The sequence below is a fragment of the Sciurus carolinensis genome, chromosome 3 (assembly GCF_902686445.1).
Source record: "Sciurus carolinensis chromosome 3, mSciCar1.2, whole genome shotgun sequence".
In the NCBI taxonomy this organism is placed as follows: domain Eukaryota; kingdom Metazoa; phylum Chordata; class Mammalia; order Rodentia; family Sciuridae; genus Sciurus; species Sciurus carolinensis.
This window is the reverse complement of record NC_062215.1, coordinates 216,533-477,988: the sequence shown is the minus strand read 5'-3', so window position 1 is coordinate 477,988 and position 261,456 is coordinate 216,533. Positions and strand designations below refer to the sequence as shown.

The following is a 261,456-nucleotide window of genomic DNA, read 5'->3' as shown; positions in this document are numbered from 1 at the left end:
ACCCCGAGGGACGCGGGGAGGAGTGGGAGACGCGGGGAGGAGTGGGAGACGCGGGGACCCCGAGGGACGGGGAGGAGTGGGAGACGCGGGGAGGAGTGGGAGACGCGGGGACCCCGAGGGACGCGCGGAGGAGTGGGAGACGCGGGGAGGAGTGGGAGACGCGGGGACCCCGAGGGACGCGGGGAGGAGTGGGAGACGCGGGGACCCCGAGGGACCGGGAGCAACACTGGCGATGCTAATGCCCGAGAGGAGGCGGGAGAGTGGGGGCCGCTGGGGGCCGCTTAGGAGTGAGTTCGCCTCCGGGTGGTTCAAGTCCAGAGGGAAGTTCGCGCGCAGCTCCCCTTCCTGTCGAGAGGTTCGCCGGGGCTGCGCGGCGCTCTCTCCTCGGTGTCGCGCCGTCCTTAAGACAAGGGCGTTTTCTGACCTTTGCTTGGGGAAGGGGTCCCACCACCCAGAACTGGGTCTGATCTTCCTTGCCATCTTCTGTTCTTTCATGTTTTTCAGATGTATTTCAACTACTTATCTAAAGTAGTTGAAAATTAATAATTTAGTTGAAATTAAATACATCTAATATTTATCTATTTTAACGACTTTAACTCTATTTTAATCAGCATTTCTTGTCATTTTTAGCAGGAAGGTTGGTTAAACAATTGGCAAGCAGAACTTTCTTCATGTGCTGTCGTTCCTCACACCTTCAACCTTTAAGGCTTCATTCACTCATTAGTTTAGCGTGTTCCTATTGAAACCCCACAACACACTGGCACGGTCATAATCCTGTGCACTGGGGAACAATGGGAGCTGTGGGCGTCACAGGAAGCGGGACCTGAAGCCCCAAACCTCGGCTCTTGTGTCCCCACTTAAGAAGATTTAAACTCAGACACCAAGTCACGCGAGGGAACTTTATTAGAAGTGAAAGTAAAGTAAAAGCAAAGTGAGGCTCGAGCAGAGAGCACTCTCCAGAGAGAGCGGCTGTCTCTGAGCAGAGGACGCAGGAGACGGTGCTGTCCCCAATTCCGCAGCTGTTTGATGTTCCAGGGGAGAGCTGAGGACCACCCTCTGCACTCTGCCAGTCAGCCTCCACCTTAGGGGGTCCTCTTGGGAACTGTCATGGTGGCCATCCTACTCAGGGGGGCTTCGTGTACAAGTCAGTCCCATGCCCATGTGGGCACTGGGGTCAGTAGCTGGTCAGAAGTCACCTTAGTGCGCCTGTGCTACTGAAGGAACCTCCCCTCCCAGGCGATTGGAGACGTGTAGCCAGGATTCCCAACTCCACGTTGACCTCAGTGTGCCCTGTCAAGAGTGGGTCCCATTAATCCTTTCCTCTTGACCCACTTTCCCAATCAGCTCCCTCTGCTTCTGTTTATTTTCTACAAATTAACTACCACCCTTTGCTTTGTCATCTACTTTGGAAGTAGTTTAAAGAAGGACCCTCATGTAATTCAAAGAACACTTGTAACCTTGCCTGCATGTCACTGCTCGTGGCTAGTTACTACCTAACATGGTGGTTACATTTATTTTTATTTTTTGCAGTACTGGACTGTTCTACCACTACTGTTCCACAGGGGTGTTCTATCACTCAGCTATGTTCCCAGCTCTCTTTACTTTGAGACCAGGACTCACTACATTGCTGGGGCTGAACTTGAATTTGCTTGCTCTCCTCTTGAACTTGCTTGGACCCCTGAATCTGGGATTACAGGTGTGCACCACCAAACCCAACTCCTGGTTGTTAATTCTGTGTCAACTTGAGTGGGCAATGGTGTTCAGTTATTTGGTCAAACATCAGACTGTGTATTTCTATGAAGGTATCTTTTTTTTTCATATGAGATTAACATTTAAATCAATAGACTAGAAGTAAAGCAGATTACCCTCCATTACATGGGTGGGCCTCACTTAATCACTTGAAGGTCTTAACAGAACTCAACTTCCTGAGAGGGAAAGAATTCTGCCAGCAGATGACCTTTGGACTCAGACTATAACTCTTCCTTGGGTCTCCAGCTTGCAAGTTCATTGCTGCAGATGCACTTCCACAGTTCCTCAAAGTAAATCTCTTTTTCTTTATACCTATACACACATATTGTTGGTTTGGTGTCTCTGCAGAACCCTGACCTATACAAGGAAGAAGAGAATACCCTGCCCTTAAGGAACGGAGGTCTGGACACACATGCATCAGACAATCACGTGCAAAACAAAAACACAACCCCCAAAGTTAAGAGAACCTCCCAGGGCATTTCAGATGTTTCTGTTGGTCGAGGTCACATTGTCACCGCTCTGGAATTGCCAGTCAGGCCAAGGGGACAGAGGAGCCCAGGGGCCAGCAGGGTGAAGCAGCATCAGTACCCAGAACGGGGGAGGTCCAGTCAGTGGGAAGGTCAAGGGCAGGTGGAGATGGGGCCGCTCTGTACCTCACGGAGGGAGAGGCAGAGACCAAGACCCCCAGTCCTCTGAGAGCCCGGCCTGCCTAGCACACTTCGGCAGCTGACGCAGCGCCTGCGGGACCAGAGGCGGCTGTTTCCACCCTCTCTGACCATCCCATTCCGGCGCCAGGTCGGACAGAGCTGGGGGCAGTGCAAACCGGGTCTGAGTCCGCGCAGCTGCGGGCCAGCGCCGCCCGGAGCGCGTCCAAGCTGCGCAGCTGGTCAGCGCGGGACTGACCTCCGCCCCTGGCCCCGCCCCCCACGCTGTCACCCAATCCCCGTGAGCCCGCTCGCTCCCGGCCCCGCCCCGGACCTGCCCTTCACTCGCCCAATCCCCGCCCGGCTCTTCGCGGCCCTGTCCCGCCCCCGGCCTTCCGTCACCCAATCCGCGCGCGGCCCGCGTCGGCTCCGCCCAGCCGCCGTCGCGCGCGCTTGGATCGCGGTGAGGCTGGCGGCGCGCGGCAGGCACCATGGAGGAGCTGCTGCGGCGGGAGCTGGGCTGCCGCAGCGTCAAGGCCGCGGGCCACTCCGGAGGCGGCTGCATTAGCCAGGGCCAGAGTTACGACACGGACGTCGGACGGCTGTTTGTGAAAGTGAACCCCAAGGCGGAGGTAGGCGCCCCGGGGGCGGGCGCGGCGGGTGGCGCTTGAGGCCCGGGCCGGCCCCGGGCTCCAGTGCGGGCTGGGCCGCGGCCGGGGTCCCGGGCCGGGCTCGCGTCCCGGGCTTGCGTCCCGGTTCGGGTGCAGGGTCTGGGTCCGATGCCTGGCGTCCTGGCGCAGCGGTCCGCCGTGGTTGCGGCTGTTCTCCAGGAGACGCGGTGAGCGGGTCTGGGACGAGCGGAGGTCTGTCTGGAGCCTGGTCAGGCTGCAGAGGTGGAAGGCCCTCCTCTGGGCGCGGTGGAACGGCCGCCTCCGCCCTGCGCGGGTGCTGAAGCGAGTCGCCCCAGCCCTTTAGGGAGTGAGCAGGATGCGGCGCGCCTTTTCAGGGGGACCGAAGGTGCTTTGGAGCGGGACTTAGAGGTCCCACACACACCCCCTCTGTGCTTCCTACCTGTTCCTAGAATTCCTTCTGAGCTGGGCATGGTGGTTCATGCCTGTAACCCCGCAGACTCTGGAAGCTGAGACAGAAGAACCACAAGTTCGAGGCCAGCCTCAGCAACTTAGTGAGGCCCTAAGCAACTTAGGGATACCCTGTCTCAAAATTAAAAAAAATAAAAAAGGACTGGGGATGTGACTCAGTGGTTTAGCGTCCTTGGGTTCAATCCCTTGTCCTGAAAAGAAAATAAAGAATTCATTCTGGGGTTATTTCCATTTTCTTCCCAGAAAGGATTCCTACTTTCCAGAATGTGGGATAGTTTCACGATGAAATACTTTTGTTCTCACAACATCAGCCCCCAGCCCCTGTCTCCAGAGACCGACCTGGCCTCTACTCCTACATAAGCTTAGGTAGGTCTGCCCCAAGCACTGATACTTACCTGGCAGCACCTCCCTCTTCACATTCTGCAGCCGGTGTGTCCTGTTTTATGTGGGATCCATCTTCTTCAAGTCTCCGTATTCCCACTTCCCCTGACATTTGCAGTCATTCAGAACTTGGTGTTGATTACATGGGAAGTGGTTAAAATGGAAACACTTGGTGCTGCCTTTATTTATTTTCTTGGTGATGCTGAGGATTGAACCCAGGACCTTGGCTTGTGCTTTTTCACTGAGCCTCATCCCCAGCCCCAAAGATCCTTTTTTTGGTGGGAGGAGGTACTGAGGATTGAGCTCAGGGACACGCAACCACTGAGCCACATCCCCAGCCCTTTTTGTGTTTTTATTTTAGGGACAGGGTCTCACTGAGTTGCTTAGTGCCTGGCCATTGCTGAGGGTGGCTTTGTGATCCTCCTGCCTCAGCCTCCCAAGCTGCTGGCATTACAGGCATGTGCCACTGTGCCTGGCTCAGAGATGCTTTTTAAAAATTGTTCTGCTGCTGTTTGTTTGGGCTGTTCTTTTCTTGCTTCATCATTGAAGTCCATTGGTAGGTAGTTCAAACATGTGACTTTCTAGCTTGCACTGGCGCATGCGTGTGAGTTATGCAGATGTACTGCCCATTGAATAAACACCCGCTGGTTGTGCTGGAAACGTGACTCCTTTATGCTTTTCCTTCTTGGAGGCGAAACAGTCTTCCAGACTCCTAAGACCACATGCTGCCCTTCTGTTTTCTTTCTTGCCCTCTGCTGAAGTTGACTTAGTCACAGCTGTTTTTCCTTTTGATTATTCTTATCTGCCCCTTGCATACTTGTGTAATAGGTTTTCCCTCATACTCCTCCCTTGGATCTTTTCTAGACTCACTGAAAACCATTTTCATCCTAGTCCCCTAGGCCAGGATGCCTAATCTTACCTTGGATCTGCTCACAAGGAGCAATTTTCTTAGCTTTAATTAGGAACTTTAGGCATGTAGCAGGTAATGTTTCTCTGAAGGAGCCTTGACCTCTAACTGGGTTCCCAGGCCCTCTTTTATCTTTCCTTGCATCTTTTAAAATCTACCTCTTAGTCTCCACAACCAGTATCCTAGTAAGTGTAGCCAGGGCCTGGTTGTTTCCCTTTTATCTCCTAAAGAGAATGCTCTGAAAGTTCCCCCTGGGACACAGCTCTTCCTGCTCAGTGACTTGGCTCTCTAAGATGGTGAAGTGTTGAGAATGGACTAGTCAGTGTTATCTGCTAACTTAGTTAATCATGGCAGCAAGCGAATGCAGTTTAGTATTAATCCCACTTTTCAGATAAGGAAACTGAGGCATAGAAAGCTTAAATAACTTGCCCAAGATCACAGAGTTAGCAACTATGAGAATACGTAGACTGGCAGCACTGCTTCTAATAGCCCCAGAGTGGAAGCTTGGTTGTCCTTCCCCAGTAGAACGGGTGACTGCATTTTGAAACGTTCACAACAGTGGAGCCCTGCGCGCAGTGAGCATGAACTCCGACTGCTGCCGTAGCCACATATTGGGGGCAGCATAGACAAAGAGGCCAGACCCCAGGGACTACATGCCTGTAAGATGACCAAGCAGGCAAAATAAGTCTGTGATGGCACAAGTCCAGGCAGAGGCTGCCTCGGGTGGGTGGGTGGTGGTGGCAGGGGTGCAGAGAGAGGAGTTTCTGGATCACAGAGCTATCTGGACTCTTGCTTTGGACGGTGGTTGTATCCTGGGAAGTGACTGAGTTGGGCACTGATGAACCACACACCTTCCTGTATATGCTTCAGTGACTCTTCCTTATGGGGCAGGTGGGTGGACATGCCCATAAACCAGTGACTTGAGGCAGGAGGGTCACAAGTTTGAGGCTAGCCTCAGCAACTTAGTGAGACACTGTCTCAAAATTAAAATAAAAAGAGAGTATTTTAAAGGGGAGGAATTACCTAGAATGGGAAGTTAGGGAAAATTTCTTTGGGCAATTGAAGCAGATGTCAAGTTGGAATCTGAAGGATGACTAGGAAGAAACTGACATGGCAAAAGAGGGGGACTGGCGTGCTGCACAGAGTGGCATCACGCGGGCTCTGAGGCTGCAGAAGGCGGGCACCTCCAGGGCACTGCAAGAAGACCCGAGGCAGAGCCCCAGGAGTGTGTGTGGGTGTGCCTGCCCCAGGTGAAGGTGGGAGCGGGCAGGAAGCCAGGCGGTTGCAGGCTGGGGTGCATCCCGGCTCAGCTTTGCCTTGAAGAGGAATCACTGCCATCGTGAGCAGGGAGACCCAGCGGAGGGTGGTTATAGTTGAGGGACTTGGAGGGAAATGGTCAAGACGAGGTGTTTCCATCACCTGGCAGCAGGCAGTGTAGAACTTGGTGGTCTGTTTAGGTGAAAGCAGCCCCAGGTTCTTGGCCACCTACCCCAAGGGGACAGACGAGCCTGCACCCTCTCTGTGGAACAAGACTGTGGTTGAGATACTGCAGCAGATGTTGAAAGAACCCACGTACACAGTCCACCTCTGTACCAGGTGCTCAGGGGAAGGAGTGGCCTTCCTTTTCTTCTCCCGGGTGCTTTTGGGTTCAGCCACAGGACAGGTCTGTGGTCCAATACTGGAAAGTTCAAGCCTTTTCTTTCCTGTACTTGAGCATTCATAGCACTGCTGATGTGGCTTTGGAAAAACCGTCCATGTCTACAGTCCTTGGTCTAGCATAGCCATGGCTCGCAGTTGGAATGTTAGAAGAAAATCTGTGTATGTGGAACCTTTCCCGGGTAACCTTACTCTGCCTCTTTTCTCTCCTCTTTCTATCCTCCATTGTCTTTCTGACAGGCCAGAAGGATGTTTGAAGGTGAGATGTCAAGTTTAACTGCCATTCTGAAAACAGGCACCGTGAAAGTGCCCAAGCCCATCAAGGTACTCGATGCCCCTGGAAGTGGGAGTATGCTGGTGATGGAGCATTTGGACATGCGGTATTTAAGCAGGTCTGTCTTACACCATCCCCTCTCCTTAAAAGCAAAGGCTTGAGGGCTGGGGCTGGGGTTGGAGCTCAGTGGTACAGCACTTGCCTAGCACATGTGAGGCACACACATAAAAATAAATAAATGAAATAAAGACATTGTGTCCATCTACAATTAAAAAAAATATTAAAAAAGCAAACAAAGGCTTGAGCTAAGCTTGGTGGTGCACACCTGTAATCTCAGCAATTCAGGAGGCCGAGGCAGGAGGATCACAAGTTTGAGGTCAGCCTTAGCAACTTAGCAAGGCCTAAGCAACTCATTGAGACCCTGTCCCTAAATAGAAAATAAAAAGGAGCTGGGCATGGTAGCACACACCTGTAATCTCAGTGGCTCAGGAGGCTGAGGCAGGAGGATTGCAAGTTCAAATCCAACCTCAGCAAAAGTGAGATTCTAAGCAACTCAGTGAGAGCCTGACTCTAAATAAAATACAAAATAGGGCTGGGGATGTGGCTCAATGGTTGAGTGTCTCTGGGTTCAATCCCCAGTGTCAGTGCCAAAAAAAAAAGGAAAGGAAAGGAAAGGCTTTGTGGTTCCTGTTTGACCCTGTAGCTTGTCCTCGGGGCCACAGATTTGAGGAGTGTGACATGAAGAACCCAGGATGCCGCACATGATGGTTCTGCAGCATGAGTGGTGGGTACTCTGGAACACGAATCCAGAGGGAGGACTCAGAGTGGGGTGGCAGTGGGCCCCTGCGATGTAGACAAGGCTGGGAGAGAACAACAGGTCTCAGCCCTTCACCTCCAACTTTGACAAAAATGGGCTTTCTGTCCGTAAGTGCTTGACCTATTTCCTGTGCCCTGGGCCTTTCAGACAGATGTGTCTCCTGTTTGTACGTCGTGTGTTTATTTGCTGCCTTTTGGTTTCACAGTCACGCTGCAAAACTTGGAGCCCAGCTCGCAGATTTACACCTTGATAACAAGAAACTTGGGGAGACGCTTCTGAAGGAGGCTGGCACAGTGGGTAAGGCTGGGGGGCCCTGAGGAACCCTGCCCAGAGGAGCACATGCAGCCCATGTGGGCCTGGGGACAATAGTCTGAGCTGATGCCGCATGAGTGCAGTGCTTGAGCACCATGAGTGTGTTCAGTGCTGTGTCATGTGGTCGCTGAAGGAGCAGGTGCGGTCTGGACTTTACCTCTTACTCCCCCACAGACAGACTTGCAGAGTCTCTCTGCCTTTCCGAGTGAGTCCTTCAGGCACGGCATCTTTTCTTCCAAGTGCAATCACTCTTGAGTGTCGGAACTATGCCTCTTACATTTGACCTATCTAGAGCTTAGTGCCATGTTAGCACTAAGGGGATTTTCCAGTGTTTTCAACTTCTGCCTGTTGATAATCCACGATTAGCCTGTGTGCTGACTCTGCTGGGCAGTAGCTGACAGCAGGAAAGCAGTATATAACCCGTAACGTTCTGGTGAGCACCCCCCAGCGGGTCCCCTCAGCCTGCCCCTGCCTGCCTGGAACGTCTACTGACCAGCCCTGTGGACTGCCTTTCCTGTTTCTCTCAGACTACACAGAGTTCAGGCTGTTGGGGTTCTCTTTGAATTTGAGGAGCTGCACAGGGTTGAGGACTCTTTAAAGCATGGTAGTTATCAAAAATGGCACTGTATTGGTCACTGAAAATATCCTTTGCTGGTGGATTATGCTGTAGATTTTTACTCTCCAAAGAGTATTGTCTTTTTTTCCCTTTTTTTGGATTCTGTTGTCCCCTTTCCCATGTGTCCTCTGGTACAGCTTCTGGGACAGTCCGTGTCCTTGGTTATCAAATCTGTGGAACCAGTCTCTGTTCTGAGTGACCTGAGGGTCAGCAGACACTGGACCCTGGTTTGTTGGGTGAGGACAGGAGGTGGGAGGGGCATGCTGAGGTCATTCATAAGCACCTCAGAGCAGAGTCTGGGGTCTCTGGGAGCAAGGGAACCAGTTGTCTTTCTTTCTTTCCTTTTCTTGCAAGGGAAAGGAGGAGGGCAGATGGAACGGCCCTTCGTGGACCAGTTTGGGTTTGATGTGGTGACATGCTGTGGATACCTCCCCCAGGTGAGCAGCATAGTCATATCAGGCACAGGGGGAAGCACCTTCTTCCTTTCTTGTCAGGGTTTGCAAGGCTTACTCTGTTTTCTTTGCTGATTTCTAGGAGGTTGGCATGGGGATTGCCCACCTCACGTGCTAGGTAAGCACAGAGAAGCAGTAAGTTAGAATGTGGGATTTCAACTGTGTAAAAATTAGAAACATATGAAATGTTTTATTTTAAATATACATTGAGCCATCCATATCCACAGGTTCTCCATCCATGTATTCAACCAACTGCAGATTGATATATTAAAAAAAAAATAAAAGATTTGTGTCTGTACTAAATGCATACTGGTTTTTCTTGCCATTATTCTCTAAATAATGCAATATGGCCACCATTTCCATAGCATTTGTATTGTGTCACGTAGTAGTCTGAAGATGATTTCAGGTACGTGGAGGGTGTGGGGGGTATGCAAACACTGCCCATTCTATGTAAGGATTTTGTGTGGGGTTCCTGGATCCAGTTCCTATGGATGCCCAGGGACCCCTGTCAGAGACAGCACAATGGCAAGGGACTGTACCCTTCAGTGTTTCAATGAAGGTCGACTCCTCTGGGACTTCAGTGTGGGCATTCTACTGAAGCCCAGCAGATGTGAGTTAGAAAAGATGGCAGCTCTGCTTTTAGGGAATAGGAGGTGTGGCTCCTCGGGAGAGAGCACTGAGGAAGCTGAAACTTCAGTGCTTCTGTGTGCATGCGCCCGCCCAGGTGCTCTTGCACGTTGTGCTCTCCTGGTGCACACACATGGGCATGTGCTCGTGTTTGTATGTGATGCTCTGTTCTGGTGCACCTGCCCATGTGTGTGCTCGTGTTTGTGTGTGATGCTCTGTCCTGGTGCACATGCCCATGTGTGTACTCGTGTTTGTGTGTGATGCTCTGTCCTGGTGCACATGCCCATGTGTGTACTCGTGTTTGTGTGTGATGCTCTGTTCTGGTGCACCTGCCCATGTGTGTGCTCGTGTTTGTGTGTGATGCTCTGTCCTGGTGCACATGCCCATGTGTGTACTCGTGTTTGTGTGTGATGCTCTGTCCTGGTGCATGTGTCCGTGTGTGTGCTCATGTTTGTATGTGATGCTCTGTTCTGGTGCACATGCCCATGTGTGTACTCGTGTTTGTGATGCTCTGTCCTATTGCACGTGCCCATGTGTGTACTTGTGTTTGTGTGTGATGCTCTGTCCTGGTGCATGTGTCCGTGTGTGTGCTCGTGTTTGTATGTGATGCTCTGTTCTGGTGCACGTGCCTGTGTGTGTACTCGTGTTTGTGATGCTCTGTCCTATTGCACGTGCCCATGTGTGTACTCGTGTTTGTGTGTGACGCTCTGTCCTGGTGCATGTGTCCGTGTGTGTGCTCACGTTTGTATGTGATGCTCTGTCCCGGGTGCACCTGCCCATGTGTGTGCTCGTGTTTGTGATGATCTGTTCTGGTGCACGTGCCCATGTGTGTGCTCGTGTTTGTGTGTGGTGCTCTGTCCTGGGTGCACCTGTCCATCTGCGAGCCCAGGTTTGTGGTGCTCTGCACAGTGTGTCCTGCTCTGTGTGGTGCTGTACTCCTGTGTGTCTGTCTCTTCTCCCTCCAATAGCAAGCACCTGTCACCTGGACATCCTCTCTTGGGGGTCCTCTTGTTGCATAGGGCACCACGTGACTTCTTATTATCACTCTGGAGAGGGGTCATCTGTGGCTGGACAGCTGGTTAGAAACAAGCCGTGGGATCAGGGAAGGTCAGCTGGCTCTGGCCTCTGTGTTCAAGACTAATTATTCAGGGGTTGGGTACATAGCTCGTTGGTAGAGTCCTTTCTTCACATGTACAAGGCCCTGGGTTCAATACCCAGCACCACAAAAAAAAAAAAAAAAAAAAAAAAAAAAAAATTATAATTAAAGAAAACCTTCCAGTGGTCTTTGGTCTTGGAAGGCTACAGAGTGGACCCTGTTGCATCCCCTGTTCCTGCTGCTCCTAGGAGAGGACCTGAGGTCTCAGCTTGTCTCTGAGTCCTCATGCTGCCTGACCGCCCCTCGGCTCTTCAGCCCTAGGTGAGACCCTCTCCACATGCCATGTGTGCAGCCCCTTCCACTTCAGGGTACTTCTGGGTTCTTGAGCCTCCTTCATTTGTGGCCTTTTCTGAAGAACTTGCTTTCTCCTTTGCTCTCATGTGTGCAGGTGAATGACTGGCAGAAGGACTGGGTCATGTTCTATGCCCAGCAGCGCATTCAGCCCCAGATGGACATGGTGGAGAAGGAGTCTGGGGACCGGGAGGCACTTGAGCTCTGGTCTGCTCTGCAGGTGAGCAGGGCCCTTGCTGCATGACCAAAGGCATCCCACAGCAACACGTCCCACTTGGCTCCAGCGTCAGGTGCCAAGGCAGGTGCAGCCCTGCTGAGTCTGGTTCTGAACAGGAAGCAGGCACCCGTCAGTGTCCTGTTCACCCCCTGAAGCTGGGCACTGTCTAGTGGTGCTGCTGCTCAGGGATGGGCAGCAGCCCTTAGGGAAACCTCTGCATCCCTCTGCACGCAGCTGAGGCTCTGTCTCCCTGCAGCTGAAGATCCCTGACCTGTTCCGCAACCTGGAGATCGTCCCTGCCCTGCTCCATGGAGACCTCTGGGGAGGGAATGTAGCAGAAGACTCCTCTGGGCCCATCATTTTTGACCCAGCTTCTTTCTACGGCCACTCAGAGTATGAGCTGGCGATAGCCGGCATGTTTGGGGGCTTCAGTGGCTCCTTTTACTCTGCCTACCACAGCAAGATCCCCAAGGCCCCCGGATTTGAGCAGCGCCTGCAGTTGTACCAGCTCTTCCACTACCTGAACCACTGGAACCATTTTGGGTCAGGGTACAGAGGGTCCTCCCTGAACATCATGCGGAATCTGATCAAGTGAACTGGCTTTCCTCCTGAGGGGGCCCCCTTTCTCCATGGCCCCTTACGTGTGCGACTTTGTTCTCCTCCTCACCATGTCCAAGCCTTGTACAGGGGTGATAGCAGGAAAGGTGTTGCCCTCAAGCTGTACTCGGCCAGACATCATGACTGATGCGGCCACACTAGTGACCAAAACAGGGACCTCTGAAGCCTGAGGGCGCTGGGCCAAAGGCAGGGAACCATGTGTGACCACATGAGCATGCAGGGACAGAAGCAGCATGCCTGTCCGTCCTTCCCTGCTTTCCTCTGAGCTGATGATGCTTCATGTTGTGTTAAGACCTTAGTCCAGACGTGGAGCCAGCTTGCTAGGGATCGAACCCATGGCCTTGTGCTTGCAAGGCAAGCACTTTACCTGTCGGGGTTGCGTACGAACCCCTGGCCCTAGGTGGAGCCTGGCCAAGATGGCGCCTGGCAAGCTGCCAGTGCAGTTGAAAAACTGCTATTCTGCACGTATACAACTAACTTCACCTTGAGGAAGTCTCAGTAATTGGTCAAGGCCTCTGCATGATTCTTGCGTGATTCTTAGGTGCTTCAAGTTATACCCATATACGTCTATCTTTTCCCCACATATCGTGAATATTCTAATTAGTTGATATAACCTATATAAGTGACAATAACTTCCCAGAAAGGGAAGAAATAAAAAGAAGAATCAGCTGTTAATAGGGAAGTTTGCCACCCATCACGTCTCCGGGTCGTTCTTGCTGGCGGGAGCGACAAGTGGTGCTGAACCCCGGGAATCTTACGTGCCGCGGAGAGGTGAGTGAGGTGAGCAACGGATCGGTGAAAGTGTGCACCCAGATCTGTCAGTGGACAGGGAGGTTTCCTAGAGACGATAATATTGTGATTGTGATAAAGTTCCTAGGAACGAGAGGTGAAAGTTTCCTCAAAAAATGGGGAACGAGGTTGCTAGATGTAGAATGGAAGGTCCCTTGAAAGAAATTCTTAAAGCTAACGGCACTTCCTTAAAGACAAACTGCTTGGGCATTTTTAAAGCAGGTAGAGGAGATTTCACCTTGGTTTCTGGAAGAAGGATTGTTAACTATCCCACAGTGGGAACACCCGGGGGAAGATTTAAAGCGCTGTCCGGTAACGCTCCCAGGGACGTTAGCAGTTTGGTCATTAGTCAGAACTTGTTTGCGTTCCCCTCGGGAGGCTTTACAAAAGGCAGTTGCGCAGGGAGAGGAAGTGTTAGAAAAGGTAAAAGAAGAGTCACAAAAGGGCTCTGTTAGCGCTCAGTCAGATTCTGATGAGAGCGAAGAGGGACTCTCAGAGATGGAGTTAAATAAAATTAGTAAAGAAACAAAGTGTTCTCAAGCTGGTTCAATTAGTCAACAGGCATTAAGGGAATTGGAGGGCATAGGGCAGCAGCTAGAAGACAAAAAAAAGGCGTTACAAAAAAAAAAAAAAAAAAAAAAAAGGGAGAAAGTACAAATAAAACCACAAACAGAGCACAAAGAGAAAAATCAGTTTAGGGGAGGGTCCCCCTAGGCAGAGAGCTCAGCAGCTCCATTCCTTAAAAGTAGTAAAAAATAATGTTTTCTGATTTTCTGCATTCAAACCTAACCTGATTTCTCAACCAGGCAAAAAAGGGGTTAAAAAGTCCTGGGTGATCCTCCCTCCCCCTGCCACATTGGAATGTAACTACAGCGTCTCAAGGAGAAAAGGGGGGTAACCTAAAGATAAGAAGAAAAGAAGAAAAAAAAAAAAAAAAAAAGTGTCCGTTTTAACTCCTGGGCCGCTACAAAAAACTAACTTATTCTTCAGGATTCTTGTTTTGTTTTTTTCTTTAATGCTGTATTTTTGAGCTCATAATTTTGATCCTACATACCTAGGTTAATGATTTTATTTTTGATCAGTTCTATTTTTTATTCAACTGAAGTTTTTTAAACAGCTGTTTCATTGCAATGAACATTTACCTATAAATTACAAGGCCTTTGATTTTGTGTTATTTGTATGTCGTACTGTCTGGTGTTATGTCTTATCTGCATCAAAACTGAGAGCTCTTAAAATTAAAATTTAAAAATGGATCCAAATACTTTTATTCACATGATTTAAAAAGGTTCAATTTAAATTGGGTAAACTAATAAAAGTAAAATATTTTTAAAAATAACTTGCAAGTTTCCAGGTGGTCAAACTAATGAAATGTTAATGTTAAACAATGTCTAATATCAATTGCTTCTAGGACTTTTCTTCAGCAGGAAAGAGGCAACGGATCCTGTTCAGGACACTTGTCTGATATCTTGGTTTTTATAAAATAAATAAATTGGAGTTAACATGTATGGGATTACTCAAATGTGTTTGTAGAGACGTCTGGTTAATTTACAAAGTTAAAATGCTAATTGTTAAATAACATCAAGTACTTTTAACTTCTTAAATTACATGGGGTAACATACTTAAACATTATTGGTGTTTTCATAGGTTGGTAAATAAAAAGGGTTTACAATTACTTTATGTCCTCACTAAACTAGAAACAAGGTTACTAAGAGTTGTGTCCTAACAAGTGGAATTCTATATATAAAGGGTCCCAAAAGTTTCACCTGTGTTTCAATTAGGGTACTATAAACAACAAAATATTTAATCTTATTAAAATAGGGTGATTTATCTAAATTCAGAAATTTCATAAGAGTTGTTTCAAAATGTGAACAAAAAGGTGTCAACAGATAAAAATAAATAAATAAATAAATAAAAGGTTCTGGGTATAAAAATATATTTAGTAAAAGGTAAAAGAAAATGTTTCTGGATAAAAAAGTCTGTGTGTAACAAAGGGCAAGTTTCAACAAGTCTGTGTGTAACTAAGTTGGTTGTGTGTATGTAAAACAGCTAAAGCTATTTAAGGTTTTTCCTAAGGTAAAATACTAATGTTCTGATATAAGCCAAAGTTCAATCTATATGGTAAAATGACATGGTAAAATGACAAGGATTTCTTAGAAACACTAATTTACTCTTAACTTTGTGTCTCTTAAGTTTTATTCTTTAGAACAATTGTCTTAAAAATAGGGGTTTATACAATTATGGTTAAACAACTGTTAAAAATTGTACTACGTTATAAAGTCTAAATTTTTCTTTAAAAACTAAAATTGGTAAGAACCAATTCCTCACTAAAATTAAAATAACTCTAACCACAGATGTACCTTATAACCCACAAAAACAAGGTATTGTCAAACATACACATCTCACCCTCAAAAATACTCTTTATAAACAAAAAGGGGGAATAGAGGAGACCTTCAGGTCCCCTAAAGATAAACTTTCTCTTTGTCTCTTTGTTTGGGGTTTTTTTTTAACTCTGGGTAATAAGGGTAACTCGGTGCTTCACTGGAGCTGCGGCTCAGTTTGTGTGTTTCCACGGAATAAACTAACTTATTACCTCTTTTTAGTCTCTTAGGAGGAACAGTTCAACTATGTAACAAAACAACTGCTTCTCTCAATTGTACTTCAGATTTGTGCTATCTCTCAATGTTAAAATGCTTCTAAGTTCCTGCTGGCAGACTTAATGTGTGTTCCTACCTTCCTACCAGTCCCAGTCTCTGTTACAGATGCAAAATTGCCAGTGTTACTATCAAGAAACAGGAGAGAATTTGACATCACAGCGGCTATGGTCACTGCAATAGTGGTTTCTGCAACAGCAGCACTAGCAACTGCCATACCTACAGCAACGGCAGTCAATCACTTGGCCGAAAATATAGCTGCAGCCTTACAGACTAAAGAGACCCTAAACCAACATCTAACAGCAGGCATACTCCTTATGAACCAGCGAGTGGACTTACTTCAAGAACAAATGGACATTTTACAGGAACTGTTAAACGTGGGATGTATTTATCATCTGGCGGGACTGTGCGTTACACCTGTAGCTTACCATAACTTCAGCTATGCAGCAAACTTGTCTAGAATCTTGTCTGCTCAGCTACGTACCAACTGGTCTTATGAATTTGATAATCTTACTGCTATTCTTAGATCTCAAATTGTTAGCCTTAATGCTACTAGAGTTGATGTAGCTCCAATGTCTGAAGTGTTAAATTGGTTATCCTCCTCTTTCAGTTTTATTAAGCAGTGGGCTGGTATGGGAGCATTATGCATGCTTATGATCATTGCTGTTATCTTCCTCTCACGCACTATCATGCGTGTGCGTCAGAGTCAAGCGAGAGATCGTATCATCTTCCATCAGGCCATGGCTGCCCTAGAGGCCGGCAGCTCCCCACAAGTGTGGCTCGCGAGGCTGGACCATTGACCAGATGGGTAAGGTAGTAGGTAACTCCGTACCGACCTAAGACAGGAGCTGTAGCATGCTCTACAGTTATCCGATGACGGGTAAGGACGGTAGTTGACCACTCCGCCTAAGACAGGCTTGGTCCCGAGCTTTTCTTTTAAAAGAAAAAAGGGGGAACTGTCGGGGTTGCGTACGAACCCCTGGCCCTAGGTGGAGCCTGGCCAAGATGGCGCCTGGCAAGCTGCCAGTGCAGTTGAAAAACTGCTATTCTGCACGTATACAACTAACTTCACCTTGAGGAAGTCTCAGTAATTGGTCAAGGCCTCTGCATGATTCTTGCGTGATTCTTAGGTGCTTCAAGTTATACCCATATACGTCTATCTTTTCCCCACATATCGTGAATATTCTAATTAGTTGATATAACCTATATAAGTGACAATAACTTCCCAGAAAGGGAAGAAATAAAAAGAAGAATCAGCTGTTAATAGGGAAGTTTGCCACCCATCACGTCTCCGGGTCGTTCTTGCTGGCGGGAGCGACATTTACCAACTGAGCATCTCCCCAGCCCCACATTCCCTTTTCTTTATGCATTTCTTCTGGACCTTGCTGCAGACTGAGCAGGTCTGGGAACTGGTTCTGGGAGGGACCAAACTGCCAGCCTTAGGGTAAAATGGGTAGATTTAGGAGCCTTAAGTCCCTCACTCCTATTATTACCCATCTGTGTCATTTTCTACTACAGTCTTGCCAAGTTGTCATTCTTTGATGAGCTTATAAAATGAGCATTGAACTAATATTTTTCCCTTTCAGTGTCATAGTGATGATGGATTCCATGAATGTCATTGACTCTAACAGACCTTTGCCTAAAAGCCTGAATAAACTCCAGTGGTCTCGGTGGTGTGCGAAACTGCATACTTCCACAGTGTTGTGGTTCAGCCTCTGTCTTGGTGGTTTGCACTATGTTGTGAACCTAAATGGGTATACCTTTCATTTCTTAAAGGAGCAGTTTTTATCTTTTTGTTCAAGTAAAGAACAACACAGAGCTTGATACGAGAAGGAACAGCCTGAGAACTGTCAATGGCATCTGACAGGTGGTACCACCTAGCCACTGTTCTTTACCTGCAAGGTTCAGAGAACAGAACACGAAGATAACCACGTTACTTTGGTTGGGTCAGGGGAGAAGCTGTTGGTGGCTGCCTCAGGCCTGACCTGGCGTGGACAGCACTCAACGGGGACACCAGTGGCATCCTTGAGCCAGACTGACGGGGTCAGGAGGATATTGGTCAGGGCCCCTTGCAGAATGCAGAAGCAGAACTGGTGCCTCTCCAGTGCCAGTTCTTCTGGGAGGAAGAGAGGACCGGGACCTTGAGGCTCTCGCAGTGGTCAGTTTCTAACCTGGTAATTCCTAGACCACCGTATGCCAAGACTCAGCTTGATTACTCTGAGCCTGGGGATGCTCACGACTGTGTCCAGAGACACTGGTGCCTGACCAGGACCATACCCAGTCCCCTAACCCCGAGAGCATCCCTTGGGGGCTGTGCAGGGGCCCAGAGGTGTCCCTGACTCTTGGGGCCTGGACATCATGCTGTGTCAGAGGGCAAGCCTGAAGCTTCCCCAGCAATGAGCAGGAAGGACATCTGGGTCCTCCAGAGGAGGTGGCCTTTGTTCCTTGGACAGTGTGGCCATGCTGCCTCCAGGAGAGGCCCCAGTGGGTGTGGGGAGGACACCAGGTGTGGGGCTGGTAAGAGCAGTGCAGGGGCTTGGATTCTGTGATGGTGTCAGCTTTCTAAACTGCCATTTGTGGCAACTGCTCCTCCTGAAATGTCTGCTTCTGTTCCTGATTCTGTATTCACTTTTGTTTGTTCTGTACGTAGTACACATGTGTGTGATTTTTATTTCATAGAAGGTTGCCAGACTCATATAAACTTTAGGCCCAGAGGTGCCCGGTCTACCTGGAGTTGCTTCTTGGGTCTGATTCCATTCCATGCAAGATGGACAGGCTGGGACGAGCTTCCCAGAGCGAAGTAGTGCTGGGCTCTGGGCTGGGGAGAGAGCAGGCCATGTCCCGTCAGCCTCCTCCTCTAGTCCTTGCAGAGCAGTGTGTCAGCACCCGGAGTCGTGGGACAGCTGGCTGGACACTGCCCGAGGCTCCTCTGTGAGGCTGCAGCTGTGAGCATCCCTGGGGCGAGGCGTCCAGGGGAGGGCCACTGCCCTGAGTGCCCGCCCAGGACCCTCGGGTCTCGCCTCTAGGTGAGGGTGTTTCCTACGGAGAGTGGGAAGGAGAGTGGGAAGGCGTCAAGAAGCACAACCTGGTGACGCCGCCAGGCGCCACTCTCCACAGAGGGAGGTCTACCTGGCTGGGGCCAGCCTTGCACCCTGAAGCTCACTTTTCCTCTCTTTGGGGAACTTGCCCTTCTGGCACATTTGCTGTTCCAGGAATGGCAACCTCCATCCCTTTCCCAGGCTGTCTCGATGCCTTGGCACAGGGCCTGGCAGGGCTGGTCAGGCCCCTGGCGTTGGACTGACCCAACGAGGGCTCGACAGGTGGCAGGGTGAGGACAGCCAGCAGCCGTGTGGCACCATGGGACCTGGCAGGAGGTCAGGGAGCAGGTGCCCTGACCTCATGCTCTCCTGGGCTCCCCTTTGGCCAGACCAACCAGAAGGTGAGCTCCTAACAGGTCATCCCAGGCCAAGAGGAGGGGACACGGTGGAGGGAGAAGCAGCTTACGTGGAATAAGTCTGTTGTGCAACACCCCCATCCCGCCGCCTCTGTAGCTGGGTTGTCTGCCCTGCCCACATCTTGTTTACCTGTCCACTGAAACCTGCAGCCCCCCGATGCCCCTCCAGTTTACTCTGGGCACCATCTTTCACGATATGGTCCTTAAACAGCATTATAACTCACACTCAAAGTTCCCCCATTCTTCTCTTGAGAGATGTACCTGCCCCTGAATTTCCAGTAGCTCTTGTTGGTCCCAAAAGGCCTGGACTGGAGCTGTAGCTCAGTAGTACAGCACTCTCCTGATACATGGGAGGCACTGGGTTCGATCTCACTACCACATAAAAATAAAATAAAGGAATTGTGTCCATCTACAACTGAAAAAACAAAAACAAAAGGAATCCCTGATGCCTGTGGGACCAAGTTGCCCTGGTCTTGCTGTAGGCCCAAGGGTCCAAATGGCTCTATGCGGGCCCTTGATGTGTGATTTCAGATGTCGAGCTGTATGAGGGACAGCTACAAGGGGCTGTGAGAGGACCAGGTTTCCATCCTGAAATGACCTGCACAGGGGTGACAGTGAACTCATCCCAAACGCCTCCTTGGGGAACTTCAAGAGCCTACAACAGAGAAGACCCTAGGAGCCTCCAGAGGGAACAGTTCCCATCAATAAGGATCCGAAGGGTCCGAGTTTTGTAGCATTCAAGTGAGCTGCCAAGCAGTGGAGCCTTCTAAGCCTGAAAGACATGGTCTCACCTACCTGGAGTTCCACACAGCCAAACTGACAGTCAAGAGACATTTGCAGGGGTGCAGGGCCATGCCACAACTGTCTTCAGTGCCTGGGCAGGGCAGGCCCAAATGGAGAGAGCCACCAGGCAGAGGAAGACACGGGAGCAGCTGCCCTCCTGCAGGTGGCCTGCCATGGCCTGCCCATCTTCCTTGGTTGTGATCTTGGAGACTCATAACTGGTAGGGGAGGAGGAAACAATTGGCTTCTAAGTCGGATCAGAACAGGCCTTTGCTCCTGCCTGTTCTGGAACCCTGGTTTCTGTGATGCTCAGGGAGTCTCAGGCCACACCAAGAGGCCACATGAACATAGCCTGCTCAACAGTGGCTGCTGTGCCAGGTTCCAGTTATCCCACCAGAGGCCAGAGTCGGAGACTCCAGTGGACCCAGTCCCAGAGTTGAATGCGGGGTGGGGGTGGCAGCAGGACTCCAGGGTATCCAGCCCCCACAGGGCCCCTCTGAGGCTGCTCTCCACCACTGGGACTCCAGGATGTTAGATTTCTTGATGAAAACCTCATACAGATGTTGATCCGACCATGTGCTTAGGGTTGCCTCAGAAAAGACATCTAACCTGGGGGTGTCTGCTGCAGGGTGCAGCTGGAGGGCGGGGTCAGGGGGCTTCTTGGGAGCGATCCTGGGAATGCGGAGTCCTGGCCCCCCTAGGGACCTTCTGAGACCACTGTTGATGGTTTATGGGGCCTGAGCCAGAAGGATTCACTCTTAAATCCCCTCTGCCACCTTCCAGAACTGGGACACTTGGCAAGATACTTGAGCTCTATGCCTCTGTGTCCTAGTCTGAAAGGTGGGAGCTAATGGCAGGACCCTTCACAGAATAGTTGGCTGACATTCCATTTGGGCCCTAGCACATGATCAAAGCTCAGCCAGTAGTTCTATTAGCTCCAAATCTCTCTTCCTCCATCCTTTTCTTATTTATTTTTTCCCCTCTGAGACAGGTCTCACTACGTGCCCAGGCTGGCCTCAAACTCCCGGCTCAAGCCACGCTCTTGCATCAGCCTCCCAAGTGACAGGCGACGCTCCGGGTTCCCTTATTTAATAAAGGAAACATAGGGTTGAATAAGAAGCCTGCACTGCGTGGGGAGGATGTGGGGTTCATGAGGAGGTTAGGAGGGATATGCAGCAGCCCCTTGGCCTGGTTCTGAAGCCCCTGACCGCACAGGTGTGCGTGCCAGCTTGAGTGTGCTCAGGTGTGTGGGCGTTGTGCCTATCCAGGCTCCCTCCCAGGGTGGCTGTCTCTGGTCAGGAGTCATACCCTGAGGGGTCACTACTGGAGCAGCCCACGGAGCAGCCCATCCCTGAGGGGCAGAGTCCCAGGTCAGTAATAGTACCCCAGGACCTGGCTAAGACACTCCAAGACCCCTGCCTTGTCCGGATGGTGTGAGAACCTAGCCAGGCCTGTGACCTGCCTGGGTGGAAGTGAGTCCTGGCCCAGCCTCCATCTGTGCAGGGGGCTCTGCCCCAGCATGTGCCAGCATGCCCACAAAAGGGGCGGACCCTACTTTTGCCTCCCGTCATTCTGGAGCAGCCAGGACCGGGGCTGGGGTCCCCCTCTGCTGGGATGGGCGGAGTTGGGGCCATTTAGAGTGAGCCCAGCCAGGGTGAGCAGCGGGCCCCCTCCCCTCGGCCGCCCTGGGGCAGCTGGGCACAGCGGGAACGCGCAGCGAGAGCGCGCACCGAGGGGCTGCTCGGAGCCTCAGGCCGCGCCTCCGCCTCGGTCTAGCCCAGCCGCTGCAGCGGAGGCGCGCGGCGCCCAGCGTCCCCCGCCCGGCCGGTCTGCGCTATCCAGGCCTTGCAGGGCCGGCGAACCCATGGAGCAGCTGCTGCGCACTGAGCTGCGCACCGCGACCCTGCGGGCCTTCGGGAGCCCGGGGGCCGGCTGCATCAGCGAGGGCCGCGCCTATGAAACGGACGCTGGTCCGGTGTTTGTCAAGGTCAACCGCAGGACGCAGGTGCGCAGTGCGGAGGGGGCCGGGGGCGGGAAGGGGGCGGGAAGCAGCGGTTTTCTGGAGCTGGGCCTGGTGGCCCGCCTGCTGCCGCTGCCCTGGTCAGACTGCGGCCTTCTGGCTGGCCCTGCAGACTGAGTCCTGGGCAAGCTTCCCCTTGGCGCTCCAGGTTGTCTTTGCTGCACAACAAATCCCTTCCTCTTCGTGGCTCTTTTGTTGTTTAATTGTGTATCCAGGGAGCATGGGGGACGCAGGCTCGGAGCCAGGACCTTCTGGCCCTGACTGGCCTCAGCTCTGGGCCCTGCTCCTCTCAGACCTGCGCCCTCCCCAGCCGGTGAGGAGAGACAGGACTCCAGGAGTTCCTTATAGGCTGTGCCCTGTCTAAATAGACCCGAGTTTCTGTGGTCTGTTTAAAATATTCTTGGCTGGGCTGTGGTCCACCTCTCAGGAACTTGGGAAGCTGAGGCAGGAGAATGGGGAGTTCAAAGCCAGCCTCAGCAACTGAATGAGGCCCTGAGTAGCTTAATGAACATGGAGAAAGTTAGCCATAGTCCCTGATGGGCAGAGCCTGAGCAGCGGGAAGTCCTGTACTTCTGGTGGGTAGTGGTCCTGGGCAGTGCTGGAGTCTCAGCGGTTTCTCCCAGTGCCCTGGCAGCACCATGCTTGGGGAAGCTTAGCATAGTTGGCACAGGGAAGGAGATTCCCTCAAGGTGAGGAGTTCCCCTCCTTCAGACTCTCAGGCCCACACCTTAGTGCTCAGACCATGCTCCAGAGAAGGTGTCGGTTGTGCCGCTGAGATAAGAGCAGGCTGTGTCCCAGTCCCAGATGTTTTCTGCCCTGCCGATTGGGGCCCGCCCTGGGTGTTGACTGGGGTTTGTAGATTCCCTGCAGCCCAGGGTATGCCCTGCAGCTGCCTCAGGATTCAGGGCCAGGCTGGCTCCTTGGGGGGCCATGCCTGGTTTTCCCCTGGGAACTTTGAATAAAAGGGTGGGTTTCCTCCTGAATGACAATGGGTGTTTTCATCTCATTCACAAGGTGTGTTTTCAGCCTGAGATTCTACAGGCAGAAGTATTCAGAAACCTCTTTAATAAGCACACATTTTTCACTGAGTTAAGTGTACTCATCTAATGTCAACTTGGGGTATTTATAGGAGTGTCCTAGACATAGGAAGACCCCTGGACCCCAGCAGAGGCTTTGGGAGCAATCTGGGTCTACAGCTCCTTCCCACTCTCTAGGCCCCAGACCCAGCTGCCTCCCAGCCCCACCCTCCCGACACAGCACCTCCACCGTGTCCTGGTCCCCTTTGCTGTGACTGCCCAAGGCTGCCCCTGCTAAGAGGCCGGCCCAAGACCGCTGGTTAGCTCACACTGCTCTGGCACCTCATAGCTGCGTGCTTCCCGGCCCGTGTGGCCTCAGTCCTGCAGCAAGGGCTGGCTGTTGGGCGGCAGCATCCTGCCCACCCCCAGGCTCCTTCCCACCTGGAGTCGGCTCTGTGCACCCTGCCTGCTGAGAGTGGAGAGGCCAGGGCCTCTGGCTCCCACGTGGGGCTTCTTTCTGGTGTCGTGGTCCACCAGGCCCTCAGCCGGACTGGCAGGGCCCCTGTTGGAGCTGGAGCTCGAGCTTGTGTTGCTGAGGGGCTCGTGGTGTTCTGGATGATTTGGACGCAGGCCCGGCAAATGTTTGAGGGGGAGATGGCAAGCCTGGAGGCCCTCCGGAGCACCGGCCTGGTGCGGGCACCTCGGCCCTTGAAGGTGTTGGACCTGCCTGCAGGCGGGGCTGTCTTTGTGATGGAGTACTTGAAGATGAAGAGCTTGAGCAGGTGAGTGTGTTTGTGAGAGGGACGCACACGTGCACACCCAGACACAGACACAGAGACACACAGAGACAGAGGGAGGCAGTGATAGGAACAGCAGAAAGACAAAGAGACAGGAGACAGAGGGGGACAGAGAGGAAGCCAGACCAGGGGCTCGCTGAGCTGTGGCATGCTGCCCTGGAGCACAGGCCCTTCGTGCCTGAGGCCCAGGTGGAGCCTTCTGTGTGTGGCTGGTGCTGGTTTTGGGTCAGCCTGGCTGTGACGAGGCTGCAGGGAGCGTGCATTTGAACTCGTGCCTTGCTTTGTGTTTTAGCGTGCGCTTATGCCAGCTCAGTTTGGGCTGAACAAGCCTGATCGATTAATTGTCTGGAGTCTTACATTTCTTTTCTCCTTATTAAAGTCAGCGCTGGGAAGGCAGCTCAGGGGTAGAGCCTTGCCTAGCATGCTCGAGGCCCTGGGTTCAGTCCCCAGCACTGGAAAAGAAAAAAGCCATATGTATAAAAAGCCAGAATTGCCTGGTGAAGAAGAGGCCAGCAGCGCAAGCTCCCGGCGGCAGTGTCCACTGCTTGCCTTCCTGTCTTCCCCTGTGGCAGCAGTGTTTCTGCAGGAGCTGGTGCTGTGCTTCCACCTCTTGGCACCCCTTCAGATTGGTGCCCAGTACTCAGTGCCTGCCAGCACCTCTGCAGACCTCCCACTGGTCCCTCTTGGCGACTGCATGCTAAGGGCCACCTTAAATGAACAGGGCATGGTTTGTAAGGCCTTTAAAGCCCCCTGGGTGCTGGTGGTATTAATCAGCTGCCCCACTTCTTTCCTCAGTCAGGCATCAAAGCTTGGAGACCAGATGGCAGATTTGCACCTTTACAACCAGAGACTCAGGGAGAAATCGAAGGCCATGGAGAGCACAGTGGGTATGTCCAGACAGCTTTCATGACCCAATGGCAGGGCTACCCCAACAGGCACCCATGGTGCCTCCTGGTGGCATTCAATAGCTCTGACATGCCACAGGGTACAGCATACAATGGATTGCATACCATCTCCCTCCAGGCTGCATCTGCAGAATGAGGTTATTAGTGGGAATTTCGATAGAGTGGACAAGCTGGTGGGATTGGCTTATGGCCCCTTTTGTGCCCAGCCCTGCTATCCAGTGTGCTTGAGCTGGGGTACCCTGTCAGGTGTGTCTGTTTGCAACCCAGGGTCTCTGTTGACAGGCCGGAGGGCCGAGGGTGCCGAGCCTCTGTATGTGACCAAGTTTGGCTTCCACACGGTGACATGCTGTGGCTTCATTCCACAGGTGAGTGCCAGGTAGGGCTGTCCCTGCATAGCTGATGACCATCCCTCACACCCCAGAGCTGGTCACCCGGACCCTCCCCGCATGTGTGGCAGCATGCCAGCCCCCTGGGGAACCAGCAAGGTGGATCTCGGAAGATGGGCCTTCCAAAGGCAGTGCAGGCTGCAGCCGTGCAGGGAGGGCAGGCGGGAGCTGCTGAGCTGAGCTGGGAAGGGCGAAAGGGGTGCATCTGCAGAAGAGCGCTTCAGGCAAGGCTGGACAGTGGGCGGCCAGCACACAGGGACCAAGCCTCGGGCACTTAGCTCCTCTTAGGGCTTTAACAAGTCATTGTCACTTACGGAGATGCAATCGGAGATGCAATCCATACGTAATTCACATCACACAGAACCCACCATTGTGCAGCACACAACTCAGTGGTGGTTTTGTTTTGTTTGTTTTTTGGCACTGGGTATTGAACCCAGGGCGCTTTATTACTGAGCTATGTCTCCAGTCCTTTTTAATGTGAGACAGAGTCTCACTGAGTCGCTTAGGGCCTCCCTAAATTGCTAAGGCTGGCCTCAAACTTTCGACACTCCTGGTTCCGACTCCTGAGTTGCTGGGATTAGGTGGACGCCACTGTGATTTTTGGTGTACTCACGTGTTGTACAGCCATCACCACTACCTAATTCCAGAACATCTTCGTCCCTGAAAGTGGCGGTGGCAGCCAGTCCCCACCCGCCGCTGCACCGCCACCAAGAATCTGCTGTCTCCATGCATCCACCTGTTCCAGACACTCCATATCAGTGGGTCAAGGTACACAGTCTCCTGCATCCGGCGCCTTTTACCTAGCACGGTGTTTCCAAGGTCCACCCACACTGCAGCACGTCAGAGCTGTGTCCTTTCTGTGGCTGAGGGGAACTCCTTTGTGGGGACAAACCACATCTTGTTGATCCATTTCTTTCTGTGGCTGTGTAACACGGGGGCCTCTTGGACGGCCATCTCTGAAGCCCATGCAGGTCTGAAGGAGACTCATCTCCCGCCCCAGGCCACCTTGAAGAAACCACGACTGGCGTGTCCTACCTTATCAGGGAGAGTCCTATCCCACAGCAGCCAGTCCTGGTTAGACTCATTGCTTCTGAAGATCACACTCTCACATCCTTCCCCTCCTTGGACCTGCCCTGACCCATTGGGCCCCTGTGGACAATGACCCAGCTCTCCCTGACGGGGAGGGTGGGTGGTTACCCTAGTCAGAGGCCACTTGGGCAAGATTCTTATGAAGCCCAGATGGACTTAGGGACCCCAGGTGACAGGCAGGCCTTGGGTGGGAGTCCTAGAACTGCATGTGGTTCACCAGGCTTGTCGGGATGCTCAGATCTTGGCCACCTGGGCTCCCCTAGGGTCATGCATCTGTCTGGAGCTAGTGACCAGCATGGGTTGGTCACCCCAGGCAAAATGGCTTGTCGCCTTGTGTTAGATTTTTTTTTTTTAAAAAACATTGTAAATGTTTAATATTTTCATATCAGTATTTGCTACACAGACAAACATTCTGTAGCAAAATGTTGATTCATTTAGGGAAAAAGGAAGGAAAAAATTCTTGCATCTTTCTGTTAGAGAGTCAGTGGCTCTGAGTTGGTTTGGTTCTGTTGTGTGGGGACACTGTGCTCAACGCCTGAGGTGATATGATACAAATTGTGTTGAGTGGTCATGGCTTGGCCAGTACTGGCCCTCAGTGGTGAGTCACTTGAAGAGCTTATCCTTGAAAGGGTTGGGTGGCTCACCAGATAAATATGCACTGGGTGGCTGCTGTTCATCTGTGAGCGGGCTGAACAAAAGCTGTCCTGGTTGGACTTTGGTCTGTGCGTTCTATTGAGTGTGTTAGATGTGGAGGCTGCAAATGGTGGGGGTCTCTAAGACTTGGTTGGCAGAGAACAGTGTCTTTTTGAGCACGTAGAAGTAGAGAGATGAAGTTTCACATGGAACCTCAGTGTGGGGCTGGTCTGTTAGGAACACAGGTGGCCCTCGTGGTCCCTTTGGCCTATCATCCATCCAGGAGGGACCAGGGACCTGGGGGCACCTGTTCCACCTCCTTTGAGCTATGAAATGACTTTCCTGCACATCATGCCTGGCACTGGCTGCAGGTTCTGAGGCTTCCCGTTCCCTGGGAGGGCTGAGTGGGTCCTTGGGGAGGCTGCAGCCATGGTGGGCAATGCGGGTGGGTGGGCTTGGTAGACACCTAAGCCCCGAGCCTTCTTGGGACCACCAGCCCTATTGGCAGTGGCGACTGGCTCATTTTGTGCCCTGCTGAGTGCTAGTGTCTGGCCCTCAGTCCAGCTGTGCTCCAGCTGTGGAGGTGACCAAGAGACCCAAGAATCACCCCGGATGGTGTGTGAGGCGTTGGGTCTCCTGGAAAATGCTTACTGGGAAAAGCCAGTGGCCACAGACTTGGCAGGGGCACCTCTATCTCACGGGTGCCTCTGTGGCCGTGCCAGAAAATACCACCTCTGTTCCTCAGAGTGCTGGTCCAGGCTGGGCCAGCTGGCCACACTCCCTCCCCCGGTGCGTGATCTCCGCAGTCATTGCAGGGCTGTGGGGCTGTGCCAGCCCTCCTCCTCAGACTGCCGTGATCTCGTGTGACCAGCACCCAGGGGGGCTGTCCCGCCTGAGGGCAAGAAAGCAGCTTGCTGCAGATCCTGGAATCTGCCCGTTCCAGCATGCCTGAGGAAGGTCAGCGCCCTAGGAGGTAACACCAGGGCAGGCCCACTCCTGCCCCACTCACCGCTCCCTGGGCTCTGCTGGGTCCTTGGGAACTGAAGGGGTGCTTCAGGGGTGTGGTCCTCACTTTGTCTGACTCAACCCCACACATGCTGTGGTGCGCAACGAGGAAGGTGATGTCACTGACCTGCCTAATTGACAGATTAGGGGACGGATATGCAGGGACCAAGTAAGTTCCCAAGACCTGGCAGCCAGTGAGTACAGGAGCAGGGTGTGACCTGGGCCCCGGCCATCACACCTCCCTTCCCCTCTGTGGGGGGAGCCCAGTCTCAGAACCAGCTGAGTACCAGGTGGCAGCTGCCCTGGGTGGCACGGGGGAGGCCACGTCTGCCTGTGTGTTTGAGGATCACAGCCCCAGACCAGGTGGGACTGGGCTCACCAATGCTGACCTCTTGTCCCCAACATGAAATCTGTGTCTTCTGTGACCTGGTCATCTTCCAGCAGGAGGACAGAGCTGGGGCATGGGGAGCCGGGGCAGCTAAACGGGGAATGATGGGTGCAGCTCAGTGTCTCTCAGTGCTGGGGCCTGATTGCCAGGTTGTGGGGAGGGGGCACCTCAAGAGCAGGGGAGGTGAACCCCAGGCCAAGTGACCACAGAGTCCAAGCCTGGGGGCATTCTCCACTGGAAGGACCACAGATCAGGGCCATCCAGCTGCCCGCTAGCGGGTTGGGAGCTTTCCAAGAGCTCCTGCAGGAGGGCCCTGAGCGACCCGGTGGGACCTCTGTGGAGGAGTGGGTGGCGGGAGCTGCCGCTGTGCAGACGGTGCGGTCGGGTGAGTTTTGGCCCAAACGGACTCCAGGAGCCACTTCCCACAGCAAAGGTCACTGTGCGCGGTGACCTCTGTACCCTCCGCCTGCCCTCGCCCAGCCCTGGGCAGCCACTGCCCGCTTTCCTATGATGAGATGTTCTGTGCATTTACAATCCTGTGGTTTGTGCTCTATTTGTCTGGTGTCTTTCCCTCAGTCGGATCATTCTGATGCTCCTTCATCCTTCCTTCCTTCCTTCTTCCGTCCTTTTTTTTTTTTTGTGGTCCTCTTATTGAACCCAGGGTGCTCTACCACTGAGCTACACCCCATCCTGGCTCTTCTATTTTTAAGATCAGATTTTCTACATAGATGATTGTGTTTACTGTGAATAAAGTGTTTTGCTTTTTTGCAGGGGGTACTGGGGATTGAACTCGGGGCACTTGACCACTGAGCCACGTCCCCAGCCCTATTTTGTATTTTATTAAGAGACAGGGTCTCACTGAGTTGCTTAGCACCTCACTTTTGCTGAGGCTGGTTTTGAACTTGTGATCCTCCTGCCTCAGCCTCCTGAGCCACTGGGATTACAGGTGTGCACCACCACATCCAGTTCAAGTGTTTTACTTCTTCAGTCCCAATTTGTAGGGCTTTACTTTCTTTTTCCTTCCCTCGTAGCCTTGGACGTATGTTCCATAGAAGTGGTGAAGTCACATGGCGCTTTCCCCTGGTCTTGGGGAGCACTGGGTCTTCCACACCACGTGAGGTTCACAGTAGGTTTCTCTTTATCAGGTTGGAGAATCTCACTTCTGTTCCTAGTTTTCTGGGAGTTCTCATCAGGAATGAAGGCTGAATTTTGTCAAATGCTTTTCCTGCATCTTTTGCGATGACTACATGGATTTTCTTTTTTCGTTTGTTAATTTGGTGAATTGCATTGATTATTTTTGAGCATTTCCCTGGTTGAGGTGCATTTTCCTTCTTATATTGCTGTTGGGTTCTATTTGCTAAAACTATGCTCAGGATGTTTGCATTTGTGTTCAGGGAAATTCATCTGTAATTTTTTCTTGTAATAGTTTTGATTTGGTACAAGAAGAATAGGTTGGGATGTATTCCACATTTTCAGATTTCTGGAAAAGTGGGTATGAAATGGGTATTTCTTTTTTCTTAAATATTTGCTAGAATTCAACAGTGACATCTGGGTCTGTAACCGTCTGGAAGACTTTAGCTATAGCTTTTTTAGTAGAAGGCTGCTTGGTTTTTCTTTTTGACTGAGTTTTGCTAGTGTCTTTCAAGGAGCTTATCAATTTGACCTAGGCTCAGAATCTCTTTGCACAGGATTTAAAAACATTTCCTAGTTGTCCTTTGCTGCCTGGTGGGTGTGCATTGTGCCCCTTCTTCATTCCTGACCCTGTGACTTTCCTCTTTTGATCCTGACCAGTTTGGCTAGAAGTTTATCATGATTACTGGTCTTCCCATAGAACCAGCTTCTTGTACATTGCTTTTCTCTACTATTGCTTTTTTATTTCATTAATATCTAACAAGATCTTTATAATTTTACTCTTCTTATGTCAGGTTTGATGTGCTGTTCTTTTTTCTAGGTGCCTAAGGTAGAAGCTGAGGTCACCAATTGAAGATCTTGTAACACAGGCGTTTAGTGCTATGAATCTCCCCGAGTACCGCTTTAGCAGTGTCCCACAAATTATGCCGTATTTTCATTTTCATTCAGTTGAAAATACTATTTGAATTTCCTTTTAGATTCCTTCCATAACTGTCGACTTTGGAAGTGCGTCATTCATTTCAAACATTTGGGGATCTCCAGAGGCTACTGATTTCTAATTCATGTCCATTGTGGTCAGATGGTATACACTGTGGGACTGAAGCTCTTTTCAAGTTATCAAGATTTGTTTTATGGCCCAGAAAATGACTATCTTGGTGAACGCTCTGTGTGCACTTGAAAAGACGATATGTCAGCCATTGCTGGTGGAGTGTTGACTCTCGTTAGATGGCAGTGTTGTTGCAATCTACTGACTTTCTGCTTTTCTGCCTACTTTTCTATCAGTTACTGAGAGAGGCTGAAATCTCCAGTGGGGTCCTGGTCTGCGAGGGCTGCCACCCAGAGTGCCAGAGACGGGCACTTCTCTCTGTCCACAGGCGGGCTTGGGTCTCAGGGGCGGTGCTGGCTAGAGAGATGGCCTCCTCACACACGTGCACGTGGGGAGTGAGCAAGTCCCCCGCCCTCTCTGGCGGGGCCTCGATTCCCCGCAGATCAGGTGTGCATCCTCAGGATCTCAGCCCACTGACCTGGGCACGCTGGTGTGAGGAGAGCACACGTTCTGCACAGCAGGGTCTCGCTGTGGACCCTCTGTTTCTGTTTGCAGTTACATCAGTTTTATTTCTTGTATTTTGGAGCTCTTTTTTGAGGCATACATATTTTATTCATCACTCACTCTCCTCATTGTGAATACTTTCTTCATACTTGGTGTCAGTCTTTGCTCTGAAGTGTGCTTTGTCTGATATGAACAGAGCCGCTCCAAATTTTGACTAGTGATAGCAATTTTCCTTTAAAGCCATTTGTTTTTGGTTATAAAGTGCATTTCTGCACACAACTAAGAGTTGATTCTTGCTTTATTTTATTTTTCCAATATTCTAGTCTCTGTTATTTAACTAGAATATTTATTTTTTATTTTTTCCTTTTTTGCAGTATTGGGGGTAGAATCCTGTTTTTTTTTTTTTTTTTGAGGTGCTGGGGATTTGAACCCATGGCCTTGTGCTTGCAAGGCAAGCACTCTACCAACTGAGCTATATCCCCAGCCAGAATCCTGTTTTTATTTATTAATTTATTATGTTTTTTCTTTTGGTACAGGGGATTGAGCCAGGGGCACTGAGCTACATCCCCATCCCTTTTTTATTTTCTGTTTTGAGATAGGGCCTCCTTAAGTTGCTCAGGTTGGTCCTGAACCTTCAGTCCTCCTGCCTCAGCCTCCTGAGCAGCTGGGACACAGGAATGTACCACCACACCTGGCTGCACCTTTGCCTTTTATGTGCCTATTGATGTGTTTGGGTTGAGTCTGTCTCCTTACTGTCTGGTTCCAGTCGTCCTATCACTCTTCCCTTTCTCCTGCATACCTTTTGGGTTAACTACTTTAAGATTCCATCTCATCTCTTCTGTGGGCTTGCCAGCATGCTCTGCTGTGCTTGGTGGTGACTGCCTAGCAGACCCCATGTGCCTGGCCCCGTGGCTCTGAGTTGCAGTGCTGGCCTCTTCCCGTTGCCCAGGTGAACGAGTGGCAGGATGACTGGGCGACCTTTTTCACCCGGCACCGGCTCCAAGCACAGCTGGACCTCATTGAGAAGGACTATGCTGACCGGGAGGCACGAGAACTCTGGTCAAGACTGCAGGTGGGTGCATCAGTCACTTTTCAGGAAAAGAGGCTGTCTTCTTAGTCACCACCCCTTCACGTGGTTTCCCCTGGGAGAACACAGCCCTGGAGCAGGCACTTGGCTGGCCCATGGGTCCTGTAAGCTGACTCTTCCCAGGAGGAGCAGCCTGGCTGAGCGGTGGTTTTGCTATTACTCCTCTCATGGCTGATGACAGGTATGCACGCTGGCTTTTGGCTCTCTGCCAAAGCACAGATGCCTCTCAGTTAGTGAAGACATGGTAGCCAGTGTGACCAGTTTCAATGTCAGAAACAGAATCATTCACCAGTCTACGGTGGGCTTGCATAAAAGAAATTCCATTTAACTCATTAATGAGGTAACCAGCAGGATAAGAAGAGATGCAGATATTTTTTTTCAAAATTAAAAAAAATTTTTTTAGTTGTAGATGGACATAATACCTTTTTTAAAAATTTTTATGTGGTGCTGAGGATGGAACTCAGTGCCTCACATGTGCTAGGCAAGCACTCTACCACTGAGCTACAACCCCAGTCCAGAGATGCAGATATATGTGCAGCTAAAATAGACTAGAAAGTTTGTGGGGTTGGGGAGATAGCTCAGCTGGTAGAGTGCTTGCCTCACAAGCACAAGGCCCTGAGTTCGATACTCAGCACCGCAAAAGAAAAAAAAAAATAGAAAAGAAAGTTTGCTAAGTCAGGTACAAAATTGGCTCAGTCTTGATGATGATAAAAATGCACCCTGGGGGTCTGAGTGGTTTAAATCTGTAAACCTCTAGACATAATTTACTAGTCAACAGCAAGTTAGGCAAAGCTGTCCTCCCCTGGGGTCAGGCGACTCTAATCTCTGGTACAGTGTGTGGCTGGACTTTCAAACAATACATGATTGTCTTCACCTTATTTCCAAGAACTGGATGCTGTCCCATAAGTGTCTTTTATTTATTTATCTTTATGTGGTGCTGAGGATCAAACCCAGGGCCTCACACATGCTAGGCAAGCGCTCTACCACTGAGCTACAGCTCCCGCCCCCGTGATAACTGTCTAACAATTGCTTTCATAGGTGAAGATCCCGGATCTGTTTTGTGGCGTAGAGATTGTCCCCGCCCTGCTGCATGGGGATCTCTGGTCGGGAAATGTGGCTGAGGATGATGAAGGGCCCATTATTTATGACCCAGCTTCCTTCTACGGCCATTCTGAGTTTGAACTGGCAATTGCCTTGATGTTTGGGGGGTTCCCCAGATCCTTCTTCACTGCCTATCACCGGAAGATCCCCAAGTCTCCAGGCTTCGACAGGCGGCTGCTGCTGTACCAGCTCTTTAACTACCTAAACCACTGGAACCACTTTGGGCCGGAGTACAGAAGCCCGTCCTTGGGTACCATGAGGAAGCTGCTCAAGTAGCAGCAGGGGCAGGGAGCTCCTGAATAAAGCCAGAGCGGGCTCTTGGGTCACAGCCGCCGCGTGCTGGTTCATCTGCATACTGCGTGCAGCTGGGCTAGTGTCCTAGGGCCCAGTCATTCGGATGGCCCCTATTTAGTCTTGCGTGGTTGCAGTCGGGGCAAAGGGTCTGGAAGCCGTGCAGAGGTCCACACACACCGCGGTTGTGCGCCACTTCTCGTGTCCCGGGCCGCGGAGCCCGTACCACTTGGGGGCCGGCAAGCAAGGACCGCGGCGCTGTGGCTCCAGGGCCTGGGGCTGCTACTACAGGCGTGTCCGCCGGCTCAGGGGCAGGGACTTGAGCAGCTCTGGAACCGGGTGGCCCCGGAGATCGGGCGTCTTCATTGTCGGGTGGCCAGTTTTCTGGACGTCAGGCTGTCAGCGCTGAAGGGCTGGTGGTGACCAGCACCGCCGGGCCTTCTGGCGAGCTCAGTCCCACCCCGGGCCGTGCTCAGCCGGGCCCTAGCCCAGCCCCGCCGCCGCCCCGCAGCCAAACCCCACTCTGGCCCCGCCCCGTCCCCCTACACGCCGCAGCTCAGCACAGTCCCGTCCCACCCGTCTCCACGTCCAGACCCCCCAATCTCTGCCCCGCTCCGTCCACCTCAGCCTCTAGATCCCGCCCTGGCTCCGCACCGTGTCAAGACTCCGCCGCGGCCCCCTCCCTGCTCCCGTCCCACCCCGCCCGCTGGCCCCCGTGCCCCCTCCCCCCCGCAGGGTCCTGTCCCGCACGTCTCCGCGTCCACACTCGTCCCGCGTCCAGACCCCCGCCCTAGCCCCCTCGCCTTTGACCAGCCCGGAATCCAGATCCAAATTGTCCCCGCCCACCTCCCTGGGCCCCGCCCACCTCCCTGGGCCCCGCCCCACATCCACCCTGGCCTCCCGCACCGCTCTGCTCGGCCCCACATCCAGGCCTCGCTCTGGCTCCCTCCGGCCACCCTCCACCCCTCGACGAACTCAGTATTCCAGGTGCGCAGTACCCACGGAGCACTGTCCACTTCCTGTCCTCCGACCCCGTCCCGCCCCAGACCCCGCCCTTGTGCCCCTCCCGCAAGCTCAGACTCCTCCCCGACAGGGGCTCGGCGCTGGGGCTCCGCCCTCCCGTGCGTCCTGGCGTCTTGCGCATGCGCGTCATTACGCGCCACCGCCTCCACGCGCTCCCATTTGGCGACGGGCGCGCCCCGTAGTGGGGTCGGAGGTTGCGGGGCGGAGCCAGCATCTGCCCGCTGCATCCCTGTGCCCGGTGCTGGTCCTCGTCTGGTGCCGGCATGGCCCTGAGCGATTTGCCCGTGGCGGGCGCAGCCGAGGAGGAGGCGGAGGGCGAGGCGCCGGCCCGTGGCGCCGCCCTGGAAGCGTTCGGCGAGAGCGCGGAGATCCGCGCGCTGCTCGGCCGCCTGCGGGCGGTGCATGGCGAGCGCGAAGCCCGGGAGGTGGTGGAGGAGCGGTTCCGCGGTGCGGGCCCGGCAGTGCAGGGAGGGCAGGGCAGGGCAGGGCAGGGCAGGGCAGGCGGCGGGGGCAGCGCGACCCCGACCCCGACCCCGGCCTCGCCGCGGCGCGCACGGGGAGCGCGGGCGCCGCCCCGCCCTGAAGAGCCGCTGTGTGCGCCGGAGGGAGCACGAGCAGCGGCGGCGGGGAGGCGGGAGGAGCAGCGCGCAGCGAGGGCTGCGTCGGCGGGCAGCGCTGGAGCTAGGTTCCTGGTTAGCTTGGGTCCTCCACGGCCTTCCAAATGAGCCTTCGCCATCCAGTCAGGGTTTTGCACTTAAGTGAAACCATTTTTTTTTTTTTTTTTTGTAGACCCTTTTAGCTTAAGAGGTCTCTGCTGATCCTGTTCTCTTGTCTTCCTTGGTTTGGAATGACAGCAGAGAGGCAGGTGCTGGGTCCCGTGGAAAGAGTGTGGGTTTTGATGACACAGCCCTGGCTTCGAGCCCTGGCTCTGTCTCTTAGTCTGGTTATGTCTAGAGTAGCGGTTCTGCTGCTCTAAAGTTGCGTTAATGATAATTTCAGGTTCAGAACTGTTCTGAGAGCGTGGTGACTATCCAGGGACCGGTGAAGACCCCTTCCCATTCCTGGGAAATGGGTATTGTGGTCAGGGTGAAGATGTATGGCAGATAAGATCGCACTGTTAGAGAGGTTGTTGGACTGGGAAAAAGGGGTTTCAGCTGCTGGTGGGAGTGGACAGCAGGTGGTCTGGGGATAAGGAGCATGTCGGTCCTGGTTTGAAGAGTTGGCAGGGTTGGGAGAGCACAGTGCTTGATATGCTTGGCAGGGAAGGAGTGGAAGGAATGAGTCTCAGAAAGGAAAGTGGGGCCCTGGAGTATGAGTAAAGGAAGGAGTCAGGGAGAGACCTAGTTAGGTAGGGAGCTTTCTGGGGTGGGAGAAGAGGACCAAAGAGGAGGGTGTGCTGAACAAGTGACCAGCAGGCCAGGCCACAGTGGCCTGCTGGAGCAGGGTGGGTTGCTTACCCCAGGGGCCAGAGTGGCACCTATCAGTGAGAAGTCAGGTGTACTGGGAGCCAAGGGCTGGAAAGGGGGTGCTGCCTCATGGCAGTTACAGAGGGAAAGTAGGAGGGTTCCCAGGGCTCACGTGCACGTTTGGTGTGGGGATAGTTAATATGCATGTTATTTTCCTTTTAGTAATAATGGACAAGTACCAGGAGCAGCCCCACCTGTTGGACCCACACCTTGGTAAGCACCGAAGCTGATGATTTAGTTGGTTTAGGTACTGGTGACCACCAAGGGCCCGTGCATGGCAATGGCTCCTGTGTGTGCTCTTTGCAGAAGATACCGGGTGAAGTGGCCACGGCCCAGGTCTTATTTGCTGGCAGGCCTGGTGTCTGGTTCTGATGCACCTGTGGTGGCCTCACTCTCGACTGCACACAGATGTGTCTGAGCTGCTTTCTCCTGATGGGAACACGTCTTTTCTTCTCGTGTGTGTTTTAGTCTGTTAAGTCTGGGCACAGGATGTCCTGCTGGTCATCTTCACATGGTCACCTTCCACCCTCACAGCAGCTAAGGACAGTGTCCTCCATCTCCATTTTTATAGATGGAGACCGAGACAAAACAACTACCCCCTTGGGGAGTGATTTTGTCTCCTTCTTTAAATATTTGACATTTCTTTTCTTTTTGGCAGGGGGTGTCAGAGATTGAACTCAGGGAGGGGCACTCAACCACTGAGCCACCTCCCCAGCCCTGTTTGTATTTCATTTAAGACAGGGTCTCACTGAGTTGCTTAGGGCCTTGCTTTTGCTGAGGCTGGCTTTGAACTCTTGACCCTCCTGCCTCAGCCTCCCGAGCTGCTGGGATTACAGGTGTGTGCCATTGTGCCTGGCCTATCTTTAGGTTTTTTTTTTTTATGCTTAATTTATTTATACATGGTGCTGAGAATTAAACGCAGTGTTTCACAAGTGCTAGGCAAGTGCTCTACCTCTGAGCTAGGACTCCAGCCCTGCTATCTTTATTTATTTTTTATTTAAAAAAATTTTTTTAGTTGCAGATGGACACAGTACCTTTATTTGATTTAGTTTCATGTGGTGCTGGGGATTGAACCCAGTGCCTCACGTGCTAGGCAAACGCTCTATCACTGAGCCACAACCCCAGCCCCTATCTTGAGTTTTTGATGGGTGTTTTCTGGGAGAGCACAGAGAAACTTTTGTTTGGTCTGCCGTGGGTTGTCTGCTCTCCTGGCCCTCTGTGCTTGTGGGGTTATGATGTCTTTCCAGGTCTCTCTGAACACAGGAGTTGCCAGCTCTGCTGATCCTGCAGTTCTCTTTCCTTTGGGACAGCTTTGCTGTGAAGTGCTGGTCCTCTCCATATTCAGGACAGACATGGGAGGGTTCTTCTGCTTCTGTGAGTGCAGTTTCCAGCTGTGTGCAGCAGTGTGCGGGTGGAGGGGCAGGTGTCCCCTAGGAGGTGAGGTGGTGGCAGTGCAGCAGTGTGGGTGGGGTGTCCCCTAGGAAGCGAGGGGTGGCCGTGCTCCGTCTTCCTGAGATGTTCCCTAAAAGGATGCAGGCATTCTTTCTCTGGAGGTCCTCTCTTCCTCCAGTGAAGCCCTATTTGCTGTGCACGTGTGTTTGGTGTTGTCCTCAGGTGGGTGTGGTGTTCCCTCCCAGCTTTGGGCTGCACCTGCTGGTGTGAGCCAGGAGTCCTGGCTGTCTGCCAGTGTCCCTTGGAGCTGGCCTCCCTGTCTCCCTGTCCCCAGCCTCCCTCTTCCCAGACCCGTGGCTCATGTCCTTTGCAGGTGTCCGGACACATCCTCTGCTGAGGCTCTCTGCCCCTCCTTGCTTTGTTCTGGCAGTTTCCCAGAAGAGGGAGTGTGGGCCTTCGAGCCTGTGGATTTCATTTGTACTTCTGACAGTGAAGGAAAGTACTCTTTACCTTCTTGCCAGGATGATTTGGAGTTTTGAAATCTTCACTTACACAGAGTTGCCTGTGAAAGAGGAAAAGGGGCATAGCATTTTATCTCCCGCGAGGGAAACTGTTGCATGTATGTTAAATTTGCGTAGTCCTTGGAGATGGTCCACATCTGTTTGCTGTTGATATTTTTGCCTTATTCTGTTTTTTAATGACTCAACTGATAAAATCACTGCAGTAACCTCACAGTCCCTGAGGAAAGCCAGCCATGCTTTGCAGATTGGGAGACAGAAGCACAGCTCTGAGGGATTGGGCAGCTTCCCCACGTTACACAGAGAGACCAGCTAGTGACTGTGCGGCCATGCTTAAATCCCAAGTCTGCAGCAGCCTCCTGCTGCATCATCCTAACGCTGGGGTCCTCCGTGTGGCTGCGGGGAGGCTCCACTGAGGGGCTGGCTGTGCTGAGTGCGGCAGGGCACTGGGCGCCCAGAACTCATCTCCCAGTGGCCACTGCTTGGGTCAAGGGAGGGCACAGTGCTGGTGCCGTTGCTGTGGGCCGTGCCACCATCGCCCAGACCTGTCTGATGGATCAGGGAGTGCAGGTGCACCAGGAGTGCCCGAGTGCTCGTGCCCACTGTTTTCTGGGAGGACACTGATGCTGCTCCTCCTGTGTCACCTTTCATTCCTCTCCTGTTGCCCGTTTTTTTTTTTTTTTTTTTTTTTTTGGTATTGGGGATTGAACCCAGGAAGCTCCACCATTGAGCTACACACCCAGCCCTTTTTTTTTGTATTCTGAGACGGTCCTTGTTGAGTCTCCCAGGCTGGCCTGGAGCTTGGACCCTGCTCCTGAGCAGCTGGGATGACAGGTAGACCACTGTGCCTGGCTGCTTTTGCTTTGTAACATGTTTGGTGCATGGAACCAAAGTGCCAAAAACATTTGGGTTGTCAAAACTACCCCTCTTTTGTGTCTGGCCTTGGCTGGGACCCCCATTGCTGAGTGATCCAGCAGACCCTCCCCTGCTTGGTCTCCCACTGAAGTCTGCAGCACCTGAGCCTGGCCTCCAGAGGGCTGTTTCTGTGGGCGGCTCTGTGCTCTCCTGCACTCGGCCCCAGGAGCTGCTTCACGCTTCTTCCAGCATCAGCCTTCCTGTCTTCCAGACCTTTCGTTTATGCAGAAGAGCTTCAGAATGACTTTGCTACCCCTGCCTGGTCCCCTTGGAATTTTCATGTGTGCAGATTCATGCAGTGCAGGTTTCGTTATGGGGCTTGGTTTTCCTGAAAACAGTGTTATCTTCCTGATTATGGTAGCCCTTTGTTTCGCTCAGTAAAATTTGGTAAATTTCTTTAGAACTTTTAGAACTTTTTTTAGGTTTATTTCTAGTTTTTCTTTTTAAAAAATCTTTCCTTGCTCTTGTGAAACAGTTTTTTTGGGGTACTGGGGATTGAATACAGAGTACTTTACCACTGAGCCACATACCCAATTCTTTTTATTTTTGATTTTGAGAGAGGATCTCGCTATGGTGATGAGGGTGGCCTTAAACTTGTGATCATTCTCCCCACCACCCCTGCTTCCAGAGTTGCTGGGGTATTTATAGCTGGTTATACCTGGCATCCAACAAAGATATATTGTGTATACTCATATTTAAATGGCAATATTGTAACAGCATATATGTATCTACACATATTCCTGAAAAACACCACCATCTTCGGAACAGAGTTCACCTTTGAGTGTACTTGCTGGGTGGTCATGCCCCCACCCCCTCCTGCCTCCTGACCTCTGTCCCTGCAACCACTGCTGCATTTCTGTCTGGATATGCATGTCCTCAGCATCTCAGAGTGGAGCCATGTAGCATGTGGTCCGTTGTGGCTGGTGGAGTTCCCAAGCATGGTGTTAGTTTTACTCTAAGGAAATATTTATTTTGGAGATGTTTTGGTTGTTTCTTTTAGATTTTCTAAGCAGGTAAATAACTAGTTTGTGAACAATTCCAGCTTGATCTTTTATCCCTGGCTATACATTTTCATTCTTTAAAAAACATTTTTAGATTAACTCTATCCAGCTGTAATTTAGTCTACAATGAAGTGCATCCCTTTTGAGAGCATATTTTGAGCTCTGGCCCACGCACGCCCCACTGTTGTTGAGGTGTAGCGCGTTTATGTTGTCGCACAGCATGCCTGGGTTCTTGGGGCCAGCCCCACCTGTGGGCTTGCTCACTGAGGACCACTGGCTTGTTATGCTTCCTGGTGGCTTTTGTAAAGAAACGTTTCCTCAGGTGTCCAGTCTGCTGCAGTAGTCTGCTCCTTTCCTCTTGGCTGAGAAGCTGCAGTTGGTTCATTCTGCAGCCTGTGGTGGACTCTGGTTGGCCAGGTTTGGCGTCTCCACGAGTGCTGCCTTGGACCTTCATGGGCCATCCCTGGGTGCACGCGTGTTCTTGTTTTCTTGGCTGACCATGTTCAACTCCCATGCCTTCCTGTAGACACGGCCTTTCTGATCAGAGTGGCCTCTTGGTCTTGCCTTTCTGATCAGAGTGGCCTGTGCTGGTCGTCCATCTGGGTTCTGTACTGGGGATTGAACTCGGGGCCTCATACGTGCTGTGGCAAGAGCTCTACCAGTGAGTCACCCCAGCCTTGGCTATTGATTTTTATTTATTAAGACTTAGGTGTGGGCCAGGCACGGTGGTGCATTCCTGTCCTCCCAGTTACCTGGAAGGCAGAGGCAGGAGGGTTGCAAGTTCAAAGCCGCCTCAGCAACTTAGACCCTGTCTCAAAATAAAAAGGGCTGGGGTTGTGACTCACAGCACGCCAGTTTTAATTCTGGAACTGTAAGGGACGAGTGCAGGAATATACGTTGTCCCAAGGCAACCGCCCTCTTGGAGATGGCCACGTTGGACACACGTTCCTGGTTGTTCTGCTGATGTTTGGTCATGTGGGTTATTAACATTGAACTGTTCTTATGTTTTCCCTTCTGTTTTGATGTCATATTGCTGTTTAATTTTATAGCAGATGTCTTCCGATGTCTCTTTCCTTAGAGTGGATGATGAACTTGCTGTTGGACGTGGTGCGAGATAAGACATCCCCAGCTGCCCTTGTACATCTGGCTTTTAAATTTCTCTACATCATCACCAAGGTAACATTTGCATAGACTGAAAGTTGACAGAAGCTTTCTTAACATGGCTGGTCAAAAGTTAATCTCCAGGCATGCCTGCTGAGGAGCCTTGATCTCAGAGCTGCAGGTCTCTTCTTTACCACATGGCTCAGCTCTCGGTGATCTGGGGCCTCCTTTGTCCAAAGCAAAAACTTCCTTATGAGGAAAAAAATTAGAAAAACTTGGTGGAAATGGAAAAGCTTCTTGTACTTCAATGTGGGGATGAATGTGCTGGGGAGTCTGGCCTGCAGGCCTGTGTTCTGCTTCCCTCTGGGCTCCTGGTGGTGCCCACGGTGCCACTCAGGGAGAGCGCGGTTGCCTCTGCGGGAGTGGTCAGAGCTGGCTCTGCATGGGGCTTGTGGTTCTGGGGTCTGCAGAGGTCCCTGACTGGTGAGAGAAATCGTAGGCATCACAGGGATGAGCTGATGAATGTGGGGATCTCTGATGCTTGTGGGGAGGTCCCTCAGGAATGTTGGGGGACAATCATGTGAACAAGGTGGAAGTGGCTTTTTAGTTTGTATCATGTGCATTTCTGATGAGCCACACAGATTTGTTGGCTGTCAAACAAATGTGTTTCTGGGTCAGAACGCCTTTAACGAGTGAGGTGAACTAGGAGGCCGAGCGTTCCTGTGCTGTTCCTTTGGTCTTGCTGAGTCGTGTCACTATGATGTGACATAATTCCTTCCATCACTGGGGACACAGTGATGGGGGGAAAAAGACCATTTTGCCGCTCTGTTTGGGTGTAATTCAGTGTCTTTATTTGGCAGGTTCGAGGCTACAAGGTATTTCTTCGTTTGTTTCCTCACGAAGTAGCCGACGTGCTTCCGGTGCTGGACATGTGCGCGGTGCAGAGCCCCACAGACCACGAGGTGTGCCCGCTTCTCCCCTGGCTGCCCTCCTGGAGGCAGCCTGCCCGCTTCCCAGCGCCCCACCCCTTCTTTTAAGGTTCCCTTTGGTTTCTACACGTGGTGTTCAATCATTCTTCTCTGAAGTGTGTCCTCTACAAAGAAAAGACGCACCTTTTAGCTCGAAGTGCGACTGCTGGGTGCCCAGGCCCCGGGGCTGCCTGCTGGGGAGGCCGGAGGACGCCAGGACTGGCGCAGAGTCCTTCCTGGGGCTGTCGTCCCGCAGGGCCCTCCAAGTGCTGTCCACAGGGAGGAGGCGCGGGGCAAAGCCAGGCTCTCCTCCTGGGCGGCCACAGGGCGAGTCCCAGGGAGGCGTGTGGGCGTTCGCTGGGCCTGGCTGTGTGGGCACCAGCCTGGCCAGGGCAGACAGGTGCTGGCACATGCTCTGCACGTGCACCACGGCACCCTAGAGCGCGGGGCCTGGGGGCCCTGCTGGAGTCTTGCCGGTGGCCCTCCTGAGGCCACAGGACTGAAAGTCCACTCACTGTGCCTTCAGGAAGGTGGCTGTGCCTGCAGGGCTAGAGACTGGGTTGCACTTCCTGTCCCTGCTGTGGTGGACGCCCCTGGATGGCCTGCGCAGCTGGTGTGGACTCTCGTCCTGTTACTGAAATATGACCTTCCTTTGTTTTGTGCTTTGCTGAGTGTGGATGGGACCAGGACCTCAAGGGCACCGGGCGAGGGCTCCACCAGGGAGCCACACCCCAGCCTCCAGGCGTCCTTTGTACTGCCAGCTGAGGGTTTTTTCTTCACTGCCCCTCTCTCCCTTTCTCAAAAGGCCCATTAGCACTGGGTGAGGTGGCACATGCCTGTAATCCTAGCAGCTTGGGCACCTTGGGAGGCTGAGGCAGGAGGATTGCTAGTTCAAAGCCAGCCTCAGAAGCTTAGCAAGGTGCTAAGCAACTCAGTAAGACCCTGCCTCTAAATAAAATACACAGAAGGGCTGGGGAGGTGGCTCAGTGGTTAAGTGCCCCTGGGTTCAGTGCCTGGTACCAAAAAAAAAGGCCCATTTGCATTTTGGATAGGATTCTTTATTCACCCTGTCCTCTGTGCGTGCGGTGGGGACATGGAGGGATGTGGAGCTGCGGATGTCTGCGCCCAGGGCTCTGGTCAGTGGTGCAGAGGGCCCGAGAGGCTTAGGTGGAGGGAGGTCCTGCTGTCCGACAGGCTTCTCTGTGGCTTGCCTCCTAGACGTGGGAAACCCGCTACATGCTGCTCCTGTGGCTCTCCATGACCTGCCTGATCCCTTTCGATTTTTCACGCTTTGACGGGAACCTCCTTGCCCACCCCAAGGAGGCGCGTGTGTCCACGATGGACCGCATCCTGCACATCGCGCAGGTGAGTGCGCAAGCCCTGGCTGCCGCTGGCCCTCCCCCGCTTGTGCTGCCTCAAGCCAGCTTGTGGTACTTGTGTTCTCTTGAGCTGTTTTTCAGCGAGGTGAGATCCGCTCAGCCTGTTCTGAAGTATGGTAACTGGGTAGTTCCGGGTGACATGGTAGCAGGTCTCTCTTCACAGGCCATGAAGACTTGGTAGGTCCAGCAGTGAGACGCAGCCCGTTAGGGCCAGCTCACGTTGAGTTCTCAGCATTGTACAAATAGTAACGGTCCGTTGTTTTCTAGGGAAACCTAGAAAATGGAGAGAAGCAAGAACGTTAAGTTGACATCTGTCAAATTCTTGCAGGCGTACCTGGCTGTCAGCGACAAGGCCCGAGACGCAGCTGCTGTCCTCCTGTCCAGGTAAGTCCCAGGCCGCTGGCTGCTCATTGATGGGTGGTGGGTTGTGTGTGCCCGTCAGTTCATGCAGAAGGACCTCCACACCTGCAGTGGTCACCAGAGACTGACCCGGCCCAGGAGTCTTGACAGGAGGGCAGCCAGAGTGTGCAGGAGTCCCCGGTGTGGCCTCTCCTCGGGTGGTGGCAGCATCGCACCCTTGGGCCCCTTAGGAGCCGCTCAGGCCAGGGCCGCGCTCCTGAGCGCACAGGGGTGTGGCTTGGAGCAGAAGTCCCAGGCATCCTGAAGGGCGGGCTCTGTGGGCAGCTGGGTTGGACACTGGGACACTGTGTGAGGCCCAGGGATGCTGGCCTGTGTCGCGGGGATGTGGCTGCCTCCTCTGATGTTATCCGAACGTGTGGGCAGTTACCCCAGCTGGACAGTTGGGGCTTTTCCTCCTGGTGGTGGTTTTGGTGGGGCTTGACTGGCACCTGTGCAGCCTGGCCTGCCTTGCGGTCCCCTGGGTGGTGGCAGGCGCTGGCGTGCCTGGGCAGGTGGGAGCTGAGACGTCTGTGAAGACTCGCTGTGCCCAGGAGTGGGCTGAGCGGAGGAGGGCTGCTGGCATTGTCGCACTTGGAGGAGGGGCCTCCGCAGGGTGCTCCTGAAGAGGGGCAGGGTCTTTGGTCACCAGAGAGAGGGTGTCACAGCAGGAGATCTGCATGTGCATCTGGCTGCGGGTTGTGGCCCGGCGGCCCTGCCAGCTGGAGCCCGAGTCCACCCACGCTGGCCGCCGTGCCGTGCCGCTGCCCACGTCCCCAGCCAGCACATGCCCTGAGCATTCCGCATGCAGCCACCACTCAGAGCCACCTCTTGGGATGGATCCCGACGAGTGGAGTGAGAGTTGAGGGGTCTGAGGTGGACGCACTGCGAAGGTCAGGGTCGAGGTCAGGATGAGCCAGGGGCCCCTGGTTTGCCATGGGGGGGCCCCACCGATGTTTGCTGGCTTCCTCGGTGAAGGGCAGTGCCTGTCGTGTTGTTCTTGGGGCTCCCAGCAGCCAGAGGTGGATGGGAGCCAGGCTGGGCCAGGGAAGGCAAAACCTGGACCCCGCTCACTCCTGGGGTCCTGGGCACCTGGAGTGGGGCTGCAGCGCCACCTGGTGCCCAGCAGCCAGTGCCTCCTGCTGGAGCCAGTGCCCCAGGACTGGCCCTCTGCGTCGGGGGCTCCTTCTGACCCACCCGTGGGTGGGAAAGGTGGCCTTGTGGAGGTGCAGGGCGCTCTCCAGCTGCGCACGTTTCCTGCTGGCTGAGCTCCTGGCGGGGCTGTGGCGCAGGCTCCTGATGCTGGCATCCCTTTGCCGAGGGGACTTCATGGAAACCCTGTAGCAGGGGAAGACACCTGTTTTCTTGATGATCTCAATTTGAAAAGCTACGTATTCAAGTGCAGAGGCAAAGTTATGCTGGGCACAGTGGCCTGTTCCTATGGTCACAGCACATGGAGGCAGGAGGCTCACTTGAGGCCAGGAGTTCAAGGCCAACCTGGGCAACATGGCCAGATTGCCCCCCACACACACACAGAGCAAGGTGTGCTCCTGTAGGAAGGGGCCCGTGATGTTCTGCTGGAGACACACACACACACACACACACACACACACACACAGAGCAAGGTGTGCTCCTGTAGGAAGGGGGCCGTGCTGTTATGCTGGAGACACACACACACACACACACACACACAGAGCAAGGTGTGCTCCTGTAGGAAGGGGCCCGTGCTGTTCTGCTGGAGACACACACACACACACACACACACACAGCAAGGTGTGCTCCTGTAGGAAGGGGGCCGTGCTGTTCTGCTGGACACACACACACACACACACACACACACACACAGAGCAAGGTGTGCTCCTGTAGGAAGGGGGCCGTGCTGTTTTGCTGGAGACACACACACACACACACACACACACACACACACACAGCAAGGTGTGCTCCTGTAGGAAGGGGCCGTGCTGTTTTGCTGGAGACACACACACACACACACACACACACACACACACACACAGCAAGGTGTGCTCCTGTAGGAAGGGGCTGTGCTGTTACGCTGGAAGACAAACACACACACACACACACACACACACACACACACACACAGAGCAAGGTGTGCTCCTGTAGGAAGGGGCCGTGCTGTTATGCTGGAGACACACACACACACACACACACACACACAGAGCAAGGTGTGCTCCTGTAGGAAGGGGCTGTGCTGTTTTGCTGGAGACACACACACACACACACACACACACACACAGCAAGGTGTGCTCCTGTAGGAAGGGGCTGTGCTGTTATGCTGGAAGACAAACACACACACACACACACAGCAAGGTGTGCTCCTGTAGGAAGGGGCCGTGCTGTTCTGCTGGAGACACACACACACACACACACACACACACACACACAGAGCAAGGTGTGCTCCTGTAGGAAGGGGCTGTGCTGTTTTGCTGGAGACACACACACACACACACACACACACACACAGCAAGGTGTGCTCCTGTAGGAAGGGGCCGTGCTGTTTTGCTGGAGACACACACACACACACACACACACACACACACAGCAAGGTGTGTTCCTGTAGGAAGGGGCTGTGCTGTTTTGCTGGAGACACACACACACACACACACACACACACACAGCAAGGTGTGCTCCTGTAGGAAGGGGGCCGTGCTGTTTTGCTGGAGACACACACACACACACACACACACACACACACACACACAGCAAGGTGTGCTCCTGTAGGAAGGGGCTGTGCTGTTACGCTGGAAGACAAACACACACACACACACACACACACACACACACACACACAAGGTGTGCTCCTGTAGGAAGGGGCCGTGCTGTTATGCTGGAGACTCGTGTGTGCTGCGCTGGCGGCCGCGTGGGTCCTCCGTGGTCTGCCTTTGTTCTGAGCCCAGCGGGCGCCTGCACAGGCGCGTCCCACCCTCTCCTGGCTCCCTGTCCGTGCTGATGGGCCTCTGCACCGTGTGCCGGTGGCCTGCTGGCCGCGTCAGCTCCCCCTGGGGCAGCGTCACGGCCACCTGGGCAGACCCGTCTTGGCGTTGGTGCCTGGCGGTGTGTTTGGGTGTGGCTGCTGGCCTGGACCTGGCTCCAGGGCCCGGCTGCCCGTCGCCCTCCCCTCTCCTCTTGTTTCACTCTGACGTCTGTGGCCGTCACCTGCGAGAGCGTTGTCCCCTGTCTGGAGCTGGGGCTTCAGTGGGTGGGAGGGACTAGGTGAATACCCCACTCTTCTGTTAGTGCATGTTGCTCTGGAACACACGTGCACACGTGTGCTGCCGTGTTGGGCGCTTGCCACCCTCATGCCCTCATGCCATGCTGTGCGAGGCAGTCCGTGCACCCGCAGCTTTGGGCGGCTGTGCTGTTGGGTCCTGAGCGACCACGTCCTGAGGCGGCATTCCTGAGACTGGAGCCCATGGGGGCCCCTGGGCACTGGCCGGGGTCCTGTTGGCCCCGTGGAGCTGCCTTGGTGGCTTGCATTCACAAGGCCCTGCAGGTGACAGTGGAGATAGCTGTTGAAGCAGCTGTGGCCTCTGGTGTCGTGTCTGCTGAGAGAGCAGGCAGCGGGGACTCAGACCCCCGGAGTGGTCCTGCTGCTGAGTCTTCACGTGTGTCGTGGGAGGGAGACTTTCCCCGTTTGTGATTTGGACTTCCTGATGTGAACACGTGCTTCATGCGTCTCACAGAGAGAAACAGAAACCACGAACCTGCTTCCATCTGTCCCAGCAGCCCCAGGGTTTCCTGGTAGATGGTGTGATCTGACTTGAGAAGGGGTTCAAGTTAGACCCAGGTGTGGAGGGCGGGTGCAGGCCACGCTGCTCGGGTGGGTCTTCCAGAGGGCGCAGGAGGGAGGCTTAGGCCGGGCTCTGTGTGGTCCGACCTGTCACCTGAGTGGGCTCTGCACCCCACCCTGACTCACTCCGTGCCTTGGTTGTGGTGCCTGCTCGGAGCACCTGTGTCTTCATCTTTTGGGGCTGGGGTCAGGCTGCAGCCTGCACTTCCTGGTGACTCCAGAACCAGTGCCCAGGCAAACAATGCATGATCCTCAGGCCCTTGCTCTGCTCGAGGTTTTTAGTCGTCCCTGGCCCCTTTCTGGGTCCACCACACAGAATTCCCTGGGGAGGCCATGAAATCTGGCCGGCTTTTTTGTTTTTTTTGGGGGGTACTAGATGGAACTCAGGGGCACCTAACCACTGAGCCACCTCCTCAGCCCTTTTTTGTATTTTATTTAGAGACAGGGTCTCACTGAGTTGCTTAGGACCTTGCTAAAGCTGAGGCTGACTTTGAACTCGTGATCCTCCTGCCTCAGCCTCCCCAGACACTGGAATTACAGGTGTGGGCCACAGCATCTGGTAGAGCCTGTCTTTCTAACTGCTACTCCGAAGTTGACCACCAGGCTTGCTGACTAGTGGGGTCTCCAGGCATGCACCCTGAAATGGACACAGGGAAAGCAGTAGAAACTGGGTGGTCTTCCTGATGTGCGAGAGGTCATGCTTTCACAAGCTTAGCCGCCAGTACCAGCGGTGGATGCTGCTGTCCTCCTCACGTGGGCGTGGGAGGGGTCTGCACACAGCAGCCTCACCTCGGCACCCTCCGGGGCGCGCCCTGGTCACCGGCAACCTGGCAGGAACATCAGGACCAGGAGGTCCTGCAAGAATTGGGCCCAGATGTTTGGGAAGAGGATGCCAAGCACCTCAGGCACGTCCTGCGGAGAGGGCGGCCCAGGGAAGCTGGGGTCCTTACCATTGGTGGGAAGTCCAAGGTGTCCGCTGGGTTTCCCTTGGCAATGTGTTCTCTGAGGGGCACCACCCAGCAGTGTTCCAATGCTGTGCCAGGGGTGGGTAAGCTGGGTCTGAGCGTGCTGGTTGTTGGGGGTGCCCTGAGAGGGTCTGTCACTAGCAAAGCATGCAGCCAACTCTAATGAGGACCAGATGGACAGCTGGACAAAGGATGGAGGAGGCAGGACCAGAGCGTGGAGGCCATGTTTGCCATAGCCTGGTGGTTCCAGCTCGCTGCTCCCTGAGCTCTGGACTCTCTCAGCCCACCGATCAGGGCTCCACATGGGCCTCACATCCGGAAGGTGGCCCCACCCCTGGAGAGGAGCCCGCTTGGACCACCCGTCGACTCCTCCACAGTTACCCCTACCTGGGCGTCCTCTACACCAGGGTCTGGCTCACCTCCCTCTGCTTCCCACCTGCCCCTGCCCTGACCATTCTTGCTGCTGGGACAGCAGAGCTACGAAGGGGCTCAGTGTTCCCCTCTCAGGTGCCCTTGAGGTGACGCTGCACCCACTCTCTGGGGAGGGAGCTGTCCTCCTCTTGCCCTGTTGGTCCTTCCTGACGTCCCGTTTGTTTGAGGTTTGCTGTCTCTCTGTGTCAGCCCTGGAAGGGCAGGATCCTTGCCTGTTCTCCGTGTGGCAGGGCCAGTCTTGAGCTACGGAGTCAGAGAGCTGGGCACTGGCCTGAGTTTTGGAGGAGTAAGGGGTCCGGGCTCCTGGGACCGGAGGGTGGTGCTCTGCAGGCTGTCAGCCTGGGGCTGGGGTCAGGGTGGTCTATGGCAGGCACTGTGGAGAGGTCAGGCTGTTGATGTGGTGCTCTGAGGTCCAGGGCTGGGTTGGAAAGAGGGTGGGATGGGACTCTGCAGGCCCTGGTGAGCATCCCGTGGGGCAGCCGTGGCAGCTGTACAGTAGCAGGGGGACGTGGGGCAGAGTGCCCAGTGGCCTTTTGAGGCTTCGAGCTGACTTGGGGCCCAGGAGGGAGGAGGAGGGGCTGTGAAGACCCCGTGGGGCCACGTCTGGGCACTGACTTGGTTCCCTGGATAGAGGAGGAGCTGACGAAGGGGCCAGGACGGGAGGACGCCCCAGGAGCTCGTGCGTGAGCGTGGGCTGGTGGGAAGCGGTGAGCCCTCGGCGTTAGAGCCTCCTTGAGCCGCACCTGTGTCCCTGTTCCCTTGGCAGGTTTATCACGCGTCCTGACGTCAAGCAGAGGAAGATGGCTGACTTCTTGGACTGGAGCCTCTGCACCTTGGCCCGCTCTTCCTTCCAGACCATGGAGGGGGTCATTGCCATGGACGGGACTCTGCAGGCCCTGGTGAGCATCCCATGTGCTTCCTGGACTGCAGCTGGAACTGGTGACTGGGATCCTGTCCCCTCCTGTCCCCAGCTGGCCCGCCTTGCACCGCAGAGTGCTGTGGTGCCCCGTCGCCACCAGGGGGCGGTGGTGCCCTGGAGCGCAGCTGGGCCCTTCAGGGCAGGTTTCCCTTGCTCAGTTTTGTCATGAGAGCAGTTACTGCAGCCAGCACCCCCAAAACAAGAGAGGTGACTTGAAATCAGACCTTGTGCAGGTCTGCGTTCTAACAGACCCTGGTGCCCTGTGCTGTCTTTGGTGCTGAGGGGAAAGTGCACATTAAGTTCTCTGCAGAGGGCGAGGCCGGGGTGGGTGGTGGTTTGGAGGGGCAGCAGCCCTCCTTGACCCTGGGCTCCGCTCCTCCTGCGCTTTCTGTCGTTGCCATGGGGAGACTGGATGGGAGCAGGTCTTCCTCCTGGGCTGAGGGGACGGTGGCCGTGAGGAGAGCGGCCTTGGAGCTGCTCCTGGGGTCCTCTGCTTGCTGCCTGTGCGTCCTGCGGGGGTGGGTGATGGGGGCCCTGGCGTGGGGAGCGGGCCCTGCCCCACCCTCTGCCGCGGCCCTCCGGGTCCTGGGCTTGGGGAGCACCTGTTTTCTCTCTGGCGTGGCTGTCTCCTTCAGGGGTTCTCGTCACAACATGTGGGAAAGAAGGCCGGCAGGATAGAGCGTTCCCGGGTCCTGGGCTCGTCCATCTCCGCAGGAGTGTGCTCTTACAGCAGTTTAGAATCGGGATGTAGCTGGGCACAGGACACGCCTGTAATCCCAGGGACTCAGGAGGCTGAGGCAGGAGGACCACAAGTTATAGCCCAGCCTCAGCAACTTAGCGAGACCCTGTCTCAAAGTACAAAGGGCCGGGGGTGTAGTGGAGTGGTGGAGCGTCCTGTGTTGAGGCCCCCCACCGCAGCAGACGTAAAGGGAAGGGAAAGTCAAGTGCGGTCTGCCTGCCGCGAGTCGCGTCAGCCCCGCCCTGCGCCTGGCCCGGCAGCTCTTGTCGGCCATGCGTCTCGGTGAGCAGCAGCCTGGAGCCCTCTGCCTCGGGTCCGCGGCAGGGCCTCGCTCCTGTGGCTGTGGTGACAGTCTGCTGTGACCTCCACGGTTGAGCGTGTGCTGCCTCTTGTGTTTCCAGCTCCCTTGGACGGTCAACACTAGTCCTTTCTGTGATGCTGGGTGGGAGCCCGGTTTTCTGCACATTCTGGGCAGATACTCTGCCCCTGGATTGTGCCCCGACCCTGAGAACAGATTAAGACTTAGCAGTATTTTGTGTCTCATATCTTTTTAAGTTGTGCCCACACACCATCAGGTCGATGAAACGGGGGTGCCTTGCTTTGGGGTTTGCAGTGTAGTGGACAGCCTGCGTCCTGGGAGGGGCTTGCTCCTGCTGTGTGTGGCCTGGTGGCCAAGGCGGGTTTCATTGCAGTTTTCAGTGTGACTGCTGCAGTGGAGGTCAGTGTAGGCTAAGGTTGCCCCTGGAGGGTGCTGGGGCGGGTGGGGGCACCACTGCGCTCCCACTGTGCCTTTGCTCCAAGGCTCCTGGGGAACGTCTTGTCACTTTATTTTTTTGGTCCTGGGGATTGAGCTCTGCTCTGCCACTAAGCTACATTCCTGGCCCTTCTTTCTATTTTTTATTTGGAGACAGGGTCTCCTAAACTGCCCATGCTGGCCTGGGATTTAGGACCCTCTGCCTTGGCTTCCTGAGTCGCTGGGATCGTGCCCAGCAGCATTCCTGAAGGGCTCTTGGGGTCTCCTGCGGCCAGCTCCTTGCCATGGCCAAGAGGAGGTCACCTTGACCACCTAGGGACCTTCAGACAGGTGAGGCTTACTTAGGTGGCCCCTTAGGTGGGAGAGCAGCTCCTGTGGGGGAGTCATGACCTGTCATTTTGGGGCCACCTCAGGGACTGGCATTGTGTGCTGGCCAGCAACCTGGGCTCCTCCCCTCGGGTGGGTGGTCCGTCTAGCTTGAGGCGGCCACATTGCCTCTAGTTCTCCACAGGCTCTGCCTGTGACTGCTTTTCCCTTTTTGATGGTCTTGCTGCTGTAGACGGTTTCCTTCCCACCGTACGTGGCTCATGCTGGCACTGAGGGTGGCAGGCTGCCTGGTCCCTCCCTGTGCTGGACTTGTCTTCACAGAATGAAGCCAGCATAGGGCCGCCTTTTATTTGGATGTCTCCGGGTTCCACATTTGTGGAGGGAGGCTTGCTTTTTCTCTGGCCTCCTGAGGTCTAAGGTTTCCCAAGGGCTTAGAAATGCTGAGCCTCTGAGCCCTTTGCTGCCCAGCTGGGCGTGTGTTGGTGGATGAGGAAGATGCGGCTCTCCCTCCCTCCCACTGGGGCTCAGCACTTCTGCTCTCTCTGGAGAGGTTTGCCCCGAGCGCTGGTGAGCAATTGTCTGACGCAGCCAGCTGAAATCCTGGGGTGCTGTGAAGCAACAGCCCTGGGCCTGGCTGCGGTGGCTCCGTGCCAGCCTGTCCTGCTGCCCCTGCAGAGCCTGGTCTCTGGCGTCACCGTTTTCCTTTCCTCCTCTGGGGGCCCTTGGGGTCTGGATGCAGCTCCTGGGCAGGAGGAAGTTGCGCTGAGCAGGAGGAGCAGTTTCGCTGGGGCTCCTCGGACCTGCAGGCAGAGGGCGGGGTGTCCTGTGCGTGATGAGACTTGCAGGTGATTGTGCTTTGGGGTTGCAGTTTCCTTTGATGCACTTGGCTTCCTTTTCATGCACCTGTTCATTAGTGTGGGTTAGGCGAAACAGGTGAACCTCGGAACAAGTCCTGTCGAAACTAGGGCTGGTTTTATTTCCCTTGAAGCAGAGTCCTCTCAAACCAGTGGCTTTTAACTTTTGTGGGAGGGAGATGAGTTCTCAGCCTCGTTTCCCTGGAACGCACCTTCCCTGCTTGGTGGAGCACCTTTGCTGTAGACCCAGTGTGAGCTTTAGGGCTATGCAAATTGAGGAAATCTGAGGAAGGAAAACACTTGAAAATAAAAATGGCTGTCATTTCAACGTGTCGTGTCTCTGCTTGCTTACTGGAGCTGTGCCCCGTGGGTTCTGCCACTCAGACTGGATGGTTCTGCTGGTCTTCGGTGGGTGTCCCCTTTGCACCACTGAAGTGGGGGGAGATGGGTGGGACTTGGTGGTAAAGGGCGAGGTGCGGCTCCTGGCCTGCGCGGTTAGGCTGGCATCTCCCCTTTGCGGGCAGTCCTTTGGCTTCTGTGTCGTCACAGAAGCACGAGTCTTGTTGGAGGGGAGACCCTCGCAGCGTTGTTACGGCCGGGAGAGCCAAGGAGCAGTGCTGCAGGCCCTGAGCCTGTTGCTAAGCGCTGCGGGGGGAACACCCCGAAACCAGTCAGGTGCCAGGGACTGGGGCCAGCAGCCCTGTCCTGGCCTGACCTGCCTGGCCCCCACTGGCCCGGGGAAGGCCGATAGGGTCCCTGCCTCAAGCTCAGAATGTGCTTTGGCCACCCCTGGCTTCTGCCTCTTCCGGGGACGGGAGGCACATGTGCTGCACTGGAAGGGCAGCGAGAGGCTCCCCTGGCCCGAGAGGACTGCCAGGCTGATCCGCGCCGTCCTGGTCTTTAAGACGGGGCCGGTGGGCGTGGGCTTTGGCTGCCACTTTGGTGGGCGTCCGTGGCTCCCTCGCAGTTGTCTGGCGCGGGCTCCGTGTGGCCTTGTGAGGCAGGGTTTTGGATGGGGAGATGGCCAGAGCCGTGGTGACCTGTGGCTCTGCGCTGTGGTCCTGTAGGTTCTGGGAGGCTGTTCCTGGTCTGTGCTTTCAGTGTCCTGGTGGCTTTCAGGAGACACTGGACAGCCAGCTCCGGCTGACCGCTTTCCTTTAGCTAGCATCCTGGGCTGAGTCCTGCAGAATGCAGGGTCCCACATGCAGAGGGAGATCTGTGGGCCATGCTGGTCCCGTGAAGACACACAGGTGGCCAGTGCCCACCCCGCCAGGCTCCTGCATTGGCCGGCCTAGACCTTTGCTCCCTGTTTGCCGTCCTTGCCTCTAGGGCTGGAATCGATTCCTGACAGCTTTTAAACAAGCTGTGCACTCAGGCCAAGACGCTCTCCAGTCCAGAGCCGGCTCTGCACACCAGTCGGAGGCCCTGACTCTGCCCCCACAAATGCTCCGCCTCTGTCTCCAGGCACCCCTCGCCTCCCACAGGACCCCTCCCCCCGCCTCCCACAGGACCCCTCCCCCACACCTCCCACAGGACCCCTCCCCCCACGCCTCCCACAGGACCCCTCCCCCTGCCTCCCACAGGACCCCTCCCCCTGCCTCCCACAGGACCCCTCCCCCTGCCTCCCACAGGACCCCTCCCCCTGCCTCCCACAGGACCCCTCCCCCTGCCTCCCACAGGACCCTTCCCCCCACGCCTCCCACAGGACCCCTCCCCCTGCCTCCCACAGGACCCCCCCCCCTGCCTCCCACAGGACCCCTCCCCCTGCCTCCCACAGGACCCTTCCCCCCACGCCTCCCACAGGACCCCTCCCCCTGCCTCCCACAGGACCCCTCCCCCTGCCTCCCACAGGACCCCTCCCCCTGCCTTCCACAGGACCCCTCCCCCTGCCTCCCACAGGACCCCTCCCCCTGCCTCCCACAGGACCCCTCCCCCTGCCTCCCACAGGACCCCTCCCTGTCCCAAGCGGGGCGCTGGCCTGGCCAGCGGGATCCTGGTGGGGGAGGCGGGCCCTGGTCGGGGTTCCAAAGGCTGAGGGACCTGGCGCCACTGGCGTGTGTTGGGGGTGGGGAGATGGTCACCCTTCCTCTGGCGCTCGTGGCCCTGGCCGTCACCTGGCATTGCTGGGGTCGCGTCCCCGAGGTCTCATCGCCATGAGGTGCTGCTCGACCTGAGCGGCCTCTGGGCTCTCAGGCTTGAACTTCTGAGGCCCGCGCCCACGTGGTGACCGGTCAGCCTGGCCCGCGGGGGCAGGAGCACTTGCATCCTTGGGGGCCGCGCCGTTCCCACCACCCGTGCCCCGGGGTCTGTGGCCTGCTGCTCGCTCCCTGCCGGGTCGCGCCCCTGCACTCTGTCGCCACGTGTCAGCTGCCGCCCTCGCTCTTCACCGGGTGGCCCCGCGTGCCCTCTGCTGGGCACCAGCCTGGGCTGGGGCTGCACCTGGCACCTGGAAGGTGGGTGCGGTGTGCCCATCGCTGCGCGAGGCCGGTTGGTCTCTGTGCCGGTTGGTTTGCAGCCCCTGGTGACTGCTGGCTGCAGGTTTGTCAGGACGTGCTGTCGTTCAGGGTCTGCGCTGGTGGCCGCCGATGGCCACGGCCGTTTTCGTTGCTGGTGCTCCTCTCTTCTGGGGAGGGCAGGGCGAGCCTCTGGCCGGGGCCTCTGGCGGCCTGCTTGAGTGAGGCGGGGGCTCCTTGTGTCTGAGCTGCTGCCGGTCCCCTGCCCTGCCAAGGCCCCTCACTCTTGTTTCCTCAGGCCGGCCATGGGCCCGAGCCGTGGTGCCTCTGTCCCACAGTGCTGCAGGAAGGGCCGAGGCTCTGCAGAGGGCCTTCGCTGGCTCCAAGGGAGGCCATGGCTGGTGGGGTTCAGCCGGAGTGACCACTGGGCGTCGAAAGTCCTTCCTGCTTGTGTTGCTTCCGGTGCGTGGACGTCTGGAAGTGCTTGTGTGTGGTCACTACGTGTGCCGAGCCTGTGGGATGGGGCTGCGTCCTTGGGTTGAGGTGACCAAGGAGGGCCCGTGCTCCGTCCCCCTGCAAGGGGAGCAGGTGTGGCGACTGCCCCTCGCCATCGCGGCAGGCGATCTTGGGTGCACAGTGGCTGGGATTGGGTCTGCCCAGAGCGACGGTGCTGCAAGCTTGGGGAGCCGGCTGATCCTCAGAGGCCTCGCTGCCCCGAGCCGGGGTGTGGGCCTTTCTCCCAGGACCTGGGTGGGGCTGCTTTTCTTGGCCTCAATCAGGAAGTGCCTCCAGGGAGCCTCAAACTAGCACCTCCTGCTTGGCAGTGGGCAGACTTGCTCCTGAGCAGCTCTGCTTCCTGCTGTTTACAGGGCTTGGCGAACATGCCCCGGAGAGGGCAGCTGTTGTCTGTGCAGAGAAGTCAGCTAGAGTGGGGACTCTTGGAGCCAGGGTGTGGGCTGGTGCCTGGCTCTGCCGCTTCGCTGCTCGGACCTGTCACCTGTGCTTCCCAGCAGGTGGCTCTGACTGGTGCCTGTACTCTGCTTCTGTGGAAGTGGGTACTGCCCACCTGGCAGCTCAGTGTGGGTCTCGAGGCGAGAGATGAGCGCGCCCCACCTGGCCGACTGCCCTGAGGGTCACCACCCTTCCACACGCTGTGAGAATCGTCCACCACTCGCTTTCTCAGGCCCCATGTCATGAAGAACGGGAAAGCCCTGCCCAGTGCGAGGGACGGGAGCGTACAGAGCCTGGTCCGTTTTGACGTTTGTCCCCTTTCTCTCTCTCTCTTTTTTTCTTGCCGTCCTGGGCTTGAACCCAGGGCCTTGTGCTTGCGAGGCAGGCACTCTACCCACTGAGCCAGACCCCAGCCCGTTTGACCCCTCTGAGTCCTTCAGCGCGCTTCTCTCCTCCCCTGTGCTGCTGGGAGTCCTGTGGGAAGTGCCCAGGGCAGGTCTCTGTCCCGGTTGGGAAGAGTGTGGGGATAGAGAATTGGTGCCCACGGGCAGATGCTGTGGCTCCGACTGGTGGCCACAGCCCCACGCCTGTGGGTGGACGGGGATGCCACGTGCCTGCCGGCGTGCGTCTACCCTCCTGGGAACTCGCGTTGCTTGTCACGGGCTGCGACTGGCGTCTGACTGTGTTGCCGGGTCAGTAGGTGAAGACGGCTGGCGTGCGTGTTGGCACTTCACGGCGTCTTCAGTGCACCTCTCCCCTCCTGCACCCTCCCGCCTGCTGCGGGCCTCCTTCAGGTGGACTCCTGCGGTGGACTCCTGCAGCCGGTCTTCAGTTTGCACCCCTTCCTGTGTCCGCCACCTGCGGCCAGGCCGTGTTCGTCCTAGGGACTTCTCAGTTGTGCTGCTGCCACCCCAGGCTAAGTTCTGGTGCCCTTTGCCCACGGGGACTCCCTGCCCTCAGCTTCTTCCTGAGGCGGCATCTGTCCTCTGCCACGGGCAGCCCACCCACAGGGCAGCGGTGACGGCGCCCGGTGGGTCTTCCCCGAGCCGGTTGTGTGGGACGGCGTTCTTCTGCAGGGCACAGATGGGACCCTCACCTGGTCAGCTGCTCATGCAGGGCAGTGGCTTCCCCCAGGGGCGGCATCTGGAGAGCAAGTGGCCGCGAGGCCTGGTGAGAAGTCACTTCGCAGCTCTGCTGGGAGCCGCTGGAAGCCTCTGAGGCCCAGTGGTCTTGGTGGGCTGAAGAGTGGACACAGGCTGGCTGGGGGTGGAATGCCCTCTTCAGCCTGGCCCACGGGTGGCCGTGCCCCCAGCGGGACAGCTCGTGTAGCCCCGGGCAGGTGGCTCCTTGGGGAGAGCTGTGCTCTGAGGCATCGCGGTGCCTGCTCGGAGCTGAGGACGCCCTCCCCACTGCCTGGCATCGTGAGCGTGTGTCCTGGTGCCTCCGGCCCCACACCTGCCCCTGTTTCTGCTCCAGGAGCTCCACTTTCTATTTTTTTTTTTTTTTTTTTACCTACTAGAGAATGTTTTTAAAAAAACTTTTATTTTTTTAATACATGTATATGGGGTAATAATGGCTCATTCTACTGCCCTTCCCATCCCCACCCCCCACTATAGATCGGCATCCGCTTATCAGAGAAAATATTCAGCCTCTGGGCAAATTTTGGGATTGGCTTATTTCACTTAGCATGATATTCTCTAGTTCCATCCATTTACCTGCAGATGCCATAATTTTATTCTTCTTTAAGACTCAGTAATATTCCATTGTGTATATGTACCACATTTTCTTTATCCATTCATCTCTTAAGGGTATCTAAGTAGGTTCCGCACTCTAGCTATTGTGAATTGAGCTGCTATAAACATTGATGTAGCTGTGTCACTGTGTATGCAGATTTTAAGTCCTTTGGGTATAAACCAAGGAGTGGGATAGCTGGGTCAAATGGTGGGTCCGTTCCAGGCTTCCTGAGGAATCTCCACACTGCTTCCCAGAGCGGCTGCACCATCCGCAGTCCCACCAGCAGTGTAAGAGTGGACTTTTCCCCACATGCTCGCCAACACTTACTGTGGCTTGTACTCTTGATAATCGCCATTCTGACTGGAGTGAGATGAAGTCGTAGAGTGTTTTGATTTGCATTTCTCTAATTGTAAGAGGTGACGAATATTTTTTCATATGTTTATTGATTGGTTGTATTTCTTCTACTGTGAAGTGTCTGTTCAGTTCCTTAGCTCATTTATTGATTGGGTTATTTGTTTTTTTGGTGTTAAGTTTGAGTTCTTTATATATCCTGATTAGTGCTGTATCTGAGGTCACGTGATAAAAGATTTTTTCCCATTCTGTAGATTCTCTCTTCACATTATCGATTGTTTCCTTTGCTGAGAAGCTTTTTAGTTTGAATCCATCCCGTTGATTCTTAATTTTACTTCTTGTGCTGAAGGAGTCTTGTTAAGGCAGTCAGGTCCTAAGCCAACATGATGAAGATTTGGGCTGACTTTTTCTTCTATTAGGTGCAGGGTCTCTGTTTTAGTGCCTAAGTCTTTGATCTACTTTGAGCTGATTTTTGTGCAGGGTGAGAGATAAGAAGTCTAATTTTATTTTGTTACATATGGATTTCCAGTTTTCCCAGCACCATTTGTTGAATAGGCCATCTTTTTCTCCAGTGAATATTTTTGGCACCTTTGTCTAGTGTGAGATAGATAACCATATATATGTGGGTTTGTCTTTGTGTCTTCTGTTTTGTACCAGTGGTCTGCATGTCTGTTTTGGGGCCAATACCGTGCCATTTTATTTACTGCTCTGTAGTATAGTTTAAGGCCTGGTATTGTGATGCCTCCTGCTTCACTCTTCTTGCTAAGGTTGCTTTGGCTATTCTGGGTCTCTTATTTGTCCAAATGAATTTCATGATTGCTTTTTCTATTTCTACAAAGAATGTCATTGGGATTTTCGTAGAAATTGTGTTGAATCTGTGTAACACTTTTGGTAGTATGGCCATTTTGACATTATTAATTCTGCCTATCTAAGAGCTTGGGAGATCTTTTCATCTTGTAAGGCCTTCTTCAGTTTCTTTCTTTAGTGTTCCTCAGTTTTCACTGTAGAGTTCTTTCACCTCTTTTGTTAGATTGATTCTCAAGTATTTTATTTTTTTTATTATTATTATTTTTTTGTGGTGCTGGGAATTGAACCCAGGGCCTCGTGCTTACAAGGCAAGCACTCTACTGACTGAGCTATCTCCCCAGCCCTTATTTTTTTGAGGCTATTGTGAATGGGGTAGTTTCCTAATTTCTCTTGCAGTGGATTTATCACTGATGTATAGAAATACATTTGATTTATGGATATTGAATTTTATATCCTCCTACTTTGCTAAATTCTTTGAGGTCTAGAAGTTTTCTGGTGGAATTTTTTGGATCTCCTAAATATAGAATCATGTCATCTGCAAATAGTGATAGTTTGTTTGAGTTCTTCTTTTCCTATTCGTATCCCTTTAATTTCTTTGGTCTGTCCAATTGCTCTGACTAGAGTTTCAAGGACGGTGTTGAACAGAAGCGGCGAAAGAGGGCCTTCCTGTCTTGTTCCCGTTTTTAGAGGGAATGCTTTCAGTTTTTCTCAATTTAGAGTGATGTTGGCCATGGTTTAGCATAGATAGCCTTTAGGTATGTTCCTACTATTCCTGGTTTCTGTAGCGTTTTGAACATGGAGAGGTGCTGTATTTTGTCAAATGCTTTCTCTGCATCTATTGAGATGATCATATGATTCTTTAAGTCTATTGATGTGATGTATTACGTTTATTTCTGTATGTCGAACCAACCTTGCGTCCCTGGGATGAACCCCACTTGATCATGGTGCACTATCTTTTTGATGTGCTTTTGTATGCAGTTTGCCAGAATTTTATTGAGAATTTTTGGGTCTATATTTATTCATCAGGGACTTTGGTCCGAAGTTTTCTTTGCTTGACGTGTCTTTGTCTTGTTTTGGTATCAGGGTGATACTAGCCTCATGGAATGAGTTTGGAAGGGTTCCCTCCTTTTCTATTTCATGGAATAATTTGAGGAGTATTGGTATTAGTTTTTCTTTGAAGGTCTTGTAGAACTTGGCAGAGGATCTGTCTGGTCCTGGGTTTTCTTGGTTGGTAGGCTTTTGAAATTGATCTGTTTAAATTGTGTATGTCCTCCTACATCAGTTTAAGTAGATTGTATGTCTCTAGAAATTTGTTGATGTCTTTGAGTTTTTCTATTTTATCAGAGTATAGGTTTTCAAAATAATTCTAATTATTTACTGTATTTCAGTAGTGTCTGTCATAATATTTCCTTTTTCATCACAACTTTTAGTAATTCGAGTTTTCTCTCTTTCTCTTTGTTAGTGTGGCTAAGGGTTTATCAATTTTATTTATTTTTTCAAAGAACTCACTTTTCATTTTGTCAATTTTTTCAGTTCTTTTGTTTCAATTTCATTTATTTCAGATCTTATTTTAATTATTTCCTGTCTACTGCTTTTGGTGTTGATTTGTTCTTTTTTTAGGGCTTTGAGATGTAATGTTAGGTCATTTATTTGTTGACTTTTTATTATTTAATGTATGAGCTCAGTGTAGTGAACTTTCCTCTTAGCACTGCCTTCGTAGCCTCCCAGAGAGTTTGATGTGTTGTATCGGTATTCTTATTTATCTTCAAGTATTTTTTAATTTACTCCTTGATTTCTTCTTTTATCTATTCATCATTCAGTAGCACGCTACTTAGTCTCCAGGTGTTGGGGTAACTTCTCGTTTTTATTTTATCATTGATTTCTAGTTTCATCCCATTATGATCTGATAGAATGCAGAGTAGTATGTCTTTTTTTTTTTGTATTTGCTGAGAGTTGCTTTGTGGCATAACTTATGGTTTATTTTAGAGAAGGATCCATGTGCTGCTGAGAAGAAAGTGTATTCGCTTGGTGATGGATGAAATACTCTATATATGTCTGTTAAGTCTAAATCATTGTATTATTGAATTCTATAGTTCGTTTAGTTTTTTTGGGAGATCTATCCAGTGGTGAGGCAGTGTGTTAAAGTCATCCAGTATTATTGTGTTGTGGTCTGTTTGATTCTTGAAATTGAGAAGGATTTGTTTGATGTACATAGGTTCTCCCATTGTTGGGGCATGTATATTTATGATCGTTACATCTTGTTGGTGTATGGTTCCCTTGAGCAGTATGAAATGTCCTTCTTTGTCCCTCTGACTAACTGTGGTTTGAAGTCCACTTGTCTGATGTGAGGATGGAAACCCCTGCTTGTTTACGCTGTTATAAGAATACACAGCAGTCCCTGTGAGTGAGATGTTTTTTCCAACCTTTCACCTTCTGTCTGTGGATGTCTTTTCCTGGAGGTGATTCTCTCTCACGTGCTCTCTGTCCTTTTTTAAAATACCTCTATTTTACGTATTTATTTATTTTCGTGTGGTGCTGGGGATTGAACCCAGTGCCTCACATGTGCTAGGCAAGCGCTCTACCTCTGAGCCACAACCCCAGCCTTGGAGGTGAGTCTCTTGAAGACAGCATATTGTTGGGTCTTTTTTTATTTGCCAGTCTGTGTCTTTTGCTTGATGAGTTTAAGCCATTGACATTCAGGGTTATTGAGGTGTGATTTGTGTTCCTGGCCACTTTGGGTTTTTTTGTTTTTTTTGGTTTTTTTTTTGACTTGACTTGACTTGACTTTAGTTTCTTGTTTGATTGACCTTTCCTTTAGTGTAGTTCCTCGCTTTACTGGTTTTCATTGTTTTTTTTTTTTTCTTTTTCTTTTTCATTTCCTCCTCATGAAATATTTTGCTAAGAATGTTCTGTAGTACAGTTTTCTAGTTGTGAATTCTTTTAATTTTTGTTTATCATGGAAGGTTTTAATTTCATTTTCCTATCTGAAACTTAATTTTGCTGGATATGAAATTCTTGGTTTGCATCCATTTTCTTTCAGAGCTTGTATGTTATTCTGTGACCTCTTGGCATTGAGGGTCTGGCTTGAGAAATCAGCTGAGATCCATATTGTTTTCCCCCTATATGTAATTTGATTTTTTTCTCTCTCTCAGCCCTTAAAATTCTATCCTTATTCTGTATGTTAGTCATTCTCATTATAATGTGCCTTGGTGTGGGTCTGCTGTAATTTTGTACATTGGGGGGTCCTATAAGCCTCTCGTAGTTGATTTTCCATTTCACTCTTTAGATGTGGGAAGTTTTCTGATATTATGTCATTGACAAGATTGTGTATTCCTTTGGTTTATATCTCCGTGCCTTCATCTATTCCGACAGATCTTAAATTTGGTCTTTTCATGTTATCCCATATTTCTTGGAAGTTCTCTTCATGGTTTCTTACCATCTTCTCTCTATGGTCAACTTTATTTTCAAGATTGTTTATTTTTGTCTTCATTGTCTGAGGTTCTGTTTTCCAAGTGGTCTAGACTGTTGGTGATACTTTCCATTGAATTTTTAATTTGCTTTATTGTTTCTTTCATTTCAGGGATTTCTGCTTGATTCCTTTTTATATTCTCTGTCCCTTTATTGAAGTGATCTTTCACTTCCTGTATTTTCTTTCCAGTACCATCCTTTATTTCGAAAATCAATCTAATTATGTATTTTCTAAACTCCATCTGTGACATTTCTTCTACTGGGTTGTCTGTGGGTTCTGTTGTTGAACATCTTGGTTTGTCTGAGGCGCTTTGTTGCCTTGTTTTATCGTGTTGTTTGTGTGTCTTCTCATCTAGGGTGTGGAGCTGAGGCATACAGGTTCTACCCTGTGGTCTTTAGCGTCCCTGAAGGCTTCCAGTACCTCACCTTTAAGGGGAAGACCAATGCAAACGATATACCACCTTAAACCAAGTGGCTCCTATTAAGGTGTTTACAGTTTTGTCACAATAACATAAATGAAGTATTCAGTTATTGTCTACAATATAAATAGTAAGTTTGCTAAAAGGATTTACCATTTCAAGTGATGGACAGTGAGGGAAAGAAGTAGTGTAATTTGTGATGTTTATGAAGGAGAGGGAGAGAAGGTAGAGGTAAAAATTTATAGTAAGAGCAAGGGAGGAATTAATAGAGGTTGACTGTTAGTATGAGAGAAGTGAGAAAGAGAATCCAGGGAAACAGGGAGGTGAGAGAAAAAAATGTGCGGATTTAAAAAAGAAAGTAAAAATACAAGAATACCCAGCAAAACTGTCATATACTGTTCAGACATCCCACTCCTCAGTAAATTGATGCATGAAAAATATTTGGATTCAAAGATGGTAGAAGTGTGAGAGAGAGGGTGAAAAAAGAGAAAAAGAAGGAAAGTCTCAATGGAAAATCGAATGATTGCTTCTGTTGGTTTTCAAAAATTTTCTCAGCTTCCCTTCTCTGCCGATAGGTAGAGTTGTCTGAAGTTTGATGTTAGCTCCAGTCCAGTGGGTGCTAGACCGGTTGGGTGGGTGAGCGGACAGCAAGATGCCCTCACACTCTTAGTCTTCTCACACGTCCTAGCTGGCCCCTTCCATCCCTGCACACTTCAGGACTCACTGAGCTGGATAAAGCCTGGTTTTCTCCACCTTCTCCAAGCTCTGCTCCTCCCAGGGAACAGCCCCCAGTCTTTGGCTTTCCACAGGCTTGCCAGAACCAGATTGGCCCACGCAAACCCAGCTGCAATCTGATGGACCTGGGCTTCAGCTTCCCCAGACCCTAAGTCCCAAGATCTCAATGCCCTTTGAACTTGCAGAGAGACCACCAAGCATGCACTCACAAGAAGCGACCCTGCAAAGAGGCAGCCAGATGGTAGCCACTACCACATCAATCAGAAAGACCTCCAGTGCCACCAGACCTGCAGGTACCCCAATATATCTCCAGGCCCTGGCTGGTGTCCCAAGATGGTGGTGGCTGTGGGTAACCAAACCTGTAGGTACTGTGACAGTGGCCTTCCAGGCAACATTGGGCATCAGGTGATTATGTGGTCTGCAGGCATATGATTGCATATGATTGGTGGGTGGGCATCAGGTGGTGGGCATTGGGTAGGTGAAAGGTGGGTGATGGGCAGGCAAGAGGTGGGCAAAGGGGTAAATGGCGGATTATAGGTGGCCATCAGTGAGCAATCTGCACTCAAAAGACAGGCAATATGCTGGCAGATAGCGGGTGATTGTGGCGATAAATGGGGTAAACAGCAGGGGATCCGTGGGCAGTGAGGACTGCCTCCCAGAGAAACAGTATTCCCTCTGCTTGAATCCCGAATTACGGAGGGACAAGAAATGCAGCCTCCCTCTAGTCCGCCATCTTGGATCCCCTCAGCATCTGCTCTCTAAGTGGATGATTTCCATGTAGAACGTGACGTCAGAAGTGCTTGAGTTTACTCAAGTAAGTTAATTTTTTTTTCTATTTGTGTAAACTAAATCTAGGGAAGAATTCTTAGTTTTTATGCAAAGAACTTCTGTTTTCAGTTCGTAGGACACGTTAATTTCTAGTTCTTCATGCTTTCTGGATTTCTGGTCCACAATATGCACGTGGGTTGCTCTGTCCAGCACTTGGGTGGAGCTGGAGGGAATGCACTCTCTTAATTATTTACTTGAGATTTTTAGGGTGCTGGGGTGAACCCGGGGCCCAGACCTGCAAGGCGAGTGCTCTGGCACCGAGCTGCCCTCCCTCCTAAGAGTTACCTCCCTCTTAGAGGTAACTCCGCCCAGAGAAGCCAAGTAGCTTTGGTCTGAGGATGCTGCTGCCCTCTCCCCACGTTACCTGCCTCCTTCATGCCACTCTTGTTGCCTCTTGGCTTGCTTGTTGCCAGTGCCTGCTGACTGGCACCATGTCCCACTCAGCCCTCTTGTGAGCGTGGTCTGGAGCTTTGGTCCTTCCTGCTGTGGCTCACCCTTTGGCCTTGGTGTTGCCTGGTGTCCCTTGAGCACAGTCCTACCAGGTGCCACTGGGTCCATATTTGGGCCAGGGTCTGTGGTTTGGTTGTGCTGTAGTTATCTCATTTCTTCGGTAGTCCTCGGTATAGTCTGCTTCTGACCCCCGTTTACTGCTTAGCTCTCTTCTGGGAAGCTTCTGTTCCTCCACCTAGGTCTTGCGGCAGGGAACCCTCCCAGGGCTCCTCCAACCTCTGCTGGACACTCTCCCTCTTCCAGACATGGTTGAAACCTCTTCCTGGGGGACTTCCTGTGGAGTGTGGTCTTGCACAGTAGGCCTGCTGAAGCCTTGGGCGCCTAGACCCTCGGCCATGTGCAGGAAGCTCCCTCTTTCCAGGCTTACCAAGGGTGCCTATCCTGGAGTGTCCCTGTGTCATGCGCTCACTGCTCCAGTTGAGTGATGGCGCATTTTTGGTGTCTTATTTGGTGACCTGGGCGCGTCCTGTTGTTGATTTTTGGCTCTTGCCAGCCTTGTGTTCCTTGCACTGGATGGACCCATCTTGTGGTGGGATGTGCGTCTGTGGTTTGTTGAATTCTGATGGCTGCTTCTCCCTAGGGTTTTTGCCCTATGTGTGGTACAGGGATTGAACTCAGGGGCACTTGGCCCCTGAGCCCCAGCCCCAGCCCTGTTTTGTATTTTATTTAGAGACAGGATCTCACTGAGTCGCTTAGTGCCTTGCTGTTGCTGAGGCTGGCTTTGAACTTGATACTCGTGCCTCAGCCTCCCGAGCTGCCAGGAGTACAGGTGTGTCCTGCTGTGCCTGGTTGCCTCTGGATTCTTGAGATGGGTTCGTGTTGCCTGCAGAGGTCAGTTGGCAACCCACCAGGGGGACGCTGGCCCTGGTCAGCCAGCTGGGGAGTGTCCCTCCTGTGCTCCCTTCCAGTTTGTGTACCCACTGGTGAAGCTGTGTGGGCTGTGGCTCTCAGGAAGCTTCTAGATGATCAGTGTCTGTGCCTCATGCAGATCTGTCTCCTCGGGAACTTGTCTTCCTTGGGACTTGTCATTCCTGCAGGTTTCCTGGTTTGTTGCCGTCACAGTCATGGGTGCCGTTGTCAGGCTTGGCTTCGGTGGTCCGTGTGAGGGCCCCGCAGCGCTGACTTCTGCAGCAGTGCTTGGGTTGCCGCTCTGACCCTTGCGGGCGGTTCGTTGCCCCTGCATCCTGGCACGTGTCCTGCCGAGTCGCTGCGCCTGCTGAGGACTTCTTTCTGAGAGGAGAAGCTGTTGTTCCCACGCAGGGCGGTTCTGACCGCGGCACCCTTGCAGGAGGGTGGGCGTGGTGCTGGTTCTGTGGCGTGGAGGCTTTGTCTCATCAGTGCCCACTGACCTGCCGCGCTGCAGCGTGCGGCCCTGGGCCCTGGCCAGCCTGGCCTGCCCAGACCTGGTGCAGGATTGTGCCAGTGTGGTGCTGGCAGCGTCGGAGGGTGTCGCTGTCCTCTGGAGCGTGTGGGGTATGCTGTTCCACCGTTTTGGAAGATTTGGCAAAATCTAAGTTACCAAGCGTTTTTTGATTTTGACTTATTTTATTGGAGTGGGTTTTTATTTGGGAATATGATGCTTTGAAGCTGGACTAAAACCCGAATGGCGAGCACACAGTGGCCTGGCTACGCTCTTGATGGTCCTGCGGCTTCTCTCCGTGGTCACCATGTCATACGTTGTCATGGTTCAAGGTGGCCCTGGCCGTGGCCAGCTGGTGACCCACAGAGGCTGCAGAGTGCTAGTGTCCATGGTTGCAGGATCCTGCCTTGCTGTTCCTGGCTTCCTGATGTGCAGCGGTCACTCAGGGTTCCAGGTGGTGCAGATGGGAGGAGGAGTGGGAGGGCAAAGGAGGCGACTTCTGGGGACTGTGGACCATGACTCCAGGCTGCCACTCACGCTGGCGAGTCTGGGGACGGCGGGATCCCTTTCTGAGAGATGCCAGTGCTGAGGGTGTGACACCCAGGCTGCAGTCAGCCGCCTCCCTGAGCTGCGTCCCGCTTTGGTGGCACGAGAGGAGCGTGGTCAGCTGCTCTGGGTCCCCCAGCGGCTCCCAGGAAGCTGCCAGGACTTGAGTGTCAGGACCTGGTGTTTTCACTTTGGTGTGTGTGTCTTCATGTGTGTTTGCATGTTTGTGTTTACACGTGTATGTTTATGAATGTCTATGTGCATGTGCATGCATGCATATATTTATGTGTATACATTCAGGCATGTGTGTTGAAGCATGTTCATGTCTGCACTTGTGTTTATATTTGCCGTTTGTGTATGCACACATTTATGTTTGTGTATGATTATGCATGTGGCAGTGTTTGCATTTATGCATTCATGTTTCGTGCATGTGCATTTATGCATGTCTATGTGTTTGCTTAGGTGTGTATGTCTACATGTTAATGTGTGTACATGCATGTGTTATGCATGTCATATCTGCACATTCATAGGTATGTTTATGTGTATATTTGTGTGTACATGTTCACGTGTGATAGATTTATGTTTTGTGGTTGTCTTTACATTTTTGCATGTTTGTGCACATCTGTTTACACATTTGTGTGTTTACAGTCTCTGGGTTTATATGTCTGTGCATCTCTACATGTTTGTGGTGTTCATGTGAGTGCAAGTCAGTGTGTGCTTACATGTGTTCATGTGTTAATTTGAATGCATTTAGTGTTCATATGTGTGGGCTTATGTGCTTGCATGTTCATGTAAGTGCATGCTATTGTGTTCGTGTGTGTGTGAGTGCATGCCGATGTGTGTTTGCATGTTATGCGTGCTTGCTTATGTATTCACACAAGTGCATATTAATGTATGTTTACATTCATCTGTGTGCATGTTTCTGGGTTTACGTGCTTGTTCACGTTCATAGGAGTGCATGTCAATGTGTACTTACACATGTGTTCACTCAGGTGCATGTTAACATGTTCATATGCGTGTGTTTCAAGATTTACATGCCAGTGCATGGTTATGTGTACTTACATGTTTGTTCCTGTGACTACATGACAATATGCATTCACATGCTCATGTGTTTACAGGTTTGTGAATGTTCACGTGTCAACATGTTTGCATGTGTGTTCACATGAGTCATGCCAGTTGTTTGCATGTTTATGTGTGCTTACATGTTTGTGTTCATATGAGTGCACGTTACTGTGTTTACACGTATGTGCACGTATCTGGCTGTACGTGGTTGTGCATGTTTGTGTGAATGCATGTCGGTGTGTTGGCATGTGTGCATGTTTATGTGTTGTTATGTGTTTGCATAGGTGTTCTGGGAGTGCATGCTGGTGTGTCCCCACTGAGACTGTGGGATTGCCTCACCCAGAAGCGGGTCTACCTGGCCTGCACGCGCTGTGCCTGAGGGAGGGGCTTATTACCGTGCCCTGGAAGTGCTCAACTCTGCAGCTCTGCTGAAGGGCTCAGGTGCTCGTGAGCTACCGAGCTCACCTCCAGACTTAGAAGCGGTTGAGAATTCAGAGGCTAGAGCCAGGGCATTCATGACAGCCAGGCGCTCCTCCTTGGCTGGCAGACTCCAGATCCGTTATTGCACCCTCTGGGGGCTGTGCGTGTGGGCTGGAGGCAGCTAAGGCTGGGCGGGTGGAAGTCAGTCCTGTGTGGGGCGGGATGTTTGTCCTGTGACGACCAAGGTGAGTGAGAGTGGAGGCCGAGCCCTTGGGCTCCTCTCCTGCATGCAGGGGGTTTGGCCTGTCACCTTCAAAGCTAACTTAAAGCCCCCCAGGGCTCCATCCAGTCTGCGCTCACTGCAGGATGGGGACTGTCCCTCAGCTGTTGGCCTTGCCCAGGGTGCAGTGTGCGGGGCCTGTGGAGGCCTCTTCTCCAGCCAGCCTTTCCCTGATCACTCAGGCCCCTTCTCTTGCTGTCTTGGAAGGGATTCCAGGAGGCGCAGGGAGGGGTCTGGTGACTTTGTCATGGACTTGTGAATGTATGTACATGTTTTTTTTCAGGCCCAGATATTTAAACACGGGAAGCGTGAGGACTGTCTGCCCTATGGTAAGGCGTGTTCAAGACGCGGTCATTGGGTGTCTGCCCCCTGCAGTCAGCAGCCTTCTGTGGTGAGGCGGGTTCAAGACGGGGTTGTGGCGAGCCTCCTTCACGTTTTCTTCAGAGGCGTCAGGAGCCGTAACTTGGCCTGCCTGGACACCGCCCTGGCTCTTGGCCTTTTTATTTTGTGTGTGGAATGTGACTTTTGGTCAACTGTGCACGTTTGAAACACGGGAAACTGCTAGGGCCTGCCCCTGTCTCCTCTCCCCTCCCCCATCCCCTGCCCCCCTCCCCACCTCACTCCCCCTCCCCATCACCTCTCCCCCTTTCCATCACCTCATCCCTGCCGCCTGTCACCTCCTCCCCGTCACCTCCTCCCTCCTCTGTCTCCTCCTGTCCGAGTACTGGGCTCCATTCCACTCCCTTCACCCCCGCCTCCTGGTGCACCTGGCCTCTGTCTTGAAGCCCAGCACTGTGCTGCCCCTATGTCCCCTCATCTCCATGGGTTGCTGTTCTTATGCTCTCCTGGCTTTAGCTGCCCCAAATGACCTGTGTGGCACAGGACCCTGCCACACCACCTCCTGTACTGGGGCCTCCCTCTGGTGCTGCCTTCACCTTCCTGTGCGACACCAAGTGCCCCAGGACCCGGGGCCCCTCGGGCCCTGCTGGCTGCTCCTTGGTAGGACGGCTGCCTGCTGTGCTGGGCCCTCCCTGGCTATGCTGTGTGGCAAGCAGGCCTCCCTCCTTGACCTGCTCTCTTCAGAGCCTGGGGATGGGCGCTTGGATCCAGGCTCAGGGGTCAGTGTGATTTGTTGGCTGCTGCCCTGGGTCCACAGGCCTGCTGACCTCGAGGCTGTGGCTTCTGGGGTGGAGCAAGGGCCTCCGTGTTGAGTTGCTGCTCTCGTCCACAGCCAGCACCGTGCTCCAGAGCCTTGATGGCTGCAGACTTCCTGAGAGCAACCAGACCCTGCTGCGGAAGCTGGGGGTGAAGCTGGTGCAGCGGCTGGGGCTGACCTTCCTGCGGCCAAAGGTGGCCACGTGGAGGTGGGTGGGCGCCTGCGGGCAGGTGCCGGTCTCCGGCAGTCATGGCTGTGCAGGTTGACATGCGTCTTCTGTGCTCACATGTGCTGTAGACGATAGTTTGTCTGTTTATGAGGAATGGTTTTCCTTAGGGTTACTTTGACGCCGTCTTCCAGGTAAGCAGTAGAGGCTGGAGCAAGGACCAGGAAGCTGCCCCTGCCTGTGACGGGCACTGCTTGGATGCAGCCCAGCACTGCTGGTGCGGGCCCCTGTGGGGAGCTCTCCTTGCTCAGTGATCAGTCTGAAACCCAGGCTTGCTTCTGCAGGTTTGCTCAGGAGGAGAAGCATCATAGCTTTTCAGTGGCCTGTGGTTGCCTGTGGTAGATTATAGGTTGACTGAGGACAGATTTTCTCAGGTTCTTGGGTTCCATATTCTGAATGACCTTCAGTTTTATCTCAAGTGTTAGTGGCATTTTGGGAAGGAATTATTTAAGTCTGGCTGAACCTTTGTTCTGAATTGTAGCACATTCCTGAGGCATGTGCAGGGTCCGGCCATGTTTTCCTGGTGCCTTTTGGTGAGATGTGGCTTCATCGCAGGACACGGGTGCCTGCTTTCCAAGAGGCTGTGGGAAAGGTTCCGACCCACAGGGAGCTGGTGGCTTGCACTGTTGGTAGGCCTTGCCTCGTACCAGGGGGTCTCAGTGAGGTCAGTGCTCTGTGCGGCCCCTCCCTGTTCTCAGGTGGTCTCTGCAGGGCTGTGTCCCTGCTTAATGGGACGCTGAGGCACAGAGCAGTTCTGTAGCTTGCAGAATTGCGTAGCCGAGCAGCTGTGCCACTGGACCTGATCCCCTTCCAGCTCCTCCAGGGTGGAGAACAAACAGGACCTGGGTGCGTGGGGACTTGGAAGCAGTGTTTGGGGGGTGGAACTCGGAGGAGCAGGTGAGGAGTGCTCTAGGGCCTGGGCAGAAGCCCAGAGGCAGGGGGCTGGGGTAGGTGAGCCCACCTGCCGTCAGCAAGCATGTGCCCTGGGTTCTGTGTGTGCACCTGCGACCAGGCTCTGCCCTCGCCTGCTGCGGAGCCCTCCTGGGTGAGGGGGCCGGCTCTTGCTGCTCCTCACTGACGCCTCCACTGCAGCGTCTTCCCTGCATGTGCGGGAGTGGACACAGGCAGCCTCCAGGGTTCACAGCGGTGCTGAGCTGTGACTTCAGTTAGCAAGGAGCGTCTAGCCGCTGAGCCCAGTCTGCTCCTCTCTGTGCAGGTACCAGCGGGGCTGCCGGTCGTTGGCTGCTAACCTGCAGCTCTGTACCCAGGGTCGGAGTGAGCAGAAGCCGCTCGAGGTGCCGTCTGAGAGCGACGAGGACTATGACGTCCCCGACGGGGTGGAAAGTGTGATAGGTAGGCAGCTCCAGCACATGCCCCGCCCCTGTCTTTGGTGTTGTCCCCGATGCCTCTGCTCCCAGAGTCTTCTGCACCACCTTGGCCACTCCTTCCCCTGCCCTCCCTCTTCCCTTCTTTCTGGGTGGCACTGTCTGACTTGCCACCTCCACTGAGCATGTGGCCGTTGACTGTCCCGTAGACCTGCTCTGCCCAGCATCCCTCAGCCTCCACACGCTGCCTCCTACGCCTGAACTGCATGCTCCCTGCTCCCCAGGGCCCAGGCCTCTGTCCCCCAACAGCCTGCCATGTCTCCCTGCTGTCATCAGGGTCACCTCAGGCCTCTTTGCCCCTGTGCCTTGTAGGGGTCTGCACCCAGTGCCTGCTCTTAGCATGGCAGCTCCACCACCATTGTGCCATTGGCCAGGCTCCTCACTGTGACCAGTTCAGGAGGCTGGATGGCCTCCCTTCCTGTGGGGACCTCCCCTGCCCCTGGCTGGGAGGCCTGGCCAGGCCGGGTGGTCTGCACATTAGTGTCAGCACTAGCTCCCGCTCCTCCCTTGGGGCAGATCCGTGCCACCCCCTGCCCTGGCGCGGAGCTCACTGACAGCCCCCACGAACCTTCACTTCTTGCTGACTACTGATGCTTCTCAGATTCCCCCTTCTGGGCTGCCGAGATGTGGCACCCAGTGGCTGCCCTGGCCACTCAAAGCCACCGTGAGCTCCTCATCCCAGGCTGAGCCCCCTCTGCCCCGTTGATGCCAACTGCCTGACATGTTCCCACTCACTCTGTGACCCTGTGTGCCCCGTCTGCTGGCTGGTTCCTCAGGTGCCTGTGACTGTTTCTCTAGGTCGGGCCTTCCTGGGGCTACCCAGGGCCTTCTGGCCAATGACTGGACTCTGCCAGGCTGGCAGGGCACTTACATAAGGCCTTAGGTCACTTCCTTGCTGGCCCAGGTCTGTCCTGAGACTAGCCCCAGGGCCGCATCCTTGGGACGTTTATGGACAGCCCTCCGGCCTGCCTGCCTCAGTCTCCTGACTCCCTTTGTGGCCTGGGAGGCCCTGGCCCTCGGCGTTAGCTGGGAGCCGGCTGCTCCCTGTAGAGGCCTGCAGGCTGGTCAGCGGCAGGGGCTCTCTGGTTAGCCCACGCCGGACGGGGACGCTCGTTGTGTGATCACTGAAGTTGCCTCCAGGGCCTTCTTTGGCTGCAGGTCACCTCGGAGCTGTCTAGACTGGTGGTGGGTGTCCTTGTTCTTGCAGAGCAGCTGCTGGTTGGACTGAAGGACAAAGATACGGTGGTGCGGTGGTCTGCGGCCAAGGGGTAGGTGGGCCGCCCAGGGCTGGCGGTTGGGGCGGGTGAGACTGCACTCTCTGTGGTCCCCTGGGGTCCTGGAGCTCCCCAAGGCCTCAGGGATCCCTGGGCTTCTGTGGCTCGCAGGCAGCCTGGTTGGGCAGATGGGTAGGATGCACCTGCCCTCCTGCAGACCCTGCCCCTGCCAGCAGCCGGTGGGAGCAGCAGGTCCGCATCTTGCGTGGAAGTGTGGCCTCAGTGTGTGCCTGTGCTGGGTGCTTTGGCCACCACCAGGGCCTCCACTGTCCAGTTTCTGTGGTGAGAGGTGGCCCCTGCCCCACCCCAGGTCCGAGGCATCCTCTTCCCTGTGCACAGGCACCATTGTTGAGCTGAGTGTCTGCTGAGTAGGCCTGACTGCCTGCTTAGAGGAAAGAGCCGCTTGGGACCACACTGTGGGTCACACACCCCTTGAGTCACCTTGCCGACAGCTGTCACTTCTCTTTCAGAATCGGCAGGATGGCTGGAAGGCTTCCCAGAGCGCTGGCGGACGACGTGGTTGGGTCTGTGTTGGACTGCTTCAGGTAGGGCATGTGCTCAGGGCAGGGCCCCCGCTGCCTCTCCTCTCGCCCTAGAGCCACGCCCAGCCCCAGCCTCCCTGCCTCGCTTAGGCCCTCAGCTGGAGCGCTGGCTACTTCTGGTGTTTCCTTTGTCAACACCAGATGTCTAAGACCCGAAGGCCACGGTGGGGTCAGCTGTGAGCCTGTGCACCCCAGGTGGGCACAGGTGTGGATTCCTGGTGCGAGGGAAGGTGTTGGGTTGTCCCTGCTGTGGCTGCTAGCCAGGAGCGGCTGCTGTGACCGTGGCCTGGGTCTGAGGTTGGGTTGGGTTAATGAAGGGAAGTTTGAGGCAGCCTTCGGCGAGTTCTGGGTGAAGGGTGCAGGACCCGTGGTGGAGGGCGTGGGCCAGTGTCAGCCTGGGCTCTGCAGACCAGCGTGAAGGGCCCTGGTGGGGGGTCTTGGTTTGCTCAGGAAGGCTGTGGCTTCAGGAAAGGGGGGGCCACTGCGGAGGGACCTTCACCTGCTTGGGGAACCCCTTTGCAGTGGCCCCTGCTGGCCGGCACTGCTCCTGGGACCTGTCACTCGCCTGCCGGTGACAGTGTGCAGATCCTGGGATCACTGTGTGCTGGTGGTTAGTTGGCAGAGAGGCTCCGCAGGCTCCAGCGTTGCCTTCCCCTAGAGCAGGCTCTCCTTGCACGTAGCCTCGGGGCTGCTCAGTGACAGTTGACCAAGTGCAGGAGACAACATGTCAAAGACCGGCCGTCTCTTGGTACCCTTGCACGTGGTAGAAGGATTTCTCGCAGAGGTGCACACTGCTGGTGAAGGCCGGGTGGCCGAGTGCGCAGCTTGGCCTGGTGGCCCAGGGCCGCAGGGGCTGCCTGCAGGAGGGTGGCCTCTGTCTTGTGCCGCCTTCTGCTCCTCTTCTCCGGGTGTCACCGCGCCTCCCGGTGGCTCAGCGTCTGCTTGGTTCTGTGTGCCTAGTTGACCCTCCAGTTCAGAGTGGTCTGAGTACCCTTGATTCTTCACCCGGGCCTGCTGATGGAGAGACTAGCACCTAGATCTGAGCCGAGAACCGAGTCCCCGTCCTGCTAGTCGGGCTCCCCTGCGGCTTGCTGCCACTTCTCTGGGACCCTCGTGGCCCAGGATGACCCTCAGCTGCTTGGTGATGTTCCCCTCTCCTTGGTGTCCAGCTGGAGGGTCCTCCATCACGCTGCTGGAGAGGGATGGCGGTTTTGACGGCCTGCAGGCTGTGCGTGAGGCAAGGTGACGAGGTTCTCGTCCCGTGGTCCTGCTGCCCTGCCCGTCAGCACTGCTTCCTGCCTCCTTGATGGGTATTCTGAAGACGAGGCAGTGACGCTTAGGGTTTGGAGGGTTGCCAGCCAGCTGGAGCTTCATACGTCAGGTGGGGCCTGAGTGTGGGAGGCCGGCTCCCGCCACGTGTGGACCGAGTCTGCCTGTGCGCCGCGTGCCGCAGTCAGAGATGGCTGTTTCCCATGTGCTCCTTGCTGTGGAGTCATTTGACCAGAGCTGGCCAAAGCCTCACGGCCTGTCTCTTTTTGGAGACGTGTCTCTCCATGCTCACAGCAAGTGTGGACCCCTGTGCGCAGCCCCCATCCGTCTGAACAGCAGATGTTCCCAGTAAAGGTAATGGCTGGCCACACCCGTAGGCTCCTAAGGCCCCACAGGGACATTTCCGTTGAGTGTGAAGCACAACCTTTGACCCTCTGAGTGGCACGGCAGTTGTTCTTTACGATTCCATGCTTCAGCTGTGCAGGTGGCACTCCCGTAGCCCAGCTGCTCGGGAGGCTGAGGCGGGAGGATTGTTGGCGCCTGGGAGTTTGAGGCTAGACTGGGCAACATAGTCTTAAAAAAAAAGTCCATATTTTGAAGAGTGGAGAAAAAAAACACTAACACTATTTCATTTTGACTTTTTACTCCTGAGTTGGTCAGTGGGGTGAATGGTGGGTGTCGCTGAAAGCTGTCCTCTGCCTCTGCCTCTGTCTCTGTCATCTGGATCGGGTGGGACTCCTGCTGAGCCCCGACTCCCAGGGTTTGTGGCTGCTGTGGCTGAGTGAGGTCCTGCCGGGACATGCAGAAGAGCTGGAGTGTTGTGGCCATGCTGGGGGCGCCTGGGTGGGCAGCCTGGCAGGGCTGTGGGGGCTGAGGCTGGGGCTGAGGCTGGGGCTGAGGCGGGGCCCTCCTGCGCTGGGGACCCGAGGAGGCGTCCTGTTGCTGCAGTCTTCGTAGTGAGCTGAAGTGCCTTATTTCTTGAGTCAATCCTGAGGCTCACTTTGCTCCTGGGGGAACTGGGCTTATGCTGAGAGCTGACCCCAGGACTCTGTTCTCAGCTTCCAGGAGACAGACAAGGCGTGGCATGGCGGATGTCTGGCACTGGCGGAACTGGGCAGACGAGGCCTGTTGCTCCCGTCGCGGCTGGAGGAGGGTGAGTGGCTGCAGCAGGGGGCTGCGTCCTCTGGCTCCTGGTTGAGCCCCTCCTGGGGTGGGTGGCTGGGGAGCACGTGAGACCTCGTGCTGGGGCCCTCCCACAGCGGCCTGTTGCCTCTCTGGCCCTGTGTCTGGGTGCTGTGTACTGGGTTGGAGGGCCTAGGGCCCTCAGCATGTCTGAGTTTCTCACCCCTTGAGGTCACCTGCAGTTGTGAAGCTCAGTGTCCCTCAGCATCCTGGGTCACCTGCAGGGAGAGCGGTCCCTAGTGACGAGGCTTGTCCTAGCGGGGAGTCGGGTTAGGGTCAGGGTCAGCTCTGCAGCGGTAGCCTTGGAACTGAGCGAGGGGCCTGCGAGGGGTGGGTGGGGGCTGTGGTCGGGCGGGAGGAGTGGAGTCTGCCAAGATGGAGGGGACCTGCCTGCACGCATCACAGATGCCCCACCTGGAGGTGCTTCCTGGTGCCCGTGGCTCAGTGGTACAGCCTGCGTCCAGCCAGCGCCCGGCTGCCCTGGTGCCGGGGTGCCTGGGGATCTCTTAGAACCTGCCGGTTGCTTCATCTTTCTGCTTTCCTAAGATCAGCTCCACTGCCTGGCTGGGCAGCGTAAGGCCCACGCGCTGGAAGCCCAGAGCGAGAGCCCTGCGTGCTCCCATCGTGCGGCACTCCGGTTAAATTGAGCGTGTCGGAGCTCCAGGCGGGTGCTCCCCACCTGCTGCTGGGTCTGGGCTCCCAGGAGGTGTGATGCTGGGGTCCCTCCCTGCAGCCTGTGCTTCACTCCTCCGCCTGTGGAGGGGACGGCCCTGTGTGAGTGAGCCACGTCCGCTTTGTCTCTTGCTCTGGACGCCGGGCTCAGGTTTTCCTGAGGGTGCTCACCTTCGTACTCTGGGTGTAGACCTTCGTGGGAATGACCACATCTTTGAGGAAGCCACCGCTTTTCCAACCCGGTTTTGCCATTTTGCGTCCCCTGGCCGCTTGTGAGGGCTTCCTTCTCAGCTTTTCTCTGGTGACAGTCCTCTTGGGGCGAGAGGCTCACCTCATCATGGCTTCACTTTTTAAAATTTCTTTTTACAGACTGCATTTTGATTCATCGTACACAAATGGGGTGCAATTTTCATTTCCGTGGTTGTGCACGATGTAGAGGGACACCATTGGTGTAACCACCCGTGTTCACAGGGCGATGATGTCTGTCTCAGTCCTGTCTTTCCTTCCCCATCCTCCCCCCACTCATTTCCCACTACACAATCCATCCTTCCTCCATTCTTCTCTAACCACCTCCCCGTTGTGTGTCGTCCACTTATCAGAGAAAACATTCGGCCTTTGTTTTTTGGGATTGACTTATTTCACTTGGCATGATATTCTCCAACTCCATCCATTTACCTGCAAATGCCATAATTTTTAAATTCTTTATGATTAAATAATATTCCATTGTATAAATATACTATAGTTTCTTTGTCTATTCATCTATTGAAGGGCATCCAGGTTGGTTCCACAATCTAACTATTGTGAATTGAGCAACTATGAACATTGGTGTGACTGCATCACTGTAGTATACTGATTTTTTAAGTCCTTTGGGTATAAACTGAGGAATGGGATAGCTGGGTCAAATGGTGGGTCCATTTCAAGTTTTCTGAGGAATCTCCACACTACTTTCCAGAGTGGCTGCACCAATTTGCAACTCCACCAGCAATGTATGAGTGTGCCTTTTTCCCCACGTCCATGCCAACACTTATTGTGTTCTTGATAATAGCCATTCTAATTGGAGTTAGGTGAAATCTTTGGGTGGTTTTAATTTACATTTCCATAATTACTAGGGATGATGAGCACTTTTTCATTTATTAGTTGATCACCTGTATATCTTCTGTGAAGTGACTGCTCATTTCCTTAGCCCATTTATTGACTGGATTCTTTGTATTTTTGGTGTAAAGTTTTTTACGTTCTTTATAAACTTTGGAGATTAGTGCTCTATCTGAAGTGTGTGTGTGGAAAAGATTTTCTCCCATTCTGTAGGTTCTCTTTTCACATTATTGATTGTTTCCTTTGCCGAGAAAAAGCTTTTTTAGGTTGAATCCATCCCGTTTATTGATTCTTGCTTTTATTTCTTGCACTCTGGGAGTCTTGTTAAGGAAGTCTGGTCCTAAGCCAACATGGTGGAGATTCAGGCCTACTTTTTCTTCTGTTTGGTGAAGGGTCTCAGGTCTAATTCCTAGATCCTTGATCCATTTTGAGTTTTGTGCAGGGTGAGAGGCCTTTAATTTCATTTTGCTACATATGGATTTCCGGTTTTCCCAGCACCATTTATTGAAGAGGCTATCTTTTCTCCATTGTAAGTTTTTGGCACCTTTGTCTAATATGAGATAACTGTACTTATATGGGTTTGTCTCTCTGTCTTCTATTCTGCACCATTGGTCTACCTGTCTATTTTGGTGCCAGTACCATGCTGTTTTTGTTACTACTGCTCTATAGTAGAGTTTAAGGTCTGATATTGTGATACTTCCTGCATCACTCTTCCTGCCCAGGATTGCTTTGGCTGTTCTGGGTCTTTTGTTCTTCCAGATGAATTTCATGATTGCTTCATGAAGCAGTTGATTTCTATGAAGAATGTCATTGGGATTGAGGATTTTCATAGGAATTGGTAGTATGATCATTTTGACAATATTAATTCTGCCTATCCAAGAAGATGGGAGATCTTTCCATCTTCTGAGGTTTTCTTTAATTTCTTCCTTTAGTGTTCTGTGGTTATCACTATAGAGGTCTTTCACCTCTTTTGTTAGATTGATTCTCAAGTGTTTTTTGTTTTTTTTTTTTTTTTTTTTTTGAGGCTATTGTGAATGGGGTAGTTTTCCTAATTTCTCTTTCAGAGGATTCATCACTTATGAATAGAAATGCATTAGATTTTGTGAGTTGATTTTATATCCTGCTACTTTGCTGAATTCATTTATTAGTTATAGAAGTTTTCTGGTGGAATTTTTTGGCTCCTCTAAATATAGAATCATGTTGTTGACAAATAGTGATAGCTTGAATTCTTTTTTTCCTATTTGTATCCGTTTAATTTCTTTGTTGTCTCAGTTCTTTGGCAAGTGTTTCAAGAATGACATTGAATAGAAGTGGTGAAAGAGGGCATCCCTGTCTTGTTCCAGTTTTTAGGGGGAATGCTTTCAGTTTTTCTCCATTTACAGTGATGTTGGCCGTAGGCTTAGCATAGATGGCCTTTACAATGTTGAGGAATGTTCCTACTATCCCTGTTTTTTTAGTGTTTTGAGCATGGAGGGGTGCTGTATTTTATCAAATGGTTTTTCTGTTGAAATAATCATATGATTCTTAACCTTAAGTCTATTGATGTGGTTGGTGAGTTACATTCATTGATTTCCAGATGTTGAAACAACCTTGCATTTCTGGGATGAATCCTACTTGATCATGGCACACTATCTTTTTGATAATTTTTTTATGTGATTTGCCAGAATTTTGTTAAGGATTTTCACACCTATGTTCATCAGGGATATTGGTCTGAAGTTTTCTTTCTTTGTCTGGTTTTGGTATCAGAATGATACTGGCTTCATAAAATGAGTTTGGAAGGGTTCCCTCCTCTGTTTCATGGAATACTTTGAGGAGTATTGGAATTAATTCTTCTTTGAAGGTCTCGTAGAACTCGGCTGAGCATCCATCTGTTCCCTGGCTTTTCTTGGTTGGTAGGCCCTTTTTTTTTTTTTTTTTTTTGGGTGCTGGGGATCGAACCCAGGGCCTTGTGCCAACTGAGCTATCTCCCCAGCCCTGGCTGGTAAGCTTTCGATGACTTCTTCTAGTTCATTGCTTGAACTTGATCTGTTTAAATTGTGTATGTCGTCCTACATCAGTTTGGGAGGATCATATGTCTCTAAAAATCTGTTGATGTCTTCGAGATTTTTCTATTTTGTTGGAGTATAGATTTTCAAAGTTGCTTCTAATTATATTATGTATTTCAATGGTGTCTGTCATGGTATTCCTTTTTTCATAACTAGTAATTTGAGTTTTCTCTCTCCTTCTCTCTGTTAGTGTGACTAAATGTTTATCAATTTTGTTTACTTTTTCAAAGAACTGATTTTTTGTTTTGTCAATTTTTAAAATTGTTTCTTTTGTTTCAGTTTCATTGATTTCAGCTCTGATTTTAATTATTTCCTGTCTTCTACTATTTTTGGTGTTCTGTTCTTCTAGGGCTTTGAGCTGTAATGCTAGGTCATTTAATTGTTGACTTTTTCTTCTTTTCTGGAATGCGCTCCATGCAATGGATTTTCCTCTTAGTACCGCTTTCATAGTGTCCCAGAGATTGTGATATGTTGTATTGTTGTTCCTGTTTACCTCTAAGAATTTTTTTATCTCCTCCCTGATGTTTTGTTATCCATGCATCATTCAATAGCATATTATTTAGTCTCCAGGTGTTGAAGTAACTTCTGTTTTTTATTTTATCATTGATTTCTAGTTTCATTCCATTAGGATCTGATGGAATGCAGGGTAGTATTTGTATTTTTTTGTATTTGCTGAGAGTTGCTTTGTGGCATAACAAGTGGTCTGTTTTAGAGAAGGATCCATGCACTGCTGAGAAGAGAGTATATTTGCTCGTTGATGGATGGAATATTCTATATATGTCTGTTAGGTCTAAGTTATTGATTGTGTTACTGATTTCTGTGGTCTCTTTGTTCAGTCTTTGTTTGAAACATCTATCTGGTGGTGAGAGCAATGTGTTAAAGTCACCCAGTTTTATTGTGTTGTGGTCTATTTGATTTTTGAAATTGAGAAGGATTTGATTGATGTACATGAATTCGCCATTGTTTGAGACATAAATATTTATGATTGTTATGTCTTGCTGATTTATGGTTCCCTTAAGCAGTATGAAATGTCCTTCTTTATCCCTTCTGACTAACTTTGATTTGAAGTCCATTTTATCTGATATGAGGATGGAAACCCCCGCTTTTTTGCTGAGTCCATGGGTGTGGAAGGTTTTTCCCCATCCTTTCACCCTTAGTCTGTGGATGTCTTTTTCTATGAGATGAGTCTTTTGAAGGCAGCATATTGTTGGGTCTTGTTTTTTTTTTAATCCAGTCTGCCAGTCTATGTCTTTTGATTAACATTCAGAATTGTTATTGAGATAGGATTTGTATTCCTGGTCATTTTGGTTTATTTTCGGTTTTTAATTTGACCTGGTTTCTCCTTTGATTGGCTTTTCCTTTACGGTAGTTCCTCCCCTTGCTGGTTTTCATTGTTGTTTTTCATTTCCTCATCATGGAATATTTTACTGAGAATATTCTGTGGCGCAGGCTTTCTATTTGTAAATTCTTGTAATTTTTGTTTATCATGGAAGGATTTTATTTCATCATCAAATCTGAAGGTTAGTTTTGCTGGGTATAGGATTCTTGGTTGGCTGCCATGTTCTTTCAGAGCTTGAAATAAGTTGTTCCAGGCCCTTCTAGCTTTTAGGGTCTGGGCTGAGAAATGTGATATCCATATTGGTTTCCCCCTATATGTAATCCGATGCTTTTCTCTTGCAGCCTTTAAAATCCTATCTTTATTTTGTATGTTAGGCATTTTCATTATAATGTGCCTTAGTGTGGACCTGTTGTGATTTTGTACATTTGGTGTTCTGTAAGCCTCTTGTATTTGATTTTCCATTTCTTTCTTTAGGTTTGGGAAATTTTCTGATATTATTTTATTGCATAGGTTAGGTGGTTCATTTCTTTGGTTTGTATCTCTGTGCCTTCCTCAATCCCAATAATTCTTAAATTTGTTTTTTTCATGATATCCCATAGTTCTTGGAGGTTCCATTCATGATTTCTTACCATCTTATCTGTTCAGTCAAATTTATTTTCAAGATTAGTTTGTCTTCATTGTCTGAGGTTCTGTCTTCCAAGTGGTCTAGTCTCTTGGTGATGCTTTCCATTGAGTTTATTTTTGGTTTATATTTTGCCTCCATTTCAAGGATTTCTGTTTGTTTGTTTGTTTTTCACAATCTGTCTCTATATTGAAATCATCTCTTATTTCCTGCATTTTCCGTTTAAACTGTTTATTGGAGGGATCATTCATTGCCTGCATTTGCTCTCTTATTTCAGCCTTTGGTTCCTAGATCATTTTAATTATGTACATTCTGAACTCCTTTTCTGACAGTTTTTCTACCATGTTGTCCTCGGATTCTATTAATATAGCATCTTGGTTTGTTTGGAACACTTTCTTCTCTTATTTTTTCATGTTATTTGTGTATCTTCCCCTCTAGCAGTGTGAATCTGAGGTATTCCAGTTTCCCCCCTTATAGTGACCCTGCAGGTTTCCAAAACCTCTCCTTTAAGAGGGAGACCAATATTAGCAGCACCCAGTACAAACACTATGCAGCCTTAAACGAAATAGTCCCTATGAAGATGTTAACAGAATGAGTTTGATTATTATCTAGAGTATACACAATAGGTTTGAATGAGATCTGCAATTTCTAATGGTGAACAAAGAGGGTGGGGAGGGATGTAGGATGTAACTGTTAGTGGGATAAGAAGAGAGTATAGAGAGGGACTAGATCATAGGAAGAGTGAAAGCGGAATCAAAAGAAGCTGGTTGTTAGCATGAGAAAAAGGAGAAAGAGACTCTGAGGAAACAGGTAAATAAATGGAAAATAGAGCAAGAAAAACAGAAATAAAAACTTAAAAATTAAAAAAAAAAGAAAAAGACTACAATATATTAGTCATATACTATTCAAACCTCCCAGTCTTTAGTAGCCTGATGCATAAGAGGTCCAGTCTCCAGGAGGCATCTCAGGGATGGGAGTTGCTCCACCTAAAAATGGCGGCTTCTGCTTCAGGGATAATCCAAGATGGCTGCACTAGCTTCCAAACGCGTTGGTAGATGGGGAGCTGCAGTGTGGGCATCGAGTCCATGTGGGGCACGATCGGGCAGGGGTTCTGAAGCGGCAAGGTGAGGTTGGGCTGGGGTCCTCGCGGGTCACTTTAATGCCCCTTATGACCAGTAACCAGCCTTGAAGATGCGGTTCAGGGATCTCTAGATTCCTAAACTTACAATGGTTGTTAATCTGTCCCCTGTGCTGCAAAGGTTGGACTCTCAGATAAGAATGAACGGGGCACAGTTTAAGGAAGAAAGGGGCATGGTTTCACAGTTGCCCAGAGGTGGACCCTTTTCCTTCTGGAAGTTGACAAGGTCAGCAGATAGCCTGGTGGGTCTGTGTAGATGACTTGGTCAGCATTTGAGTTCTGGGCCACTGGAGTCATGGTTTAATGAGGGCCCTGGACAAAGTCTTGGCAAAGTCATGGTCTAGGAGGGCACGGTGTGTGAGTGGGGTGGTTCTTTGTTTTGTAAATTTGAAGAAGGAAATCCATGGACTTGCATGAGGGCAAAGCAACAGGGTTTATTAGAGAAACAGGGAGAGAGCAAGCAGAGCTCCCACAGGGCAGGGCCCCAAGAGAGGGGTTCCGGAGAGTGCTGTGGGGAAGGGTTTGTGTGCGTCTTCAGGGTCAGGGGCGCTAGCTCCCGGCCCAGTCCTGGTAAGGCACTCAGCATCCACACGCCTGCACGTGCTCTCTGGTCCAGTCAGGTCACTGTGTCCCCTTTTGACTCACGGGTCGGCCTGAGCTGCGACCTGAAGGGGCCCAGCTTCTGGCCTGCCCACTTCAACCCTTTCTCCACATTGATGAGTAGCCCTTCTGTCTGTGTTGCAGAGGACCTGGGAGCTTCTGGGTTGTGCTGAGGGGTGAGATTGAAGGTAGAGGACCTGGGAGCTTCTGGGTTGTGCTGAGGGGTCAGATTGAAGGTAGAGGACCTGGGAGCTTCTGGGTTGTACTGATGGGGTCAGATTGAAGGTAGAGGACCTGGGAGCTTCTGGGTTGTGCTGAGGGGTCAGATTGAAGGTAGAGGACCTGGGAGCTTCTGGGTTGTGCTGAGGGGTCAGATTGAAGGTAGAGGACCTGGGAGCTTCTGGGTTGTACTGATGGGGTCAGATTGAAGGTAGAGGACGTGGGAGCTTCTGGGTTGTGCTGAGGGGTGAGATTGAAGGTAGAGGACCTGGGAGCTTCTGGGTTGTGCTGAGGGGTGAGATTGAAGGTAGAGGACGGGGGAGCTTCTGGGTTGTGCTGAGGGGTGAGATTTAAGGTAGAGGACCTGGGAGCTTCTGGGTTGTGCTGAGGGGTGAGATTGAAGGTAGAGGACCTGGGAGCTTCTGGGTTGTGCTGAGGGGTGAGATTGAAGGTAGAGGACCTGGGAGCTTCTGGGTTGTGCTGAGGGGTGAGATTGAAGGTAGAGGACCTGGGAGCTTCTGGGTTGTGCTGAGGGGTGAGATTGAAGGTAGAGGACCTGGGAGCTTCTGGGTTGTGCTGAGGGGTGAGATTGAAGGTAGAGGACCTGGGAGCTTCTGGGTTGTGCTGAGGGGTGAGATTGAAGGTAGAGGACCTGGGAGCTTCTGGGTTGTGCTGAGGGGTGAGATTGAAGGTAGAGAACCTGGGAGCTTCTGGGTTGTGCTGAGGGGTGAGATTGAAGGTAGAGGACCTGGGAGCTTCTGGGTTGTGCTGAGGGGTGAGATTGAAGGTAGAGGACCTGGGAGCTTCTGGGTTGTGCTGAGGGGTGAGATTGAAGGTAGAGGACCTGGGAGCTTCTGGATTGTGCTGAGGGGTGAGATTGAAGGTAGAGGACCTGGGAGCTTCTGGGTTGTGCTGAGGGGTGAGATTGAAGGTAGAGGACGGGGGAGCTTCTGGGTTGTGCTGAGGGGTGAGATTGAAGGTAGAGGACCTGGTAGCTTCTGGGTTGTGCTGAGGGGTGAGATTGAAGGTAGAGAACCTGGGAGCTTCTGGGTTGTGCTGAGGGATGAGATTGAAGGTAGAGGACCTGGGAGCTTCTGGGTTGTGCTGAGTGGTCAGATTGAAGGTAGAGGACCTGGGAGCTTCTGGGTTGTGCTGAGGGGTGAGATTGAAGGTAGAGGACCTGGGAGCTTCTGGATTGTACTGAGGGGTGAGATTGAAGGTAGAGGACCTGGGAGCTTCTGGGTTGTGCTGAGGGGTGAGATTGAAGGTAGAGGACCTGGGAGCTTCTGGGTTGTGCTGAGGGGTGAGATTGAAGGTAGAGGACCTGGGAGCTTCTGGGTTGTGCTGAGGGGTGAGATTGAAGGGAGAGGACCTGGGAGCTTCTGGGTTGTGCTGAGGGGTGAGATTGAAGGTAGAGGACCTGGGAGCTTCTGGGTTGTGCTGAGGGGTGAGATTGAAGGTAGAGGACGGGGGAGCTTCTGGGTTGTGCTGAGGGGTGAGATTGAAGGTAGAGGACCTGGGAGCTTCTGGGTTGTGCTGAGGGGTCAGATTGAAGGTAGAGGACCTGGGAGCTTCTGGGTTGTGCTGAGGGGTCAGATTGAAGGGAGAGGACCTGGGAGCTTCTGGGTTGTGCTGAGGGGTCAGATTGAAGGTAGAGGACGGGGGAGATTCTGGGTTGTGCTGAGGGGTGAGATTGAAGGTAGAGGACCTGGGAGCTTCTGGGTTGTGCTGAGGGGTGAGATTGAAGGTAGAGGACCTGGGAGCTTCTGGGTTGTGCTGAGGGGTCAGATTGAAGGTAGAGGATCTGGGAGCTTCAGGGTTGTGCTGAGGGGTGAGATTGAAGGTAGAGAACCTGGGAGCTTCTGGGTTGTGCTGAGGGGTCAGATTGAAGGTAGAGGACCTGGGAGCTTCTGGGTTGTGCTGAGGGGTCAGATTGAAGGTAGAGGACCTGGGAGCTTCTGGGTTGTGCTGAGGGGTGAGATTGAAGGTAGAGGACCTGGGAGCTTCTGGGTTGTGCTGAGGGGTGAGATTGAAGGTAGAGGACCTGGGAGCTTCTGGGTTGTGCTGAGGGGTGAGATTGAAGGTAGAGGACCTGGGAGCTTCTGGGTTGTGCTGAGGGGTGAGATTGAAGGTAGAGGACCTGGGAGCTTCTGGGTTGTGCTGAGGGGTGAGATTGAAGGTAGAGAACCTGGGAGCTTCTGGGTTGTGCTGAGGGGTGAGATTGAAGGTAGAGGACCTGGGAGCTTCTGGGTTGTGCTGAGGGGTCAGATTGAAGGTAGAGGACCTGGGAGCTTCTGGGTTGTGCTGAGGGGTGAGATTGAAGGTAGAGGACCTGGGAGCTTCTGGATTGTACTGAGGGGTGAGATTGAAGGTAGAGGACCTGGGAGCTTCTGGGTTGTGCTGAGGGGTGAGATTGAAGGTAGAGGACGGGGGAGCTTCTGGGTTGTGCTGAGGGGTGAGATTGAAGGTAGAGGACCTGGGAGCTTCTGGGTTGTGCTGAGGGGTGAGATTGAAGGTAGAGAACCTGGGAGCTTCTGGGTTGTGCTGAGGGATGAGATTGAAGGTAGAGGACCTGGGAGCTTCTGGGTTGTGCTGAGTGGTCAGATTGAAGGTAGAGGACCTGGGAGCTTCTGGGTTGTGCTGAGGGGTGAGATTGAAGGTAGAGGACCTGGGAGCTTCTGGATTGTACTGAGGGGTGAGATTGAAGGTAGAGGACCTGGGAGCTTCTGGGTTGTGCTGAGGGGTGAGATTGAAGGTAGAGGACCTGGGAGCTTCTGGGTTGTGCTGAGGGGTGAGATTGAAGGTAGAGGACCTGGGAGCTTCTGGGTTGTGCTGAGGGGTGAGATTGAAGGTAGAGGATCTGGGAGCTTCTGGGTTGTGCTGAGGGGTGAGATTGAAGGTAGAGGACCTGGGAGCTTCTGGGTTGTGCTGAGGGGTGAGATTGAAGGTAGAGGACGGGGGAGCTTCTGGGTTGTGCTGAGGGGTGAGATTGAAGGTAGAGGACCTGGGAGCTTCTGGGTTGTGCTGAGGGGTCAGATTGAAGGTAGAGGACCTGGGAGCTTCTGGGTTGTGCTGAGGGGTGAGATTGAAGGTAGAGGACCTGGGAGCTTCTGGGTTGTGCTGAGGGGTGAGATTGAAGGTAGAGGACGGGGGAGCTTCTGGGTTGTGCTGAGGGGTGAGATTGAAGGTAGAGGACCGGGGAGCTTCTGGGTTGTGCTGAGGGGTGAGATTGAAGGTAGAGGACCTGGGAGCTTCTGGGTTGTGCTGAGGGGTCAGATTGAAGGTAGAGGATCTGGGAGCTTCAGGGTTGTGCTGAGGAGTCAGATTGAAGGTAGAGGACGGGGGAGCTTCTGGGTTGTGCTGAGGGGTGAGATTGAAGGTAGAGGACCTGGGAGCTTCTGGGTTGTGCTGAGGGGTCAGATTGAAGGTAGAGGACCTGGGAGCTTCTGGGTTGTGCTGAGGGGTGAGATTGAAGGTAGAGGACGGGGGAGCTTCTGGGTTGTGCTGAGGGGTGAGATTTAAGGTAGAGGACCTGGGAGCTTCTGGGTTGTGCTGAGGGGTGAGATTGAAGGTAGAGGACGGGGGATCTTCTGGGTTGTGCTGAGGGGTCAGATTGAAGGTAGAGGACCTGGGAGCTTCTGGGTTGTGCTGAGGGGTGAGATTGAAGGTAGAGGACCTGGGAGCTTCTGGGTTGTGCTGAGGGGTGAGATTGAAGGTAGAGGACCTGGGAGCTTCTGGGTTGTGCTGAGGGGTGAGATTGAAGGTAGAGGACCTGGTAGCTTCTGGGTTGTGCTGAGGGGTGAGATTGAAGGTAGAGGACCTGGGAGCTTCTGGGTTGTGCTGAGGGGTGAGATTGAAGGTAGAGGACCTGGGAGCTTCTGGGTTGTGCTGAGGGGTGAGATTGAAGGTAGAGGACCTGGGAGCTTCTGGGTTGTGCTGAGGGGTGAGATTGAAGGTAGAGGACCTGGGAGCTTCTGGGTTGTGCTGAGGGGTGAGATTGAAGGTAGAGGACCTGGGAGCTTCTGGGTTGTGCTGAGGGGTGAGATTGAAGGTAGAGGACCTGGGAGCTTCTGGGTTGTGCTGAGGGGTGAGATTGAAGGTAGAGGACCTGGGAGCTTCTGGGTTGTGCTGAGGGGTGAGATTGAAGGTAGAGGACCTGGGAGCTTCTGGGTTGTGCTGAGGGGTGAGATTGAAGGTAGAGGACCTGGGAGCTTCTGGGTTGTGCTGAGGGGTGAGATTGAAGGTAGAGGACCTGGGAGCTTCTGGGTTGTGCTGAGGGGTGAGATTGAAGGTAGAGGACGGGGGAGCTTCTGGGTTGTGCTGAGGGGTGAGATTGAAGGTAGAGGACCTGGGAGCTTCTGGGTTGTGCTGAGGGGTGAGATTGAAGGTAGAGGACCTGGGAGCTTCTGGGTTGTGCTGAGGGGTGAGATTGAAGGTAGAGGACCTGGGAGCTTCTGGATTGTACTGAGGGGTGAGATTGAAGGTAGAGGACCTGGGAGCTTCTGGGTTGTGCTGAGGGCTGAGATTGAAGGTAGAGGACGGGGGAGCTTCTGGGTTGTGCTGAGGGGTGAGATTGAAGGTAGAGGACCTGGGAGCTTCTGGGTTGTGCTGAGGGGTGAGATTGAAGGTAGAGAACCTGGGAGCTTCTGGGTTGTGCTGAGGGGTGAGATTGAAGGTAGAGGACGGGGGAGCTTCTGGGTTGTGCTGAGGGGTGAGATTGAAGGTAGAGGACCTGGGAGCTTCTGGGTTGTGCTGAGGGGTGAGATTGAAGGTAGAGGACCTGGGAGCTTCTGGATTGTACTGAGGGGTGAGATTGAAGGTAGAGGACCTGGGAGCTTCTGGGTTGTGCTGAGGGGTCAGATTGAAGGGAGAGGACCTGGGAGCTTCTGGGTTGTGCTGAGGGGTCAGATTGAAGGTAGAGGATGGGGGAGCTTCTGGGTTGTGCTGAGGGGTGAGATTGAAGGTAGAGGACCTGGGAGCTTCTGGGTTGTGCTGAGGGGTGAGATTGAAGGTAGAGGACCTGGGAGCTTCTGGGTTGTGCTGAGGGGTCAGATTGAAGGTAGAGGATCTGTCAGCTTCAGGGTTGTGCTGAGGGGTCAGATTGAAGGTAGAGGACGGGGGAGCTTCTGGGTTGTGCTGAGGGGTGAGATTGAAGGTAGAGGACCTGGGAGCTTCTGGGTTGTGCTGAGGGGTGAGATTGAAGGTAGAGGATCTGGGAGCTTCTGGGTTGTGCTGAGGGGTGAGATTGAAGGTAGAGGACGGGGGAGCTTCTGGGTTGTGCTGAGGGGTGAGATTGAAGGTAGAGGACGGGGGAGCTTCTGGGTTGTGCTGAGGGGTGAGATTGAAGGTAGAGGACCTGGGAGCTTCTGGGTTGTGCTGAGGGGTGAGATTGAAGGTAGAGGACGGGGGAGCTTCTGGGTTGTGCTGAGGGGTGAGATTGAAGGTAGAGGACCTGGGAGCTTCTGGGTTGTGCTGAGGGGTGAGATTGAAGGGAGAGGACCTGGGAGCTTCTGGGTTGTGCTGAGGGGTGAGATTGAAGGTAGAGGACCTGGGAGCTTCTGGGTTGTGCTGAGGGGTGAGATTGAAGGTAGAGGACCTGGGAGCTTCTGGGTTGTGCTGAGGGGTGAGATTGAAGGTAGAGGACCTGGGAGCTTCTGGGTTGTGCTGAGGGGTGAGATTGAAGGTAGAGGACCTGGGAGCTTCTGGGTTGTGCTGAGGGGTGAGATTGAAGGTAGAGGACCTGGGAGCTTCTGGGTTGTGCTGAGGGGTGAGATTGAAGGTAGAGGACCTGGGAGCTTCTGGGTTGTGCTGAGGGGTGAGATTGAAGGTAGAGGACCTGGGAGCTTCTGGGTTGTGCTGAGGGGTGAGATTGAAGGTAGAGGACCTGGGAGCTTCTGGGTTGTGCTGAGGGGTCAGATTGAAGGTAGAGGACCTGGGAGCTTCTGGGTTGTGCTGAGGGATGAGATTGAAGGTAGAGGACCTGGGAGCTTCTGAGTTGTGCCGAGGGCTGAGATTGAAGGTAGAGGACCTGGTAGCTTCTGGGTTGTGCTGAGGGGTGAGATTGAAGGTAGAGGACAGGGGAGATTCTGGGTTGTGCTGAGGGGTGAGATTGAAGGTAGAGGACGGGGGAGCTTCTGGGTTGTGCTGAGGGGTGAGATTGAAGGTAGAGGACGGGGGAGCTTCTGGGTTGTGCTGAGGGGTGAGATTGAAGGTAGAGGACGGGGGAGCTTCTGGGTTGTGCTGAGGGATGAGATTGAAGGTAGAGGACCTGGTTTCTTCTGGGTTGTGCTGAGGGGTGAGATTGAAGGTAGAGGACGGGGGAGCTTCTGGGTTGTGCTGAGGGGTGAGATTGAAGGTAGAGGACGGGGGAGCTTCTGGGTTGTGCTGAGGGGTGAGATTGAAGGTAGAGGACCTGGGAGCTTCTGGGTTGTGCTGAGGGGTCAGATTGAAGGTAGAGGATCTGGGAGCTTCTGGGTTGTGCTGAGGGGTGAGATTGAAGGTAGAGGACGGGGGAGCTTCTGGGTTGTGCTGAGGGGTGAGATTGAAGGTAGAGGACGGGGGAGCTTCTGGGTTGTGCTGAGGGGTGAGATTGAAGGTAGAGGACGGGGGAGCTTCTGGGTTGTGCTGAGGGGTGAGATTGAAGGTAGAGGACCTGGGAGCTTCTGGGTTGTGCTGAGGGGTGAGATTGAAGGTAGAGGACCTGGGAGCTTCTGGGTTGTGCTGAGGGGTGAGATTGAAGGTAGAGGACCTGGGAGCTTCTGGGTTGTGCTGAGGGGGTCAGATTGAAGGTAGAGGACCTGGGAGCTTCTGGGTTGTGCTGAGGGGTGAGATTGAAGGTAGAGGACCTGGGAGCTTCTGGGTTGTGCTGAGGGGTGAGATTGAAGGTAGAGGACGGGGGAGCTTCTGGGTTGTGCTGAGGGGTGAGATTGAAGGTAGAGGACCTGGGAGCTTCTGGGTTGTGCTGAGGGATGAGATTGAAGGTAGAGGACCTGGTAGCTTCTGGGTTGTGTTGAGGGGTGAGATTGAAGGTAGAGGACAGGGGAGCTTCTGGGTTGTGCTGAGGGGTGAGATTGAAGGTAGAGGACGGGGGAGCTTCTGGGTTGTGCTGAGGGGTGAGATTGAAGGTAGAGGACCTGGGAGCTTCTGGGTTGTACTGAGGGGGTCAGATTGCTCTGCTGACGTCTGCTTTGGGTGCGACCGAGTCCCATGCCGCAGCCTCTGACAAGGCAGAGTGCCCACTGCGCAGAGGCAGTAGAGGAGCATCTGCTTGCTGTCTGGTGGCCTTTCAGGGAGTTCTGCCAGCCATTCTCTGTGTGCCTTGTTACATGAGCTGCTGCTTGTCCTGGCCTCAGCACAGGGAGCCACATGCTGTCTCACTGAGGGCCACTGTTGAAGGGCTGTCTGCTTTGTGTTTCTGGGGACATCTGTGTTTCTGAACATCAGGGCTTCCCTTTATTTAGCCTTACTATTCTGATGAAATGTGTACATGTGCTTCTACTTTTGCATTTTATGGGTTTGTTTGGTATTTTGCAGGTTAGTATTCTGATCTCATTGGACATTTGATGTGACCCCTTTTTCTTCCTTGCTGTCATTACTTAATGGAGGATTTTTTATTTTGAGTAATGACTGTCACTCATGCTGTTTGGAGCATCTTGGGCATGTGGATTCATGTCTTTCATCAAACTTAAGAAGCTTTCAGCCATTACTTCTCCAAACAGTCTTTCTACCCCTTTCTCCCTTTCCCGCTGGACTTATCCTGTGTGTTGGTGTGTGATGGGGTCCCGCAGGCCTTGCAGATTCTGCTCATTTTTCTTTACCCCTTCTTTTTTGTGCTTCTCAGACTGGGTGATTTCTAAGGCCTGATCCTCAAGTTCACTGCTCACTTCTCTACCAGTGTGAATCTGGCTATTATGCTCCTCTAGGGAATTTTTCCATGTTAGTTAACTGACCTTTCAGCTGCAGAATTTCTGTAACTTCTGACTCATTACCAACATTCCATACTTGTTTTGCTGTTCTTTTGGTTTCTATTAGTGTGGGGCACATTTGAGGCAGTTGGTTGAAAGTCTTTGGCCTTCCTCACAGATTCTTTGTTAGTTTTTTTTTTTTTTTTTCCTGCAAACAAATGGGCATACTTTTCTGTTTCTTTGGATGCCTATGGTATTTCTGTGTTAGTTGAAAATAGATTTCAGTATTATGATCAGTAGTGCCAGAGTCTGGAGTTCCCCCTTCCTGAGCTTACTGCTTATGGCATATTGAGGCTGTAGCTGTCTGCCTGCCTGCTTGGTGACTTTGAAGACTGTCGCAGTGATGTTGTGTTGTGTTGTGTTGTGTTTGGTTACTGAAATCTGTTCCATGTCTCAAGAGCAAACAGCAGACAGAGCTGTTCTTCAACTGAAATGTAATGGCCTACTTATTTCTTAATGTTCCTTTAATAGCTGAGAAGTGGAAAAACTAGGAGGTCTGCTGGCTTCCCCCTCAGAGGACCCCTGGCTCTCCCCAGGGGCTTAGAGTACTCCTGGCTCTTCCCAGATGGGCTCAGAGGACCCCCGGCTCTCCCCAGATGGGCTCAGAGTACCCCTGTCTCTCCCCAGATGGGCTCAGAGTATCCCCTGTTCTCCCCAGATGGGCTCTGAGGACCCCTGGCTCTCCCCAGATGGGCTCAGAGGACCCCTGGCTCTCCCCAGGTGGGCTCAGAGTATCCCCTGTTCTCCCTAGATGGGCTGAGAGGACCCCTGGCTCTCCCCAGTGGCTTAGAGTACTCCTGGCTCTTCCCAGATGGGCTCAGAGGACCCCCGGCTCTCCCCAGATGGGCTCAGAGTACCCCTGTCTCTCCCCAGATGGGCTCAGAGTATCCCCTGTTCTCCCCAGATGGGCTCTGAGGACCCCTGGCTCTCCCCAGATGGGCTCAGAGGACCCCTGGCTCTCCCCAGGTGGGCTCAGAGTATCCCCTGTTCTCCCTAGATGGGCTGAGAGGACCCCTGGCTCTCCCCAGTGGCTTAGAGTACTCCTGGCTCTCCCTAGGTGGGCTCAGAGGACCCCCGGCTCTCCCCAGGTGGGCTCAGAGGACCCCCGGCTCTCCCTAGATGGGCTTAGAGTATCCCCGACTCTCCCTAGATGGGCTTAGAGTATCCCCGGCTCTCCCCAGATGGGCTCAGAGGACCCCTGGCTGTCCCTAGATGGGCTCAGAGGACCCCTGGCTCTCCCCAGATGGGCTTAGAGTATCCCTGGCTCTCCCTAGATGGGCTCAGAGGACCCCCGGCTCTCCCCAGATGGGCTCAGAGGACCCCTGGCTCTCCCCAGGTGGGCTCAGAGGACCCCCGGCTCTCCCCAGATAGGCTCAGAGGACCCCTGGCTCTCCCCAGGTGGGCTCAGAGGACCCCCGGCTCTCCCTAGATGGGCTCAGAGGACCCCTGGCTCTCCCTAGATGGGCTTAGAGTATCCCCGGCTCTCCCTAGATGGGCTTAGAGTACCCCTGGCTCTCCCCAGATGGGCTCAGAGGACCCCTGGCTCTCTCCGGAGACTTAGAGTACCCCTGAGTCTCCCCAGATGGGCTCAGAGGGCTCCCACCTCTGCCCAGGGACTCAGGGGCCTTGGTGCATCTTCAAGCAGTGGTCTGCAGCAGTGATCATTTATTCTGTAAATAGTCCTAGAAGCTCTACATCTTACAGGTTGGTGTGTATATTTCTCTCTAATTTTATTTAGTTACAAATAATGTTTTCCATTCAAATTTCAGTATTTAAAGAAAAGGCATCGTGGCATTCTTAAATGCGTGCAGGGGATCCAGTCCTTGAAGCTTGGTTTCTGCCACCTGCGTTAAAACTCGGGACAGGGGTGGGGCTGTGCTAAGTGGTAGAGCACTTGCCTAGCACGAGCGAGGCACTGGGTTCGATCCTCAGCACCACATAAAATAAAAATAATAAAATAAAGGTCCATTGACAACTAAAAGAAAAATGTTTAAAAACAACAACAACAACAACAAAAACCTAAAAAACTCAGGACAGTTTTCTCTCACTGGAATCTCTTCTTTTTTTTTTTTTTCTATAAATCCGTTTCCACTACTTTCCTGGAGGATTTTTTTTCCTGATATGATACACTCTGCTCAGGCATCTTTGATTGACTCCCTGTCATGTGTCTCCATAAGCAAAATTTGATACTGGAGATTTTTAGATTTCCTGTTACAAAGAGTTTTTCTTTTGAGAAATTATCAGTATGGAACTTCACATGGAATCCCGCTATTATACCCAACTTATATGTCTTTTTATGAAATAAGTGAAGATACTTAGAAAATTGTTAATTCAAATCAAGCTAAAACAATATTTTGCTGAAGTGCAGCTGTGGGCTGTGATTGTAGCTCAGGGGGTCCTTGGTGAGTCGGGCAGGGTTCTGCATGACCCCTACTTTCCTCCATCTTGAACTCGAAGGGCCTGAGGCCCTTCACTCCGGTTGGTAGCTGGGAGCAGCAGCAGTTCTAAAGTCTGCAGTGCTCCTGGTGAGGTCCTCCACACCCACCCCGGTGCCTGCACACCGCCCCCAGCAGCCCGGGCCTTGGTGCTGTCACAGCCACGGCCTGTGGACTGCCTTCCCAAGGGAGGACACCTCTGCTAGCATGTCAGCACCCACGCCTGGGTTCAGGGGCAGGCCTAGTGTGAGGGGCATGGTGTGGGGAGTGGGCGAGGGAGGGAGCCCCGTCACAGCTCCAGGCCGCTGGGCCCAGGACCCGCGGTCGCCCTGGTCATTCACGAGCTCACGCCGCGCACACCCACACCTGCTGCCTTCTCAGGCTCACTGCTGCCTCAGCCGCAGGCTCTTCCTTGACTGTTACTGCAAAATACTCCAAAGGGTGCCCCAGACGCTAACATGTCCCGCTTTATGTACCATTTAAGTTCACATGAGTTTATTGGAGAATTAGCAACATACACGCCATTTTAGGGATGGGAAGGGAGACTGAGCAGGTCAGGAAGTTGGCGTGAATGGATCTCGCCCTCACTGGGGGTGGGTCTTCCCTCATGGAGGTGAGTTACCTCTATAAATAGCTCTTGGTCCACGTGTTCTGTAAGTGGCTTGTGGATGCTGCGATCCAGTGTTTCTTCCTGGCACTTCCCAATGGTTGCTGTTTACTTTAGAACACATCGCTAAGTGTAGAAAATCAGAACAGTCTGTCCCAGTGCTAACGTGGTTGTCAGAACCTGCTCACAGCGGTCCTGAGGAAGCGGCTGCCTGCACAGTCACTTCCCACTGTGGGGTGCTGAGGGTGCCATTCCAGTAGTGGAGGCGCAGACTGGACCCCAGTCTTGGACATTTCTACAGCCAGGACGAAGCACCGTGGGATGTTCTGAGGCGTGGAGAGGTGAGATGTCCGGCGGCCGACTGGGAAGTGCAGGCACCCTCTGGGCTGGTGGGCGGGCTGTGGGCAGTGGCCTCAGGACACCCGGGTCCTCTTGCGCAGTGTGAACACTCGGGCTGCTGAGTCGCTTGGCTTTGTCTTCTTACTTCCTTGCTGTGATTTTCCTGCATCTCTTTGACTGGTTCTCTTTTGTCCTTTGGGTCTAAGGTCACACTGAGCCCCCTGGCTCTCTGTGGAACCAAGAGTGGACGTGTCCTGGCAGCCTGGCTCCTGGGCAGTGGGCTCCTCGTCACCCACGAGCAGGTGTCCTGGGCTGTAGGCTGCCAGCTGACAGAGGGCCACGGCAGCCGTCTGCTTCTGCTCCTCACTGCTGTCCACCACGCGGGAGGCTGGGGCCTTCCCGCCTGGGCCCTCGTCCTGCTGGGCCTCTGTGTGGTTTGGGCCGTCTCTGGGACTTCCTGTCCCTGTCCTGGGAGCAGCAGTGGGTTCTGCACCTTGCGGTGGGCTGGGGACGGTAGGCCTTGGAGCCCGGGCATTGCAGGGGTCCTTCACGGAGAGATTGAGGGGCAAGTCCTGCGGCTCAGCAAGGCTGGGGGCTTCTGCCGCGGCGCTGCCTGTGTGCCCTGCTCCTCCGGAGGCTGCAGGTCTCGGCTCTGACTTCTTGGAGAGGTTGAGGGGGCCTGTCCTGGAGCTGTCCTCGGGGTTCGTGTGTGTGGCCTCCGTGTTGAGAAGAGTGCTTGCTGTTTGAGCTGGGGGGTCTCCATTCCCGGCCTTGAAGCTAGAAGAAGCAAGAGAAGACTTAGTGGGCGTTTGCTTAGGAAAAGGAGTGTAAAGCATTTGATCAGGGTGCACTTGGCTAGCTGAGCACAACCAAGAAGCCTACATCAAAGGTTTGAAGGTGAAGCTCTCTTACCTTTTTGGAGACTCTGTGCCCTTCGCAGGAACCTGGGAGTGAGGGCAATCTGTGCTCTTTGGGACGGGTCTGAAGGCTGTGGGGCTCTGTCCAGGCTGTGGGCGCCACCCCAGGGTACTTGGGGACCCTTTGTTGGAGAGATCACACAGGCCTTCGCATGCCTGGCTTGTCTGTGTGAAGTTGGTGGGGCTTGGCCTTCCCGGGGAGCCTGTGGCTGCACTGCCTGCACGTGGGCTCATTTTGGCCCCCTCCATGTCCCTCTGCCCATCTTTGGAAGGGTCTTTAGCCTCAGGAATTGGACTTCCTTTCTCGAACTCTGTGGTTTTTTTGTGGGAGTTTGGAGGGCTTAACTCGGAGGGACTTGAGGCCGGGTAGACCAGAGTGGCCTCTTCAAGGAGGCGGGAACTCTGTTCTCGGGTGATGCCCGTGACGGGCGGGAGCCTGAGGCTGTAGGAGGAAAATGCAGACTCTGGTCTGTAAAATCCGTAGGGAATCGGCAGGTTGGAGTGGAACTGGTGGAGGAACCTGTAAGGATCATAGGTTGATGGAGACGGGCTCAGGTGCTTGGGGATCGGCCCCGGGTGAGGCAGGAAGTGTCTTTGGTCTGGGGCCCCATAGACGGACAGCAGCGTGGTGTCACACTCGGGTGGGCTCCCGGCCAGCAGGTAGGGGGAGTAGATGGCGGCCAACCCGTGCTCTGTGTAGAAGGGTGGGGGGTACTCTGGGATCGTGGGGTGCACGTAGGGGGAGATGGCACCGAACCCCTTGGTAGGTGGGATTTTATGTGGAAACTCGGGTGGGAGGAAGGGGGAGCCAGCTTTCCAAGGGTAGCCAGGAGCGTGAAACGCGGACTTGGTGTGGAAGGCAGTGGCTTTGGCGGTGGGGTTGGTCAACACCAGTGTTTCGGGCCCCTCTGTGTTTTCGGATCCCTTAAGTCTGTGCTCCCCAACTGGAATGAACGCGGAAGGCCGGGCCCCATCCAGCACAGGCTGGGCCCCCAGGGCTGCCTCTGGCACCACCTCCTTCTGGGGGCCTGGCTTCTGTGGGAGCGCGTGGGTGCCTCGAGCCTGCGGCTCCAGGTCCTCCTCCGCGTCTTCCTTGCCAGAGCCGTGCTGGGGCTTGGGGTCGAAGCTGGGGAGGCCACTGGTGAGGGGCTGGGAGGCGGCCAGCTGTGCCGCAGGTGGCGGCTGGCGGGGCGGCCTGGGGTCGGGCGCGTGGGCCCGGGGGCCGCGGGGGCCGCGGTCCTGCTCGGACACCAGCGTGATGGAGTTCTTACAGAGGCCGTACTTCATGTGGTTGAAGAGGTGCGACTTCTCGTTGCAGGTGAAGGGGCACTGGAAGCACTTGTACTTGAAGGGCTTTCCCGGGGGCCGCGGGATGTAGTGTGGCTTCTTGGGCTTCCGCTCCTTGAGGCTCATGGTGCTGCTCGGACTGTCCCGCTGCTCCACGCGCTGCGTCCAGGGAGGCGAGCCCGGTCTCGCCTGTGGCCGTGCGCTTGTGATCGAGCCAGCTCCACGTGCTGAGCGCCTGGCGAGGAAGGTCTCGCGCCCGCCGTCTGGAGCTGCAAAGCAGAGCAGAGGCTGTGGGTCAGTGTCCCCGTTCAGGCACCGCGGGAGACGTGGGAGCAGAGGCTCTGCCAGAGCCACTGTGCCCTCACCGCCCTCTCCTGCCCTCCGCCAGCGCCTGGCAGTGTTTCCTCAAGTCTGACCTGAGGAGATTGCCTGGGGGTCAAGACAGCAGGCCGGGGAGGTTTAGCGTCAGTTCTGGGAATACCGCAGTTCTCTGGGGCCTTCGCCCCGTAACGGGAGCTTCCCTGGAGCATTCCCTGCTGGGCTAAGCCCCAGCCCCCTTGGTCATCTCCAGGGGTTGTGGGCAGGGTCCTGTCCCAGGGCCACCTGACTGCCTGCTCTGCGGTGCCCTACGCCTGTGCTGCAAGACCTGGTACTTAGACCAGGGAAGCACTGCCACTCAGCTCCAGCCTGGCCCTCAGGAGTCGCACGTAGGTCGTCTCACTGAAGGTCTAAATGCTGTGTGTAGAAGGACTCCATGGTTTGCAAGTCTTAATGACTACATGCTGTCCACTGCCTGCCTGCCTGTTGGCACTGTGGAAGAGGCCTCACGCTTGCCTGTCCTTCCCTGGTTGTGCCTGTAGACAGCAGCAACAAAGGCTAAGCCCCTGTGGCTAAGAGGAGGCTGGAGCAAGTGGCCTGGGTCTTGGAGGAGACTGCCTGGCCTCAGCCACGCATCTCGGGTCCTTGCCTGCCCTCTGTGCCTCCCCGAGGGTCTCTCTCCCAGCCCTGGGTATCCTCTAGACCACCGTGTACTGGGCGTATGTGCCTCTAGCTCAGAGCTGAGGATGGGGCAGTGTGGCCTGGGAGACCTGGGAGGCCCGGAGAGAGTGTGTGAGGGGCAAGGAGCCTGGACCAGGCACCTTCATCTGTGCAGGAAATGTGAAAAGGAAGGTGACTTCCAGCATCCAGATGCGGCCAGGCAGCTTACGATGAGGGCCAGCCGGAGCAATGTACGGAGCCTGTCTTCAACCCTGGAATGGAGTTTTGAGACTCGGCTGCAAAGCAGTTGGTCTGCACTTGGTGGCAGATCCTTGGGGAGCAGCTCTCAGACAGCAGCTGCTGGGGATCTGTGGTCTCGCTGGCCGGTGCCCCCACCGGCCCCTGTAGGCGGGAGTAGGGCTGGGCTTCCACTGGGACACTGTGGGTTCTGAGAGAGCTGCCTGTCAGTTCAGTCATTCCGTAAGAGCCAGAGCTCCCGCCACCTTTAACACAGCTGGTCTTAAGAGGCGCTTCCTGGGGAGAAGAGGGTCTGCTGGCAGCGAGACCTGCTGCGGGAGATCACGCTGTGCCACCCCCGGGGGCCGTAGCTCGGGTGGCAGGACCTCACAAGGTCCTGTCCGGGCGCCTGCCAGCGCTGCTGCAGAAGCTAGGAGCAGGCTGTGCCAGAGCGAGCCGCGAGCGCCTGACCGGGCTCTGTGGCTGAAGAGAAGAGCCATGAAGGATCTCTATGGGTTCAGTGCGTACTTCGGGGGCAGATCTGCCCTGGGCAACAGAGCAGGGTTTCCTTGCCTCCCAACAGGGCGAGGGAGCCTGGGGCCCAGTGCAGCCCTGCGGGCCAGGGAGATAAGTCAGCGGGCCTGTGCGGGCACGCTCGGTGTGCTCCCGATTCCGGAGGCGTGAGAACCTCTACAGGCCGGGTTCCCATGGCTGCCTCCAATGTGTCATGCCCAGGGAGCTGATTTCATCACTCGGAGCAGCGTGACCAAGGGCATGACAGTTGCAGGCACTTACCAAGTGCGAGCCGTGTCCTGCCATACCAAGGGCAGACAGACACTGAACTGCGCACCGGGAGGGACGGGAAGTCCCTCAGGATGTCAGCATGTGACGGCAGAACTTCCAGGCAGTGCTGCAGAGCGTCCAGGAGTGTTGGGCTGCCCTCGGGGGTCCCAGGAGCCTCGGGAGGGGCGTTCTGGTCTGAACCATTGCCTTTCTCTCCCTGGGTACTGGGCGCTGAGTCCCGTTGCTCTAGCCCTGAGCCATCTCCCCAGTACTCTTCTGCTTTTCATTTGAGACAGGGCCTTGCTGTGCTGCCCAGGCTGGGCTGGGACTTGCCATCCTTCTGCCTCCGCTCCTGAGCAACCGCGAGTACAACTCCCACCCCCGTTTGCCTCTTGTTCTCTGATCACTTTGCTTCCAGGGCAGCAGGTGGGCTGGCTGAACCCTGTGTCCTGAGGCCGGGGTGGCCAGGGTGCGGGCGGAGCACTGCCGTCTGGGGCTTTCTGTTGGAAGGGACCAGGCCAGAGAGGGAGTCCCAGGCGGCACTTGTGACGCGGATAAGCTGACCTCTTGGTTGCACAACTGCTAATTAAAGCAGGGGCTGAGGCAGGTGTAAGACAGGCACAGCTACTTGTCTATAAACTGCAGCCGTGCTGGGGGGTGAGTGGGATAAAACCGAAGCTTTTGTAAGCTTTCGGGCGATGACGTCAGCCCAGAGCTGCTCCTTTCAGGGGAGGTTTATGGGGATGAAGAAACTAACCTGCAGCTGTGACCACAGTCTGCCCCGGCTGGCCGTCTGTGGCAGAGGTTTGAAATAGCCCCGCCTGGTCAGTTCATGCATACTGGACTTTGTACTCTTTGGCAGCTGTTGGTGTTAAATATTCAAAAAGAGCACTTTGTTGCCAAAACAGCAAAACCCAGAGCCTGGCTGTTTACAGTGAGTGGGGATTTGCATTCGGAGGCAGAGTTTCCTAAGGGTGAAGAGCCTGTGCCTGCCTGCTGCTGGGTGGTGACCCTCCTGTTAAGACGGCCTGGAGGAGAGGGGCGCCCCTCAGCACAGCCCGGCCTCACCCCAGAGCGAGTGCCCGGCCCTGTGTCTCGTCCTGTCCTGCACTCGCTGTGTGAGGGGCAGGAGGGCGTCTCCACAGCCTCCCGGCCTGGGTGCCCGCCCTCTTCAGGTGGTCTCAGCCACAGTGCTGACAGCGTCCACACTGAGGGCCTGAGGACAGTGGGCAAGTTACTTGAAAAACACGCTTGGGGTGCAGCATGTGCTGCCACCAAGGCGTCCTGCTGATCACACAGAGGCCACCTCTGCAACTTCAGCATTGAATGTCCAGGTGTCCAGCTGCCTGGCTCTGCCTCTGCAGTGCCTGCTGAGGGCTCCTTCCTGCTGCCCACGCAGACCTCTTTGCAATCTGTGGTTTCAGGTGGCCACAGGATGCTGGTCTCATCTTGAAAGCACTCAACTTGGGCAGGCTCCTGAGTGTGGACACTCAGGGTGGCTGCCGGGCGTGAGGCCGTGGTGAGTGCAGCCTGTTTACAGAGATTCTGAGGAGTCTGAACGTGGGCAGCAGACAAGGAGTGCTTTTAAGAACTCTGGAGGACACATGGGGGGTAATTACAGCCCAGCTTTGTGGGGCAGCCTGGGCGGGCCGGGCAGCTCTGCTCGCCCTGCTGTTGGCCTGCGTGCTGAGCAGGGCTGTGAGGCTCCTCCTGCTGGTGTCCGGCTGCCTGGCACAGAGCCCCACAGGTGCACGTCCTGAAGGGCACGCTGTAATTACGGTGCTGTGATGTGGCACGATTGCGCCACTCCGGGACACGCAGTGTGACTGCCCCCGGTGTCGCAAGAACGGGATCTGTGAGTCCAGTGGAGCTTTTGCAGCGACTGGCCGCCACTCCCTCCCAGACTTTCTGGGCCCTGAAATGAAGAGCCTTCAGGACAGCTGTCACCCAGGGAGAAGACAGTGTCCTGGGGACTTGGAAGAAGGGAGCAGAGCAGCCAGGGGCTAGTGCCAGCACAGCCCACGGCAGGCTGCCCGAGCTCGGCTGCCTCCGCCATCCTCAGCAGACCCCACCGAGTCTCCGCAGGGCCTTCGCTAGTGGGAAGCAGGAGCTGGGCTAGTCCCACAGACAGATCTGTGGAAGCAGTGTCTGACTTTGCTCAGACTTGGTCAATGATTTGGTCAATAATTGTTTTCTCTTTTTTGGTTAGTGATTGTTTTCATATAGATCTATGACAAATTTCGTAGAAGGAAAAACACCGTGTGTGTGTGTGTGTGTGTGTGTGTGTGTGTGTGTGTGTGAGAGAGAGAGAGAGAGAGAGAGAGAGAGAGAGAGACCGTGACCTTAACAAGCACAAAAACATACCTCCTTTTCCAAGTTTTGTTTTGAAAGGTTGTGTCAAAACAGTACTTATTTTAAAATTGAAAAGTTGTAAGAAATCTGCTCAGGAGGTTCAGATCAGCCTGGGCAAATAAGTAAGACCCCATCTCAAAATAAAAAAGGCTGGGGATGTGGCTCAGTGGTTAAGCACCCATGGGTTCCATTCCTAGTACCCCCTCCAAAAAATTTTTTTAAAAATATTAAAATCAACTAATCATAGACAGACATACATACACACACACACACACACACACACACACACTCTGTCTCTCTCTCTCTCTCTCTCTCTCTCTCACTCTCTTCTTGCCTTTTTCATATAGAAATTGAAGTTCATTGTAAGGCAGGGAATGGTTCAGCATGGACACCAGTTTGCACTGGTTTCCCGTCCCTGGGTTCCAAGGCAGAAGGAGCGCTTGGTTCCCGGCAGGCCTGGCCACATTCTAGGTGGAGTGCCAGCCCCAGCAAAGCTCCCAGCCCTTCTTACTTCCCGGCCATGCACCTGCTGGTTCTGAGTAATCTCCACTGGGAGGGAGGCAGAGCTGACCAGCCAGCGGTTCCTCAGCAGAGGTTAAAGACTCAGGGGCTAGTTCTAAAAGGAAACTTGGGTCTGAGAAGAGACAGAGGCACGTACCTGCTGCGTACCTGTGGTGGCCTGGGGATGTGGCTCTGCGTGCTGACGGCGGGGCTGAGGAGCAGGTTCTGTTCTCACGCTGGCTGGCTGGGTGAAACTGGAGCCGGCTGTCCCGGTGGGAGGGATTTAAGTGTAGGAGTCTAGCCCTCAGGGCGCAGAGATGCACCTGATATTCCTCCGCCTGCAGCTAGCATTCATGCCTTTGCACCGACTGAGCTCCTCACAGCCTCACTGGGCATGGCCTCGGCCAGCCGGGTGCCACCCCCAGCCTCATGGGACGCCCCTGCTTGGCCCTGTGAGGGCCAGCGCAGCACTGCCTGGACACCGGTGGGCAGGGGGCAGGGTTGGTGTGTTGTGGGCCAGGACACAGGTCACGTGGGGAGCTGCTCCCTGATAGACTTTGAGGGTACAGCAAAGGCACCAGGGACGGCTCCTGCAGAACCGGGCATGTGTGTGCCGCGGTGGAACAGCTGGGCTCCTGAGGGGGGCTCCGGAGGGCCCGGGGCTGCCTGTCACGAGGCCTCTGGCCTTCCTCGGCTCTGCCCCCAAGGGCTTTCTGGTGGCCCCCTAGAGCTGGGCAGCTGGGAAGCAGCGCCCCTCCCGCCTGCCGCGGGGACCTGCTGGAGCATGCCCGGGACAGCACCCTGCGCCGTTGGTGGGAGTCGGCACCGTACACCCTCCGTCCCCTCACGGGGGGGCAGACGTGCAAGTGGGGGCCAGCGTGTTCTCTGGCCCCTGCTCGTTCTGCCTGAGGTTTCCACTGACCTCAGTGAGGCTGGCGTGTGGTGTTGGCTCGGGGACAGGAAGGGGGCCATGGTTGCTGTCGGGTCCTGGTCTTGCCTGGCCTCTGACAGACCGTGGGGCACCACAGGCACGGGGACGCCCGGCGGCCACACTGTCACCGCTTTCCCTGATGTGCAGCTTGTGCTCTCGCTTGGCTTAGCTTCTCCGGCTGTCCTTCGACGTTGCCGGTAGTTACTGTGCCCCTAGAGTGCGGCTGTCCAGTTCCAGGGCCCTGCCTGCCTCTCGCCTCCTGCTGTGGGCAGACTCCCCGGCGCAGTGGCTTGAGACGCCCACGGTTTCCTGATGTCCCCCACTCTTGTGGTCCGGGGCTTGGGCAGGGCTCTGCTGGACAGCTCTGTCTGAGGGCACTGGCTGAGTTTACTGGGTGGGACTGCGTGCCCAGCAGCTCTGGAGGGTCCAGCAGCATTCTGGTGTGGCCCCCTGGGGAGGGCCCTGGGAGGGTGGGCAGCCTCAGCAGCCCAGGACTGGAGAGGGCAAGGGAGAAGGTTCCCATGCCTGAGGCTACAGGCTTTGGTGCCAGCCAGACCCAAGGGGAGGCTGGGGGGGGCAGGGTCTGTGCCCGTGCCCTCTGCCCTGGCACACTGGGACCTTCCCTCCGCGAGCTTTGTGCTTGCCTCTCGATTTGGAGGAGGGGAACCTGCTGCCAGTGCGCAGTGTTCTCGACCTCCCTCCAGGGCAAGCCGGGCTTAGCTCCCTACTCCTCCCGCTGTCCCGCCTCCCTGCCTCCTGCGGAGCCTCCCTCTGCTGTGCTGGGCACTGCCCCTGGCATTCAGGCAGCCTCTGGGCCCAGCGCTGTTGTGCCCTGTCTGCGATGTCCACCTTCCCTCCCTCCTTCCCTCCGTTCTTCCCAGGCACTTCCTGCGTTTCTGTCCTTGCAGGCAGACGTGGGCACACTGGCCCCATGCTCCAGCGGGCTGCTCTTTACTCTGTTTACAATTCTCCTTTCAGGGTGGGGTCTCCGCTCAGTGAGGCTCTGACCTGGGGTCGAGAGACAGAGCCAGGCACTGTCCAGGAGTGCCCTCGGCCTGCTCACGTCCCCACCCAGATCGCAGCTTGGGTTCCCGTGCATGCTGAGATGCTCCTGAGCCGGCTGTGGGGTCTGCCCTCAATGCCTGCGCTCCACTGCTGCTCTGGCGGGTCCTGTTGTCCCAGCATTCGGCTCCAGTGCTGCTCTGGTGGGTCCTGTTGTCCCAGCATTCGGCTCCAGTGCTGCTGTGGCGGGTCCTGGTGTCCCAGCATTCGGCTCCAGTGCTGCTGTGGCGGGTCCTGGTGTCCCAGCATTCGGCTCCAGTGCTGCTGTGGCGGGTCCTGGTGTCCCAGCATTCGGCTCCAGTGCTGCTGTGGTGGGTCCTGGTGTCCCAGCATTCGGCTCCAGTGCTGCTGTGGTGGGTCCTGGTGTCCCAGCATTCGGCTCCAGTGCTGCTCTGGTGGGTCCTGGTGTCCCAGCATTCGGCTCCAGTGCTGCTCTGGTGGGTCCTGGTGTCCCAGCATTCGGCTCCAGTGCTGCTGTGGCGGGTCCTGTTGTCCCAGCATTCGGCTCCAGTGCTGCTGTGGCGGGTCCTGGTGTCCCAGCATTCGGCTCCAGTGCTGCTGTGGCGGGTCCTGGTGTCCCAGCATTCGGCTCCAGTGCTGCTGTGGTGGGTCCTGGGGTCCCAGCATTCCGGGTGCTCCTTTCTGATACCTGAGTTTTCTGGCAGGAGCGGGTGGGTGCTGGCCTGTGCAGCTCTAGTCCCTGTGAGCTCTTCCTTGTTCTGCGTGCCCTGTCTGCTCTTCCAGGCCCTCTGTGAGTATGTTCAGGGCTCCATCTGTCTCACCGGGGTGGATGTTTAGGAACCCCAAGTTCTCGGGGTTGCAGATCTTGGACCAACATGGCTGTCTGTCATGGGGGTCTGGGGGTGTGGGGCCTGCGTGTGCCCAGTTTCCTAAACCTTGTTGCCAGCTCCCCTGTCCTCTCTGACCTGACGCTTATGCCTTGGGGAAAAGTCCTGTTCTGCAGCTTTTCCTGAGTGCCGCCCAGCCACCTGTGTGCTCGGCTCACTGCACCACCAGTTGCGCTGCGTGGTTTCTGACAAGGTGGTCAAATCTGAGGGCGGGGACTGGGTGGCAGCTGATGGTCCCCAAGCGTGGTCGAGGCCTAGGTGCCGTGGGGTGCAGGGTCTCTGCCTCGTCAGTTGTGCCACGTTGGCCTGGCCACCCAGGCTGAGCAGCGTGACGTGGGCAGTTTGGTGTGCTGGGGTGAGAGCCCTTAGTGTGCCCTCAGCAGCGTCGTCCTTCTGTGCACGGGTCCACGGGACCTCCTCCAGGTCTGATGAGCCACTTCCCACAGCTGCCTCCTGGACGGAACGTCTTGGGAGAAGGAAGGAGTCACTTTCTGCTTCGGACCTTCACATGAGTAAACGAGACAGTTTTCACTTCCCTTCTCTCCTGGGCCGCCGTCTCCAGAGGAAGGTAGCAAGGAAGCAAAAGTGACTTGCAGCAGTCAGAGCCTGCTTCTGCTTCTCTCCGCCTCCCGCAGTGCAGGAAGCGGAGGACACTCAGGAACATCCTGTCCTCTGTGGCTCCAGCCAGTGTTGCGCACTGTCTCTCAGGACCCCTGAAAGCCAGGCTCCATCCTTGTGGCCTGACCAGGCCTGTGGGCTGGGCCTGGGGACTTGGCTGCGGGAGGAGGGTGGCCGACGTCTCCGAGTGCCGTCCCCATCAGGTTCCAGGCTCCTCGGGGTGAGCAGGGCAGCTGGGTCCGTGATGGGTCTCACGCGCGTCCCAGGCGTCTGCTAAGAGGAGTAGCCAAAGGCCTGGGGACCACTCCTGAGGCCCTGCCGCACCACGCCGGTCCACGTGCCTGTTCCTCCCTTCCCATTGAAAATGCGTCTCTTAGGGTTTCTTGGTTGTGATTCTTTCCTAGTTGGAATTATTGTGGTGAGAGACTGTCCAAGGAAACAGATCTCCCTGGCTCCCAGCGCTGGCCTTGCCCTGGCTCCGCAGGCGACGGCTCCCGTTTCCCAGTGACCCCTTCCCTCCCTCCTCCCTGCCTCCAGTCTGACTTAGGTTCGGGACTTCTCTGGTCCCCTTTTCCTTTCCTGATTTTCTTCCCTTTCTGCCGGCTTTCAGGACTGAGGCTGTTGCTGGCTGTGCTCTGGCTTGCACACTCTGGGGACGGCGTGTCTGTGTTTAGGTGAGTCCTGGCTGGACGGAGGGCGGCCCGACCCAGGCACTGCCCTGCAGTTGCTCAAAGCCACCAGCCAGGCCTGCCTCCCCTTCCCCCACTTCTTGGAGCAGCAGCCCAGGGCAAGTCCTGTGTCCTGCAGATGCTGGGGCCTCTGCAGCCCTGCTGGGGCTGGCCAAGGCTGACAGGGACCACCTCCCACCTCAGCTGCTCCCCCTGCCTGGAACAGAGTTTGACCTGTGCAGGGCCTGGCCTCAGCCTCTGCCGCTGAGCCAGGGAGGCCGGCACCCTGCCTCTCTGGGAGTGCCCCGCTGCTGAGGTTGGAGGTGAGCCTGCACAAGGAGCCTGTGGCACCTGGCCAGCCGTCTCCTCAGGTGACACCTGGCTGCTTGTTTCAAACAGAATCTGGGGATGTCAGGGACTTTCATTTGTTGTGTCACACAGTTTAGTCATATAGGAAGCAGATGGAGAGGCCTCTTGGCCCCTCCAGGGCACCCTGGCCCAGGTCCGCTGGACGTGTGTCAGCTGATGGTGAATGGAGGGCTCTGCTTGCAATGGGACGACTACGATGTGGGTGCCATCGCTCCAGCTCTAGTTCATCCTTGAGATCTTGCTACCATTTGAACGTCGGAGCAGCTGGAACCGTCTGCCTTGGGGGGCCCTGCCAGGCTGTTTGGAGGTGGAGGTGGCAGGAGGGCCAGCAGCAAATGGGGAGGTGTGGCCTGTGGCACCTCGTCCCTCCCGAGCTGGGACTCCTGGAATCCTTGTGAGCTGGCTTGAGTGAAGGGAGCCCTCCTGCTGGAGATCGGCCTTGGTCCTGGGGTGCTTGGCTGTCTGTCTGAGGGACGCCTGAGCCAGGTGTCCAGCTGGGAAGCTCAGCTCAGGCCTCTGAGCTCCACAGCCCCACCAGTGGGCCCCCTCCCTCCTCACTGGACACGTGCTGCAGTGCTGCACTCTGCCTCTGAGTTTGCTGCAGAGCATCTTTACACACGTATCTCAGCGTGCGGGAACCCAGTGAGGAGTCAGTTAAGCTGGACAGGTCAGGTAAGACAGGTCAGCAGTCGCCCTTCCTTCTCGTCCCACGTGCTGCAGTAACACCAGTGGGAAGCAAGACAAGAGTGTGCAGGAGCAGGCAGAGGCCCCAGGAAGGGTTCTCGCGGAGAGAGCCCACCTGTGGGCAGGCCCTTGGCCTCCTAGAGGCCACTCCTTCCCTGGATCATACCTTCCCTTCCGGCCACGCCTTCTCCCCAGAGACCACCCCTTCCCCTTGGAGGCCACATCTTCCCCTGGAAGGCCACCCTTTGGCTACATCCTAAGCCATCCTTTGCATCTTTTGAATGAATGACTTGTTTTTTTTTTTGACCATCTAATAGAAATTTAATGTGAGTTGCATATATAATGTTTTTCTAGTAGCCGTATTTTTTAAAAAGTGGGAAAAAAAAGCAAAATTGTCTTTTATTTCAGGTAACATTTGGCCCTCTCTACCCTCCTCTCCTGCTGTGGTCTCCACTCTCTTTTTTTAATAGTGTCTTTCCAGATGGTTCTGTTCTCTTAAATCTGTGTCAGGTTCTGCAAGTAAGAATCGAGAGTTTCTCTTTGTTAGACTCTTGCTGTTGCTGGCATGCCTCTGAGCACTGGACGGCCGCGTGTGCTCTGCAGGTGATGTGAAGCACCATCCTTCCTCAGCACACACCTCAAAGCTCTGCCGGGCTTCGCAGCCTGTCTGCCAGCCAGGCTGGGCCTTCTCTTGTGGTTCCAAGAGAAGGTAGTGCTGAGTGGGAGGTTGTGGTGCTAGGTAGGCGGTCATAGCCCCAGGAGAGAATGACCACCTCCTCTGGCTGGCAGTGTGCATAGACTGGTCACTTGTCCTAGGCCTTATCAGCTCTGATCCTTGCATTGAATTTGTGGGGTGCTGGTGGCAACTCTCCGTAGACACAGGTGCCTAAATTATGGCATAAGACCACAAAACAAAAAAGGTCTCTCCCCATCACTGCTGAGCCAGTGTGACCACAGGACAGTGGAGAGGTGCACACACATGTGCTCGACGTGCGCCTCCTGGAGTACACATATCACATACGGACCTAGAGCAGGAGGCACGTCTGCACGTCTGCATGTGTAGGCCCACCTAGCTGGTGAGTCACGTGTGTGCAGTGTTGAGTGTGTGCAGGGGCTGGGACGTGGTTCCTCAGTTCAGGGGGTCCTGCAGTGGCCGCTGGGGGAGGCGTATGCCTGCCGCCTCAGGAAGCATTGCAGGGTCCCAGCCCACAAAGCAGTGGCGCCAAGCCACCAAGGCTGGCTTGAGAGGGCCAGTCTGTTGGTCTGGAAGTCATGTTCAGTGTCTTCCCCATGGTGATCCTGGGCTGTGTTTGAATATTTGAAGTCAGAAGGTGTTTCTGCCCACCCTCTGGTCATGTGCAGGCCACTCTCACCTGGTGTGTTGTATCCGTTGAGCTTTTGGTTCTTTTTACTGAACACTAGACATTGGTATTTTTAAAGATGCTGTTTGTTTAGTGTTTTCTCCGTAGATACAGAATTTCTTTTGCCCACAATGCCCTTTTGCATCTCAGGCTTATCCCTCTCGGCGTTTTAGAGTTCCTTCAACTCAGGTGTGTTGGTAGCACACCATCTCAGTTGCTGTGGCGGTTTCCTCTCAGCCTTGTTCCTATGGGCTCCCTGGGGTTCTGCAGGGGCCTGTACAACTTGAGGGGCATGTGCTGTTGGCCCCCTCCCTCCTCACTGGGCTTTCCTACTCTTCTTGGAGCTTTGCAGCCCACTGAGAGTTTAGATGTGGGTTCTCTGTTTGCCTTGCTCGATGTACTTAGATTTTCTGTGTCTGATGCACAGCTCTCAGTGTTTCTGGAAAGTTCTCTATCATTCATTCTTTGGGATCCTCTGTGTTCGTTTTCTCCTTGTGGGACCTGTGCAGGTCCTTATTCTGGCTTCTGGTTCCTTCATGTTTTCTCTTTCTGTTGCTTCTGATTTGTATTTTCTGCAGTTTCTTCTGCTCTTTCTTCTTCTTCACCAGTTCTTGTATCTGCTAGTCTTTTCCTTTGTCAAAGCCAAACATGTTTAATTTCAATAATTTATATCTACATGTGTATGCTTGCATATATACATGTAACATGTGTCATATGTGATGTAATGTGTAGGTTATGGGTATGTAAACATATCCAAAACTGACTGATCATTTCTGGTTTCTTAATTGTGGCTTACTTTAAATTTCATCTTGTATTAATTTGAATGCTTTGTGTGCTATTTCACAGACTTACTGAAAGGTCTGACGAGGTGCCTCTCTGACCTGTGTGGAGCCAGCGCTGGGGTCTTGCCCTGTTCAGGATCCCATTGACCAGGTGGCTCAAGTTCTGGAGGTGAAAGTCCCAGGTGGCGGCGCCAGCTCGTGCAGCCTGTCGAGACCCCTTCACCATCACAGAGGCTTCTTTTCGCTGTCTCTGCAGGTGGCAGGGAGGCCCAACTCCCTGGGGGCTCAGGGCATCACTGCTCTCCCGGTCACCTCCCCGAAACCCTGCGTGCAGGACTGCTGCAGCAGGCCCTCAGCCCCTGTGGTCGTCCTCAGTCCCGGCAGGCCCTGCGTCCGCGCCGCGCCCTGCTCGCCCTACCTGGCTCAGCACCCTTCTCATGCCACGTCGAAGGCCACCGGGGCTTTGCTCTTAAGCATTGCTGCTGCTCCTTTTTGGGATCAGTGTGGAATTCCACGTGAGGTCAACCACACGCCATCTTGCAGGGAGCAGCTCAGGACCTCAGCACCTGCCAGCTTGCTCTGCCACTGCTTCGCCTGTGAAGAGCCCGGAGCCTGTCCAGTTCATTGTGGAAGCTTCCTTAAAGTCAGGTCTTCAGCAGTGACCTTGGGTCCAGCTCTTCCGGTAGGATGCCTCTGGGCTCAGCCTCAGGGCTCCCAGGCTGGGCCTCTCCTGCGGGTAGGCCAGGTCCACCTGTGCCCTTGGGCTTTTGGCTCACACTGAGCTAGTGCACGTTGGTGGCTTCCTCTGTTCTCTCCTGGGCGTGGGATTGCTGGAGAGCCTCTCCAGGGCTGCCTGGCCTGCAGCGTCCCACCAAGCTCTGGTCCGGAGGCAGTGGCACAGGGGTGCCTTGCTGCAGCCTTGACCTGCGTGTCCCTTGGTGACTTGTGTTGAGCACCTTCTTACTGCTCTCAGTACACTTGTTGCATCTCTGTGTGCTGGTCATCAGAGTCCTTTGTGTATCTGGCACTGTCCTTTGACTGCTGAGTGGTCAGAGTCCATGGTGTGGCCACGGAGTCCTCCTCAGAGATGTGGCCTTGGGCCTCTTCTCTCCGTCCAACTCGAGGCCCTGGGCCTCCTCTTCCTGACTCTGGCTGTCCCAGGCCTCTTCTCCCTGACTGTGGAGGCTCCTGCCCTGGACTGCTCTTGTACGTGTGCCATTTTTAGTGTGAACTTTGACCATTGTTGTGATCGGTCCTCTGGTTTCGCATGCAGCTTTTTGGGCATATACCTGTGACCATGTGAAATGATGTGCAGGTGGGTGGGCCTTCAGCAGGTGTCTTCAGCTTCCTGCCTGTAAGTCTGGCACTGTTTAGTTGGAGCTGGGATTCTGCAGGAAGGGTTTGCTGCTGATAGAAGGAAGGGATGGCAGGTCAGAGGGCGTCTCAGCGTTCAGAGCCGTGTGCTCCGCAGGAGCCACGCGTTGTGAAGCCTGTTGCTTTTGGAAGTTGGAGCTCAGCTTGGATCACACTGCGTGAAGGGTGCGTGGGGGGCAGTGCTGTGCTCTCGGGGCTCCCTCTCACACACAGTTTTCTCCTATGTGGGTAACGTTTATGCCACTTTGTTGAAAAATATTTTTCTTCTTAATATTTCGGTCCTCTGGGGTCCTGCCGGGTCTGGCAGGCTGCAGCCTGGAGGCTGGAGCCAGGGCACAGTCTGGGCCCTGGACCCAGGGCTGTGAGTCAGGGCAGAGTTGGTCCCCACTTCCTGGGTAAGCCTTTAATCCTCCTGGACGCCTGTTGTTGCTTCTTTCAAGCTGTTGCACCCGGCCGCTCTGTCATTAGCTTGGGTGCTTCTGTGCCAGTGGCCAGGTGCGAGCCAAGGAGCACGCCCTTGCTCCTGGAGGGCGCATCCTGCCTGTGGGCTTGCCTGGCTCACCGTGCTTCCCCTCTGGTGGAAGTGGCCGGTGGTGGTGGCAGGGAGCAGGAACTGACAGGCTCTTGCCCTGGGGTAGCTGCGAGTCAGATAGCAGGAGGCACAGGTCGGGGGGGAACCTGACTCTGTCTCCTGGAGGTGCTCAGAGGTCCTGGGGGCGTTGCATTGGCCAGGGGAAGCTGGGGTTGCTGAGGAGAGGTAGCCCGACTGACCCGAGCTGAGGCGCTGGCCACGTCTCTCACCAGCATGCAGCCACGCAGCGAGGCCACCTGATGATCCTGTGGCAGGGAAGTGCCCTTGACCTTCCGTGTGCGTGTGCAGGGTCCTCGTGCGCAGGGATGACCCCGCGAGGGCCGTGCCCGCCCCGCAGCGGCCTTGTTTGTCGTGGGATTTTGTGTGCTCCTTTTCCTCATCCAGGGGTTTGATCCGCTGTCCTGGAGGCCGGGCTGACCTCGCTCTGCCAGCATGGGGCGGAGCCTAGGGGGCTGTGCGCACGCCCACCATGGACATCAGGGCCAGTTTGTCCATGGTTGTGCCTGCAAGAGAAGCCTCTGGCTTTCATGGGTTCTTTGGCTCAGGCTGCGGCCTGCTGCTGAGGTGGGCCTGGTGGGAGCCAGCTGAGCGCCCTGTGACGTCCTGGCCTGCCTGGGGTCCGTGGCTCTTGGTCTGCTGGTGGAGCATGGTCGCTTTCCCTCTGCCAGGGACTTGTGCTCTGGATGCCCTCTCATTCTAAGGTGACCCACTGGAATGGCTGGAAGGGCATCGCATGGTCCTCTGGGTGATGGTGATCAGGGCTGGTGTCCGCGAGTGTCCTGGGTGACTGGCTTGTGAGCTTGTCTTCAGTTAGGGTGAGGGGCGTTGCTCCCTCGGGGGTGTCCGGTGTCCTGCTGGCGGGTGTGGTGCCCACGTTCCTGGGCTCTGGGCTCTGAACGCTGTGCCCCTGCCTCATTCTGTCCAGACCTTTGCACTGCTGGGTGGGACCTCAAGCATGAGGCTCTGCTGTCCACTGTCAGATGCCCTTGTCACTGCCTCTTGTCCCTGCTCAGGGTCGTGACCCCTGGCCATCGTTGAGGAAGTGTGGTTGGTTCCGAAGCAGCTCTCTGCAGAGGTGGCTGCTGTTGTCCGTGGGTCAGCACGTCACTGGGAGGGGTCTTCCTGGCGCAAACTCCACGGCCCTCTGCTGGAGGCCTGGGGATGAGAGGCACCGACTCCAGGAGACTGCTGGTCATACTGCAAATACCCTGAGCACCTTGGTGGCCATGGGCCACGCCGCTGGGGGCACGTGGGTGTTTCTGCTCAGAACGCGAGCCGTGTCTGCAGAAGGACTGTTGGTCGAGGGTGTAAACTGCCCTGGTGTTGTCAGTCAGGTTTTGCTCTCAGAAGTTTCCAGACCCTCTTTTCAGAACCTGTAGACTTGGTCATTACAGGGATTCTGAGCTGTTGGGGCAGGAACGGACGGGGGACGGGGATCCAGAAGCACAGGAGTTCCGTGGGCCCTGCGGCTGGTGCTGACAGCACTGTGGGCCGTGGGACCTGAGGCCTTGCGCCACACCAGCACGTGGGCCTAGGTCTCAGCCTGTGGACCTTGTGTATTCGTTTGTTTATTTCTTGGTACTGGGATTGAACTCGGGGGCACTCCCGTGCCCAGGCTGGGGCAGGGCCTGCAGTCTACAGCTGACAGAGGCCTCCAGGTATGCAAGTTCTTGTGTGCATGGGCTCTGCCGTCCACCCCAGAAGTGGACCGCGAGCTCCCGTCGACCCCTCGCATGCTAGGCAAGCTCTCTCCCCCGAGCTGCACCCACCCTTCTCACTTCTTACTTAGTTCCCGTAGACCGGTGCGTGCTAGGCAAGCTCTCTACCCCGAGCTGCACCCACCCTTCTCACTTCTTATTTAGTTCCCGTAGACCCGAGCGTGCTAGGCAAGCTCTCTACCCCGAGCTGCACCCACCCTTCTCACTTCTTATTTAGTTCCCGTAGACCCGTGCGTGCTAGGCAAGCTTTCTACCCCGAGCTGCACCCACCCTTCTCACTTCTTACTTAGTGCCTTGCTAAGTTGCCCAGGCTGGGGTTGATCTTTCCCTTCTGCCTCAGCCTCCTGTGTTGCTGCGACTACAGGCATCTGGCTTTTTCAGAGACGGTAGTTTGTCTTGATGTTTTTGAAGTTACTTTGGAAGGTCCACTCTGAAGTCTCTGTTCCACTCCTCGAGGAGCGGCTCTGGGGTTGAAGGGTCTGAGCGCAGAGACCCCTTGAGCTGCACTGCTGGGGCTGGTAGTGTGCTGGAGGCCTGGAGGGTGGAGGCTGCCGGGTTTCCTGCTGCCCTCACGCAGATTGTACCTGGTCTCCAGCTGTGGGACAGTGGACCTGCGTGTGTCCCCAGTGTGTCCCTCACCATTTCCTGGGAGTCGGCTAAGCCCCTGGGAGCTGTTGCTGCCTTGGCTTGTGCTCTGTGGGCTGGCAGGTGGGGTGTGGTGTGGCAGGAGCTGCCCTGTCCCTAGAGGGTGCGGCAGAGGCACGCAGAGCTCTGCCTGTTGCCGCCCAGTCTTGCTCTGCAAGTCGAGGGTTTCTGAGGGCCTGTCCCCAGTGTGCCTTCATCTCCTGACCGTGCTTCTCTGGGGACGGCCTTTGCCGAGGCTCACATGTGCCCTGTTTTGCCTCGGCAAAGGCAGCTCTGACATACCTGCCTGTGGGGTACTCACGGGGTCCTCGGGTCATGTGGCTGGGAGCGGCCTTGGCTCTTAACTCCTGGGCAGTGGGCTGAGCAGGAGAGTTTTCTGGACGTACCTGGCCTGGGACCTTCCCATGGAAGGAGAGCGTGCTTGGGGTTTGGGGGTGACTGCCATGCCCAGCACGTCCGAGGCTCCTGTGGAGGGCAGGGCTAGGTGAGGACTGTGGGGCGCACCCAGCAGTCGGGGTGTGCTGAGTGGGTGCGCTGGGTGCCAGGTGGAGCTCTGGCCCTCTGAAGGCAGAGCACCCGGGACTGGACTCCCTGCGTGTGTCGGGTGCTGGCCGCCAGAGCGGGGGCCTCTGGGGCAGTTCTGCAGTGCTCCGCAGTGGGAGCTGGGAGCCGAGGCCTGCGGGCCCCACGTTCTGTCCGTCATTTCCTCTTGCCCCTAGCAAACTCAGCGTGGGCATTTTTTTCTGAGCGAGTTGGACCGCATTCTTGAGGACGGTGCGATGGTGGTGGAGAGGCAGGTTCTGTGGCAGTGGCCACACCTGCTCTCGGAAGCTGGTGCTCTCCAGGCTTAGGCTCTGCGTGGGCTCCTGGGCCTGAGTGTGGCCCACATGCAGCCCTGTTGTGGGATGAAGTGGTCGGGGCCTGGGAGGTGCGATCCCCGAGTTGGCCGTGGCCAGCACTCCTGCCCAGTGCCCTGTCTACAGCCGACTTCCCTTGCTATTTGGGGGTGTCCGTGTTACCACGCTTTCCCCTGCTGTCTCCTCCTGGGCTCTGCACGTTCCTTACTGTCCAGTTGAAGTGGGAAGGTGGAGCAAGACTGGCTTTGCAGGAGCTCTGCTACACCTCGGGCCTGGCACGGTGCAGCTCGGTGGCTCGGAGGGCGTTACTGTGGTGTGATTATAAGGAGAGCTGTTTCTGCCTCTGAGGGGAAGGCCTGGTGCTCTGGGCCTGTGGGCTCTGCAGACCCTGCTGTGGAGATGTGGGACTCCAGGAGTTAAGTGCTTCTGTCCCCTGGAGGCTGCTCTTCCTCGGGCAGTTGGCATGAGCACATGACATGCTGTCTGAAGAGAAGGGTGCTTAAATTACATTGCTGGACTCCGCTTGCCAAAAGGAAGCCCCTGGGGTGCGTGGTATAGTTGACACGCATTCGCAGTAACTGGAGCCAGGAGGAAGGGTTCGTTCAAAGCTTTCAAACGGTTTCCTTATTTTAAACCTGTTGAATCTGGAAGGAGTGTGAGCTTTTGAACTCCTCTGCTGAGGACTTCACATGAAAGCTCGGGGCAGAGTTTTCTGGGCCAGCTGTGTGCCCACCTCCCCTGCATGGCCCAGTCTGCACACAGCCAGGTCAGGTGGTGGCAGGGCCTGCCCAGGAGTGCTGTGGCTGCTGCCTTGGGGTGCACCAGAGCCTGAGTGGGTCCCCTTTTCTTGTTCAGGATCGGTTACTGCTGTCTCTCCTCTCAGTTCTGCAGATCTGACTGCTTTCCAGCAGCCTCGGGCAGAGCTTGCGCCCTCACCCAGCCTGCCTGGTGGGCACGGCATGGAGGCTTGGCAGGCTGCTGGCTCGACCCTGGAGCTCGCTGCTCCACAGGGTGTCCGCAGGTCCTCAGGCTCGCGGGAGAACAACAGGGCAGGGCTGTGCAGGCTCCTGTGGACGACTGTGGGGGAGACCAGTTGGGGGCAGGGCTGGCAGTAGGCCCACTGGGCACCGAGGCAGTGGTCGCACGATGCAGCTGGCAGAGGTGGCCCTTCCTCAGTGCCCCTCACTGCTGGCTTCCCTCGCCAGCAGTGAGGAGGGCACTGGCGCTCTCCACCTGGGGACAGAAGCCTGGGTAGAGTGCTGGGAAAGGAGGCTCATCCCCCGGGTCAGGCGCAGCTCCCGGCGTGGGGTGCCTGCTGGGAGCGCAGCTTTGTCCTGCAGAGCGCGAGCGGACACCCGGGAGCTTTGATGCCCGAGGCTGTGCCCTCGCCGCCTGGCATCATCGCAGCCTGCACTCCTTGAGGCGGCTCTCTGCAGTGCCTCGGCCGAGCGGGTCCTCGACTCTCAACACCTGCCCTCAGCACAGAGGCGGGTCAGCGTGGTGCCAGCAGGCTGGAGTCCTCCCGTCAGACTGGCGTTTGGTCCAGTCGGGTTGGAGTGGCAGCTCCCGGCACCGCGGCCCTGCGCTCGCCGAGCCTGTGCTTCCTAGGAGGCGAGCGCAGGCTCTTACGGGAGCACGGGCAGCCCTCAGGAGTGGAGCTCATTCCTGCTCGCCGCTCAGTGAGTCTGCCCAGTCTGCTGTTTTCTCCGGGGGTGGAGGGAGGGCCCTGCGGGGTGCAAAGGCCCCAGCAGACAGTGGGGCTGCAAGGCTGGTAGGCAGCTGGTGGGGGCCGGGGGCCCTCAAGAGGGAGATGGGGGCAGCCTGTGTGGCCTCACGGCACCTTCCAGAGCGATGGGGGCCGGGGCTGGGCAGGAGGAGCTGGGTGGGCAGTGGTTGCTGTCCATGGGCAGGCTCTGGGATGGGGTGGGGAGAAGCACGAGTGGCTGACGTGGGGTGACCACCCAGTACTGTACTAGGCTTGAGAAGACAGCATGGCCACTGGCAAGAGCAGCCCCTCTGGAAGAGGGCTCCATCTCAGGCTCGCCCCACATAGGTGTCTTGAGAAAGCGAGTCTGCGGAGGGGGACCGCGACATCGTGGTGAGGGGCCTCCGGCACCTGTGGTCTTCAGGACCCGTGTCAGTCCTGCCCGCTGCCCGTCCTGTGGCAGGCTTGCAACCCTTGGTGGAAGCAGATATAACCAACATTGCAGTTTATTGAAATAAACTGCATAGTTTATTTTGAAATAAGTTCATTTTATGTAGTTTTAGATAAGTTTATAAATAAATGTTTCACTATTGTCTTAATAGAAAGATATGTACAAAAATAATATATGAAATCACATCAATTTTTTTGCTGCGATTTAAGTAGACTAAAACATTCTCAGGAGCAGAGAGGCAGTGGGACTGTGACGTTCGCCTGGGGTTGTGCTGTGGTCCCGTGAGGCTGTCTCGTGAGGCCGTCCTGGAGAGCCGTCCAGGCCCTGGTGGCTTGTGGTGCAGGTGCCCCTGCTCAGCAGGCCTGAGCCGAGTGTGTCCTGCCTCTGGCATGGCCTCCTACCCCTGCCTGCCTTGCCCTGTACGGCTTTCCTGGACCTCAGGCCAGGTTATGTGTGGGGACCCAGGGCCATCGTCTGCCCCAGAGAGGGTGGGCGGTCCGGAAACCTCCTGCTGTGTCGTGGAGATGCAGCCGTGGACGCTGCTGGGCGCACGCTGCTGGGTGCGTGCACTTGCTGGACACTCCATGGCCCACTGTTCGGAGGGTGTGTCTGTCTCTGGCCCTGCCCACCTGTCACATAGGGTCTTGGCTCCTCCCGCCCCTCTGGCTTTCAGTTTCCTGAACACCAAGCGAGCTGTTTATCATTCTGGTGGCAGCATAGTTGTCCATTTTGGATTATTTGGGATTTTCAGCATGATATTTCAGAAATTTCATTTGATGTGATTCGTGAAAAAACTCAGTATTCTTTGAATTACAAGAAAGTAATTCTTAAGTTTTTTTGTTACGTTTCCCTATTGTTATTTTAGAAGGCTTCTAAAAATTAACAGTTGGTCTACTTATAAAATAAAACCCATTAGGCATTTAAATAAATGTCTTCTAATTAACACGCGTGTGTCTAATAGACCCTTCCCAAGTCCTTGAAATACACGAGCCTCGTGAGCGGTACAGGTTGGTTGGCTGACGTTGTGGACCTGGCATGTCCAGTGCCCTTGTGCCCTGGGTCCTCCCGTGCTCCCGTGTGCAGGCACGCGTGTGATGGTTAATGGCAAACCTGCAGTGGGACGGGGCTCCGTGGCCGGGTGGGGCTGCCCGCGGCCCCCTGCGCCCTGCCCTCGTGCTGCTCTGGAGGAGCGGCTGTCTTCCTGCGTGGGACCCTCTGGCAGTGGGCTGTGGGCCTGTGCTCGCTGCAGGCCCGCCCTCCGCCCAGGCTGGACTGCAGCAGGGCCCGGGCCTGACTGTCTGTCTCCTCCCAGTTGTCGCAGTGATCCTGAAGGCGCTGACCTACGACGAGAAGCGGGGCGCCTGCAGCGTGGGCGCCAACGTCAGGGACGCCGCCTGCTACGTGTGCTGGGCCTTCGCACGAGCCTACGAGCCGCAGGAGCTGAGGCCCTTCGTGACCGCCATTGCCAGGTACAGCCGCGGTGCCTCTGCTGTCCCCACCACGTGCCTGTGGCACCGCCCCGTTGGTGAGCAGGAAGTGTGGTTTTACAGGACCAGAGAGCAGCAGCTGCTCTGGGCCCTGGAGGTCAGCTCAGCAGCCCCAGGTGGCTGCCAGAGCCTGGCATGGTGCTGAGGCAAGTGTGGGGCAGTGGGCAGGGCAAAGGCTCCACCGCCCTGTGTGCATAGTGCCTGCGACCGCTCGCAAGCGTTGGCACCTCTGACCTGGGCTCTGTCTGGCCTCGTCTCCTGGCCGATACATCCACTGACAGGGAGGCCGGTGCCCCCAAAGGGTGTCATGGGGGGCAGGTGTCCTGGGTGGTAGTGGGTCCTGGGCAGGGGTGTGAGTGTCCTGGGAAGGGGTGGGTATGCTGGTGGGGATGGGTATCCCTGGGGTGGTACATGACCCTGGTGGTGTGTGTATTCCTGGTGGGGGTGGGTGTCCGGGGTGGGGTGGGGAAATGGCTAGGGAGTGTGGTGCAGCCCCCGTGTGCCGTGGCCTGAGCCTGGGCCGCTGGGTGCTAGGCCTCTGTCTTGGCTGTGTTCTCAGGCCTGAGCTATCTCTGCTGGGGTAGAGTCTCCACACTGAGAAGGAGCGAGCAGCTCGACTCCAGGGCTGCCCCTCTGTCATTCAGAAGGGACAGGTTTGCCCACTGAACTGGCCCTGTGCAGGCTTCCAGCCCTGAGATTCAGGTTCCCTGGTTGCTGTGGTGTGTGGGCTGCATGCTCTGCCCAGAGCGTGGCTGAGCGAGCCTGTGCTAGGGGTGCTCTGGGGGACGTGTGGAGCCTCAGGAGGCAGACTTGGAGTGTGGCTCCGACTGGGGCCTGGGAGTGGCCTCCAGGACAGCCCAGGCATGACGCTCAGGAACGGCTCAGCTCTCCAGACGGGAGCGGCTGGTGTGCAGCATGTCCAGCCTGGTCTGTAGACACTCCCTGGGGTCCTCCTGGGTTTGCTGACTTCTGGGCCCAGCGGGGTGTGTGGATGAGCTGGCACCTACCTGTCGCAGAGGGAGCCTCAGTGCTGGTGCTGGCTGCCCCTGGAGGTCCTGCTGGGAAAGGCCCCGGCCCCCTTGCCTGCGCCTGCCCTGCCTGGGTCAGCAGCCCTCTTGGGAGCTGTACCCTGCAGGTTTCAGGCTGGTTCAGCAGGTTTGAGGGAGCCGCCCTGCCCGCCCCGGCCCATCCAGACTCAAGGCATCCGGCGGGGGAGGCGGTGAGTCAGGGTGCGCCAGGTGAGCCGCAGCCTGCCATCGGCCGCCCTGCCCAGGAGCCTGTGCCTGCCCGAGTATCGGTCGGGGTGCGCCCCTCCAGGCCTCCCCGCTCCGTTCCTCACCAGTGACCACGTTTTAATTACCAGCTTTTAAACCCATTAATTCTGGCACAGGATGGAATCTTGATACCGTGCGCTGCTTTCACACCCTTTGGTGGGTCTTGTAGGAGTAGACGGTGGGATGAGTGTGTCCTGAGGGGGGCCAGGGCTGAGGGCGAGGCGCCCGCCTGAGCATGTCCTCCAGGGAGGCGGGCAGGGGCTGGGACTCACTTTCCCCGACTGCCGCGCGGACTTGGATCAGCCGCTTCTCCACCTCTGCAGTGGGAACGTGGCGAGGAGCCTTGCAGTGGGTCTGGTGTTCTCAGGCTGTGTGTCCTGCTTTGGGACGCGTTCCTTGCCCGAGCACGGTCAGTGGAGGTGGCATAGTGCTGAGTGGCACGACTGGGACCTCCGTCAGCCCACGCAAGGTGGAGGCCAGCGGGGTGCTGGTGCGCCGTCCAGGAGGTCCCTCCCGCCAGGGTCAAAGGCAGTGTGCAGCAGGGGGAGCGGACGCGCGCTTGCCAGGCTGCTGTGCCTGTCGCCTCCCAGCGATTTCCTCACCTGAAACTCTTTTGCAAGCCTCCTGTTGACGTTAGCTCCCGCCCAGGCGCAGGGCTGCGCCCGTGCCAGGGGCAGCTCCCGACTCTCGCCTCCACCATGGCAAACCGGCTGGGCAGCGTGGGCTGCGAGGGGCCGGCCACTGGCTCAGCGAGATCTCTTCCTCGAGGGCAAGACTGTCCTGGAAAATCAGGAAATGGCAAGCGGCGCTCAGAGCTACGTCTTGTTGCTGCTCAGCCTGCGAGCGGCCCGACTTGCAGAGGGAAGCGCGCTGCCGTCCAGGGACAGGCTGGCGGCACTGACCGCAGGCCAACCCATGTGTGACTGCATCCTGCTCTGGCTGGGTGTGGCCAGCAGCCTGAGCCTGTGGCTGTGTCGCCAGGGAGAGTGTGGGTTCTGGTCGTGGCCCGGGGAAAGGCGGAAGAGTGCAGGAAGAAGCAGCTCCAGCTTGCAGGAGCGTTCACGGGCCCCGAGTCACAGGCCCGCAGTGAGCACGCTTGCTGGTGAAGGCTGGGCTCCTGGTTGCTTAGGGGGTGGTGTGTCTCTTTTTTCCTGTGCAGATCAAAGGGACTGGGTCAGTGTGTGCTCAACTCCTCGCTGACCTGACTGAGGTGCCTGGAGCCAGTGAGCTGAGGCGAGCAGCAGGTCCTCTGGCCTGACCCAGGCTGCCCGTGATGGGAAGCCCTGGGGAGGGCGCTGTGCCCAGCACAAGTGGGCCTCCGAGGACGGTGGAGCAGATCCCCAAGCTCATGCTTCCCTGGGACCAGCATCACACTTGCACCTTGAAATACAGGGAGACATAGCTGAGGAGGCTGAGGCCACTCACTGAGGATGGCTGATGCCCGCTGGCCTGGAAGAGGCCATAGCTGGCCTGGTGGGGCGAAAGGTGATTGAAGGCTCCTCCTCCTGCCTTCCTCTCCTCACTGGTCCTTAACGTTCCACGGTTTAAGATGCTTTTTCAGGACAGTGGTCGGTCAGGAAGTTCCTGGAGTGCCGGGTGGAGGGTGGCCCCCTCAGTGTTAGGCTGGACCCTGTTTCTTGGTGGCAGTGCTAGTGAAGAGCAGGTGTTCTCTGGTCAGTTGTTCTTCCTAGGAAACACGGTTTTGTGAATCTTAGAATGCAGAGCTCTCGTTAGGATGAAAGTGTAATTCTCACATCTTCCTCACTTCAGAGGCTGCACAAACTGCTGTGGTGTTTGCAGCAGGCAACGTGTGGTTTCAGGCCTCTGTCCAGTGAGGTCCTCAGAGGCCGCTGTCCAGGTCAGCGGGCCTGTTGGCTTGGAGCCTCCTCTTGGTGCCTGGCTGATTTCACCATAGATGGGGTCACATCCTGGGCACCGAGGCTGGTCCCCAGGGGCACAGCTGCTCTTCAGGCCTTGACTCTGGGCTCCTAGGGGCCGAGGAACGCAGAGTCACGGGGCCCTTCCCCACGGCCGCCTCTGAGCAGCTCCCTGAGCAGAAGCAGGCCATGCGGGGCCACCAGCAGCTGCACACCTGTGTCCCGCGCCTCTGCCCCTTTGCTCCGTGACTGCTGTCTTTCCTCATCGTTGGGGCAGTTTTGTCAGTGCAGGTCATGAGCCACAAAACTGAGTGGCTTTTCGTGTGTGCAGAGCTGTGTGACCACTGACCACTGCCCAGTTCCAGAATGTTCCACCACCCCAAGCAGACCCCACGCTTGTTGGCCATGGTGCCCCACCTACCGCTGTCTCCGTGTAGCTGCCTGTTGGGTGCGTGGGGGTGGCTGGGGTGGGCCACACCTTCTCTGTACCGGGTGGGGCTGAGCTGAGGACCTTGAGCACCAGCCACGGTGGGGTCTTCGTGTCTTTGCTGGGAGGTGGCGGTCCTTCCTTCGTAGATGGTGCCCACCTGGGGTCACCATGTGGTCTGGGTGTGTCTGTCAGCTTCCATGCCTGCGACAGAACGCTGAGGTCATTGTGCTCTGAGGATGGAGCTGGGTCCCTGCTTTGCTGCTGGGCTGGAACCAGGGCCTTGAGGGGCTAGGCAGGAGCCTACCGCTGGGCCAGTCCTGGCTCTCCGCTGCTTTGTCTGTGGCAGCCCAGGACATCCTGGCAGAGGAGCAGAGGTGGGCAACCTGAAGCAGTGGGAGGACGTGGCCAGGTCCCACTGCCCCCTTCCAGGGCCACCCACAATGGCCTAACTCCCTGCCTCGCCCACCTCACACAGACCCCACTGCCAGTACTGCCAGGGCTGGGACAGAGTCCTCCGCATGCAGGTGACTCCTCAGGACCTGCCCAGGCACCCTCTTCTGTTGCTCACTGACTGCAGGTCTTCTGTGAGGAAAGCTGTCCTTGCCTCTCTTATTTAGTTGTACCTGTGCATTTGGGGGTCATTTCTCTTGCCCCTGTTCTGGCTGCTCCCTCAGTGCGTTCTGTTCCAGCCCCATGGGCTGTGCTGGATTGCTCTGCGTGCCGAACCCCTGCCTGGTCATACCACTTCTGGTGTGCTGCTCCTTCCGCCAAGATGGTGCGTAGGGTCCAGGACAGCTGGCGCTTGCTGCTGCCAGGCCTACTGTGCTGCCCACTTGAGGCCCTGACCTGACTGGGTGATGATGGTCTCTGCCCTGGAACCTGAGGAGGTGTCCCAGGTGCAGGAGCCAGAGGGCGGCCATGCAGCTGTCTGCAGGGCCCGGGAGGGTGCCTCTGTGCAGCGTGGCGATGTGGGGAAGGGGGCCCGTCACGACCACGGCTGGGGCAGTCAGGAAGGCCAGCTGGTGAGGTGCTTCTCCGCAGCCTCCTGAGGGCTGCAGAGCAGACATGCAGCTCCAGACGTGTGGCTCCAGTGCTCTCTGGGCCCTCGTGGAGGCTCGCTGTGAGGTCCGGAGGGAGGCATGGGAGCGGGAAGGCCATGTGGCCCCGATTCCGCTCAGTCACCTCCCTCTCTGCAGGGCGCTGGTCATCTCCGCGGTGTTTGATCGGGACGTGAACTGCAGGAGAGCAGCCTCGGTGAGTGCCCTTGTTTTCAGGTGTTCCCTCCCCTGTGGCCCCGACACCCGGCCCCCGGCTGCCCTGCTGGGAGAGAGTGGGGCTGTGGCCCTGGGACGTCTCTTCACCTGGCCTTCTGAGAGGTCCCCCACTGGGGTGGGTGTCACTGTGCCGACATAGGCTGGGCTGGGGCAGTCCTGTGAGTTGGGCCTGCGGGGGTGGCAGGGCCCTCACCGGGGCCTCCCACCCCAGGAGGAGCTGTCTCACCCAGCTGCTCTGTGGGCCTGACTGCTCAGGCCGTGCAGCCAGCAGGGTTCTCGTGTTCTGAGCTCAGATGCCCAGTCCCCCATTTCCCGAGAACCCAGCTGCGTTTGGAGATGGCGTAGAGGAGGAGCTGCAGGAACCCCAAGAGCTTGCTGTGCCACCCGACTGCTCCTCTCCACGTGGGCTTGTCCGTGGCAAGGCCCCAGGCTCTCCAGAGGCTCCTGGGGCTGCTCGGGAGGACATCCTGCAGGACACCTGTACAGGGAGCCTGCTGGGCTGTCATCGGGGCCCTGTGGTTGCTGTTGGTGACGGGAACAGCTGGTGGTGGGCTGGGGGGAGCTGGGGATGGGAGGCCTGCAGAGGGTGCCCCGCAGGCTGGGGCGAGGGCTGTCACCTCTCCGGGCCGGGTCAGGAGCTGGAGTGAGGCTGCCGTGGGCGAGTGGAGGTGGAGCTCCCCACGGTGTGTACTAGGGTGTGGGTTCCGGCCTCAGCCCAGTTGAGGTGGTGAGAGACAGTCTCCTTCCCTGCTGTGGCTGCCAGCATGGGCTTCTCCGTCAGGGTGGGCAGCTAACTCCGGGGCCTTGCAGAGTGGCCACTGCTCTGGGGTCTGGGGCAGAGCAGTTGTGTGATGGAGCTGACCTCCAGGGCTCCAACCGCCCCGGCAGCGACGGTGAGAACCAGAGCGTGCAGGAGGCCTGCAAAGGCGGCACCTGGAACAGGCTCCTCGGGGCTTTTCCGCAGATTGGTGGAAGGGCACTTGTGGGGACGAGGACGAGGTGCCAGAGCAGGACTGCAGAGGGCTACTTCCTACCTGGCTGGGTCACGGGCAGACCTGGAACAGGGCATTCTTCCCGCCGAGAGGGAACGGGTCCTGCAGGGCCCCCACACCCTAGGAGACAGCTGGGCTGACGGTGTCTGTCACAGGGCCTCCAGCACGGAGCCCGGAGCCGGGGAGGAGGGGCAAGCTGGGGAAGGTGGTGAAGGAGGGTGGGGGAGTTGGGGAAGCCAGAGAAGCCCAGGCATGGGGCAGAGGTGGGGGGATGGGCAGCTAGGAAGATGGGCGCAGGGTAGTGGTAGGGCCACCCAGGGGACAGGTGCACTGGGGTTCCATGCAAAGCACTACTTGGCCCTGAACTGACAATGTTACCAAAATCTGCAACAAAGTTTCTTAAGCTGGGAGGGTTTACTTCTCTCCCATGTGAGAAGCCAGGCCGGGCAGCCCTGGCCTATAGGGCCCAGCACTATGGTCAGTCTCTTCCTGCTCTGCCTGTTCAGTGGCCTGTTCTCAAGGTCAGATAGGGGCATGAAGAAGAGTGGGTGCACTGGGCCACCCTGTGGCTTCCCAGCACTGCAGCACCACAGTTGGTGTGTCCGGGGTCCAGGTCCCTGCGGTGGGTGCAGGGCTGCTGCCTATTGGTGATGCAGCGGGCACTGCTGTGGGGTGCGCACAGTGGCCCTCAGAGAGGAGGCACTGCACACGTGTGGGACGTGAGGAGGGGGTCTGCAGAGAAGCAACCATACACACGCACTGGCGGATGGGGGAGGTGGGCCCAAGCCTGGGGCCCCCTGCTAGGCCCCTTCTGGCCTGTGGGCCCTGGTTTCTCACCCTTCCCTACAGGAGGTCTTGACTGGTCAACACGAGAAGCTGCCTGTGCCTCCCTAACCTGCTGCCCTTGTCTTCCGTGCCCAGCCCCATGGTGCTCATGAAGGAGCTGGGTGCGTTGGCCCAGGCCCTACTGTGGATGAAGCCAGCAAATTCCACTCTGCTCTGGGTTTAAAGTTGGCAGTGAGCTGTGTGTGGAGGCAGCCCTGCTATGTCCCCTTATGGAGGCGCACAGCAGGGTTGATTTTCAAGCTTCAACCAGCAAGTGCACCTAGGCCAGGCCCATGGCAGTCGCTAGTTCCAGCCATGCTGTTGTAACCTTACCTACCAGGCCCGGCCATGCCACTAGGTTGGCTGTAGAGTTGAGTTCCTCTGCAAACTGTTAGTCCAGTACTGTCCCTCACCTCCTGAGTAGGGAGGTGAGCAGTGTGTGGTCCTGATCTGCATCTCAGGGCTCTGTCCTCTAGTCATGGGGTCCCTCTCCTCCTGAGCATGGAGGTGATCAGTGTGTGGTTCTGTTCTTCATCTCAGGACCCTGTTTTGTAGTCAGGGGTCCCTCTCCTCCTGAGCATGGAGGTGAGCAGTGTGTGGTTCTGTTCTGCATCTCAGGGCTCTGTCCTCTAGTCATGGGGTCCCTCTCCTCCTGAGCAGGGAGGTGAGCAGTGTGTGGTTCTGTTCTTCATCTCAGGGCTCTGTCCTCTAGTCATGGGGTCCCTCTCCTCCTGAGCATGGAGGTGAGCAGTGTGTGGTCCTGCTCTGCATCTCAGGGCTCTGTCCTCTAGTCATGGGGTCCCTCTCCTCCTGAGTAGGGAGGTGATCAGTGTGTGGTTCTGTTCTTCATCTCAGGACCCTGTTTTGTAGTCAGGGGTCCCTCTCCTCCTGAGCATGGAGGTGAGCAGTGTGTGGTTCTGTTCTTCATCTCAGGGCTCTGTCCTCTAGTCATGGGATCCCTCTCCTCCTGAGCATGGAGGTGAGCAGTGTGTGGTTCTGTTCTTCATCTCAGGGCTCTGTCCTCTAGTCATGGGGTAGTCTCCTCCTAAGCAGGGAGGTGAGCAGTGTGTGGTCCTGCTCTGCATCTCAGGGCACTGTCCTCTAGTCATGGGGTCCCTCTCCTCCTGAGTAGGGAGGTGAGCAGTGTGTGGTCCTGCTCTGCATCTCAGGGCACTGTCCTCTAGTCATGGGGTCCCTCTCCTCCTGAGTAGGGAGGTGAGCAGTGTGTGGTCCTGCTCTGCATCTCAGTCTCTGTCCTCTAGTCATGGGGTCCCTCTCCTCTTGAGCATGGAGGTGAGCAGTGTGTGGTTCTGTTCTTCATCTCAGTCTCTGTCCTCTAGTCATGGGGTCCCTCTCCTCCTGAGCATGGAGGGTGAGCAGTGTGTGGTCCTGCTCTGCATCTCAGGGCTCTGTCCTCTAGTCATGGGGTCCCTCTCCTCCTGAGCATGGAGCTGAGCAGTGTGTGGTCCTGCTCTGCATCTCAGGGCTCTATCCTCTAGTCATGGGGTCCCTCTCCTCCTGAGCATGGAGGTGAGCATTGTGTGGTCCTGCTCTGCATCTCAGGGCCTTGTCCTCTAGTCATGGGGTCCCTCTCCTCCTGAGCATGGAGCTGAGCAGTGTGTGGTTCTGTTCTTCATCTCAGGGCTCTGTCCTCTAGTCATGGGGTCACTCTCCTCCTGAGCATGGAGGTGAGCAGTGTGTGGTTCTGTTCTTCATCTCAGGGCTCTGTCCTCTAGTCATGGGGTCCCTCTCCTCTTGAGCATGGAGGTGAGCAGTGTGTGGTTCTGTTCTTCATCTCAGTCTCTGTCCTCTAGTCATGGGGTCCCTCTCCTCCTGAGCATGGAGGTGAGCAGTGTGTGGTCCTGCTCTGCATCTCAGGGCTCTGTCCTCTAGTCATGGGGTCCCTCTCCTCCTGAGCATGGAGGTGAGCATTGTGTGGTTCTGTTCTTCATCTCAGGGCTCTGTCCTCTAGTCATGGGGTCCTTCTCCTCCTGAGCATGGAGGTGAGCCGTGTGTGGTTCTGTTCTTCATCTCAGGGCTCTGTCCTCTAGTCATGGGGTCCCTCTCCTCTTGAGCATGGAGGTGAGCAGTGTGTGGTTCTGTTCTTCATCTCAGTCTCTGTCCTCTAGTCATGGGGTCCCTCTCCTCCTGAGCATGGAGGTGAGCAGTGTGTGGTCCTGCTCTGCATCTCAGGGCACTGTCCTCTAGTCATGGGGTCCCTCTCCTCCTGAGCATGGAGGTGAGCAGTGTGTGGTCCTGCTCTGCATCTCAGGGCTCTGTCCTCTAGTCATGGGGTCCCTCTCCTCCTGAGCATGGAGCTGAGCAGTGTGTGGTTGTGTTCTGCATCTCAGGGCTCTGTCCTCTAGTCATGGGGTCCCTCTCCTCCTGAGCATGGAGGTGAGCATTGTGTGGTCCTGCTCTGCATCTCAGGGCCTTGTCCTCTAGTCATGGGGTCCCTCTCCTCCTGAGCAGGGAGGTGAGCAGTGTGTGGTTCTGTTCTGCATCTCAGGGCTCTGTCCTCCAGTCATGGGGTCCCTCTCCTCCTGAGCATGGAGGTGAGCAGTGTGTGGTTCTGTTCTTCATCTCAGGGCTCTGTCCTCTAGTCATGGGGTCCTTCTCCTCTTGAGCATGGAGGTGAGCAGTGTGTGGTTCTGTTCTTCATCTCAGTCTCTGTCCTCTAGTCATGGGGTCCCTCTCCTCCTGAGCATGGAGGTGAGCAGTGTGTGGTCCTGCTCTGCATCTCAGGGCACTGTCCTCTAGTCATGGGGTCCCTCTCCTCCTGAGCATGGAGGTGAGCAGTGTGTGGTTCTGTTCTTCATCTCAGGGCTCTGTCCTCTAGTCATGGGGTCCTTCTCCTCCTGAGCATGGAGGTGATCAGTGTGTGGTTCTGTTCTGCATCTCAGGCTCTGTCCTGAAGATGCTGCAACAAGCCACAGCCAGGCAAGGCTCAGGCTGTGAGCCCCTTGAACAGCCAGGGATGGGCTTCTGTGTGACATCGTGGTTTGTGTTTCCCGAGGGGCACACAGTGTCACCTGGTCAGTGCTGCTTGCTCAGAGCTGTTGTCCTTTTCTGACTGGACTGTGTGCTCTCACTCTTCAGTGACAGTTTTCACATGTTGCTGCACTTGTCCAACTGTGTGGACGGCACTCGTGGCTGTGTCCTGTGACTGCTTTTCTGTCCTCTCACAGCGTCCTCTGGGGCTTTTCTCTTGCCAGGTCTCGCTCATCAGGGTTTCTTCTGACTTCTGCATCCTCCACTTAGTCTTCAGTTTGTGGTTCCAAGGCGTGTGCTCTGTCCTTTGCCGTCAGCCATGTCTCCTGTCTGTCACTGCAAGATGTGCTGATTGCTGTTGGTGTGGTCAGCCTCCTCTTGGGGGCTGAGACCCTCCTCGCTTCAGGACTGGCTTACCACTTGTGACCTGGGCTTCTCCACTGAACCTTTCATCATTCGTACTTTTGAATGAGGTTCCCAGGGTGCTGAAGGTGTTGGAAATGTCACATTGGATGTCCGTCTGTTTGTCCTGCCTTTGACTGTCTGTGTTCTTTAAAGAACTTATTGAAAACCTTACAGAGTAGGCTGGAAGAGCCACGTGTGGCCCCCAGTTTGGAAGCTCTGTGAGCACCGCCGCTGGGCTCCCCAGCGTCACCATCTGAGACTGCCCCGAGCTGCCTGCCTGCCTCAGTTCCTGCCCTGTGGGCCTGGGGTTGAGGACCCTGGGGGTGCCCCCTTACCGGCTGTGTGCTCTGGCGGCCTCCGCCAGCATGGGCGTTCTCTTCAGGCGGGGTGTTGCTTCCGGCCTGCCCGCGGTTCCAGGCCTCCCGTGCCCTCTTGCTGCACCTGCTGCTGCAGGCCGTGTGGAAGTGCTGCTCCGGCTCTGCCTGGGGTCCACGTCTGTGCCTGTCTCCAGCTGACTGGCGAGAGTCTCAGGGCCTGCTGGTGACAGACAACTGAGGTGTCCTCACTGGGGACCTGGGAAGGGACCCGCCTGGAGGCATTTGACTTCGGGTTTATCTGGGACCTTCTCAGCTGCACGCTCTGCAGGACTCAGATGCCGCAGCCACGGTGACCACAGGTGGTGTTGGGCAGGTGCCCTCCAGGAGGCAGCCCTGAAATGCCAGTGGCCGATGGGCTGTGGCCACAGGATCTCCAGGGAGGTGCTTGGGGTGTTGGTGTTCATGTTGCAGGCCTGTTTGGCTCCTTCTGTGTTGACCTCTGGTCGTCAGCACGGGCTCTGACGTGAAGCTGTGTTTGCTGGGAAGGCCGCTCTCAGAACACATCTGACGCCTGAGTTATGGCTTTGAAGAGCCCCAGTACAGAAATAGTGACAAGCCACCATGGGGGCTGTTGACTAAGGGGGACTTGGCTCAGCAGTGGAGCCCTGGCACCTTCTCCGTGCCGGTCGAGGTGGACGTGGCTGTGCGGTGGGAGTGAGCCTTGCTCACCTGCTGCTTCTTCTTTCTGTCCACAGGCTGCCTTCCAGGAGAATGTGGGGAGACAGGTGAGACTGCTCCACATCTTCATTCCCGACACTTCCTGTGAGCTGGGAGGTGGGGACCTTGGGTGCCATGAACTCCCATCATTGGCTGTGGAAGAACCACCGCCGAGAGCTGAGGGCGGGCCCCTCCCCAGACCCCCTCCTGTCTCATTCGCCCCAAGCGCATCCGCAGGGGTGGGTGTGGTGTGCTCTGAGCACTCCGCAGGGTGGTCGGCGCCGCCGCGGGCGGCAGCTCAGCTTCACTTCCTGGGGTCCTCCAGCCACTGCCCGACTCGGTGCTCATGGCGTTGCAGCTGCTCTGGGGCTGCCTGGACTCTGCCCTCTGCCCTCTGCCCCGACCCTGACCCTGCCACAGGTCAGCCTCGTCAGGGAAGTGGGGTCTGGAGTGACTCACACCGTGAGACACGAGTGCTTTGGGGGTGTGAGCAGGCCTGTCAGGAGAGCGGGACAGACCTGAGTGGGAAGAGGGTCCCACGAGAAATCACCTGGGGTAGGTGGGTGGGCAGCGGCGTGTCGGTTCTGGGGCTGACCACAGCAGGTGCCCCAGGGTCGGTACGCTGCAGGTGGGGAGCCAGGCCCTGCACCGTGCTCTGTGCGCGGCGTGGGGAGTGGCCTCAGTCCAGAGGAAGAGTTCTGGGAAGGGAGAGGGCAGTGGACTTGGGAGACAGAAAGGCTGGGTGCCCCTTGGCAGGGACCTGCAGCAGGAAAGAGCAGGTGCTGAGGCAGCCGGAGCTGGCGCGGGGCTGGCCTCTGCAGGCCTGCGTGGCCTTGACTGGGGACCTTGTTAAGCTGGTTGCTAGAGGGGCAAGGGCTGCCTAGGCCTCCCTCCCTCCCCGGTCAGCCAGCAGACCTGCCTTGGCCCGCCCTCCCGGGGCAGCAGCGAGTGGCCCTGGGTGGGCAGATGGTGGCTGGCCCCACCTTCTGATCTCCTCTGGGCCTCCTGCTGTGGTCAGCACCTGAGGGCAGTGCTGGTCTACTTCGTGGCCCTCTTGACTCTCGGTGGTGCTGGCGTCTCTCCCTGGAGGTGGTGCCCTTGCCCAGTGGGGCTCAGACCTGAGTGGCTGCAGGGCCATGGAGTCCGAGGTACCATGACTGGGGCCAGATACTAGGGTCCCCTGCCAGAGGCCTGTGCGTGAGCTCCCTGGTCGTGCTGAGAGCCACGTCTTCCCCTGCACTGTCTGGCCACCTCTGATCCTGCAGGCTGAGGAGGAACGGCCCATGCACAGCCCCTGCCTCGCGTGTCCTGGCTGTGAGCGAGGCACTGGGCTGAGTCTGGACCTCCAGGTCACGTGGAGATCGAGGGATTCTTTGTGGGTGGCCTGGGCCGTGCAGGGGAGGTGCTTGTCTCCCTGGGGTGATGCCCCCTGCTGTCCTCTGTAGGCAGTGGGTTTGGTGAATGGGGCTGCAGCTGGGCAGCAGGGTATGAGGTATGGTGGGCAGCGTGGGGTGGACGTGGAGGTGCAGGATGCTCCTGGAGCTGTGGGAAGACTTGTGGGCAAGGTGTGCAGTGTAGTGCCAGGGCCAGGTGGCACCCTGAATCCTGATGGATGCCAACAGGCCCGGGAGGCAGTCAAAGCCACGCATCTTGGAGGCTATGCCCTCTTGGTGAGAGGATGTTTGGGCGTGGCTGAGGCTTTGCTAAATGGCAAGGGGGCCAGTGTGGGGACACTCAGGGCTGGAGCAGCCGGTTTAGTCCCTGGCGTGGAGTGAGGTTGTGGGAAGAGGCGGGTGCTGCTTCTCAACCACATCCCAGCCACCTGCTCTACCCCAGAATGGGCAGGGCCCTGTGGGAGGAGGTCTCTGCTCCTCGGCCCAGGGGTCCTGAGCAGGTTGTGCTGAACAGGCTCTGAGGAGGGAGGTGGTGCTTGCTGCCTGGTCATGGCCCTGTGCTGTGGCTCGCCACATGCCACGCCTGCTGCCCTGTGCAGGCGAGGAAGCCTGGAGAGGAGAGGACTTGCCTGGCAGGACAGGGACTTGACCCTCTGGCCTACTCTGTCCCCATTGCGTAAAGTGGGACTGCTGGGCAGTGCCCGTCCCTGTTTGTGTTGAGGCCTGGCCCTGGACCACTTGGGCACTGCCCTGGGCACTGCCAGTCACTGCTGTCCTCTGCAGAGTGAGCTGTGGCACTACCCCGGGCAGCGGCCTTCTTCCCTTCCAGTGGTGTGGAGCATGTACTGTGCAGACCCAGCACCTGGGCAGGAGGCCCCAGTGGTGCAGCAGCTCCAGCTCTTGGCCCAGCCTCAGGCGGAGTTTGCCAGGCTCGGGCGGATGGTCTCTCCTGCTGCCCTCTGGGCAGCTGGGCTGGGTTGTCGTTCAGGCGTGTTTGCCCAGTTCTCAGAGACATGGGTTTTGGTGAGCAGGTGCCAGGGAGCAGTGATGGTGAAAGGCATTGCAGGATCTTGGAGGTGGCCGCGTGACCAGGTGCACCTCCCTGTCCTGGCGTCCTTGGCATGCGGCTCCTCTGGAGCTTGAGTACCAGGGCTGCTGTTCTTGGGGTTGTTTCTACAAAGATAAAGAGCCTGTGTTCATAGTGACTCTCACACCTCAAATGGAGTTCTGAGTGTCCAATGCTGGCTGCATGTGTGTCCATGTGGTGTGTGTCCTGCTAGATGCCTGGGTACAGGTGGTGCTTAATGATGCTCTGCCTGGGGTGTACGTACTTGATGGCTGCTATTTTGGCTGTGCTTGCCTTGTGCCCCTCTGTGTGCAGGTCAGGTTGCCTGTTGGCCCAGGGTCTCCTAGGCACTGAGAAGGGAGCCCTGTGGGCCACCTGGCTGGCATGTGCTCTGAGGCCTCTTCGTTGCCCTCTGTGGTCGATAGCATAAAGCTGTCTGCATTCGGTCATGGCTTCAACATTTGTATTTTCTTAGAAAATTACTTGAGTCGTTTGCAGGTTTTCAGAAGTTTCCCCAGAGAGTTGTATCAGAGATACCCGCAGACCAGAGTGGGCTGTGGGGCTGGGGGAGGCACCCAGCTCCCCATCTCTGGCCTCAGGGCTTGTGCTGCCTTCCTTGCTGGGGTGGACTGGTGGTGGCTCCCTGGCTACTGCCCTGCCATTCTGAGGCCACATGAGGCACAGAGCTGGGCGTGCCTGCCTTGCCTCCGCTGCTGCCTGCGCTCAGGGTGGCTCAGCTGCACCAGCACCGGGGAGATCTGGTGTCTTTTTCAGGGAAAGGCCTTCGGCAGTATTTTGAATCCGAATGTGGTCACTTCTTGAGAGCCAGCCTGGGTGGAGGGTCAGGTGGCTGCAGCAGTTGGGTGGGCAGTGTGAGCGTGGGCACGCAGTCTGCGACCCGTCTCCACGGACGCGGGTCTGGTCCCGCCTGGAGGCCAGGTTGCCTTCACCTCTTCTTCCCAATCTCGCTTTCGTAGGGCACTTTCCCTCACGGGATCGATATCGTGACCACAGCTGACTACTTTGCAGTTGGGAACAGAGCGAATTGCTTCCTGATCATAAGGTGAGTCCTGAAGGCTGGTCTGAGAAGTGCGGCTCTTGCTGGTGTGGATGTGAGAGTGAGACTCCACTGCCTGCTCCTGTCCTGGGAGGTGGCCGACGGGCGGTCCTGGTGGCTTGGTGGTGCGGGAGCAGCTGCAGCCCTTGTGGGGTCCCAGGTGCCAGCTGCCTCTGGGCCCCTGCTCCTCTGGTAGGGGTTCCCACGCCCTGGAAGTGGCTGCTTTTGTTTCCATTTCGGTAAAAAAGTGCCTTGAAGCTGAGGTTACCTCTAGATTGCTGGTCCCATGAGTGAGGAAGAGGTCCTGGAGGGTCCTGGTCACAGACTGCACGTGCGGACACCTGAGTGACAGGCCGCTACTGATGTAAAGAACAGTGATTTTGTGGGCCGGGGATGCAGCTCAGTGGTAGAGTGCCTGCCTCACAAGCACAAGGCCCTGGGTTCAAACCCTAGCACTGCAAAAAAAAAAAAAAAAAAACAAAACCAAACCCCCCCCCCCCAAAAAAAAACCACTGATTTTGTGAAACAACTTATTTTCCTTAAATTAGGAGAAATGTGCTGGTATGTTTAAGAAAGTTCCCACCCCTTTACATCCCAAGGGGACCCAGACAGCTGCTGTTCCCGTGTGGAAGTGCGCTCCTTCCTGACCCTGTGGACTGCCCAGCTCTAACTGCTGGCCGCACTCGCACCCTCCGTCTCTCTGGTGCTCAGCATGTTCTCTTTCCTTTCTGGTCACCTGTGGAATGTGGAGCTGCTGCCCACTGTTCCCTGATTTTCTTGGGACGAGGAATGGGCTCTTAAGTCCAGCCCAGGCATGTGCTGCTGTTGCTAAGTTCCCACATGAGCCTACAGGTGACGGGAGCTGACGCCCGGAACTGCTTCCTGGAGCAGGGCCTCTGTGGGAGCACACCCAGGAGCAGGCTCCACCCACACCTGGGCACCTGGGGGTGCTGGGCCAGAATGCCCTCCCCAGCTGGGTCCTGCTGTCGCCCTGACCTGGGGTGAGGAAGGCAGATGGGCACTTGGCTCACACAGGTGTCCATCAGGAAGCGAGGCATGGGGCCTGCGCCCCGCAGGGAGGCCAGAGCCGCATACTGCAGGCAGGGGCTGGGCCTAGAGGGGATCCCTGGGGCAGAGGGCACTGTAGTGTGGGGAGGTGCAGGGCAGTGGGCGAGGGACATGGGTGGCAGAGAAAGTGCCTGTGGACGCTAGGGAAGGTGGGCACTTGGCTCTGGCGTGATGATGCGGGCCCTTGTGGCCGCAGTCTGGGGTCTTCTGCTTCCTGGAACAGAATTGGAGCTGACAAAAGACCCCTCAAGAGGGGCCTGTGGACACCTTGCAGTGCTGCTGTCCCCTCTGGTCAGCACCACTGATACACCTCAGGGGTGCGTGGCCAGCTGTGCACTCTGACCTGTGCTCAGAGGGCCTTTGTCCTCTCCTGTTAACAGTGGTGACATGTCTCAGCTGTGCATGGTCAGTCTGTGTGAAAATCTGTCACCGCAGACCAGGCATTAAAGCCTGTGTCCCCTGCCCCCAGCCGGGTGGCCTTGCCCTGCTTCCTCATGCAGAGGGGCGGCTGCAGAGCACTGCACACGTGGCCGGCTTGTCTCCGCGCTTGCCTGGGCCTCTCCTTGGTCGCTCAGGCAGTTCACTGAGGTGAGGCTGGCAGCTGCTCCCTTTCTTTCTTTTGAGGCATGTTCCCTTGGGAGGGCACGTGTGGTCGGCCTGTGCACACACCTGGTTTGGTCTGTTGCAGGTGAAGCTGCAGCTGGGCTCCCTGGAACCTGTCTGGGAGAAGTGCCTAGGAGCAGGGTCTGGACCCAGGCTCTGCAAGGAGCCCTCCACGGGGTCTGCTCTGGGAACCTCGCCGTGTTCCTGCAGCAGTGGCTGAGGGTTTGGGGCTGCCTCTCAGCACCCGTGTGGCCAGCCTTGGGATGTGTGAGAGCAGCTCTGTGATTTGTTTTCCTAATGACCTCTCCTTGCAGGCGTTAACAGTCTTCTGTCCATTATTTATTGGGTTAGCTGCTTTCTTCTGTGGAACTTGAAGATTTTTCATGTATTCTAGGCACAATTCCTCTCAGAAACTGGTGATATTTTCTCCTAGTCTGTGGTGTCTTCAGTATTCTGTACATTTTAATGTCATAGCCTTTTTAAAAAAACAAAACTTGCTGGGTGTGGCAGTGCACACCTATAATTCCAGTTACTTGGGAGACTGAGGCAGGAGAGTCACAAGTTCAAAGCCAGCCTCAGCAAAAGTGAGGCACTAAGCAGCTCAGTGAGACCCTGTCTCTAAGTAAAATACAAAATAGGGCTGGGGACGTGGCTCAGTGTTCAAGTGCCCCTGAGCTCAATTCCTGATACCCCCAAAACAAAAACAAAAACAAAAAAACCAATCCAACTGACTTTATTTTTGCAGTTCCTTCAGCATGTGTGGTTTGTGTCTAGTGAGACCTGCAGTGTTACATGTGCATGCAGGCGCGAGGGTCTTGGCGGGTGAGGATGCTGCAACACTGCTGCTTGCTGGGGTGGCCTGCCTGCGGTACCCCTGCCTTTCTTATGTGTGTGGACCACAGTGAACTCTGCCTGCCTCTCGGCCTTTGCTTCCTGCTCTGGCTGTTCAGCTCTGAGTTCACAAGGATCCAGCTGGTTCTCCTCGCCCTGACTGAGGGACTCGGGTGCCTGCGTGTCTGTGAGCACAGCTGGGTGTCGGAATGCTGCTGCTTGCCTGCAGCCGAGTCATGGCTTGGGCTGGGCTGTCTCCTGCTCTGCCTTTGTGAGTTTCCTTGACTTAGGCATCGCAACCTGGAGCAGCTTCACACCTCGTCCTGGTTTGTTTTCAGTCGCCTGCCTTCCAGGTTCGCGTGGATCAAGGTGGCCTCCTTCTGTCCCTTCTGTCCCTTGACTCCCTAATGACACCTGCCCCTGCTCCAGACCTGCCATGGCCACGCCCCCTTGCTCCCTTGCTAGCCCCACCTGATTAGACCAGGTTCACCACTTGCACATCCCTGAGAGGCCACATGTGCCTTGTTCTGCTTGGCCTCTCCACCCGTAACCTTGTCCTGGATGCCCGAAGTAGCCTCTGCCTACTCCACCGCAGGCCCAACCCTGCCGCGTGACCCTACTGCCCCCAGGACTGTCTGAGCCACCTCCTGCCCGACCCCATCCACCTGCATGTGCCCACTGCCTTGTCCCACCTGTGTCTCCACCTCATCCTCCTCCACGTGTTCTTCCTCCTGCTCTGTCAATGGTGTCCCCACCTCTTCATCCCACACCTCCTCCTCCTGTGTCCTCACCTCCTCCTCGCCTGTGTCCTCACCTCCTCCTCCTATGTCCTCACCTCCTCCCCCACACCTGTGTCCTCACCTCCTCCTCACCTGTGTCCTCACCTCCTCCCCCACACCTGTGTCCTCACTTCCTCCTCCTTTGTCCTCACCTCCTCCCCCACACCTGTGTCCTCACCTCCTCCTCCTGTGTCCTCACCTCCTCCTCACCTCTGTCCTCACCTCCTCCTCACCTGTGTCCTCACCTCCTCCCCCACACCTGTGTCCTCACCTCCTCCTCCTTTGTCCTCACCTCCTCCCCCACACCTGTGTCCTCACCTCCTCCTCGCCTGTGTCCTCACCTCCTCCCCCACACCTGTGTCCTCACCTCCTCCTCCTGTGTCCTCACCTCCTCCTCCTTTGTCCTCACCTCCTCCCCCACACCTGTGTTCTCACCTCCTCCTCACCTGTGTCCTCACCTCCTCCCCCACACCTGTGTCCTCACCTCCTCCTCCTGTGTCCTCACCTCCTCCTCCTTTGTCCTCACCTCCTCCCCCACACCTGTGTCCTCACCTCCTCCTCACCTGTGTCCTCACCTCCTCCCCCACACCTGTGTCCTCACCTCCTCCTCCTGTGTCCTCACCTCCTCCCCCACACCTGTGTCCTCACCTCCTCCTCGCCTGTGTCCTCACCTCCTCCCCCACACCTGTGTCCTCACCTCCTCCCCCACACCTGTGTCCTCACCTCCTCCTCCTGTGTCCTCACCTCCTCCTCCTGTGTCCTCACCTCCTCCTCGCCTGTGTCCTCACCTCCTTCTTGCCTGTGTCCTCACCTCCTCCCCCACACCTGTGTCCTCACCTCCTCCCCACCTGTGTCCTCACCTCCTCCCCCACACCTGTGTCCCTGCCCCTCTTTAGCATCTGCAGCACTCTTGGTTCTACTGGACTCCTAGATGCAGGGGCCTTGGTCAGAGGCCTCACTGGCAGGTGCGGTGCTGGTACTAGAACCGGGCCACCTGGCGTCCATCTGCTTCTTCTGAGAGGTGATGGTCACCAGTCTGCCTCTGGAATGTGTGTAGGTCCAGGTGTGTCTGCCCTGTCCTGCATGCCTGTGGCCTCCCGCAGCACAGGGACAGCCCGTGTGACCGTCACCTCTTCTCGCAGTCCCACTGGGGGTCTTGGAGCTGTCCGTGCCCTTCGCGTGGGCAGGTTGGTGAGCCAGGGCAGCCTGGGTGCTCTGTTCAGCAGGGAGGTGAGGTGCTGGCTGAGTCTTACCTGTGACCAGCAGCCTGTCCGGTCACATCTGGTCCACGTCTGCAGGAGCTGGCAAGGCGTGGCTCTGTAGGCCCACGGCCAGCGGGCCCGTCTTGTCCTTTGGTTGGGAGCAGTGTTTGCGCAGTGGGAACCACATCTGAAACCGTTGCTAGAGTCGAGCGCGAGCCAGAGGCTGTTGACGTCCCCACGTTCCCCGCCCCTGGACCCTGGGGTGGCGCCCAGATGGCTCTGGTGCCTGAGTGAGAGCTGCCCTCGGCCCTCAGGGCCTTGACTTGCAGGCACGTGCGCTCGGTTGTTTCGCAGGCATCTTTGGTGACGCCACCTGCAGATCTCTTCTCTGTTTCTTGTTTGTCTTGACTTTATTTTTGGTGTGCTTTTCCTGGAAGTAGTTTTTCTCGGGGTTCTCTTGGTATTACTTCCTTCCTTTCTCCTCCTCTGATTCTGGGGATTGGACCTGGGGTGTTCTACTGCTGAGCTACATCGTCCTTAGCACTGTTCATTTTTCACTTTGAGACAGGGCCTCACCAAGTTGCTGAGGCTCCCACCTTCCAGCCCCAGCCTCCTGAGTCCCTAGGACTAGAGGCGTGTGCCCCTGTGCCCGACTGCTCGCTTTCTTCCTTGTGGCTCTGGGTTTGGAGGCTGATCAGAAGAGCCCCCGCTTGGAGGCGATCTGAGTGGCCCTGTGCTGTTGCCGAGAGGTGTGGCCTCGTGCGCTCCTGCCTTCCTTGCTCCTCAGTGGGGCCAGGGCTCGAGCATGCCAGCAGGCGCCCCAGCACCCCGCAGCCCAGGCACCGCCGCTCCCACCAGCCTGTGAGGTGACAGCCACCCTCCAGGGAGCGTGCGACAAGTGCAGTCGGAAGGAGCGTGCTTGCTGGTGTCCTGATTCTTCTGCTCAGCACAGTGGCCTGGGCTCTGCCGAGTCTGCACACCGCAGGTCCCCCTGACAGTGCCGCTGGCGAGGAGGTGACGCCGTTTCCAAGTTCCGACTGTCCCACGTGGCTCTCGACAGTGGCCCTGTGGTTCTTTCCCAGCGGGAGCATCTGAGGCCTGGTCTCTGCTGCTCCTTGGTGTCTGTCTGTCTTTGGAGGGTCCCTGTCTGGCCCGTGTGGAGGCCACTTCTCCTGCCTGCCTGCTCGGCCTCGTCGGCTCCCAGGGTCGAGGCTGGCCCTGCGCCTGGTCTCGCTCTCTGTGCTCTGGCACAGCCCTCTGCACTTCCCTCCTGCCTGTGGCTCGCCCCTGCCCTTCCTGACGCGCACGGTGTCGGTCCTGAAGGGTGACTGACACACGTCTTGTGCGGCGTGCAACTGTGGTGTGGGGTAGCCAGGCACCCTGGGCGATCTGGGCACCATGGTGAGCGCGCGGCAGCCCAGGAGCCCCGGCACGCGCTCCAGGAAGGTCTGTGTGTGCGTGGCGTGCCGCGGGAAGGGTGGGGTCCAAGGACTCACGGCGCCCGGCTTGGCTCTCAGGCCCCTGTGGTCCTGTTGGGACTCGTGCTGGCGGCTGAGGGGGAGCCGCATTCTTCGTGGCCCCTGGCTGACACGTGCATACTCTGGATGTGTGCTCTCCCTTCTCTGGGCTGCTGCTAGGCGGGAGGCTGGGCTTTGAAAGCCAGTGCTGGTTTGCATCCTCGTGAGCCGTGGGTGAGACTCTGGCTCCTGCATCCTCATCACCCTTCTCTTGTCTCTTTCAGTGTGTTTATTGCTGGCTTTCCCGAGTACACGCAGCCAATGATAGACCACCTGGTCGCCATGAAGATCTGCCACTGGGATGGGTATGTTCTTCCCTGTTGTGGTGAGCGGTTGGGCTTGGGAGGCGTGAGGGCCTGCTCCTCGTAGACACCCTGACTTAAAGCAGGCCTGGGAAGGGAGACGGACTGCAGTCCCCATGCCCGGTGCTGGGTCACGGCTGTGCTCTGGCTCAGGTGTGTCCCTGGGGAGCGGGTTCCTGTGACAGGGTAGCCTCCTGGGGCCAAGCACCCTTGTCCCCCGCATCCCACCTGCTCTGCCTCTCTGGGTGGCTCCTGCTTGGTCTCTGGAAAGCCCAGCAGGCAAGAGCGGCTGTTTTTGTGGTTACAGTAGCAGCCGCAGGCGTCTCTCTGTCCCGGGGGAGAGTCGTGTGTGCTTGGAGCACGGCACAGCATTAGTGCTGTGGTCACCAGCTCAGGGCTTCTCAGGGGAGGTGCAGCCCTGGGCCCAGGCACAGCACTGTCGGGGACGCAAGCAGCTTCTCCATGGGTCTGTCGGCAGCCTTCCGAGGGCGTCGGAAGTACTCACTGCTGGCTGCCGCTGCTGGTGCGGTCATGTTGCATGGCTGCACACAGCCTGGGTGGACCCAGCCCGAGGTCCCCTCCTCCCACCCTCCCTCGTGGGCTCCAGGCGGCAGACGGTTGCAGGAACTCCCGTGCGGGGAGCTGAGGCCCTGCCCGCTGTCGGGTGGAGCTTAGGTTCATTGTCCAGTTGCAGGAGTTCTGCAGCGGCGAGAGTGCGGGACCAGAGGCAGCGTGACGGTCACTTCAGTGGCTCCTCACGTTGTTCTCAGCTTGGGTTCCCCGCAGGGCGTCCCGGTGGGTGGGTCCCCTCGTGAGGCACCTGCACACCTGCCGTGCTTTGTCACCTTTGGTCTCGCTGTCCCTCAGTTTCAGAGTGTGCTTGGATGCCCAGCCTGTGAGCACGCAGGCTGCTGCGTGGAGGGCAGTCAGTCCCTCTCCCACACACCTGGCTGTTGGTCCACGGGAGCAGCTGGACCGGGCAGGGCTGCTGGCTGTGGGTGGTGTCTCTCAGCAGGGGCAGCCCTGCCCTGTGGGCCAAGTGGCTGTCCACACCGCCTGCTAGAGCCTGGGTGCTCCCACTGCTTGGCTGCCACGGGCGGTGGGTGCAGGCGTCTCTCCTGACAGGACGTTTCTCCCCTCCCTGCCCAGGGACATCAGAGAGCTGTCAGCGAAGGCACTGCACAACCTGGCCCAACTGGCGCCCGAGTACAGCGCCACTCAGGGTGCGTGTGCTCCACGGTGGGAGGACCGCCTCCTCTCCTCGCTTGCCGAGAGGCGTGGAGAACCGTGTGGGTCCATGGAGGAAGAGTGGGGCGGCTGGGCGCGTCTGCCAGGAGCACAGCTGTGCCGCCCGCAGTGTGACCCGGGCCACGTGCGGCTGGGCCCGCCCTGCCGGAGGCTCTTGGAGGCCCACTGGTGGCGCTTCCCTGGGCAGAGGGTCCTGGGGCTTTTCCTTGCTCCCACTGGCACTTGTCCCGGTGACCACGTTGGAGGTCAGGGTGACTCTCGACTGGGAGTTACGTCTCACGAGGGCCGAACACTGCAGGGCCTGCTGGTCCTGGGGACGTGCTTGTCACGACACGGTAGCTAGACCTGGTGTCGGAGTTGATGTGGGCCTCCCACCCCACCCCACCACTCCTGGGCGAGGGGCTTGGCTTCCTCCCGTGGCGGGCCGACCTGCAGAGAAGCCCTGCCACCCCCCTGGCCGTGGTGGAGGCTCTGTGCTCACCGTGGAAGGGAGGGAACACCAGCAGAGCCGTGGGCGCCCTGCTGGCTGCTGAGCCTCGGCCTCCAGCCTCACCTGCCCGACAGAGCCCTGCCACCTCCCAGCCAGTTGCGGACAGGAAGCTCCAGCAGGGCCCCCGCCCATCCTGACCCTTCCCTTCCATGTCACATCCGGGTGGGACATGCGGCCACATCACCCTGTGAACCCAGGAGGGTGCCCTGCCCAGAGGCTGCCCCTTCTGCGTGGCCTGCGCCATCCGTCACCACAGCAGCCCTGCGGGGACCTGAGGGGACGGTTCTCCTCTGACGACCTTCCTGCCGCCCGTCTCCCAGTGCTCCCGGCCCTGCTGTCGATGGCGCTGAGCTCAGACCTGCACACGCGGCATGGAGCCATTCTCTCCTGCGCGGAGATCACCTACGCCCTGTTCAAGCTGGCGGCACAGAGGGACAGGTAGGGATGTGGCCTGTGCGTGGCTGTGGTCACGGTGGCCCAGGTGGGGAGCAGCGCTTTCGCTCTACTGGGACAGTTGGGGTCCTCAGGTTCCCACATTCTGTTTTGGGGGCTGTCAGTGTCTGCAGCCACCCACCCTTCTGACCAGGCCCAGAAGCCACCAGGGTCCCAGCGCCAGCCAGGTGATGGGGCACACAGCTCTCCAGGTGGCCGTAGCTCAGCTCCTGTGTTGTTCTGCTCTTTTCCTTTGGGGCAGGTACTACAGGTTGAACCCAGGGCGGGGTTACCACTGAGCCACGTCCCCAGCACCCCCTCTGCTTTTTTTTTTTTTTTTTTGAGGCAGGATCTCACTAAGTTGTGGAAGCTGGCCTTGAACTTGGGATCCTCCTGCCTCAGCCTCCTGAGTTGCTAGGATTCCCATGTTCTGTTTTCTCATTTGTTTCACTTTTGATTATCCCTTTTAATAATCTGTGGTCCTCAAGAATATGCTCTGAAAGTTCCCCTGGAAGTTTTTCCAGTTGATTACCTTCAAAGGAATAACAGTGGGAGGTGAGGGGCATGTGGACGTGGCCCCCGGAGCAGCTCTTCTCAGAAGTGAAACCCAGGCACAGGTGATGCCCACCTGTGACCTGGCTCACACTCGGCTCTGAGAACACTGTCCCTTCACTTGCTTAGGTGATTCCCTGGGCAGGCCAGTAGTGGATGCAGACGTGGACCCCACTCCTCACCCACTGGCCAGGAGGGGGCTTTGGTTGTCCTGCTGCAGGTCCAGGGCTCCCAACTCCGAGTGCTGGAGTGGTCCTGGTGTGGCAGACCTTGAGCCCTGGTGGCGGGAAGAGGCGCAGGGCAAAGCCAGGCTGCTCCTGCTTGGAGGGCACAGGGCCTGTGCCACCCACAGCAGCACATCTGAGCCACACAGGCGGGTGAGGTCCCGGGGAAGGGCACGGGCGTTCGCTGGGCCTGGCTGTGTGGGCACCAGCCTGGCCAGGGCAGACAGGTGCTCCTGCATGCTCTGCACGTGCACCACGGCACCCTTGAGCGTGGGGCCTGGGGAGCCCTGCTGGACTCCCAAGCTCCCGGAGGCCAGCAAGGGCCAGCCTTGCCAGTGGCCCTCCTGAGACCACAGGGCTGCCTGCAGGTTCTCCACCCTGCCCATTCTCTTTCCTCCAGGGTGGTCACATGGCAGTGGGACCTGGCTCTAAGTGTGCTCCTTCTGTCCAGGTGCAGGGTGCTGAGTCCTCTGCTAACTGGTGTGCCTTGGGGCATGCAGGGAGCCTGCCTGACCACCACCTGTCTGGCAAGAGGGTTGCCCTGCGAACCTGCAGGGCCGGTGGGGCCTGTGCAAGAAGGCCAACTCTCAGCCCACCTGGGCTCGGGCTTGGTCCTGTGGACTCAGCACTGTGTTTGACCTTCTGCAGGCCTGTCACAGACTACCTGGAGGAGAAGGTGGTGCAGGGCCTCAGGCAGATTCACCAGCAGGTTTGTGTGGCCCCCAAGTGTGCCCCTGGCTGAAACCCGAGCAGTGGGGGTGGGTGGTACCGTGGGTGGGTTCTGTCCCTGCCTCAGCTGGAGGCCATTCCCCGGGGTTCTGGGAAGGGATGTGGGTGCTGTTCCCTGCCCTGCTCTTGTGGCCAGAGGTGGTCAGGGGTTGCGCGGTGCCCTCGGTTGGGTAGGGCTAGGTCGGTTTCTGCCCCTGCCCTGTCATGGTGTCCCTGTGTCCTGGGCGAGGTGGGGGCACCTGTAGCTCAGAGGCCTCGGTTTTTACCCGTGCTTTTCGAACTTGCTGCAGTTGAATCCAGAATTTTGACCACACATTTCTCTGGGGAGAACGTGTGCTCCTGAGAGGCCAAGCAGGAGCTGCAGGAGTCCTGGTGCTCAGGACCCCACGTTGCCCCAAGGGCTTCTGGTTCCACGTGGAGTTTGCTGCTCTCAGGACCCCCAGCTTGTGGAACAGGGGTCTTTGGTTCTGGACCCTTCCTGTTCTTGCCCCTGGCTTGCATTTCTCACTGAGGGAAGCCTGGCACACTTGTCCAGCCCTGGCCACACCAGAGCTGGCCCAGCACAGCAGCTGAGGAGCAGAGGTGCCAGCCTGAGCTGGGCTCCCCGTCCTGGGAGTGTGGATCGTAATGGGACCTCCTGTTTCTGTGACGGCTGATGCCTTTTAGTGTGGCGGAGCTGCTCGCACGGTAGAACACGGGGTCGGCTTCGGCTGAGTGGTAGCTCGTGTTCTTCAGTGCTTTCAGGCTTCTTTGGAGACAAGCGGCCGCGTCCCAGGGGCCCCATGAGTTCCTGCCTGAGTGGCTCCCAGGGGAGGTTAGCTGTCTGGCCGTCCCCTGGGTGGCCGTGCCCTTCCCTGTCCTCTCTGGCCCTCAGCCTCCCTTCTGAGGCAGCCCACAAGGAGCACTGTGAGGCCCTGAGCCAGCGCCTGCCCCAGCTCTGCTCCGGCGCGGCCCTGGTGGGTGCTGCTTCTCAGAGCCGCCTTCCGTCTTCTCTCCACAGCTCTGTGAGCGGCAGCTGTACAGGTAGGCTCACGTGGCGCCTCTGCCAGCAGCTCTGCGCTCGGGGCGCTGCCTGGCCCAGGGGCGGTGGGTTCCTGGCTGCAGATGCACAGCAGGCTCTCCGGCTCCTCTCCTCGTGCGCGGCAGGCCCCCAGGCCCCGGCCTCCTGGTTCTCGTACGGATGGGCCCCCGTGACGCGGAGCTGGTGCTGCCCTTGGTGCCCCTGGCTGCTGAGCTGTGGTGTCGGCCCTCTCCAGCTCGTGACTTCCCTTGACGTGCCTGGGTGACCACCTGGCGTGGCCTCGCTCGGACGGCCTTCTGTGGAGAGCTGCGCCCTCCACCTAGGCTCTGTTCAGACCTCAGTTCAGGCAGTCATTTCTGCTTCTGTGTGGAACTGTCCGCCCTTACCGTGTTCTGGACCTGAGCTTGGGGGCAGGCATAGCGCCTGCCGTGTCCCCTTCGCGGCTCCTTTTGTTTTCTGCGTGGCCATTGGTGCTTCTTGTGTGGGTGTTGAGCGCTGTGCTGTTCTGTGCTCGTGAAGTCCGGGGCCTCCCTTCTAACCTTCAGCTTCCCCGTAGCTTTCCAGTCCTCCGGGATCCGGAAGGGAGGCCGTGGGTGCCCACCCTCCAGGGCCTCGGGTCCTCCCACACTCCATCCTTGGAGCCCTCGGAACTGGCTCCCATCTAACCCTTTGCTTACAGCCTGTCTTTCCGGTGAGGTCTTTTGGAACCTCGTTCACCCCTGCCGGTGTCCAGGTCTGCCCGAGCCTGCCCGGGTCCTGGCCTGTGCTGCGCCTGCCAGTCCCAGTGCTGCTCTGCCTTGTGTGCTGGTGCCAGCTGCAGTGCACCACTCCTGTGCTCTGTGGCGGAGTTAGGCTCGCATGTGACCTGGAGTTGACAGTGCTTGGCCTGCCCCGTGTGGCCACGGGAAGTGGTAGCCTGGGAAGTCCCACGGCGTCCCATGGAAGCGCAGTCAGAACAGCCCAGCCCTCAGGGGAGGCCCTGGAAGACCGCCTGGACCATTTCATTTCCTTCTTAGCGGGGGGTTTGTTCTTCAGTAACGCATTAGACCAGTTAGTGTTTGCGTGTACTTGGCGCCTGCCGAGGGTGTTCCGCGTTCCTGCAGGAAGAGTCTAACCGAGTGTTCTGCTTGACTTCCAGGGGTCTGGGAGGAGAGCTCATGAGGCAAGCAGGTAGGTGTGAGGACAGAGGCTGCAGCCCCCAACCTGTGGAGAGGGATGTCCGTGGCCCTCACCCGCTCCTTGGGCAGTTCGTCCTGCTGAGCCCTTCAGTGGCACGGGTGCTGGGCGGCTTGCTTGGGTTGGTCCCCTGCTCTTATTGCCTGGCACACTGGTGGCAGGTGCTGCCCAGCTTCCCCGAGCTGCCCCCAGCCCGGCTCACTCCTGGCTCGGGTGGTGCTGACTGGTGGCGGTTGCCGTGGAGGGGATGTGGGAGCTGGGGCTGGGTCTTGGGGACGTCAGTGGCCGTCTTCTCCTTGGTACGGTATTAATTTGAGTGTAGTGTAGAGCAGAGCATGACTCTTTAGACCACGTTTGAATGTCTGCAGGGAGCTCATGGGACACAGCACGGGACCATCTGTATTTCCTGAAGCCCAGGTGCTTGCTGGCTCACCCGGGCATGCTTCTGGTGCTGCTCCCCAGTGCCCCGTCCACCTGGTCACTGAGGTGCATGGGGAGCCACTGGGTGGGGCTGGTGAGCAGGTGCAGGCGTCCCAGGTGTGGCCCATGTTGGGATGGTCTGAACCCTAAGTGCCATCCTTGATCTACCTGCACTCCTGGATGGTGGCCCCGAGTGGACTCTGGCCCACTGCAGCCTGCAGTGGCCACTCAGTGGCTAGGTGGAGGGATTTGTGTTCTGTAGGCAGAAGGTGGGGCTGCTCACCTGTGCAGGCTGCGTTCCCATGCAGAGCCGCTTGGGTCCTGTTTGCAGCAGTGGTGAATGGGCATAGGCATGGCACCCTCAGCCCTGTGGGAACTGGGACCAGAGTGGGGCGCGGGTCCCAGACCCGAGCTGAACAGCTGAGATCCCAGGAGCAGTCTGGAAGGTGGTGCCTTTGACGGGAACGTGACCAGTGCCGTGCCATGTGCTTACCATGGCTGCCCACGGGAGCTGAGGCTGCTCAGTCTTCAAGCAGAGGCACACAAGGCCTGTGGGGTGACATGCACGCCCACTGCTCTGGGCAGAGTGGGGAGGAAGCTGCTTGCCCGGGAGAACCCCCTGCAGCCTGGGTCCTGTGGGCACCCTGCACTGCGACTCCTCAGGAGGCCGAGGGGGAGCTGGCGTGGACAGAGTGAGGAGGGAGGCTGGCTCCGCGACGTGTGGAAGGCCTGGCCTGCCCTGGGCGCTGTGCAGGCACAGACCAAGAGCCCTGTGGGTGGGAGGGAGGACCTCAGGAGGTGGCAGGAGAAGAGACCAGCGGAGACGAAGCTTCCCGAGACCAGAGTCTGTTTCTGACCTGCTTCTGGGATCCTCAAGCCCAGACGAGGTGGCTCTGTGCCTGCCAGGGGTCAGTGTAGTTGAATAGCGAGCTGTTTTGTCCTGGCACAGCTGTGACTGAGGCGGGGTGTTGAGTAGCAGCCTGACTGGGTCCCTGGAAGGGTCCGCAGGGCTGTTCCTGGTGGCATCGTGCTGGGGGCTGCCGGTGGGGTGGCTGTGCCACACCAGGACAGGCCGTGCCAGCCCTCCTTGCCACGGACGGGTTGCTGGGGAAGTTGAGCAGGACTGGCCCAGCCTGTGCCAGCTGAGGGCCACTGGGGAAGGCCTTGCCTCCTCCTACCTGCCCGGGACGCCTGCTCCTCCCCACAGTGCCAGCTCCACTGCGTGGGCTTGACGGGCGTCACGAAAGACGTCTGAGCTGACGCGTGACTTGTGCAGTGCGGGCTCTGCGGATCGGTGTGCCCCGGCCCTTTCCCAGCCTCCATCTGTGAACACAGCTGAACTCAGGGGTTCAGGTGGGCCAGCTGCTCCGAGGTCCACTCTGGCCCATGCCTGTGGCCCCCAGAGGCAGTCCATGATGTCACATGGCCTCCACGGCCTGCATGCCATCCGAGGTCCTTCACATGAGAAGGCTCGGGGACACCTGATGCCGCGGGGGTCTCCACCTGCCGTGGGGACACCTCTGACATCCCTGCGTTTCCTGCGGTCACCGTTTGCCGTGACCCATGGGACCATCGTGAGCTTAGAGGAGGAAACGCGCCCTGGTCAGGAGGCCACTCTCAACAGGGCGCTGGCCCTTTTGTTGGCCAGTGGGAGGTCTGCCCTCTGGAGAGTCAGGATCCTGATGGACGGAGGCCTGCTTGCTCTTACACGCCCTGGCTGCCTCTGGCGTCCTCTGGAGAGCGTCCTAGGGGAGTGGCGGGACGTGGGCTTCGGCGGCGTCTCCTCGAGCAGCCCCAAGGCATGCTGGCCGCCTCTCCCACTCCTGCTGTGAGCGTGGCCCTTGTCTCTGGAAGGACACTGACCACCTCCAGCTTTGGCTGTTACGAGGCCACTTGTGAGCTTGGGGACAGGTGCCTGAGAGGCGGAGCCGGCCGTCTCCCAAGGTGGCCGCACCACGGCGGCGTGATGCCAGCCCTTCTCGCGGGACGCTTCGGTCGCATTTCCCACCCTCTTAAGCTGCACCTGAAGTTCATAGGTAGAGCGGATCTCCAAGAAGGTTAGGAGGAGCGGGCCTGTGTTTTCTACTCCGAAAGCCCGTCGTCAGACCTGTGCTTGGAGCAGCCTGGTTGTAGGTGCAAGGAGGCAGTGCGGTGGACTCCGTGGGGGGCGGCAGTGAAGTGACTCGCAGGGGGTGCACGGTCCTGAGGGAGGTACTCCTGGTCAGGAGGGAGTCTCAGCATAAAGTAGGTGCGTGGGTCAGCAGAGCACAAGTGGCCATACCCAGTGCACAGGCACGACCCGGGCTGCTCCTCCACGTCGACATGCTCATGACGTTATCCTCTGCTCCCCGTTGACACGCTCTGCTGGCCCCTGGCGGTGACGTTCTCTGTTCTGTAGAGTGAAGGCGCCCCAGGAGAGCTGCCAGGCAGCCGTGTCCTAGCGTGTACACGTGAAGGGTGTGGCTGGGCCCGTGTGGCCACACGGAGGGGAGGCTGACCCTGCTCTTGGAGAAGCCTGGGTCGGTGCTGAGTGCACTGTGGGGCCTGTCCGCCACGTCCCAGCCGGGCCCGGGAGCCTGGTCCTGTGAGCGACACCAGGGTCCCTGAGCTTTCCTCTCTGTCTGTGGTTCTGGGAGCAGAAAAGCAGGGAGGAGTGATCCGCGGCTGGGCGGCGCACAGGGAGGGGCTGGCGGGGTGGGAGTGGGGCGTGGGGTGTGTGCTGCCCAGCCGCCAGCAGGCGGTCAGCAGCTTCCTCTGAGGCCCAGGTGGACTCCTGGGGCTCCCGCCTCCACCGGCACCTTCAGTTACTTCCCACGGTCGCTCCCAGCCTGCGACTCCTGCTGAGTGTGGTAGACCCTGCTTCACATCCGTGCGGCAGGGCTCAGGCGGCAGGGCTTCTGCTCCTGGAAGTGTCCGAGCCTGGCACTGCGGGGTGCCCCCGTCTCAGCCTCACTGTGCCTCTGCAGCCCCCGTTGCTCACCATCCCCGTGAGCCCAGGTGCTCTCCTTTGCCTCTGCCGTGGAGTGTGCGCCTCTACAGGAGCACTTCCTCTCTCTTTGGAGGTGGTCCTCGCTCAGGGGTGTCAGGTGCCTGGCGGGGCTGCAGTCACTGCTGATGGTCTTGCTCACCTGAGTCCTCTGAACTGCCTGTCCACCTTAGGTCTCGTCCTGGGAATCCACTTCAGGTGCAGAACGGCTGCTGCCTGCGTCTGGGGTGTGGGGCGGGGTTCCCAGTGCACATGTTGCTTCCCTGGGAATCCTGGGCTTTTGTGCCCAACTGCCCAGCACTAGATGTTGCTGGAACCTCCTGGGGGCCAGCCTGCAGGGCCAGCGGGTGGGGAGCCGTGTGCTCCGCAGCGACGAGGTGGGGCAGCGGGGCTGAGGGTGTGGGTGGTGGTGCAGCTCCGTGCTCCCAGCGGGTGGGGAGCCGTGTGCTCAGCAGCGACGAGGTGGGGCAGTGGGGCTGAGGGTGTGGGTGGTGGTGCAGCTCCGTGCTCCCAGCGGGTGGGGAGCCGTGTGCTCCGCAGTGACGAGGTGGGGCAGCGGGGCTGAGGGTGTGGGTGGTGGTGCAGCTCCGTGCTCCCAGCGGGTGGGGAGCCGTGTGCTCAGCATTGACGAGGTGGGGCAGCGGGGCTGAGGGTGTGGGTGGTGGTGCAGCTCCGTGCTCCCAGCGGGTGGGGAGCCGTGTGCTCCGCAGCGACGAGGTGGGGCAGCGGGGCTGAGGGTGTGGGTGGTGGTGCAGCTCCGTGCTCCCAGCGGGTGGGGAGCCATGTGCTCAGCAGTGACGAGGTGGGGCAGCGGGGCTGAGGGTGTGGGTGGTGGTGCAGCTCCGTGCTCCCAGCGGGTGGGGAGCCGTGTGCTCAGCAGTGACGAGGTGGGGCAGTGGGGCTGAGGGTGTGGGTGGTGGTGCAGCTCTGTGCTCCTTCCTAGTGTGCGTCTTGGTGGAGAAGCTATCACTTTCCAGAATGCCCTTCAGAGGTGACTCTGTGGTCGGTGAGTACATTTCTTCTCAACATCAGGCGTGAGAGCGCTTTCTTCATGGCTGCTTCCGACCGCACAGTGAGGTGGAGCTGGGACAGATGTCGCGGGCTCCAGGGGCAAGGTTCCTGATTTGGAATACCTGCCTTGAACTCATTGCCAGTTCTGCCATCCCCGCAGACTGGAGGGCCCACCAGCTCCCTCCTTGGCGCTCCTGGCTCTGGCCCTGGCTGGCAGGCAGGCCGGTCAGTCCTCTCCCCAGGGCCTGCTTCTGCTCTCCAGCCTGCAGCTCTCCTTCTGGCTGAGTGGAGTAAGCTCTGCTGCCTACCCACTCACTGGGTATAGCTGGGTTGAGTACTTGGGTTTGTATTGAGGGGATGTTCCTTGAGGAAGAGGAAAGGACCTGAAGCCACCAGTGTGATCGGAGTGCAAAGTGCCTGTAGCCCAGTTGGTGGGGGCAGGGACTCGCAGGTGGAGGCCCCGTCCCTGCGGCCTCGGGCAGGCCCCTCTGCAGCCGGGGTTGCTTCAGGTGTCTCGGGCTCCTCCCAGAGGCCCTGCCGCCCAGGGACTTGACTCGTGGGTGTTGCTGCTCACGGGTGGGCTCTTGGGACTTGGGCCACCAGCATCTTTGCTTCGACAGGTGACTGGCAGTGGCTGATCGACGACACCCTGAGGAGTCTTCATCTTGTTTCCAGCCACGCCAGGCAGCAGATCAAGGTACACTGGTAGGCCTCTGTGTCGCTCTGCGGCACGAGCTGTTGCCTGCAGGCTGTCTTGTGAGGGGCGTGGGACCTGTTACTCCCTGTGTGGTTTACAGGCAGGACATACAGCGTGACCATGGGCCATCAGAAGGTCATTTTTCTTGCTGTTTCTATCCCCGTTGATGACACTCACCTTCAGAACGTTGCTCTCGGATTGACAGTAACCGCTTGGGTGAATCCTGCCTCTTGGTGGGCTGTGAAGTGCAGGTGTGGAGACTCCGTTCATGACACTCACATTCAGATCAGGACCCCAGTGCAGAGCCGGAGGGTTTTGTGGCGAGTGACTGTGTGCCCGCCTGTGTCCTGGGTTAGCTCTTGTCACAGAGGGTGGGCGTGGGCTGCCGCACCGCCCCGTGTCTGGCATCGCTGGCAGGATGTACCTCGGCTTCCTCTTTCTCCGTGACGACTGTCACTCTGCAGGGTCGAGCAGTCTTGCTGCTGGAGCGTGCGCCTTTGAGGGTGCTTCAGGGTTTTCTCGTACAAAGCCTGTAACTGGTTCACCCAGCGGGGATCGCGTGCCAGGTGGCCTCTGTGGTGCTCCGTGGCTCTGCGCCCCGCCTGTGCTCAGGGTGGCTCCACCTCGTCCTGCACAGCAGGTCCCGGGGGCCATGGTGCTGGTTCCTGAGGGGCTGACACAGCACGGCTGTGTCCTGCCCGGAACCGCCTCCTGTTCTGTGCCCTTGGACCTGGCTGTCCTGTAAGCGAGGCTGTGTGTAGCAGGGCCACACGCCATTCATGCCTGTGTCACTGCTGCTGGGAGGGAAAATGGCTCCATTGTTGACGAGCCGTGGAGACGGTGGACTCACTCGTGGAGGAAGCAGCGCATCCTCCATCCGGTCAGGGCAGAGAATCGCTGACCGTCGAGCAGCCGGCTGCACAGCAGCCAGGTGCTGTGGTGCTCTTTGCACAGCCCTGACCTGGAGCCTGTGGCGAGGGCTGGTCTGGTGGGGCTCTGTGCACTCAGCCCTCCTCTGTTCCAGGACGCTGCGGTCGCGGCCCTGGCTGCTCTCTGCTGTGAATACTACGTGCAGGAGCCAGGGGAGGCCCGTCCTGCAGCTCAGGGTGAGTGGGCTGCAGTGCCAGCCTCTGGCAGGACACACCGGGCAGAGCTCCCTCCCCTCCGCACCCCGCTGTCACATCCTGTCCCTCGCAGAGGTGCGTCCATGCTTGGTCCTCCCATCGGGCAGCTTCTGTGGTCTCCCAGCCCGCCCACCTGGGGTCTCCAGGATGGTGCCCGGGAGCCTTGGTGTGCGACTGGGAGCTGCGCTTGCTCCCGGGCTCTGGCGGAACCAGCGCACCTGTGAGGGGCGTCCTTCCCACAGTGGCCTTTATGTTCCTAGTAAATGAAAACCGAGCCTTAGGGCTGCATGGGCCATGCTCACTGCCCTCCTGACCAGCTTCCTGTCACCAGTGGCCTCGGGTGCTCTCGAGCCTTGAGGCCAGCAGTGGGCCCACCCCACGTCTCACTCCACACACACCAGCCCGGAGCTCACTCCCTCCTGTGTTCCTTCTGCAGAGGAGCTGATCCCACGGTACCTGGCTGAGCTGCGGAGCCCTGAGGAGATGGCCCGCTGTGGCTTCTCCTCAGCCCTGGGTGCCCTTCCGGGCTTCCTCCTGAGAGGCCGGCTGCAGCAGGTGCATTGAGCAGACGGAGCAGAGGGGTGGGGACATTCTGGGTTTGCTGCCAGGGGCAGCTGGTGGTGGTGGCTTCACGTGTCTGGCTGCCCCAGCAGATGGGCTTGGAGCCCTGCCCTCACCTGAGCCCCTGTCCCCCTCTGGTCACAGTGGGGCGGTGTCTGGGCAGCACAAGTGGCTCGTGGGTGCTTTGCTTCCTTTTGGGATCTTATCTCACCTCAGGGTGGTGGCAGCCTGTGCCGGGTGGAGGGCCGAGCTCTGCCGGCGCCTCAGCCGCTCCCAGGACCCCCAGCCTGAGCGCTGCTTCCCTAGGGGAAGCCTCAGGCAGAAAGGCCCAGGCTTATCCCATCCCTGCCCTGGGGCCGCTGCCAGGCCCTCGCCCCAGCCTCCCTGCAGGCCGTCCCTCCTCAGTGTCCTCATCCCTAACCCTCCTGTGGACATATTGTCCCTCCCAACGCCCTGACCCATCCTCGGGTCCCTGGGAGGGTCTGAGCGTGGAAGCACATCCAGCCAGTTCCTGGAGCCCTGAGTCCTGCCTGCCCCAGTAGCTGCAGCCTCCAAACCTCTTGTGCTTCCTCCCCAGCTCAAACACCAGACTGGTCCTGTACCCCTGCCAGGTGTCCCTGCTGCCCACCACCCCTAGCCTGGCCACGCTCCCTCCTGCATATTCTGGGGCCCAAGCTCCAGTTGGCCTCTCCACGACTAGACTCTCACCCAGGGTTTATCTGAAACAGATGCGAAGCAGTTGTTAGACTTGAACTGGCACCTAAGAGGGTCAGCCATTAGGAGCCAGCGGCTGCACCTGTCTGTCCCAGGTCTGAGCAACAGAGAGCACACCAGGCCAGGGAGGCCCTGCAACTGCCAGGGTCAGGGCTTGGCTGGGGAGACCTGGGGGCACCCTCGTGTCCTCCCTGAGCTGCACTGAGAGGGCCGGGGCTGCCAGCCGCGCGGGAGGCGGGTCCACTGCGGCCACAACTGCGCCTGCCCTGGAAGCCCTTGCGTTGCGACTGAGGCTTCTCTTGTTCTCAGGTGCTCACAGGCCTGACAGCAGTCACCCGATCCTCTCCCAAGGATGTGAGCTTTGCCGAGGCCCGGAGGGACGGCTTGAAGGCCATTGCCAGGTCAGCCGCGGGTAGCAGCTGGGTGGGCTTGCTGGGGGCCTCAGCCTGCTCAGGTTGCTTCCCCTCGGTGTTCCAGGTTCTTCCCTTGCAGGGCACATTTCCAGCTCTGGGGGCCGGGACAGTCGTGTGCTGCCACAGCCACAGTGACCACTGAGCTGTCCTGCAGTTGGCCTCCATCTGGGAGCTGGGGAGTGGGGCCCAGTCCAGCGTCAGTGACCCAATTGCGGCCCTCTGCGCTATGGGGCACTCGCCTGGTACATGCCAGTCCTGGGTCACCCCCAGCACAGAGAGCCTCAGGAGGGGAGGGGTGGGAACAGCTCTGCTCAGGGAGCCTGCCTGCCCTCTGTCCCCCATGCGGGGACCCGTGCCCCCACAAGTGCCCACAACAGCTCTGCCCCTGTGCCAGGGTGGACGGTCGGGGGGTGGCAGTACAGCCTCACAGCTGAGTGCCGTGTCTCCCCTGGCGGGACTGAGCCTGGCGCCCTGCTCAGGCTCGCGTCAGCTCACGGCGGCTGGTCTCCATTTCAGGGTTTGCCAGACCGTGGGTGTCAAAGCAGAGGGGCCCCCGGACGACGCTGTGTGCGCAGAGAACGTCGCGCAGGTGTACGCCGCGCTGCTGGACTGCATGGGCGACTACACCACAGACAGCCGGGGGGACGTGGGGTCCTGGTAAGGGCAGTGCCCGGTCCTTGCTGCTGACCCTGGGCAGTAGTGCTTGGCCTCAGCTTTCGCACGTCCCCTGCCTGCCTGTCTCGTGGGCTCACTGAGCCCGTGCTCTGCCCTGGGCGTCTGGTGCTCCCCGAGGACGTTCGCCTCGGCCTCGCTCCTGGCTGGGGGTGCTGGGAGGGGACGCTGTGCGGCCTCGGGAGGAGCCTGTCCTTGGCTCCTGGCCGGCGGCGGGACTCGGAGTGAGGACCCCGGCCCTGGGGGAAGCTCCCACGGGGCGACGCCGTCACTTGCAGACCTGTGCTCCTGTCAGTCCTGCTGCCCCTGCGCGTCCGCAGCCGCCTGTGTGGCGGGCGTCTACTCTTGGTGAGCCGAGAGGCGCTGGCCGGCGGCTGCTCTCCCGGAGCCGTGAGGGTGCTCCTCCGTCGGGTGCCAGGGGTAGCAGTTGGCTTTGGTCCCCGCCTGGCACCTGCGAGGGCTGTGGCCTTCTTTTGCCCACAGCCTCCCTCACTTGCCCTGGGCTTGGGCAGGTCCTGGAGCCCTGCTCACTGACCAGGTGTCCCCCCACCCTGTGGATCCAGCTGGGAGCCTAATCCATGGTCTGTCAGGCTGCGTCATCACCGGTCAGCTCCTAAGTGGGGTCGCCCCTGCTGTCTGCTTGCTGGTGACTCCTGCCTCCTGAGCACCTCTCCTACCCGGGTGACGTGCTGGGTGCTGCTGCCGGGCGCCTCCGCAGAGTCGTGGGGCGTGAGCCCTCTTGTATGTGCACAGGGTCTTCCTTCACTGGCCTCCGAAGGAGCTTGGGTCCTCCCCAGAACCAGAGGACGGGAGGCTGGTGAGGTCCTCCGGGTACAGCTGCGGTGTGGCAGCTGCGGGCAGCAGGGCGGACAGGTGCCTTTGCACTTGTGGGATGTCCTGGCCGTCTGACCCCTGCTGGGCATTTCCTCCAGTGAGGAGGGGCCTGCCGCTGGCTCTTGGCGTGGCTGTGTCAGTGTCCTGGTGGCTGTGTGTTCTGTGGGGACCTGGCTGCGTGGGCTGCATGCAGAAGTGTGGACTCTGCTCCCATAGAAGGTGGCCCTGGTCATGGCAGACAGGGTGGCTTCTTGCACAGACCTGGGCTCTTCTCTGAGGCCCCTCCACTCTGTGACCCTGTTGACCAGGCCCCTCTCCACTGTGTGACCAAGAAGAAGGTGGTCACCTTCCAGCAGAGCAGGAAGGATGGCGGCCCCCTTCCTCTGAGCCTGCCCTGCCACTATGGCGTGGCCTCAGAGGGGTGGGCCTCTACTCTGCGCCTGCTGGTTCTGGGCCTGTAGGGCGCGAGCCCCTCCCTACTTCTCCCTGTCACACACTCGCCCAGCGAGCTCTTCAGGCCCGTGTCTGCCGCACCGTCCGTGTCTTCAGGGGTCTCTGATGCTCTCATCCCGTCTTTCTCACTTGGCAGTTGTTTTTAAAGTATTCCTCATCGGTTTCAACAGAGTCCTGCAGGCCGAGGGCTCGGTCACGGGGCTTTCTCCTGTCAGGCTGCGGTGAGCTGTGGACTCCGGGCTCTCGCTGCCCTTGCTCCCTGTCGCAGCCTGGGATGCCCTGTGGCCTTCACGCAGGTCCCTGCCTGGGGCCCTGGGGCTCGGCCAGGCCTTACTCCCAGGCACCGCCCTGTAGACACATCCTCCAGGCCTCACTGGGCCTTGCGGCTCAGGGTGGGAGGTGGTGTGGAGGAGCATGAGGGTCAGCCCTGCCCTGTGTCCCCCAGCATTGCTGCAGAGCCTCCCTGTCCCAGCCCACTCTGTCCCTCACACCTCCAGCAAACATGGGCTGATGGGAACCGCTGCTCAGTGGACAAAAGGTCCTGATATTGGGGAAGTGACCGTCGCTCGGTTTGTGGTGAGAGCAGTCCGCCGGCCCCTCTGCAGGGGTGTGCTTGCAGCAGGTCGGCGGCTGCCGCCCTGCAGGGAGTGTCCCGTCTGTCTCTTGTTCACCTGTGAGAGGGAGCCCCTCTTGTGGCGCTGCTTGCCTGGAAGCAGGTGCTCGTAGTCTCTGAAACTCACCTTGGAGCCTGGCCCACGTGGGGCTGGCGGGCCTCACGCGTGCGTCCGTGTTTCTGAGAGCCTTTTTCAGGAGGAGCCTCTGTGGCCACGTGTGAGGTTTGGTGAGTGCAGCTGGTGCAGCCTGGGCAGGAGCCCAGTCCCACCTGACTTTCCTGTCTTTGTCCTGCAGGGTCCGTGAGGCCGCCATGACCAGCCTGATGGACCTGACGCTTCTTCTGGCGCAAACCCAGCCCATGCTGATTGACGCCTATGTGTGAGTGGCTCGGGCAGCTCAGACCTCCTCTCGGGTCCTGTCCAGACTCCCATGGCTCGTGTCCAGGGCCCCTTCTGCCCAGCGCCCCCAGGACAAAGCCCTGCCTCCTGAGCTGAGGCCCTGTCACTCAGACCCTGGCCCAGGGAACCCTGGCGGGGGGTGGGCTATACGGCCCTTCGTCCTGCCCATGCCCACCCTCTTCGCCCACTGTCCAGCCCGTGGTCCCCTTTTGCTCCTTCCATCCCCTGGGTGTCTGCGTGCCCCATGGTGGCCCCTGCGGTGTTCAGGGAGGTGCGTCCGCCCACCTGCAGTGGCCGTGTGGCTGCGCTGACAGGGCCCTGGGTTGGCAGGTGCGAGCGCCTCATGTGCTGCGTGGCCCAGCAGGCCAGTGAGAAGATCGACCGGTTCCGCGCCCACGCCTGCCGTGTGCTGGTGACGCTCCTGCACTTCGACAGCCCTCCGGTCCCCCACGTGCCTCACCGAGAAGAACTGGAAAGGCTGCTCCCCAGGTAGTGCAGGGCGCAGCCCCCGCGGGCCCCCGCGGCCCGGCCTCGAGCAGCTGCTCTCCTGCAGGTCTGACGTGGCGTCCGTGAACTGGAGCGCGGCCTCCCAGGCCTTCCCTCGCGTCACCCAGCTGCTGGGCCTGCCCACCTACCGCTACCACGTCCTGCTGGGGCTGGCCGTGTCTGTGGGAGGACTGACGGAGTCCACGGTGAGCGGCAGGGACGTGGCTCCTGTGGGACCCCGGCTGGCGCTTCCTTCTCTGCTGCTGGCTCGCTCGGGACTGTGTGCTTGTGCCAGCGACCAGCTCTGTCCTGGGAGGCCTGTGGCCATGGCCGCAGGGCAGATCCTGGAGAACGTCCCCACCTGGCGAAGGGGCGTGGCGCCGAGTGGAAGTGGGCAGGCTGCCGCCACCTCCAGCGTGGCCTGGGCTGCTATCCCATGGCTCTGCCACGGCTGCCTGGGTGCCTTAGTGGCCTCCGGTGGCCTTGGCTGACCTGGGCGCTTCTTTAAAACACGGGCCTCGGGGTATCCTCTAAACCAGTGCCCGAGCTCTCCTCTCGCGCATAGCTGGGGCTCCTTCCCGCGCAAGGGGCTGCTGGTCTCTCTACCCTCCCTGGAAGGGGCTTCTGCCCCTCGGACATGCCCACATGCAGCTGCCCCACCGAGGGGGTTTTAAAGCCAGTTCCAGAAACTGAGTCACCGCGTGAGACGCTTGCACCTCCCAGGCCCACAGAGCACTGCTGCAACACTGTGGTCACACCGTGGGCAATCTGGCCAGCGCCCCAGCGTCCACACTCCGCGTTGGCTGGGGACCCCTGTGTTCAGTGGGTCACACACATGCTGCTGCTTGTCCTGTGGTGTGTCCCCTGCTAGGTGTGACTGCAGCCTCATCTCCCTGGGGTGACACGTCCCCACGTGCTGTCCACCACACCAGAGGGCCCACTGGTGACCCTGCGTGTCCTCACCCTCCTGCCTTCTCGGTGGCCTTGGAGCTGAGCTGGCATGTGGCCGTGCTCTTGCCATCCCATCTGCTCCACTCGGGACAGTTCCAGTTGCCCCGGGTCCACCTCCGGGGCCTGCATCTGATCCCCACATGTGGTGGCCTGGGCTCGCGGAGCAGGCGCTGGGAGCGCAAGGGCGTCAGGGCGGCTGTGCCGCGCCACCACAGGTGTCCCGGACGTGTGCGTGGGCAGTGCGTGCCCAGGGCCGTGGCTAGGACCTTCCTGTCTCGGGCAGTCGCCCCTGCTGGTGGGCGGCGTGCCTTTTGCTGCTGTGCGGCCAGCCTGGCAGAGGGCGGACCTGGCCGTGCAGTCCCGACCCCTGTCCGCCTTGCAGGTCAGGCATTCCACGCAGAGCCTGTTAGAGCACCTGAAGGGGATTCAGAAGGACCCGCAGGCCCTGTGGAGCTTCAGCGAGACGCTCCTGCAGGTCTTTGAGGATAATCTCCTGAATGACCGGTGAGTGGCACCCTGTCCACCCTGCTTCCACAAGGCCGGGGCCTCCCGGGCCCACCTGGGCTCCCAGCCCCAGCCCCAGCCCCACACTTCGGGTGGGGATGTGGCCATTTTTGTGTGCACTGGAAGCAAAGGTAACTTAAACAAAGCGCCGAGTGACACACCCGGGTGCTCCCGCGACAGCTCCCCACCGTCGGGAGCCCCAGCGAGAGCTGACTTTCTCCTGCAAGCTCCTGGGCCTGGCTTTCTGGCAGTGGCCTTTCAGGCGAGGGGAGGGAACGCTCTGTGCCTATGGCAGCCTCTAGGCCTAACCCACAGATGCTGCAGTCAGCCTCCCTGCCTCCTGTTTGTGGATGGCCCTGTTGAGGTGTGAGGTGCAGGAGGTGACCAGCCATGGCTGCGGAGCCCCCTCCCCAGGTTTTCCTGCCCTGCTGCCCCCAGGCCCCAGGACCTGCAGGCACGGAAGCTTGGCTCGTGCTTTGTGTTGTTTCAGTGGAGGCAGGCGGCAGGTCCTCCGGGCCTGCCTCTGGTCAGTGTTACGTGGGTCTTGCCGAGGCACCTGTGTGTCCAGGAAGCCCTGGAGTCACGTTTACCCCCGGTCCGTTTGGAGCCAGTTTTGCACCTGGGGCAGTGTGTGGATGGTGCCCACTTGGATCTTGCCCCGGACGCCTTGGGAAGCCTGGTGCTGTGTTGCTCTGCCCCTGGCCAGCCGAGCCGTCTGCTCGCTTGGCTGCTGTGTCCTTCGGGAGGAGCAGCTGCATCTTTCCTTTCTGTGCCTGGTGGCGCCTGTGTCTCCCCACAAATCTCACATGGCCTGTGGGTTTCTGGGGTGTGGCTCAGCATTTCGATGGCGGTGCTGCGTCCTGACAGGGCGCCTTGTCTGCAGTACCTGCCTGGGCCCCAGCAGGCCATGCCTGGCAGCTGTCCTCTCCCCACAGGGTGTCCGTGTCGCTGCTGAAGATGCTGGACCAGGTGCTGGCCAATGGGTGCTTCGACATCTTCACCGCAGAGGAGAAGTGAGCACTGCCTGTCGGGGCTCCCAAGCTTCCGCCACCATTGCACCTGTGCTTCCTGCTCAGCCTCAAGAGCAGCCGGGGTCACAGGCCGCCACTGGCCCTGGGGGCTCAGGATCCGGGAGTCACCTTCCAGGGTGATGAGGGTCAGCCCTGTGCAGACTGGACGCGGTCAGCAAGCGTGGGGCAGGCAGGGCTGGCCCTGGTTTTGCCTCACTGCACACGGTTGTGGGATGGCACGTGCGAGGGGACTTGGGGGTGGCGGCAGCTTCGTGCCCTCCACTGCCCTTCCTGGGTCAGAAGACTGCACAGCAGGGTGGCCCAGGATCTTGGACCCCAGGCAGATGCTGGGCCACGGGGCTCGTCAGACCCAGACGAGGGGATGCAGAGGCAGAGCCCCACGGGAAGCCCCAGCAGGAGCCTGTGAGCTGGGCCAGGGATCTCGGCTCCCAGCACGAGAGCTTGAGTGAGCTGAGGCAGTGTCGGAGGGAGCGGTCAGGGGATGGGTGTGCTGCTCACAGGGCCAGCAGTCTTCCTGGGCCAGGCTGACCCTGAAGTGCAATGGCCTTGAGCCGGGCTCGTGGGGTACTGCTTGGGCCTCCCTCTGCCAGGGTCACCCTGACAGCCTTGCTCTGTGCTGGTGCCTGGGCTGGGTCTGCCACTGCGGCGGCCACGGGGTCGCTAATCACAGGAACACCGGGTGGCAGCGGTTTGCAGGGCTGGGGCGTCCCCAGCCGTCACCTGGGAGTGAGGGCCGGCTGCCCCGGCTCCGAGGCTGCCCCGTGCGGCTCTGCTCCGGGTCCGAGCAGCCTGTTTCCTCCCAGCCACCCCTTCTGCGTGAAATTGCTGGCGCTCTGTAAGGAAGAGATAAAGAAGTCGAAGGACGTGCAGAAGCTTCTGTCCAGCATCGCAGTGTGAGTCCGCGGGTCTGGCCGGGACGGCCGCGGAGGGCGGGGGCTGCAGGTGGAGAGGGTCGTGCTGACGGCCCCACCGTCCAGGCCTGGGCTCAGGCGTCCTGAGCAGGCTGCCTGTGGTGTGGTCAGCCGTGGCAGTCACGGGGTCCTGCCATTGCAGGCCAGCTGCCCTGCCCCCACGGCCCCACAGGTGGCCCCCTGCGGGGAGCGTGAGGCCAGCCCGGCTCCCGACAGCTTGGAGGTTCCGGGGCCTGGACCTGTAGGGCCAGGTGGGCGCTGAGGGCTGGGGCATCATGGTGGTGTCGCCTGTCCAGCACCTGCCCTCCCAGTGTGGCATGCTGGCAGCCTGTGCCACGCTGCTCCCCAAGGGCACCACAGCCTCTGCCCACCCGGCTCACAGGCTCTGCGGGCTGGTGCCGTTCTGCGGCGACGTGAGGAAGAAGGTGCTCCTGCAGCTGTTCCTCCTCCTGGGCCACCCGTTCCCCGTGGTGAGTGTTGCCTGTGGGCCAGACCCGCATCCTGGGGATGAGTACCGGCTCTGGCTGCAGAGGACTTAGAATGGAGCCAGTGCTGGCTGTGGCTCTGAGCCCAGGGAGGCAGGAGGCTAAGGGAGGAGGATCTGCCGTTTAAGGCCAACCTGGGCTATAGCAAGACCCTGTCTCAAAAAGGGGGCTGGAGATGTGGCCCCAGTGGTAGAGCACTTGCCTACCACGCTCAAGGCCCTGGGTCCACCGCAGCACCACAGGAAAAGGAAATGCAAAACAGGAAAGTGGCGTGGACCAGGGCAGGGAGGAGGGACCCGGAAAGGAATCTGGCTGGGCCTTTGTACACACGTAAGAACGTGCTATGGGGACGCTAATTAAAAAAAAATCTAAATATACTGCAGAGAGGTCAGAGGAGCCGGAGGGAGAAGTGGGGAGGCTGGGCCAAGTCGGTGTGGATCAGCTCCCTGCCTCTTGTGATTCTGTCTAAACGTGTCCTGCGCACAGCTGGGCTGGGGCTCCGTGGTAGAGCACAAGAAAGGCATTGTGTCCACCCGTGACTAAAACAGTGAAAAAAAGAATTCTGAAAATGAGGAAGTGGTGCTGATTGCTGGGTGGGCGGAGCTGAGGCCCCTGGGCTGGAGAGGTGGGCAGGATGCCCCTGCGCCAGGCCCGGCCCCGGGCCTCCGGTGGCTGGGCTCCACGTGCCGTGTGCACCAGGGTCGGCTCCCCTGCCCCTCGGGTCGCGGTGGTGCCTTCTCCTGCTGACGCACACAGTCCCGCAGATCCGGAAGGCCACGGCCCGCCAGGTCTACGAGGTGGTGCTCACCTACACCGACGTGGTGGCCGGGGACGTCCTGGACGAGGTCATGGCTGTGCTCAGTGACACGGCCTGGTGAGTGCTGGCCTGGCCCGCTGCCCCCCTCCTGCCCCACGTCCCTCAGGCCACCGCGCCCCAGCTCCGGCACGCTCCTGGGACCTCAGGTGGGAGCGGGTCACCGAGCATCTTTCCCCCCACCTGTGCTCCCTCCTGAGGCAGGGAGTCGCTGCGGCCTTCCTTGAGGGAGGCTGGCAGATTCTCTGCCCGTGCTGGGCCCTGCTGGGCACCGCTGCCGCACCTCCCGTGTGCCTGTGTGGGGCACTGGGCGGGGACAGTGCCTCCCCACCCCACGCTGGGGACCAAACAGCCTGGGGGGCGCTGGTGTTGGCCACGCGGCTGCAGCTGACAGCAACCTCAGTGGCCTCAGCACCCACCACGGCTCCTCGGGGCCACAGACCGCCTTCAGGTTTGGCAGGACAGTCCCCATGGACACGCCTCAGGTCAGAGGGGCAGGGTCAGGGTGCAGCTCCGCAGTAGAGACCTTGCTGTTTCTGACTTCCTAAAAACACCAAGGCACGTTCCGTGTCAAAATCTTAAGCAGCTTGAGGAAGGACAGGATGGAGTGGCCAGGGCCCACCCCATCCCAGGTCCAGGGGAGAGCTTCCAGAGGATTTAAAGTAACTCACTTTAGCAAGGAGAAAACACCCGACGTTTCTCCAGAGCTGAATGTAATGTTTACTCTCAGTTAAAGCAGTGAACAGCAGATTCAACAGCCCCGGGGACAGAACCCCTGTCCCCAGCCCGCCCCATGTGACCCTGGTGTGGGCGGCAGGCCGCCTGTAGCTGGGCAGAACTTGCTCACGTGGGTGTCTCTTCTGCCCTCCTCTGAAGCCAGGATTCCCGGAATGTCTGTTTTCGGGGTGGGTGTCTTTTCCTAATCTCCACTCAGTGCAGGGTGGATGGGTTTGCAGAGACCTGAAGGCTGGTGTGGACCTGCGTGTCCGTGCTCAGGGCTCAGGGCTGCCTTTCCTCTGTAGGGACGCAGCGCTCCCAGTGGTGAGAGAGCAGCGGAATCGCCTGTGTGACCTCCTTGGCGTGCCCAGACCCCAGCTGGTCCCCAAGGTGAGCCCTCGCTCGCCTCCCCATCACCCCAGGGATGCAGCACCGTGCTCCCCGCCACCCTGAGCCTGGAATCCGGGGTTTTCAAGTCTTTCAGTCAGGGTCAGCTTGCCTTGGTGGTGTGTCCACACGGCCTGCCCTGCCTGGTCCCGCTGGACTTGCCTGTGTTCTGGTGCAGTTTGGAGCGGCACAGGCCTGCTGTGGTGGTGCCAGGTCTCAGGACTCTCCTCTCACAGAGCCTTCCATGGTGGTGGTGGGCCTTGGCTCCAGTGGCTGCCTCCCTGGGCCCCTCCTGGGTCTACACCCCAGGCCACACACCCTTGCTCCTGCTTGCTGCTCTCCACGACCCTGCTGTGGTGCTGCCTCCCAGGCTCTGCTCCCTGTTGGGGGGCACAGGAGGTTCCAGGATGCCTGGGATCGAAAGTTGGAGACCAGTGTGGGCAACGTGGCAAGACCCTGTCTCAAAATAAAACAAAAAGGCAGAGGATGTGGCTCAGGTGGTGGAGCACCCCTGGGTTCAGGCCCAGTACCAGAAAAGCCCTGTCCCAGCCGCAGGGCCAGCTGCCACCCTGGCCTCCAGCCTGTCTCGCCCTTGCTGGGCGTGTCCTGGCCCGGCCCGCTGTTCCTCCTGCTCTTGGATCTCTGCTTGGGAGGCTCCTCCCCAGTGTGTGCCCGCTGGTGGTTTTCACCCTGGCACCTCCTGCTTCGGAGTCCCCTGCTGGCTGCCGTTCTCCCTCCTGCCCGGGGCTTGTGCCGGGCCCGGCATCCTGTGGTCGGGCCTGTTCGCTCTGCTCGCCCCGTCGGCTTCCTCTGAGCAGACCCGAACCGCTGGCCCCGTCTGCTCTGTGGCCGTCCTGTGCTGTTTGCTCCACTCTTGACCTCGGGCTCCGCGGGCTCTGTGGACTGTCCCTCCCTGCCGGAGCCCAGGGGCAGCTCTTGCAGACCTTCATGATACCAACCTGGTGGCTCCCGTAAGGAGCAAGGGTGGGGCCCCGAGGCTGTGGCCAGTCCTCACCTGCTGCGCACACCTGACCTGTCAGAGGCCAGTCTCGGCCGTGCTCTGTGCCCCTCACGGAGGCTTCAGGTGGTGACTTCAGGTCTGTGACAGCCTGAACCCAGGGACGAGTTTTCAGCCGAGCGGCTTTCCTTGGGCAGATGGACGAGACCTCGGAGCTGGGCCTGTCCGCATGCCGCCTTGGGCTTTTGTTGTCTGCCGTGGCCGAGCAGCTCTCGCAGGCCGCGCCTTCAGTTTTGTCAGCCTGCGTGTGTTTCAAGACCGTGACCAGGGGTGTCGCTGCTTGGACCTCGACTGGGGAGGCCACTTCACCCGGTCGGCGCAGCTGCGCTGCCTCTCCAGTCCAGCTGAGGTGTAGCAGCCGGCTGTCGGCCCACCTTCTTGGTGTCCATTTGGCCTTCGAGTTGACGTTCGCTTTGCCTGCGGTTCCTGTGCTGACCTGCACGTTCTCCACTCCCCTGTGGTCAGCCTGGAGGCTGCTTTCCCGACCCCTCGCAGTCTGAAGGGTCATGGCATTGGCCTGGTGCCACCTGACGCATCTCGCGGCTTTTCTGGACACAGGTCTCCAACTGCACAGGCCCTGCTGGGTGTCGGCTGCCTGGCTGCCTGGCCCTCGGCCCTCCCAGCCTCCCTGCTGCCTCCTCAACGGCCTGTTCCTCCCACTGCACTGGTGCTGTGTTCTCCTGGGGACACGTGTGCCCAGGGTCTTCTTCCTCCCCTTCCTTCCTCGCTGGGAACCCGTGCGGGAGCACACGCAGGCGCACCTGCTGCACAGCCTGGCCCTGAGTGGGCCTCGCGCGCACTCAGCTGGTGCTGTGGCTGGTGCCTCCTGTGTGCCAAGGCTGAGGCCAGCGCCAGCCCTGTGTGTCAATGTGCCCTGCCGGTCCCCTTGGGAACGTGTCCGCCTGGCAGCTGGCCCGCTGCCTCACTGGTGGTGAGGCCATAGCCGCTGTCCTCCATGGCTCAGGCTCGGGTCTGGGGAAGTTTCAGTCCTTCGGAGGCCTGGGGTGGACGGGGAGATGGGGTCGGCCAGCCTGACCTGCTGTGTGTCTTCCGCAGCCTGGTGCCTGTTGAAGCCAGTCCCGGAAGCCCTGGAGCCTGCGCAGCGGGAGGAGCTGTCCACAGCGGTGCTGCCTGTCCACCGAGGGACGGCACTTGGGACCCACAGCTGTTGCCAGATGCTCTCCTCACGAGCGGCCGTGCTGCTGGCCTGGCTGCCTTGTTTTTGCCTCCGTGGAACAAACGTGCTTCCCATAAAATCATGTACCAAGCCGCTCCCTGTCTGCCGTCTCTGGGACCAGTGTGCGTGGGGGCCGGGGCCGGGGCTCCGCCCAGGGACTTGCACGCTTCCCGCTGGCACGGCGCATATGGCGGAGTGCAGGGAGCAGGAGGCTGAGGCTGCAAGGGCGGTGGGAGCAGAGGCGCTCCCACCTGGGCGAGCCCCCAGAAGCCCGGACAGCCTGCCCCTGGCCACAGGAGCTGGGCCAGGGGCACCACGCTGCCCTCGCTGGGCGGGTGTCACTGCTTGGGCCCAGACCTGCTGGGTGGGAGCTGCACATCCTGCAGCCCGCTGGGCTCTGGCACTCACTCCTTCCCCACCCAACAGGTGCCCCCCGTCCCTCCTGGACGAGGCCCCTCGAGGTCCCGGGGGGCCCTGCTGTCCTGCCAGGCAGAGCGTGCGCCCGAGGGGACAGGGAGACAGGCACGGGGACCGTCACGGGCCCTCAGGCCCATCGGCGGCACAGCAGTTCCTTCCAGTTTGACTCTGCTGCCCAAGGGAAGGCCATTGCCCCTGGCCAGCCGACTGCCGTGCCAACCCCGTGGCCCTGGCACCAAGGCCTGGTGGCCCCTCCTCAGTGCAGCACGGTTTCTGGACCCTGGACTGGGCAGAGGCTCAGAAGTGCCCGTCGTCCTCAGGGCAGCCAGTGCAGTGGGCAGCCTGCTGGCCCCAAGGGGGGGTCAGGAGCCTCTCCACGGGGCACGTGCAGGCAGGAGTCCATACGTGTGTCCAGCAAGGACATGAGCACTTGCCTGGCTCTGGGGTGGAGCCAGCCAAAGAGCGGCAGAAGCCAGTGCCCTGGGCAGAAAGGTGGGGCCCTGGTCAGCCGGAGAGCAGGCCCTGGTCAGCCGGAGCGCGGGCCCTGGGCACCAAGGGCTCCTGTTGGGGAGTCCAGCTGTGAGGTTTGATTTCGACAGGAGAGGGGCAGGACTTGCCAGCTGTGGACATTCACAGTGGAGTCCTGAGCTGAGCAACAGCGTCTGCGGTGCTGGCCCAGGGTGCACCCGCCCACAGGGCCTGCCCAGTACGTGCTCGACTCCTGGACCGGAAAGCTGTGAAATGCCCTGAGCAGGGCGCTCCTGGGGCAGAGGGTGGACGCTGGCCTCCCGAGCTGAGTCCTGCAGAGGTGTTGGGCAGAAGACCAGAGCCAGAACCAAGAGGCCAGATAGTGCAGACACACCTCGAGGAAGGGACCCCGGGGAGTGAAGGTCAGCTCACTGGGTAGGTTAGACAACCAAGTGGACGCAGCGGGGGGACCTGCCCAGCCGGAACTGAGACGCATGTCCACCCGTGACAGGGTCTCAGGAGGTGATGTGGAGTCAGATGTGCTGCATGGAGCTGCAGCAGCGCGGGGAGGCTGCGAGGCCACCTGAGTCCGAGGGCTCTGCACTGTGCCCGCGGGAGAGGCGGGTCACGCGGGAGGGTCTTCTGTTTTGTGAACTTAAAGGATCCGCAGACCCGCGTGAGGGCAAAGCAACAGGGTTTATTAGGGCGACGTGGAGAGAGCAGAGCTCCCACAGGCAGGGCCCCGGGGAGGGTTCCGGAGAGTGCTGTGGCCAGGGGTGCGCGTCTTCAGGCTCGGGGTGCTGGCCCCGGCCCAGTCCTCCACGCGCTCTCTGGTCCAGTCAGGTCACCGTGCCCCCTTCGGACTCACGGGTCAGCCTGAGCTTGACCAGGCCTGGCTCGAGTCCAGCTTCTCAGCCCTGCTGCACAGAGACGTGGCTTCCAGCCTGCCCTCTTCTACCCTTCCCCCTGCCCAGCGGCGTGCTGGAGGCCCCTGGTGCCTGCCCCTAGCTGCGGGTCCGCTAGGAGGCGGCGTGAGCGAGCACAGGGCCAGCGTGGACCCGCAGCAGGCAGAGCCCCAGGCTGGCTGCCGCACAGGGGGCACCTGTGAGGGGGCAGCAGCACACTGGCCGGAGCCCGGGCCACCCTGAGCGTGGAGGACAGAGCCAGACCAGTGGTGCTGCCCGCAGTCCAGCGTCCACCTGCGTCCTGGAGTGCCTGGCTGCAGTGGGTCCACGAGAAGAGGCTGGTCTGACGGACGCACCCACCAGGCTGCGCGAGGGCTGCTTTAGACGCAGGACGGTTTGAAGATAAGAAACCTGCCGAGCTCGACGCACAACCGTGTGGTGTGCAAAGGAGGCCGACTTGGTTCAGGAGCCTGCTGGCGCGTCCGCACAGACCCACCTGGGGCAGCTGCTACGGCCATCAGCTGAAGTGTAGGAAGTCCCGGCCCTCCTGCAGGTGTAGTGACCTTAGGTTGTCCTCAAACTCGCCCCCTGTGAGGTCCTGTGGGGGAGCAGCGGGTCCAGGTCCATCAGGCCTCCTTGGCTTCCTGTAGACCCACCCACTGGATCTGGGTTGCCTGGGCCTGCCTGACAGGTGGTCCACTGTGAACTTCTGCTCCTCTGATAATAGGGGTAGGGCTCAAGGGAACCAAGGGCCAGCGGGGAGCAGCGGCTCCAGGGTGTGCTCGTCCTGGCTGTCAGTTGGGGTGTCCCTGCCGTCTGGTCTGGCCTTGGCCCCTCTCTACAGAAGGCAGTTGCCTCCACCCACTGGGACTCAGCTGATGGGCTGTGCCCTTCCCCTCGCCCTGCTGGTCCAGCCCTGCCTTCCCGCCTGACCACCATCCCAGGAGCTTCACACAGGCCCCCTCTGCCCAGGCCTTCCCAGCAAGAGAGCAGGGGCCGCAACCCTGGGCCCCCAGCTACATCCCGTTTCAGGCGCGGCCTGGCCGGGTGGTGTGGAGGGGAGCTTGCTGAGAACCAGCTCCTGCCCTGGGCCTGGCCGGGCCCTGCGCCCTCACTGTGTGAACCGGCCCTGAGGGCCCCGGGAGAGGAGCCCTCCGCAGAGCAGCGCGGTGCCCGCCCCTCCCGCCCGGCTGCCCGCGCCCGGCGCGTCTCCCCGCCTGCCTTCACACGGTGCCACCAGCTGGGTGCCCCACGGAGCAGGAGGCAGCGCGGGGCAGCAAGGCGCAGCACCGGCGGGCAGAGGCCGCTCGCCAGGACAGACAGTCCCAGAGGGGCTGGCGATCCGCAGCCAGCCAGGGCAGCCCCAGCACCCAGCCTCATGTCCACGGCCTTCCCCAGCGGCTGGAGGCTGCCCGCCGTGTGGCTGGCGGGGGGTCCCTCTGCCCACCACCGCTGGTGACACCCAGAGAAGCCAGCCCGACCTGGAGGAACAGCGTGCGGCCGCTCACAGCAGGCCAGCAGCAGGCAGACGCGGTGAGGGACGGCGCCATTGCCCCTGGCGCCCGCGGGGCGAGCTGAGAGGCCCGCTCAGCCAACACCGAGAGGTGGCAGAAGCGGGCGGCAGCAGCGACCTCACGGGCCTCAGCCCCAGCGTGAGCACGCTCAGCGGTAGTGAGCACGCGGCTGCCCTGGGAGGACATGCTGCACAGGACGTGGCTCCTGAGCTGGGCAGAAGGGGTGCCTGCCGCATGTCGGCGTCCGGCCCACGGCCACCACCCAGCTGCTGGCGGCCTGTCCCAGCCCAGTAGGCAGCCGTGCCACTGGGGCCCAGGTGACAGGGACCACAGGGACCGCCTGGGCCAGGAGAGGGACCTGTGTCTGCCGAGCCGACCTGGGGCCCGAGGGCACAGTGGCAGCACCTGTGCCCACACCAGAGGCCCAGACGGCCGGAGCCCTGGCTTGCACATGGACGGGGGCAGCACTGCAGTTCCGTGGGCCTCGAGCTCCGGGCAGGCAGCACCCACGCAGGCCACCTGCCGCCTCCCAGCCCCAGGGAGGGACCACAGCCTCTGCCTGGCCCAGGGTTCGTGGCCGCTGCCCAGCACTCACCAGCTTCACACAGAGGACGAAGGGTGGCCGGGCTGCTCTGAAGTGCAGGACGGGAACACGCGGCTTGGGCCTCTCCTGGAAGGAGACGCGGCCACGCCATCACTCCTTGGGAAGGGCCTGCGGGCCGCGCCAGCCAGGTCTCTGCCCGTGGCCACAGCGGGTGTGGCCGGCAGATGTGCATCTCCGGCCCTAGGGCAGGACCCAGGGTGGGCCGCACTGGCCTCAGGACCCAGTGCTGTGTGGGAGGAGGGCCCGGGGCTGTCCCTCGGCCCAGGGTGGAGGGCCAGCCCTCCCGCCACACGCCACACACCTGAGCCCCCTCGTAGCAGTAGAAGCCTTTCCTGATCTTGTTCTCGTCCACGTCGCAGAAGGCCACCACCTGGGGAGGGGCACTGGGTGCTGGGCAGGGCGGGGAGTGGGGGCGGGGAAGGGAAGGGCGGGGAAGGGCTGGGGCTGGGCCCACCTTTTGGCGGCTGGCGGCCGTCAGGCTGCGGTACAGTCTGCGTCCCTGCCTGCCCGCGTTCCAGATGGTGAAGGACGTCCAGCTGGGCAGGGCCCGCTCCTCCAGGAAGCGGACGCGGTGGGTCCAGATGGTGGTTCTGGGAAGGAGGGGTGGCCAGGGGTGGCTGGGCACCTGGGGAGGAGCCCTTCCTTACCTGCCCACTCGCTGGCCGCCTCCCATGGCCAGAGGCCCCTGGGGCCACCCTGGGCTACTGCCCTGCAGGAAGGGAGCGTCCAAGCCCAGTGCCTGGAGAACACAGGTGACGGCCCCCGAGAGGGACCCCTGAGGGGCCAGGCCAGGGCAGAGGTGCCCAGGGTCCCTGACCACACGCAGCACACATCTGCCTGCCGGACACACCGGGAGTGGGCGTCCCAGCAGCGCAGGCGATGCAGGCCCCGGCCAGCCTGCACTGCCCAGACCTGGGCCACTGCTGACCTGACCCCGCAGGAGGCCCAGCCCTGGGCAGTCTGCTCTGCAGGAACAGGCAGCCTTTCCAGACTCCGGGAGGGGCTGCGGGTCACACCACGTCACTGCAGCACAGGCAGGAGTCCAGAGGCGGGAGTGGACGGGATCCAGGACGGGGCTCTGGGTCTCCAGGCTCAGAACTGCGCTGAGAAGCAGTTCCTGGCCCCCGAGTGACCGGCTCCAGTCGCAGGGCTGAGGTGGCAGCTGGCGCCTGTTTGTACTGGTCAGTGACCAGCACTGCACAGCGCGGTCCTAGTGAGGGCACAGGCCCCCAGGTCCACTGGTGGCGCTACTGCAGAGGACCCCTGTGAGGGCGGCGCCTCGGCAGACAGGGAACGCCCTCACAGTAAGCCTGTGGGGAGAAGCTGCGGGGCGCCTGCCCACCAGCTGTGAGGCCACGTGTCTGGTCCAGGCATCTCCAGATGGACAGGCCATCTTGACCAAAGGGCTCTGCTTCCCCGTCCCCACCAACTGGGCTTCAGCTCCTCTCCCTCTCTCTGCTGGCCTGTGGTCCTCCTGGGGACCACCCTGGCCCCAGACCACATCCACGCTGACGGCTCGGCGCCTCAAACAGGTCCTGGGGCTGCTTCCTCCTCTCCTCTGAGCACCTGTGGGCCTCTGCAGTCTGCTGTCTTGCTGGGCTCCCAGTGCGGCCTCCTCAGACCCAGCAGCCGCCTCCGCCTTCCCTTCTGTGAGTCAAGGGGCTGCGGAGGAGCACCCTTCACCCAACCCTGGCTACGTGGAGACCATTCTGTGAGTCAAGGGGCTGCGGAGGAGCACCCTTCACCCAACCCTGGCTACGTGGAGACCATTCTGTGAGTCAAGGGGCTGCGGAGGAGCACCCTTCACCCAACAATGGCTACGTGGAGACCATTCTGTGAGTCAAGGGGCTGCGGAGGAGCACCCTTCACCCAACAATGGCTACGTGGAGACCATTCTGTGAGTCAAGGGGCTGCGGAGGAGCACCCTTCACCCAACCCTGGCTACCAGGAGACCATTCTGTGAGTCAAGGGGCTGCAGAGGTGCACCCTTCACCCAACAATGGCTACGTGGAGACCATTCTGTGAGTCAAGGGGCTGCGGAGGAGCACCCTTCACCCAACCCTGGCTACCAGGAGACCATTCTGTGAGTCAAGGGGCTGCGGAGGTGCACCCTTCACCCAACCCTGGCTACCAGGAGACCATTCTGTGAGTCAAGGGGCTGCAGAGGTGCACCCTTCACCCAACCCTGGCTACGTGGAGACCATTCTGTGAGTCAAGGGGCTGCGGAGGCGCACCCTTCACCCAACAATGGCTACGTGGAGACCATTCTGTGAGTCAAGGGGCTGCGGAGATGCACCCTTCACCCAACCCTGGCTACCAGGAGACCATTCTGTGAGTCAAGGACGGGGTCCAGGAGGCTCTGTGGAGCACCACCTCAGCAAGCCAGGTAATAATTAAATCCGGTGCCTCAGAAGCTGCTGCTCACACTCTAAGACTTTAATCCCACACAGAAACTCGCATTAGATCACTTATTTTGTGTTGTGGGTGGCAAAGTCTTACGTGGCAAAACAAAAGGGCTTTGTACACAAAGCCTCCTCGCCAGGGGCCAGGATGAGGCCCCGGCAGCCCTGCCTGAGGCCTGGCCCCCACTGACCAGGGCTGGCGTGCAGGCCGCCACCCAGGTGTGGAACCTCGTAGGCCCACCACCTCAAGCCAGCACCGCCATCCATGGCCGTGGGTCAGGCTGGAGAGAGGCCAGGACGTCACCCGGGAGTGCTCAGACCCTCCCTGGCCACCCCCACGTTCTCCACCCCGGCCGGCTCCTGTGCGTATAGGGAGGGCTTGTTCCTGGAGCAAAAGCTCCAGGTGTTTAACAGGGCCGAAGCCAGGTGTGCAGCACGTGAGCAGCACCTGTCTTGAGCTCCCCAGCCATGGGGATGCGCCGCAGCCCTGCCCTGGGCAAGCGCTGGAGGGTGGGCCCAGGTCTCCTGGTGTCCGGCTCCCGCCAGCCAGCCCTGCCAGCAGTCTGCCTAAGCAGCCATCAGCAAAACCTGTCCTCCTTCAGAAGAGAGGCATCTGGACTGTCCCCAAGTGCTCTTGGCTTTTTTGGGTCTTTTTTTGCAATGCTGGGAGAGAACCCAGGGCTGCGGGGACAAGTGCTCCACCCCAAACGGCAGCCGAGTTCAAATGTTAGCAGCAGCGTGCTGGGAAGTGACCAGCATCTCCACGGGGCCTGCTCGGGAGGTCGGCACCACCATGGTCAGTTAAACAGCGGCCCTCAGTTCTCCAGGGAGATGCGCCTCCTCGCTGCTGAGCATCCTGGCCAGTGCTTGGGGTGGCAGATGCCAACTGCAACCTGTCCACAGCCCGCCCAGTAGAGCACGTGGTCTTGAGTCTGAGGCTGAGACCACTCAGACCTTGCCTGCGGCCGCCATGTCTGTATACTTGGCGCGCACCGGGGGTATCTCCTCAGGCCTGTGGTGTGCCTGTTGTTTCCTAGTGGTGTCTCGTTTTCCATCTCGAAGACTCACTGTGCTGCCAAGGCTGGTCTTGAACTCCTGGGCTCAAGTGACTGTCCCACCTCAGGCTCCCAAGAAGCTGGGACTGCAGCTGCACAGGCTGTCACACCTTGGGGGAGGTGCTGGGGTCTCTGCCACCAGGCACATGCCCTGCACCAAATAGTACACCAGCTTCTGGTGCTGTATGAGCAAGAGTGATTTTGATTTTGACAGCGTCCAGCTTGCCCATTCTTAGGTGGTCAGTCGCCCTACTATCCTGTGGCCAGGGTCTGTAGCTCCTCTACCATTCTTGGCTAGGTGCCTGTGTTCCAGAGAGGGAGGTTGCCGCTCCCTGTGAGCAGATGCCCCTGCCTGGGGCCCGGGCCTCACCTCTGCTTGCCCTGCACCTTGCTGATGGCTGCAGCTTCACCATGAGCCCCTGGTTGTTCTTCTCGAGACTTTATCAGCCACTCTGTGCATTTCTATGTGAAGCTCGGGACCACCTGATTCCCAGGAGAGGCGGCTGCATGTCTGTCAGCCCTGTCCCTCCCAACCCTCCCCAGGTGCCCGCGCTGGCTGCTCCGTTCTCGGTGCAGAGGTGGCACGGGCTTGGTGCGCCATCTTTGAGCCCCGTGCACTGCACAGCCTCACTGCCCACCAGTCTGTGGACAAGGGCTGGCCTGCATCCCGCAAGCTGCTGTGTGGTGGTCCCTGCCATCCCTGAGGGCGCTGGTCCAACCCCACGTGCTAACCTGTCCTCTGTTTTTTGACCACACCGGCCGGCAGGCTGAGGTGGTAGCCAGGCCAGAAAGCCTTGGCCACTCGTGGGCTCGGCAGGCGACCCCAGACCTGCATGAGCAGTTCTGTTGGTTTATTTCAAGTGGTGACCCTGGGTCTTGCTGCTGTGCTCTGGGATCCTCTCTGCTTGCTGGCTGCTGTTCCTCGCTGACTCCCTCATTTAGGTGGAGACCTGCCGCTTGCTCTCCTCTGTGGTCAAACCAGCCTTGGAAGCCAAGGTGACGCTGTGCACGCCACCAGCTTCGTCCATGACGGCCTCATTGTTTTTAGCTTTTTCTAATTTTCTTTGATTTTTTTCCCTTGGCTGCTTAATTTCCAGATGTTCTGGGTTCTCAGGAGGTCACAGCGATTTCTGACTGGATTCTGGGTGGTCACTGAGACCCGTCTGTCCTGTCACAGCCTCGTGTTGAAACACTCCCCAGGTAGCCTTAGGACGGGGGGCCTCTGGTGGCACCAGAAGCCCGTGTCCTCATGAAAGGTCCCCAGGGACTGCGGGGAGCCCTCTCCAGACATGGAGCGATCCCACCTGGCCTTGGAGTCCACCTGCAGAGTTGCCAGACCAGTGCCGTGGCCGTAAGCCCCTCAGCCCACGGTGTCCTGCTTCCACGGCGTGCAGGGCAGAGAGTGGTCATGGGACACCCACCACCTCAGCCCTTCGGGACCTAAGCCTGTGGCTCTGACCGCTAGCAGCCCCTCCTCAGGGGGGCCCACTCAAGCCTAGTGGCCAGCAGGCCTTCAAAGGACCACACATGCACCCCACCTCTGTAGAGCAGAGGGACACCAGGCTTCCTCTGGGTGCCTCCCGCCCCTGGGACGGCTCCAGTAGCCCCTGAAGGAGATTGCCCAGCGGCCCTGCCCTCTGTGCCCCCACCACTTCCTGTGGGGACCCCCCATCAGGCGAGTCTCGGAAGAGCCCTGAGGCCAGCCGCCTGTGTCCACCCCACCACGCCAGCCCAGCGGTGCCCATGCACATCCTGGGTCTCGCCAGGTGTTTCTGGAGCCCAGGTGACCTACTTACTCCAGGACAGAGTGCGTGGCCGCCCGGGGGTGGTAGCGGTATAGGAGCAGGGTCTGGTCCACCCGGAGGAGCCCGCCGCCCTTCCTGAGGTGCTGGTAGAAGAACAGCAGGTCTTCTGGCACGCCCTGCGGGGAGGCCGCGGCAGTCCAGCCCGGGAAGGGAGGCCAGGAGCTCCAGGTGGGAGGCGGACTCCCTACCCGCTGGGGCAGGGGGCTGGGGTGGTGCAGCCCCGAGGCCCGGGCTGCTGCCGCGTGGGACGGGGGGCAGGGCTGCACAGGCCCTGGACACCAGCCCCTGGACACCAGCCCCGCACGGCAGCGAGCCCAGAGCCTGGAGTGCAGGTGCCGGGGTTCCCTGAGCCCAGCCACGCTCTCAGCAGCTGGCGGGGACGGGGCTTCAGATCAGAGCCCACCCCATGCAGGGTGGGCCCGAGTGGCCCCAAGAAGGCAGGTGGGGCTGGCCCAGGGGCAGCGCCCGGGCAGCGGGGCTCCTCTCCCGAGTCAGCTGGCCCCCTCACGCCTGCTCTTCCACGTGCAGCTCTCAGCCAGGAGCCGGGAGCCTTGAGGGAGCGGGGTGGACGCTGCTCGCAGGAGCCCTGTGAGGGCCGCTGACCCTGGCCCCAGGCCACGCCTTCTGCACTCACCTGCCCGCCCTCGTCAAATGGGCCCACGTGGGAAAACCAGGCTCGCGAGCAGAACCAGGTGGGCATGATCACCGTGGGGCCATGGGCGGTAAACACCTAGGACGTAAGGGCCACAGCGTTGGCAGGAGGCAGCAGCAGGTCACAGGGGAGCAACAGGATGCTCATCCCTCCCCGGGACGGCGGCATGCGTGGGCAGAGTGCAGGGTTCCTGAGAGGAAGGGAGCCCCTGCTCACAGCCCCCTGCCCTCTGCAGAGGCTCCGGAACTGGCCCCGTTCAGACTCAGGAAGGGGGCAGGACGCGGCAGGCCAGCCCCGAGGGCAAGAGCACCGGAAGGAGGCCGCAGGCCGACTCTCCCCAGGCTCCCAGGTTGCAGGCGCCAGCTTCCCTGGCTCTCGCAGCGGCGGTGCCGGGCGTGCCAGGCTGCCTCACTGGGCAGCGATGGCAGGAGGCCCAGGCAGCCTCCTCCCCACGGAGCGCCCAGGAGAAGGGCCCCGGGAGCAGCAGCCTCCACACGGGCACACAGGCACAGCACACGCCGCACATCCTCCCACACGCGACGCACTCAGACGCGGCATATGTGACGAACACAAGGACGTTGTTGAAACAAACTTCTGTGCACCAAAAGGCCAAGGGGTCCCACGGGGCAGGAGGAAAGGCCTGTGCTCAAGGGCGGGGCCTACAGCCATTCCCAGGCCATTCCCAGCAGCCGTCCACGGAAGCGCCCGACCCAGAAGCAGCTGGAACGCCAGGACAGCAGCCCTGCCCGCAGGACTCTCCCAGGACCCACGTGGACAAGGGCCAAGCACAGCACCTGCAGCAGGTGTGCAGGGGCCTTACTGAGTGACGTGCAGCCACCAGGTGTGCCAGCCGGAAATGCTCAGCAGAGCCTCCTCCCTACAGGGGCACCAGGCCCAGCTTGCCGAGTCCGCCCCATGGGCACTCAGCGGCAGGCCCCAGCTCTGTGTGCCCACACTGGGCCTTTGCACGGCAGCCTGGGGGCCTGTGTTGTGACGAGGGAGCACACTGCTCGGCCTCACGGCCTCTGACGCCTGCACTTCCCAGCGGTAGAAAACGCCAGTCCCCACAAGCACGCTCCACATTGTCCCCTGGCATCACAAAGACTGATTTCACACTGACACTTGAAACCTCTCCAAAGCAAAAGTCAGGCTTCCTGTTTCAACTTCCATTTGCTGAAAAGTCCTGTGGCTCTGGGGCACATGTGCTCTGCAGCTGGGCACCTGCTGTCTAGGCTACTGGCTTGGTGGGGGACCGCCTGTCTACGGGTGGCCGTGGCCATGGGAAGTGAGGCAGGTCCTGACTGGGTCACACAGCGAAGTGTGCAGGGCCTGGGGGACTCGAGGTGTAGACAGCGATCACAGGTTGGAGCAGCGGTACCTGCGTGTCAGATTGAAGTGTGATTCATCTGCTGCGTTCACCTTCTAGATTTTGCTTCTAAATCTTATTTAACATTTTTTTGATGAGGGATGCTGGAGACTGAACTCAGGGGTGCTTGACCACTGAGCCACATCCCCAGCCATTATTTTTTGAAACAGGGACTCACCAAGTTGTCCAGGCTGGGCTCAGACTTGCTATTCTCCTGCCTCAGCTCCTGAGTAGCTGGGATGACAGACATGTGCCACCATGTCTGGCTCCGTTAAAAATCAAAGGTCATATTTTGATTTGAACACTTTCTATAGGTAGAAACACCTATCTCTGCAAAACTTGATCTGTTCAGGGATGTGGCCATGAACGAGAGGAAAGACAGGTGGCCTCCGCATAGAGGGTGCAGAGAACAGGCGCAGGGCTCCCCGTGACCAAGCGCTGGGCCTGCAGCACGCACGAAGCCTCTGGGCTGGGTGTACTGGGGCAACGGCTGGCTCCTGCCTTCCAAGGAGAGGCAGGCCTCAGAGGTGGCAGGGAGGGAGCCCGAGCCGCTGCTCAGCCTGCGGACAATAGGGCTGGGCCTGGGGGAGGGCGGGAGGGACCGTGGAGAGTTCCAGAACCATCACAGGGCACAGTGGCCTTGTGCCCTGGAGAGGCCTCAGGAACAGGTGGCTCCCATGGCATCACGGGGATGGCACTGGGAGAAGGCAGCTGCACTCGGCATGGAACCCACTGGAGGCAGAGACCGCTGCCTCTGTGAGCTGCCAGCAGGACCACCCTCGTGGGAAGCTGCATCTAACGTGCCACCACGTGCATTGCGATGCAGCCGCCAGATCAGAAGACACGTCGTCAGCGCCCACAGCGCACTCACCATAGCAGACCAGTGGACAGGCCCAGCATGCCTCATGGCAGCCAGGGTCAGTCAGAGGTAACCGGGTCCACTCGATGCATTGAACACAGCCCTTGCTGCTCTGCCGCTACAACTGGCCTTTACGATGGACGAGTTTCTCTTCCTCTCTGCCCGCTCCTCCCCAGCCTCTCCCCCTCCCTAATCTCAGGGAACACAGGATCACCCTTCCTCCCATCCTAGGCAGAGTCCCCTGTCCCTGAGCACACACCCACCATAGGAAGGAAGCCACCCGGGCGTTGGGGATGGTACCAGAGATCTCAGAAATGACTGTCTCCCACATAACAAGTGAATTACAATCCAACGGGGAACACGTGGTCGGTAGCCTTTGAGTCACTGTTTAAGAGCCCCCGTGCCTGCCGCTGGGCAGAATCACAGCCCCTGGGACAGGAGTCCCCTGTGCGTCTCCTTTGCTAGCAGAGCAATAAACCTGCTTTTCCTTTTTCTCAGAACCTTGTCCTCCTTATTGGATTGGCATCGGGGACGAGCACTGAGCTTTCGGCAACAAGAGCACACTTTCTATGCAAATGCGATTCAGACATAAATCAGAGCCAGGAAGAAATCTGGAAACCCTAAGTGTTTAGAAATCAAGACAATGTACATCCATTCCCCAGGGCAAGAAGAAAGAAAAGTCACTAGGCATCGTCGTGGACTGAGTGGGGGGCGAGCAAGCAGCCACAGTGTGGGCACTCTGCAGCTTGAGGAGGCAAGCAGGTGGAAGAGAGGGCCACAGGTCAGTGGCCTGGGCCTCCTGAGGAGGGCATGCCCAGCACAGGCAGGCCGGGGTCAGCGAAGCGGGTCAGATCCCAGCCCATGTGGTCAGACACCACCAGGGCACGTGGCCAATGAGTCCAGGCCAGTGAAGTTCAGTCACCTAGATAAGACAGAAGATTCCCTGAAAGACAGATTTACTGAGTCTTGGAAAAAACAAATCTGAGAGCCTGCAGCTGTGAAGAGGAGTCAGCATTCGAGGCTCTCGTCAGTGACCCTGCCAGTTGATGAAGCGGGAGCGGGTGTCTCAAGGCCTCGCCTGAGGTCAGCAGCTGCTGGTAGCCGACACCGGACACAAGCATCACGTCGACCAGGCCCAGCGGCCTTTCAAAACAGAGGTGCAGAAACCGCTCCCCATCATCAGCAGGTGACTCCAGCATGCCAGGCGTCCTGACCGAGGGGCACCCATCCCAGGCCCGGAGGCGTGCAGCGCTTGGAGACCGCTGCTGGGAGGAGGAGAGCCAGGTGGCCGTGGGCCGCAGAAGCCCCACTGAGGCACAGCCTCCCGGCAGGCGGGGAGCAACATGCTGCTGCTCTCACGTTTCCTCACCGTACTGCCACCCTGGATGCAGATTCTGTGCCCTCAACACTGCCGCGGCTCCTCTGGGACATGGAGCCACGGGGGCCTCGCGTGGCCTTGATCTCCCTGCTCCCTGGGACCCTGGGGCGTAGGGCCAGCCTCGGCCTGCCCAGCTCAGCCAGGCGCCCGTTCCGGAAGGGCGTTCCGAGCCGTGTTTCCAACCGACCAGCTCCTCCTGTGGGCGCCCTTCTGTCTGGGGGCGCACACGCATGCACGCTTGGGTGCAGGTGGTGCGTGGCTCCCGCCTCCCCTGCAGCACGCGTGGACAGCTAACCCGTGGCCCCGCCAGCTGCTTCATTTCTAGCATCCATTAAAATTCCGCCTCGCCTGCTGACCTGCTTCTTGTGCCGTGAGGACCAGAAACAGCAGAACCGCAGCCCTCGCCAGGACACGGGGGATGTGGGCACACGACACTCCCGCTGTCCCTGTGAGCACACCCGCCCCAAGGTCACCTGTCATCCTGAAGACTCGGGAGCCATCAGCGACTCACCCAAGGCCCGGGGCTGTGGGAAGACACCTGAGACCTTCGGAAAAGGTCTTCCTGACACTTCTTCTGAGACCCGCCCTCGTGGGCTCCTCCATGGTGCAGACCACTCCCTGCCAGCCTCCTGCTGACCTGGGCTGTTCTCCACCCAGGCTCCTCCTGATCTCCGGCATGTCCCACCTTCCCCATAGGTGAGTTTGACGTTCCAGGCATGGCCAGAGGCGTGGCCCAGGGAGGTGACGCGAGGTGCAGGTGGCAGTCCCGACCCTCACATGGGTGCTCTCCCGAGGTGTCTGGCCTCATGCTGCAGCTGCATCTGAGCACAGGCCTGGGGTCCCCCATCAGTTCCCTGCACGACCAGCTGCAGGCGCTATCCTGGTGCAGCAGGGCGCAGGGGGGCTCCTGAGAAAAGGACTCAGACCTGCCCAGCGTTTGCAAAGGTGATCTTGACAACAGGTGTAGACAGGGCAGAGCTCTTCCTGGAAGGACATGCTGGTCACACAGGAAGAGGGTGCTCGGACACTCAGGGTTGATGGCACTTGGGCAATACATGGCAGACGTGGGGGCACAAGAGGAGGTGGGGTCAGGGAGGTGGCCTACTGGGCTGGGCTGGCCTGGAGGCAGTAAGGGCACCTGCCAGAAGCATTGCTGGGTGAACTGTGGCAGCAGAGTGGACTCTGCTCCTGTAGCTGTTGGCAGCGCTCTGAGTCTTCAGATGGTCAGAGAAGTCATGCTAGCCCTGGGCAGATCTTGAGATTACCTGGGACCACTAAGGCATGGAGGCGATGGTTGCCTGGAGCTCCCAGGTCCATCCCTGCAATGACCATCTTGCTCAGGTGGACATCATCCCCTCCTATCAGGCTGTGGCTCTCTCTGATCTTTCCTCATCAGAAACAATCAACCCACTTCTTTTTCTTTCTTTTTTTTTTGTACCAGGGATTGAGCTCAGGGGCACGTAACCACTGACCACATCCGCAGCCCTTTTTTGTATTTTATTTAGAGACAGGGTCTTGCTGAATTGCTTAGAGCCTCACTAAGTTGCTAGGCTGGGTCTGATCTCAAGATCCTCCTGCCTCAACCTCCTGAGTTGCTGGGATTACAGGTGTGCACCACTGCGCCCAGCTTCGACCCACTTCTTAAAAAGTTTGGTGGTACCTTTTGACCCAGCTATCCCACTCCTTGGTTTATACCCAAAGGACTTAAAATTAGCATACTACAGAAATGCAGCCACATCAATGTTTATAGCAGCTCAATTCACAATAGCTAGAATGTGGAACCAACTTAAATGCCTTTCAACAGATGAATGGATAAAGAAACTGTGGTATATATACACAATGGAATATTATTCAGCTATAAAGAATACTATTATGGCATTTGCAAGTAAATGGATGGAATTGGAGAATATCATGCTAAGTGAAATAAGCCAATCCCCAAAAACCAAAGGTCGAATGTTTTCCCTGATAAGTGGAGAATGATATATAATGGAGGTTGGTGGGGTGGGGAGTGAGAGAAGAATGGAGGTCTTTAGATTATGTAGAAGGAAATGAGAGGGAGGGAGGTATGAAAAACGGTGGAATGAGACAGACATCATTACCCTAGTACATGTACGATTACACAAATGGCATGAATCTCCATCGTGTACAACCATGGAAACGAAAAGATGTACCCATTTGTATATGATGAATCAAAATACAGTCTAAAAAAATCAAAAAGTAAATAAATAATTTTTAAAAAAGTTTGGTGGTAGAACTCACAGCCAGCCTCACCTGCCCCACGTGCTACTCTGAGGTCCTGAGTTGAATTTTGGTTTCTTGCCTCCGTTTTGCCACCAACAGAAAGTGTTCTTAGCCTAGGTAAATTCTGTGGAACTTAAACAGACTTAAAGCCCCAAGTCTGTTCGGATGTCTTGGGCAGTAACCCAACAAAATGAATTCCGAATCTCCAGGCCACACGTGCCCACAGAGGACGCTGGGGTGCCCTCGAGGTGCCCAACAATGTGGACAAAAACTTCACCTGCCCCTGCTTCCATGAAGGACTCAGCCCTATAAAGCTGGACTCGGCCCTTGAAGCACCACAGATGCAGTGGCCCCAACTCCTTCACACCAGCACAGCAGGACGTGAGGGGACTTCATGAGGAAAGAGCCGAGTTCACACAACCGCAGCGCCTCGGCTGCCCTGCCCACCTGGCTGACCTGCTGGAGGCCATCGTCCGGGGGATAAGCCATACTGTGAGGCTGCAGTGGTCCCCACCCACAGCCTTGTCCACGGAGGACCCCTCCCTGGTGTGCTGGGACAACTGAAGATGCTCGGGTGAGGAGGCAGAGAGGACCCGGGACTTGATGGAGTCGGCAGGAGCCAGCGAGCTGGGCAGGACAAGCTCAGGGAGGAGAGACTTCAGGGCCTGTGGGGTGTGCATCCTGAGACCCAGGCCAGGCCAGCGCCACACCCTGCTACTCGAGGATGCCGGAGGTTCTGGACGCAGGCTCTGCCCGCGGGAGAGGCAAGGCTGGATGTATACCCAGGATGCCTCTGTAGACCCAGGATGAACATGGCCCTAGGGCCACTGCAGGGGACCACGCAGGCTGTCACTCAGTCTCCTAAATCTAGTGTCACAAACATCTTCAAATGAGTCACAAAATGGTCAGCCCTGAAAAGGTCTTGGGGGAGCCTAGAGGTCACTACTGGGGGGCCCTGACCCTCCATGGGCTTCACAGGGGCATCTCCAGAGGTACCCTGGGCATCACAGGGTTTGTCCCTGACTCCAGGTCTTACAGCAGGGGCATCCTGACCCCCAGGTCTCAAGAGGAGGACAGTCCTAATCTCCACCCAACCCACAGCCTCAGCAGGTGCCCCAACTCCAGGCCTCATGGTGGGGTGTCCCCAGCCCCACATCAAGGCCAAGGGGTGGGAGTTACGTACCTTGGCCGAACCCTGCACATCTGGGGTCTGCTCACTTACATCTTCCCACGTGGCCCTGAACTGGGCCCAGGGGTGAGCTGGGGAACATCTTAGCTCAAGCAGTGTCCAGAAGGATGCCCAGGGTGGACCTCCACCTGATGCCCAGTGGAAGGAGACAGAAGTAGAAGGCAGGGCAGGGCCAGGACATGCCCAGGGTGGACGCTGGGACAGGGCTGTCTGCATCAGGCCTGGTATGAGCGGTGCTGGGGAGAGAGCGGGGCCACAGTGGGCGGGTCAGGGAGGAGGTTGGGCACCATGCTGCTGGCCTAGGGCCTCGGCATCCCCGGCAGACTGCTGAGGTTTGAGGTGCCCAGCGTGGACAGTGCTGCGAAGCAGGCCAACGTGAGCATGGCTTCCTGCACAGGTGCCACAAGTAAGTACTTGGCAAAGCCGCCCATACTCATCCCTGAGAGCAGCGGGGCAGACCTGCCTGGCCAGCTTAGGCCCCAGAGGTAGCCAGGCCACTTAGACATCTGCAGGCACTGATCACGTGGCCTACAGCTAAAGAAGCCAGACGGGCAGTATGCTGAAATGCCCACCCGGCACCAAAACAAACAGCACAGTCGAGCAATGTCCGGCAGCAGAAAGGCAATACACGTGTGGCAGTGGTGGGAGGTGACTCACCTACCAGACGGGAAACCAGCACAGGGACCAAGAAGCATGAAAGACAGCAACAGGGTACTGCAGAGGAGCGCCATGTCCCCTAGCCACAGACCCCTGAAAAAGGAGACCAGCGATCGGCCTAGTAAAGAACTCCGTAGAATCATGTTAAGGAAATGGTGTTGAGGAAGATGTGAGAGCACACCACAGGCAGATGAGCCATGGGATCAGGAAGACAACTCATGATACGCGTGAGAAACTCAGCAAAGGGAGAGTTTTAGAAGTAGTCAGAGATCTTGGAACTAAAGAACTCAATAAGTAATATAAAGAATACAGCGAACAGCCTCAACTGCAGAATTAAGCCGAAGAATAAATTTATGAGCTTGAAGGTGGACCTTTAGAAATAATTCAATCAGAAAAAAATTTCTAAAGAATGAAGACAGCCTTTGAGACTTAGGAAACACCATTAACGGAGCAAACATTTGCATTACTAGAGATCCAAAAGAAGAAGAGATGGGAAACAGCATAGAAAAGCTACCTAATAAAATAACTAACAAGAACTTCTGGATCAGACATCTAGGTTCAGGAAGCTGAGGGACCCTTACCAGATTCAACCAAAAACGTTCCTCTCCAAGGAGCAGCCAAATCATTATAGCCAAACTCTGCCGCACAAGAGAAAGAGAATCCTAAGCATAGCACAGGAAGAGCACCATGTCACATACCAGAGGAGTCCCCATTAGACTAGCAGCAGACTCTCGGCAGCACCCGGCAGCCATGAGAGTGAGATAGTGTATCTAAAGTCCTGAAAGAAAAACAAGAACTTCCAACCAAGCTGTACCACGCACAGCAAAGCTGTCCTTCAGAAATGAAGGCGAAATAAAGATTTTCCAAGACAAGCAAAGACTGAGGGATTCGCCAGCACTATAAGTGAAAGAAAGAACTACCACCATGCAAACACACGGAACTCAGTAAAGCAGACACACAAAAGAGAAAGAATCGAAACAATCATATAGAAAACCACCCAAAGATGAACAAGAAGAATGGAGCAAGGGTACAAAAGCAACCAGAAGACAGTGAATGGAATGAAGAGAAAGTCCTTATTTATCAACAATAACCTCGAATGTAAACAGAGTGGATCCCTGATTAAAAGAGACAAACTGACAAATAAACAGAAAAACAAGACCCAAGCACATGCTGCCTACATGAAACTTACTTCACCAGAAAAGACACGGAGACTGGAGAGAAGGGATGGTCACAGACAGAACATGCAAATGAAACTACAAGCAAGAAGGAATCATACCTCTACTGGATTAAATGGACTTTAAATAAAACGGTGAAGAGACAAAGGAGGTCACGAGACAGTGGTAAAGGGACCGAGTCAACAGAAGGAAATAACAGTTGTAAACATGTGCACCCAGTGCTGGAGCACCCAACTATGTGAAAAAACATCCTCAGACCTAAAAGAGATAGACTCTAATACAATGATAGTTGGTGACTTCAGCACCCCACTTTCATCAACGGACAGATCGTCCAGGCAAAAAAACCAACAAGCCATACTGGAGCTCAAGTGTGCTACAGAGCAAGTGGACCCAGCAAACAAAACGCTTCCCCACGCTGCACACAGAATGCTTCCCAGGGTGGAGTGCACGTTAGGCCACACAGCAATTCTCAACAAGTTCAAAGCAACTGAAGTCATACGTGTATCTTACCTAACCACAATGGATTAAAGCTAGAAATCGACAAGAGGAGCTTTGGAATTGCAAAAACACATAGAAATGAAACAATATTGAATGACCAAGGTCAGTGAAGAAATCAAAAGGGAAATTAAAAATTTATGAAGTAAATAAAAATGAAAACACAATAACTAAAATCTATGGGATACAGCAAAAGCAGTGCAAGAGGGAAGTTTATAGCCTAAGAGCCTATATTCCCTTTTTTTCTTTTCTTTTCTTTTTTTTTTTTTTTTTTTTTTTTTTGTGGTGCTGGGGATTGAGCCCAGGGCCTTGTACATGCTAGGCAAGCACTGTACCCACTGAGCTGTGTCCCCAGCCCCCAAACCCTGTGTTTAAAAGCAGATATTTCAAATAAACAACCTACTGGTATAACTGAAAGAACTAGGAAAGTAAGAATAAATGAAACCACAAATTAGTAGAAGAAAGGAAACAACAAAGAACAGCAGAAATAAACAAAATGGAGATTACACACACACACACACACAAAAAATACTAGCCAAGAAAAAAGAAAGACTCGGTTAAAATCTGGCATGAAAAAGGAGACATTACAACCAATCCCACAGAAATGCAGAGGACCACTAGGGATCACTGCATTTCATCAACAAGTTAGAAAACAGATGAAATGCATCAACTTCTGGACACAGACAACCTACCACAGGTGAATCATGAGAGTGTGAAAACTCAGACTGCAGCCCTGCACAAGTGGGCTGGTGGCCAGGCCTTTCATCCCAGCCACTCGGGAAGCTGTGATGGCGGCACTGCTGGATTCTATCAGGCTTTGAGAAAGCTCTCACTACATCCTTTCAAACCATGCTGAAGCGTTAAAAGGGAGGGAACCCTTCCAAACTCATTCTGCAAGGCCAGTGTCTCCCTGCTACCAAAGACAAAGACAGGACAAAGAAAGAACACTGCAGACCACTGTCCCTAACAAACAGACGCAAACAGCCTCAACAGACCTCGGCAAGTCAGATCCAGTGGCACAGATCAAGGGCACTCTGCAGGCTCAAGTGGTCTGTCCCAGGGAATCAGGTGGCTCCACACAGCTGCCTGGACACGCACACCAAAGGCACCGGTCACACTCTGCTTCCACCATGTAAGACCCTGCAGACCTGAGGCCCAGAGGATCGTGTGGCCACATAACCAGGCTCCCTGTGGAAGCCCACCCTGCGTGCCAGTGAGAGGGGAGAGGCTTCGGTCCCTCCTGCAGGGCAGCAGCAAGGCTGCTCAGGAAGGGGCCAGAACACATGGCCAGAGCAGCAGGACGAGAGGAGGAAGCGGAGCGGGTCAGCCATGATCTCTGCACGGGAGACCTAAGGACTCCACCAAAGCACTTGAGAGTCAGAGCTGCAAGAAGTACTCATCAGTGTTCACCAGTCAATAGCTTTCCTACATCCCAAAGATGAAACTGGAGAGAAAGAAGACAAGAAATCAATTCCATTCAGGACAGCTACTAAAATATATACCAAGGAACACGTTTAACCAAGGAAGTGGATGGTTTTCTTTAAAACACTGATGGAAGAAACTGAAAAGAACACTCATACATGGAGAGATGGCCTATGTTCATGGATTGAAAGGATTATCAAAACAGTCTACAGATTCCATACAATTCCAATTAGACAACAAACAAATACAGAAACAGGGAAATTTATATGGAACCACACAAGACCCTGAGTAGCAAAAGCAACCCACAGGAAGAAGTGCGGAGCATTGTGACAAGTAACTTCAAAACACACTGCAGAGCCACAGTAACAGGGTGTGGGCATAGACGTAGGCATGCAGACCCCTGGCACAAAATGCAGACCACAGAAACAAGCCCACCATTCACAGCCAGCCAAATCCCAATACCAGTAGCAAGAGCACACACTGGAGCAAAGTCAGTCTCCTTGGTACACCCAGCGCCCACGTGCCAAGACTGAATCCAGACCTCTTCTGCCCCCACACACAGTCAAGATGGGCAGAACCCTACAAACCACTAGGACAGAACATGGCTGGACATTGGGGGCGCAGGTGGGCAGGGATTTGGGGATGAGACTCTGAATCACAGGGAACAAAGCAAGAATTGTCAAACAGCTTCTGCTGGGCAGGAGAGCCGCAGCAGTGAAGGGCAGCCTGGGAGCAGGAGCGTATCTGCAAGCACACATCTGATAAAGAGCCTCCCAGCACCTGCAGCAACCTGACCCGGGAAGGCAGCTCGGGAAGTGTGCACACCGGTCAGGTGCTTCTCAGAGCACACGCAAACCACCCACAGGTGCCAGCAGTGCACACAGCTGCAGGGCAGTGAGGGAGGCGCAGAGCAGCCACCACAAGGCACTACCTCACTCCCACCAAAGACAACTCATCGCAAAGATGCGAGTGATGGCCACTGGCACGGGCAGAGGGGTCCAGCAGGGCCCTAACTGGGCCCTACAGGAAAACAGTATGGAGGTGCCTCAGAGACCTTGGAGACAGGACTCCGTGGGCCCCGATGCCTGCCACCAGGACAGCTCAGGAAGAGGGTCCACCTGAGCACCCTCCAATGCGTGGAGAGAAAGGTGACGGGCCGCCCTGCCAGCAGATGGGATGTGCACCAGCCACAGCACCGAGGCTGCGGGCTCTCATTCGCTCGGCAGTGAATGGAACAATGGCCACCAGAGCCCGGGGTGGGGCCAAGGCTGGGGACAGAGCGCCTGCTGCACAGCCGGGCGGTGGCTGAGCCACAGTCCTGAGGGAGGTCTGAGTGTTCCTGGTAGGGCGCGAGGGAGAGGCTGGTGCCCCGGACCTGACGGGTCCCTGTGCACGGCGGGATGTTGCAGCTACCCCTTGCCAATGAGAAATAAAGATGTATTTAAACAAGAGCCCCAAGAGCGGAAGGCTGGCCGGCTTCCTCCCATGGCTGGAAAGCCACAGGGACATGGTCAGGCGCCGCACGGTAGCCACAAGCTCCCGTGAGATGGTCACTTAGTGACAGGTGGCTTAGAACTGCATGGTGACGTCCCCACACCAGGAAGAGCCCAATGGTGCTGCACGACCCGGGGCTTCCAGCACTGGACCCCTTCCTGTCCTGCTGGCCAGGGGCTGTTCCATCGCGGCCACGGGAGGCACCCAGGACGCAGGCTGCCTATTTCCTCTGCTCCCGGTTGAGTGGCTCCATCATTTAAAGGGGCAGCATGTGCTTTGTGCCCAGACACCTGGTTTGTTTGGCCAACACAGACTGCATGTGGCTTTCCTCTTCCTGGAGCTCAGGTCTGGACAGCTAGCCCCTCCCATCAACAGCTGTCGACTCCTCTGTCTTATTTGCTCTTCAATTTTATGGGATGTCGCCAATAAATTTCTGAGAAATGATTGTAGGAAATGAGCATTTCTGAATCCTTAAATGAAAGGTCCTTATAATATCTGTTAGCTTCCCGTCACTGTAACAAAGCACCTGAGATAAACAACTTAAAGGAGGAAAGGTTTATTTGGGCTCACGTTTTCAGTCTGTGGTCACCTGTCCCCATGATTTTAGGGTCTGTGGCAAGGCAGTGGGCAGTGTGTGGTGGAGCAAAATTGTTCACCTTGTGGCAGTCGAGCAGAGGAAGGGCGAGAGGAAGGGGCCAGGATCCCACGGTCCCCTGTGAGGGCAGTGCCCAGTGACCTGCTTCCCTCCATCACCTCTCAGTAGCATCACAGACTGGGGATGTGGCCTGAGGGTGACACCCGGATCTAAACCACAGCACACTCCACACTGCTGATGCTTTGGGGGCACGGAGTCTGTGTTCAGAACCCTTCTGTGAGGGCTGAGACTCGCCCTGTCTTGGATGTCATGGCTGCCCTGACCCCTGCTCCTCTCAGATGTGGCTGGGGCCTGAGCTGCACTCTGGGGGACTCAGCCCCCTTGTTCCCTGTGCTGGTGGCACAGGGCCTTCAGTCTGCACGCTCACACTGTGGACTCTGGGAGCTTCTCTGCATCACTAATCAGCTAATTCACTTCTCCACTGACCTCACCAGGTTGGACTGTCAGGTCAGCCACACTGGGAACCAGGGTCCCTGGGATGCTGTCCTCAGCATGCACAAGAGGAAAGCCTGCAGCAGCTGCACAGCTGCCCTCAGAAGGGAGAGTGGGCCACCGCAGGCCACAGATGGGCCACGGCCCAACACCACTCAGTCCTGAGAGGAAGCAGCGATTCCTCCAAAGCAGAGGCTACCAGGACAGCTTCATCATGGTGGGTGAACCTGGACAGTCCTGTAACCCTTAGGGATATCTTTTCACATCAGCAATAAGTGAAACCAAAATTAATGCACAACAGTTTTTATAGGTGAATCAAAGGGTTGAAGCGCTTAGGTATAAATCTAACAAACGTACAGGACCTACGCACTAAGACCTGTGGAATGCTAATGAAAGAAGCCCAGGAGGACTGAATGAACGGATGGGAGGGACTGGCGCTGATGCTGCCCATCCCCAGGCTGCCTGGACCTGCACTCGTCACGGCAGACCCACCTGGATCCCTTGTAGATGGAGGAGAGCGGGAGCGACAGACCCTGGAATAGTCAAAGACGACCTTGAGAAAGGTGAACAGCAGAGGAACCCACCAACCAAGTGGCAGGTGTGCCAGGCAGGCAGTGGGGAGGGCGCAGAGCCGCGCAGGCCAGCACTGCAGCAGAGTGCTGGACGTTGGTCAGCAAAACCAAGGCAGACAAACACCAGCCAAAATGGACTACAGCGCAACCTAAAGCACACGACACGAGTCCTTTAGGACGCACAGGGAGAAAAACCTTTAGGACCGAGGATCAGGCAGACTGGACCCAGAGGCTATGCCCCGGCACGATCCATTTTAAAAATCAACAAAATGAACTTCAAAACTTCAAGCTTTGTCCTCTTGAAGACTGTTAGGTGGATGAAAAGAAGTCACAGACTGATTAGTAGAAAGTACTTGCAAATTCCATGTTCAACAAAGGGTTGATGTCAAAAAGGAAACTCTGAAACTCAACTGTAAGAAAACAAAAAATCCAATTAAAACATGGGCAAGACTTGAACAGACACATGACCAAAGAGGACCATGAATGGCAAGCAGGCCCCTGCAGAGATGCTGGGTGGGAGGGCAGGAGGCCCTGGGAACCAAGATGGCAGCTCTCATAAAGCGGGGCAGGTGCTGGCCAGCGACCCAGAGCTGCGCCCTCAGACCCGCCATCCAAGGCTTGCAGCCCCATCTGCCACAGCCCACGTGGAGTGGGGCGCATGGCTCTCCCACACGGCAGAGATGCTAGGCGTGCACAAAGGGCATGGGTGGACCCCAGGCCCAGGTAGTGCTGACCCTGCATAATGGAGGGTGGACCCTGGCAGGTGGACGAGGGCCTCACATGCAGGCCCCAGGGCTCGCCCACACAGATTCTGCCAGGGTCTCTAAAGGGGGGGCTGGCCTTCCACAGCTGAGAGAAAGGTGTCTTCATAAGCCGCTGGCCTGCAGTGGTTTTCACTCGAGTGGTCCTAACAGGACAGGCTGGGAGAACCAGGGGCCAAAGGCAGGGGCTTCAGGCGACTTCACTCTGGTGTCCTAGGCCCTGCCTACGTGGGCCCGGGTTCTGGAGTCCCCATGCTGTGGGGTATGCGGCTGCTGGTGTGGTACAGCAGGGTGCTCAGGGACAGGGAAGAGCACCTAGGAACGCTACTCCTGCACCTGCCGCCAGGGCCCCAGAGGTGCGGGGGAGGAGACCCATGGGGCCAAATCGTGTCCCCGGGTCATAGGCTGAAGTCCCCACTCCGTAGGGCTGTATCTGGAGAGAGGCCTTTCAGGAGGTGCTCGGCTCAGTGAGGTCACAGGGAGGGACCTGACCCCAGGAGGATCGAACGGGCGTCCTTACAAGAGGAAGAGGCCACAGCAGTGCACACGGGAGGCCAGGTGAGCACAGGGAGAAGGTGCCATCTGCAAGCAGAGCAGAGAGGCCTCAGGAGAAAGCAGCACTGCCCACACCCTCCTCTCAGAGGTCCAGTTGCAGGCCAGAGAAGTGTCTGTCACCCTGCAGCATGTAGCTATGGCAGCCCCAGCCGAGACATAGCGAGGCAGGGGCCCTCCGGGGCAGCAGGAGCATGTGGAGGACGGGCAGCGTGGGCTGAGGGGCACCTCACACCCACTCACGGCACCTGCTGTCTTTATCTCAAGCAGCCCAAGGAACCACTCCGGGGGGCCAGACCAAGGGCCAGTTCACCCCCAGTAAGCCGCTGGGACCCTGGTCCCCTCCTCCCTGCCACAGGCACAGAGTGGGGGCTCTGACCTGGCCCCTCCTCCGATCCCTCCAGATTCTGGGTGACAGACCCTGGAGGGGGACACAGCAGTGTGAACGGTGTCTGATGGACAGGTGTTTTGGATAGCAGGTGGGGCCGCTGGGACCCAGGACTCTGACCTGAGGCTTGCTGGGGATCCGCAGTGTGACTCAGCTCTGAACTCGGAGGCTGCGGGTTGTGCTTCACAGGACACGGCACACACGGAGGCCCGCCAGGCTCCACGTGAGACCGTGAGCGTGCGTGGGGCTGGGCGCTGACCCCAGCTTGAAGCCCTGGGTGAGAGGACCACACTTGGTGGCCGTCTTGCTCCCATGATTCAGAGCCGGGCTCCTGCTGGAGCCTGCTTGGCACCATTTAGGCGTGACACCTCCCACAGGAAGTCGCGGTGCACAGAAGCCCTGACGCGGCGCTGCGGGCGGGCCAAGCTGGCTCTCCACCTCCGACCCAGGAGCCCTGGTGGCAGTGGGACCTTGGCTGTAGGAAACTGGAAGCTTCCACTCTGAACGTTGGAGCCGGTTCCACGCCCCTGCCCGGCGAACCAGCCAGGTTCAAGAAAACATGTTTAAAAGTCAGCGTGTGCTGCGCAAGGCCCATGAAGAGGGGCATGTCCCAGCAGTCCCAACGCCACAGGCCGTGGGCTTCCTCCGGGGTGGCGGCTCAGGCGTGGCTGCCTGCCGTGGCCAGGGAGCCCCTGCTGCGTGACTGCACAGGAGGGCCGGCTGCGCGCACCCCCAGACGCAGAGGGGCATTCCGTGCCCCAGCCAAGCCGAACCAAGCCTCACAAAGGTGACTGTGTCCGCAGGCTGGGCTGCAGCCAGAAGCTGGGCTCGTGCCCGGGGCAGACAGGAAATCGCTGCGCTGCTGCAGCTCGACTGGCACCACAGAGTGGCCTCTGTTCCCGGTGACGGTCAACCTCTGGCTGCACCTCCACCCCCCATGCTCCCCACCTGACCCTGTGTACCACGTACCCAGCTCTACCTCCTGCCCCGACAGGAAGGCAGACACTGCCCCTAGGAGCAGCCGCAAGCAAATGGCTTCCCCAGGCCGTAGCTGCCCTACCCGGAAAAAGCCAAGTGAACATTCCGCTCCTCAAAATGCAAATCTGAATGGAAAAAGGCCTTCCTTCCCTGGCTGCTTTGGGAAACGGCAATATGGAACAGGACCCTGAGCCATGGGCCCCTGCCCACCCTCTCCAGGCTGCCCCACCAGCCCTGAGTTCATGCCTCTTCCGGTGCCAGGCCAGCTCCATCGGTGAGCTGCCAGGAGCTCAGGGCCTTTCCTGACGCCTCCCCCGCTGCAGCTCCACCCGGCCCAGGCCTTCTGCCTCCAGGAGGCCTGCTGGCCTCAGCTCTGTTCACTGCGTCCCCCCGCAGCCCTGGCTGGCCTGCCACCCTCCTCCAACAGGGCTGTTCCCACCACTGGCTCTGACAATCTGCTCCTCCACCCAGCGAGCTCCCCAGGAGAAGCGAAGGGGTAGTCACTTGTGGGTGCCCCGGGGTGGCTGGAAGTGGACCCTGGTGGGAACACAGCAGTGGTCAGATGGTGGGCATGAGGGGTGGACACCCCAGTGAGGATATGGGTAGAGGTCAGGTAGTGGACATGAGGAGTGGTCAGATGGTGGACACAGGGAGGCAGTCAGGCCGTGGCTGAGCATGAACAAGTCCCCTGCAGTTCCAGGCAAATGTCCTCCTCAGGCCTCTTCACTCCTGCTTCTGACCTGCAGGGTGGGCATCAGCGCCTGCTGTGCCTGCACCATGCTGGACCCACACACTGGTGCTGCCCTCAGCACGGAGTCTGCCACACAGGCGCTGCCTGGGCGCACCGCGCCCAGCGCAGGAGCCACCTGTGGACAGAGGCAGTGCCAGCTGCTCACCCATGAGCCTCCAGAGCCGAGAGCTAAACACGCCTCTCTTCTGTGCGGTGACGCAGAAGGGGCGGTGACGTGATGCATGGCCGCCTGCTCGCTCCTCCATCCACCCACAGCCAGTGTCCCTCCACCTCTGGCCACTGTGAACGAGGTAGGCGAGTTGCCCTGGGAGCTGCCGGATCCCGTGGTAATTCTGTTTTTGATTTTCTGGGGAAACACGGTGCTCCCCGTAGAGCTGTGCCGTCCACACTCTCACCGACAGCGCACGAGGGGGTGGCTCCTCACACCGCGGCCAACCCTTGCCACGCACTGGCCGGCTGGCAGTGGTGTCTTCACACAGGCCCACAGTCAGAAGGTGGATCTGCGTGTGCCCAGTGCTGGGGGTGGTGGGCAGATGGCCAGGTCGGGGTCGGGTCTAGGATCACGGCAGTCGGACCCTTCATGTGAAATATCAGCCATCAGCTACACGTCAGAAAAGCTGCCTTAACAGAGGCAAAAGAAAACTCTAGATCACAGTTCAATCCACAGGAAGCCCAAGGACAGGAGGTCTGTTAAATGAGGCCAGGGAGGTGTGACTAGCAAGACCCACTGTCAACAGCTCTGGTGGCCAACAACACAGTTCAAGGACAAGGGGAAGCTGTGGGTCACGTCTCCCAGGCACCGTGTGGATCCCGGCTTGCACCGCGTGGCCCAGGAGGGTGCGGCAGGGTAGGCGCAGCTCAGCAGCCAGGACTGGGAGGGGTGTGACTGGCGACGGAGTTCTCCTTCCCTTGACGAGGTCTAAAACGCCAGCAGTGCTAGGAAACATTAAGGGCTATGTCCCTGGGACTGCCTGTCCCCTGTCCCACTGGCAAGCACCAGGTGTCTGCTATGGCTGACCAGAGCCCCATGGGCAGCCTCTCCACCCAGCCTGCACCCAGGCAGGCCAGCCGCCGTGGCGGACCATGCTGCTGCCTCCCTTGCCAGTGGGCCCCCGGAAGGCGGGCCTCCAGGGGTGGGCCTCAGTCCTCCAGGGGCAGGGCCCCGTTCCTCCATGTGGGAGCACCCCGTGCTGTCTCTTCTGAATGCTCGAGTTCCCTGAGAGCAGGATTTCCACTCACACGCAGCCCAGGGACACGCACTCATGGCCAGGACCCTGGGGCGGACGCCTGCTTTTGGCCTCTGCCTTGTCCTGATGCAAGGGCAAGACAGTCTCCATCTCTGTGGGCAGGCGGCCAAGGATCCCACAGACAATGGCCACAAGTACCCATCCAACAATGCCCACCACTCCTGTGGCGCTGCTCAGACCCAGGACAGTGGTTGCTGATCACGCCTCTGGCCTTACACAACCACGTCCACTATCACATCCACCCTCCATCTGTGGCCACGTCCACCTTCCATCCCGCCCCACATCCACCCAGCCCCACATCCACCCTCCACCTGCCATCACAGTGACTACCTGCTACCACCGTCATGTCCACCCTCCATCCAGCCCCACATCCACCCTCCACCCAGCCCATGTCCACCCTCCATCCAGCCCCACATCCACCTTCCACCCAGCCCCACATCCACCCTCCACCTGCCATCACAGTGACTACCTGCTACCACCGTCATGTCCACCCTCCACCTGCTGCCAGGTCCACCCTCCATCCAGCCCCACATCCACCCTCCATCCAGCCCATGTCCACCCTCCATGAAGACAATGTCTACCCTCCTCCTACTGCCAAGTTCACTCTCCATCCAGCCCATGTCCCACCCTCTAGCTGCTGCCCCACCCAGCCCACGTCCACCTCCCATCCAGCCCATGTCCACCCTCCATCTGGCATCACGTCTGTGGCGTCCGCTGCTGAAGCCACCCTGCTGTCTGTGTGGGCGGCCCTTGCTGTCAAAGGTGCATGTCACCTAGTTCTAGGAACATGTCGGGGACACTGGTGACTCTGAAACACCTACTCAGGGTTCAGAGCAGCCTGTGGCCAGTGTCCCAGGTAGGAACCTGCCTTGGCCTGAGCTGTCAGCTCTCCAGGTGTGCTTCACCTGGAGCTGTCCAGCCATCACACTGTCCAGTCTCTGTATGGACAGAGTGAAGACAAAACCACACCCAACGAGAGGCCAGCAGGCACTGAGCAGGACATGCCCTGGGGCTCCAACAGGCTGTCCCTGCGGGGACAGCTGGGCGAGGAGAAGCACGCAGTCACCTGAGTCAGAAGCTGAGGAGGCGCCAGCTGGTTGATCCAGCGTGTGTACCGCTCGGTGGAGCCCGGGGGGTCTCTCCTCACGCGGCACCCTATGATCTGAGAACACAGCAAGCACGACTCAGGAGAGGTGCGGGGGCAGGCATCGCACACGCGGGCGCTCACGTGGGCAGCACTCTGCCAGGGGGACACCAGCCAGAGACCAGGAATGGGGGGAGGGCGCAAGTGCTGGGCCCAGGGGTGGGGTGCAGCCACCTGCTCCCACTGGGGGACGGCAGGGTCTCGGCCAATGCTGCCCTTGCTGGCAGCCCTGCCTTTGAGGTGCTCAGATTAAGATGACCGAACACAATTATTTCCAGCTGTGGCCTGGCTTCTGGGGCCACGACTAGACCTGAGAAAACCCAGGCCACAGCCTCAGGACAGCAGCCCGGGCCCACGGCAAGGAGGCTGGCTCCCCGGGCAGCCAGGCCCACAGCCTCAGGACAGCAGCTCCGGGCACTGAGGCTGGCTCCCCAGGCAGCCACGCCCACGGCCTCAGGACAGCAGCTTCGGTGCACGCCCACAGCCTCAGGACAGCAGCCCGGGCCCATGGCACCCACAGCCTCAGGACAGCAGCCCCAGGCCCACTGCACCGAGGCTGGCTCCCCGGGCAGCCACGCCCACAGCCTCAGGACAGCAGCCCGGACCCATGGCACCGAGGCTGGCTCCCCGGGCAGCCACGCCCACAGCCTCAGGACAGCAGCCCGGGCCCATGGCTCCCTGGGCAGCTGCGCCCTGAGCCGGCACTGGCTACCCTGCAGCTCCCTGCCCTCCTGGATTCCTCCCTTGGTCCTGCCCTGCACCTCCTGCCCACACCCTCCCCAATACCAGCAATCTACACAAACTGCTGCAGGTTCCACCATGGTGGAGGAAGGGGTGGGTTCCCCAAATGGACAGAGGCCTGCATAGAAGCTGGCCCTGTGGACACGGGGGTCACACTCAGACATGGGCTTCGAGGCAGAGGACTGGCCGTCTCCAGGGCAGGAGCGAAGTTCTTCTCCTGCCTCCGTCTGGGGAGGGGGACCGGGCATGTCAGGAGCAGCAGAGCCCAGCTCAGTGAGGGCCCTCGAGGGGCTGACGCTGTTCTCTGGGGGGCGAGGGTTGAACCAGGGTGGCTACCACTGAGCTATAGTCCCAGCCCTTTGAAGCAGGGTTTCCTAAGCTGCTAGACTGGCCTGGAACTTGGAGAACCTCCTGCCTCAGCCTCCAAGTAGCTGGGATCACAGGTATGGCCACTGTGCCTGGCCAAATGCTGTATTTTTTTTTTTTTTAATATTTTTTTAGTTGTTGATAGACCATTATTTTTATTTATGTGTATGTGGTGCTGAGAATCGAACCCAGTGCCTCACACGTGCAAGGCAAGTTCTCTACCACTGAGCACAACCTCAGCCCCTGTATTTTTTAAAACACTTTTTTTAGTTGTAGATGGACACACTTTTTTATTTTATTTATTTTCATGTGGTGCTGAGAATGGAACCCAGTGCCTCACAGGTGCCAGGCAAGTGCTCCACCACTGAGCCGCAGCGCAGACCCACATGCTGTATTTCTGATACTGATGTCGCCTTGCCTGAACTGCTGGTTTGAAGCAAAGGCTCCCTGCCCTCTCCTGAAGGGAGGTGCCTGGCGAGGGCACGGCAGTCCTGCAGCTTCTGTGGTGGCCTTGGGAACACTGCAGGGCTGCTTGGGTCCCCTGTGCCTTGCTCACCTGTCACCAGGAAGCCCGCCCCCAGGGGCCCCACGCCGAGCACTTGGACACATGCACACACCACACCAGGCATGAGAAGTGGGACCATTGGGCTCCAGGCCAGCCTGCTGATGTCACACTGGCCTCTGGGCCAGAACCCTCAGCCTAGGCAGGCAGGGCCGCAGAGCCCTGGGGCCACCCAAGAGGACCAGGAGGGCTGAGCAGGGAGATCCTCTGGCACAGCTCACAGCAGCAGGTGACGGTTATTGTTTGGCACCCCTAGAAGCCCAGCATGCGCCAGCACGTCACACGACCATTCTGATGGAGGTTGGATCTGCATCCCACAGTGGCGCCTCAGTCGTCGCAATGGCTCCCTTGTGCACCGAGGACCCTCAGGACCCTCAGGCTTCTCATCAGTGGTCCACTTCTCACTCCATCGGTCTAGGCTTCCTGTTCTGGACGGGACACTGGGCCAGCAGGGGAGGCAGGGGAACAGCAGCTATGCCAGGCATAGCTCTGGACCACGGCCTTGTGGGAAAAGGCCCGGCTGCTGCAGATGCACAGGGAAGCAGCAGAGCCTTGCTCCTCATGCCTGTTCCGCAGCCCCGTCCGCGCCTCTGCGCAGGTGACCCCACAAGAAGGCCCTCTGGCAAGCCAGGCCCTGAGCTGGCACAGGGCTTCCCTGACACTGCCCATCTCCCGTTCCAGACCTGGGCTCTGCTCCGAATGCTCAGAGGTGGGGAGGTGCCTGGTGTCCTGCAGGTGCAGCGACCACCGCAGGGTGCCGCTGGGCACACCTTTCAGGGTCTCTCTGTCCGGACCGAGTCATACTCTCCTGAGGGCTCGCCAGTGAGACCGAGAGGAGTGGGAGGCCAGCACATGCTGATTTCTGCAGAAGCCGCCAACCAGCTGCAGCCTCTGGGCCTGCGGGCCGGCTCCACCGCCCTTCCCAGGCTGACTTCGCAGGTGCAGCCACTGACGGCGTGGAAGGCAGCCCTCGCCACGGCTGGAAGGCGGGCACGCCTTCTCCTACACGCTGGGCGGTGTTCAGAGAACCTACCAGAAGCTCAGCAAGGGAAGCCGCAGCCTAGGACTTCATGGAGCCCAACCTGACAGTCTGCTTCCTTGCCAAGCTCACGAGCATCCCTGAAGATGGCCCTTCACCTGAAGAGATGCCACGAGAAGGGCAGAGGGTGGAGGTGAGCGCGCGCCTGAGGCCGCTCACCCCAGCCCTCGGCACGCGGGGCCAGCCCTCCACAGCCACGCACAGCGTGCCTGGCACTCGCACAGCCGTCCCAGCCTGTGGTCGCCTGTGCACAGACCACAGACGTGGCATCTTGCTTGCAGCTGGGCCCTGTGCAGGGAAGGGTCTGCGGCCTCGTCTCATGGAGGGCTCTGTCCAGCAGTGTCTTCAGCGTGGGTCACGGCCTGCTGCTGGACAAGGGTGCTGCTGTGCCTCCTTCTCCAACTTGCACGACTTCCACGTGCAGAACTGCCGGAGCCTCTGCAGCCCCCTCGCACGGGCGACCCAGGGACCTGCCCAGGCCTGGCTCCCAAAGGCTCCTCTTCCCCAGAGGAGCTGACCCCAAACAGGGCGCACCTGAGGAGCCCGCGACTGGGTGGCGATCCCAAAGCCACATGGCGGAGCCTGGGGTAAGCAAGTCCTGGGGCAGGCGTGGACAGTGCGCCCACAGGCCCTGAGCTGTGGGGCTCCCAAGGGGAGGGGAAGAAATGCAGGGCTCCACGCCTGGACTGTGAGAAAGTGATGCTGTGGTCTGTGGTCAGCAACTGTGCGGACACACGCACTCACGCACTTTGTGGGTCTCTGCCCACGACCCTTCTCAGAGCCTGCTCAGATGTGCCCAAGGAAGACCCTGGCCTCATTCTGGGCCTTCAGCCCGAGCCCGACCCCGCATGCCACGACGGGCGGCACGTGGCACCTCTGCTCCCGAGAGTGGCCTGCGCCCAGCCTGCCTTCCCACCTGCCTTCACAGCCTGCGAGCCTCAGGTGCTCCCTCGGCCCTGGGTGCAGAGGGCCAGAGGCAGCAGCAGAGGAAGGACAGGGCAAGGCAGGCATCTGAGGGCTGTGGGCTGGCCTGGCTCGCGCCTCAGAGGGACAGCGCCGCCCTCAAGAGAGCCAGGGCGTGGCTCAGGGCCGCCGGTGTGAGCCCAAGGGGCCTCTCCAGGCACGGCCAGGTGTCTCCTGCCTTCCGACTGGCACGGCCCGAGCACGTGTGTGTGCGACGGATGCCCAAGTTTAAGCAACAAAAGCAACTCCAGTGCGCAGAGGAAGGGTCCTGGGCATCAGCTGGGGCCAGAGGGTGCACCTCCCACTCCAGGATGAGAGGCCCCAGGGCCTGTGTCCACACGGCCAGCCTCACCACTGCTGGTCTTGGATCCGGGACAAGGAAGCCGGACAGAAGTCAAAGGTGCTAAATCTCTTCAATGCAGCAAGTGAGCTTGCTCAGAGCCCCTCCAAGAAGGCCAACTGGAGGGGCAGGAATCAGGCTGGACGAGCAGTGGCCGCCAGGCTGAGCAGTTCCAGCTCAGAGAGGCCTTTTCCTGAGTCACTGACGGCCTGCAAGCCAACCCTTGGCGTGTGTGCCCTGGCGGCCAGGCGGGAGGGGCAGACCTGGACGCCAGGCACATGGATGCCCAAAGCTGCCCTCCTCCTCCCCCAGGAAGGCAGCCCTGCGGCATCACAAAGCAGGTGGCCACGGCCACCGTCAATTCGGGTCTCCTGGGACAGTGCCCCCTGCCTCCCTCTGCCGTGTGGAGGAAGAGCCGAGGCCCCTAGAGACGAGACAGCCCGGATAGGACACGTGGGCTCTGTCCCACCAGGAGGGCGGGACAGCCCTGGGGAGGGCTGGGGGCAGCAGCCGCTCAGGCTCAGCTGTCCTTCCCAGTGAGGGCTTGGCTCCTGACGCATGTGAGAAACACAGGATCCGCGGTCCATTTTCAGAACGTGGTGCTCAGTGTTAGATGTGAAACTGGGATTAAGGTCCAGGGGCAGCCATCTTGAGCTTTTCAACCTGAATCCAGTCTGCAGGTTTGACTGCAGCCCTTCCCTCTGCCGCCCGTCTACGTAGCCAGCGGCGCGGACTGCGGCCCTCCTGCCAGCGCCAGGCACAGGGCAGCTCTGTGCGAGGGGTGGGGTGGGCAGCCTGCCACCCCAGTGTGCTTCCTGCAGCAGCACCGCCCACACGCGGTTGAGGACTGACCGTCGGGGCTGCGGCTCAGTGGTGGGGGCCCGCGAGCACGCCAGGGCCTGGGGTCTCAGCCCAGTACTGCGAAACCCCCGCTGGGCCAGCGTTTAAGTGCCCAGGGCCCCACCCAAGGAGCAGCCCCTCTGCAGGGAGGGTGCCCAGTGCCCAGAGGCTCACCGCCAAGACTCCCTCCCGAGGAAAGCCCTCCACCTGGGCAGCGTGTGGCCGCCTACTCACGCTTGTGGGGTGCTGGACAGCAGCCTCGTACTGCAGCCTCACCCTCCCAGGCATCATGGCGTCGTCCTGGAGGAGAGCACAGGGTAAGCTCAAGGTCACCACCGTGAAGAGCAATAAGAAAGGGAGGCCAACAGAAAAACCAAAGTCCTGACCATTCCCAGAGTGGCCAGAGGCCGAGCAGAGGTTCCGTGCCCACGGGGAGCGACATGGTCACTGGAACGGTGTGGCTGGGCCCAGCTCACCCACTGCTTCGAGGAGGCCAAGGCAGAGGCTCGGGCACCCACAGCACTCTGCTCAGGCTCGGCCACTGTCAGAGTCCACCCGCAGCCAGCTCTACGGCCACCCAGGTCAGCCCACCCACGTCACCTCAGACCCGAGGTGCAGGGAGGGAGGACAGGACGGTTGTGTGTCCCTCCCTGAACCAGGCTCAGACCCTGCAGAACCACAGGCCAGCATGGAAGCAGGCCCGGGGCCAGGCTGGGCCAGGGCGGCTCCGGCAGTGCTCTCCAGCCGGGGGCTGCAGGTCCAGGTGTGGTCACGCAGGTACAGCTCCGAAAACCAAGAGCGACGTCTCGGGAGGATGCTCACTTCAGGCGGAGGAAGGTGAATTGAAGGTGCAAGGGCCGCAGGCTGCCGGGGGGGACCATGGCCATCAGTCTATTTCTGGCTGGGCCTTCCCTCAGGCTGGGGGGTGCCAGGCTCCACAAGGCTTCCCGTGACCAGTCCAAGCCCAACCAGCAGCAATAAGAGCTGCCTCAGCAGAGCGCAGGACAAACTGACCCCAGGAAACACCACAGGACTAGGAACCCTGTGGAACCAGGGCAGAGACCGAAGGCTCCTTACACAAAACCACAAGCCTCCAGGCCACGGCACGCAAGACCACCACCACACACAACCACACAGAATCCCCAGGAAGCCCACAGAACCTTCCAGAACCACAGGACCTTCCAGCACACAAGACCACCATACACACACACATGTGCACACACACACACAACCACACAGAATCCCCAGGAAGCCCACAGAATGTTGTAGAACCTTGGGACCTCAAGGCCACACCACAGAACCTAAGACCGACACACGCACATGACTGTTCCATCATATGGAAGTGAGACGCATTTACACATCAGACGGTGAGTCCACTTCTGACCATCAACACTGTCTCCTAAACGTTTGTGTTGGTCAGTTTCTTCACGCTGTGACTCGAGGGTCTGACCAGGACAGTGGGGCCCATGGTTTCAGAGGTCTCCATCCGCAGGCAGCAGGCTTCATCCCTTGGGGCTCGAGAGAAGCTGAATATCAAGGCAGAGCACGCGGTGGAGGGGAGCAGCTCACAGCACAGTGACCAGGCGGCAGAGCGAGATCTCCACTTGCCAGATACAAATATGTGCCCCAAGCCACGCCCGGTGCCCACATCCTCCAGCCACCCCACCTGCCTCCAGTGACCACCCAGTCAGTCCCATCAGGATCGACTCACTGGCTGGGTCAAGGTCCTGGTAACCTTATCTGAACTTACTGGCACTGTCTCACACGTGGGCTTTTCGGGGATACCTCACATACAAACCCTAACAACGTATAAGAGATTTCAAGCTATGTTTTGCTATATTTTGCTAACACATGTAGACCTGTGATTAGTTACCCTACACTATGGATTCTAAATCTTTCTTTAAAATCTAGTTAACAGAAGGACATTGGTATAACTGTGATACTATATCATTACTGACTTCTTATAAATAGGAGGAGTATCCATGTTCTCCAGGAATATAAGTCTTTAAAGGGTTAAAGTGTGTCCTTACAGAGTTGTCAGCCTGACTTCACTGAGACCCCAAGCAGCTCCTACGGCTGGATGGAGGTGAGCTGACCTCTAGCACTGAGGCTGACTCCCAGCTGAAGGGAAGGGGTGACCATCAGACTACAGAACTGCAGTTTAAAACCCAGTACCTGTACTTCCAGACTGGGGAAGCTGGCCTGCTGGACGCTTGACACCAAGCCTGGAGACCAGAGCCAAGGAAGCAAAAGGGCTAAGCAAAGAGCAGCCCTTGCTCTCTGAGGTCAGCCAGGAGCCAGGGAAAGACAGGACCCCTCTCAGGGCTGCCCTACAACACTGGTGACTCACCTGACCTCCTGGTCAGGCGGATCAAGAGGACCCTAGAGAACAGGAAGCCACCCAGTGCACATTCTGAAAGAGGAGGGTCATGGGAAAGGGAAATGACCCTGGTGCTTCCAAGGGAAGCCAAACATGGTCAGCAAGACACTGGCCCATCTGGCAGATGGCACTACTGGTAGAGGAAAAGCTAAGGGATGGAGAAGTGCCTCACAAGTTCCCAAGCGTGATCCCTGACAAATCTCAGCTGACTGTAACAGTAGATAGGAAAGAGGTCAATTTTGACCCTCTTGGTCTTAGACACCTGGCAGGAGAGAATGACCAAAGCACAGCCACACATGGACATTTAAACGGTAAGACAATGGTTCTTTCACTTGAGAGGCACGTTTGTGTCAGTCCTCCCAAAAGTATGTAAAACTCTGAGGTTATACAGGAAGGGTTTTGTGCAGAAGTGCCTGATAAATATGGTAAAAAGCTCTGTCAGTCACAAGTTTGTTCTGAGTCAAGCTGAGACCTATCTGTGCTGTTTTGCTGGTATGATTATGAGGAGCTGCTGCTCAGACTCCCCTTCTGGAGTTCATCACTTCCAGCCTGGAAACTTGACTTTAATCAAGACCTGCAAGGAAGACAAGGTTTAACGGCTCCTGATCGCGGGGACGGCTCTCCCAACTGCTGAAAAGGGCAGAACTCGTTACCATGGGAGGTTTCCACCCCAAAAAGTCCACGTGTCCAGGATGGATGGCAATACCAAAGGTACAAGAACAAAAACAAGAATGAGACCAAAAGTTCACAAAGAGAAAGGGGGAAATGGGGGGGGGGGGTTCTATTTCTGGAGAGAAATAGAAAGTCCAGTGGTCCATTTTCAGAATACAGTATTTAGCCTTAACTGGGATGTAAGAGCCAACTGTAGCCATTTTAACTACAGCCCTTTCCTTTGTCCAGTTTTAAAATCAGCCAATTGCGTGGACTGCACCCAAGTTCCTCCTGTCAGGGCAGAAGCAGCGCTGCATCACGGATAAAAGGAGGAGGGCTGCTGCCCAGGTGTGCTTGCTGCCCGGCTCAGTCGCAGCCCTTCTCTGCAGAGGTCAGGTCTGCCTTGCCGAGCAACTCTGGAGCACGTTCCTGGTTTCCCGCAGCGCGTGCAAGGGCATGGGAGAGATCCGAGGCGTTGGGCCAGACGAGAGCCAGAGAGCCAGAGCTGGCTGGGGACCGGCCCCCGCCGCGCCCGGATGCAGGCCGCTGCTCTCAGGAGCACTGCGTGGACAGTTCACCTGGCCTGCTCACGGGCACGCCACCTCCCGACTCCAGGTGCACCACGGCTGGTTCAGAGGTGAGTGGGAAGGGCAGGCCCCAGGCAACACGAGACCAGGTCTTCCTTTGTGAGTCAGTTCAGCCAAGCCAGGGCTGACACGGCCCCAGGGGCAGGAGCCACATCCACCCTGCAGGAGCCTGGTGGCAGCAATGGGCGAGGATCAAGGTTCACCCTGCTGTGCCTAAAAGCAGACCCAAATCCGAACATGCCCTGGCAAGTTCCGCTCACCCACACCACCACCTGACCTGCAGTCTGAGGGCTCCCGACAGGCGAGTCTCACACGGGCTCCGTTTCCTGCCAGCCCATTGCTTGTTTCTAACGTTTGGCTGTACACAGCCTCGCGCACCCGAGTGCAGAGACCCTTCTCTGGGAAGCAGCCAGGTGTGAGCATTTCCTCAAATCCCCGAACAGAACACCTTGGCCACTGTCCCCACTGACACCACCTGTGTAAAACACACCTGGCTGATTTCCACTGTGCTTGATTAGACATTTGTCTGTGCCGAACGGGCCTGCCCCGGACCTCTCAGGCCACCCACCGCTGCGCTCACAGCAGGCCACTGCCCACGCCTGGCTTCTCACCATGGCCACGGGCTCCTCCCATGCGCAGCCTGCAGCCTCCCGAGTGGCCTCTGTCCAGCATGGTTCCCTTTTCTCCACTTGGTTTACACTCTTCGTGGTGCAGTTTCACATTTTATCTATCTATTCATGGTCGACTCACTATGTGCTCTGGCAATGAAGCAGCAACAGCCCAACTTTCACCTTTATGTCTGATCATAACAGAGAAAAATGGTTTTCAAGAACCAAGCTAAGGGCTGGGTTGTGGCTCAGTGGTCGAGTGCCTGCCTGGCATGTGTGAGGCCCTGGGTTCCAGCCTCAACCCCACATAGAAATAAATGAATACATGAAAGATCCACTGACAACTAAAAGCACCATGCTGAAATGTGCATCACTACCCAACCAATATGTACACACTCATGACAAAACGAAAGAGGTACTTACTGAATCCAAGAAGCAAAGGTAAGCCCCTGAGCTCTGAGCAATTGCTTGATTTTTAGAATATCCAACTGTTGGAAGAAAGAGAAAAAAGCTCTGATAATTCAGTTTTCAACCGCACAAAGCTTAGTGTACTTTACCCTCCGAGGAACCTAGGAGCAGTCTGCATTCCCCAATTGAGTGGGCACTGGAAGGACGGTGAAGGTCAGCGGAGACCATCCCCTGCAGTGACGGACATGCAGGCACCTGCCAGCCCCAGGCAGAGCTGAAGCAAAGGGAAAGAGCAGAAGGAGTACGGGGTCTGCTGCAGGCAGCTGTGCACTCCCCAACCAGACGCCAGACGACTCCTGGACCTGCACACTGGGCCAGGGTGAGGCTGCTGCCAGTGCCTGCCGCCCCAGCACCACACACCGCCCTGATGGCCCATGCACAGCTTGACACAGACCCGGCAGAGCTTCGCAGGTCCTGGGAGCAGCACTTGGCCTAAGAGCCCTGAGTCGGAGCTGCCCAAATGCAGACAGGAATCCAGCAATGCTCAGCAGGGGGCACGGACAGCCCAGAGGGCACGCGGCCGCCGCACTGAGCACGGGGCGCCAGGCCAGCCGCAGAGGGGGGCCCCTCCCGGCCTGGCCACCAGGAGGGAGGCCTGGGGCCCGGGGCTGCTGACCTCGCTCACCTGGGCGGTTAGGGTGTGCTGGGTGGCAGTGGGCTACCACACCTGTGCTTTTCTAAGGGAAATTCCAGTTTAACAGATGTGCGAAGAAAACCCTGGCCTTCAAAGGCACCACGACAGGCAGGAGCTGGACAAGGACCAGGGCTAAGGGCAGGTGAAGGGCACAGAGAGAGCAGAGGAGGTGCAGAAGACAGAAAGCGCCACAGTGGGCCAGGAGGGGCTCAGCATGCTGGACCTGAGTGGAAAGCGCACACGTGGGGCACCACCCGGAGCACAGCAGGAGTGGACCACCGGGTCAGGCAGGGGTTGTGGCCAGGGCCTGCTGAAGAGGAAGGACGTGCAGAAACAGCACTCAGCAAGCTCGGCCCGGATGGCAGGTGTGGGGCAGGGCAGGGGGCTGCTTCCCCTGGAAGGAGGCGCCCACATCCCCGCAGTGCGCTAACAACCCGGTGCAGGATCCATGCCACCCAGAGGTAACCGCCAAACAGATGTGCGCAGGCTGAAAGAGCAAACCTGCTATTCCAAGTTCAGACAAGCCAGGCCACAGTCCCAAGGGGACACCCCCGTGCTGGTTCAGTCAGCCCTCAGCCCTCCTGACTTGTGCCACCAGGAGGGAAGCGCAGGGCCACCAGGCGGCCCTGTCCTGTTTCTGGTGGCACACGGCCAACTCCAGCACCACGGGGCGACGCCGGTGCTCACCAAATTCTCAGAGGATCCAACTAGACAGGGATTCAGCACGGACGCAGTCTGACTTCCAGCGTTAAACCCTGGTGCCTAGCCGGCTTCCAGTGAGTGAACGGCCCACCCATACGTAACAGGGTCCACTCGATGCTTTGAACACAGCCCTTGCTGCTCTGCCACTACAACTGGCCTTTACGATGGACGAGTTTCCCTTCCTCTCTGCCCGCTCCTCCCCAGCCTCTCCCCCTCCCTAATCTCAGGGAACACAGGATCACCCTTCCTCCCATCCTAGGCAGAGTCCCCTGTCCCTGAGCACACACCCACCATAGGAAGGAAGCCACCCGGGCGTTGGGGATGGTACCAGAGATCTCAGAAATGACTGTCTCCCACATAACAAGTGAATTACAATCCAACGGGGAACACGTGGACGGTAGCCTTTGAGTCACTGTTTAAAAGGCCCCGTGCCTGCCGCTGGGCAGAATCACACCCCTGGGACAGGAGTCCCCTGTGCGTCTCCTTTGCTAGCAGAGCAATAAACCTGCTTTTCCTTTTTCTCAAAACCAGATCCTCATTATTAGATTGGCATTGGGGACGAGGACTGAGATTTTGGCAACACACAGAAACAGAGGAGATGACCAGGGAGGCCACCTGCCCAGACTGCAGCCAGGGCACTCACACCCTCAGGACATGCTGCAGCCAAATCCCGGCCACCTGAGCAGAGCAAGGTGGGCAGAGCTAGCTCCCGAGAACCTGGACCAAAGAGCTGCTCCAGCACAGGGCAGAGCAAGAAGGGGTCTCTGCAGCCCACTGGACAGTGGAGCTGCTCAGAGCTGCGCCCGGGAGGGGGCACCAACAGAAGCCGGCCTCCTCAGGGCGAGTAGGCAGGCGCTCCTCCCCAACAACCTCAGCTGGGCAGACAGGGAGCCGCCTGAACAGCACCAACATGAGGAAAGTCAACTGCTTGCCTGTCGGAGGCTCAAAGGAGCGTCTGACCTCCCCGACAGAGAGGAGCATGGGTCCCACTTCAGGGGGTCCTCAGCAGCCGGCACTCTGTGAGAGGTGTGTTTCTGGGAGGACCTGAGTCTTCACCTGTGTACACCAAGAGCACTCCTGAGCAGACCCTCGGCCCGTGCAGTCCCCTGGCTGATCAAGCCATCCCTGCATGGAAAACACACAGGAACACACACTTCCCAAGAAGCAAACTGTCCGGCTCAGGGTTCCCACGTGCCCTCTGAAAGACCAGCCCACTGGGAGGGGAATTCCAAAAGCCCAATGTGATCTTAGCACGGAGGCCTGATAGGCAGGCCCAGAGTGTGCATACAGCATGCTTGACTGGAGCAGGGGAAGAAGCACAGCATCTCAGCTAGGGTACTGGGGACCTGTAACTAGTGCATGGCCTCTCAGCCAGGGTACCGGGGACCCGTAACTAGTCACGGCCTCTCAGCCAGGGTACCGGGGACCCGTAACTAGTGCACGGCCTCTCAGCCAGGGTACCGGGGACCCGTAACTAGTCACGGCCTCTCAGCCAGGGTACCGGGGACCCGTAACTAGTGCACGGCCTCTCAGCCAGGGTACCGGGGACCCGTAACTAGTCACGGCCTCTCAGCCAGGGTACCGGGGACCCGTAACTAGTGCACGGCCTCTCAGTCAGGGTACCGGGGACCTGTAACTAGTGCACGGCCTCTCAGCCAGGGTACCGGGGACCCGTAACTAGTGCACGGCCTCTCAGCCAGGGTACCGGGGACCCGTAACTAGTGCACGGCCTCTCAGCCAGGGTACTGGGGACCTGTAACTAGTGCACGGCCTCTCAGCCACGGTACCGGGGACCCGTAACTAGTGCACGGCCTCTCAGCCAGGGTACCGGGGACCTGTAACTAGTGCACGGCCTCTCAGCCAGGGTACCGGGGACCTGTAACTAGTGCACGGCCTCTCAGCCAGGGTACTGGGGACCTGTAACTAGTGCACGGCCTCTCAGCCAGGGTACCGGGGACCCGTAACTAGCGCACGGCCTCTCAGCCACGGTACCGGGGACCCGTAACTAGTGCACGGCCTCTCAGCCAGGGTACCGGGGACCTGTAACTAGTGCAACAATCCGTGGTGGAAGAACTCATGGGAAATCAGAGTTCCTGAGGCCAGGGGACAAGCAGGGCATGGCCGGCAGCACTCAGAGGCGTGGGTGCTGCATCAAGTGCACAGAAGGAGCCTCGGCCCCCTGATCTCGCACCCGCAGGAGCCAGGAAAGGAGGAGCCTGCGGAACGCAGATGGCTGGGCGGAATCACAAGAGTGAAGACAACACAGCAGAAGCTACTGGACAAGGGTGGCTCCTTGAGGTACGGACAGAAGTGATGAGGTGGATGAGGAAGCAGAGGGGAGACGGACGCCTGAAGTCAGGGCCTGAGTACTGCCAACACCCCAGGCAGGCAGACACCTGAGCAGACTATCAAAGACAGTGCCTCAGGTCAAGACCTCCTGAGCAAGCAGAGCCCAGGCAGCCAGCTCCACAGGGAGGCCCCGAGGGGAGCGCAGGCCCTCCCCAGCACTTCCCAGCTGCTCCTCCAGGCGAGGAGCGCAGGATTCCCACGCCACGGAGATACGAGAACTGGGACAAGTGTCCCCTGTGAACGTGTATGCCCGAGTCCCCAACAGGTACTAGTGGACTGAGTCCAGCCACAAGGAGGCCACCGAGGCCAGGTGTCATCTCAACAGAGCCAGGGACCACCTGATCATCACAGAGAGGAGGAAGCCGCTGGGAAATCCAACCCCGCTGCATGATTTTTAAAAAACCCTAACTACAATAGGAAAAAGAACTTCCCCCTTCTCATTTACGAAGCCCACAGGGAACATCGTGTTCAACAGTGGAAGACGGGGCTAGCACGGCACACACATGCACACGGGGGCCTAGGTCTGAGCCCCAGCACCACATGCACACACTCACACGTACAACCTGTAAAAAAACGAAAGTGCTTCCCTAAGCTCAAGATAATAACAAGGATGCCCACTTTCACTACTTCTATTGAACACTCTACTAGAAGCTTTAACCAAGGCAATTAAGTAAGAAAAGGAGATAAAATACAAATCAGAAAGAAGTAAAACTCTCTTTTCCTAGATCATGCAAACTTAAAGACAGAAAATTCTAAAAACCCACAAAAAAAAAATGAAGAAGAAAACTATTAGCTAATAAGTATAGAAAACTTTTAGGATACAAGGTCAACACTAATAAAAATCAGTGGTTTACTTGTCTACTAAAAATGAATAGTCCAAATAGGAAATTCAGAAACAGTTCCCAAAAAGTATCCCAAAGCCGTTGTGATCCAACTGTGGCACAATGTAAGGCAGACATAGACCAGGGGAGTGGAATGCAGAGTCCAGAGATGGACCCCATACCTCTGTGACTGATTGGTTCTTAAGAAGTAAAAGGACAGTGTGATTCAAAATCAAAAGGTGTGGAAATAACTAAGTACAGACAAAAGAATGAAGTTGGACCCTTACCTCCTACCATTTATAAAACTCAAAATGGATTAAAGACCCAAATATAAGAGCTAGAAGTACAAAGCTCTTTTGAAGAAAACAGGGTAAATCTTCATGACTTTTAATTGACAATGGTTTTCAGATATAACACCAAAAGCACATATCACAAAAGAAAAAAACCAGATAAACTGAATTTCATCAAAAGTATAAACTTTTATATATCAAGAAATAATTATCAGAGAAGCAAAGATGGTGGAGTGAGGAGAGCCCTGGCCATCTGGCCCTTTGGCCTCAGGGCCGCGGACGGGCAGGCCCCAGGGAAGCCAAGTCTGCTGGACCCTGCGAGAATCCTTATCACACGGACAAACACTTTCCTGACATTTAGGTGCTTTTCTATCCACCTCAACAAACTCTGAACTCAAGACGTGGCAGGCACTCCTGTGCCGTCTTCTAGAGCGGGCAGTCCTGCTGCTATGACCCAGCCACCTTCCCTCCTGAAACACGGACGCCTTCCTACTCCCTTTCCCTCCAGGGTGGAATGGGAAAGACTGCTTCTCTTTAGTCCCACCTTTCAGATTCGACACAGAAGGAAGCCCTGAGGCGCAGTTATCCTGCTGACCTCTCCAGGAAGGAAAAAGCATGTGATACGCATCTTCTGCACTTTGCTTAAGTATCAGAAAATCATTTTGCAAGCTGAAGGCTGATATTTAGTCTGAAACAGGTGCTTAGGGTGTGGTAATTGTGAATTCTTTGCCTTTTGCTCCAAACAAGAAGACTAATAAATGGCAATTATGGATGATTCCAGGGATTTTTAAAAACGCCTTCCAGTTTTGGCCACTATTATGATGAGCACATTTGACACTACAGCAGTAAATTCCAAGTATTTGTTGTAATTTGAAAAGAAAGAGATATTAAAAACTTACATACATCTCTAAATCCTGGCTCATCTTGTGACATAGACTTATTGTACAGAAACAAAGGTCGAGTTTTGCAGTTAGCCCTTTGATGTGATAAAGAAGCATAATGACAAGATATCAAGATTGATTTCATATCTGATATACCTAAAGAGAGTATGTACAAACACACATTTTTACGTGTGTAAATCCACATTTTTGGATGAAAGGAGGGATTTTTCTTCTGGAGAAAGGAGCTGCTATTGACTTTTTCAAAGATCTTGGAACATTTGCTGTGTTTGAATTTTTTCATCCTTCTACAGAAGGATCCGAGTGTGTAGCGGCTAATTCTGTGAATGCATGCTTACATGTACTTGAAAGAATGGTAAAGTGAACAAGCCAGCTTGAGCCCATTATGGAACCCTGTTCACCTTCCTAAGACGAGAGGCTGCTGTACTACAGTTTTATTCATCCTGTCTTTGGAGTCACGAAGCAGAGTGGAGTTAGTTTTTCATGTGGCCAAAGCTGGAGGAAGAGCAGCAGGAGGGGAGTTTCAGTTAAGAAGTGTGGTGGCCCCTGTAGTGTGACCTGCCTCCAACTCTGGACATAGAGGAATAGAAGAAAAAAATGAGAAGTTTCCACATGACTCCTTTTTTCCTAAGAAAAAGAAACAAAAATGTCTTATGTACCACCATTTGACTTTTTTGGAATTTTACATTACATTTTTCCATTTTTTATAAATTCATAAATAACTCTTTTCCTTCAACCCAGATGGGTACTTTGATTTCTTTTTCTAGGTAGCAGGTGTAATGTTAAACTGAAAAGGCTGGGTCTCAGGTAAATTTCCCCAATTAGAATTGGACTTTCTCATCAGTAAATGGGTCTATCTCAGAAACAATGTTCCCAATCCCGTGACTGTTTTATTGTAGATTTAGAAGAAACTCTGGATCTGAAAAAAACCCCAATAAGAAAAATAGTTCCAATAAGAAGCGTGGATCTTGGGTTTCATTCATGATAGATGGAGAAGAAATTCAGGGTTTGGAAAAAACTCAAGAAATATGGATCTTCCTTTTTTTCCCTTTAGCAGTTTATTATACGATGAAGACTAGTGGAAAACTGTCCTTGCTGCCAAACAGACAGGACCATTGTATCATGTCAAGTCTTTCATAAAAAGCATGAAAACTTTATTAATGGTTTCTAGTAGAGAAAGAATTTCAAACTTATTAGATGAAATTAAGAACAGGTATCATGGGATCATTGTTTTCTGGAGTGGTGGCTGAGGTCCAGGGTGCCATGATGCTGAAACACAGGGTAGATCTAACAAAGTGGAGAGGGACAGAAATAGCCAAAAATGGGAGATGCTGAGCACTGTGCTGATTAGATTGGTGAACCAATTTGATCCCAATGTCATTGCTTTTTCACAAAATACATAGTGTAGATAAAATACATACTTTTTAAGAAATTTTAAAAAATTTTAAAAAAAGATAATAACACATCTAATAAAGCTTTTGTATTCAAAACATATAAAGAGCTCCTTTTTCAACAAAAATCAAACAACCCAATTTAAAAAGGGCAAAGACTTGAGAAGACATTTCTCTAAAGATGTACAGACGGCCAACAGGGACATTGAAAGGTGCTCACCCTTGCTCGTCACTGGGCAAATGCAAATCAAAACCACAAGGAGACCCTCTGCACCCCTCAGGATGGCTATGACGATGATGACAACAACCCTAAAAGAGCAACGGTGAGAGGACAGGGGACCTGGTTCCCCTGGGAGATGCAGACGCTGTGGCTGCCGCAGGAACAGCACTGCAGTCCTGTGGCATGCCAGGACAGAAGCGCACCACGCCACGTTCCCCCCGCGGCACTCGCCCACGGACCAAACTCCAGCGCTCAGGAAACGGCTTGCACACGGATGCTCATACCAGCCCATCCCAGGAGCCATATGTCCGTCAGCTGCCAGGAGAATAAGCATACGGAGCCCAGCCACACAACTGGACGCTCTCCCAGAGGGGAGGGTGCCAACCCCCAATAGCACGAGCTGGACAGGGGCGCCTCCTGCAACTGGCTGGGGCAAGGCCCGCAGGTCGGACAGATCTGTGAGGACAGAGGGATCAGTGGAGCCTGGGCCAAGGACCTGTGTGCTCAACGAAAGCACCATGTTCCAGTGGCTTATGAAGTTTACCTCCCAGAGTCCAGGAGGTACTGGTGGAGGCGGTGTTGGTCAGGGCTGCTTGCCCACCCTCTGAGGTGGCCCTGAGAGGTGAAGGAGTCTCTGGCCTCTGTACCAGGTTCCTGTTCCATTCATGAGACTCCACCGGCATGCTTCAGTGTCTCTGAACAGCCCCCTCTCCTAGCACCTCACAAGGGGTGAGTTTGGGGTACACTGACTGGGGAGTGGACACAAACATTCAGAGCACAACAAATAAAAAACTGAAGTCCAGGTGGCCCTGAACAGGCAGCAGACCTACTGACCACAGGATGCCTTTTGCCACCATCTGAAAAATATGAAACTAACTGCACTCCGGAGTTGACAAGGAATTGTGAATTAGATTGACTCACCTCCGCGGGGAGAAGGAGAATCGTGGCCTCCAACGACCACAAGGATGCCAGAGCCTTCTAACTTGGGCCTCCACTTTTCAATTATAGTCATAGACTTGTCCTGGAAGTGGGACATCAGCAGGTCAGGAAGCCTCCCTGGAAACATCCAAAATGACGTGTACTGGGGCTACGTCACCCAAGAGGAAACCCACAGGTACCTTACTGGCATCATTAAAAACAGAGAGCTCCATGGTGCCTTCAAAGTCCTGCCGCAGAACAGACTCCAAACACTCATCCAGCCACAGGTCAGCGTTGTGGACAGGGAGGATGACAGACTGGAATTCAAAGGAACAGGTGAGCCGGGTGGGAGAGCTCAAGCACCCTCCCCCGCCACAGAGCAAGCTGCTAACACCGCCATGGACACTCAAAAGGGGTCTGCCTTGCCGAGCCCAGCAACCCCTCACTTCCCAAGAGTGGCTGTGTCAGATCTCCCTGTCTTGCAGACACTTTGCAGAGGGGGAGAATCGAAGGGCATCAGGGTGCTTCCCAGCACAGTGGTCATTTCAGGTTTTCAGTTCTGGTCTGGTTAAACAGGGATCTGTATACCTCCCAGCCCATGCACGTGTGGAAACTGGCTGGCTCCTGGCTGGCTGGGGCACGTCCGCCAAGCTGAGGTCAGAGAGCTGCTACAAAGGAAGCCCCTGAACACCCTCCGCGGAGCTGCATGTGCTACCAGGCTGGTTGGCACTGGCGCTGTCCTTTCCTCAGGGAGTCCCTCAAGGAAAACAACTCCAAAGGACCTACCACCTAACAACTACCACAGGGGACTTAGTCTTACACATCATCATAGTGAGTGATCAGAAAGAGGACCAATTCCTGAATGAGAAGGTCAACAGGAACAAGACCAGGCCAAAGTCTGGACACATGGGTGTTTATGCCCATGCTGCTTATCCACATGTAAGATGACATCTCAGACATGACTTTAAATCACTAACTCCAAACACAGTTGTGAATGGCTCACAGATGTGTTGAAAATACACTTCACCAGGTTTTTTATAAATCAAACACCACTTGAGGATCTGACCCCAGTGACATCTCCTCCTGCTCGTGTTTAGATCCATTAAACGAGTCCCATAATTTATTTCCAGGTTAACTTTACTTAGGCTTATCCTTTTTAAAGGAAAAGGATATTTTTACTTTCTCAGGATCTACAAAGTATGAATTTTTGTCAATGATGCACCTTGATTAACCTGCCCTCAATTATGGTAACACTAGCAAGATTCAAGGTACACATGGTCCATGGCCAGGCTGTATCCATGTGCTCAATGCCTGGACAAACTCGAAATGGACTCCATGTCTGTTCCACTTCTGCACACTGCAGCAGATGCGCGAAGCAGAGGCAGGTGTACCCGGCTGGTGTGCAGGCCAGGAGCTATGGGCAGAAGCACCAGGTAAGAGATCCCAGCCACAGTGCAGGGCAGAAGCCGGGTCCTGCTGCTCAGGGTTAGAGTGCAGAGAGCCTAGAGCTTAGGGTAATGTACAGGGCAGGCACTCAGACATGGGGCTCCAGATAGCGCACAGGTTAGGAGCTGGGGCAGGAGTAGTGTGCAGAGCAGGGTCGCCCGGTGGATGCGCGGGGCAAGAGCTCTGGATAGATGCACCGCGCAGAAGAGCGGTCGCAACCAGGCAGGAGACAGCCCCTCCGCACCAGAGGTTCCTAGACCCGGGAAAGGCAGGCCCGCGGGGCGGCGCGCTGGGGCGGTGAGCGGCCTAAGGGGACAGATTCCGCGCCACTACGCGCCCGCCTGGGAGACCGCGGAGGACAGCAAGCCCGGGAAGAGCGGTGGGGAAGCAGAGCGGGTAGTGAGGGCCGCCATCCCCGCACCCGGGCCAGCACCTACCACCAAGGGCGGCTGGCCTGGCCCGGCGGGGTTCCCCAGACGCCGCATGGCCACCCGGCAGCCACCACCCGCGCCTCCAGTTCGCAGTCCCGCCTCGGCCGACGGCGCTTGCGCGAGCTGCTCGGGGAAGCGGAGCGGAGGCTGGGCTGCGTTCGATTGGCTTAGAGACACGTCGATCTGGAGGGTCGGCGAGCGGTCGGGCAGGGTTGCGGGGTGGGCGGGGCTTCTCCGCGCGGTGGGCGGGGCCTCGGGCGCCTCTGCTTTGCCACGGGTGTTGAGTGCCCGCAGTACACTGCCCTGTTGCAGGGCCCAGCCACGGGTGCGGCTACCTGGCTGCACTGCCCTCTTGGCCGGCCGAAGCCCCACGCCCTCATCCGCGGGAGGTAATCGGGAACGGAATTCTGCAGCTAGTCCAACCGCGGTGAAGCACCTGGTGCGGGTCCTGCGCTGCGCCGGAAGGTGGTGCTGGAAAATCCAAACCAGACCCCTTCAGAGGTGGACGGTGCACCCTTAAAAGAAGGTGGTTCCAAGTGCTACGGGGTCTGCGGCTCTGCGCTGAGCCTGGCCGGGGGCGCCTGGTGCCTCAGGAGGGGCGCCTGGGGTGGCGCGCGCTCCAGGTGCGCAGCTCCAACCAGCCCGGTGGCAGGATTCGAGCCCCGCGAATTGAGGGCTTGGTCTCTGGTTGTGGCCGGAGGGCGCCCAGGGCGCCGTGGCCGCCCCTCTACTGGAGAAGGCCCTGGAGAGCAGGGCGTCCCGAGCACCTCCGAGTGTGGGAGGAGCGGTGGGCGACTGGAGGGGCTCAGGTAGGGCAGGGACCTCCGAGGAAAGCCTCTGACTACTTGCGCGGGTGACCCACTTGCGCTTCTTTTACAAAAGGGCATATTTTCGTACTTACACGTGTGCCTCTAGTTTCTCAGAATAGCCATCTCAATATATGCCTAGAAGTGCATTTTAGGGTGGCATATTTTGGTCTCCCATACCCAGGGCTGGAGAACTGGGTGTGCCCCTCTTGTCCCCTCAGGAGCGACCACACTTAAAAATAGCAGCAGGTGACCGGCGCTTTGAGGTACTGCAATCCTTGACAACTGAAACTCCTTGCTGGCAGTTCAGTGGAGAGCCTGCACCCTTAGCCCACCTGTTGACTAGAGTGGAAGGAGCATATTGTGGCACCCAACCCGGTTCCCACAGGTGGACTCCAGGGGTGACCACACCTTTTCCCACCCTGTGGAGTAGGAGGTCCTGCACCCCTCAGTGGAACAGAAGATAAAACCTCTGTAGGTGGCGGACACGGAGGAGGCAGGCAGGTGACAGGACACCCTGAGAGCCCCTTAAGTGTAAGATTTACCGTGATTGGCACTGTGCCACCTCCTGCGTAGGTTAGTCTCACTCAGGGTTATTCTTAGTGCACTAACTACTGCAGTTGTAATTCACGAGCATGGCTGTAAGCATCACTTCCATGAAAGTGCTTTCTTTTAAAAACTAGGATCATGGCTGGTGACAGCTCAGCAGCAGAGTGCTTGTCTAGCATGCATGAAGCCCTGGGTTAGATGACCACATGACCAAAAATAAAAATAAATGAAAATTAAGATCAAGTACAAAGCATTTTATAAATTATTATAACAAAGCCAAACCTAAGTTTGAGCATCACTTCAGCTTTTATGGGTTCCCCCCCAAAAAACATTGCACATTTTTTGCCAAGCCTGTTCTACAATCGAAAGGCTTAGGTCAGATAAGTAAAACTACAACCTTATTTCTACTTACAGATTGAGAATTTGTATTCAAGGATGTAATGCTCTCTTGGACTTGGCATTTTAGGAATAGATTAATTTCAAATGGCTTAGTAAAAAGTAGCATTCTAGCTACCGGAATGCACCCTGGGCTCCAGATAAGGGGTCAGAGACAAGGAGTTGCAGAAGGTGTGTGGTGTTCAGAGGTGAACTTGGCTGCCTGTCTTGCTTCCTGTGCCTCTCACAGCCAGGAACTTGCTTCTCACTGCCTCCACCAGCACAGATTTGCCTGGGCCCTCCTTATTGCAAAGTGCCCAGAGGGACTGCAGAAATTCAAGGTGGTGGGGCTGGGGCTGGGGCTCAGTGGTAGAGCTTTTGCCTAGCACGTGTGAGGCCCTGGGTTTGATCCTCAGCACCATATAAAAAATAAAATTAAATTAAAGCTTAAATTCTTGAAAAAGAGAAATGCAAGATGGTGGCAGTGCTATCCTTGGGTCCTAGGGTATTGGTCCTGGGATCATGCCCCTCGTGGTAGGGAGCGTCCCAGCGAGAGGACCAGCCACAAGGACTGACACTGACCCTCGGAAGCCACGAGAAGCGGGGTGTGAGCTGTTGACCTTTGCTGGGTGGAGGCTGAGTGTCTTAGGTCAGGGAAGGAAGGCAGTGCTGAAGTCAGGCACAGCCACATGGGCACCTGAAAGGGTAGTGACTCAGAGCTCCTGCAGTTCTGGGCCCCTGGGAGCCCTTCATCCTCAGTTGCTGCTTGTGTAAAAGGCTGGTGAAAACTGGCTGCACTCAGAAGACTCGGGCCCCGCCTGGAGCCTCTGCAGGGAAGACCAGCTGCGGCGGTCTGAACGTTAAATCCCCAGGCCTCTATCTGTGGGCCCCACCCAGGGTGTCCCCATCAGTGCTGGACGGGGCTGAGCAGGGAGGCGAGAAGCCTAGGGCCTGTAGCCAGGGAATGCACAGGTGCCCTGGCCTGGCCGCACCCGGAATCAGGGTCAGGACACAGGGTGGCCAGGCTGCGCAGAGGCTGATGCAGGACTGGAGGAAGGTGTGTGGCAGCTAACCCCAGTGTCGCGTCCAGCAGAGAGGGCCACACAGGAGCCCCGTGTGGTGCAGACTGGAGCGTGGCCCCGAAGCGATGCAGCAGCTCCTCTTCCAAGTCTAGATGGCCCAGGAGCAGGGTGGGCACCTTCACGGCTGCCTCTGTGTGCGGCCCGCCCTGCACGGAGCTGCAAGGTCGGGGCAGCCTGTGTGGCACTGTCCCTCCTGTGCTCAGCAAGATGGTTGCCTCTTAAACGTGAACGGGACAGTGTCCCTCCCAGGTTACAATGGCGAATTCATGGAACTCCTCAGCATGAGATGGTATGTCCGTAAGCACTCTATGTGGGAGAAAGAGTCAGGATTGTTTCCTGTCAGAGAAGGAGGGGGCCAGAGGACCCAGGCCAGCTTGGGGAGGGCAGTGCGGGCCTGGCATGAGGCGGCTGGGGCCCCGGCCTCCACCCCTGCCCTGACTCCCTAGGCCCTCTGGCCCTCGGCTCCGCCTGGCAGCTCGCTGGAGGACAGGGTTTGCTGAGGCACATGCGACCTCTTGACAGGGGCTGAGTCTATTGCAGGGCTCCTTGGCCCAGGGCACTGCCCGCGGGAGAGGCTCCCTCTGGGCTGGAGCTGTGGGCATGAGGTGAAGCCTCTGGCTCAGGGCCACACTGGGACACGCCTCTTGGCTCTGCCTTGTCCTGGCCAGGTGGCCCTGGCTTGGCTCAGCCACTGTGTCCAAGCGAATGTGCACTCATGTCTTTGCAAAGTGGAGACCTCGCTCATGTGTGGACAGAAGTCAAGGCAGTGATGAAAATAACACACCTGGTTGCCATGGTGTGTAGCCCCCGCTGCCGGGGCCAGGATGCTAGTGCTGGGTGTCAGCCTCTGCAGCCACCACCCTGCCCCTCCACTCTCCTCTGTGGGCCTCCGGTCCCTTTGCTGCTGTGGCCTTCTGTAGGTCACATAGCTTCAAGCTGTCCTTAGTGTACAGATATGACCACTGGATTGTGAAGCCACCATGTGCACCTACCTGGCCCACCACGTCACCAGGGAGCCTGGGAGCTGGTGTCACAGTGGTCCAGTTGAACCCTCAGACACTTCCTGTCTGCTCTGGGGTGAGCTTGGGTTGAGGCCTGAGAAGCCACTGACAGGGCCCCTCATCCCTGTGCTGGGAACCTGCAGCCGAGGGCAGTTTCCAAACTGTGACTCCCTAGGGGTCATGGTCTGTGTAGTGGGTTGCAACCAGCAATTCCTAACTTTGGAATCTGGTTCCATCCCGTGTAGTGAGGCATGCTGTCAAGCTTTGGGGTGGGTTCTCGTACAGGTGCACTGTACGTGTTCATGAGTGAGCCATACCGTCAGTGGGAACGTCCCCGCACCTACGTGCAGGTGTGCCGAACGGTGATATAAACACTTTTCTTCCCGTGGTCACTGCCACAACCTAGAGGGAAAGCGACTGTGGTTACAGCGTTGGGTGATGGGTACTGGTCCTGCAAGCACAGGGACCTCACCTGGGATGGGGAGCCCAGGCCAGGCCCTGAAGAGCTAATCCAGCGTATCCAGCCACAAAAGGTGCAAGGGGGACTTGAGGGCTCACCACGAAGTCCACAGGGGAGCTGCATGACTCATGGGCCACTGCATTGGGGACTTCAGGCTGCATCGTCCTTGGGAAGGCCCTGCATGGCCCCTGCACTGTGCCCTCTGGAGAGGAATCGCCCTGCTGGGTCTATCCATGCTTCCTGGAGAGGGTGCCAGCTGCCCAGTGTGTTCACTGGTTCTTGCAGGTGCTCAGAGGCTGTTTGGGCCCTTTCTCTGTGGAAACCCACATGTTGAGTTCTGAAAACCCAAGTTAAACCCACAGAATGGGACCTGTCTTATCTCAGTGATCCTCAGGTTTCTCTGGTGCCCTCGGAAATCTCAGGCTCCAGGCTGCAGTTCTGTGGGCTTGGCCTACGCACCCAGGTGAGACACACAATCCTGGCCCCCCTCAAGCTCAAGCCACCAATGGGGCCAGAACCAGCCTTGCACACCTGAAGCACCTGGCTACATGCCTGCAATACCTGCCATGTACACCTGCAGCCCGTGAGCACACACCTCGGGCACCTGTCTGTGCCTGAGGTGCCTGCCCTACACACCTGAGGCACCTGCCCCATGTATGTGCACTACCTAGCTGCATACCTGAGGCACCTGCCCTCCACACCTGCAGCACCTGTCCTGCATACCTGAGGCACTTCCTGATCACACCAGTGACTGCTAGGCAACCACTGGAGGCTACCTGTTGCTGGGCACATCCTCCTCTGGATCCTCCCAACTCCCTCCTTCCCCCACACCCACAGTGCACAGGGACACCAAATCCACCAGAGGACAGCACTGTGACCCCCACCCTTGTGACAGTGACTGTCCCTGTGCTGGCTGTCCCCCTTTGTGAGCTGGTTCAGGCGGCCCTGGCTCCGCCCCTCTGGCCCCTGCTGCCAGCTCCTCCTCCTGCAGGAAGTCCCTCTGTTAAGTGCCCTCCAACACTGTCTCTAAGCTGCTGGCTCTGTGGGGGCAGGGACAGGGTCTTTTTTGTCTGCTGCCAACTCCCTGTGGCTGGCAGAGACCAGTGGTCACATGAGCTGGCTGCCGATGCTAGGGCCGGGAACATCACAGACAGCAGGTTTGGGAGGGGGTGGCGCCTCAAGACAGGGCAGTTGGGGTGTCTGGGCTGAACTCTGAGAGGCAGGCCAGGGGCTGCACGCCCGCCAGGTCTGCCGGGTCTCTGTCCAGGCAGTCCTGGCCCCATCTGCACAGGCCCCACAGCCATACAGCAGAGTTCCCACGTGGGGAGGCCCTCCTCTCTCCCCTCACCACGGTACCTAAACCCCAGTGTGCATCTGCTGGGTTAGGACTGTTGGCTCACGAGGGCTCTGGTTGTGCGTGGCGCTACAGCTGTGGCCAGGCCAGGGCAGGTGCTCAGGGCGAGCCAGCACACGGGTGACACCGGGCGATCTGTCCCTGCAGCCAAGTCTAGACCCGTGTCAGCGAGACAGAGCATCTGGGCTATCCCAGCCCAAAGCGCTTCCCACTTGCCTTCTCGGGAGGGTGTGGAGATCACCTGACTGCCCTGGTGTGGGTCCCCTGGTTATCTTGATCAGCAGGGTGGATGTCAGGTAATCGCCAGAGCCCTCCCAGATTTACACTGTCCAGTCCTCTGGTCCTCGTGGGCTACAGGCCAGTGCCTCAGCCTCACAGGGATGTGCTGCACAGCAGAGCGCAGGACCCCAGGCATGTCCCGGAGTGCATGGATTTCTGGTCTGTCTGTCACGCCATGGCCTCTTGGGCGCCGTGTTGGGGCTGTTCTCTGCCCTGGGTGAATGAGTGGAGGGACATTAAGGCTGTGGAGCAGCTGCACCCCTCAGAGGGCCAGATGGCTGCCACGCCAGGTGTGCTGCCCCTGCCCTTATGGAGCTGAGTTCCTCCGCTGCCCCTGCAAGAGGGTTGGCTCAGCCTCTTTCCTGGGTCAGAGTTGTGTCTGTCGGAACGGGTGGCTCCCTAAGCCGTAGGCACCAGCTGGTCTTTCAAGCAGGGCTTCCGATGCTGGAATGTCTTAGAAAGTCTGCGGAGGACAGCTAGTGCCTGGTCACCACCATCATGCCTGTCAGGGGTGCTGTGTGCTTTGTGAACCAGGGCACCGGAGAGGAAAAGTAGTAATCCACAATGCCAGCACTGCAGACGAAGAAAGGAGCCCTGTCCCGAGCACTTGGCTCCTGCCAGTCTGTCTCGGTCTGAAGGCTTGTCTCCCACTGGCGGGTCAGCAAATCCGTTTGTCACCAGCCACCAGCAGATTGCAGCTTGCCTGTGCTCACCTGGCGTAGTCCGCCCTCTGTGCCAGAGCTGAGGCCCACAGTCTAGATAATCTACAAGGAAGGGCAATTTATTTGGGCCAGGAGCTGGGTGCTGGCGTCTGGCAGGGGCCTGCTGCTGTTGGCACAGTGAGGGCATCAGGCCAGAGGCCCCAAGCTGCCAGCCTGGGTCTCTGCTTCCTTTCTTTTTGGGTCAGGTCTCACTATATGACATGGGCGAGGCTTGAACCCCTGGGCTCAGGCAGTCCTCCTGCCTTGGCCTCCTAGTAGCTGGGAGGCTACACCACCACACCCAGCTCCTGCTGCTTCTTACAGAGCCACTGGTGTGCTCCCGAGGGCCGTCTCGTCACCTCATCTAACCCTGAAGGCCCCTCCTCCAAATCCATAAACATGTGACTTTGGGGTTCAGTTTCCAGCACTCGAAATGTGGGAGCACCCAAACCTCAGCGCCACCATGGCAGAAGAGCTGAAGGACAAGCCAGTTCCCTGCCAACTTGCAAACCCAGAAGTCCCTGAATCGTGTGGGTGTGTTAAACAGTACCAGAGGCCTTGCTGTGAGTGCCACACGGCTGCCCAGACACTCTTTCCTGGTACTGGGACTGGGGCTGGGCTGTGCTGGGAAGTCTGAGGGATTTGCAGCGGCTGTGGAGGAGGCTGTGTGGCAGAGCTGGGCAGAGTTGGGCAGGGCCAAGAATGGAGGCCACAGACAGACAAAGGGCGTTGTGGGCGGCTCGGCGGGGCCTCTGTGCTGTGGCTGTCAGGTGCCTGCCCTGGTACCGTGGGCTGCTGTCCTTCCACACCTGCCTCAGACCTGGCTGCCGCCTGTGAGGAAGTGGAAGTTCACCAAGGGGTCCGTGGTGAGGAGGCCCAGGGTCCCTTGTGGGATGGTCAGACCCTAGCCACTGGTCAGTCTGGGGGTCCTTAGCCACCCTCCCCTCGCTTCATGACGATACCCATGATTCATGCAGATACCAGAGAGAGGGGCGGGAGCCTTCCAGGGCCGTGGGGAGAGTGACCACCGGCAGCCGAGGTGGGCAGCACAGCTCCTGGAGGCCGCCTGGGGCACCGGGGCACCCAGGCCGGGCAGCCTCAGGAGGTTCTGCACTCGGGCTGCGTGCCAGTTTTATCCAGTCCCACGCTGCGTGGTGGCCCCAGGAACTCTCCCACCCCTGCTGACTCTGGTGGACGCCTCCCTGGAGAAGCTGGTCAGGTGGACCTCGAGAACAGCTGCTGGACCAGGCTTGCGCTAGACTTGCACGTGTCACCTGGTCCTCCGCCTGCCGATGCGGAGATCTGGAGGGCGTGTCAACCAGGGCTCCTGGTGCGGGGCGTCTGAACGGAAGACAGCTGGAATTGGCAGGCCCTCCGGTCTGCAGGTCGCGGGATGGTCATGGGAAGGTGACAGGGCACTGGGCTTGTGGACATTTCAGGGACGGAGCCTCTCTGGATCTGGGGTCAGTTTCCTGGAGACCTGGATGGCTGAGCTTTTTGCCAACCTGAAAAGAACAAAGACCAGAGGCTGTGCTCCTCTAGCTCTCATGGGCCCCCCGTCCCTGGTGGCCGGGAAGGCTCTTGATTCTCACACAGAAGACCCCAGGTCCCAGAATCCCTCCATCCAGGCAGGCAGCACGGTTGGTCACTGAGCCCCAGCAGCCAGGTTTGCTCTGAAGGATGTCACGAGGGACACATGACCAGAAGTCATGCGCGGTGAGGCCCAGTGAGGCCTCTGTCCCTGGCTAGCTGGCACACACACCCTCCGGGCATCCCAACCCGGAGCTCCCAAGCCTCAGCACCCAGGAGTCCTCACTGGAGCAAAGGATGCTGCTGTCCCCCAGGACGTGCCAAGGGGCTCCGGGGTTCTGTGTCAGGGACTGGACAAAGCCCAAATGTGCATTTCTCATGAGGTCCTGCTAGTCTCTGGGACCCCACCCACTGGGACCCTGTCTCACCTGGTGCACAATGAGGCTCGACCCTTGCTTGGTCATGGGTGCCACCTCCTGGGTAGTCCTTGACTGTGGATGCCTCTTCACTAGCTTTGCCCTCTGGGCTCCAAGGAACACCAGGACACCACGTCCAGCCCCATGTCCCCTGCCCTGAAAGCCCAGCGCTGCTCCCCATGGGTAGTTGGAGGGTTCTCTTTTGTCCCTCTGGCAGGCTGCATTTTCTATAGTGAAAGTACATTTCTTTGGTAACAAGAACTTGTTTCAGTCTCCCGTCTTGCAGGCTCAGCAGGCAGCTTCATGTAGGTCCTGGGTCCTGCCCCCCAGCAAGGCACACATGTCCTCATCCAGGGCCATGTGCGATCCCACAGGGCAGGTGTGAGAGGGACCGACGACACGGCTCCTGGGATTCCCCCTGGGGACCCCAGGGCTCCATCCAGGAGTGAGAGGACTCAGCCCATTTTCCCGCTTGTGGAGGGTGACTGCAGACCCACTGTGGGCTGCAAGGGCAGGTGATGCTGTGTGGAAGGCCACCTATCACCCTCGCTAGCTGGACCCTGGCAGCACTGAGGCACAGAAAGGCGTGGTGTGCCCAGCAGTGGGGACATCCACACCTGGGACCTGCCTCTTCTCCAGGGCAGTTGCCTTGCCATGGACACCACGTCTCCCTGGCCTTGCCGGCCACCAGGGAGCTTGGGCCCAGGTGTGGGCCTGGGGCCCTGGAGCCCTCAGGGCTCGCCCACCGCTCTACCTTTTTAGCTGTGTGCTACCCCTGCCCTGAGGGCCTTCCACACCTCTGGGGTGGCTGCTGTCCGCTGGGAAGGCGGCGGGCTAGGCCAGGTTGGTTCCGCTGATTGAAGATGGCGAGGCAGGGTCAGCCCAGGAGCCACGTTTGGGAGCACAGCTGCTCTGTGGCCGGGGGCGGCGGCAAGCGGGACTCAGCTATTTTTGCCTTCTGAGGTCGGTGCTTCCTGCCAGGGCATTTTTGGAAGCACAGGAAGAGCGTGAGGTCTGGCTGAGGGAAAGTGCGTCCTGAAGCCCGAGCCTGGCACGGGGGAGAGTCAGGGACGGGCGCCTCTTCTGAGGCCCCAGACGCCCCATCGCCTTCCTCAGAGTTCACCTGGGGTCAGAGAAGAGGCGCTCCGGCTCACAGCAACTGCCGGCCGCTCAGTGGAGAGTGGGGAGCCCACCCAGAGAGAAGCCCAGACGGCCGACTCCCCGGGAGCCCGGTGCTGGGGGGCGGTCCTGCCCAGGTCTGCGAGCTGGGCTGGAGCAGCGGGGCGGGCTGTTCCCAACAGGCCTTTCCTGGTCTTTGCACCGCTCACATGCCCCCACACGCCTCCACACGCCCCCACACGCCTCCACACGCCCACCATCCTAGCTGGTCTGGCAGGTTTTTGCCACTCCTCCCTTCTGCAAGGGGAGGTGTCAGGGCCGGAGCTGCCCTTGGGACGAGTTTGGCTAGTGTACACACCTTTGGGGGGGACGGTCCAGGGGGATGTGGCCTTGTGGTCCTGGGGGGACCTGGGCTTGATGTGCAGCACCAAGGTGGCACCCTGCTGGACGCCTCCCCAGGACGTCTCCAGCATCGGCTGCCTTCAGGCACGTGCCTTTCGAGCCAGCCTGCTGGAGTTAAGTTCCTCCCCTGGCCGAAGCCTCCTCAAGACCCTGTGTGCATGTTGGGGTGGGCGAGCTGGGCCCCCTGACCAGGACATGTGGGGCCTCAGGTGCTGCCCTCAGGGGTACAGAGCAGGGTGCTGGTGCAAAGCCTTCTGGGGTACAGTGGAGAGTGGAGAAAGCAGGCCCAGCTCCCAGCCAGCCCGGCTGGTCAGCACTGTTCTGCCCACCTCCCTGGACCACAGCTTGGTCTCTCAGCTCACCAGCTAAGCTTGACAATGACGACCCCCATTTTAGTGTGGAGGTTGTGTGAGGGAGAGTCGGGGGGCATGGGGTGGGCAGCGCTGAGGGGCATCCAGGAGAGCGGCCAGAGGGCTTTCGGATGCTGGTCACCCAGAGAGATGGCAGGCACCCTGCCTGCGCCTGGCGGACTGGAAAGGAGTGGGGACATGTTCACAGATGTCTGCAGAGGCGCCTCACAGACTCCATGTGCCCCGGGTGACGACCACCCTAGAGACCTGAGGCCTGGCCACCCAGCCCGACTCTGCTGCCGTGTTCAGGAAACCCAGCTCCTGCCCACCAGCACTCCGCAGAGCCCCACGGGAGGCGAGGGGAGCCACGGGGGCCGTGCCCTACAGCAGCTGGCACACACAGTCCCTGTGAGCACGCACCAGCCACAGGGAAGCTGGAGGTGCCGGGGAAACCCACTCCTTCCGGTGGACACGTCCAGAACCATCCAGCCCGTCGAGAGGCACGTTCTCGCCTGCAGCTCAAAGGTGTGCTGGGAGGCACTTCGCCTGGCTCCCTGCACTAGGCCTAGGCCTTGCCGCCTCCTTCTCTCCAAGGCCACAGCGAGGCAGCCGCCGTCTGCACAGCTGCAGGAAACTACCGGACCTCCTCCCCAAGTGACCGTGCCAGTGGTACATGCTCCTCAGCCATCCCAAGGCCCCCTGGGCGCCCCTCGGTAACACCCCAGCAGGGATCCCAGCTGTGAGTGTCTTCTGGGTCAAGGTGTCCCCCAGAGTCCAGAACAGTCCGTCTTCCTTCCCGTTCCCTTCCTTCCTTAACACTTAGCTTTCAGCAGAACCTGACCATTGTGGGAATATTGAGAAGTATTAAAAACATCACTCGAGGCCCCACCCAGGAGACCTGGGGGCCTGGGTCCTGCTGGGGAGGCCTTGGCCCATGCCACAAAAGAGCGCGTGGCGCCCGTGGCCTCGTGGGAGACCCCAGCGAGGCTCTCCCCCTGCCGTTGCTGCCCCTGGCCAGGCAGGGCCTCCTCACACCCCTCGCCAACTCAGGACACACCAGAGAACAGGTGACCAAGCGCGTGTCACCTCCAGGCAGGCCACAGGAGTGCACCCACCAGCACAACTGCCCCAGGCAGGAGGGGCCACCAGAGGCCTCTGTGGTCTGCTCCTCCACGGGCTTGACCAGGGCAGCATGGGTGAGGGGAGAAAGCTTGGCGAGAGAGGGGCCGTGTGTGGAGGTGAGGGTTTTGCTGACTTAGGCCCCATTATCTTTCCTAACCCACTCACCTTCCCTGGCCCTACCTTCCTTCTGGGTTCAGGGTAGAACTGCCTGTCCATTGGAATCTTGGGGCAGGTGGACTCTGTCCTCCTTTTCCCCTGGCTTGGATGCATCTAGTGAGTGGACTCTGCCCTTGGGAGGTCCCCCTCCTGGTTCACATCTACCCAGGCCCTAGGCCTGACTGTCAGCCCCTCCAGCTGGGGGCAGCCTTGAGCTGCCTGCTCCCTGCCTGGCCCTCTCTAGAAGCAGGACTGGACAGGCTGAGGAAGGGTGGTGATGGGCCTCACTGACAGGCACCTGGTAGAGGGTGTTTACAGCTGCACTCACCCACTGGGCTGAGTCACCAAGGGTTGGGGCAGTCAGTCGGGCGGGCCCAGAACTGACTGCCCTGGTCCTCTGCTGGGACCTGGCCTGTGGCCTGCAGGTGGGAGGCCATGCCTGTCCAGCTAGGCAGCTCCTGGGTGGTGACTGCACCATCCATGACCCCCTTCCCACCTGCCATCCAGGCAGTGCTGTGCCTGACATCTGGATGGCCAGCCTCCCAACAGCACCTGTCCACTGCGTCTGGCTCTGTCCAGCATGGGCACTGCAGCCCATTAGAGCCTCTGTAGGGCCTGAGTCCTGCTTTATGACGTCGCCCAGGCCCTGCCTCAGGCAGGTTGGCACCAGTCACAGGGCATGACTCCCTGCTGTCCCAGCTGCCCGCAGGTCTGCTGGGGAGGGTCTCCTCTGGCATGAAACCAAAGGCCGCCAGCACAGGGAGGGGAGTTCTCTCTGGCAGAAGTGCAGGGGATGGGAGCCCGGGACTCCCAAGTGTGTCTGCACGCATGGTCACTCTTGGCTTGTTCTGAGGGTGGCCACTGGTGGGCCCGGAGAGAAGTGCCTCCTAGGGCTCGGAGGCCCATGGGGCTTTCCAGGACCCTTGCAGGGCAACCCTCTTAGGACTGCCCTCAACCAACTTGGTGGAGCCAGCTGTGAACCCCGGGGGCTGCTGGTCAGTGGGGGCCATCTGAGCACAGAGGCCCCAGGCGGCCACAGTTGCTAGCTCGGAAACAGGTTGGGCCCTGAGAACATGCTCGCTCGTGTCACGTGCTGCACACAGCTCCATGGACAGTCCCTTGACTGTGCTGAGCTTCGTGATGGCCTAGGACATCATCCTTGTGGACCAGCTCCTGCCCTCATTTCTAGGCCAGAGGGCCCTAACCTCTGCAGCCCCCAGGTGACCTGGGGGTAGGCACACAGCCTCCCAGGGTGAGTGGGTGGCCACAGCTGTCCCGTGCACAGCGGACTTGAGAGGCATAGCGATTCCTGGGACCACAGCGCTGGCCTTGTGGGACACGCTTCCTGCTTGAGGCAGCAGGGCTGAGCCCCCCAGGTTTTCTGCAGTATGTCCCCTCTGAGAGGAGTGGGCTGGCTGGGGAGGGCGAGCTACACCTCCTACCCATGTCCTGAGTGACCACAGCCTGCTGTGTGCACAGGTGGGCCGTCTGGACCTCGGATTTCGGCCTCTGTCCTCGGATGGCCTCTCCTTGCTCTGCCCTGTTTTCAGTTCACTCTCTGTGGTGTCGTCCTCTTCTGCAGAGGTCTTTGACTTCTCCAGACTTGCGGCCTGGGGACTCCTCTGGGTGGGTAGTGTCTTTGCCCCCCAGTGCTGGGCTGGTTCTTCTCTACACCTACCCTCAGGGAAGAATCACCTGGCCCCCAGCTTCACCCACAGCCCCCAAGGTCTGTCAGCTGCTCAAGGAGGCCCAGCCTGGGCCAGTGCATGGTCATTCAGCCTGGTCACTGTGCTCACAGTCCAGGCCACGCACACACCTGGGGTCCACTTGCAAATCCAGCTGTCACCTTTGCGTGTAAATTCACCTTCCATGTGGTCAGACCCCTCCTGGTACAGTGCCTTCCCTGTGGGGAACTGCCTTGGGGAAGTCCAGTGCTGTGGAGGTCCTACAACTCACTGCTCCTGGGTCGTGGTCTGCCAGCGGCTGGCGGAGGGTGAGAGCAACCCTGCATCTCAGGAGCAGCTGCTACAGACAGTGGTGATAACGTCACGCAGGGCCGCCCCACTGCTGGGCTGCTGTGGCGCCGCACCAAGGCCACACGCCCAGCCTCACCGCCTTCCTGTAACCCAGGCCCGCCCAGCACGGAGCCCACGCACAGCTGACCCTCAGGTCCAGTCAAGCTGGTAGGACACTCCCTTCCACTTTTGTAGGATGCACAGACAGCAAAACCTGCCAGCAAATTAGGTTAGGGAGGGGTTAGGTGCAGAATTACATGGTGAGGTTACTGGGCTGCGGCCGGCAGGGCCCCTGTGGCTGTGTCTCATGTCGTAATTACACGTTACTTGCTGCAGTTGCTGAACGTCAAATTACCAGCACTGGCTCTGGGTGCCTCATCCACCACAATTGTGATAATTATGTCCCTACGAGAAGGTCAGCAAAAGTGGCCTCACAGGGGCAAGCTGGGTGACAGGGTGATTGGGGCTGGGGAGGACTGGGGTGGTGTTCTTCCTGGAACACCAAGGGGCCACGATTGTCAGGCTTCTCGAGATGTTTTCAAACACCAAGAGAAGATTCCTGGACATGTGTGGGAGAAGGCGATGCCTGCTGGGGGACCCAGTCTCGGGGAGGACCATGATTCTCTAGTGATGGTTTCAGGTGGTGGTCATTTTGTAGAACAGACCAGCCAAGGTGCTTGTTTGGAAACCTCAAGACTGAGCAACACTGCAAGCGTTCACAGTTTGCTGGGCTGCTGGCTTCGGGAACCCCAGCCATGGAGAGACGCTGGGCTATCAGCTCCCAGCCAGGGACCAGTGCTGTGCCTTGGAGTTAGGAATCCCCACCATCTGAGAGCTGCCCCTCTATAGGTGGCTGAGACCCAAACAGCTGTAGTCCTCACAGCCCTGGGAACCAGCTGGGCAGTTTATGCTTAAGACTCCTGGGTCAGTCACACAGTCAAGCCTCTGGATGTCACTCTGGCCCTGCCTCCTTGAGCCTCAGACCTGGTTAAGCTCTGGGGGACTGTCCAGGGCAGCATCAGGAATTCATCACCCATGTGCTTAGGAGATGGTCAGTGAAGTCTTAAATGAATGAGGACTGAAGCTGAGACCAACCAGCTCTTTGTGTGGGCCATGGACCCCAAGCTCCAGGGTTGATGGTGTGTGGTGAGTGCCCAGCCTCCAGTGTCCACCGGTCCAAGCATCCTCCTCTGGCTAGGGGAGGATTGAGAGCATTCACAGGTAGCCTCACCAAGAAGGTGACCCAAGCCTTCCAGTCACTCTCACCTGGCGTGGGGAAGTGTACTTCAGGGGGTCTCCTAAACCCATTCTTCCTGATGCAGGGATGGGCAGGTGTGATTCTAGTGTGATCTGAAGCTCTTCAGTTCTGCAGCTCAGCCTCAGCTGATATGTATGGATGCAGAGGGAGCTCCCGACCCTCACAGACACGGTAAGGAGTATGTGAGCTGTCCTTTCCCCCGTGAGGTGGGAAGGGCGCTGCAGGGCCCTTACTGGACTTAGCCATGAGGGGCTTCTGGGAAGTGGTACTTTCCCAGCATTCTGGAGTAACCGCCAAGATCCTTCCCCACAGTGCCTCCTGGAGAGATCACCCTGGAGAGCTCAGAGGGTGGCCAGGATTCTCATGGCCCAGGGTGAAGGGATGGCGGGTGGTGGGCAGCCTCAGTCAGCCTGGACCCACCCCATCTACCTACCCCCAGGAGTCTGACATCACTGGCAATCAGGAGTCCCAGCTCCAGGGATGTTTTATTTGCAGGTGGCTTTGATGGGCCAGGGCAAGGGTCAGCAAAGCAGCCGGGAAGCCCTGGGATTCTGAGGTACAAGCCTCCCCAGAAGCCAACAGGGCACAGGCTCCCGTAATGGCTTGGGTACCAGTTCTGCTGCAGTGGCCCCCACCCCATGTCGGTAGATGGGTCAGAAGGATGGGACTCTGGAAATTCCTACTTTAGAGGTACTCCTGGAGGCAGCTGAGTGCTGGGAGGCAGGGCCAGGCTTTCTCCGGATATACTATGGGGTTCTCCCAAGAATCACACAGGCAAGCATTCATTCTTACCCTAGTTATCTGCTTGTCTTGAGTTAGTAGACTTTACTTTTTAGGTTTACAGAAAAACTGCACAAATTGTCAAGAGAATTCCCCAGTATACCCTTCCCCCACCCAGTTTTCCCTGAGGTTAGTATCCTGCATTAGAGTGCTTAAGTGTCACCATCAAGGAACCAATATTGACACATTATTAACTAACTGCCCAAGTCTACATTCCAGTTTGCTCTCCTGCTATACATTCTTGGGCCCTGGCAAATTCACTTGGCCATCCTGCAATCCCAGTGTCAGGGCAGCCCAGTGGGCACAGGGAGCAGAGTCCTAGGATGTCCAGTCCTGGCCATCGTGGGCAGGTCACTACAAGCTGCTAGCTCTCAACGTCTGCCTTGGATGCTGCCTGCCCCTTCCACGGTGTGACATTCTGGACTCTGACAAATCCTTCCAGGATGGACGCAGTCTGCTCGGCTGTGTGCGAATGGCTTACTCAGTCCTGCAGCGCCCTGGGCAAGAGATGCTGTGGTAAGGAAAGTGGTCTATTTCGGTGCTTGTGCACCGTGACACCTGCAGCAAGGCCTTCCAGGGGGTGTGGGGCTGGTGGGGCAAGCTCCAAGCTCTGAAGCACACTGTGCTCCAGAGCCTCAAACCTGCAGCAATTCGCAAGGTGGCATCGCTTCAGGTGCTGGGCAGTGCCCTGGTTCCAGGTTTGGTAGGCCTGCTTTGTTCCAGGGTCCTAAACAGATCTGTAAACTACAGTGGTCTCCCCAGCTCCTTATGCCCCGGCCGGTCCCCAGCACTGAGCTGCTTCTGACCCACACTTGGGGCCAGCTGTTTCTCAGGCCAGCAGACTCAATTCCACCACCCTTTCCTAGGCCTCAGTACAGTCACCTCCCAATGCGCTAGACTCCTAGATTCTCACCTGGCTCTCAGCCTATGAAAAAAATTTTTTTTTAAAGTCTGGAGACAGTTTGGATGGCCAAATGGGGTCGGGGTGCGCTACTGACATCTAGAGTAGGCGCCAGTTTGTTAAAATCCCGCAATGCACAGGATGGTCCCCATTGTAAAGACTTACCCACCCCAAATCTGACCTTCCAGGTTGATGAAGCAGTACCAGCGGTGCGTGGGTGTGCGGGGTGGGCAGCGCACAGCGCGAGGCGCAGGCAGTAGCCACGGGTTCTCGGGGAGCCCTAGAAAGGCACAGGGACAGCACAACCAAACTCTCTCTGGAGACCGGACGCTTCAGAGCCCAGCACGTTGTACAGGGGAGTCAGGCCTGAAGCCGGGCCTCCCTGCCCGGTGGGCTGTAGGCCGGGACAGATCCGAACCTCCGCCAAGCACAAATTCTCCCGAGGGTGAGGTGCCAAGAACTTCCCAGAGAGCCACCGGCTGGCGAGGCGCGCGGCGGCCACAGCGCCGCCACAGTGGGGGCTTCGGGGAGACAGGGCGCCGGCCCGGCGCTCGACTCGGGTCCGCGCGACCTCGCGGTCGGTCTCGGGTTGTCCCCGCCCCCGCCTGGTGCGCTCCGCGCTCCGGCCTCGGCTCTTCTTCAAGACCCTCTCTCCGACCCGAGCGGCCTCTTCTCCGCAGCGGCCCCGCTCACCCCACCACCGACTTGGAGAGCCGAGACCCTGCGTCCGCCGCGGCCGGCCGGGCGCGCGCGGGGCGGGGTTCCGGCACACTGGGCGGCGCGGGGCCCGACCCGAAGTTCGCGCAGGGCGGGCCGGGGCGGGGTTCCGCGCGGGGGCGGGGCGGGGCGGGGTTCCGCGCGGGGGCGGGGCGGGGCGCGGGGTTGGCCCACCCCCCAGCTGAGCAGGGACCGCGGGCTGCGGACTCGCCAGCTCAGAGGCTCCAGCGGCTGCGGCGGGCGCGCTCGTTAGCGCGGCGCGGCGGCTCAGGCGGGCCGGGATGGGCGGGCGGCCGAGCGGGGGGCGCTGGAGGCGCGCGACGTGACCCTCCTGCACGCGGAGCCCGCCCCGCCGGCCGCGCCGAGTGGAGGGTCTGCTCGGTGGGCGCCGACACGAAATCGGCGCCGATCCGGCCGGAGCATGCGGGGCGCGGCGCGGGGAGCCCGGGGGCGCGCGGGGCAGCAGTGGCCGCGGCCCCCTGTCCCGGGCGCGGGCCCGCCCCCGCCGCTTCTGCTGCTTCTGGCGGTGCTGCTGGGCGGCGCGGGCGCGCAGTACTCCAGCGACCTGTGCAGCTGGAAGGGGAGGTGAGTTCCGCAGAGCGACCCCAGCCCAACCGGCCCGGACCTAGGTCCTCCGGTACCCTCGGCTCCGCTCCCGAGCATGGACCGGCGCGGCGGGATCAGGGGCCGCTCGCTCTCCAGGCCGAGTTCGGTGCCCCCATCCCGGTCCCCGGCTTCAGAACAAAAGAGCCCGAGGCGTCCAGGTCCCGGCCCCGAGGACGCCGGGGGAGGCGCGTCCGCAACGCCGCGGGGTCTGCGCAGGCCGGCCGCCGACTCGTCCCGGGCGGAGCAAGGATCCGGAGTCCAGAGCTCAGCTCAGCGGGCGCCGGGCGGGGTCCACGGTTGTGTCCTCCCGGTTCCTGCCGGTGGCGGGAGCTGCGCGCCCCCGGCCGGGAGGAGCCAAGCAAAGCGAGAAGGAATGGCCGGGTTCGGCGGTTTCGGGGACGGTACGGGACCCTCGGTTGCAGTGCTGCCTGCGTCTGCTGGGCGGCCAGCCGCTGGCGGACACCTGTGCGCCGGGCCGTTGCAGCGGGGCAGAGCCCCCAGTCCCACCCTGTGAAGGTCAGGCCGCCCTTGGCAGCCGCGCGCCGGTCTCCGCGACCCCCCCCTCCCGTCCGCGGTGGCAGCCGAGGACTTTGTAAAACCAAAGTGTGACATGCAGAAAGGGGTGCAGGTCACAAGCGAGCGCAGCCGCGGTGCCTGGGGAGCCGCAGCTACTCGGGAAGGACCCGGGAGCGCGCCGGGCACCGCGGAGGTTTCTTAGGCTTTCGCAGAGCTAGTTTTGTGCGGTGGAAGTTGCCAATTCAGCAGTTTGCGGAGCGCGCTGCGCTAATGCGCGTCTGCTCGGAAAACGCTGTGGGCTGGGGCTGCGCTTTGGTGTGGTCGGGGTACCCCACGGTGCGCGCCCACCCAACCCGCAGTCCTGGGCTGATAGGCAGAGTACAGCGGCAGACAGCTCATTCTGGGTGGGGGCGGTCACGGGTGATTTTGGTGAAGCCGTTTTTCCGAGAAGACTGGGTGTTGAGCTGGTGCGCCAGGCTCTGCGTCAGCAGGGCATGGCTGGTCATCTTGGACACTTACAGCACTTAGTTTTCTGAGGAAACCACAATGACCACAATCAACACTCCCTCCCTCTGCGGAAGACTCCTGCCAAGGGGTTGGACTTGAAGATGGCCCCTGGCTCCTGAGACCTCTGGGCACTGCCTACCTCGCTAGGAGTTTTCTGCCTCCCTTCCAGTAGAAATCCCCCTGCCTGCGGGAGCAGGGAAGGGAGCTGAGATTGGGGCTGAGGGTGGCTGGAGCTTTGGGGGAGGGCTGGCCTGGGGAATGCTGGCGCCAGCACAAAGCTGGCTGGGAGCCTCTGATACTGACGCTCCCTGGGGCTGCCCTTTCTCTGGCCATAGTAATCAAAATCCCTGCTCTCAGCCTCTGCTGGTGGATCAGCACACCCAACCCAAGGCTTTGGAGTGTCCTGCTGTCCTGCTCCAGCAGGTCAAAACCAGAAAACCCAGTCCCTGTCTCTGAGCCTGGGTTCTAGCTGGAGCCAACTAGAGGTCCTCAGAGGTCCTCAGAGGGCTGCATATCTAGGCTGCAGCCCCAAGGCCCAGGGCACCCAGGACTCGCACAGGTGTTTGCAGTGGGAGCAGGTGTGCCCCCCACCATCTACCTGCAGAAGCAGAACGCTGCCTGGGCCCTTTGCCCTTGTTTGTCAACACCCTCCTTGGACTACCTTGATGGCACCTCTCCCAAAGGTTGAACCTAGCAGAGGGCAGCTGAGGGACCCTTGGAGCTGCCAGAGAGGAGCATAAAGGGAGCCCCCTTGCCTTGTGACTGCCACCCCCATTTTCCAGTATACTTCACACGTCACTGCCTTCTGTCGACTTGGGAGTGTGCTGGCTTTCTTGCTAACTCCACGGTTTATGGCCCTTTAGGAGCTGTTGGAGCACAGCGCCGGGTGGAGTGAGCTGAGGGCAGGTGGATTCTGACTCCTGCTAGGAAGGGACACTGGCCACTCACAGTGATGTGCTGGTGTTTCTAGGTATTGCCAAGCAATCAAAGTGGAGATCTGAAATCCTTCCTGTGTAGGAGGCAGGACCAGTCTTTATCATCCAGGGACCATAAAGGTGAACCATGGACTTTCCCACTGCCATTATCCAGGCAGGGCAGGTGCAGTCACACCTGGGCGCTCTGGCAAGGGGGGGAAGTGGAAGGCAGCTTGGGGGCAGAACCTCTGGCTTTGCCTATGGTCCAGGACCAACCCCATTCCAGCAACCAGACTGTCTTGTCACGGTGACTCGGGGTTCACCAGCTGTGGGTGTGAGTGGTTTTGGGCTGGCCCCACGCCAACTGCAGGCACGAGCTCAACTTGCTTCAGCAAGTCCTCAGAAACTTGCTGGGTTTACCATCTTTTCCATAAAGGTGCCCACGGGCATGTCCACCTGGGTAACCCTTGCTGACTTTTTTAAAAATAAAAGCCTTAATTCAGCTTAACTAATCTGATCAGATGCCTTGCCAGCACCATGATGTGGACTTGATCCAATTCTGTGTGCACTCTGCGCTTTTGTCACTCCAGAGGGCTGGAGTTTGCAGTTTTGCTTAGTGTGGCACCTGCATCTCTTGAAGATGGTAAAATGCCATTGTCAATGACCATTAGTCATGTGTTTACTTTTGCAATTGCAGCAACTTTGTATAGAGAGTTCTTTTTCAGTTTGCTGGGGTGCTGGATGTTTGGTTATGTGGTAGGAACCAGCACAGTTGTTTGTCTACATGAGGGTGGTGAGCAGTGCATGCTACTGACTGGTTCCAAGGTGAGCACCTGCTTAGATTCCTGTGGACCTAGGTGTTTTAGGAGAATGGAGAAGATGCAGTCCCTGGCCCTGAGGTGGGTATAGACATGGCTAAGGGTGAGGAAGTGGGCTCCTCATTTCTCGTGGCTTTACCTCCACCATGGTTTTTTACCTCCTTCTCATTAGATGGAGCCAGATGGACATCATGAGATGCACTTGGCTTCAAGTGTAGGTTGGAACAGCAACCCAGATCCAGGTCCTTTTCCCCTGGTACGGCGGTTGGACACCATCCCCTAGAGGGTTCCTTCTGCCCTGCCTGAGTTGGAGTTTCCCCCTGTGCAGAAGAGCACAGTGCCTCTGCTCTGCCAACCCTCAGGGTCCTGAGAGGGAAGTGAAGGCTCAGACTGGGTGGCTTATTTGGGAAAGATTGAGGGTTGTGCCTGGACCTGGGGCCAGTGTCGGCAGTCCCTCAGAGCCAGACACTGCGGGCAGGATGGTTGGGTTTGCTGTGGCTGCACCAGGACGGCACCGCCGGGCGATGTGTCAGCCTCTCAGCGCTCAGGGCAGTTTCCACAGAGCACTGTAATTAGGCCCATCCCTCCATGGGTGTCAGGTGAGCTTGTGTGAGTTTTATTGCCTGTAATTTGTAAGTTTGTTCTGTGTGTGCGGCCCAGGCAGGCTGCTTGTGACCCAGGGCCGTTGGGGGTGGGGGCTTCACCCCCGATGCTCTCTCTGATGTGGTCTGCAGGGTGGTTCTGGCTTCAGCCTGCAGCCAGCCATCATGGCAAAAGCGAGTGTCAGGACCCCTTGGTGAGTCGCCCTGCAGTAAGTGGGAATTCTGTGTGGTGCCCTCTCTCCTCCGCAGCGAGGGCTGGTGACTCACTGGGACCAGGGCTCTGGAGTCAGCCCTCTCATTCCACATAGAAATCCTGAGAATGTGGGCAAACCTGTCCGAGATCTGATCAGAACCAAATTTCAAGTAATAAGACACTTACCTGAAGTCATTGGCTCAGTTCCAGGCCTGCTGGTGGCCATGACGTCACTGTCGCGAGGAGCTGCATTTACACCAAAGTTCTGAGCTGCTGAAATGAGTTTTGGTGGTTTCGATTTCTAGGGCCTGCCTCGCGAGAGCAGCGCCTAGCTCATTTTCCTGTTGAGCCTTGGCAGTGTGCTACCGCCGTCCCCTTGGGAAGGCCCGGCCACCTGTGGTCCTTCCACCTGCCCCTCCTCCCCCAGGTTGCTTCCTGTGCTCCTGTGGTGGGTCTTGCTTTCGTGACAGTTGAGCTCGCTTTTAAGAAATGATCGCCATGCAAGTACCTCAGGCTGTGAAATGAATGAGACAAGTCGAACGTCACCTTAGAGAAGGCACAGATAGGTGGCCCCTGCAGCAGAGCCCGGGAGCAGAGGACCGGCTCGCCCGTGGTTGACGCACTAGCTGGCTGCGAGCCGTCTCTGGAGCATGTGGGCATGCGCTGCACCCGCAGCACCCCTGGAGTCCGACCCTCACTTTTTGCCCAACAGGGCTCTGCTGTCCTCCCGCTGAGGCCCTGGCTCTCTTGGGTCGACTGGAACTCTGGTTGGTGCCAGTGTTTCCTTGATGTTCTGGAACCACCCAGCCCTTCTCAGTTCTCACTGATCAGGAGCCCCGGCCTCCCTGGCTCAGGGACACTGCTGAGACTCCATTTGAAGGCTGCCGATGCTGAGCCTGGAGGGTGGGGCCGGGGTCCGGGCACCTGGCTGCTGTGCTCATCAGTGCTGCAGCAGATCTGCCGTGACCCTGGAAGGAACTGGGGAGGCCAGTAGAGGTGGCTCGCTGGGTGCTGCTGCCTGAGCTGGGAGGTGGGCACTGAGCAGGCAGCGGGCTGCTGGGTCAGCGGCTGTGGGGGCTGTGGTTGTGGAGTGGCCTCACGCCCCTCCTGGGCTGGGCTGTGGCCTCCCCCGCGGTTCTGGCTGACCCGTACCTTCTCTGCAGCGGGCTGACCCACGAGGCTCACAGGAAGGAGGTGGAGCAGGTGTACCTGCGCTGCGCAGCCGGCTCCGTGGAGTGGCTGTACCCGACCGGGGCGCTGATCGTCAACCTGCGGCCGAACACCTTCTCCGCCACCCGAGGGCTGACTGTGTGCATCAAGCCCTTCAGTGGCTCTTCGGGCGCCAACGTCTACCTGGAGAGAACTGGAGAGCTGAGACTGCTTGTGCCGGACGGGAGCGGCCCTGGGGGCCGGGTGCAGTGCTTCAGCCTGGAGCAGGGCGGCCTGTTTGTGGAGGCCACGCCCCAGCAGGACATCAGCAGGAGGACCACCGGCTTCCAGTACGAGCTGATGAGCGGGCGCAGGGGGCTGGGCCCCGCGCTGTCTGGTGAGTGGGTGAGGGAACGGAGGGGCTGGGGGGCTGACGTTGCTGCTGGACGTCCCATGCTTTCCTTGCCGGCTCCGCAGACACTCGGTGGCACACCTGCCAGGCCTGGTGGCCTGGAGAGCCCTACGAGTCCCTGTATACAGGCCTTCTTGGGGGAGCGGGTGGGGGTGGGACCCCAAGACTAAACCACCCTTGAAATGCAGCCTTTTCACCCACACCCCTTGATCTCCATGCCTGGGACCTTGGAGTCCTGGCCTGGAGCAGTGTATGTGTGGCCAGGGTTGTGGAGGCGTGCGCGGTGGGGCTGCACCCTCCCACGGCCCCAGGGCTGGTCCTGGTCTGGGTGTCTGCAGCAGGTGCAGGCATCGGGCTTGGGTGGGAACTGGGCTGACTCACAGCCTGGAGGCACAGAGCCGGCCTCCCAGGAGGTGGGGTAATCGTGGGTCCATCACTTGGGCCTCCATGGAGGACAGAGGCAGGAACCTGAAGGGGCTTTGGCTGGCCATGAGACCCCAGCACTGGTGCGAGGGAGTGCCTGGGGGTCTCAGGAGGCATGCCTGGGAGGACCCCCCCATGGGGTGGCAGCCTCAGGAACCAGTGCAGTGTCCTCTTTGGACAGTGTCTGACAGCATGGGGACCCGGCAAGGATCTGGGCAGTCTCCCTGAGGCAGGTGGGCCTGCGTGGTGCGGGCAGACTCTGCCTGTGAGGCTGTGTGATCTGCTGTGGGTTTCCTGCCCTCAGGAGGCAGACTTTCCTGCCACAGTCGTCATGGACAGTGCTGATCTCTAAGCCCTGCCAGGGGACACTGAGGAGTGGCCTTGAGCCCTTGGGCTGTGAGCAGGCAGGTTCCCTTTCCTGGGCCAGCAATTGTGGCTGGTGGGGGGCTGGGTGAGGGGATGCCAGTCACTCTGGGCCTGGAAGTGAACTCACCTTGAAAATGACACCTGGGCACTCTGGACCCCGTGTCCACGCTCTCTGACTGAAGTGGTGGTCCAGCCGGGAGGAGCCTCGAGCGTCCCTCGTGGGGTGAGAGTGTGGATTGGCTTTGAGGATGCCCTGCGGCTCGTGTGCTGGGCCGAGCCTTGCCTGGTGTCGGGCGCCTCGCGGCAGCTTTGAGCGTGAGCTGTCCTCTGCACTCGCACAGGCCAGGGTTCTGGCGTGGATCCAGGTGTTGGTGGTAAACTGGGATGACAGCAAAACCTGGGAGCTGCCCCTACTCTCTCCATCATTGCTCCTCACCCCGCTCATGCTTCCAGGCCAGGGCAGTGAGGCCTGTGGGGTTGGTTGGGCTGCCCTGTGTTCCTGCAGGGTCACTGGGGGCAGTGGCTCTATCACAGGCGCCTGCTCTCAGGCCTGAGCTTGGCCGCTAGTACCCCCTGCATGGTGGGGTCCCTCACAGGCAGTGGCCAGGTGGGATGGCATGCTGGCTCCACCCCCAGAGCTCTGCTCTGTCTTTTTTTTTTTTTTTTTTTTTTTTTTTTTCCTTTGTTTTTTTTTTTTTTTTTTTTATTGTAAACAAATGGGATACATGTTTTTTCTCTGTCTGTACATGGCGTAAAGGCATACCATTTGTGTAATCATAAATTTACATAGGGTAATGTTGTTTGATTCATCCTGCCATTTTTTCCCTTCCCCCCCTCCCCTCCCACCCTTCCCCTCCATCTATACAGTCCTTCCTTCCTCCATTCCTGCCCCCCTCCCTAAACCCAACTCCAACCCCAACACTAACCCTTCCCACCCCCCATTATGTGTCATCATCCACTTATTAGCGATATCTGCTCTGTCTTGAGAGGCAGGTGCTTGGGGTTCCCTTGCTGTCCGGCAGCACATGCTCTTCTGGCCCTGGGGTATCTGTGGAAGTGGCGCCTGCAGTGACTTCGGGCCCCCTGCAGATGGCAGGTTGCTTGTCAGAGGCAACATCCATGCAGTAACCTCCAGAACTTGGGATGGGGACCCAGGCTCTGCTGTACTGGGGGCTCTAGGGGCTGGAACCGGATCCTGGCATTCCCCCCAGAAATGGTCAGATGCCTGCCCCTCCTGGGGCAGAGGTGCCACGCCCCCGTGATGGGCTCTGGCAGGGGGTGCCGGGCAGCCGACGGGCTCCTCTCCTGGGCTGTTCCGCTTTCAGGGGATGGGGGCTGCTAAGCCTTCAATGCTGAAGGAATGGGCACGTAATGGGAATGCTGGTGCTGGCCAGCTGGCAGCAGCGTCACCCTCCCCAGAGGGCTGGTTCCAAGCTCTCTCTGGCCAGCACTGGCTTCTCCTGTTCTGGCTGTTGGTGTGGCTGCGGAAGACCTTCTAGAGACTGGGTCCAGGCAGTGGCTGAGCACACAGGGCCGGCCCAGATGGTTGTGCTGGAGGCAGCGGAGCTTATAGTGAATTGGAGTTCAGTTTGTACTGGGGACAGAGGTGCTGTGGGCCGGAACCTGCTCGAGAGTGTGTGTGCACTTGTGTGAGCCTCACTCCACTCTGCCAGTCCACCCATGTTGCAGAATCCACTCCTGAGACACCAGGAGCCAGGACCAGAGCAGAGGTGCAGGCTGCTCCTCCAGGGGTACAGAGTGGGGGTCAGGCTGTGAATGACCCTCACCCTGGGGGACACTCCTCCAGGGGTGTAAAGGGGGGTCAGGCTGTGAATGACCCTCACCCTGGGGGACAGTCCTCCAGGGGTACAGAGTGGGGGCCAGGCAGCAGGTGACCCCGCCCTAGGACCTGCTCACCTGGTGCTCAGCACCTCCGTGGAGTTGCCAGACGCCTGAGCACTGCCTGTGACGCAGGGACCTGACAGGACACAGGGGCAGCAGATGGCCACATGGCTGGCTGTGGACGCACCTCAAGGCCGAGGGACAGGCAGGGTTGCTGGGGCCTGGCCACCTGGGGAAGCAGGCATCACTGTGGATGGGGCTGAGGGGTTGGCCAGTGAGGGCTGGGGCTCCATCTGGTCCCAGGGAGCAGGTGCAGGGGCTGGCTTATCTCAAGGTGGCGGATGCAGTGCTTGCAGGCTCAGCCAATCTGAGTTCTGGGGGCTGGGGCTCAGGAGAGGCCCAGTGCAGGTGTCCAGGGGAGGTGTCCAGGGGAGGGGCCGAAGGGCTCCGTGCTGTCCCAGGTGTTGCTACCTAGGTGGCTCAGAGTCTGGGCCTGCAGCTTCTGGGTCAGTCTCCCACCCCTTGAAAACCTGCTTCGCTTGCTCAGCCTGAGTAACAGACTTGCCCGTTCCCCACTGCTGAGGCCCCCAGGAGCTTGAGTCTGGGGTGGTCTTCATGGGCGTGCGGGCTCTAGCAAAGTCTGGAGGCGGAAAGGAAATCTCATGACTTCTGGAAACAAAAGAGAGGCTCGTTTTTCTGAAGCTCCATCTCTCTGGCCTCAGTGGCTTCCTCAGGTCACCGATGACCCTGAGGTGATGTTTCATCCTAACCAGTTCCTGGCCTGGGAGGTGGGGTGCATGGTGTCCCTGCTTCCTCACCAGGAAGAGAGGGGAAGGAGGGACCCAGGCTGGAGGGGCAGGCGAGGCCTCTGCCCCAGGATCCTCGTGGTGTCCTGGAGGCACCCGCTGGTCTTGACCTCAGTCGTAGCACCCCCACGTCTGCCCACACCCTGTCCACATCCCACCACACTTTGTTCACCTGGTCGAAGGCACACTCACCGTCACCGCCATGCGGGTGCCCCAGTGTCTTCTTCCGAGGACTTCCTCTGGAAGTGTGCATGCGTGGCAGCTGTCCTGGGGGTCAGTCCTGCCTGCTAGCCACCAGCTCCACTTGTCTGCTGACTCCCTTGAGCCAGCTGCTCCTGCCCTTGCCCTTTGCTGCCCTCCACAGCACCTGCTTCCAGGTGCCCCTGGCCCTCCTGATGTATCCCTCCTCATTCCACTCACTTGATGTACTCCTGAGCATCTCCAAAGCATCCACACCCACGTTCCCCCGGAAGCTCATGCTGGGTCCATGAGCACATTTCAGTTCCCTCCTGAACCCGACTGACAGAGCTGTTCCCAGATTGCTGTCCTCAGAGTCCACACTGCATTTTCCACAAAGACAAATTGCACTATGCAAAGCTCAGAATGAGAAGCAGATGCTTCCACGGTGGAGTTTGTGACCTCGGCCAGTGATGGCTTTGAGTGGATCTGGGGACAGTGACTGCCCTTGGGGTCCCCACACCTTCTGCTAGAGGCTGGGTGTGAGCCAGAGCAGCTCCAGGGAGGGGAGGGTCTCCATGCTTTTTCCCTAGCTGTCGGCTAAGATCCCAGGTGTGTGACTCACAGGGAGAGGAATGTGCGTGGGCTTGGTGACACTGCAGGCAGAGGTCTGGGGTCCCATCTCAGTATGTGGCTGGGGCCTGTCAGCTCCTCTGCAGTACAGGCTCAGCTGAGCCCCAGGGGGCTGGGGCTGGGAGTGGACAGAGTGAGCATCACAGGCTTCCAGGGCTCCGCAGCCGCCATGTCCCGTCAGCAGAAGGCTCCAGGACCTGGAACTGGGGCGGGAAGGTGCCCATCCTCTGAAGGACTGGGTGGAGTGGAGGTACAGCAGGTGGTTCTTGTTCGTGGTTCTGCTTTTCCTGATAACTTAGTAGAAGCAAAGGTGCTGCAGGTGGTGGGTGGGCTGGTGCGTCAGCAGCTGCTGAGCCTGGGAGTCCTCGGCCCATCCTGCTGGCATAGGGCAGGAAGGCCAGAGCTCCAGACTCACCTGCTCCATGCCTTCCAGGGCACTGTGAACCCAGGGCCTTGCCTCCTGTCTGATGATGTGAGTGGTCCCAAGGCTCCATGCACCTTCTGGTCCCAGAGGCCCCTCTGCACTCCTGCGGGCCTGGAAGTGCTTGGCCAGTGGTGGAGGAGCTGACGTTTGCCCTGGGGGCTCAGCCACTGGCTCGAGGGGGTCGGTGCAGCCTCTGGTCAGGCGATGGCTCAGCCTGGGTTGGCAGGGTGGCACCAGGCGTGCACGGGCCTTAGCTCCTCAGGGCCAGGGCTGCCGAGCCTTGTACTGTGAACTGGCCAAGGGGAACCCGCTTGCCAAGGTCTTGAACCTCCACATGGAGTGTGTGTGGCGAGGCTGGGGATTGCCGCTGCCAGACCCAAGTTTCTGTTTGACATTTGGGGAACTGGGGCGAAGGGCAGGGCGCGGGCCACCCGGGAAGTGTGTTGTGTAAGGGTTTGGCCAGCGAGGCTCGTCCCAAGCAGGCTGCAGCCTGTGGGCTCTCGGCGGGAGCCAGGCCCCAGGATTCTGGGGCGTGGGGATCCGGTGGATTGGGCTCAGTTTGAAAGGCGTTTGCCGTGTGTACCTTGCCCAGGGCCAGGTGGAGTCTGGGGAGGGGACTGAGCTGAGACTCACCCCAGGCCTTGTGCCTGCACAGGTGGTGCCCCCACCCTGCCCCACTCATCACTTCTGCTGTCTTGGCCTTGTCCGTCCTCCCGGTCTGCAGCTGGGCCTGTGGGACTGGCCTTGCCCTCTGGGCTGTGACTGGAAGTGGATCTGGGGAAGGGGCCTCTCTGTGCCGTAGGAGGCTCCTGCTCGTGAGGCGCCCTGCGTTTGGGGTGTGCTCTGGAGCCTGGGTGAGGGGCAGAGGTCAGCTTGACTCAGGCCGGCTTTGCATCTGTGGTAGGTGCTGAGAGATCACCATCGAGTCCTTGCTCCTCTGGCACAACAGGGCCAGTGGGCACATGGCAGTAGGTGTACCCCGGGCCCTACCCAGGCTTGACCTGTCTTGCATGCTGAATCTGACGGCAGCGTGTGCCATCAGGCGCAGCAGGCATCTGCCTCTGGGGGAGGGCTTGCAGCTGACCGCAGCGGGCACGCCCAGGAGCTGCCAGGCTGCATGCCGACTGTTCTCCCCCCAGCTCCATGCCGCCCATGCAGCGACGCGGAGGTGCTCCTGGCGGTCTGCACCAGCGACTTTGGTGAGTGTCTCCTCTCGGGTCTCCTGTGTTCCGTCCCTGTGGTGTGGGCCACTGGGACCCAGGATGGAGAGCCTTCCAGAGCAGGTGGGCTCCTCTAGGATCTGAGAAGCTGCTGGACATGACTTCCCAGGGGCACAGAATAGGTGCTTTTCTGTGCCTGTGTCACGAGGTCTCCACACGTGTTGCACACTTTCACACTTGTGTGCGCACACACACACACACACACACTGAGAGCTGGGCTGGATGTTTTGGGTGACTGTCAATCATCTTCCTGGATTGCACATGAGCTCACAGCTCCCTAGGGACTCTGAAGTCCTACAGTTCCCAGGGGTTCTTGCAGTGTCCTCTGAACACTGTCCTGTGGGCAGCCTGGCCCTGTGTCAGCTGCCACCTTGGAGCCCTGTCCATTCCTCATCCAGATTCCCCGACATCTGGGGCTTCTGGGCTCTGGTGGGCCCAGGCTGTGCTCTGAGGGATGCAGGCCCCTTGTCTGTGCTGTCTGGGGCTGTAGCCCGTGTGGTGGTGGGCACCCGAAGCCAACGCAGCTGGCCCTGTGCCCGGGCTCCCGCCCTGAGCTCTGAGCACATCATGGTGAGCTGGAGGTTGCTCACCGCCCCCTTTCCAGAACCAGGACCAGGGCTGGGCAGGCTGCCCTGCTGTGCCCCAGCACAGAGCATGCCTGTCCATGGCGTCAGGGCCAGCCCCGGCAGCCCCCCACCCTTACAGTTGAGCTTCCCAAGGGCCTTTCTAGATGGCAGGTTGGCTCAGCTCTGGTTCTGAGGTCCATCGAGTCGGGGGCCTGGGGCTGGCGTGTGCCGTGTGCCTGTCCTTGGAGCCGTGCTGACCTGTGTCTCCTCCACAGTCGTCCGAGGCTCCATCCAGGACGTCACCCACGTGCCAGAGCGGCAGGAGTCCGTCATCCACCTCCGGGTGAGCAGGCTCTACCGACAGAAGAGCAGGGTCTTCCGGCCCGCGCCTGAGGGCCACGGCCACTGGCAGGGCCGCGTCCTGACGCTGCTGGAGTGTGGTGTGCGGCCAGGACATGGGGACTTCCTCTTCACTGGCCACATGCACTTCGGGGAGGCCCAGCTGGGCTGTGCCCCACGCTTCAGTGACTTCCAAAGGACGTACAGGGACGCAGAGGAAAGGGGGCTGAACCCCTGTGAGATCGGCACGGAGTGACCGTGGATGCTGCCACCCTGTCCTGCGATCACTGCCAGGGCCGCGCGTGCTGGACCCGGGTGTGGGCAGTGGGCTGGGGTGCAGCCAGGGGCACAGGGCCCCGTCAAGGACGCCCTCGCCCGTTGGAAATGCTATAAAATGCAAACTAAGTTATTTTATTTTTTTGTAAAAAAGAAATGTCCATAAGAAATGTCCGTGTCTCGATATGCCTTGGTGTGCGGTTTAATGCTGTTTTCACATCACGGGAACCCGTTGCAGCCCAGGGCGCTCAGTGAGGCTTCCCGAGAACCTGCACACCCCACACTGGAGTTCTTGCCACAAATGTGTGGGGCCAAATGTGGACGTCTGTTCTTCTTTCCATCTTGTTCTGCTTCCTGAGGAATGAGCTTTGCGGCCTGGTCTTTCTTGGGCTGCAGACTGTTTCTGTTCCAGAGAATGAAGACCAGGCTCTGACCCCACGAGACCCTTGCTGGAGGCATGTGAGGGTGCTGCCTGGTAGCTTGTCCCCCTGCTTGCGGGAGCACCGGCCCTCAGTACCTGCCCAGCCCTTCCCAGTCTTGACCTTTGACACCAGTTTCTCCCACATGCCTAAGCCCACAGCAAGTCTCCAGATCCCAGGGGCTGCCAGGACAGGGTTTGGTGGCCCTGTGACCTCAGAGCACGAGAGGTTTCTGTGGCTGTATGACAAGTCCCTACGGGTTGGGGGCTCATTCTCAGTTCAGGGAGTGGGCAGGGCCATGCTTCCTTGGGAGGCTCTCCTTGGCCTTCCAGCCCCTGGTGGACCTGGTGTCCCTTGGTGGCTTCCCTGAAATATGGCATCTCCACTCCCATGGTGACACCATGGTTGGATTGAGGCCAGCTGGTGGCCTCATCTTACCTGATACATCTGCAGAGATCCTATTTTCAACCCCAGTCATATTCAGATGTTACTGAGGGACATGGAGCTTGTCAGGGAGAATATTCACCACCCATGGGGATGCTGGGGTGACAGGTAACTAGGCCCCACCTTGTATTCTGGCTTATGCATCAGGTGCTCCTCAGGTGTGCAGGCACAGGTGTGTAGGCTCCGGCAGGTCACAAGCAGCAGCAGGTACTCGGGGGCAAGGACACAAAGCGACAGTGTTCATGCCAGCCCTGGCCTCCTGTGGTGGTGACTGGCCTTTTGCCAGCAGGACAGGTCACAGCACAGAAGTGCTGGCCCAGCAAGAGGGCTGAACCCACTGGCTGCTGCTTCCAGGGCTCCTGGGGCTGGAGGAAGCTGTGGAGCAGGAATGGCGGGTTTGGTAGCCTCCTGTCACTGCTGAGGACGGGGTCAGGCCTGGGAGGCTGTGCCAGGGCGGTTCTACAAGACGTAGGGCAGGGCAGGGCTGTGGACAGGTGGGACGCGTCCTCCCGGGGGGGTGGCCCATGGGAGGTGCCTGCCCCCCATGGCCGAGCTCCCAGGCCCTGCAGACCCAGGCCCTGGGGGTAGGTGGGGCCTGCTGCCCATACCTGGGGGCCTCTGTTCTGTGGCCTGGGCAACTTCATGCGGGAGGAGGCAGCTGGTCCACATTCCGAGTACGTTCCACCTCAACCAGAGGCCCTCCCCACACTGTCCTCCGACAGCAGAGGTGGCCCTTCCACCCATGCCTGTTCTGAGGAAGCCCCCAGAGAGGAGACCAGGTACCCGCAGGGTCTCTGGAGGGGCCTTCAGGTGGACCCCAGCATGGCCTCTGCTGTACAGTCTCCACACCCAGGAGCTGGGCTCACCGTTGCATCACGTGGGATGGAGGGTGGGAGCTGCTCCGTGGCTCCAGGTGGGGTTGAAGGGAGCCCTGAGAGAGGCCCCTGTGTGCTAGCCACCTGTGCCCCAAGTCCCACCTTCCCACCTGCCAAGCTGCAGATCTCTCCCTGCCCTGGGTCCCCATGGGCCCTCCCTGCATGTCCCTGCCCCACCCCACCCCCACTGTCCCCTCCCTGTGCTGCTCCCCTCTCCACACCCCGTCCCCTCCTGCCTGCTGCAGGGGTCCTGCTCTGGGAACCCGCCCAGCCCGCCCTGCCTCTTCCTCCAGTGCCCTTTGCAGAGCCGCTGGAGCTGAACCTCCTTTGCTGCCTGCGTCTCCTGGATGGGCAACCCTGCTCACAGCCCAGATTCCTGGTCAGGACCTGAGGCTGCTTATTGGCACTGGACACCTTTTTCTCTCCACATCCTTGGACGAGCTAGTGGAGTTGCTGGTTGGCTGGATTCACCTGGAAGACAGCTGCTGCCTGGATATCTGTGGGCAGCCCTCCTGTGTCCCACCAAGCTGCCAGTCAGGGCAGAGGGGAGACGTAGAGGCTTAGGTGCACACCCACTTGCTGGATGCTGGGAGGGACTCAGGCCCTGTGGGTCGTGTTGCTCTGCGGCTGTCCACCACTCCTTGGCAGTCTGTGGACCCCATGGCCTTCAGCAAGCCCTGTATTGTGCCCTGGCCTTGCTTCCTGCCTTGTACCTGCCCAGAGGGCCTGTGTGGGATGGACCACAGGGTTAGGACCACCAGCCCACACCTGCTGTGCGGACCTTGGGGATCAGAGAGCTTGCAGTTGCTTGTAAGGGTGTCCCTGTCCCAGCCTCATGAGCTGACCCAGGGCTCAGCCTGGGGCAGGGCATCAGGCCAGATTGGCCAGCTGCTGCAGGCCTTATCAGCACTGCCCCCACCTGCTCAGCAGAGACCCTCAGGGCAAACCTGAGGTCACATGTGAAACCTGGGAGGGAAATGGAGGGGGGCAGAGAGGGTGGTGGGTATGGTGAGGTGATGGCCAGGGGCACCTCAGAGGGGCGGGGTTCAGCTGGTCCTAGAGGAGGAGTCCACTGGCAGGTTGCCCAGCAGAGGCCACGTGGAGGGTGGGGGTGCACGCCTTCCTGGGTGCCACCTCACGTGACCTGCCGAAGCCCAAGGCAGCCACTGTGGCCACTGCTGCGGCAGTGAGCTTTGGCCTGCAGAGTGGTGGCCTTCCCGAGAAAAGACGGTGAGGCCTGCGTCCCTTTGGCCTCTGGTCAGCATTGGGCACCATGCTTGTCCTCAGAGCAAGCTCAGCCTGCCCTGGGGTCTGGGGGCAGCTGTCGTCACAGGTCCCCGAGCTGCTCACACCAGTGTTCCCTGCCCAGGCCCAGCTGACCTTGGCTGCCGGCTGGGCCAGGCTGGGGCCTCGGACGTGCCTCTAGTGGTTGCCACTGTGCCTTTCCCCATGCCAGGGCCGTGGCGCTGGCCTTCTGGAGACTTCCACAGCCCACTGGGAGCTGCAGGGCAAAGGAGGCAGCCAGGCCTCGGGCCTCCACCTGCCTCTGGACCTGGTTTGAATCCTGCTGGCTGGGGTGTCGTGCTGCCAGCCGGGGAGTGAGGAATGGCGCCGGGTTGCTGAGGCACAGTGGCCAGGTCTGCTTCAGAGCTGAGAGCGGCAGTGCTCCGGAGGGCGCTTTGCACATCCCAGGTCGAGGGGGCAGAAGGGCTTCTCCCTTGGAGGTGAGCACATCCATTCGCCCTGACGGCTCAGCCCTCCTTGCCTGGCCCTCGGCTCCTGCATCTCGCCCGGGGGGACCTGGGGCCACTTGGGCCATGCGGCTGCCTTTGCCGTCCCCTGCCCTCTGCTTTTGGGGGTTGTTTTCTCAGGAAAGGTGGAGCACATCATCCTTCCTGGGCTTGTAGGACCCGCTGCCCTCTGCTTGCTTTAACTGTGAGAAGCCCCGGGGGCCAGAGCGAGAGGGGGAGTCCCCTCTTGGCAACGCGCCAGGTTCTCATGCCTGTGGTCTGACCTGCCCCTGGTGGCTCAGTCCTGCTGTCTTCTGCTCTCTGGAGCCTGCGCATTGCCTCGCACTACAGAGGGAGCTGCAGTTGCTCATCTAACGGGCGCACAGTCACGGGGTTCTGCAAAATGGAAGAGGGAGGCAGGACTCAGTTGCAGCGTGGGATACAACTCGAAGGCCCAGGAAAGGACCAGGAAAGCCCAGAAAGCCCCAAAGCCCAGAAAGGCAAGAACAGAGGAAGGCGACTTTGTGAACCTCGATTCTAGGCTCTCTGGGACCCAGGTCAGGCTTCTGACCTCCAGGACTGTGAAAGGATGAGCTTCTGCTGTCGTGCCACTTGGGAATGCGTCCTCTCCCAGCGTGGACCTGGCCACCCAGCCGCTGGGGTCCTGAAGTGTGTGGGCTGCACTGAGTGGTAGGCTAGTGCTGGGTGGCAGGGAGCACCCAGATCACTGCCCCACTGTGGCCTGGACCCTCAGAACTCTGTGTCCTACCCCCTGGCTGTTCTGTGGGCTGACCTCCTCAGGAGAGGACCTTGTCTGGATGGCCCCAGGTTCTGGAGAGCAGCAGGGAGGGCCTGGCACCACGGCCATGTGCCCACCTAGGCCACCAACCTGGGCGGCACCCAACTGCCAGGGCCGGGAGATGGCCGTGGGTCCCACGGAGATGCAGAGCCCCTCTATAGGGCTGCCACTGGCCCCGAGCTCCATCTGGTCATGACTGAACCACTTCCTGTAGGCCCATGGCTGGACCTGGCCGTCAGGCTTTGCTGCCCTCAGGCAAGCAGTGTGGGCAGCTCGCTGCACTGACAGTGACTCCGGAGCTGACCCACGTGGTTGGTGTGGGGTCCGTCGGACTTGGGCATGCCTGCCCTGGGCCATCGCTCTCCCCTGCTCTCCCCAGGACCCGGGATCCTGTCCTTGCTGAAGGTTCGCTGGGCTAGCGTCTAGGCAAGGCCTCCTGTGCCCAGCACATGGCAGGGCCTCCTTCCTGGGAGAGGTCACCCTGCACAGTACGCAGGTCATCATCAAGGGTGGCGGGGCAGGGCTCAGGTCCAGCATCTGGGCTGCTGATCTGTGTCGGGGTGGGCTGTGGGCATAGGCCCAGGGAGGCAGCCCTGAGGAGGGACACTTGCACATGGACCTGGGCACTGTCCACAGGTCAGTGAGGCCACTTGCAGTTCTCCTGGGGTTTTCTGCTCCTGGGTCCCCAGCCTCTGCCTCTTTCATGAAAGGGTCTCCCCAGTACTCCCTCCCCCAGGGCTTCCTACCCACGTGTCAGGCTGCGTCTCTGAGGCTTCGTGTCCTAGGAAGAGACCTTGGTTCCCAGCAAGGTGTGTGGGACTGGTGCACAGTGGGTGCCTATGGCATGTGCAACCTGTGCACAGTGGGTGCTCATGCAGCCTGGAGTGCAGTGGGGCTCATACAGTCAGGCACACAGTGGTTGCTCGTGCAGCCTGGATTGCAGTGGGGCTCATACAGTCAGGCACACAGTGGGTGCTCGTGCAGCCTGTGCATGGTAGGTGTTTGGGTCCTGCCCCTCCTGAGGAGCTCCTGTGGGCCTGATCAGCACTGTGGGGCACTGTCCATCCACACTCAATCTCAGGTGGGTGTTCACCCAAACAGAAGGGGCAGATAAGGCTCCAGAGGTCTGAACAAACAAGTAATAACAGGAGAGTGGGATAGGCAGTCGTGGCAGGGGTTTTGAGGAACAAAAGCCAGGGCCAGGACTTGGGGTGCAGACCCATATGGAGGATGTGGCCCCGAGGGAGGATGTGGCCCTGGGGAGGCTTCTAGGGAATGTGTGGCCCTGTCCATCAGGGAATGACCCTTTCTGAGGCTGGGCCTCTCACCCCTGCTGGTGCCTGTTCAGGGGCCACATGGGGGATGCGGAGAACGTGAAGAATCCAGCATCCACACTGGGCCGTTGTGCCCTGCGGCCCAGGAGGCCCTGATTCTCAGAGCAGCAGAGGTGTGGCTGGAGTGGGGTGTGAGGTCGCTGTGGAGTCTCGCCTTCGGGAGAAGTCTGCTCACTGAGCCTCACGCTTCCTCCTCATCAGTTTGATGCAGGCAAGACGCCTCACTGGCTGAAATGAACAGACACAGAAAAAGACCCCATGGGCTCATGTGAGGTGCGGAGTGGGGCTGTGGGTCTGGGGCCAGGAGGGGAGGGCAGAAACGGGCCCCTGACCAGAGGGTGGATGGCAAGGGGCCCCGAGCACACGGTAAGTGTGTCTCTGTGTGTCTCTGAGTTTCTTCTGTGTGTCTATGTGTCTGTGTGTGTTTGTTCTGTGGATCTCTCTGTGTGTCTGTGTGTGTGCACGCCTGTGTCTGTATGTTTGTGTGAGTTTGTTTATGTGTTTCTGTGTGTATGCGTGTGTCTGTGTTTGGTCTGTGTGTGTCTGTGTCTATGTGTCTCTGTGTGTATGCCTGTGTTTGTGTGTTTGTATGTTTGTGTGAGTTTGTTTATGTGTCTCTGTGTGTATGCGTGTGTCTGTGTGTTTGGTCTGTGTGTGTCTGTGTATGTGTGTCTCTGTGTGTATGCCTGTGTCTGGTTGTTTGGTATGTGTGTGTCTATGTGTGTGTGTGTCTCTGTGTGCATGCCTGTGTCTGGTTGTTTGGTCTGTGTGTGTCTGTGTGTGTGTGTCTCTGTGTGCATGCCTGTGTCTGTGTGTTTGGTCTGTGTGTGTCTGTGTATGTGTGTCTCTGTGTGTATGCCTGTGTCTGTGTGTTTGGTCTGTGTGTGTCTGTGTGTGTCTCTGTGTGCAAGCCTGTGTCTGTGTGTTTGGTCTGTGTGTGTGTGTGTGTCTCTGTGTGTATGCCTGTGTCTGTGTGTTTGGTCTGTGTGTGTCTGTGTGTGTCTCTGTGTGCAAGCCTGTGTCTGTGTGTTTGGTCTGTGTGTGTCTGTGTGTGTGTGTCTCTGTGCGCATGCCTGTGTCTGTGTGTTTGGTCTGTGTGTGTCTGTGTGTGTCTCTGTGTGTATGCCTGTGTCTGTGTGTTTGGTCTGTGTGTGTCTGTGTGTCTCTGTGTGTATGCCTGTGTCTGTGTGTTTGGTCTGTGTGTGTGTGTGTGTGTGTATCTCTGTGTGCATGCCTGTGTCTGTGTGTTTGGTCTGTGTGTGTCTGTGTATGTGTGTCTCTGTGTGTATGCCTGTGTCTGTGTGTTTGGTCTGTGTGTGTCTGTGTGTGTCTCTGTGTGCATGCCTGTGTCTGTGTGTTTGGTCTGTGTGTGTCTGTGTGTGTGTGTCTCTGTGTGTATGCCTGTGTCTGTGTGTTTGGTCTGTGTGTGTCTGTGTGTGTCTCTGTGTGCATGCCTGTGTCTGTGTGTTTGGTCTGTGTGTGTCTGTGTGTGTGTGTCTCTGTGTGTTTGCCTGTGTCTGTGTGTTTGGTCTGTGTGTGTCTGTGTGTGTGTGTCTCTGTGTGCATGCCTGTGTCTGTGTGTTTGGTCTGTGTGTGTGTGTGTGTGTGTCTCTGTGTGCATGCCTGTGTCTGTGTTTTTGGTCTGTGTGTGTCTGTGTGTGTGTGTCTCTGTGTGCATGCCTGTGTCCGTGTGTTTGGTCTGTGTGTGTGTGTGTCTCTGTGTGCATGCCTGTGTCCGTGTGTTTGGTCTGTGTGTGTATGTGTGTCTCTGTGTGTATGCCTGTGTCTGTGTGTTTGGTCTGTGTGTGTCTGTGTGTGTCTCTGTGTGTATGCCTGTGTCTGGGTGTTTGGTATGTGTGTATGTGTGTCTGTGTGCATGCCTGTGTCTGTGTGTTTGGTCTGTGTGTGTGTGTGTGTGAGTGTCTCTGTGGTTATGCCTGTGTCTGTGTGTTTGGTCTGTGTGTGTCTGTGTGTGAGTGTCTCTGTGTGTATGCCTGTGTCTGTGTGTTTGGTCTGTGTGTGTCTGTGTGTGTGTGTGTCTGTGTGTATATGCCTGTGTCTGTGTGTTTGGTCTGTGTCTGTGCGTCTATGTTTGTGTGAGTTTTTTTATGTGTCTCTGTGTGTATGTGTGTGTCTGTATTTGGTTGTGTGTGTGTGTGTGTGTGTGTGTGTGTGTATGCCTGTGTCTGTGTGTTTGGTCTGTGTGTGTATGTGTGTGTGTGTGTCTCTGTGTGTATGCCTGTGTCTGTGTGTTTGGTCTGTGTGTGTGTGTGTGTCTCTGTGTGCATGCCTGTGTCTGGGTGTTTGGTCTGTGTCTGTGTGTGTGTGTCTCTGTGTGCATGCCTGTGTCTGGGTGTTTGGTCTGTGTCTGTGTGTGTGTGTCTCTGTGTGCATGCCTGTGTCTGGGTGTTTGGTCTGTGTCTGTGTGTGTGTGTCTCTGTGTGTATGCCTGTGTCTGGGTGTTTGGTCTGTGTGTGTGTGTGTGTGAGTGTCTCTGTGGTTATGCCTGTGTCTGTGTGTTTGGTCTGTGTGTGTCTGTGTGTGTGTGTCTCTGTGTGTATGCCTGTGTCTGGGTGTTTGGTCTGTGTCTGTGTGTGAGTGTCTCTGTGTGTATGCCTGTGTCTGTGTGTTTGGTCTGTGTGTGTCTGTGTGTGAGTGTCTCTGTGTGTATGCCTGTGTCTGGGTGTTTGGTCTGTGTGTGTCTGTGTGTGTGTGTGTCTGTGTGCATGCCTGTGTCTGTGTGTTTGGTCTGTGTCTGTGCGTCTATGTTTGTGTGAGTTTGTTTATGTGTCTCTGTGTGTATGTGTGTGTCTGTATTTGGTTGTGTGTGTGTGTGTGTGTGTGTGTGTGTGTGTGCGCCTGCCTGTCTCAACAGGGTCCATGTGGGGTGCACAGTGTCTTTTTCTGAACCCGAAGTCCAAAGGTCTCTTCCACATTCTCCCCGGGTAGGCAGAGTCTGGGTCCCTGGCCCCTGGACCCTCTGGCTGCCCTGCCAGGCTCAGCCTCCTTGCCCTGGGCTTCTGCTGCTCCTGGGAGGAGCGGACACTTGAGGCTCCTGTCTGTTGCCGTGGGGACGTCCCTTCTCCTGCCTGGATGGAGGACTCCTTCCCATCCCACCTCCTTGTCTACTGGGGCAGAGGAGGTGGCTGAGGGGCCAGGGGCTGAGGCCACCTGGATGAGGGGATGGCCTCGCAGGTGGACGAGGAGTGCAATTCAGAGGAGGCCCCAGGGGGCCCCTCAGGGGGGTGGAGCAGGGAGAAGGGCCACCAGGAAGGGGAGACCCAGGCACTGGGCCGGGCCTGGGAGAGAAGAAGGCAGTCTGGTCCGTGCTGGGAGGTGTTGGGGACTCGGAGGGCTGCCCTCGGGTGCTCTGGGGGGGCCGCAGGAGAGGGGGACTCTTCACTGCACTGGTCTTGCCCTCTCCTGGGCCTGGGAGGCAGAATATCAGGGCCAGAAGGTCACTCTTGAGTGGCTCCAGAGAGGCCGGGTGTCTGCGTGGCCTTGGCAGGTAACCAACTCATCGCTCTGAAAGGGGTCGCGGTCAGCCGACTTGCATCTTTCGGCCCATTTTGACCTTCAGTCTCCTGTCCAGGGCCCAGGTGTGGGGAGGGGCCGGAAGCTGCAGGGAAGCCCCGGGCGTGGGAGTGGAGGGCCATTGCCCAGGAGACTCTGCTCCCAAGCCTGAGGGGCTCCTGTGTCTTCTTCTCCAAAGGAACTGCTAAACCCTGCAGGGAAGGAAGAAGACCAGGGTGGCACAAACCCAGAACCAGCCACTGGTGGCCAGAGGAAGCCAGCGTCTGGCACAGGCATGCCAGATGGGGCAGCCCCACGCTGGCCTCTGAGGTCACTGTGGTGGCTGACCAGGGGCTGTGGGGTCTAAAAGGTTGCCTGGTGGACTCTGAGAGGCAGCGTGTGGTGCGCACAGTAGGTGTGTGGCCAGAGCCGGAAGGAAGGAGCAGGTTGGGTGTGGTCGCGTCTGGCTCCAGCCCAAGCCTCTGCCTGCCTCCACCTGACCAGTGACCAGCGGCTTCCTCTGTCTTGTCCACACTAGGCTCCGGGGACCCAGGCTGCCTGCTCCACCTGGGCCATGGGCAAGGCCTGCTCTCTGCCGGCTCCCCCGCTGGTTCCACCTCCTGTGGGCAGCACCAGGAGGCTCCACACTCCTGACCCCTCAGCCCTGAGGGACTCAGCCGGACGGTCTGGGCTTCACTTCTCACCTGGTGGGGCTGGGCCATGCGCCCAGACCCTGGTGCCACTTCTGTCCAGGTTGAGAGACCCTGGAAGCCCAGATGAAGGTGAGGGGTGTGGGAGGAGGGAGCTGCTGGACACCTCAGACACTCTGGTCTGCAGAGTCCCTCTTCTAAGCAGTGAGGGTCCAGTGCAAGGTCACTGTGGGACCAGCTCACACAGGAAGGGACCAGGCCTTAGGGCACAGGAGAGCGGCTGACCCAAAGGAGACCCAGCCCAGAGCACCTGCAGCCTGGGGAGCCGCCTGCCCCTGGGAAGGAGGCTGCTAGTCTCAGCTGCATAGGGATGGACAGGAACTGCCAAGAAGGATAGGTCCTGAGGCCCAGGCCTGGCCCTCTTGTGGGACAGCAAAAGCCACAGGTCAGATAGAGACCTTGGCTCACAGCTGCTGGTTCCTTGCTTCCTCTCAGCTCTGGGGCCACCTGGATGCACCCTCCTGCTCCTCCAGCCCCCCTGCTGGCTGTCCTTGGTGGTCCTTGGCCAGGATCCTCCCTGCCATCACACACAACCAGGACACCGCCGCAGGACCCTGTCAGACCCAGGAAGGGAGTCCCTGTTAGGGACCTGAGCGGGTCTGCAGCTGACTGGGGCCATGGGGGCTGTGGGGCCTGGGCACAGGATGTGGAGAATGGCCACTGGGGACAGAGAGCTGCTGGCCAGGCGCCCCAGTCCCCGCTCCAGCCAGCCCACAGTCCTGGACCACACGTGGAGGGGAGCTGGCCGTGACTTTCCTACCCGCGGCATCACCTGTTGCCCTTGGGGAGCCCCGTGGAGAATGTGGAATGTTCCAGGTGGGCTCAGCTGTGCCCATGCAGCTGCAAGTCTAGAGGGGGCTGGATGAGAGGTGCCAGCAGAGCAGGGGCCACAGGGCAGCCTCAGCAGAGGAGGGTCTGCTGAGGACAGAGAGGCACTTGAAGGACTTTACAGGTGGCTTGTAGCTTCTGAACAATGCATCTGAAGTGTGCCCTAAAAGAAGAGGGCAGGGAAGTCAGAGAGGGGGTCCCTGGTCATCCCAACCCCACATCCCGAGTTGGGGTGGGGTTTCCTGGGGAGGCGGTGTCTCCAGAGGCCGCGGCCACTGAGGGAGCTTTGGGACCTGGGGCTGAGGATGAGCACAGGGGGAGCAGGCTGAGGTGGGCAGACCCACTCTGCCAGGCCAGCCCCCGCTGGGCGCCCTGTGCCTTCCGAGCCCAGAACCTGTGCTGCTGTCGTCCTCACTTAACAGGTAGGCAAAGCCTGGCCCAGGACGGCTGGTGAGGGAGCAGCAGATTCTCATCTGGCCAGGAGCCGCCTGTGCACTGCATGCGGCCGACCCTGAGGACTCCTCTCGTGGCTGCAGGTGAGAGGCCTCTGCTCCCCAGCAGCTGGCAGCAGGGACTGGCAGGCAGGCTGCTGGGTGGCTGCTCGGGGTGACGTCCCCTGGGGCCGGCCTGGCATGCTTCCCCTGGGCTGGCCCGTCCAGCTGTGGGGTGAACCCTGGCTGCCCGGAGGGAGCTGGTCCTGCTGGTGCCTCCTCACAGAGCCCTGAGCAGCTTCGCTGTGTCCAGCAGGGAAGGGCCTCCTTGGCCTGCCGGCCCCTTGCCAGGCATTGTTGGAAATCCTCAGACCTCGGGCTCAGTAGGACCCCACCTTCACAGAGCAGGAAACAGGGTCACCCTGGTCCTCAGTGCCCGGCCTGCCTGGGGTGGGACGAGGCCACCTCTGGGTGCCTGGACTCTGCTGTCCCAGGGCCACGAGGCTGCTGCGAAGGCCCACGTGCCGAGCACTCCACGCCAGGGCTGGTGTCACAGCCCAGGAATGCAGGAAGAGGCCTGGGATCTGGCACGAGGCGTGGCAGGGCCCAGGAATGTGCCTCGCAGAGATGATTGTGCGTTTGGGGAATACGGGAGCAGTAAACGGGTGGACGCCCTGATGCTGCTTCTCTTGCCGAGGGCCCAGGCGGCAGCCGGGAGCCGCAGGCCAGGCCACCTCGGGTCGCTGTGGACCAGAGTGCCTGGTGGCTGTGATGGGAGTGCCCGCAGCAGCCCTGAGGAGGGGAGGCCAGGCCCGTCGGCAGCCCCACCCAGCACGTCTGACCGCAGGCCAGAGCCCTGCAGAGTGCCAGAGGGTGGGCCTCTCTGCAGCCCCTCCGCAGGCAGCAGCACTCTCCTGCCGAGCCCACCCCGCCACCCCCACCCCGGGACCTTTTGGGCCTTGCTTTCCGAACCATCCGAAGCCTCGTGTGTCCACGTGTGCTTCCACAAGTGGGGTTTGTTGCACATGATTGAATTTTTTTATATTTGTAGTTGTAGATGGACACATTTACACGTGGTGCTGAGGATCGAGCCCAGTGCCTCACATGTGCACACTACTGCTGAGCACAACCCCAGCCCCATTAAATATTTTTAACTGTATAAATACACATATACAACATCCACTGTCTTTGCCATTTCTCAGAGCGCAACCCACAGTGGTGCAGTGGCTGCTGCCGGCCACCCCCAAAACTTCCCCGTCTTCCTGACTGGAGCCCTGGCCCATGAGCCAGCTCCCTTCCTGCTGCTCCACCGCCCCTTGTGAGCACCATGGCCACGGCTCTGGGGCTTGCTGAGGACTTCGCGGCCGGTCCTCTGCCTGGCTGGACTTGCTGTCCTCGAGCCAGGAATCCCCACTCTTCAGGAGAACCATGTGGCCATGTCTTACCCACCCGCCTGCTGGAGGCTGGAGGCCATTTCTAGCATTTGGCTCTGTGGATGCTGCTACTGTGAACATGAACAAGCACAGGCTTCTTTGTAGGCAGCAGAGCATGTGGGGGCTTTTCCCATGTCCTTTCCTATGGGCTCAGGATTGGGGGCGGTCACTGCCCTTCTCCTGGCCCTGTGCTCCTGCTGACATTGGCCTCAGGCTGGCAGCACTGACCTGTGGGAGAATGACCTCCTGGTGAATTGGCTAAGGTGGGGGCTTCTCTGGGCCCAGAGTCTTGGCCCCTCCCCTGATCCTGCAGTGGGCAGCTCAGAGGGGTCACCTCCAGGGAAGCGTCTCCCAAGGTCATTTCTGTGTCTCCAGTGTCTATGTTCAGGGCTGCCAGTTCTTGATTGGGTGGGTCCTGTTTTCAGAGATTCATTTATCCTTTTGTCTTATGAAGAGGGGTGTGTATGGGCAGGAGTTTGAGGTCCAACTAGCTAGGCAGTAGCACCCGTCCCAGGTCTCAGTCAGCAGAACTCCAGCCGCGTGGAGAAGATGTGCAGGAGGTTTGCAGAGGGTGGGGAGGGACCCCGGGCTGCCCCGAGGGCCCAGGTGCAGTAAGTGGGAGTGGGGGATGTGCAGGAAGGGCTGAGATCCTGGGCATCCAGCCCCAAGTCCTGAGCTTGTGGAGCTGCAGGGCCCTCCTGGCACCTCCTCCACCCCTGTCCTTTTGGGGTTGCACACTTGTGCCATGTGGGCATCTTCAGTGTGCGTGTGGAGGTGACGTGCTCAGGTGGGTGTCTGGATTTCCAACAGTGAGAATTTTCAGTCCAGAAAGCCCTCCCTGCCCCTAGGCGGGCTGTGGCTGGCTGGGCTGGGTGGCAGTGTGGGGCCCTAGCCCGCCTGAGGACAGTGCTGGGGAGCTGGTTATACAGTGTCACGGGTGAAGGACATTTTGGGGACACATCCTCCACCGGGAGTTCACGCAGTGTTTTCAGGTGGTTGGGACTCATGAGGATTGTCCTCTGGCTTGACTTTAACAGCTGTGTATCTGTGGACAGTCCTGGGATCACACTGGGGATGGCCTGAGGCTGTGGGTACGTGGTTCTGCATTGTGGGTGGTTGGTGGACATTCAGGACTCGGGTCTCCTCCACCCTCAAATTCCCCATCATGCTGGGTGGACAGCTGGGTACTCCTCATTCCCTCCTTGTGCCCCACAAATGCCACAGGTTGAGAAGCAGGTAGCCTTGTCTCCCACCTGCAAGGCCCTTGGGGGCCTGGTTGCCCTGAACTCTGGGGGTCTCAGGCTGCAGGGTGACCAGCTCTGGGCTCTCAGTGACATTTCTCAGGTGTGAATCCTTCCCTGACCTGGGTGAGGACGTGGGGAGGGAGGAGAGGACTGAGCTGGCCCACACTGCGGCCACAGGTGTGGGTGCTTGGACCCTGCTGGGACCCTCCCTGTGCACTGAGCCAGGTGCCAGACTCAGCCTGCTCCAAGGGCCTTTTGCTCTCTTCTGCTGAAGGCCCCTCCACGTGGACAGCCCTGCGGTCCTCAGAGCTGGGATCACCACCCTCAGCGGGTGCCTGCATGGAGACCGTGCCTGGCCCCAGCACATGCAGTTCACAGCAAGGAAGTTATCCGGGCACCAGGAAGCCCCAGGGAGCCTGACGGCCGCGACCTCAGGATGGAGTGGGGGCTTGTGACAAGGCAGGATGGAGGCCACTCCTGCCGCTCCCAAGGCCCCCAACACTGACTGGCTCTGGCCCAGCCTGCCCTGAACTGGGCCTCCTCTCCACACCCCTGCTCACCCAGCCCTGGGCGTCTGAGGTCACTGGAGGCCTGTCTGACGCTTCATGTTAGCTGCTCACTTTGAGACCAGGAAGTCTGCTGGCAACAGGCCAGGGCCCAAAGGGCCTGCTGCCCATCAGCATTGACATTATGGCTGGGTTTTGCGTGGCGGACCATCAGAATCTCATTCATGTGGCCCAGGGTGACTTCAAACGGCTCTGCCACGGAGGGCCACCAACCCTTCGGGCGAGGGAGGATGGCATGGGGAGGCGAGCAGGTGCAAGGGACTTCCTGGAGGAGGCAGGACTGGGGCACCTGCTCACCTGCAGCCCACCTGAGCCCTCTGCGAAGACCTGGGGCCTCGCAGGAGAGGGCGGGAAGTGGGCGAGAGCTCTGGGCCGTCGTGGGGGCACGCAGCCATTTGCCACAGGCAGACACTCCTGCTCACTCCCACTGCTGTGAGGCTGGAGCCCCGTGGAGGCCACGCCAGGGGATGGTCGGCCAGCAACTTCCCCTGCCAGGTGTGGGTGCCTGTGTGATTACTTGGGAAGATTTCTCTCTGACTTCAGGCTGCGTGGTGAATCACACCTGCAGCATCTGGGCTTCGTTGGAGGGGAGCTCCGAGGCTGCTCTGCCCCAGGTGGATGACTTGCCTAGGGCTGGCCCACAGGATCCTGCCAGCTCTTCCTTCTGACGAGAGACCACGATTCTCCCCGAGTGGGCCCGGGGGAGGTGAGTCAGGTGCCAGTGGCCTGGCATCAGCGCTCTGCTTGCCCAGAGCTGGGCCGGCGTTCCTCACTGTCAAAGCCCAGAGAGCCAGAGAGCCAGTGGCAGGCAGGACCCCGCAGGGCACCGTTCTGCTGGCCTGGCCAGAGTGGCTCACTACTGTGGCTCACTACTGTGGCTCACTACTGTGGCTCACTACTGTGCCATGGCAGGGACAGACCTCGCACCCCTGCTGTGTGCAGGGCACCAGCTGAGGAGGCTGCGGGCCTTCGTCTGGCTTCCGTCTGGTGCCAGGATGGGCAGGTGACACTGCTGTGTGGGGCGGGTGGTAGGCGGCCCTGCCCTGAAGCTGGAGGTGGGCCACGTAGTGGACAAAGGGAACGCCACTGAGGTGTATGTTTTATGTATTTATATTTACTTTTTTGTTTGTTTTTAGTACTGGGCATGAACCCAGAGGCGCTTGACCACAGAGCCACATCCCCAGCCCTTTTTATTTTGACATGGGGTTTCACTGAGTTGCTTAGGGCCTGGATAAGTTGGTGAGGCTGGCTTTGAACTTGTGATCCTTCTGCCTCAGTCTCCCGAGTTGCTCAGCTTACAGGTGTGCACCATAGCACATAGCAAGGCGTTCATGTTAAAACTGCTAATTTTATTTATAAAACTTACATAAATTTTTTAAACAGACTGTTTGCAGAATTACCTGAGCACATTGCAAAGGCCCTGGTCCCCCCACATCCCTGTTGCTCACTGAGTGTGAGGGAACTGGGCTCCCAGTTGCTGTCCCTCCTAGGGAGAGGGTGCTACCGTTGAGGCCATTGTTCCTCTGCTCCTGCCTGTGACCCCATGGAAGGGCCTCATCTGAAGCAGGTAGTAGGTCCAGGTTTACTTGCTGGAAACCCAGCAGCTGCCAAACTGCCATGGCACTGGTTTCTCTGGTGGTCTCTGGTGGCAGCTGGTTTGAGCTTGGACAGGCTTGGTGTGGACTTGGCTGAGCTGATGGTCAGAAGTGGGGCTGAAACACCACTGGGCCTGACAGCCTGTGCGCTGCATTTGGGGACCTGAACCCTAATTCACGGCAGTGTGGTTGACATACAGGTGACCCTTTTCTGTGCTTTGCAGCCAAACCCTGTCCGTCACAGAGCTAAGGAGCCGAGCCTTCTGCTGATCCATGGAACTTTATTTCCTCTCCAGCACTGCTGTGCCAAGCCCTGGGGTCTCTGTGCCTCTGCATTGAGAGTGGAATTCCTTCCATTTGAGTTGGCAAGGGTGCGGGTCTTGGCACCACAGTGTCTGGGTGGTGCATGTGGGCAGTGTGTGGAAAGAGAAGCCTGGCAGCCGCCATGGCTACCCCTCCCCTGTCCTGATGCACAGCCCCAGACCTGCACAGGGCCCAGGCCGGCTCCAGCAGGGAGCTGCAGAGCAGCCTGGGGCCCACCACACAGGGCATGGGTTCTGCCCTGAGAAGTGTTTCTCTTGTCTCTTGACCCTGAGCAGGGCCTTAGGGCAGGGGAGGACAGCAGAAAAGGACCCAGCCCTGAACGCTTGCAGGGGCCATGTCTAGGATTTCACTCCTTCCCTCCAGGAAGGAGGTGGGGCATGATTACCCAGGATGTTCCGCTTGGGCCAGGGTGCAGGGAGCTGTCGTGCCCACGGGGTTGATCTGGGGCTGTCTCTGTGGGGCCTGGGCTGGTGGAGTGACCATGCTGAGCCACGGGAGGTCTGGGCAGGAGGGAGCAGCCTGTGTAACAGGTGCCTGGGTGGGGGTGCGAGCCCCGGGCTGGGCAGATGCCTGTTCAGCTTCTGCTGCCCTGCTGCTGAGCGGGAGGGTCGCCCCAGGTCCTCGCAGAATCAGACGGCCACCTGGGCTCAAAGGAGACCAGACACCTGGCAGGCAGTGGGACTGTGTCCCGTAGGTTGGCTGATTTTGACTCCTTTGGCTTGAGCGTCCTGAGGTGCTCCGCAGCCCTGGCTGCTCACACTGGGCAAGCTGCTGGGTCTTGGTGGCAGGCACCCGGCCCGGCAGCAGGAGGTCTCAGTGTTGGGGTCTGAGGAGTGGCGTCCTGAGTGGCTGCCATCGACATGGGCCGACATGCTGGTGTCTTTCCAGAGCAGCAGAGCATCGGACAGCGGTAAATCCACAGGCAGCACCCCTGGGTCAGAGGCCACTCACTGAATCCGTGTGGGTCCCTGCAGTCAGAAGCCAGGCGGCCACAGATTCTTTCATTCCACTCTTGATTGCTGGTATCTTAACACTCAAGTCACACATTGCACTTCACACAGTAACACAGACGCAGGTCACGGAGAGGCTGAGGAAGGGTTAGGTGGCCACTGGGGGTCAGGAGCCTGAACTGAGAGCAAGGCAGAGAGCACATATGGATGCAGAGTCTGTAACTGGTTAGATAAGATGAGGAACCAGCACACAGCTTGCTCAGGGCACAGTGGTCAACACAGGACTTATCTAGGCTGAGGTCTGGTTGGAGGCAGCTTCACAGTGTCAGACTGGATGTCAGCATGAGATGTCAGTATGGGGTGGAACTCAAAGGGCCACCACGAATAGGAGGAACCATGCTCCACTAAGACCTGATGGGATAGGAAATGGGAGGTGTGTCACTGTGTCATAGGCAAGAATCATGACAATGACCAGGGTGCCTCCGTGTCCATACTCAGGGTGCCCCTCCTTTCATGGGTCTCGAGTGAGGGGGCTGCATTCCTTGGTGGTCTGCTGTGATTGATGAGCTCCTGGGCTTGGATTTTCCAATATGTGCTTGATATGCCATGAATTCATATGTTGTGATGAAGTTCACAGGTGATCAGGCTGATTAGCAAAATTAATTTATCAGTTTGTGCCTTATGGTTTTGCCAGGCAGATGGTGATTCTTCACTTGTACAAACAGCCTATGGAGTCATTCACCTCAGCACCCAAACTCAAAATGGAGGAACTTATAGCAAAATGTTGCTTTTCAAAAAAGAGTAATTTAGGGCAGGCACAGCTTGAGAACCACTGCTATATACACCATGGAGTCACTCAGGGTGGGCACAGCCTGAGAGCTGCTGTTCTACACCATGGAGTCACTCAGGGTGGGCACAGCCTGAGAGCCGCTGTTCTACACACCATGGAGTCACTCAGGGTGGGCACAGCCTGAGAGCCGCTGTTCTGCACACCATGGAGTCACTCAGGGTGGGCACAGCCTGAGAGCCGCTGTTCTGCACACCATGGAGTCACTCAGGGTGGGCACAGCCTGAGAGCTGCTGTTCTACACACCATGGAGTCACTCAGGGTGGGCACAGCCTGAGAGTCGCTGTTCTACACACCATGGAGTCACTCAGGGCGGGCACAGCCTGAGAGCTGCTGTTCTACACACCATGGAGTCACTCAGGGTGGGCTCAGCCTGAGAGCCGCTGTTCTACACACCATGGAGTCACTCAGGGTGGGCTCAGCCTGAGAGCCGCTGTTCTGCACACCATGGAGTCACTCAGGGTGGGCAAGCCTGAGAGCTGCTGTTCTACACACCATGGAGTCACTCAGGGTGGGCTCAGCCTGAGAGCCGCTGTTCTGCACACCATGGAGTCACTCAGGGTGGGCTCAGCCTGAGAGCCGCTGTTCTGCACACCATGGAGTCACTCAGGGCAGCACAGCCTGAGAGCCACTGTTCTACACACCATGGAGTCACTCAGGGTGGGCACAGCCTGAGAGCCGCTGTCCTACACACCATGGAGTCACTCAGGGTGGGCAAGCCTGAGAGCCGCTGTCCTACACACCATGGAGTCACTCAGGGTGGGCTCA

General features: G+C 57.7%; 6 protein-coding genes across 21 annotated transcripts; 4 read left to right on the top strand and 2 right to left on the bottom strand.

Annotated features, from left to right (window-relative positions):
* The first annotated feature begins 2,840 nt into the window (after positions 1-2,840).
* Positions 2,841-12,179, top strand: Fn3krp (fructosamine 3 kinase related protein). Its single transcript, XM_047547612.1, has 6 exons — positions 2,841-3,025; positions 6,678-6,829; positions 7,734-7,825; positions 8,811-8,893; positions 11,080-11,202; positions 11,456-12,179. The coding sequence occupies exons 1-6, from the start codon at positions 2,885-2,887 to the stop codon at positions 11,792-11,794; spliced, it is 930 nt and encodes a 309-aa protein (XP_047403568.1). The 5' UTR covers positions 2,841-2,884; the 3' UTR covers positions 11,795-12,179.
* An 8,952-nt stretch (positions 12,180-21,131) lies between these two features.
* On the top strand, positions 21,132-32,970 carry Fn3k (fructosamine 3 kinase). Its single transcript, XM_047547752.1, has 6 exons — positions 21,132-21,498; positions 23,160-23,311; positions 24,122-24,213; positions 24,514-24,596; positions 31,362-31,484; positions 32,538-32,970. The coding sequence occupies exons 1-6, from the start codon at positions 21,358-21,360 to the stop codon at positions 32,874-32,876; spliced, it is 930 nt and encodes a 309-aa protein (XP_047403708.1). The 5' UTR covers positions 21,132-21,357; the 3' UTR covers positions 32,877-32,970.
* A 1,143-nt stretch (positions 32,971-34,113) lies between these two features.
* Tbcd (tubulin folding cofactor D) lies at positions 34,114-163,353 on the top strand. 2 transcript variants are annotated; one of them, XM_047542920.1, is made up of 39 exons: positions 34,114-34,361; positions 35,543-35,593; positions 40,285-40,382; positions 41,168-41,269; positions 42,494-42,640; positions 42,983-43,038; positions 49,025-49,157; positions 68,059-68,104; positions 69,007-69,139; positions 70,374-70,510; positions 71,750-71,810; positions 72,287-72,361; positions 74,686-74,780; positions 116,914-117,070; positions 121,866-121,923; positions 128,229-128,258; positions 131,628-131,713; positions 137,932-138,012; positions 139,159-139,232; positions 140,068-140,185; positions 141,604-141,664; positions 142,685-142,707; positions 143,844-143,875; positions 148,231-148,293; positions 148,919-148,995; positions 150,020-150,101; positions 150,556-150,674; positions 151,704-151,795; positions 152,324-152,464; positions 154,676-154,759; positions 155,110-155,268; positions 155,333-155,471; positions 156,599-156,720; positions 157,656-157,733; positions 158,555-158,644; positions 159,045-159,132; positions 159,912-160,021; positions 160,984-161,068; positions 163,140-163,353. In XM_047542920.1, exons 1-39 carry the CDS (start codon positions 34,178-34,180, stop codon positions 163,152-163,154), a joined length of 3,582 nt encoding a protein of 1,193 aa, XP_047398876.1. In that variant the 5' UTR covers positions 34,114-34,177; the 3' UTR covers positions 163,155-163,353. The 2 variants fall into 2 exon arrangements, 1 of the variants encoding a protein (XP_047398876.1); XR_007107588.1 differs by lacking the exons at positions 160,984-161,068; positions 163,140-163,353 and having other exon boundaries at positions 158,959-159,132.
* On the bottom strand, positions 92,196-101,274 carry Znf750 (zinc finger protein 750). Of its 2 annotated transcripts, none has more exons than XM_047542921.1 (3): positions 101,094-101,274; positions 94,794-96,354; positions 92,196-94,658 (listed from the first exon to the last, which is right to left on the bottom strand). In XM_047542921.1, the coding sequence occupies exons 2-3, from the start codon at positions 96,209-96,211 to the stop codon at positions 93,956-93,958; spliced, it is 2,121 nt and encodes a 706-aa protein (XP_047398877.1). In that variant the 5' UTR covers positions 96,212-96,354; positions 101,094-101,274; the 3' UTR covers positions 92,196-93,955. The 2 variants fall into 2 exon arrangements, with proteins under 2 accessions (XP_047398877.1, XP_047398878.1); XM_047542922.1 differs by having other exon boundaries at positions 101,105-101,274.
* A 19-nt stretch (positions 163,354-163,372) lies between the features above and the next one.
* Positions 163,373-212,586, bottom strand: B3gntl1 (UDP-GlcNAc:betaGal beta-1,3-N-acetylglucosaminyltransferase like 1). 13 transcript variants are annotated; one of them, XM_047542924.1, is made up of 12 exons: positions 212,491-212,586; positions 210,808-210,924; positions 210,611-210,710; positions 202,339-202,403; positions 197,924-197,989; positions 192,761-192,856; positions 173,065-173,160; positions 172,422-172,546; positions 167,470-167,758; positions 167,160-167,234; positions 165,547-165,648; positions 164,804-165,428 (listed from the first exon to the last, which is right to left on the bottom strand). In XM_047542924.1, the coding sequence occupies exons 1-11, from the start codon at positions 212,536-212,538 to the stop codon at positions 165,568-165,570; spliced, it is 1,158 nt and encodes a 385-aa protein (XP_047398880.1). In that variant the 5' UTR covers positions 212,539-212,586; the 3' UTR covers positions 164,804-165,428; positions 165,547-165,567. The 13 variants fall into 13 exon arrangements, 11 of the variants coding, with proteins under 11 accessions (XP_047398883.1, XP_047398887.1, XP_047398886.1 ...); XM_047542925.1 differs by having other exon boundaries at positions 164,804-165,425; XM_047542929.1 differs by having other exon boundaries at positions 164,810-165,648; positions 167,470-167,538; positions 167,623-167,758.
* A 17,468-nt stretch (positions 212,587-230,054) lies between these two features.
* On the top strand, positions 230,055-242,830 carry Metrnl (meteorin like, glial cell differentiation regulator). Of its 2 annotated transcripts, XM_047546923.1 has the most exons (4): positions 230,057-230,442; positions 235,177-235,559; positions 241,385-241,444; positions 242,307-242,830. In XM_047546923.1, exons 1-4 carry the CDS (start codon positions 230,279-230,281, stop codon positions 242,624-242,626), a joined length of 927 nt encoding a protein of 308 aa, XP_047402879.1. In that variant the 5' UTR covers positions 230,057-230,278; the 3' UTR covers positions 242,627-242,830. The 2 variants fall into 2 exon arrangements, with proteins under 2 accessions (XP_047402880.1, XP_047402879.1); XM_047546924.1 differs by lacking the exon at positions 241,385-241,444 and having other exon boundaries at positions 230,055-230,442.
* Positions 242,831-261,456: the final 18,626 nt, after the last annotated feature.

Excerpts from the sequence above, each read along its gene's own strand:
- Fn3krp (XM_047547612.1), top strand. The coding sequence starts at position 2,885 with ATGGAGGAGCTGCTGCGGCGGGAGCTGGGCTGCCGCAGCGTCAAGGCC. Across the intron at positions 6,830-7,733 it reads GACATGCGGTATTTAAGCAG|TCACGCTGCAAAACTTGGAG; the intron begins GTCTGTCTTACA and ends TTGGTTTCACAG. Across the intron at positions 8,894-11,079 it reads GCTGTGGATACCTCCCCCAG|GTGAATGACTGGCAGAAGGA; the intron begins GTGAGCAGCATA and ends TCATGTGTGCAG.
- Fn3k (XM_047547752.1), top strand. The coding sequence starts at position 21,358 with ATGGAGCAGCTGCTGCGCACTGAGCTGCGCACCGCGACCCTGCGGGCC. Across the intron at positions 23,312-24,121 it reads AAGATGAAGAGCTTGAGCAG|TCAGGCATCAAAGCTTGGAG; the intron begins GTGAGTGTGTTT and ends TTCTTTCCTCAG. Across the intron at positions 24,214-24,513 it reads GGCCATGGAGAGCACAGTGG|GCCGGAGGGCCGAGGGTGCC; the intron begins GTATGTCCAGAC and ends CTCTGTTGACAG.
- Tbcd (XM_047542920.1), top strand. The coding sequence starts at position 34,178 with ATGGCCCTGAGCGATTTGCCCGTGGCGGGCGCAGCCGAGGAGGAGGCG. Across the intron at positions 40,383-41,167 it reads TTCTCTACATCATCACCAAG|GTTCGAGGCTACAAGGTATT; the intron begins GTAACATTTGCA and ends TTTATTTGGCAG. Across the intron at positions 128,259-131,627 it reads AGGAGAATGTGGGGAGACAG|GGCACTTTCCCTCACGGGAT; the intron begins GTGAGACTGCTC and ends TCGCTTTCGTAG.
- Znf750 (XM_047542921.1), bottom strand. The coding sequence starts at position 96,211 with ATGAGCCTCAAGGAGCGGAAGCCCAAGAAGCCACACTACATCCCGCGG. Across the intron at positions 94,659-94,793 it reads GGCACAGAGTCTCCAAAAAG|CTTCAAGGCCGGGAATGGAG; the intron begins GTAAGAGAGCTT and ends TGCTTCTTCTAG.
- B3gntl1 (XM_047542924.1), bottom strand. The coding sequence starts at position 212,538 with ATGCGGCGTCTGGGGAACCCCGCCGGGCCAGGCCAGCCGCCCTTGGTG. Across the intron at positions 202,404-210,610 it reads TTCTCCTTCTCCCCGCGGAG|TTGGATATTCTAAAAATCAA; the intron begins GTGAGTCAATCT and ends TTCTTCCAACAG. Across the intron at positions 167,759-172,421 it reads GCCACGCACTCTGTCCTGGA|AACCACCATCTGGACCCACC; the intron begins GTAAGTAGGTCA and ends CCTCCTTCCCAG.
- Metrnl (XM_047546923.1), top strand. The coding sequence starts at position 230,279 with ATGCGGGGCGCGGCGCGGGGAGCCCGGGGGCGCGCGGGGCAGCAGTGG. Across the intron at positions 230,443-235,176 it reads CTGTGCAGCTGGAAGGGGAG|CGGGCTGACCCACGAGGCTC; the intron begins GTGAGTTCCGCA and ends CCTTCTCTGCAG. Across the intron at positions 241,445-242,306 it reads GGTCTGCACCAGCGACTTTG|TCGTCCGAGGCTCCATCCAG; the intron begins GTGAGTGTCTCC and ends TCTCCTCCACAG.